The sequence below is a fragment of the Tamandua tetradactyla genome, chromosome 18 (genome assembly GCF_023851605.1).
Source record: "Tamandua tetradactyla isolate mTamTet1 chromosome 18, mTamTet1.pri, whole genome shotgun sequence".
Taxonomy (NCBI): Eukaryota; Metazoa; Chordata; class Mammalia; order Pilosa; family Myrmecophagidae; genus Tamandua; species Tamandua tetradactyla.
Genome location: NC_135344.1, coordinates 14,997,239 through 15,285,596, shown reverse-complemented (window position 1 = coordinate 15,285,596; position 288,358 = coordinate 14,997,239). Strand labels below are relative to the sequence as shown.

Sequence of the window (288,358 nt, the reverse complement as noted above, 5' to 3'; positions counted from 1 at the left end):
CCTACTTACTGTTTAATCAATCAGCATTCCTCTTGGTGCTTTTCTTATTGGGTATTATTTTGTATTTTTTGTTTTAAGATAGTCACCATTAGATGATTCCTTGCTCTTTTCACTGTGAGTATTATACGTCAGTTAGTGTTACTCATAATAATATATTTATGACAAATATTAGGCTTATATTTAAAGGCATATTAAATCTTCAATAAACTAAAACTGCTAGGTCTTTTGCAAAAATGAAAACAACATTTGGGATACGCTTCTTGTAGAATTGAGCATAATTAACTGATAGAAAGTTGTCACAGCTTGGGTTCCTCAGAAGCATACTCTGAGATAGAGGTAACCATGAAGGACGTTTTAGGGGTATTCTTGAATAAAAATCTGTGGAAAAGAAAGAGGAAAGTAAGACTACACAGAAACAGACATTTCTGTTCTATATGTTTTGCAGACAAAATAAATGCCTTGGCTGACTCATGTGATCCTCAGGAGCTAGAATGGTCCCTCACAACTGGATCATGCTGAAACAAGGGTCTGGGCAGGCAAGAAGAACAGATGAGGACCACCACCTAGAGAAATATGCCCTTCATTCCTCAAGGGGAATCTAGGCATGAAGGCATAGTGCCCACCTGTGTCCACCTTTTATGCCTACAAATCTACATTTCTTATAAATTATAGGAGTGATTCTTCCTAGTGTGAGAAAGTTAGGAGAGGAAAATCACTGGCAAGAATTAAAGTCCCACTGCTATAGCTGCTCTTGAGGTTACAACTATACTCATTGTTTTGCTTTTGATCTTTTATTTCTACATCTTTCTGACTCCCAGCTGGCACCTCTCTTGAGCTCAGTCACTCCCTTGGTGACTTGACCAAATCCTCATCTCTGAAAAGACTAAACCCCTGATCACTAAGCCTTTATAAGGATTGGTTTTCTATATTTTCCACTTTCCTATCAAAATTAGAGAAGAGGAGGTGCCCACCTAAAACAGTCAGGTGCTTAGTATATTTACCCCTTTCTCCACTGGGTGACAGCAGCCTGACATTTTCCTCATGAGCACAGTCAAGTGCTTCTACCAAGACGATGACTCCTTTGTCTGCTGCTTCCTTGACACAAGGAATCCAGGCTTTGGTAGCTGTATTCTCTGGCAGAAGTGTTTCCTTTTAGAACAAGAACCTCTAAACATGCAAAATCAAGAATCATGGGGAAAATAGCATAAATACTTCAAGGTTACTGGATGAAGGTAAAAAGGGTAACTCGGGCTTTCAACCTTAGTATACATACCCATATATTCTCATTAAAGGATCACAGAAAAAAGATAAAGGCTTTTTTCTCCCCTTTTTTTATTAGAGCTGTTGTAGGTTTATAGAAAAATCATGCAGCGAGTAGAGTTCCCCTGTGCACCCCTCCCCATCACAGTTTTCCCCATTGTTAACATTTTGCAACATGTGATAGCTTTGCTACCATTGATGAGACAATATTAATAAAATTATACTATTAACTGTAGTCCATAGTTTACATCAAGGTATATGAGTGTGTGTGTGTATGCACACATGTGTGTAAATATATGTATATATTAAAATTAAAAACAACATAGAACTGTACAACTCAAAAAGCGAACCCTAAGTCAAAGGCTTTGATTGAAAATGTATGCTCCTTCCTGAAGAACAGAGCCTCTTTCTATTGAAATTACATCTCCTAACTAGCTTTTCAGTTGTAACTTCAGTAGATCATTCCATCCTTCTGTCAGGACAGCATCTTCAAGATGTTGTAATATATTTATTTATAGTTGTGAAATGATAAGATCATTGGAAGCCATGGATACCCACTGGTATCTTTTTTGCTGTAATGTGTGTCCATCTTTCTGATGTAGTGTTATATGAGAGTCTGTGCTGTTCAGTCACAGACCAGTCCAGCTGTGACACCTGCTTGACTTGCCTGAGTCAACTCAGAATTCACAAACAACAAGGAAAAGACTTAAGAGGCCTCCCTTGACAAATGGAAGCAAGGTGTTTGTGAGTATGGCTGGCCATCCTGGTAGCATCTCCACTTTATGTGAAAAAGTGGCAGTTATCCAAAGGGATAACTGCTGCCCTTGGGAAAAAAATCTTGGCTCAACAGCCCTTTGATTTAGAGTCCTCCACATGCTGTTTGCTTTTCAGAAGTGATACAATTCAAACTACCACAAATTGCAAAGTACTGAGAAAATGTATACCATTCCAACAACATATGTAAATTATTAAAATTTTGATTTAAAAGAAACCTTGAAGAATATCTTTTAACATACATATCATTCCTCCTTAAAGAAAAAATAAGTAAAAAGACCATTGGCAATGCTTTCTTAATATTTATGGGCATGAAAAGCTAATGGTGTCCACCGGGCAACAACATTCCAGCCCCAAGTGCACTTCTGGAAGACCCACTCTAGTTAGAGCCAGTCAGCACAATAAGCTGATTAAAAATTCATCGCCCTTGCTTTCAACAATACTCGTAAAGACCAGGAATGCTCTTTTGTTACTGACGCTCGAGCTGTTGCCAATAACAGATCTGTTATTTGAAAGACTAAAGATTGTCAAATGAAAGTCACCCCTCTACGGGCCCATGGACTCTGGAAAGATATTAATAGTCTTTGAACACATATAAATGCCACAATAGAAGCCCATCCTCTCATGAGATTGGCATCGAGCTGCTGATCAAGTACATACTTCCCAGATTGCCATCAGTGCTGCTTGGATCCATGATCTCACCAGGCATGGCACAAAATCCAACATTATTGACTGAGATCAAAATACATGACTGTTTCTGAAATAGCAGTCCCTTCTGCACCTGACACTGTGACTGCTGCCAAACACTGTTGCAGTTGGTCTTGGGATGAAAGAGGCCACATAGCACAGGGCATTGCCCCTGCCTGCTCTTGGCAAATTGACTCCATCGGACCTTTAATCCCCAGGGTTGTCATTGGTACCTCACCACTGTAGACAGTTTCTCAGGTTCCAATGTTCATCTCCTAATCCATTTGGCATACCCATAACACACCATTGTGTCATTTAAAAATAAATGGTTTTACTGTCTGACAAATGTGTACCTATATTTCAAACCCGTCACTCAACAATGAGCCTGTACTTACAGGATCCGATGGACATTCCACACTCCCTGCCATCCATAGACTTATTTTATTGTTGAGCACCCCCTCACAAATCAATGCAAAATGGTTTTTGCGTACCTACCTCCCTTACCTCCTCTTAGTCTAGGATTATAATAAAGCAATTTTATTACTGAATGTGAGCGTCATCATAAAGAGATCATTTCCACTTGGCCAACTCATGTGTAAAAACCAGGCCAAAATAAGTGGGGTATATAAAGACTTTGAAAATTCTTACAAATTTCACCATAGTCATTCCAGGCCAGATGGGCAGATACACTCAAATGGGTGACAGCTTGGCCAAAAGGGGCCTTACCTGGATTCTTTCTATTTTTGCATCACCTGGATTTTCCTGTTGGATTGACTTGGTTCTGAATTGTAAAAACAATGGCCACTCCATTGAGTACACTGCTTGCCAAATCTTTTGACACTATCCCACATGGGCCAAGATGAGAAATATAATCAAAATTTATAAATTTTATCTGAAATGTTCTTGTTCCTCATGCATCTGCTCATCTGGATGAAAGGTCTGGGTAAGAACAGGGGATAATTGGAAAAAAGGTGGACCTACAAGTACTAGGATGGTTCACATTAAATTTGTGGCACCTGGGAATTCACAGAAGTTTCAGAGCCAAGAGTTAAATCAGTGGCAGATTTATCCCAACTTTACAGCTAGATATATTAGCTAGGTGCTTCATTAAATTTATTTTGTATGAAGGCACTAATAAAAGGGAAAAGAAATCAGCAACTGTAGAGTATCTCTTTTTGCAGAGAGTAGCCAAGGAATTTTCCATGTCATTGCATATTTTCAAGAAAGAATCCTATACAATATGTATTATTAACTTTGTTTCACTGATAGTGAAAAGTCCTGTAGCCGATAGTGACTGATGATTTACCCTTTGCTCTTTGTTGTTCCAAAGTCTATACTTTTTACACTAAATCACTGTGTTCACTGAATGTATGGATGGCACACAAATGTTGCATTGTGTGGAGTACAGATGGAAATATAATTAGGCACAGCAATGGAAGACTGCCTTGCCTTTAAATGGTATTTTATGTTATATATTTTTGGGCTCATGGATTTTCCTCCTTTTATTTAATCACAGGTCACCACTTTAAATGAGTGGAACAGATTTTGTAAAAAAACATTTTATTTCATCTCTATGTCTACATAGAGATTAAATTATTTGATGTCAAGTCTCTTTCCTCATCTAGTAGTCTATGATTTTATGAAATTGTAGGGAAGCAGCAGTTGGGCTTTGCCATCACAGTATGATGGGGATTCAAGCTGAATAGACAAGGACATGCTTCAATGCATTTCACGAGTTGTTCTTTCAATGTGGAAATTATCCAGACTCTTTGCTGCAACCTTTCTTTTATCCTTTGATCCTGCAAATGGCATCACCAATGTTTGTCTTCCTCAGTAGAGTCACTGTCTTTTCAAGCACCATTCCTCCCTGACTTCACAGCATTATTTGATTCTGAAAATTGCTACAGGTCATGGGTGACATTTTTGCCACAACATTACATTCTCCTATTTGTCATCAGAAAACCTTTATATTATTTATTACAGTAGCACATGCCCTACTTTACTCCACTGAATAAGCAAAACAAGTCTCTTAAATAGCTTAATAACCACAGTTTGTTGGACTGACATATGCCTACATTATATGCCATGTTTCCAATCTTCCAACATTATAGCAATTTTTGCAACACAGATATTTTCCCAAGAATAGCAACTGGAATAAAAAACAATTAGTATTTTTCTTTTTAGGATATGTCTAAATAGATTACATTGAAGGCTGGTGAGTAAAAATATTTAAAGCATCATGTGGCATTAGAGTGATAGACATTTGTTTGGATGCTTACCTCTTGGTTGCAATATTAAATGCAAGAAGTGCTGTGGGTCCACTAAATATAAATAAAAGAGCTGACTTCAGCTAACGACTCACTTTTGAGCATGGCTCTTTGACAGGTTTTATTGGTAATTGAAAAAAATGGCAAAGCAATTTTATGACTGTACTTGGAGAAAAGCGCCCAGTCCCTATTATGAAATCAGCCAACAAAGCATTTTTGCTATGATTACACCAAACCCCAAAGCAGTAGGCCAATGCATTTTTTAAAGTTTCCTTGTTATTTATTTTTAAACTTCACTGGAAAGCATCACTGCTACAGAAAGCAAGATACTGGTGGCACATCCATAATCAATCATTTAAACAACTGGAAAACAAATGAGCAATCAAGACCGTGTGCCAGTATTTAATCTAAATACTTTTAAAATGCATCCAATATCAGGTTCATTTTATTTCAGAGGGGAAGTGGTGGGGAGGGAAGGAAAGAAAAAGAGGAAGAGAGGGGATTGTTTCTTGATAGATGACAGGGAAGATGAGTTGTGATTTATTCTAGTTTTTTCAAGCACAGTAGAAATTATATGGATGATAGAAGCTAGTACATTGGAAAAAAATAATCTACTCATAGTGAAAAAAAAGAAAAGCATAGGGGACTATATATATATATTGCATATAACTAACTACCCTGTTATTTGCATTAATTTAACATTTGGTGTGTACCTTATGAAGTTATGTTTTAGAATGAAAAACAAAAATTAGTTATTTCCTTCCTCAGGACCTGGCATAGCATTTTTTAAAAATCTAAGTGCTCCAGAAATTCACTTACCCCAATTTTTGTCTCAGTATAATTTTTCCTGGAATGTTTCAGAAAAGGATTAAATTTTATTTAACCCCAAATTCATAGTGTTCACTAAATGTAAATCATCATTCTCCTTCACCTTTCTTTTCACCTTCCTTTGCCACAACTTTCTCTTTCCCTAATACATCTTTGAACCACAGTGGCTGCTTCTTTCTCTCCCCTCAAGCCACCTTCATACTCCTGCTCCATTTAACTCAACCTATCCTGTTACTTATATTTCAACCTTCATTTCTTATTTTTTATTTTTTCCTCCATCTTTTTTCAAGATTTTTCACAAATGCTTCTTATATCTGCAAAATATAATGGCTTTAAAAATGAAACACCACTGTGAGTGTCACAAGGAAAAGTTTAGAATAGGTTCAACTGTCATATTTCCTGCAGTAGGATTTAACTTTGGCTCTCTAATAAACTACCCCAAATTTAGTGGTTTTCAGACACATTGTCCATTATTGCTGATGAGTCTCAGAGACAGCTAAGTGCACTTTGACTCTGCTTTTCTGGGCACTTCTCCCACAGGCCACTGAGACCAGCACAGGTGTTTGTTAATAGTGTGGGGACTCTTGAGTGAATAGTGGAGAATTGAGATAAGGAGCTACTGTATTTGTATTTTTTTATCTTATAGTTTAGCTCTAGCTGGGCATGGCCTCCTCAGCACTATGTGCTTGCCCTTTCAGCTTTCTGCAGATAATGAGTTTTACCTAGTTTCAAAGTGTTTTTATAATCATTCTACAAAACTGTTTGTGATAGTTTCCCCAATTATTTCGCTTCACCATTTTTCCAAACATATATAACAATTTCACTGTCATTTCCAGCCTTTGTTATTTTGCTCACCACTTGCCAAACATTTCCCCAAATATTGCACATATAATAGGTTCAGCAGAATCATCCCACTTCCACATGCCCATTTCTGTACTAGTCAGCTTTCTCTAAGTGTAAACCACACCCTAAAATTACGTGGCTTTAAAACCGTTTTAATCACTCACCTGACTTCAGGAAGGCAAGCATCAGATAATTTAGATTCAGATCGGTTTGGAGTCTCAGCTTCAAGCTATGCATCCAGGCGGGCGTAGCTTGTTGCCAAGTTTGGGCTCAGGTCCATACCAAGTGTGTTTAATCTACAGCTGAGACTGGGGTTAGAGTATCTTCTACTACGGAAAGCTCCTGTGCCAAATGGCAAAAACATTGCAAGGCAAGTGGAATCACAAAAGCCTAGCATGTAAAGTAGCACAATCTCACTAAAAGATGCCCAGAGAACACTGTGGACAACTCACAGCCAGAGAACTGCAGGCAGGAAAGTTTAACATCATCTTGAGAGGGTTAACTGGTCTTGATCATCAATTACAGGGAGGAATGTGGTAACATGCTGAGGACAGGGAGATATATGTTTGACTCCCAGTGGATTCATTTGGTCACTACCTGATATTCAGTCATCCCAGTTTGATGGTGAAAAGACAATTGCAGTAACTCTGGCCTGAGAATGGCCTGCCATGAAGTTGATGGTGACACCACATGTTAAGCCACTGAGACCAGCACAGGTGTTTGTAATTGTATGGGGACTCTTGAGTGAATAGTAGAGAACGGAGATAAGGAGCTACTGTATTTGTATTTTTTTAACTTATAGTTCAATGGGATTCTTTCTATATTCTAGTAAATCTTTTACTTTTGAGAACCTGGCCCTACAAACTCCAGAGGATAGCATTATTCAAATGGCTACATAGTATATGCTTGATACTAATTTGCATGAATAAAGAGATCAGGTGTGACATAGCATCTGTAATTGGAGCTACAGCTAGTTTGTATTTGTGGTAGTCCACTGTCAACTTTGAGGACATTTGGTTTTGTGGTGCATTTATCAGCCATGGTGGAGATATAAATGCAAACATTTGTTGCAGTTTTGTAAAATTAGAGACACCAAATAGGGAAAAAAAATACCAATATAGTTAACATTTCTTTAGTCTTACTATGTTCCAGGAAACTTGCCAACGGTTTGTTTGTTTTTTTTTTTTTAATGTTACATGTCCATCGTTTACTAGCAAGCCTATGTGACAGCTGCAGTCCCTCCTATCCTAGGCCACTGAAAGCAGCACTGATTTCTGACATTCCCTTTGGGGTGATATTGCCTTGTATTTATATCAGAGTTGAGAGGGGGAGTATTTTAAAGGCTTGTATTTAGACTGTAATAGAGTATTAACTCAGTTAAAAATTTATGGTCTAAAGAAAATGCTTAATTGAGGTTGTTAAAAATGTTTAATTTCATGAAATACAATTGATCTGTGAAGGAGAGTAAAAGTTTACTCGAATGTTCTTAATTCAAACAAATGATATTTAGTATTTTAAACAGAATCTTATTTTACCGTATTTTAATATAGCTATTTTATCGTTCACAGATATAATAAAATCAATTTATCAGTTAACATGTGAATATGTAAAAATTATTTGATTTTAACTTGTGTAACATTCTTTGTATTCTAAGCAGTTTCTGATCTGGGAATGTATGGTATCACTATTATCAAACCCAGGCGTGTTTCTTGGTAGGCTTTTACTCCTATTGGTAAAAGAACACATAGATAGGAATTAATTATACTTTCTGAGCAATGAAAGTCCTCCAAAAATGCAGTATTAGGGGTAAAATCACTGTAATAATTCAGGCTTTAACTTTAATTCCTTGAAGAATTACTTATCGTGATGCATTCTTCAAGGGCAGTTCCTGGTAGAAATTTCCAAATTCTAATCCACCTTCTTTAAAAATGATAAACTCTCTTTCCTAAATCATAGACATTTTAAGATTGCTAAGTAGCCACTCACACCTCTATCCCAATTTTCTCATCATACACTATGTGTGCTTGAGAAACATAGATTTTAAGCTCAAATTATCGATCATTTACCTTTTTTTTGCAGTTATATGAAACTACAGAAACCAAATAGAAAGCTAACTGTTAATATAGCTTGTATTTGCTTTGTCTTCTTATGCCCCCAGCTCTGTGCTAAGCTTTTCCTAAATATGATGCCATTTATTAACCAGCCTACAAGCCCAATGGTTTTATACCTCCAGTTTGCAAAGGAACATACTGCAGAGCAAGCAAGATTCCAAGCTGCTAGCCAAGAATCAAATACAGACGGGGCCAATGCTGTAGGCCACCTCAAAAACATTCCATACCCAACTTCCCATCACCACACAGTGTCTGACATGCAATACAACCTCAACATTTTGACCAGGTTTTAACTCTTCAGTGGTCAAACCATTGATCAGTCTTTGCTGAGCTGATGCTTTCATTTTTGCTACTTGTTTCAACTAAAAATTACAAATAGTTCCAGTTTCTTTTAGTCTCGTGAATTTGTAATGATCAAACTTATTTGTCAAAGACACCAGCTCTGTATGATGAACATGATTCTTCATGAAATCACATGTACTTGTGGCCATGGAGGCTTTTGTGACAATAAAATAAATCCCAAACAGGAAAGATGGAAAACTATGGAACTTGCTCACTTTGCCCATTGACATTTTGAGCAGAATCACAGCAGAGTAATCAGTCTATTGTTTTGTCCTGACCTAAGACCTATTGTTTGGCTGATAAAAAGCAAAAACAGTGTGAGGAATTTTATATTTGTTTTCTTTTTTTTCTTTATTTTAACTTGCAGAAATTATATAAATATATAATTATATATTAGTGTTTTCTTGATACAGTGCTCAGAAATTTTCATACTTGATGAATTAGCAATCTTTATGCAGAAATAGCCAGATACTAGAATTAATAAATTGGTGAGTTTATTGTGTATTTTTTAGCTTGTGATACATGGTACTACAGTGAATTAAAATGATTGAACTTTAATCAAGAATACTTTTTTCTTAATTCAGGGCAGTCTACAGTGATTAATATCATTCTTACAGTGAGGGATACAAACTGAATGAGGTTAACTCTAATGGAATCATTCTCTCAACATTAAAAAAAATAGTGAACTCTTACTATTTTCTGGAGATCTGTATTCTTCTTGTTGAAATTATCCCAGGATACAAATTTCTATGGTTCCTTAAAGATTCGGTATAATTTTTCTTATTATCAAGTGGCACAGAATATAGAGAGACATTGTCTTATGGTATGTGCAGAAACCAGAGTTTCTAAAGTTTTATTTCTTCATGACATTTACTTTTGTTTAAAGATTGTGTCAAATGACTTAAAATATTTTATTTAGCAAGGAATTAAAATGTATTTATAATGGTCATTTCGGATTAGCTGGTGCGATTATAATGAAACTTGAAGATTTCTTGCCTGGAAGTCCAGCAAAGTCATCCATAGGCTGACCTCATGTTTGCTGTTGTTGCTGGTGGTGGTTTATTATTTTAATAATGGAAAAGTCTCCCAGTACAAAAGAGGTTTCATCCTCTGTATACCAGGAATTCTAAGACTTCATGAATTTTTATGTATGATTTCTTCCAATATTAATAGATTTAGCCCTTTTGTCCTGCAGACGAAATCCTTTACCTCTTTCAAAATCCAGGTGTCATGTCCTTTACAACAGGAATGTCTTAACAAATTTTCCTGTTGGCGTTTCTGATTTGTTTAATCCTCTCATGGAAACCTACTTGGCAACTTGATCAACTGAATTTCCTCTTCTTGTTTTATTCTCTTTCTCATGCTTCTTGCCTATATCTGGCCTGACTTTTGGGTCAATATCCAGCACTCCTACCTCCAGAGAAGAAAACTGATGATTACAATATATTGTGATGACCTATTATGTATTGAAAGGTTTTGATGGAAGAACAGGGAAAACAATAAAAAAGGTTTCCTGGAAGATTGGTAATTTTACTGAGTCTTGAAGACCAAATGTTAGTAGTAGAGCAATTAAAAAATGTGTAAGTCAGTGCAGGGGGGGGACATTATAGATAGTGAGGTAGAGAACCTATTTCTGTATCTTATCATTTACCATATGCCAAATGGTATACCAAGAAATAAAATGCAGATATTTGTAACAGTGGATCAGCATGACTCTCCATTTTATAGTAACGTGAGAAAATCTTCCTCTCCCCTAAAACAAAACAAATCAAAATATAAAGTAGTGTAAAAGGCAGAAAGCCTTCAGCTCTATATTGCTGTGACCAGCACAACATTGAAGAAAACAAATATGCCACTGAGATGTTGTTTATCAACATATTATGCATCATTGACCTTCTATTTGTTCTTAATGCAATATATTTGTAGTTTGGGAAAGAAAATGAAAATAAACTCAGGATCATTTTCACCTTCCTTCTTGCATGTGTATTATAATGAAATACAAGCTTGTTTATGAAATTTCAAATCATTTACATCTGTTATTTCCCTAGAGGGATCCTAGAATGGTTTTAGACACTTACTGATCCTGTCTCCACTTGGTAAGTGGAGACTTGACATTTACCAAATTTTTATGAAACTAATAATAAAACTTTAAGCACTTACCATCTAGCTAGAACCTCTGCCCGATCCATAGCAATGCCAACTTCTTGAATTTTCCCCACTGGTTCCCTAATTTGCGTGGTCAAAATAATGGGTCATTAGTTACATTAAATAAAGTGGCTCCTGTTCCCTAGCAGGGGATGCTTAGAAGAGAAGATAATTCATGGACAAATCTGGATTAATCAGAACTACTTCCCTAGCAATTAGGAGTTAGGAATGACCAATACTCAGTCTTCATCTTTCCATTATGTGTGAGCTCAAGAGTACTATACTGACTCACAAAAGAGAGTTTGTGGTGAGAGGAGGGTGAAGTTGACATTCAGAGAGTTGCAGAGGAGAGAAATCAAGAAACAGAATAAGGCCAGAAAGCTTTCTATCCTATGGTTCTAGTCGTTTCTTGGATTTATCAGTATTCCTGACTTCGGATTCCACAATTACTTCCCTATCTCAATGGTCATTTCTTCCTACTTACTCAAGCGATTTCAGTTAGAGTAGAAGGTGACTCAAATAATACAACATAACTCAATAAATACACATACTGAATAAAGAAAACTGTGCTCATTATTCTCCTGTTGTCATATCAGATCCATTCCCACTCCTGTACCTTGCTTTGTGCCCCTGGAAGGTGATCTTCAGAGTCCAGATAACCCAGCAGACTTCCTTACACTCTGGCTTCCAGTTGGGTCCTGATGGAAGGCACCAGCAGTTAAAGACAGCGATTTGGGTATTTATTTCACTCTGATTCTTCCTGCTACTGTAGAACTGTAAAATTTTGCTGTTCATCTACAGCCATACTTCATTTCATGGGCCTTTCTCCCATGGAACCAGCTCCTAGTTCCTTGGCCCCACTGCCTCCATGTTAGACATTGTGGTAATAAAAGCCTTCCACTTTTGTGAGGTCCTGGGTGCCTCATCATATCCCACTGGTTCCATGACACTGCCCATGCATCTGGATATAGTAGCTTCATTCCATGACCTAAAGTTAAATGCCTTTAACTGCATGCCACTTGCTTTCTGTTACAACGTGATCGGCATAGGGATATTTGTTACTCTGTAATTTATATTTTTGATCACATAGAATCTGCATTATTTCACTGTCTACTAAAAATTGATCTATTTCAGATGACTTTCATTTATTTATTGCCTTTAGTCGATGCCTAGTAAGTAATGAGACAACTTCAGTGGCATACTATTGCTCACCCATCTGTGAGGTTCATCTGACTAAGTTAAGCTCATCAGATACCATCTGGGCTCATTCATGTGTCTGAATTTCAGTCTGTTTACTAATCCATTCATCTGCGGTTTGCTTCTGATCCCTATGTCTTTCATTCTCTCCTAGGACCAGCAGGCTAGCCTCAGCATGCCCTACGTATGGCAATAGCAGACCAAGCAAGCTTTAATGTACAAAATCCTTTAAAGCCTCTGCTTGCTTTATTTCTGCTAACATGCCATGGACCCAGAGTCTCATAAATGAGTCCAAAGTCAGAGGAAAAAAGCACTATAATGTTATATAACAAAGATCATGGATACTGGGAAAAGTAAAATACCGGGATCATTTTTGCAATCTCCCTGCAGCCCAATGTGTTTACTCTTTGAGAGACATAGCATCCAACAAGTTACAACGGAAGTAAAAGAAGAAAGTTTATCTCAATGATGGGTCCCCGAAACCAAGAAGATGGCAAGTGATCAAGATATAGCCATTTTCCCATGCGTGATTATGATTTTGAAAGATTATTGCAGAGAGAGTCATAGAAAACTTTTCATAGTTTTGGCCACACCATGAGAAGTCTAGTGTTGGAGACATCTAGTAACAATGACAATTCAATGGCCATGTCAGCAACAATGCTGGCAACAGCCACATAATCAGACTGGTGTAGTATGACCATGGTTTTGATTGTAGCGCCTGCCTCCTAGATTCCCTTGGCTTACCCTGGTGTCTTAAGCCTGGCCATCTAATATCTTCACCAATTCTGTAAACTACAGAATCTAAGAATAATCATGATGATGATGATATAATGATAATAACTACAGCCATTAAATAATTTCACCTGCCCCAAATCCCATGATGTGGGTGAACTTAATTTATTCAGAAATTAGGTTTAAAAAATTACATTAAATTTTAAAATTGGAAAGACATTCACAATGAAGTCTTTTTCTCAACATTGCTCTCTTATCACTCAGCTCCTCAAAATTCCTGAATCCCCTGACTCTCCCAATGCAACATGCACACATTCACACATATGCCCACACACATTATCAGTTTATTGTAGTATTATGCAATTTTATGCTAATACAGAAATACATAATATTTAGGCACATTCTGTTAGAGGAGATAAATTGGTTTAAACTTTTTTTACTATAAATATGTATTGAGTATTTTTCAGCTCAGAACAGAGAAAAACTAATCATTAGCTTTGAACAGCTACATTTCATTATACTCAATGGGTATACCGTAATTTATTTAACCAGTTCATCACTTATGAAATTAAGTTTCATTCCAACCCTTTGATATTAACGCAATTATTATTAAAGTAATTTTGACATTAAATAACTAACTTAAGCACACCTCATGTTGCCAATGTAAAAAAAGATAAGTGGCAAGAAATGAATAGCTGGGTTAAAAAATATATGTGTTTGAATATTAATAGATCATGCCAAGTTTTCCCTCATACAGAGTATATTAATTACACTCTCACCAGGAATATAGGAGAGTATTTAATCACAGCTTCAACTCTGTTATCGACCATCAAATTTTTTCTGACAATACGATATGTGAAAAATTTATCATATCAGTGTTCTTTTAGTTTTATACTTAGTAAGTATTAAAAACCATCTTATGACTCCACCCATTTTTCTACTAAGTCATTCATCTTGATTTCTAGAAATGTTCTATATATTGAAGAGATAGCCTTATTTTTGGAATAGAGATTATAATTTTCTGTTTTTTATTTGCCATTGCTCATATTTTTCATAAAGGATAATATTTATATTATTATTTCATATAACCATAATTATCAAAATTTTCTTGATAGCTTATGAATCTCAAGTCAGAAAGGTTTTCACAACTCCAAGGTTAAAATAGCTTGCATAAAATACTCATGCAATATTAAAGTTTTTTTCTTTTTCTTTCTTGCTCAGTTTAGACCATTTGTATGAGTTTTTTGGTCTATCTCAGGTCTACTGACTCCAATCTGCTTTACACCCATTCAGTGTTTTAATTTTAGCTGAAATATTCTGCTCTTATGTTATAGGTTTCCCATTCCTTTCCAGTTTATAATTTTGCTTTTTCTACCTAGAGTTTCTCTCTGTTCACTCAACATCACCATTTCTCCTTATTTTATTTCCTGGAAATATTTATAATAGCTCCTTTAAAATTCATGTTTATTAGTTTCAATACCTGTTTATTAATTATAGTAATGTTCTTTAATGACTGTTTCTTGATTTTCTTGGGTGTTTAAATATGCAAATTATATATTGGACATATTAAAGATGTTGAATTCAGTTTGGATTATGTTGCTTTTGTCTAAAGAGGTTTGGGTTTTGTTCGGATAGGCAGTTACATTTCTGGAGCATCCATTTGAGGAGAAAGGCAGATTTTAGGGGATAAGGGATGCCTGTTGAGTTAGAGACCAAGACTCCTCTAAGAGGGGAAGGATTAAAATTACAGGGCAATACTTGGAGAGAGAGAGAGAGAGGGAGAGAGAGAATTGTGATTTTCATTCGGGTGGATCAGTTTGGTCTATTCTAGGCATGGTTTTCACTGCAAAGGTTGGTTTGCTGGATTTTCAAATGATTTCTGATTTACATGGTGTCTCTTTACTCTGTTTTGACCAAAGCATCCTAGCATTGTGTAACATCTGGTATCTCTGTCCAGTAACCAGCCTTGCACCTCTCACTATTTGATAGGCTTTATGGATTCTTAACTTTTGTTTCTATAGCTCAGTCCTTAGGTAAGAATCCCTGGTGAAACCCCATCCATATTTCTGAGACTTCCTTCTGCTTAACAATTTCTTTTCTGGTATTCTACCCTGGGAATTTCAGCTGCTTCTGTAGTTCCTAAACTGATTATTTGTGTCCTTAACTCACCTGACTCTCAGGTTAGACTTCTTCATGCTGCCCAATGGTTTAGAAAGTGTCCTTTGCAAAAAAGCATGTGAAAAGGAGGATGGCCTAGTAAGTTTTCCTTTGCTCAATCATCATGGTCTTGCATTGCCTGTTTTCCAGGACCTGAAAACAGTTGTCTTCTGTATTTTGTCCAGTTTTATAGTAGTTTATAATATGATGTCAAATCTACTTTATATTTTGTTTTGATGAGCTATTGTAAAGCAGATATAAATTTACTTTAAGATGGAACTTATGAGCACCAAATAAATACAGCTATATAACTTTTTTTAATTGTGTTCATAAATTCATTTTTTCTAAGATTTATTGCTTTATGTAAATTCAACACTGGCTGTTTAACATTGTAAGACAATAAATACTAACTTAAATGTGTGGCATTTAAAATCAAGTAGTTGGGAGCATACCACAGTGGTTCAGCAGGAGAGTTCTCGCCTGCCATGCTGAATACCTGGGTTCAATCCCTGGTGCCTGTCCATGCAAAAATAAAAATGAAGTAGTTGGGCAGGCAACAGTGGCTCAGTGGCAGAGTTCTCACCCGCCATGCGGGAAACCCAGGTTGACTTCCCAGTGCCTGCCCATGCTAAAAAAAATTAAAACGAAGTAGTTAATCTCTTTTGAGCTCATTAACATTTTGGTGGTTAAAATAAAGAGATAAGAAAGTAGCACAAGAACTACGGGTTTAATTTTGTTTCGTAATTGGACTACTGCTAAGCATATTATTTAAGGTATTTATGTCTGTGGGTGAATTTCCCCACAAGCAAAATGACAAACTAGATGCCCAGAAGGAATATATTTGACAGAATATATGTAACGTGCGATAATATCCAAATTATTTTCTAAGGCATATGTGTGTTTCATACTCAGGATGTTTAGTATTAATCAGTAAATAGAGATGATAGCTAGAGATATAGATGGAATTGGTTGCCCATGGAAAACATGCTGACTAATCATTGTTTGAAGAGTAAGGAGTGCTTACAAGGAAAAGACAAGAGCTTTCCAGAAATGTAGGTAGAAAACCAAGAAAGAATAGAGTCTTGGAAAACAAGGACAAGGGGATTTGGATGCCACGGTCATTGGCAACCCACAGCCATGGGCCAAATTTATCTCACTGCTTATTTTTGTATACAAAAGAACACAATCATATGCATTAATTTATGTATTGTTTAAAGCTGTGCTCATATTACAAGGGGGAAACTGAGTATTTGCAACAGAGACCAGGTGGCCCAAATAGCTTAAAGTATTTTTTATAACTGCCTTTTATAGAAAAAGTTTATAGACCTATCTAAGCAACAAAGGAGAAATATAAAATGATAAAATAATTGAACTGTATGCCACGTAAATTTGGTAATTATGGTATCCAAGGTAGAATTAGAAAAATGCAATTTCAGAATGGTGAAGAAAACACCAGGTTGCAGTGGTTGGAGAAAGGAGATGTCTCACAGAAACACACTTGACATGTGCTAGATGAAATTGAACAATGAACATTATGAATACTACATGAGTGCAAAGAAAATTAAAGAAAAACACTAGACACCCCACCCAAAGAGACAACAAAAGAAATTCACTGCATTAGGCATATGAGTCGATACTTGTGGATGGCATTTCCAGGGGATGGGGTAGGGATCAGGAATGGAAAGTTAAAGTTTAAAATGTACAGGGCTTCCATTTGAAATGATGGAAATATTGTGAAAATGGATGGTGGTGATGGGAGCACACCATTGTGACATAATTATCAACCTGAATTTTATATTTGAATGTGGTTTAAAAGGGAAATTAGGTTATACATATATACTAGAATAAAAATCTAAAACAAAACAATAGCATAAGACTGTGCGACACAGACAGTATACCCTGAGTTAAACCATGTACCACATTTAATAGTACAATTATAAAAGTTTTCATGAATTGGGCGGGCCGCGGTGGCTCAGCGGGCAAAGTGCTTGCCTGCTATGCCGGAGGACCTCGGTTCGATTCCCGGCCCCAGCCCATGTAACAAAAAACGGAGAAACAGAATACAATAAAACAAGAAAATGTTTAAAAATGTTTCCCTTTCTTCCTTCCTTCCTTCCTTCTATCCTTCCTTCCTTCTCTCTGTCTAAAAAAAAAAAAAAAAAAAAAAAAGTTTTCATGAATTGTAATAAATATAACACACTAACACAAATTGTTAATAGTAGGGTGGTATATGGGAATTCTGAATTTTATGCACCAATTTTCTGTAGACCTACAATTTATTGAATAAAGAAGTGTATGAAACAATCTTAGTGAGAGGAGTGGAGGGAAAAGTGAATGGTCTGAGTAACCTGGGAAATCAGTGGAACCTAAGACTAAAGGAAAAAGGATAGACATAAAAAGTCTATAAATTAGTGGATAAAGATTTGTCCTGAATGGGTACAATATAACAGTTTTGACAGTGTTCTTCATGGAATTGGGCAATTAAGTGAATGGATAGTGGATGCTGGGAGCCAGGTATTTCACTGCCTGCATGTATATTTTCAAATAAGTAAGGTGAGAAACTTGGAATGACCCAAGCAGTATGGGATGAGAATTACAGATAGCAGTATGAATTCATGTTTAGCTTAATATTGACAATGATTGCATTCAGAGACATTTATAGGTATGTGTATATACACAAGTTAGGATACACACATATATTTCCTTTCTTTGTTATCTTAGAGAGCCTAAAGAAATGATATTCCAATAACAATTAGCATACCTTGCATCCAGCTTATGGTTCTTAATACCATTCTCTAATAAAAGGAACCAGAGATCCTTGGAGAGATGGCTGATTCTTGTAAATTGTAAGGGAATTTACAAGGTGAAGCTGGAGCATCTTGTAGTACCAGAAGGTAAGAAAATGCTGAAAAACGGAACAGAACAACAACCACACACACACCCCTTCATTAGGAATATGGGAGCCAACAGAAATTCAAAGAGCTCTCAAATGACAAAAGCTAGAATAACTTGTGCAACAAAATAGATTTGAATTATAACCCAAACTACTAGATAAATGTCCATGAGTCCATACAGTTAAAAACAAATTATTGAATAAATAAATAAATGGTGGAGTATAGTATAATTTCCCATGCAGGATAACTGAAATAACTCGTATATGTATACTGCCCCGTCAAGGAGGGATAGCATAAGTTTTTAAGTGTGGGCTGTGTACAGCGACTTTTTTCTTAGAGTGTGGAATGTAGAGTGCAGAATAATGGCAAAAACATTGGACAAATCCCAGTAGAGGGACGTTCTAAAAAAAAAAAAAAACAACAACAACAAGGTAAATTTGAAAAGCTGCCACAATTAAGAGGAGCTTAAGAACATATGACAGCTAGGGGGTGCAAGGGAAGTTCAGTGGTAAAATTCTTATGTGCCATGCAGGAGACTGGATTCAATTCCCAGCCCATGCACTTCCCAAAAAGCAAACAAGCAACATTCCAACAAATGATGCAGCAATAACGGGATACTTACATGGAAAAAGAATGAAATGTGACCTTACTATACAGCATAGAAAAAAAAGAAGATATGACAGCTAAATGTAATAGTGTATCTGCATGAGATTTTGGAGCAGAAAAAAATGTCTTTCTCATATTTTTCTATGTTGTCAAATTTTCAGGAAAAAGAAAGAAAGAAAGAAAATGCCTTCTTATTAGATATATATAAATTTTACATACCATGGAGTAATGCAGTATATCATGATGTTCCCACTTTAAGAAAAAAAACTGTCTAGATCTTCATATAGTCTTTGAAATATAACTTTGGGACCGCTGTTATCTTTTAAATATTCATTATTTACTTTAATACTTAAAATAATCTATTAATTCCTTGTCAAATGGACTGTGAACCTGTGTTGTACTTAAAGCTTGCCAAGATTCTCTTAATTTCGCCAGAAGAGATTTCCTATACCTTCACAATTTGTCCTAAAGAATGAAAGCTCTTGCAGTAACATGCAATTGATATCAAGAAATGTTGGCAAAATGTTATTGGAAAATAATTTACACGAATGAAGCCAGATTGTATTAAGATGATGAGGAGGAGAGTTTATCAATGTGAGTCATTCTATGTTTAGGTACGTAATGACACATTAACAGGAAAAGTTGGCACACCCACCGTCCTTTTTTAGGCCATACTAAACTCTGTATTAGGCCTATCCTCAATTGTCTTAGGATATGCAAGATCATAGATTTCTTAGCATCAGAAACTCTATTTTATTCATCATTATGTCTCTAACTAGTAAAATACCTGACTGCCCCTCAATGATTATTTGTTGACTGACCAATGAGAAATCAAAGCAAAACAATACAATAGTATCCTTAGTATATATGGTAATGACTTACACACATAATACTTTATATTTTACAAATTCTTTTAACGTTCCTCTAAATTTGGAAGAAAAAAATGGTTATTCTTTTTATTCTGAATGTGTTCATATTAATTTGCTTAGTGAAGTGAATGAACTAATGGAAGAGGTGAAAACAGACCTTACTTTTAAGATTCGGTTGCCAAATCTACCTATTCTTCATTTATGTCAGGGATTGGCAAACTTTTTCTGAAAGGGGCCAGATGGTAAATATTTTCAACCCAGCTGGTCTCTGTCACAGCTATTTGTCTCTGCCATTTCAGCATCAAGACAGCCATAGACAATATGCAAGCAAAAGGGTGTGGCTGGGTCCCAACAAAACTTTATTTATACAAACAGTCCTGCCAGCTATAATTTGCTGATCCCTGATCTATATTGTGCCATGTCTCTGATGCCAGTGACTTTCTTTAATGCTACAAGTATCCTAAGAGGAAGTATTTCTTGGTTGAAAAAAATGGCAAGCTGTTAGAGGTCATTGTCAATTGAGAATGACAGAAATTAGATGTTAAACTGGATTTCAAATGTGATTAAAAAGCTCATCTTGGAATCTGATGTTCCTGTTGTTATTAATTATACAGTGCAATGTCTACCCTCTCTGTTCTAAGAGGACAGAGTGGTTTGATTCCCCCCAAAAGTTTTATGAAGACAGCCCAGAATCTGCTGAATTTATGAGATGGTGAGGATATTGTGAGAAAAGCTGCTGACACCGCAAGCTGATGGTATTTGTGGTGTGCTGACAATATGATTCACTCATTTGAGGGCTGGAAAGTGGCTGCCTGCTGTTCTCACCTCCTGTTAGAAAATATGTAGTGACTTTAAAGGGACAAAATCCAGTTGACAGAGCAAGAACATATTTAGCTGCAGATTTATTTTAACCTCTGCTTCTGATCCCTTAAGTAAGTGATATTTTACACCATTTACTGCTTCTCCTTCAACTTCACACCCAATAAATTGATTCTCTGATTCCCAATTTTGAGTATTTAACTTAGATTAATTTTCCACAACATATGAGCTATAATAACATATATTATAGTATGTAACAAACTCTTATTTCCTTGTATATACTATTTCAACTCCTGGACTTCAGATCCCAACTTACTGTAATTTGTAAATATCTGTATTATATCTGTATCAGTGCATTGGTAATTATCCCACTAATTTTATTTCCACATTTTATTTGATACACTTTAAATGTCTTTACCAATGATGTTTTAAAGTATGTGTTATCCATTATTGGTATATTCTTGATATATTATATAACTATATGTCATCCGTCCATGAACTTCTTTTTGAAATAGGCAATATCTGCACACCAGAAATGTCAGTCAAAAAAAGGAACTCAAACTTAAGAAGAGTTTGCAAAGTATATCATGACAAAGATTTTTTATGATTATGTACCATAATGTCCTTATATACCACATCTTCACAGCATTCAAAGATGTTTAGAAATTCAGACTACTAAAATAAATTTAGCAATTTATTTCTTTGCTCTGTCTAGTAGAAAACTGATTAGCTTTTTTTAAATACCCAGACTGTATCTTTAACTGATTTTATGCATCAAAATTATGTCCATTCTCATGTGGCTATTATTTGCTAATTTTAGGTTTGATTGAAAGCATATCCGTTTGGAAGCTACCCATGATGAAAAAAAAAAAGTGACCCCATTGTATACTGACAAGCCCTTACAAAATTTCCTCTAGTTTTAATATGCAGAAAAACATATATTTGTATATGTGTATGATTCAAAACTTAAGTATAATATAAATGAATCATATGTACACATTTCATATATTCTGTAACTTTAGTTATGATATGATTTAAGTACTTAGCATCACTCCAGTTAAAACTAAAAAACTGTGAATCCAGCCAGCTCAGCAGCAAAATTAATTTGTTTTAGTGCAGAAATCAATTCCTAAATTAAAATTTTCACAATCTCCCTGACGACCGTAGCTGATGCCAGCAGATGCATTTAGCCACCAAATACTAGATGAAAATATGTATTCTTCTTTGCAATCTCTGGCACATATGGTTTATTTTTAAAGATAGAATCATATATACACATTGCCCTTGGTACTGAGTTATTTTCATAGCTTGATCTGGGGATAGAAAAGCATTATTGACATTTTCTATATATCTTCAAGAAATCCTTTAAAATTAGAGCTGCTTTTTGGGGGTTCCCTTTGAAAAAGTAAAGCAAGAAAATTTATTTAATACTGAAAGACAACCAAAAAGAAAGTATAATCTAAGAAGAAGGTCATTTTTTAGGATCCTTACTGAAAAGTAGACACATGTTCTGTCTGTCCTGTTTAAAACAAATATCAAATTCTTAAGCCCATGTAATCAAGACTCTGATAGAAAGATAAGTTCAGCTTTGATGAAAAGATGGAATTCCTGAGCCCATTATGAAACACAAGGTGAAAACTGGAATTTAAAAATCAGTGTTTCATTTCTTCTTTTTCATAGCATTGGATTAGTTATTGCCTTTTTCCCTTTTTGGTCTATAAACATTTAATTTCCACTTATTTAAAAATATTTACAATATATTCAGTTTAATTGAGTATCTTGAATATTTAGTTATTTGTTTCTTTTTATTTTGTATATAATATATCCACTTAGATATCTTCTAATATTTCCTTTAATATTCTCTTGATGTTTCAAACCAAAACCATGTTAAAACAGTTTTGAAACTCTTATTTTTTTTTATATTTTTCAATTAACTTCATTACCAATTATTTCTTTGCTACTTCATCTCACATGTTATGGGAACTATGTTTGTAGACATGTTCCTTGTGAACTGAAGAATAGACTAAGCTTTTTCTTTTTTGCTTAGGGGCACAGACAACCACTAGATTGGTCCTATTTGCCCCAAATGTATTCTCACTGCTGAGAATGTGCACATCCCAGGACCATCAAAGTGCTTTTAGATTTGTACTTTTTGTCCCGTATTTTTACTAGGAGAAATCAATTATGGTCTTACTCTTTGTACATACTACAATTTTGTGGACAAAATGCAGCATATTGGTCATCATTTCTAAGTCAGGTCCCAGTTTGCCTCAGTTTTTAAAGAACAGTCATTTCAGAATATCTTCTTCTCAGCTTTCAAAAATAATGTCTATATATTTCAGTGTCTTTCATAAATGTATACCTGAGAATGTAAGTAATGGATACTTAAAATATACCTTGAAAGTTTATGCAAATGGATTTCATTAAAAGACTAATATATGTCCCCAAACTGCAATGTCCAGAACTGTGAAACCTAATTGATTATGTCTATGAAGATAATATGATGATATTATTTTTATAAGTGTTGGGCAAGAAATATATATTTCAAAAAAAATATTAGAAAATTATCACAAACTGTTCTAGTTTTTCTTTAAAAAAAATTCCTGTAATGAATTGACCAGTCAGTATCATGCTAAAAACTTGAACAATTAAAACCTGATACTAAGGGGTAAAGAGATAAATATAGTAAATCAAAGTTTAAAACATGTTAAATAGTATTTTCCATAGGTTAAACTTGTATGCTTTATCTACAAAAACTTTTAACCAGCTCCTTCTGATTGAGGTGTCTTTTCAAGTAATGCACTCCATATATTTGATACATATATGATGTATGACTCCATATATTCCGTCCTATTAGTTGCACCACTTATCTGGAAAAAAAATGTGACTGCAGTCAGAGGGGGAACTTATTAACCTTAGAGTCCAAATATTACAGCAGGCTATAGTATTGCAAAATATACTGTAATATATCTCCGGAAGTACAATTGCTTCCTTGAAACTTGACTCATTTAACATGAGATATTTAATACCATGAGATGTAACTTAAATTCCTAAACACAAAAACAAAAATTGTTTCAAACAAACCACATCTAGAGTATATATTTTTAAATTTATTAGTAATAATGAAAATGTTTCCTTTTATCCTGAAGTGTAATCAATGTATTATTAGCATTTATGTATATTGCATATTTGCAATTGAAACTATAAGAATCAGTTAAAAAATCTGCACTTTATTTCTAAACTTCCATTAAACTAAAATGGAAACTTTGAAGCATATTCCCATTATTCCAATGAGGATAGATTCATATTAACATTCTAGCCCATTTTAGTCCATGTAATGAGCCTAAAATAGCTGCCAGCTTGCAGTGCTGGAATTAATGATAATTAAATGTAACACAAAATGTATTTCCATATTTTGTATTGCTCAAATGATTTCATCTCAGATGTAGTATGATTCTTTTCAGAGATGACTACTTCTGTTTAATCTCTTTTCCAATTTTAATTTGAATTTCATATTGTTCCTGACTTTTTAATGAATATTTTGGGAGATGGCCATAGTGTTGTTAATTATACTGGAGACTGCGTATAATTAATTCTTTTGGACCCAAAGTCAGCTAGTTAATCGATTTCTGATGAAACAGGAGATTAAACACAGATAGTTCGCCTCTTCCTTCATTCATTTTAATTTTTCTTTCTTTCAATTCAATCAGATTACTTTGAGAAGTCATTGCAAGCAAATCAATTTGTGAAGCTGTTTTGGACATTATCCAGATGTTAATAGATGGGTGATCTTTTCAGGCAAGTTACCTTGATATTGATTTCAGAAAATGAAGAATTTGTAATTTTAGTCATTGAGAAGTACAAGCCCCCAGTATTATTTGTAATTCGCATTTAAGTGATTTATAATTGTCTATTAACAATAGGATCATATAATTACACTTAAAAAGTTGCGGGCATGTCATTTCTAATAATCTTCATCAGGTAAGGAGGCCACAGAGGCAAAGCTTCACTCACCATATTCTCAAATATATTTCCTACTGTATAGTATTTCCTACAATTAAGTTGATAAATTGTGAAGGCAAAACGGATTTATTAGATAGTAAATGCTCTTAGTATTACTTAAAAATGTATTAATATGTATGACCATTTCTTTATTATTTTCAATCCTATACATAATCAAATATTATATTTTGACAATATAAAATGCCTCAACAACTAAAAATGGAAAACAGTGATGGTAAAAAATGGATTAAAAGCCATCCATTTCAGTCAAGGAATAAAAATTTAAGAATTTTCTTCAGATGATTTTCCTCATAATGATTGATATAATTTTAAATGTTGGACAATATGTACTGCAACATCTTATCGATATCCTCGAAAGCATACTGACTAGGGGCACTGAGTTTGGTGAATGAGTGTTTTACAGTCAGTCAAGTCACAGATTACTTAAACTTATTTCTGCCAAAGTTTAGACTCTGCCTGACTTATTTCCTATCAATTCAAAAATGTATCCTTCTCTATGCTTCTATTAACTTTGCAACTTTTAGATTGTGTTGGAGAATTCTAGAAAAAAAACAAGAAACCAATAGCTGTATAATCCCACATTGATTATGCAGATACAGTCTTAATAATCAGACCACTGAATTTGCAGTTGCACGACTAAACTTTACTGATGAAGGCACCATATTGACAAGACAAACCTGCAGAAACTATATTTTCATAAACTATTTCATTGTTCATAGATAGACAATTAGACAACATGTCATCTGAATCAAATCATTGCAGTTTGAATTTTCACTTCTTCTTAATGTATGAGTATGCATTCCAATATTCAGCATATGATACCAGGCAAGACAGTTTGTCCATTTTCATAAGAAAGTGAACTCTATTCTCCATCAAGAGTTGGAAGAAGAGTCAAATAAATGTTGAATACATTTCATTTTGGGGGTATATATTTTCACGTGCTAAAAAGCAAACTAACACTATCTCCTCATTATAGTGAAGACTATTTAAATGGGACTTAATTTGCATAAGCATAATAAAATTATTTAATGTGCAAATCTTATCTCTGACTATATATTTTTCAACTAAAATTTCTGTGATAACGTGCAATATTATGATTGGTTAAAATTATCCTATGATATTCTTGTCTTTTTAAATCTAGTTAGGACCTGGCTTTCTGAGAGCATTCACATTAATTCGTTTATATGACTTAGAAGCATTCACAAACTTGTAAGTCATGTACCATTTTATTCATTAAGTTTTGCATTTGTCAATGTGCAGCACTGGTTTTGCATGGGGTTTTTATCCCATAGAAGTAGTATTCTCAGACATTTTCCCAAAACTCTCATTTTTTGTCGAAATATAAGGTGTTAAACAAAAAGTCTTTTTAGTAGCAGGTGGTTTAACTAGAAAACAAAACAAAAAAACCCAAAACGGTTGAGTCACTGAAACGCAAGAGCAAAACAGATACATTACGTGAATTTTTTTCAGGCCCTGGACATGGTTTATCCATCTTTATCGCCACTGACTGAATATTTTGCTGGTCAAATAGTTAGAATCACTGATATATTTGTTGAATGAGAGGACTCAATTTAGAGGGATGTCCAAAATGACAAGGTTTGTGTTTATTATCTCATACATGTATGTATTATCGATATTATAAGTGTATTTATTCTGTGTTAACTCTGCACAGAACTAATGACATTTCACTGCAGATGTTGCAAAGGCACTGCTCTAGAATCTTCTCAAGTTTGCATTTCTGTACAGGCATTTCTTTCCTAGATTGATTTGAGTTATTACCCTGGCTTCTAACAGCATTCGCCACTGAAGATGACCCCTTTGTGCAGAAGACAAAATGATTCCTTTCACCCAGGATGCTTTTACAGCAAACATTTTGGGGCAGTTTGCTTGCAAGCATAATAAGAGCATAGTGACTTTAATTGAGGACATTGCTAAGGATTATTGACCCACATGTGCTAATGCTGGAATTTAAAGGTCAAAAAGCCACAATGGCGACACAAAAATATCACTTTTATGGATTTGCTGCCACACCTAGGATCATTTTATAAAGACGACTCTAATTCCCAAATTGTCCAAGTACATTCACCTTAAATTGTCATCCACCTACCATTATAAATATATCAAGGTTCCATTTCATGATGTTATTTTATGAGATCAAAAGACACAATAAGATACAGCTATGAGTGGACCTAGATTATTTTTTGACACAAGAAAGAAAACATTATCAAATTTATGGATGATGAATTACAGTTTTTATTTTTAAAACCTCCACAACTTGATCATAGTTAGTATTCAGTAGAAATAACAGATTCAAGTAAACATGTGCTAATAGATTATCAGGTGCTCTGGCCTTGTATATGGTTGGCTTACAGTTGTTAAACAGCTGACATGACCTAACTCAAACTGTATATATTTTCAAACCAAATGGATTTGAGTTTTTGTTTTGTGAAAATTAACAAGGAAGAGATGTTAGCATAAGGGTACTAAATATACTCTCTTTTTATAAGTAAAAATTAACAAATCTGTATATTTGTATAAATTATGTGTTGAATTACAAATAATATTCTGTAAAAAGAAGTTAGACATATAAGCAACATGAGAATTCTATTCTTAATTTGACTGTTTATTTTAGGATTCCTTCCACTGTTTCATTTTTGTCCTCTCTCTCTGAGTGGAAATCTTTATCTTAGCCAGCCCAGATATTGAGCTCATTTAAACTTTCCCTTCCTGGCTCTGTACCCCAAAAGTCTAATTGTGGCAGTTCTTTCACACTGTGGCAATTTATAGGCAAAGTAATTAAAGTATGATTTCAAAGGTGATTGTTCTTATATTTTTCATCAAGAATACAAAGCTGAACACAACTTTGCTCAAAAAGCATGTATGGTCCATTAAGAGAGGCATTTTTAGTCAACTCATTAGTATATAGCTGCTTTCATTCAATAAACATTAATTTAGTACCATACTTGACACTTTGAAGAAGAAACAATCTTTGCATTGTTTTCTTAGCTGTTAAACACATACCATACAATGGGTTGGTTTACCAGCACAAAATTATTGGCTCAGGGTTCCAGAGCCTTTGGCTTGCTTCCTTTAGGGGTTGTATCTTCTACCTGAACAGCAACCTTTGGGGTTCCTTGGCTTTACCATTACACACCATAGTACAAGGAGTTTTCTGCTTTGTATTCTGGGCTGTGTTGACTTTCAATTTCTGGCTGCTCTTGGTGGTTTCTCCTCTGTGTCCAGTTTCCTTTGCTTTTAAGGACATCAGCCCCATTGGATTAAGGCCCACTCTTTGGGCACACCTTAACTAATAAAACCTTCAAGGATTCTATTTACAGATGGGTTCCCAACCAGAGCACCAGGGGTGGGTCCTGAACATGCATTTTGTTGTGAAATGATTCATTCTCCAACAGTCTCTCTCTTAAGCAGTTTACAGCCTAGCATAAAAAAGTTTAAAATTACACAATTACCTATTAATATTATAAATAGTTCGATTATGATTGAAAACATGAGGCAAATATGAAAGAACTGCCACAATTAGACTTTTGGGGTACATCATATTTGTGATGTCTTCTTAACCTAACTCAGACTTGGAAATCAGGAATTACATAGAATATAATCTAGGAGTCACTTCAATCAGTAAACATTTACTTATTGCCTTCTCTGTGCCAAACTTGAAATATACGGAAACTAGGTGCTTGAATAAAGCACCCTTAAAATGCTTACATCTATTAGCAAGGCATACTCATTAACAGATGTTTTTTGTTTAATGCCTTGCATTTTCACTAGCATTTGGCACTCAAATATAAAGAAATAGAGAGGATAGGCATTTGGTCAAATCTGTAAAAGGTCTTTTGAAGGAGATGATATCTGGGTTTTATGTTGCCTAATGCAAACAGCCAAAGCACAAAAGTTAATATCTACATACATATTTTAAAATTAATTAATTTTTAAAATATATTAACTGTGTATTTAAAATAAAGATTATCGCATTTATGATGTTAGAAAATTTACTGCTCGTTGAAAATATCTTGAGATTTTTTGGCTTTTCAACTAGACCTTGAAAATTCAACGAATTTCAATAATCAGTGCTATCAAAACTTTTAGAAGAATCATAGTTTATGGTAATCTTCTCGAGAATGGCACTCAAAGAACTGTCTGAGTACAAAAATGAATAATTTATTTACCTTAGATGTTTTCATGCTTTCCAAAGAAAGTCATCATTTATAAGGACCATTATATGTATTGATTTAAGTGATATGATTATGAAAAATTTTATAAGAACAATAAAAAAGCAGTTGTCAAATGCAATTGGGGTGTAAAAATTATTATTAAAGAACATCTGCCCATTGCACTGTAAATCATAAATAATTAGTAGGTTGTTTTCTGTTTGATTTGAATCAACAAACCCTATTGTGCACCAATAATTAAATACTGCGTGTGTGTGTGTGCCTGCAGTACAACTTTTCCCACTCTGAAGTTTATTATTTTCTAGTGGAATATGGAAGTAATAAAGGTAAATCAAATAAAGAAGTAGTAAAAATAAAACTTGAGAGAATTATTAGAGTAACATGAAGCAAAAAAATTAAAAAGTGAATGAGACCTCGTGAAGCTGGAGGCAGCTGTACAGACCTTTTAAGACATTTTGTTATTTAAAAATATACTTTATTTTGTTATTTGGTAGAGGATTATTCAATATGCAATGAACAACATGAGGAAAAGAAGGGAGAAAAGAAAATAATGGTTCTGATAATAAAAATAATGAGTAGTGAGTAGAATATGTGTTCTGAAACATAGTTTCTGCACATCTATAAAGAAAGATGAGGCAAAAAATTGACAGGACGATGCAGGCAAAAAATAGAAAAATAAAATATTTCCTAAAATAATTTTAATTGGAACACTTGGGATTCATAAGGTGGAAGATATGTAAGGAAACCATTGTAATAAACCTGATGATAGAGGAATACAAATGAACGTGAAAGGTAGAAATGGCAAAAAACAGGCATTGCTTATGTACAGTTAGTGATCCAATAGAATTTCAGTTCCATAGTTCAGGAACTGAAACTCGTCATACTTTGCTTGGCATATAGTAGGAGCTCAAAATATTCACTCAATAGAGGCAATAGCTATTGAGCAACTACTATATACACAGTATAAACCAGCGGATTTATACTGTGGTTTTTATGGTTGCCCTACTAAGACAAAACACAAACAAAACCAAAACAACAAATACCTCTCCCCTCCTGTTAATCCAAATTTCATTAAAGTTTTAACAGGGAGTCACCACTAAAATTATTACTTAGGGATATTGTATCACAGGACTAAAACAGTGAGCATAATCACAGTGTTAAAATAAATAGAAGTTATACTGAAAATTATGATTTTAAGGAGAATTTAGGAACGTAGGGTGTTTTTGCTGAACAGAGCTTGGCAGCCTGAGTGTTGCAAAAATGAGGCATTATGAAAGCTGAAAGCTATATATAAAAGACCACGGTATGTGTTGTAAGTTTAAGAAACGAAAACATGGCCTAAAATTAACTGTATGTAAAGAACAAAGGTGATAAAGAAGATGAAATAATTTCAAGAAAAACTGGCCTTACTGGGAGAAAGTGACTCAACTATTAGACTGAGACAATAAATTCTCTTTTGAAACAATAGGTTTGCCAAGGTTGTGACTCATCTATATGGAGATACCTAACTGGATATTTAGAATCGAGTTGGTAAAGAGTTCTTCAAAAGTAAAGGCGAAGGTGAATTTTTGTAATATTCTACAAAATAGTTCTCATAGAATGCTTAAAAATGAGATGATCTTTGTTTCTGATGTCTTAAAAGACAATTCCATTTAAGGAGCTTCCTCCTTTTTTTTCATTTTCACATACAAATGTGTTTATATGCTCACAACAGATAAAAGTCACTTTCCTCAGCTTTCAGCTTTCATAATGCCCCCTAGAAAATCCATGATTTAATCTAAATCCCATTTCATAAAGGTAGAATAATCCCTATTCAATACTGTATGTTTAAACTGTACTCAGATCATCTCCCTGGATGATTTGGTTCAGTCAAGAATGGTTGTTAAACTGGATTAGGTGATGACATGTCTCCACTCATTTGGGTGAGTCTTGATTGGTTTACTGGAGTCATATAAAAAAGGAAACATTTTGGAGAAAGAGATTCAGAGAGAGCAGAGCAGAACGACATAGCCATGAGAAGCAGAGTCCACCAGCCAGTGACCTTTGGAGATGAAGAAGGAACATGCCTCCCAAGGAGCTTCATGAAACCAGAAGCCAGGAGCAAAAGCTAGCAGATGGTGCCGTGTTCGCCATGTGCCCTTCCAGATGAGAGAGAAACTCTGACTGTGTTTGCCATGTGTGTTCTCAGGTGAGAGAGAAACCCTGAACTTCATCAGCCTTCTTGAACCAAGGTATCTTTCCCTGGATGCCTTTGATTGGATATTTCTATAGACTTGCTTTAATCAGGACATTTTCTAGGCCTTATAACTAAACTAGCAGCTTATTAAGTTCCCCTTTTAAAAAGCCATTCTGTTTCTGGAATATTGCATTCCAGCAGCTAGCAAACTAGAACAGGATGTCTTTGAATAAAGCTAATTCACAGATATGAAAACGTTTATGCTATATAATTTGGTACTCATTGCTTTTATATTGTTGAGACATTATGAAAACCTACATGAAAAATTCTTCATATTTGAATCATGCCACTTTAAGCCTGTGGAAATAAAAATATAAGATGTTAGAAATGTTGATGTTTATTCAGCATTTGAGAATATATTCTCTACCATACTAAGTAGAATATCCTATTCATTTGAATTAGGATTTGTAATAAAGAAAACAAAAGCCTTTATTTGTTAAGTCAAAAAGGCATTTATTCATCTTCTCAATCGGGTATAAGAGAAAAGAAATGGACTAAACATTTAAAAGGAGAAAATTCTCAGGAATGGAGGAGAAACTTTTGTATATATTTGAAATCATAAACTAATCGGTAGTGAGCCAGAAACAAATAAACCATAGCATTGTTAAAAGAAGTGGGGCAAAATGCTGAATTACTAGTATGACCTTACAGCAGTTTATATTTTACTGGATGGTGCTTTTTAACATGCATTCAGATTTCTACAATTACTCACACAAGCCCACTTAAAAAGTGGAAAGAAAATTCTTAATATGAGTCAGATAAAAGAAGAATGCAATTATGTTACATTTCTTCCATTCTTTGATAAAAGCATTTTGTGTTCTTTCTGGATGTGAGAGATGTATGTATACACACACACACATATATATTAACTGCCATCACAGTAGTCAACATTATGCTCTTGGTGGGAGAGATGATGCATTTGTTGAACATCTTATTAGTTCAGATGTGGACCATTGGGGTCATTGGAGGTCACATTTAAATGAGACCAAATTGAATAAGGGCACACCTCAGTCTATGTGACTTGAATCCTTATAAGCTAAAGACATTCAGATACAGTCTGTAAATAGAAAGCAGAAACGAGTGGCTCTCCATGTGACAGACCATTGAGGGAACACCACACAGTCCGGGAGAAAGCACGCCCTGCCAGTATCTTGATGCTGGCCATCTAACCTCTAACACTGAAACAAATACTTGCTCTTCATACGGACCATCCCCGTTGTGTGATGTTTATCATAGCAGCCTTGGCAATCCAAGAGAATTGATAATTAGTATCAATTTGGAGACTTTCTGCTTCAAATCAGTCTTTTCCAAATAATGGCATTACTGATTTGGAAATTAATGTTTTCTCTCATGTCAGGAACTCTTAAAAGATCATTTGAATAGCTTAACTTAAATATCAAGGGACAGTAAAATTCACAGTCAAAGGCAGAAGTTTGAGTCGAAAGGGAAACTCCAGTAATTTTTCATGCAAATTAAAGTGGACAATTGATGATTCAGTAATGTCTATTCTTTTTAAAATTGTATTCATCCACTCATCTCACTCAGCAAAACTGAGTTTTAAGATTTCCATTATATTCTCTGTAAAGGCAATTTTGTATTGAGATTCAGAGACTATTAAATTGTAAGGGCAAAACAAATTTAAACATAAAAAAGATTTCATTCTCCCTGTTGAACATAAGGAGAGATTTCCTCCTCTCCTCTCATTATTTACTTTAGAAAACCTGTAATTGGAAGCTCTCTCTTTATCCTTTCGAAATGTAATCAAGGAATATCCAGTTTTCTGGGAAGAGATTAGCATAAATTTTAGGGAGCTCTTAGCCTCTGAAATAACTTAAGTATGTATTTAATGGTTGCATTCTCTTAGCCACATAAAAAGGGTAAACTCTTTCTGTCTTTGCAAACTCTTTGTGGATTGCCTGTGATACATCACATTCTGGCTTATGTTGATTCAACAATAAAACACTTTTTATTTCTCTTCTATCTTTGTGGGGAGCTTGTCTGGGATGGGAGATTTTGTTTTTAATTATATTCCCGCAATAACATCTTCAATTTAAATGAATGTCTTGTTTTACAAATTGGATAGTTGCATCCTGACAAAGAGAATAAAATCCAAGACCTTCACCTTCCTAAGTGATAGAACAGCAGCATTTGAAACAATTTTCCTAAAAGGTTGCTTTTATTTTTTTCTTTTTTTGTGCGGTAAGAAACCAGATGTGTCTATGAATGGCTAAATTAGAAATCAAAATATTTCATTTAATGTATTTTGTTGGGTCTATATCTGAAAGGAAAACAGCAGCCAGAAAAACATCCTCTTCATTTGAACAATGAAATAGCATTAATGACTTTAATTTATAAAGCATGGATCTCCCCACTCACCTTCAAAAAATTCCTATCTGGGTAACAATTCTGTTCGTTTATTGCCCATGGTTTCCTAATATAAGTTCCTTTTTTTTTTTTTTTTTTTTATTAATTAAAAAAAGAATTAACAAAACAATTAGAAATCATTCCAATCTACATGTACAATCAGTAATTCTTAATAACATCACATAGTTGCATATTCATCATTTCTTAGTACATTTGCATCAATTTAGAAAAAGAAATAAAAAGACAACAGAATAAGAATTAAAACAATAATAGAAAGAAAAAAAAACAAAAACAAAAAACCTATACCTTACATGCAGCTTCATTCAGTGTTTTAACATAATTGCATTACAATTGGGTAGTATTGTGCTGTCCATTTCTGAGTTTTTATATCCAGTCCCGTTGTACAGTCTGTATCCCTTCATCTCCAATTATCCCTTCTCTTTTTTTTTTTTTTTTAATTAACGGAAAAAAAGAAATTAACCCAACATTTAGAGATCATACCATTCTACACATGCAATCATTAATTCTTAACATCATCACATAGATGCATGATCATCATTTCTTAGTACATTTGCATTGGTTTAGAAGAACTAGCAACATAACCGAAAAAGATATAGAATGTTAATATAGAAAAAAAAATAAAAGTAATAATAGTAAAATCAAAACAAAACAAAACAAAACAAAACAAAAACCTATAGCTCAGATGCAGCTTCATTCAGTGTTTTAACATGATTACTTTACAATTAGGTATTATTGTGCTGTCCATTTTTGAGTTTTTGTATCTAGTCCTGTTGCACAGTCTGTATCCCTTCAGCTTCAATTACCCATTGTCTTACCCTGTTTCTAACTCCTGCTGAACTCTGTTACCAATGACATATTTCAAGTTTATTCTCGAATGTCCGTTCACATCAGTGGGACCATACAGTATTTGTCCTTTAGTTTTTGGCTGGATTCACTCAGCATAATATTCTCTAGGTCCATCCATGTTATTACATGGTTATAAGTTCCTTTTAACTATGCAACACCAAAATCAAATTTATTCAACTTTTTTTTCCATTTAGTATTTTTTTCATTTTTATATAAAAAATCTTGTACTAGAATATTGCTCTACAATGACAAGTGAATTGTACATGACCAGAACAGCTGAAAAATTAGCAAGTTAGCTAGCATTTTATTGAAATTATTAAATACGTCCTAAGCAAAGTTGATGTGGCTTAAGTCTCGGGTTATTGCATCACTTTATCACATTCTAACCATGTTTCTCCAGTAGAATGTGATAAACCTATGGGCCTTTATTCTCCTTTGCCAGGTGATATGAATATTGATGAAAGGAAACCTAAGGATTTTACTGTAAATATCTTCAGTAAATCTAATTGGCTACATAATTGCCCTTGGGTATTATTAGATTATACAGAACAAAGGTCACTAAATTACAAAAATGTAAGCTGGGGAAAAAATAATTATCTGAATTTAATTTTGTAAGCTAACTTCCAAAAATTACAAGTGCTTAAACTTTAAAAACATGTTCTATGAAGATATCATAAAAAATTTTAGCTATTAAGCTTGCATCTTTGAATCCCCAAAGCTTTGTTTAGATAATTTCATACTTCTGTAGTGATGTAACAATAAGCAATCAGTCAAGTCCATTATATTAAGGGTCATATTGTGATGGCTATAGCAATATTTGCTTTCTCAAAATATGCGCAACACACAAGTCCTAGTGCTTCCTCATCATTACATTTTAAATCTTCCAGCTACAATAGATTTAACAAGTTTACAGTGTGTCTTCTGTGAATATAAATGCCATGAGACCAATAATTTTGTTTTTGGAACCAGGAATTTTATTTCATAAGATGCATAAGTGGATACAAAAATTATGGTCTTGTTATTTTGATTTGTGCCCAGATGCATTGACAATAAAGCAAAAATAACATTACAATAAAAGAGACTCAAAATTGAATTATTTAGCATTTTTAAATCAGGCAAAACCCAGCTTTGATGAATCTAGATAAAATATAGTAATGTTTACTTGCCATGATATATGTACAATGCCCAGGGCCTGTTCAAAATTTGAAGATTTAAACTCAAATTTAAATGTAGGGATAGATACTAAATAATATAGGATAAAAACGATTATGAATGAATGTTTATGTAAGACATGATTACACTGAAATATCGTACCATGGCCTTTTAACCTGAGAACTAACCTTCTATGTGAACTCTACAACGGAAAGAAAAAGAATAACAAAAAAAACTCAATGCATACAGTCTTGCTTAAATTTCTGTTTTAATTCACATTATCAGTAACTCAGCAGTCCTTTCTCTCATGGCTAATGTACCGGTGTTTCATAAAACTGGACGTGTGCAATATGTTGAACTAGGATTTAAAATGTCACACAGTATTGAAATAATACTGTAGCTCACTCACAGAGATATTACTATTATCATTATACATTATGATAAAATACATTGTTTTTGTCTCCACAGGTACAAAATTCATTCACTGAGAAAAAGAACTGCTCAGATGGATGCTTTTCCAATTTGGTGTTACTTTGGGGTACAAACAATTTCAATACCACTTGTAAAAAGCTTTTGTTTTCTCACATTTTAATGGAGTGTCTTCAAAGAAAGATTGCAAAAAACAAGCAGTTTCCAGTTTAATTTAGTTTGTTTTCATTGTTTTTACCTATAGAAAAGCTGAGGAAAATAGCACTATACAATTCTAACCTCTTTGAGAAAATGCACAGAAAATATATGTTTGCTAAAGGAAATATGTGACTATTCATGTGTCTTAACAGTTAAAATGCTTCCACAGTGTAATTTTCAATAGCGCATAGAGTAAGAATTAATCCTCTATTTACTTCCTATACATTTATTTTTTCAACCATTTAATAGAATACTAAATATTTTTCAGGAAACTAAAAGCTTCTTCCCAACTGTAAACTTTCCAAATGTCCAGGATCTCTGTTATATTCACTTAGATAATGAGATAGAGTCATAGATAAGTTACTGTGCATTTCAGTCCGGCCCGTTTGGTTAGATCCAGTCTTGGCGATCAAGATTACTTTGGACTTGGGGTGGGTTAGTTCTGGGCTGACCCAAGACCCTGCATGAATAAACATCAGAGGCTGTCTTTAGTGATTAGAAAATTCTAAAGCTGATAAACTGGATAAATGGGTGCAAGTGAAGGTTAGTCACAAGGTTTTATAAACAGGGGCAGAAGACAAAGGCTATACAATCATTATCAGAGATCAAGGCAGCTGGATTATAATTTAGAGATTTCAGGTATTTCCCTCTGTCTACTCCGGTATACCAGGAAGCAAGAAGGAATAGCTTTATAAAGATTCAATAGTCAAAATAATCTCTTCAATCCTAATTTCTCAGTTACAATGTTCTTCCATGAAATTACTGCCAGCAGTTTGATCTTCTTTTAATTAATCAAGAAATAGTTGCTAGATATTCCCACAATGTGGCAATGAAACAATGAATAATGATTAGAGTTAAATATAGCAAGTATGACATTTTCAAATCATCTCAATAATGCAGATCATATTTTTATTTGTACATTTCCAAGTTTGCATACAAATTTAACCCACCAATTTATGGCTAATTTAAAATCATATTTAAGAAAACCTACACTGGAGTTGATGGTGAGTAATAGAGAAGAAAAAAGACATGACTGATGAAAATAAAGAATTAATATCAAAATGAAATTGAAGCAGTTATATGCCACCATTTGGGAATATATGGGTATTAGAAAATATTTCATCTCTTACTCTAAGTACTGTGGCTCCAACATGTTATGAGCTCAGCTTGATTTTTACCAAGAAACCTCACATTAATTAAATAAGATGCTATCAAATAGAGGTTTAATTGGCACATAAACAAGCTAAAGCCATTTAATGACTATGAAGATTGGAATTATGAACCATTTCACCTTCTAAACAAGACTCAAAAGCACTGACATTTGTGGGATGTGCATATTTCTCTGAATATTTTTTCTCAAATGAGAATATTTTATATTACGGTAGTTTTTTGTAAATTAACTTTTATGTTAGTAGTTTGACATACTGATTTCAAAGAAATTATAGAAAATCAATAGGTACTCTGGAAAATCCTCTCTTGCTCAGAAAAAAGAAAAAAAAAAAACAATAAAAATACCAGCAAAGAATTTCAACAGACATACCCAAAGAAGACTAAAGGATACAAATAAGCACATTAAAGGAATGTCAGTATTATTACTCATTAGAGAAATTCACTTTAAAACAACAAGAAGATACCCATACACAACTATTATAATGGCTAGAAACTAGTATGGCTAAAAAGACTGACCATATAAAATTTTGGTGAGAATGTGGTGGCACAGTAATTCTCATTTACTGCTGGTGGGAAAGTCAAGAAATACAAAGGTTTTGCAAAAGTTTGGAAGTTTCTTAAAAAAAAAACATATCATACATCAACATATGATACAGACATTCTTCTCCTAGGTGTTTACTCAAGTGAAATGAAAGCATATGTCTATTTCAAGTGCTGTACCCAAGTTTTCCTGGGTGTTTTCTTTGTAAAAGCCCCAAACTAAAAATAACCTAAATGACCATTAACAGATAAATGGATGAACAATTGTGATCTATCCATATCTTGCCATAATGCTCAGCAATAAATAGAAAATAACTTCTGATGCACACAATGCTAATAAGTCTCAAAATAATCATACAAAAGAGCAAAAAGAAATATATTGTATAATTGTATTTACTAAAATTCTAGAAAATATAAACTAGTTCATAGCAATAAAGAGCAGATGTGGGGTTGCCTGAAAATGAGAGAGTGGGGAATAGAAAGGGATAAGAATCTTTTGAGGATGACATATGTGATCATTATCTTTTGGTGATGATTACAGAGATATATATATAAATCATATTTTAGCAATTATACATTTAAAACATATGCAGTTTATTGTTAGCTAATTATGCCTCGATAAAGTTGTAAAAAGAAACTTCTGAATAAAAAATATTATCTCACTTATAAATCAAATATCAAATGCATAGTGTAGGAATAGACGTTAAAAAACCATGGCCTGCCACCAGACGTTTCTCAGTTATTCATCTTTCATTCTGCTTTAGGGAAGATATGTACAACTTCGGGGTGAATAGCCCCTCAGCACTTCTCAGAGAATCACAGCAACATTAAATACTGGGAGTGGTTAAGAGAATGTCACTCAGCTCCATCTTATTCTCACTCATGGAAATGCTAACTCTGATTACAGCTCATTCTGTTTCTGTGATTTTTTTTTTTTACTTTTATTCCCTGGAAGGACATCTGCTTTGCAAAAGCAGTCTCCTGACTTTTATCTTCTCCAGCACATGATGAAGCAATCTAAAATTTTTTTCGATGATTAAAATGTAGAGGAAAAAATCATGTTGTATCTATCCTTCCAATTATAGATTTAACTTTCTTAGACATTTTATTTTGGTCTATCAGCAATCACTGTCCTTCAGTTTGTGAGCATCTCGCTCTAGAGTGGCCTACTTATGATTGAATACATGGTGTTAGTGATAAGGTACCATTGTAAGTTGTTTTTCAGATAGGCTGATACGTTTGGATAAAGATCCGTGTCCCTCAGACTGCCTGTTAAATTGATCATTCTTACTGAGGAGAGATCATGAAACTATACAATCCTGGCAAGTGCAAGTTACACTAGAAATGAAATTTCACCCAATGGATAGCAGGTGTAAAGGTCAACATGACGCCAATTAAGTAGCTTCGCTTGAGCAGTCATAGAAATTAATTTACTTACATTATCTCTTAAAGGACATTTGGATGTGAACCATATTCTCAATGTGGGGGCAGAAGACCAAAAACACAAGGATAAAATGCACTAGGTTAATAAGCCACGAGGTAAAAGAAGCACTCAAATACCAAAGTTGATGAAGCTCCTTATAAATGAAGCCATGAAATACTGAAGAAATAAGTACTAGACTTTACCTATACAATAGTAAAAACAAAAGAGACCAAAGGTGATAGAGACAGCCAATGAGTCAAAACAATGATGAAGCACTCAACAGAAAGCTAGTCTTGGGGAGGGAAATATCAGTAGATTAATTACTAGCTCAGGTTTTGATGTTTTCCAGATCATGGTTAAAATTTCAGTCCTACTACTTAGTAATTACTATTTCCCCCTTGGGCAAGTGGTTGAAATTCTCTGCAATTCAGTTTCCTTGCCTGTAACATAAAGTGAGAGAATCTGCCTTAAAATATTTTTTTCCAAAGCAATTAACAAAGTGATCAAACATGAGTATATCATAAAGCTAATAAAGTTTAAGGCTCCTCCTTATTGCATGCACCCTTGCCTTGCCTTAGGAAGCATCCTAGCAAGTCATTCATATCACCATACAAGTTTTCGTATAATTTGACAAGAAAGATATTAGTTGAGATTGATTTTTGAATACTAATTATACTTTTTTTTCTAATTATACTTTTATCATACTTCCTCTATTACCACATATCTAATCTATAGAATGTCACTGAGAATTTGGGAAGATCCAGGCAATGGGAAGTAGAAATGGGGATATATTTGGTTTGTGGCCAGTGATATATATTTATGTGTTTCACAATAATTTCTTGTATAGATAAATTATTGCTAGTGGTTCCAATGTAGGAGAGGTTTCTGGGAATATACCTACCATTCCAGGAATAGATGTACAACACAAATCTACTACATATACTATAGTAGATAAGAGAGAGAGAGAAATTTCATGGAAGTGACTCATGAGACTGTGAACTGCCGACAGGCCTGAAACCTGTGCACTCTACAGGCTCTCAGGAAGGAGGTGAGGTTGCAATCTCGGCGCAACATTTCATCTTCCTCAGGGAAACTCAGTTTTGCTTTTATGGCTTTCCAAATATATTATCAAGAATACTCTCCTTTACTTAAAGTCAACTGATTGCATATGCTAAACACAGCTACAAAATGCCTTCAAAGCAATACTTAAATTAGTGTTTGATTGAATAACTGGATATTACAGCCTGTTCAAGTTGACACATTTAACTAACCATTGCATACGCATTATATCTACTCACTATAATGACAGAAAAAGTGGCAGAAATTATAACATGCTCAGGTAAGACTGTTCTGAATACCCAGTGGCCTGTGCATTCTGATGTCTTCCACTCTGGCTGGTAGAAATGGGCTCTATTGGTGTGAGGTCCCATTCCCTTTCGTTTCTTTAGGTGGCTATTTCCCCATCTTAAGTGTTTTCCTTACATGCATGTGCTGACCACAGCACTGCTGCATCCTGGGGGGAGACATGCTGGCTCTCTTGAGTGTTCTCTCCTCTCCAATGTTCTTTCCAATGAACTCCACCTACCTTGGTCTCTCCAGGCTCTCAGATTTATCTTAAGAACTCTGCTGGGCTCCACTTCAGTTTAGACATATACAGCTGTCTACTCAAAATTTTTTCTGAATTATCTAACAACCAGGTCTCTGAAAAAAAAAAAAGAAGTATGGATATATGAACATGCATTAGTTCATTGCAAGTTTCACTAACATAAAGTACGTATAGCACAAAAGTTAAGGATAGTAGTAAATATGTCATATACCTTATCATAAATCCTGTCTAGTCAGTTGATTACACAGAATACATTCATTGAGCTGAATTCCTCTATCCATAGCAAACTTGCAGTTGCAATTCACTGTGATTTGGCAAAATTAAACTAAAAATAAATGCTTAATTACTATCTGATAGAGCAAAGAAGTCACTCACTGTTGAATGTATAGTTCTGACATGAAGCGTTGCCTAATATTTTCACTCATGTTAAAGGAAAAGACAAAAATAAAACAATGAAGGTGTTTCACTTGTACTTCAATAATGTGAGTGACTTCTTTGCTGAATTGGTCAAGAACATTGGAAGAATAATTTCTCAGTACATTGTTTGGCTATTCACATTGTGAGAGCTTTGGACGTGACTCACTTTTAAAATTAACCTGCTTTACTGTCATTGTGGCATTTAAGTTCAGGTGTCAACTTGGTCAGGCGAAGGTGCCTAGTTCTATTGCTGTGGACATGACCAATGGCATGTGAAGGTCATCTGTTGCTGATTACATCTGCAGTCAGTTAGGAGGCGGGCCTGCTGCAATGAATGATGTTTGATTTAATTGGCTGGAAGCTTAAATGAGAGAGTGCAATGTAGCACAGCCCAAGCAGCTCAGTATACCTCATCTCAGCACTCACAGCTCAGCCCAGGCCTGTAGAGATGGAGAAAGGAATCACCCCAGGGAAAGTTGATGGAACCCAGAGGCCTGGAAAGAAGCCCAGCAGAGATCACCCTGTGCCTTCCCATGTAAGAAAGAACCTCAGTTGAAAGTTAGCTGCCTTTCCTCTGAAAAACTATACATTGTGTGTGTGTGTGTGTGTGTGTTAAACTACGTCTATTTAGAACTATACATTTTTAATGAATATATCCCCTTTTATTAAAAGCCAAACCATCTCTGGTGTGTTGCATTCTGGCAGCTAGAAAACAAGAACAGGTATTTTCCGTTAGTGTCTTGGTTCTAGGGAATTAACGATACAGCCCTGACTGATTCGAAGCATTTGGAAAGTTGTATGGTGCAAATACTTCCACCATTGCCTATTTCAGGCTTCCAACAAGATGTTAATAAATGGAGTTGGAAAGCAATGGATAGTAGCATACCTTTATGTAAGTATTTCCACCATATGACCATAATACTCAAAAACCTCAGTACTGCAGATAAAAGTGAAATGGGTTTGAATAATAAGGAAGTGATGAATTTCTAGTATTTGATTAGAAACTATAAAATATTCGGTATTTATTAACCCTTATTTTAATTATTTAAGTGCAATTTTATAATTTAATTTTTAATAACAACTGTATTTACAAATAGTGTTGCAGAGTTCCTGAAAATTAATACTCATTTCATATAATCTCATACAAAAGGGATCTGGCACACTATGGGTATGTCAAATTTAAGTTACTAAGAATAGAATTTTTAAGTTTTATTCTTCAGACCTCCTTCTCTGTCCACCTTCCCATCGCAGTCAGTGATCCTTCCATCCTTTCAGTTGATCGGGGCAAAAATCCTTTGAAGGCATTCTTGAACCCTCTCTATCTCACATCACTCATCTAACCCACCACCACACTCTTAAAGGCTCCATTCTGAAATATACACTAAATCTGATTGTCCTCTCATCTCCTTCACCACCAGCCTGGAGAAATCACAGACATAGCTCATCTAATATCTGCCTAGCTGTTCTTCATACACCCATCCTTAATCTACTTCATACAATTCTCCTATCACCTCTAACCTGCAGCCACTCCAATGGCTTCTCATCTCACTCATGGAAAATGGAGAGACATTATTATGATGCAAAGATCGCCCCTGATCTTGCCTCTCTTACCTCGATTACTCATTTTGCACATAATCCCTCGCAACTCGTTCACGCTGCACCACCTACACCGGCTTTCTTGGCGTCCCTCAAAGATAGAAAACCTGGCCGTGACTCAAAGCTTCCACACCTGTGTTCTCTCAGCTAGACACGTTCTTTTCCCAGATAACCACAGGATTGTACCATTATGCCCCTCAGATCTGTTCTATTTTTATTTTATCCCAGAAGTCTTATAAATACCCTGCAAAAGTCACCCAAATATTTATTGCGCTTCACCTGCATTATGTTTCTTCATTACACATACTGTTCCTGATATTGTATGTCTTTACTTGCATATGTGCCCCTCTACTAAGTAGAATGTGTTAGTTCCAGGTAAGCATAGACATTGTACTTTTTTCCACTTCTGTAGCTGCAATATATAGAAGAGTATCTGGAGAAGAATAGAAAGTATATAAATAACAGCTGAATAAATGCCAGTGTTTGCACTGGCATTTCATATGCTTTGAGTATAATAATATATGAGCTAACTGTAAACCTTCAGTTACCTCCTTTCCTAAATTAATATTTCTTAGTTTGGAAGTTTTTGAGCAGGGTGGCATTTCAAATTCATGTACTCAAAAATTCTCATAGCTAAATTGTGCAATAGATGTATGGGCTATTTTGCTGGTTAATTTTCTGCATGGGGTAAGGTGTTAGCTACATTGTAGAAACAAACTGAAACACTACCAATGAGATATCTGTGAATTTTGATTAATTTCACTCAAAATTGTTTTTAAATATCAATGTACTTCTTAATCTTCACTTGAAAGTACTGGAATAAATAGCACATACATTTTGAAAATTAAGGTTTTTTCTTACTTTTTATTTTGAAATAATGTTAGATTTACGAAAGAGTTGTAAAGATAGTAAAGAGCATTCCCATAAACGCTTCTGTCAGTTTCCTGTAATATTAACATTCTCTATAACAATGGTATACTTATCAAAACTAAGAAGTTAACATTGATGCAGTTCAATTAGTGAAACTAAGACTTAATTCACATTTCACCTGTTTTTCCACTAATGTCTTTCTTATTCTCAAGGAGCTAATATAGGACAAAACATTGCATCTCCTCTACCTGACTTTCGATTTATTCTTTCTGCTCCACTTTTGACCATTATCTTCCACATATGCCATAGCTCAATTACTAGTTTGTCTGCCCTTCTGCTACTTGATCATTAATCTCTTAATCTCTGGTTCTGGACACTCAGTATTACTTGATTCTACCTGTCTTTCTTTCTTTTTCAAATATGCAATTTTGTTGAGATAAATTCACACACCATATAATCCATCCATCCAAAGTATAAATCAGTGGCTCACAGTATCATCATATAGTTGTGCATACAGCACCACAATAAATTTTAGACATTTTCATTACTCAAAAAAAATAAAAAGAACATCCAAAATATCTCTACACCTCTCCCCCATTATTTTGTGTCTTTATTTTATTACACACCTACCATACACTAGATAAAGGGAATATCAGTCACAAGGCTCTTACAATCACAGCTATACAATAAATGCATATAGTTATACAATCATTATTTTTATGAACTGAACAATTTTTTTTTTACATTTTAATGCCTCTATTGCTTTTTAAAACTTTAATATATATTTTTTCATTAGAGCAATTGTTGATTTATAGGAAAACCACACAGAAAGGTCAAGGCTACTGGGTTACAGTTTAACAATTTCAGATATTTCCTTCCAGCTGTTATAACACACTGGAAACTAGAAGGAAATATATATATGAGTCAGTCATAATCATTTGTTAGAAGCTAATTTCTCAGTTACACCTCCTTGCTCTCATTTGATCATACTCTAAATCTTCAGAGATATTTGGGCAATGGGCATTTTAACTTATTCATGCTGGAAAGTGGTGCTGACCTATTGCGGTGGAGGAATGAAATTGTGGATGTTCTTGGACAGACTGGTACCTCTGGGTTTCAGGGAGTATCGGGCATAGGAACAAACAGCAGGCCTTAATTTTCTGAAAAAATAAGGATATTAAGGAAAACGTTTATAGCATCTTGGTTATGCTATTGGAATATCTATGGGGGGTTGGCATACTGGGACAGTTTGCAGTACAGGCTGAAGCTTGTATAAGAGCAATCTCCAGAATGACCTCTCGACTCTATTTGAACTCTCTTAGCCAAGAAACTTTATTCTATTTTTATGTATTTTCCCTGTTTTGGTCAAGAAGTCATTCTCAATCCCATGATGTCAGGGCCATGCTCATCTCTGGGAATCATGTCTCATATTGCCAGGGAGATTTACACCCCTAAGAGTCATGCCCCACATAGGGGAGAAGGTAGTGAGTTTCTTTGCAGAGTTGGGCTTAAAGAGGCCACATCTGAGCAACAAAAGAATCTTGCTGGGGGTGACTCAGGCATAATTATAAGTAGACTTAGCTTTGCCAGTTATGGAAGTAAGTTTCATAAGGGTATGTCTTAAGATCAGCATTTTGGCTTATTTAATTGGAAATCCCTAATGCTTGAGAGAATATCAGGAATTCCCTACATGGGGAATTTTAATAATTTCAAATTTTTCCCAGTCCCTCAAGGGAGCTTTGCAGATATATATTTTTTAATTTTCTGCCCCAAATACTCTGGAATGTTTTGGGGTATTACCTTAACTTGTACAGAATAACAAGATCTCACTCCCTATTCTAGGTTCCATGCAATGAAGTTGTTTAAATAAACTTACCAGATGAGACAAATTAGATAGTGTGCTACAGAAAATTAAAATTTTGGACCAAATACACATCTCTTCCTTTAGTCTCACATAGAAATTGAGGTTTTAAAATACAGACAATAGCATCCTTTACCCAGAATTCTGATTTACTTTAGTCCTAACCAGGTCCATTTCATTCATTATCTCTAATTGAAGTGTGGTCTATTTTTTACCTAATTTAAAATTGCTGTATGGAATAACACAGGCTCTCGGATCTGCAGAACTCTAAAACTGAGCCTCAGGTGTCACACAGATACCCAATGCTCTGGGGAACTACCAGGTTATACCCAAAGAGCACAGCATCTCAGAATTTAGAAATAAAGTAAAACTCAGGAATAGATGTGACTGCTGTAAGAGCTTACAATTTAGGAACTTTTACAATGAGCCTTATTGGACATTTTGTGCTCTATCTTAATAATCAATTGCCAAAACTATGTATTTTCCATCCCCGGACAACCCATGCTCTTAGATTCATTTTTCAGTTTGCTCATTATAGTCAGTTCATATTAGTTGAGACCATACAGTATTTATACCTTTGTTTCTGGCTTGCTTCACTCAACATAATGTCCTCAAGGGTCATTCACCTAGTTGCATGCCTCATGACTTCAATCCTTCCTGAAGCTGCTCAATATTCTGTTACATATAAACACCATGGCTTGCCTTTCCATTTACCACTTGGTGTACCCTTAGTCCGCCTTCATCCATTGCAAATCATGAATACTGCCACCATAAACACCAGTGTGTAAATGGCTATTTGTGTCCCTGCTTTCAGTTCTTCCAAGTATATACTAATAGCAGTGTTGTAGGATTATTTGGCAACCCTATACTTAGCCTCCTGTGGAACCACCACTCTGCCCTCCAGAGGGATGCCATCATTCTAACTCCCTACAATAGTTAGCAGGTATATATCTCTCTCCACATCTTCTTGAGTGCTTGTATCTTTGTTTATTTCTTAAACAATTTTATTCACATTCCATATAATCCATCCTAAGTGTATACGCAATGGCTCCTGGTAGAATCACCTTGTTTTATGTGCATGACCGCAATCTATAGAAGAACATTCATCTTTTTTTCTCCAAAGAAGAAGATGAAAAAATTAAAGTAACAAAAAAAAAACAAAAACGGAGAAATAACAGCAACAGCAATCCCATACTCCTCTCTTTATATCCCCCTCTGATTGACAGTTAGCTTTGCTATATTTTCTTTGCCAAAATTCATGAAAGAGTATTACAATGATACTGTTAGCTATAGACCCCAGTTTGCATTGATTGTATTTTTTTCATATGCCATCCTATTTTTAACACCTTGCAAAGGTGCCATTCATTTGTTCTCCCTCATGTAGAAACTTTCTTGTATTTGTACATGTAATCACCATTGTTGTCAACTCTAGGATTCACTTAGTTATACAGTCCCAGTTTTTATCCTCTCTCTTTCCTTGTGGTATCATAAATAACCCAGGCATTCCTCTTACAACCAGACTCACACTCATCATTGTTCATCATACTACAATTTTGTGCTACTACCACACAGCATAGCACTATCCATTTCTGAATCTCTACAGTCAATTCTGTTGAATCTTCTGTACTTGTTCTGTATCAAATGCTCAATCTCTAGCCTCTTTCTATCTCCTCATGACCTGTGTTCTCAACTGTAACTCTTATTATAGTTCATATTAGTGAGACCATTGGTATCATATAGTTGCTCATAGTATCCTCTTATGGATCTCTTTTATTTCTGCATGGTCAGTAGTTATGACCCCCTCCTGCTTCTGATTTTATTTATTTGCATCCTCTCTATTTTTTTTTTTTTTTGTCAGCCTAGCTGAGGGTCCATCAATTTTATTGATTTTTCTCAAAGAACCAACTTCTGGTTTTATTTATTCTCTCGATTGTTTTCATGTTCTCAATTTCATTTATTTCTGCTCTAATCTTCATTATTTCTTTTCTTCTGTTTGCTTCGGGGTTAGTTTGCTGTTCTTTCTTTAGTTCCTCCAGGTGATCAGTTAAATCTTCTGCTTTTGCTCTTTCTTCTTTTTCAATATCAGCATTTAAGGCAAAAAACTTCTCTCTCAGCACACCCTTTGCCACATCCCATAAGTTTCAATATGCTGTGTTCTCATTTTCATTTGCCTCACGATATTTACCGATTTCTCTTGTAATTTCTTCCTTGACTCACTGGTTGTTTAAGAGTGTGTTGTTTAGCATCCATATACTTTTGAATTTTTCTTTTCTCCCCGTTATTAATTTCCAACTTCATTCCATTATAATCTGAGAAAGTGCTTTGCATAAACTTTATATTTTTTAAATTATTGAGACTGGCTTTTTGACCCAATATGTGATCTATCCTGGAGAATGATCCATGAGAACTTGAGAAAAAAAGTGTATTCTCTGGAATGTCCTGTAAATGTCTGTTAAGTCAAGTTCATTCATCATACTTTTCAAGATCTCTGTTTCCTTAGTGATCCTCTGTCAAGATGTTCTATCCACTGGTGAGAGTGGTATATTGAAGTCTCCAACTATTATTGTAGAGGTGTCAACACTCTTCAGTATTGTCAACGTTTGTCTCATGTATTTCAGGGCACTCTGATTCAGTGCATAAGTATTTATGATTGTTATGTCTTCCTGATGAATTGTCCCTTTTAATAATACATAATGTCCTTCTTTGTTTCTTTTAATTGTGTTACATTTGAAGTCTAAAACTACTATATTAGTGTAGCTCCCCCACTCTTTCTGGCTGTTTTTTGCAGGAAATATCTGTTTCCAACCTTTCACTTTCAGCCTGTTTTTGTTCTTGAGTCTATAGCAAGTTTCTTCTAGTCAGCATATAGATGGGTCCTGTTTTTAAAACCAATCTGCCAGTCTATGTTATTCGATTGGGGAGTTTAATCAATTAACATTTAATGTTATTACTGTAAAAATGGTACTTTCTTCTACCATTTTATTTTTTGTATTTCGTAGGTCATATTTTATCTTTTCTTTCCTTTACCCTTACCGATAATCTTCATTTTTACATACTTCTCCAAGCCTCTCTCTCCTATATTTTCCTATCTGCCTGTATTGCTCCTATTAGTGTTTCTTATAGAGCAGATTCTCTTGTTCACAAAGTTTCTCAGTGTCTGTCTGTAAATATTTTATCCACCCCCCCCCCATTTTTTCAGGAAATTTTTTGCCACATATTGAAATATTGGTTGGCAGTTTCGTTTTTTTTTCTCTTTCAGTATCTTAACTATATCATACCACTGCCCCCATGGTTTTTACTGAGAGATATGTACTTGGTTTTATCAAGCTTCCCTTGTATGTGATGGAGCACTTTTCTCTTGCTGCTTTCAGACTTCTCTCTTTTTCTGTGACATTTGACAATCTGATGTGTAAGTGTCTTGAAGTAGATCTATATGGATCTATTCTGTTTGGGGTATGCTGTGCTTCTTGGATCTGGAAATTTCTGTCTCTCATAAGCGATGGGAAATTCTCAGTGATTATTTCCTCCATTAGTCTTTCTGCCTCCCTTTCACTTCTCTTCTCCTTCTGAGATACCCATAACATGCATATTCATGCACTTCATGTTGTCATTCAATTCCCTGAGAACATGCTCATATTTTTCCATTCTTCTCCCTATCTGTTCTTTTGTGTGTAAGATTTCATAATCCTATCCTCTAGTTCACTAATCCTTTCTTCTACGTCTTCAAATCTGTTGTTGTATGTCTCCATTGTCTTTTTCATCTCTTCTATTGTGCCTTGCATTTCTATAAGTTCTGCCATTTGTTTTGTCAAGCTTTTGAGTTCTTCTATATGGTCACCCAGTGTCTTTTTTATATCCTTCAGCTCTTTTGCCACATTTTCCTTCAACTCATTGAATTAATTTAGATTTGTTTGAACATCTTTACTTAGTTGCTTCAACTCCTATATCTCATTTGAAGCATTAATTGGTTCCTTTGACTGGGCCAGATCTTCATGCTTCTAATGATTTTTTGCTGGTGTCCAGGCATATGATTTCCTTGTTTAGTTTATTTTGGAGATATATTTTCTTTCTTTTACCTAGGGTTTTTAGGTTGGTTGGTTTCTCTTTCTGTTCATTGACTTTCAGTTCAATTTATTCTGGACATCTAGCATAATTTCTGTAAAACTGATAAGAATTTTTCAGCTCTTGTTTTTCTGGTTCTTGCCCTGCCTATGTGGAAGTTCTTCTTGAGGAGGACCTCAGATAAGATCACCCTAGCTTTTCTCAGACAGACTGAGAACTCTGGACTCTGGAAGAGGGTGTAATCAGTATTAAGGTTCCCTGGACATGAGACCCAGCAGGAGCCAGTCTTTCTTGTGAAGCCTCCTGCTTCTGTGCTCTTCCTATCCTGTCCAGCAGATAGGCTTTGTCAGCCCACAGCTCCCCAGTGGCATAAAGTGATTCAATGCCTTTAATTCTTGGCAAATTCTGTTCCTGTCAGTGACATGGTTTCTGTTTCCAGCTCCTGACATCTGAATTCTCTAATGGTCAACACCTGTGCTGGGCCTCACCCTTCTATTTTTTGTGGGAAGCCACTCTTCAGCACCCTGCTCCCTGCAGGCTGGAAAAGATACAAGCCTCTCACACAGCCCCACTTCTTTCCCCTACTTGGAATGTGTTTGAGACAGGCTGGGTTCTGCTTTTTATAAGTTGCAACTGCTTCTGATATCCCAGCCCCTTGGGGCTGAATACTCGAAATAAGAGCCACCACTTGTGCTGGGCCCTGCCCCCCACCTTTTCTTAGGAATATATGCCTTTTTTAGGGAATTATCTCCTTCACCTGACAAGTTACTTTTTCTATCAGACATACCTTTACTCTGCCCTTGCCTGAGGCAGTGATGAAAGCTGGAAATGTCTGTGGGTTTCTTTAATGAGCAGCTAAACAGTAAAAAAGAAAAAATGGTAATCCTTTTCAGAACCATTCCCTAGGGCCCCTCCCCAACCCAGGTTCACCTGTCAAAAATTGGAGTTGGTGTCTGGCTCTAGTGGGCCCTTTTCTTGGGGGCACAGCCTTTTTCCTTTTCCAGTATGATGAGCTCAACCTACTCCAAAAATCTCTGTTTTTTGTTTTTTGTTTGTTTGTTTGTTTTTCATCAACCATGCTTCCTCTCTGATTTATCAGGTATTTGCCCTATAGATTTATCTGCGCTCAGAGCCTATATTCAGCAGTTCAAATTTGTTAATCAAATCCACAATTGGAGCTTTTGCTCCTAGTAAAGACTGCTTCTTTGTCCTACCAGGAATGACTCCAAAAATGCCTTCTATACTAATGGGGGAGAGACACTTGCCTCCACAGTTTGGGGGCCTTACTTACAGTTCTGTGCTGTGATCTTGGCCCTTGCACCCATTCTAGACTGGTGTATCATGTGTGTCTGGTCACAGAAGTCCCCCAAACAGTTGTTCCAGACAGTACCATGCTATTTACTAGCTGCCCTAGAGGATGAACAAAATTTCACACCTCCCTACAGCACCATCTTGCCCTACCCTCAAAACATAGTTTTTATAGTTATAGATTACCTGTGAAGTTGCTTAACATTGGGCAAACAGGAGAAAATAAAAGAACAAAGGACTCAAGAAGGCTCAAACTTGATGAAATAGTGTACTGAGTACATTCTGGAGGAAATAGAAAGGAATAAGACGGGCTAAATGTTATGCCCATTTATGTTAAATATCTCTGTGTTGCTGTGGTTTTGTTGATCTTCTCTGATGACTGCAATAAATATCAAAAAGAATGTTGTAGACCTATAATGTAGAAAATAAAAATATTTATACAAATAGGAATCTTCGAAGCAAACACATCAAGGCATAATTTTGGTCACAGCACCTATGGAATCTCTTACTTTTTACATTTAATACATATATATCTTACCACCTTAGATAGAAATGGCACTTTTTCTGCTGATTGCAAATGTTCACAATTTTACTAACAGACAAATTGATTGTTTTTACTTTCTATTAGATTTGCCTGTGGACAGCAAATGGCTCAGTAGTGAATCAGGTAAGGTGCCTGAAACAGAGCTTTAATTAATTCCTTTAAATTACATTTCAAATGCAAAGCACCCTGAAGAAAAATTCCTGCAAATCTTTCCAATAAAGGTTATTTATCAGAGTAATTATGTTTACCTTGAGGTGTCTATTTTCTTTTTCAGAATGTGAAGGTTAAGGTAAAAGAAACAGTTTATCTTTCAAATTTGCAAACTTCTTGATTATATTGAAGCCCCTCAGGCTAAACTATATAATTGAAAATATATTAGCATATTTACTAATGAAATATGCTTTTATATTTTTTCTATTCAAAATAATCATTATTTTCTTGTAATAAAGTAGCAACTTATTGGTGTCAATTGTTTTAAACCTAGTTTCAGTTTATAATATTGCAATAGAGTCTTAAACTTATTACTAATTAATTTAAATACTTTTAAGTCATCTTTTAACTTATTCAGAAGACAATTTTCTCACGGTATGGCCACCTCTATGAGCAAATACATATATTTTAACCTTGGAATTCAGTTTCTACTAACCTTTGACAATGCAAACCATGGCCTCATCTATGAGCCATATTGTAATTATATTATATTTAATTGTAATTATTTATCATTGGGGGGCTGAATGACAGTCCCCCTCCCAAGATGTCCATATTCTGTAAATGTTACCTTATATTACAAAATGGACTTTCAGATGTGATTAGAATCATATCTACCTTCCAGGTAGCCCAATGTAATACCAGCCTTCCTTAGAAGGGGAGGAAGGAGCTACTATGATTACAAATGTTGAAGGACAGAGAGAGATTTAGAGATGGTACTGCTGGTTTTGAAGATGAAAGAAGACAGGCAAGGAATGCAACTCTAGAAGCTGGTAAAAGCGAGGAAACACTGTGCCCTGGTACCTCCTGAGCAAGCACAGCCCAACACACACTTTGGTTTCAGATCAATGAAGCCCATTTTGGATAACTGACCTCCAGGAATGTGGTTTAAAACCCCTGAGTTTGTGGTAATTTGTTACAGCAGCAACAGGAAGCACATTCAGCTGTTGTTTACAGAGAAATGCAGATATTTCATTAAACTATCTAATTTTGCTCTGATTGCATATCCACATGCACTTTGAAGAAATAATGCAGAGGGATCCAGTATACCATTGACCCAGTTTCTTCCAATAGTAACATCTTTTAAAAACTCTAGTACAAAATAATAGCCAAGGAAATGACATTGATGCAATTAATTATTAAAGATTATTTCCATAACCACAACATCCCTTGTGTTGGCTTTTTAGAACCATACTTAACTCTTGCAACTTTTACTCTGTTCTTCATTTCCAGAGTGGAAATCTTGTCATTTCTAGAATATTATATAGAGGTAATCCTATCTATATAATTCTCTTATATAAATCAAATGTATGGTATTTTTCTTTTCACTCAACATAGCCTCATGTGAGGATTGATCTAAGAGGTTGCATATACCAATAGTCTGTTCCTTCTTATTGCTGAGTAGTAGTCTATGGTAAATATTTTTAGTGAAGGAAACTATTCTGTTAATGAAGGAAATCTAAGAGTCTCCATTTGAGGGTTACTATTTTAAAAGTGCTGCCATAAACAATCATGTTTAGGTTTTTATGTGAACAGAAGTTTTAATTACTCTGAGATAAATTTCCAGGCATGCAGTTGCTAGATCGTATGGTAGTTAAATTTTTAGTTTTATAAAAACTGCCAAATTGTTTTCTAGAGTTTTTGTGTCATGTTACATTTTCACCAGCATTGTATGAGTGATTTGGTTCCTTCACATCCTGCATTTTGTGGCGTCACTATTTTTTATTTTAGCAATTCCTACAGGTGTTATAATATCTCATTGTGGTTTAGATTTCACAGAAATGAAATGTAAATGTATATTTCTAAGTAAGTCCAACCATCCTAAAAAGACTAAATAGTGTATGATTCTTATCACATGACACTCTAGAAAGGCAAAGCTGCAGTGTCAGTACTCAGGCTCCTGGTTGCCTTTGGTGAGGGGTTGTCTACTGTGCTGATTTGACTCTGTTCTGCACCCCACAAAAGCCCATGCTCTTTTAATCCATCCCTGTGGGTCCAGATATACTGTGGGTGCAATCTTCAGCTTAGGTTGTTTCCACGGAAATGTGACCCAGCCCATTCAAGGTGGGTCTTAATCCCTTGCTGGAGTCCTTTATGATAAAGAGAATAAAAGGCAGAGACATTTTGGAGAGATCTTAGAGAAGCTAAGGGAGAATCACCCAGAGACATTTCAGAGAGAATGACCAGTAGACATCTCCATGTGCCTTCCCATGTGACAGAGGAAACTCAGATGTCAGGGGCCTTTCCTGGGAGAAGGTATTTTCTGCTTGATGCCTTAATTTGGAAACTTTCACGGGCTAAGAACTGTAAATTTGTAACCTAAGAGATCCCCCTCATAAAAGCCAACTCATTTCCGTTACATTGCATTCTAGCAGCGTTAGCAAACAAACAGGTAAAGTAAAAATGACTTTTAGTGGTGGTGAAGGTATTTGTATATAACTCTAATTGTGGATACAGGACAGTGGTAGATTTGTCAAAATCCATAGAACTTAAAAGCACAAAGAGTGATCCTTTATGTATGAAATTTTAGAAAAATCATGTAAGAGTTTGGAGATTCAAAAATGGAATGCAGACTGGGACAAAACAATCTAATTGCATAAATCAATCTCATGAAACGGAGTGGGAGACAAATTTTCTAACTTAAGTAACATTGAAAATAGATGGTGCCTATAAGTATAAATACAAAATCAAATAAAATATACACTGTACTCTAGGTGATAAAGTTGTTTCCCATAAGAATGCATATTACCAATTCTGATGCCTCTATGCAAGAGAGTAGAAGCCATGTTTTTTCACCATTGTAGAAGGAGTTTACGATAAGCCATTGCACCAGGCTAAAGGTACTATACTAATGTAAAATGTTAGGCACGGGAGAAAATGGTTTTGGGGGTTATAGGAACTCTTGGTATTATTGTCACAATTTTCTGTAAATCTAAGACTCTTCTAAAACAATTTTTAAGTTTAATTAAGCATGAAATGACTACAAACTGTGAATAAAGTTCTTTTAAAAATACTACACACTTGCATAAATAGATATAAGTAAATATTTCAATAACATGTTAATTGCCAATTAAATTAATTTTATATTTATGTTATTAAATCACTTTGTATTATATTAATCACATGCACATATTTTATGTAATACATAAATACCCATAAATATTTGTGTAGTAAAATGTAAAGATTTACATATATAAATATATTACAATATAAATTATAAAATATTTTGTTTGAAAATGTAAAATATAATTAAAATTAAATATACAATTATAAAAATATAAAAGTAGTATATACAATATGAATATAAGTACAATAATAACTAAAATACTTAAAACTATATATTATATACCACATAAAAGTTCTCTTCATATTCATTTAATATAAATTAATTTTACATTATTGTATTAATTAATGAAGTTATATATTACCCCTAAGGGCTGGAATAGATGGCTTTGAAAAATAAGCTCAGTTTAAATTGGTAGAATCAATCATTTTCAAAGGCTATTTCTAAATTCCTTTTCACACTGTTAACAAAAATCTACTGTCTTCAGTTTACAGAGCAAACATATAAGATAACTATAAATTGAATGCGATAGTTTGATGCAATTTTAGCAACAGTATAGACAAATTGTGTTCACTGTCCTAAAAGGAGAAAAACTGTTTACATTTCTCTCCAAGAATGTAGTATAAAATTAATTTCTAAGTCTGTTTTCATTTCAATGGATGCAGCATAGTAGGTATATGTATAATGTAGATGACGTGAGAATTTGAAGGAAAATAGGAGTAATTGAATCACAAAATAAAATAGAATTTGGTAGAAGAGAAATAACTTTATAAAAGCACTGGCAATAAAATCATCATAAAAAACCAAGAGGCTAAAGGAAAAAAGAGTATTCAAAGCATGCACACACACACATAACTCAATGGTCAGAATCTAAAACTGAGAATGATAATTAAAGTTTACAATAAAATAACAAGTCTTTGGAAGAGAGATAGTAAAATCCAAGAACCAGTATGTGTAACGATAATGAAACAATATTACACATGTCAGGGTTTAGTCTTTCAGCAAAATTACTGAAATGGGGAATTAAATCAGAAGATCAATAGTGTTAATAGCTAAATGGAGATGAAGTTGGTAAAAGAAAATATGAAGCAGACTTTTAAAGCAGAAGTACAATTTTGATGAATATAATCATGTTATGGTGTATGTAACATTTTTCTATTGCTGTTGTATTTGTGATATTGATAGTGCTTTGCATTTCTTAAATTACAGTGGAAGTAATAGCAATTGTTCAAACGTGATTTCTCGAAGATAGCTAATGTTACAACTCCACAATTAATATCAATAAAGTTTGGATATATATATTTAGCTAATGTCAGGTATTTTTAGAGAATTTTAATCATTACAGTTACTTGATATTTGAAAATTAAGCCAAATCCATTCAGCCAGCATTGTAGGTAATACAAGTTAACAAATCAATGCTTCTTTCTACAAGCTTCAAATATATATTAACATCCACAAAATATATTTTGCTTGTTAAAGTTTAAAAATTCAAGGTTTAGCATTTCAAAATAAAAAAGAGACTACAACTTCATTTATTATGATCCTTTCTCTTTTAAATTCTATTAAAATTTCTCATATTTAGGCATGGACAGATGAGTAAAACATATGGATTAAAAATAAATGATAGAGGGAACAAATGTTAAAATAAATTTAGTAGATTGAAATGCTAGTGATCGGTGATAAGGAGTGGTAAGGGGTATAGAAAAAAATGGGGTAAACAAAGGCTAAAATATTTGGGGTAGATGGAAATATTAGCAGTCAATCAGAGGGAGGGATAAGGGGCATGGTACGCATGAGCTTTTTTCTTTTTTCTTTTTATTTCTTTTTCTGAATTGCTGTGATTGTTCTAAGAAACAATCATGGTGATGAATATACAACTATGTGATAATATTGTGAGTTATTGATTAATAAAATGATCAAATGGTAAGAATGTTCATGTTGTATATTGTCTTAAAAAATTAAAAACAATTATTTTAATAATTATGTTTTATTTATAATATATTTAATTTATTATAATATAACCTGCAATTTATACCTTTCACAATTTATACCATTCAATTTATACTAATGTTTCCAGTGTGAGGAGAAAAAAAATTGTTCATGTTAATGTTGCTTACTTTTTCATTTCCCAGTATACCAATTGATTATTGTCGGTTTCCAATTGTATATCTTCCTAGACTACATGTTTTACTTTTCTTTCCATAAGCATGTAATCTTAGTATGATAAAATAGATCCCTGCTCTTTATATCCAAATCATTTCCCAAACATGATGTTTTGTTTGTCAAAAAATAAAGTAAAATAAAAGGAACAATTAATATTATTCTAATTCATAAATAAAATTACATTTTATCTTAGTAGAGATACTTTTAGGTGAAAACCTTGGCAATTTGATTAAACTGGTTTCAGTAAAAATGGAGAATTATGAGGAAAAATGTATCTCCTTTCCTTATCTCCATCTTTTCATGCAGGGTCACAATTATCTGTGAATTTGGTTGATTTATTTCTCTTTCTTCAGACTGACATTACCACGGTCTCAGAGTGTAATTGGGTAAGTCCCTGCCCAGACTAAGAGATATTGTTTGCATTTCTACATTCAGTATTTCCAAAGACCTAATCATTCCAGTTCTAAACTCCTAAGAGATGGACAAGACTTTTAACTAGCTTGAGTAAAGAGCCAACCCTAACTCAGGTAATTATTTGGGCAGTTAATGTGGCAGATCGGTTTTACATGTCACACAATGTAAATGTTACTGATAGGGTAGCCCTGGCAGGAAGAATGCTTTCCAAAATGAAACTTAGTGGGCTAGGCATACTCTACAAAAGTCTACCACAGAGGAAAAATATTAAAATCTTTGGTTAGAATTTTTATAACCACACACTAAGTGAAGCATTGCCTTTAATGCTTTCAGAATGGTGGTTCCCCTGTCATCCATAACCCTTTCTAAACATTTGCTAGATCACTAGTGTGTGTTTATTTTTTTTGAGATGGGAACAAGGTGGGAAGAGCCAGTAAGGAGGACAAAGAAAAAGAAGAAATAAACATATGGCAAATTTTGGGGAAAGAAAGATAACACCTCAAAAACATGTTTATTTCACTTCCAGGAATCTCAACTTTAAGAAAAGTGCAAAGGTGATAAAATTTGTTTTCTGTATCTTATGGTCCTGGTACTTTTGAAGCATTTCTGAAGTTTTTGATAAATTCTCTTAAGGTATAAATATTAATTAATTTTGCTGATAAATAAACTAGTTTTACAGAAATCAATTCACTCTTTTAGTTTCCAATTGTATTAATTTGCTAAAGCTGCTGGAATGCAACATACTAGAAATGGATCAGTTTTTATAAAGAGGACTTATTCAGCTGCAAGTTGACATTCCTAAGGCCTTAAAAATGTCCAAACTAAGGCATCCAGAATAAGATACCTTGACTCAAGAAAGGTCGATGCATCTGGAACACCTCTGTCAGCTGAGAGGGCACGTGGCTGGCATCTGCTGGGGTCTTTGGCTTCTGGTTTCAAACAGCTTCCCCAGGGGAATTTTCTTTCTTTATCTCCAAAGGTCTCTGACTGTGCGGGTTCTATCACTTCTGCTCTCTGAGCATCTACATCTCCAAGCATCTCTGTCATTTTGAACTTTCTCCAAAATGTTTCCTCTTTTAAAGAACTCCAGTAACTAATCAAGACCCACTTTGAATGGGGAGAGTTACATCTCATCTAATCAAAAGGTCATACCCACAATCAGGCACGTTGCAACTCTCTGGAGATACTCTAATCAAAAGTTTCCACTATCATCACTAGTGTAAATTAGGTATATTTTTCCTATATGCCACCCTATTATTAACACTGCATATTAGTGTAGAATGTTTGTTATAATTCAGGAAAGCCAACCCCTGAATTAGGGGTTGGCTCTTTACTTTCCTGAATATATAATAGAAGGTTATAGGCTTCTACTATAAACCATAGTCCATCATCTATAAAAGGACTGACTGTGTTATAGAGCCCTATGTTTCAATTTCCATTCTAGTGACATATATGACCTAACATTTCCCTCTTAACCACATTCGTCTATAAAATTCAGTGCTATTAATTATACTCACATTAATGTTTTGCCATCACTAACATCTATCCAAACCTTCACAATCAATCTAAACAGAAATTCTATATAAATTAACCATCAACTCCCCATTCCATCCCCCAATCTTTCCCATGGTAACCAATAGTCTAGTTTGTAACTCTAAGAGTTTGCTTATAATTAGTTCATATGAGTGAAATCATACAATATTTGTCTTTTTGTGTCTGGTTTATTTCATTCAGCATAGTGCATTCAAGTTTCATTCATGTTGTTGCATACATCAGGAATTCATTCATTCTTCATTCATCCCACTGCATGTATATACCATATTTTGTTTATCCACTCATGGGTTGCTTCCAACTTTTGGCAATTATATACAATGCTGCTAAGACCATCAGTGTGCAAATGTCTGTTTGAGTCCCTGCCTTCAGTTCTTCTGGGTATACACCTTGCAGGGAATTGCTCGGTCATATGGTTATTCTATATTTATCTTCCTGAGGAACTTTCTTCTAGAGCAGATGCACCATTTTATAGTCCCAAAAGTAATGAAGGAATGTTCCTATTTCTCCTCATCCTGGACATTTGTAATTTTCTGTTGTTTTTAATACTACCTATTATAGTAGGTATGAAATATCTCATTGGGTTTTTGATTTGCATTTCCCTAATAGCTGATGATGTTGAGTTTCCTTTTATGTGCTTTTTAACTATTTGTATAGCCTTTTTGGAAAAATGTCTGTTCAAGTCTTTTAAATGTTTCTTTTTTTGCATGAGCAGGCACTGGGAATGGAACCAGGGTCTCTGGCATGGCAGGCAAGAATTTTGTCTGCTGAGCCACTGTTGCACTGCCCTTAAATGTTTTTTGATTGGGTTGTTTTTCTTTTTTTGTAATTGAGTTGTAGGATTTGTTTATTTATTCTGAATATTAAACCCTTATCAGTTACGTGGTTTCAAAATATTTTCTGCCATTGAGTGAGTTGTCTTTTCATTTATGTGACAAAGTCCTCAGAGGCACATACATGCATTTTTAATTCTGAGGAGTCCCCATTTATCTATTTTTTCTTTCATTGCTTATGCTTTGGGTGCAAGGTCTAAGAAACCATTATCTAAAACAAGATCCTGAAGATGCTTTCCTGCATTTTTTTTTCTGGGAATTTGATAGCCCTGACCCTTTTATTTAGGTCTTTGATCCATTCTGCATTAATTTTTGTATATGATGTGAAATAGGGGACTGCTTATGTTCTTTGGGATATGGATATCTAGTTCTCCCAAACACATTTGTTGAAGAGACTATTCTTTCTCATTTGAGTGGACTTCAGATCCTTAGCAAAAATCAATTGGCAGTAGATGTGAGGGTCTAGCTCTGATCCCTCGATTCAACTTCATTAGTCAATATATCTATCCTTGTGCCAGTACATGCATGTTGTAGAGAGGATCATGTCATCTCCAAATAGTGAAAGTTTTACTCATATTGGTGATTTTTAAAACTGAGGTACACACTTTTCCTCCACTGAGCAGTCATGGGTTTTGGGAATTAATAATATGTTTTTTCTAATATTGACAGCACATGGAAGGGCTAACGAAACAGGGATTTCCACCAAAAGCCACTGACCTCTTACAGTCTAGCAATAAGATAAAATTTCTTTGAATCTTCATATTTGACCAGCCTCTTTTGAGAAGAGAATAACACCAATTGCCAAAGTATCTTCCTTCCCGAATGCAAATAGCCATCATTCAATGCCAATATTCAACCATCTCAGATTTTTAAAATAAATTTGATTGTACATACATTTTATAGTTAGAGAAATTATAGATTTATAGTGAAACCTAGTTTACCAAATGACCATAGTATCATTCACAAAGAGTTTATCTGTATTCGTGGTTTTATTCAGCTTCCATTGGTCATGTTTTATTTCTTTTAACCATTGAAATAAAAACAATTGACAAATAAGTGGAAAGTAATCCCACTGTATACATGTGTCATCGGATTAATGTTCATTTTCTTGCAATTTATTTATGTTTCCCAATTTCTAACAAGTTAGAAAAACATTATGAAATTCAGTACATAATTAAAATAAATTTCCCAACTTCTAGTTTTGCACTGATAGTTTAGAATATGTTTTAAAATATAGTTCCATGAGTTTCGGTTTCACCAAAAAACTGAAATAAAGAAGAGAAGTGACTGGTGATTTATAGACAAAATCATCAAGGTGTTGTTGTGAGGATTAAACAAGTATATAAATATGAATACACACATATATGTGTGTTTATGTGAATTTCTTAGAATATTGCCCTAATACAGAACAATTACACACTAAATATAAGGTATCATCATCATCATTTTTATTACTATTGTTATTTTAACAATGAGATTTGTGAATTGTATCATGCTTATAAGGCAAGTTTAATTCTTGACTTTTACATTTTACTTAATGCTGTGTGCACTCCTAGAAAATCATGTTCTTAAATATAATCCATTTCTATGGATATAAATCTATTCTAAATAAGTTTTCATGAGCTTACTTCAGTTAAGGCATGGCTCAGGGTGGGTTTTAATGTTACTGAAGTTCTTTATAAATGGGATAAACATTCAGAGAGAAAGAGTGAGAGAAAGCCATGGAAACAAGACACTGAAAACAATGAAACTTGGAAGATAAGGGAGAGACCAGCAGATACTGCCATGTGCCATGCCATGTGACAGAGAAGTCCAGGATTGCTAGCAAGCCAGTCTTCAGGAAGAAAGCATTATCTTGATGATGGCTTGAGTTGGACATTTTTACAGTTTCAAAACTGTAAGCCTGTAAGCTTATAAATTCCTCTTGTTAAAAGCCAACCCAATTTATGGTATCTGTCTTCAACAGCCTAGCAAACTAAAGCAGTCTGCATTCTCTTTATTGTTGTATATTTGTAGTATGCTGTATAAAAGTCCCATAAAGAAGATGATTTAAATAACTTGTAATCATGGACCAGGCAGTAATTTGACTAGCCATATTTCTAACAGGAATATAGTTATCACCTCAATTTTATACTTTCTCATTTGAAATTATATTGTCATTTATAGTTTATATGTGGATTAAACATCAATAGGAGGAACTCATGATTCAGTAAAAGGCCTCTACCAAGTTATATACTGCACAATTTCAACGGCCACCACTCATGCCATAATTAATGTGCATGACACTTTCTGAAAATTTGCTGTTCATTAACCCAACAACCACATGTAGTGGCCTTGGCTAAGGGGTGCTTTCAAAGTTTTAATACTTGTGTGTTCCCTGCCATTATGGAAAAATGCTACTCACTCTAGCTGAATAGGCACTGGTTGTCTAGAGGCACAGTGAAGAGATGGCAGCACATTATCCCCACTCTACTCTGGAAAGACTTGGGGACATTTTTGTTTTGTTTTGTTTTGTTTTTTCTCCCTTGTCTTAAAAAATCTATGTCCCACTTGCTTTCCAGTAGTGGTTGAAGAATGTGTGGTGAACACATTTGACACACTGTATTCAACAACATCAAAGAATAAAATTAATAAAATTCGCATTCATAACCCTGCAGAAAGAGATACAATGATCTCCGTGCAATTCTTCTCTTAGCCCGATCTTCAGGCTTTATAAAACTTTCCAGAATTTAAGTTGAAATCTTATTAATTAAAATTCACTGGACATTTTTCTATTTTAAGAAAACTTGGAAATTTTATTAAGATTTACAACCTGTCATCGACAAATATTTAGACAGAAGTTTAAATTTTATTTACTTGATTTTAAACAAATCAGATTCACTGTGGGTTGTGTTTCTCATGTGTCTCACAGAGTGGGTGGGGGACAGGGAGAAGACGTATTGGGGAAAGAGAAAGTTGTAGCAAATGAAGGTGACAGAAAAGGGACTTAGAGGAGCTTTATTCACTATATTGGTTTCCAGAGGCTGCTGTAACAAATTTGGTGACTGAAAACACCTGAAATGTATTCTCTCAAAGTTTCAGAAGTCTGAAATCAGTGTAAGTGAGCCAAAATTTAGGTGTTGACATGACCAAAAATCAATTCCTTGCCTTTTCCAACTTCTAGGGGCTGCAGGCATCCCTTGACTTCTCCCTCATCACTCCAATCTATGCCTCTGTGGTCATACAGCCTTATCCTCTTGTGTTCAATCTCCCTTGGCATCTTTCCTTTAAGGATAATTGTGTATGATTCCATTTAGGGCCTGTATTGATAGTACAGAATAATCATCCCATCTCAAGATCCTTAATGTAATTATATGTGTAAAGCCTTTGCCATACATGGTAACATTCAGAGGTCCCAGGGATTAGGGAAGATACATTTTTGGGGAGGATTATTCAGTTTATCACATTCATAATAAGTAAAAACTGGAAACAGTCCAAATGACCTTCAAGGGGTATACAGTTAAACAAAATGTGATAAAAGAGGTGAACTATTGATACACCTAGCAACTTGGATATAACTCCCCAGAATGATGCTGAGTGAATTAAAAAGCAAATCCCCAAAGGTTACATACTGTGTAATTCCATTTATATAATATCTTTAAAAAGGCAAAATTTTTGAAATGGAGAACAGATTTAGTGGTTATCAGATGTCAGAGAATTGGAATGGGTGGGAAGAAGGTGGCTATGACAGTAAAAGGACAGCACAGTGAATTTTGCAGTGATAGAACTTTTGTATGTCTTGACTCCAATGATAGATACATGAACCTGTACATGATAAAACTATATAGAGCTAGATACAAAAACTCATGCACATTTAAAGGCAGTTTTACAAGTTAAATTGGGATAAATTAAATAAGATTGGTGGATTTTATCAATTTCAATATCTTGTTCATCATAGTTATGAACGTATTGCAAAATAGGGTGCACATGCTTTCTCTGTGTTGTTTCTTCAAATTGCATATGAACTTACAATTATTTCAATAAAAGGTAAATTGAAAAATTTACAACCCAGACTAAGAAAATTCATGGATCTAGTATTTATTGTGCTCCTAAAGAGATAATTTAAATTTAATTGTTAATACTGAATACTGGTAAAATTCAAAGATGGATTTTGATAATACCACATTATATGCTTCATTTTCAATAAAGTTTTAAAATGCCTATCTGAGCTTGCAGAAATTGCATTAAAATCAGTTCTTCCATTCCCATCAACAGACCTAGTGAGACTAATTTCTTTATGAGCATTATAAAGCAAAACACAAGAATAGTTTCAGTTACGCAAAATCCCCTGACTAAGTGGAGCCAACTAATGTAGTATAAATTAAGTAACTTCATAAGCAAGACAATAGCAAAATAGTCAAATAAGTTTTAAGGACTTAAAAAATTGAAAGGCATGGTGTAGTGTTTTGAAATGATATGTATGCCAGAAAAAAACGTGTTCTTAAATCTAATCTATTCCTTTTGGCGTGAATCTGTTGTAAGTAGGACCATTTGATGAGGTTACTTCAATTTAAGATGTGACCCACCTCAATCAAGATGGATTTTAACCCTATTACTGGTGTCTTTCATATGCATAATGAAACTCAGACACAAAGATAGAGAAAGCCATGGGAAGTAAGAAGCTGAACTGGACAAAACCTGGAAAAGAACAGAGAGGCCAAGAGGCTGCCATGTATAGTGCCGTGTGACCAGATAAGGACCAAGAATCACCAGCAACCAGCCCAAAAGACCATAATCATATGGGTCAAACCCATAAAGAAATAAATTCCCATTTTTTAACACAACCCATTTCATAGTATTTGCTTGTGCAGCCTAAGAAACTAAAACACATGGTGTATTAGTTAGGGTTCTCTAGAGAAACAGAATCAACAGGGAACACATGCAAATATGAAATTTATAAAAGTGTCTCATGTGACCATGGGAACGCAGAGTCCAAAATCCACAGGGCAGGCTGTGAAGCCTAGGATTCCGATGGAGGGTCTGAACAAACTCCACAGGAGAGGCTCACTGGCCGAAACAGGAAGAGCCTGTCTCTTCTGAATCCTCCTTAAAAGGCTTTCAGTGATTAGATTAAGCATCATTCATTGCAGAAGACACTTCCCTTGGCTGATTACAAATGGGGATTTGTAATCAAATCTGTAGATGCAGCTCTTGTGATCATGATTTAATTCTATGAAATGTCCTCATCACAACAGAGAGGCCAGCACTTTCCCAAACAGACAAACAGGTACCACCACTTGACCAAGTTGACATATGAACCTGATCATGACACATGGTATTCTTTCAAAGTATATGTAGGCATTTAATATGGAAATTCACCACTAACAAAAATTACAAGAATAAGAGCATTTCCTTATAACAGTAGTTTATATACATGAATTTAAAACAAACAAGTACAGATTAGAATTATTTTCCCATATATTATAATTTGTTCTAATTATAATTACTTAAATACAATTTCTCTATTAAATCTATAAAAAGTCCCCAGTAAAGTATGAGATTGGGAAGCACTATGCAAGGCATATTAATAACAGCGAAGTTTCCATCAACAATCATAGTGGCTCTGATTCCATTTTTTTTGTCAAGCCTTTCTACTTTTCAACCAGTTTCTGTCTTCCTCCACTGCACTCGTCCTCCGACTCAGCCATCCAGCCCACATACAATGGGACACATTGTTACAGGCATATATAGAAAGACTCAATCTTGGGAACAATGTAAAAGGTCACCTTGATAGTAAGGCATGCCCTGCAGTGCTCACTGACCAAGAGTTCTGTGCATGTAATTGGAATTGTCAGAGAAGCAAAAAAGACCCAACAACATTTAACATGATCCACAGTAATACATTCTGAAACAAAACAAAACAAAACAAAACCCTTCAACCAAAAGATATGCATAGAAGAATTGTAGGGAATGTTTCCATGATCACTTTGAGTACACTATTTACAGATGCATCTCGACACACTTATTTTTTTTTTACAATTTTTTAGTGTGTGGCAACATCGTGGTGTTATTGGTACCTATTTAGACAGGATCAGGAAAATCTAGGGGGAGAAAAACATTAAAACAATAGATCCTATTATGGAATTTAGCATCAGTCCATAGAATTGAAACTAGGAATGTTTGCTATGTTTGTGATGAAAATAAAATAATTTTCTTCTCTTTGGTCCTTTATATATGCATGTTACCACATTTAGTGATCCATAAAAGACATGCAAAATGGGGACATGGGAATGATTGTGATGACACTCCACTTGTTGGACCCAGGAGTAGATTGCAAATTAAAATCTTTCATTGTACTACTCATACTTGCTTAATGATTCATCGAAGCTACCAGCCTCCTGAGTCTCAGGTCTAAGGGATTTTCTTTTGCTTTCTTGTGATATTCCTTCACTGAATTCTCAAATGCACTCTTTCGTGTTTATGGTTGAATGCACAGCAATAATGGTCTTTTCCTATAATTTGATTACTTTGTCTTGAATACTTAGGGAAATTTTCTGAAAATTACTTCTGTTTTAGTTTGTTCCTTATTTTATATATCTCCTTTTATTTTGTTATTTATTGTAAATAGAGAAGTAAATGTATAAGCTCATATTATCATCTTGAAATTGCAATAAACTTATGTTCTGCTTTGTTAATGTTCTCGAGTGAATTGATGAGATTAAAAAATAACAATAATAATAACTGTTATTTATTGAATGCTCATTAATGTCAGACATTGTGATAAAAACTTGCATATAACATCTTTTAAATTTTATAATGTCGCATCCTATCTTGAATCTATTTTATCACCCCCATTTTATAGATGAGAAAGCTCAGGCACAGAGATGATATGCTGCTTTCCAAGATACAGAGAATATGATTCACAACTAAGGTTTTTAATGCAATTTTACTGAAATACATTATATATTTGCATACCACATAATCAACCAAATTGTAAATCAGTGGTTCACATATCATCATACAGCTGTGCATTTGTCATCACAACTTTTGAACATTTTCATTACTCCAAAAACAATAAAAATAAGGGAAAAAAGTAAAAATAAAAGTAAAAAAAGAATACCCAAAACATCCCATACCCCACCCCACCCCATTATTTATTTATTTTTGTTTTTTTTTCTTACTTATCTGCCCATACATTGAATAAAGGGAGTGTCAGTCACAAAGTTTTCATAATCACATGATCACACCATAAAATCCCTACAGCTATTCAATCATCTTCAAGAATCAAGACTATTGTGTTTACAGTTATAAACAGTTTCAGGTATTTTCCTCTAGATACTACAACATATAAAAAGTTGAAAAAGGATATCTGTATAATGCATAAGAATAACCTTCAGAATGACCTCTCCACTCTATTTGAAATCTCTCAGCCACTAAAATTTTGTTTCATTTCTCTTACCTGTTTTGGTCAAGAGGTCTTTCTCAATCCCATGATGCCTAGGCCAGGCTCATACCCAGGAATCATGTCCCACATTGCCAGGGAGATTTACACCCCTGGGAGTCACATCCCAGTTAGGGGGAAGGGCAGTGAGTTCACCTGCAGAGTTGGCTTAGAAAGAGTGGCCACATCTAAGCAACATAAGAGGTTCTCTGGGGATGACTCTTAGGCAGAATTATAAGTAGGCTTATCTTCTCCTTCAAAGGAATAAATTTCATGAGGTCGAGCCCCAAGATTGAAGGCTGTCCCATCAAATTGGCAATCCACATGATTGCAAAAATATCAGGCCTTCCCCAGGTGGGAAATTTAATATTTCCACCTTTTTACCCCAATCTCTTTAGGGGACTTCGCAAATACTTATGGATCTTCTGCCCAGATTACTCTAGGATGTTTCAGGACATCACACCAACCTGTACAAATCAACAGGATCTCACTCCCTATTCAAGGTTCCATGTAATTATGATGTTCACATAAGGTGACCATACAAGTTAAATTAGTTAGTATGTTAGTGAAAATATAAATTTTGCACCAAATAAATATCTCTTCTTTTGGTCTCATACAGAAGTTGAAGTTTTAAAATACAGTCAGTATTATCCTTTACTCTTTAGTATGATTTACCTTAGTTCTACCCACATCAGCTTCATTCATATCTCTGAAATCTGATCTCTTTTTCAGTTTTCAGCAGGTGCTGTGGAGGCCCTCCCAGCTGCAGAGCTCTAGCTCTGAGTCTCAGATATCATACAAAATTCTAGGAAATGGCCAGGTTATACACAGAGTTAGCATCTCAGAATTCAGAAACAACAGTTAGAACTCTGGAATAGACGTGACCACTGTAAGAGTTTACAATCCAGGAATCTTCATAATAGGCATTCACCTCATATGCTCTCCAATTCAATTCCCAGAGTTTGTACATTATAGTAGTTCATGTTAGTGAGACGTTACAATATTTGTTTTTTTTTTTGTTTCTGGCTTAATCAACCTCATTCCTTCTTGCAGCTCCTCAATAGTCCATTAAATGTATACACCACAGTTCCTCCTTCTATTCCTCAGTCTATGTATCCTTGGGCCACCCCCACCATTGCAAAACACGAACACTGCCATCATATGCACCAGCGTACAAATGTCCATTCATATCCCAGCTCTCAGTTCCTACAATTATACACCTAACTACAAGGTTGCAGTGCAACTACAAGGTTGCACTCCTAGGCTTTGTGGAATCACCACACTGCCCTCCAGAGAAGCTGCACCACTCTGCTTCACTACCAATAGTCAATACGTACATCTCTTTCTCCACATTTTCTCCACCACTTGTATTTCTCTGTTCATTATTAATCAGTTTTGTTCACACATCATACAATACAATATGAGTAAATATCAATGGCTCCTGGGATAGTCACATACCCATGCCTTCACCACCACAATCTATATGAGGACATTTCTATTTCTTCCACAAAGAATTCCAAACCTCTTCCCCATATCCCCCATTTATTGACATTTAGCCTTGGTATATTGCCTTTGTTACATTCAATGGAAGCATATTACAATGTTATTATTAACTATAGACCCATGTTTACATTGATTCTATTTTATTCCCATATAATGGGATTCCATCTTCAACACTACAATGTTGACACTTGTTCTCCCTCATACAAAAACATTCTTATGTTTGTACATTTAATCATTATCATTGTTCACTCTAGACATCACTAAGGTCTACCATCCCAGCTCTTATCCTCTATATTTTCTTCTGGTTTCATATGTGCCCCCAGCCCTTGTCCCTCAACCATATGCACAATCAACTTCCTTCAGTGTACTTGCATCATTGTGCTACCATCAGATTGTGTTGTGCCATCCATTTCTGAAACTTTACCAACAGTCCTTTTGAATATTCTGTACTCCTGAAGTATCAAATGTCCAATCTCTACTCTCTTTCTATCTCCTGATAACTTTGACCCTCACAGTTCATTCATTAATGTTAGTTCATATTAGTGATACCATATAGTATTTGTTCTTTTGTTTCTGGCTAATTTCACTTAGCATAGTATCCTCAAGTCTCATCCATGTAATTTTTGAGCGTCACAATTATGTTCTGTGCTACAGCTGTATAATAGTCCATCAAATGAATATACCACAATGTGTTTATCCATTTATTCATTGACGGACATTTGGGCTATTTCCAACTCTTTACAATCATGAACAATGGCACAATGAACATTGGTGTGCATTGCCTTCAGTTCTTCCAAATATATACTAAGTAATAGGATTGCTGGATCATGAGAGAATTCTAAACTTAGCTTGCTAAGGAACCACCAAACTGCCTTCCAGAGAAGTTGCACTATTCTACATTCCCACCAACAGTGAATAAGTGTAACTTTTTCTCTACATCCACTCCAGCCCTTGCATTTTTTTTTTTGTTTGTTTGTTTGATAATGGCCATTTTAGTAAGTGTGAGGTGATATCTCATTGTGGTTTTAATTTGCATTTCCCTAATAGCAAGTGAGGTTGAGCATCTTTTCATATGTTTTTGAGCCATTTGTAGTTCCTCTTTGGAAAAGTGTCTATCCATGTCCTTTGCCATTTTTTAAATTGGGTTGTTCGTCTTTTTGTTGTTGAGTTATAGTATCTCTTTATATATTCTGAATATTAAACCCTTATCTGATATGTGGTTCCCAAATATTGTCTCCCATTGCATAAGCTGCCTTTTTACTTTCATGGCAAAATCCTTTGATGTGCAAAAGTGTTTAATTTCGAAGAGACCCCATTTATGTATTTATTTTTTCATTGTTCATGCTTTCAGTGTAAGGTCTAGGAAACCACCTCCTATCTCAAGATCATTAAGATATTTCCCTACATTTTCTTCTAAAAGCTTTATGATCTTAAGCTCTAATGTATAGGTCTTTGATTCATTCAGAGTTGAGTTTTGTATAAGGTGTGAGATATGTGTCCTTTTTGATTCTTTTGATATGGATTTCCAGTTCTCAAATCACCATCTATTGAAGAGCCTTCTCTGTTCCAGTTGAGTTAGCTTGACTGCCTTATCAAAGATCAATTGCCCATAGATGAGAGGGTCTATTTCTGAACACTCAATTTGATTTCACTGGTTAGTATATCAATCTTTATGCCAGTGTCAGGCTGTTTTGACCACTGTACCTTTTCAATATGCTTTAATGTCAGGTAGTATGAGACCTTCCACTTCTTTCCTGTTTCTCAAGATATTTTGGCTATTTGGGGAGCCCTGCCTTTCCAAATAAATTCAATTATTGGTTTCTCTATTTCTGCAAAATAAGTTTTTGGGTTTTTAATTCATATTGCATTGAATTTATAAATCAATTTGGGTACAACTAACATCTTAACTACATTTATTCTTCTAATCCATGAACACAGTATGGCCTTCCAATTTTTAAGGTCTTCTTTGTTTTCTTTGAGAAATTTCTTGCAGTTTTCTGTGTATAGGTCTTTTGTGGCCTTGATTAAATTTATTTCTATTTATTTGATTATTTTGATTATTTTGGTTTCTATTGTAAATGGAATTTCTCAGGTTGCTCACTACTAGTGAATTGAAATGCTACTGATTTGGGGAAATTGATCTATACCCTGCTGTATTCATTTATTAGCTCCAGTAGCTTTGCTGTAGATTTATTGTACTTTTCAACATATAGTTTCATATCATCAGCTAGCAGTGAAAGTTTTAACTCTTCCTTTCCAATTTGGATGCTTTTTATTTCTTTTTCCTGCCTAATTGCTCTAGCTAGAACTTCAAGCACAATGTTGAGTAACAATGGTGACTGTGAGTATCCATGTCTTGTTCCTGATCTCAGAGGAAAAGCTTTCAGTCTTTTACCATTGAGTATGATGTTAGCTGTGGGTTTTTCAAACATTTCCTTTATCATGTTGAGGAAATTACCTTCTATTCCAATTCTTTGAAAGATTTTCATCAGGAAAGGATGTTAAATTTTTTGAAATGCATTTTTGGCACCAATCAAGATGATCATGTAATTTTTCCACTTTGATTTACTGATGTGGTGTATTACACTGATTGATTTTCTTTTGTCTAATCAGTCTTACATACCTGGAATAAAATCCACTTAGTCATGTTGTATAATTCTTTCAGTGGGCTTCTGGGTTCAATTTGTAAATGTTTTGCTGAGTATTTTTGCGTCTGTAGTCATTAAAGAGATTGGTTTGCAATTTTCTTTTTTTGTAGTAGCTTTGACTGGCTTTGGTATTAGGGTGATGTTGGCTTCATAGAATGAGTTAGGTAGCTTTCCCTCCAGTTTTATTTTGCTAATGCTGCCAGAATGCAATATACCAAAAGTGGAATGGTTTTTATAAAGGGGATTTATTAACTTACAAATTTATAATTCTAAGACCTTAAAATATCTAAACTAAGGCATCCAGAGAAAGATACTGTTTTAGTTTGTTAGCTGCCAGAATGCAATATACCAGAAACGGAATTCTTTTTAAAAGGAGAATTTAATGAGTTGCTAGTTTACAGTTCTAAGACTGAGAAAATGTCTCAATTAAAGCAAATCTATAGAAATATCCAATCTAAGGTATCCAGGGAAAGATACCTTGATTCAAGAAGGCCGATGAAGTTCACAGTTTTTCTCTCAAATGAAAAGCCATATGGCAAAAACAGTCACAATTTCTCTCTTGGCTGGACGGGCACATGGTGAACACAGTCAGAATTTCTCTCTCATCTGGAAGGGCACATGGTAAACACAGCATCATCTGCTAGCTTCTTCTCCTGGCTTCCTGTTTCATGAAGTTCCCCAGGAGGTATTTCCCTTCATCATTTCCAAAGGTTGCTGGCTGGTGGATTCTGCTTCTCATGGCTATGTCGTTATGCACTACTCTCTATGAATCTCTCATTCTCCAAAATGTTTCCTCTTGTATAGGACTTCAGAAACTAATCAAGACCCACCTGAATGGGTAGAGACATGTTGTCACCTAATCCAGTTTAACAGCCACTCTCAATTACATCACATCTCCAGGGAGATGATCTAGTTACAGTTTCAAACATACAATGCTGAATAGGGATTAGAAGAAATGGATGCCTTTACAAAATGGAATTAGGATTAAAAACAGCTTTTCTAGAGTACATACATCCTTTCAAACCAGCATAGATACCTTGACTCTAAGGAAAGACAATTTCTCTGTAGCTGGGAAGGCACATGGCTGGTGACAGAGGATCTTTTTTATGGTCCACTGCTTTGTGCTTTTGATTCCAGTGGCTTCCTCTTAAGTATCTGTGGTCTGTTTCTAAGGCAAAAATTCTCCTCTAGCTATTACCTGTGAACATCAACAGCAAGTTATCTTCTTCCAATATATAAGGGAGAAAAAGTCATAAGATAAGCATTTCCATTGCCATAGGGAGAAATATAAAGGAAAGCGGGGTCGCTGGACCCAAATTGTTTCAAAAACTTACATGGCAAACTCCATTAAATTTTAAAGTCCGAGAGTCATTTATCATCCTTGGGGTTTGGGGAGTGGCTGTCCCACTCTTTCCAAGGGCTTACACAGTGGCACTGTTCTCTTCAATCACTGGGGTGAGGTTTGCAACCTTGAAGGACTTTGGAGAGACTATCTTTTCCTTGGCTCCTCCCTTGCCAAGCATTAAGGCAGCATCTGGACTCTCTTCCATCTCCAGGGCACATGATCAACCCCCTTCAGAACAGTGGGGTGGCAGTGAGGTTACCCTACTCCCCAAGGATGCACTCCACCATGTCTGAGGCCAGAAGCACCAAAACTCTTCCTGAACATAGAGGTGGAAGGCTCACACCCTCCCTTTGGGGCAACCTCACCCTCTACTCCTGCATGGATGGATCCACTCTGGCCTGAGAGTTCTTGGCTTCAGACATTAGCTTACAGTATTCTGCCTTTGAAGTATTTTTCCTTCAATTTGTCCATTTTCTGTCTCTCTTAGTCGAGACTGATAGTGGTTCCATTTACACAGATCTTGCAAGAAATTGTTGGTTTTCCATGTAGCACAAAGGGATCAAAGCCATCAGACAATAGGACTTTCCACAAATCCTTTCTAGATAACTCCATTTCCAATCCTGGCTTTCTCTGAAATGGCTGACTGGTTCCATGTTTTGTTAAATCCTCATATGAGGCCTATGGTCTGGTGTGGGGGTCTCACTTTCTGTAAGCCCAGAATTTTCCAGATTACCAGTTTCTGCTTTCTTTGTACTTAAGTCTTCAGTTCTCAATTTATCCCTTTCCTAATACATTTTACTATAAGCTGCAAGGAGAAACCAGGCTGCAATGTCCACAGTTAGTATGGAAATTTCCTCAACTATGTGTTCCAGGTCATTATCTTCAAATTTTGCCTTCCATCCAACACTATACTCAATTTTGCCAAATTCCCTGTCACTTTAGAACAAGGGTCACCTTTTTTCCAGTTTGCAGTGGCACATTTATCATTTCTGTCTAAAGATACCTCATTGGAAGTATCTTTACAGTTCATGTTTCTATCAACAGACTCTTCAAAACTATCTAGGCCTTCTCTATCAAGCATATCACAATTCTTCCAGAGCCTTCCCCTTATCCATGTAAAAAGCCATTCCAAAATGTTTGTTATTTGCAAGCCACAGTACACCACCACACCCTTGGTGTCAAAATCTGTTTTAGTTTTCTAATGCTGCCAGAATGCAATATACAAGAAATGGAATGACTTTTATAAGGGAGATTTATTAAGTTGCATGTTTACAGTTCTAAGGTCTTAAAAATGTCCAAGCTAAAGTATCCAGAGAAAGATACCTTGACTCCAAAGTAAGTCAGAATGGCATCCAAGATTTCTCTGTCACCCGGGAAGGCACATGGCTGGTGTCAAGTTTTTCTCCTGTTTTATTATTTTGTGCATCTACTTCCATTTTCTTCCTCCCTAAGCATTTGTGGGCCCTCATTAACTTCCTTGGGTTCTGGCTTGCTTAGCATTTCCAAACATCAGTGTCTGTGTCAGCTCTGTACTATTTCTGTCTCTTTGAGCTACCTTAAAGGCTTCAGTAAACCTATTAAACCCACTTAAATGGGTAGAGTCACATCTCCTTCTAATCAAAAGATCACATCCACAATCGGATGTGTCACATCTCCCTGAACAAAACCTAATCAGAGGCCCCACCCTACAGTATTGGATCAGCATTAAAAGACCATGGTTACCCCCATAAAATTGGATCAGGATTAAAAGAAGGTGGCTTTTCTGGAGTACATAGCACTTTCAAACCAGCACACCGCCTCTTCAATTTATTTGAAGAGTTAAAGCAGGATTGGTGCTAATTCTTAATTGAAAGCTTAATAGAATTCACATGTAAAGCTATTTGGTCCTGGAATTTTCTTCTTTGGGAGCTTCTTGGTGACTGATCAATCTCTTTACTTGTTACTGGTTTGTTGAGGTCTTCTGTTTCTTCCTGAGTTAGTGTTGGTTGTTCATGCGTTTCTAGGAAATTGTTCATTTCATCTACATTGTCTAGTTTATTAGCATATAGTTGCTCATAGTATTCTCTCATTATCTCCTTTATTTCAGTGGGGTCAATGCTATGTCCTCTCTCTCACTTCTGATTTTGTTTGCATCCTCTCTCTTTTTTTGTCAGTCTAGCTAAGAGTCATTCGATTTTATTCATTTTCTCAAAGAACCCACTTTTAATTTTGTTGCTTCTATTTTTTGCATGTTCTCAGTTTCATTTATTTTTGTCTAATCTTTCTTATTTCTTTCCTTTTGTTTACTACATGTATACAAACTTAAGAAACAGACAGTTCAGGATCTACAGACCACAGTTCACACATTAAATGCACACTAGAAGTTTAAAGTCAAAGAAACGGAAAATAATGGCCCATCCAAAGGAACGAAAAAAAATTTCATATATCATCAATGAAGAAGCCCAGACCTTGTACATACTGCAAGATTAAAAAAAATAAGATCTTCAACATGCTCAAGGAGAAAGAGAGACAACTAACAAGACATCAGAATAACAATGAGTGAGACATATGAAACTCTCAATAAAGAGATGGAAATTTTACAGAAGAACCATTCAGAAATACAGGCATTCAAGACTGTAATAACTGAAATCAAATATTGGTGAGAAGACTGCCACAGTAGCCTGGAACTGGCAGAACTAAAAAACAGTGTATGTCAGGGGTTGGTAATTGGAACTCTATTTTTTTTGCATTATTTTTCTGTATCTTCACTAACAAAAAATATTTTTAAATATATTGTCAAAATTAGAAAGGAAAAACTCATTTTAACTTCATTGTAACTCTAATTTTAATTGTCCTTTTTGTTTGCTTGCCATTGAGGTTCAGTAATTTATATAGCAAAGAATAATTCCCTTGTGATGGTATCAATAACTATTATAGGGAAAAGTTTTTAAATCTTTATAACAAATTACTTTTTGTTTCTAGTTGTAAATTAGTAAATGCAATTACTAGATGGTGATGATGCTATAACCCAAATTATTCAAACAGGGCAACTTTTTTTCATGATCTTTATTTCATAGTCAATTTCCTTGTCATTGTTAAATTTCCCATTTATTCATCTTCTATCAAGTCATTCTGATTGTCTTGGTTAGTATTACCTTGTCTATTTAATTTCTGTTACCATTGATAGAAATTCTAAAGGTCATACTTACAAAGGATTTAGGATATTGAGAAATTGATAAAGTTTGAGTCATTAATAGAATTAACTCTAACTGTTAGAATCAGTATTTATGATTTCATATTCATTGGGCATTCAATTATTCAACAATATTAATGATGCACCAAAAGAAAGTGAAACTGAAGTTCTAATTATTGTGCTAAATGGAAATGTGAATATGACTCACTCTCTATAGCAGCATATTATCTAGTAGAGGAGATCTGATTGGAGAAAATATGACATATCAACAAAAACGTCAAATTTATATGAGCGATTGTCTCCCAAATTCAGAGAGTGATATTTCTGAAAGTAATAGTAAGAACGTAGAATACACATGACTATGAAACTGTATCATGTCAATTTCACTTTGAAAAGCATATATTAAAAATTAAATTTGGATAGTATTTTTGTCCAGATGTTGACAATATTTGAATATCATACAGACGTATGATAGTTCCTAGTAGAAATTGAAAAACTCCAATGACTTTGACAAAGAACAAGTTATGCATTTCTTGTACTTCAAGAAATACTCGTATTTCTCACAGAAGCTTGCAGTTTTATCATACCCAGTGGGCAGCTGATACAAACCTTTTGAATTGAGAAATATTTAAACTGAGAAAAGAAAGATACATTTTTATTGAGATCTGGACATATTCAGGCTTGTGCAAAAGGATTATGATGACAGTCTAGATGAACTTGCTTAGCACTACTTATTGGACAGGAGCCTCAGTGCTTCACAGATACTAGCTCATGGAAGCTGAAAATAACTCCATGAGGGCAGATAAGGAAATGTAATTACAGAACAAATACCTATCTATTGCATGACTGTGAAAAGAAAGAACTCGTTTACGAATCTAAGAAATATGTCTCCAGAATCTGTGCCCTAAAACACTATGCTGTAATGCCTCACAAAACACCCACAAAAGCAAACAAACAAGAAAAACAAAAGGCCCCGATTACCAGTATGTTTACCTCAAATATTTTTAAATTATTTAAATATTCCTTGTAGAATTTAAGAAATAGGAATTATAACAAGTATAATTATAATCGGCTATCATACTATTAGATTCAGTTAGAACACATAGAAGAATTTTGAGAAAAAGTGAGTTTTAGTAAATAAAATAAAAATTGACTCTAAGTTCTATTGCTAAAGGTAATGCTTTCTAATTATAGAAAAATTAGAATGTCTAGAACATTATAAGGTAAAGACATACATAAAATTTAATCATTCTTAGAAAATAAATTAAAAATCAATCCTGGCAGTGGTTATTTATTGGATATTAATTTGATTCTGTGCCTATCTATGCTTGATCAGGTAAGCATATATGTGCTTTATAAAATGGAACTGTTAAGTTTTTGTATAGTTTTGTGTTTTATTTTCACATCTAATTTTATATTACTTAATGTACACTGTAACTCTGACAAGATGGAGTTTATGCTTATACTTGCCCAATGCCTCAGAATTAGTAGCTGGGGCATTGAGTTTTGGATGAGGATTTGTGCATTTCCAATGCTGTATTTCATTTTCTCACTATTTCTAAGTAAATGATTAATAAGGAGAAAGTTTAGATATATTAAGTCTCCTATGAAAGTCTTTCATGTAGAGATATATGGGCAAGGTGTTAACATGAAATGTAGAGCATATTTTGAAAGAGGTATAATTGTGGGTAATTTTCAGTTTTATTTTTGCCATTTTATTATGAATTATGCAAAAATCATATTTCAAAGCAATGATGATTTATTGAAGCTCATCATCCATTAAAATGCTTTAACAAAGGCATTCACTACATATATTACAGTTATCAAATCCTAAATTTAACTTTCTCCTGTCACTTCAAACCAAGTTTAATTATAATTCACTGCACAAGTGAACATAGAAGCAAATAATCACCAAACAGTACAAAATATAAGCCAGATGCCACACAAGAAGCACTGTTTTTTTTTAACTTTGAAAAAATGATCCTCTACAATATCACTGAGGCTTTAATTATATGGAAAGGGAAGAAAAATAAGGAGAAAACATCATATATTTTTTACAAAGGCAGAAAGAATACCAGTAAAGAAAATATATACCTGTACATATTCTTTTCTATTCTGTAAACTGGACAATGGATGCAATTGTAATGTTATATTTCAGTGTAATATTAGTTCTTCAAAGTCTTTAAATGAAAATGGATTTTAAAATATTAAACCTAAAATAAGGAAAATGTGTATTTAATATCACTAGTTTCTGAATTCCAGCAGATAAAACAGAAATACTTTTAAAACATATGAATCAACTACTAGTGTGAAGTAAAATAATTTCCTATAGCTTACTGGAATGCTTAACTTTTTAGAGTCTGAAACATGACTTTTCTTTCCCTTGCAATGAGTTTTATAACAATAGACATCTATAAATGAAAATTCTAATGTTTATGGCATTTCCCCAGATTACTGTGTTTGCAATTTTAAAGTTTAGATGCTCTTAAAAGAAATATTTTATCTTTATTTACCTTACTACTGTGATAGCTTTTGTCTTCTCACTACTAGCTTTCTGTTGGCCCTCATTATTTTCAATGTGAAGACGTTTATTTCCATTCTCTGTGGGCTGAATCATGTCCTGTCAAACAAATGTTGAACTCCTAACCAGCAGTCCTCAGAATGTGACCTTAGTTGGAAACAGGACTGTTGCTGATGAAGTTAGTTACGATGAGGTCAGGTGGGTACCTGACCCAATATGACAGATGGGTTTCCTTATGAGAAGGGGAGAGGAGGCACCAAAACACAGGCATGCAATGAGAGGACAGCCATGTAAAGACAGAGGCCAAGGGTGGAGTGAAAAAGCTGACTGAGGTAATCTCCCCTACAGGTTCCCGAGGGAAATGGCCCTGTTCACTGCCTTATTTTTGGAGTTCTGGCCTCCAGAACTGTGACAATACGTTTCTGTTGCTTTAAAGCCACCAGGTTTGTAGTAAGTTTTTATAGCAGCCAGAGGAAATGAGGCACCTGCTCTTCCCTAGATTACAAAGGAAAGTGTATCAGGCTCATTATTTGTATGGCCTCAGATTTCTATGAGATGCAAAGATATTTATATTAATATTTAGATATATGAAGCATATGCAACATCAATTTATAAATATATATCAATATTTTGTTACGTATCTACGAATATGTTTTTATAATACATCGTGTATCATATAACTTTGTTTGCCATATAAATTGTCATGGATATTTATTAACTCATAAATATCATAGCTGTTAAAATTTTCCAAAATGCTTTTTTGTGCCTTGCAATATTCTGGGAAACCTTCCCCCAAGTCTCAATGACATCTCCTCAATGCTGTTAGAGTTGTCAGTGTTCTTGATCGTTGATGACCGAAATTGATTCCAGTCAAAGCTAAGCCAGGTAGTGGCTTACATGGATGGCCTGAACAGTTAATGGGAAGGCTGAAGAAGCAGGCTCAGAATGAGGACAGATGCCACTGAGGCTTGTGACCTTGTGACGTGATGTGACCAGAACTTCAGAGAAATCACAGTACAGGAACAGCCTGGCGGGGATAATGCTGCTGGTGTTTCCCCCACTCAGGCCATGGCTATCAGTTGCTGCCACTGGACACTGTTTATCACTTGCTCCAGTCTCACACTCAAACAAACCCATTCATGTGTTTAACACCCCTCCCTTACCCATTTTTCTCCCCACCCCAGAGTGTAGTATCATGAAGCCTGTAGTCCAAGCTAAATATCATCATTAGTTATTCTTCCAGATTTTTCCAGGTGTGGACTCACTATCAATAGTTAACAATTGCAGCTTGTTTTTCAGAAGACTAATCCTCTCTGATTTTGCTGGAATCTGCTTTGTCTGTAAGCACAGAGTACTAGAAGTATATGAAAAAATACAATATCCTAAAATGACCCTTAACCAAGAATCAAGAGTGAGAAAACCCCATCCAGCACTCTTAGGGACATACATGCCAGAATCATTCTGTAAAATCATGTTGAGACTATCATCTGACTGAAATCACATCCTTCATTAATTTTCTTTCAATCCTTGCTATGTATTTTCCACTTTCATACTGGTTTTCACTGGGACCAATTCCATAAAGTGTCATCTGCACACAGATCCTCATTTCAGGATCTCCTTCTATGAAACTTACCAAAGACACCCCTTTTAGTTAGTTATCCATCCAACCAAAAAGTGTGCTGACCATTATGTTAAACTTGGAATGCTCCATTCCCAAAACTACCTGAACATTTACTGAAGAAGTTGTTCTGGCCTTGGAAAAATAATAACTGTTTTCTCATCTTCTAGAACAGCATTCTCAGGAAATGTAACTATCTTCAATTGACCATTTTATAATCCTACAAGACATGCTTCTTATGAGCGGTATGATGCATGATAACAGGATTAAGCTCCTTATGCCTTAAACAGTGCCTAATATCATGTCGAGTTCTGTTATAATACATGATGTGCTTTAAAACACTTAGTAATCCCAAGGTTGCAATAGCCTGCAGAAATATGACTGCTTGGGAAAAGCAAACATTTGTCTGGATTCAGTATCTATTACAATGAGATTAATATACTGTTTCATACACAGTGGAACAAAGCTATCTATCAAAGCTGTTCTAGGTGGTTAGTCAGCACCCCTCTTATTACAAGTTATGATCAAAAGCCCTGTTTTGATCATGAGTCCTGGCAACTTGGGGTATCCAGTTTGTTGATGGTAATTACATCTCCTCTGATGAAAGAGAACCAATGTTATTGAGCCAATTCATGGCTTTCATCTTTGCTACCATTGCCTTTTTCTTCACAAATCCATTGAGCAATCATTGGTGGCTATTAAAAAATTAAATTAAAAATTAAAATTAAAATTATGTTCAACCTTATTTAAAAAAATATTCTTCTATGGTAGTCATTTTTTGGGGGTATTGGTTTGAGAAGGGTCAAGTACAAAATAATTCTCATCATCTGGATCCCTTCAGAAAGGTTGAACTAAATACTCTGTTTTTATAAATTGCTTCAGTAACTCAACCCTTATACCTTGCTCTTTCAATGGTCTTGACCAACCGGCCTCATCCATAAGCCACTGCTTACAGATGCTGAAGATTCACATTCTGACCACTTCATTTTCTAATACAAGGTTTAAATTTGTCATGTTTCTGTTGTTGCTGAAATCATCAGTTGACAGCCCTAAGCAATCACATTCTTCTTTTATAGCTGTAAATATTTGGAACAGCGTTTTGCTTACAGCAATATTCTGCCACCATTCCCACAATCCGTGTAACAGCTTATAAGCAATGACGTGGGTACAAACTCTGCAGTCTCTCAGTGAAACTGTTCCTTGCAGCTAACTGAAAGGTAGGAAAGGCAAAGAAAAAAATCCCTTATTTACACTGGCCAGTATTCCTAAGAGAAAAACAAAGTGTTCTGCAATGCCCAAGGTGCATTCAAACAGGCATCATTGGATATACCTATTGAAAACTAAACTCATCCTTTCTGAATATAACATGGATCTATATTACATTATCTTTTGGATGCAATCAGTACCACTCCCAGAGTTATCCCATAGTGCTGCTTACTTCATTGCCCCAAATTATTTCTGTTCTGTTGCCTTCCTGGTCATCAGGGAGGTTTTGCATCCTAAACCCTGGGTATTCATATTTTTGGCAAACTGAAATGTTACTTAACTTTCTGCCAACTGTGTTCAAACTGTTTTGCTGTTGTTTAGTTGTTTTTGTTTGTTGCCTTAATCCTTCCTGTACGTTTTTTTTTTTTTTTGGTATATGCATGTGGGGTAAAATTTTAGTATCAAAATATTATTTTAACTTGAACATAATGATATTTATCAACATAATTATCATATTATTACTCAGCTTTGAACTCATCCACCTCATTTTTTAATCATATATTCAGAAGTTGTGTACATAACTAAGAAATCATTTGATTCCTACTGGGTCTATTTGGAGGTGTTCGTAGGAAAAAAAACTGTTGTCCATCAAGTTACATGTCCCACATTGGCCAAAGGAAAACAGTGGTGTTCGGGGTTCCTAGGAATAAGTAGTAGCTGAGAGCCAATATCTGTCAATTCCCGTTTGTGCTATTTTCCTTTCTCCAAGGTTTACTTTTCCTGGAAAACCAGGTCTCTTTGGTTAGACTTAAGAGGAAGATTTTTTTGTTTTGTTTTGTTTTGTTTGTCTTTAGTACTATAGCACGATTCTTTCCCATAGAGAGACAACTTCACCTTCATTCTATTTGGGGAATTTGGGGTCACAGTTAAAACACTTGGAAGTGACTCAATTTAGGTTTGTGATCTCCAGATTTAAAGATTTCGCACATTAAAAAGAAACAGAAAAAGCACTCAATAAACCTTATCGAGTGGTCTAGTTTGATCTTGAAATGCCTTAACAACTTAACCACTACTAAAGTTCTTTGGGAGTCAGCTAATGCTGAAAACAGGAGAGATATTTTGCCTTCTATGCTAATGATTTCTTCCTTGTCTCTAGAAAGTGCTATCCTGTGGTCTTTGCTATCATGGGATTCTCCTAGTCTCTTTGATATCAGGAAGCTTATTTCCATTGCAGCTTTTCCACAAGCATCCTCTGTTCTATAGAGACTAGACATTGCGAAGCGGCTCATGCTCCCACACCAATATATGTCTTAAAGCCTTCTGGAAGATATTTTCATATAGACTCTCAGACAAATTTTTAGTGTGAAGATGCAGTAATTTTCACTCAATAACACCAAACTTCTCTCACCACTATCCTTCTCTCTCTCAATCATTGGATTCTATCCTTTATATGGTTCCACAGAATTTTTGCTAACTCATGGTGATAGAAGAGTCAAATGCATGCAGATTCTATTTGATCACAGCTGCAAATAGTTAGGACTTGATGTATATGGTTAGGTACATAATTTGTAGGGCTCATTGCAGAAGGAAAATGTGGCAACTTTTGTTCAAAAAGAAGGAAAACAAAGCTACAATACTTTTCATTTCTTTTTACAAATTATATTATCTTAATATCCACTGTATTATCACTAACATCACCCTCAAAAAAGGAAGGTAGTTAAGTACAAATTACCTCCTTTACTCTGAGAATCTCTTCCATAAAATCCAATTGATGTATCTATACTACATTACTTAGTACTCATTACTGGAAATAATATAAATCAATGTAGGTAACATTTTATGGATGAGAGTTTTTGATTAGCTCTAATTAGCTCATATGGTCTACTTAGGGACAGTTTAAAAAGAAGATACTATTTAAGGAGGACTACCTATTGAGAACTATAGTTTAAAAATCACAATACAAGAGTAATTGTATGAGGCTGTCACAGCAGGCTCTACAGACATCACTAATTCTCTGACCAAGGACACAGGATATTGCTGCAAACACAGGGCTACCCATGCCCCTGAATGTCTGATGTAGTAGCTGCTGACACCACAATCAAGATTAATTCTTACCTATCCCTGCCTCTTTAATTCTTTGCTCCAGGATCAAACCCCAAGGTACTAAATGCACTTACCCGAGTCTAGGTTAAGTGCCGGCATTGTAACACTCATACTCATAGCTGAAAGACACTATTTAACGTTAAATTTAATTAAAACTAATAACCACTGAAAATTGATTCTTCCATCAAACGAGGCTGTATTTCAAATGCTCAGTAGACCCATGTGGCTATTAGATATTGTATTGGACATTGTAGAGCAGAATATTTCTGTCATTACACAAAGTTTTCTTAGCGCTGCTCTAGAGGATTCCTTTAAGAGAAGAGGTTTTTCATGCTGGGAATTGAACAACAAAGTGTCTAGTAATTGTGCCTTGTATAGTGCATACAACATTTTTTTTTGTCATCACCAGGATAGTCATTTATTCTACACTTGGATAGGATCTTGATCACCAGTCCTGCCTCTGTCAATGCCAACAAACATGGACTCATGGATGGTTCTCCACCCTCATCGCTTTTCATCCAAAATCAAAGAACTCACTTCACACCCAAACAAGTTAGAGTGTGAGTTGACTTGGATGTCCTGCTTCATAAAAAACATGCCACAATATAAAATCAACTGGGTTTCTAGAAGAAAGAATAGACTATTAAAACCTCAGCTATCTTTCTAAGGGTACGCTAACTTTTAGGGTGCCCTACTAATCTCTGCTAACCATGACAATGATGATGGTTTCTACAAAGAACATCAGATCATTATACCCAATTATCTTCTTTCAAAGTACATGCTTTCCAATCCCCTTGCTCTTCAATACCAGACTAGTGATTGAAATATGTAAAATTTAACCAAAAAATAATGGTGCAGATTCTAAATTACAAGCTGAAATTGCCCTTAGCCAGAAGAGTTTCCTACAAGCATCACAATAATGCTAATATTAATATCTTCATTTTTACAGGTAGTTTTATTTTATTTTCAGCTTTCAGGAATATTATATCACTTTTCAATTGAGAATTTTTCTCTCTTCTCAGAATACAGGGTTGTGATAATTAAGCCCTTATGCTGGTAATGTGGGAAAGGAGAAAAGAAATTTGTTGATGGATGGGTTTCTATTCAACATGTGTCAGTAACTTTTCTTTCCTACAATAACATTAATGATTCCTTAGAAAGTATATTTCCTAGAAGAAATCTCTACTTCTTTAAACCCAGTGTTTAAACTGTGACCTTACTTGTAAAGTTTTCTACTTTAAATACTTGCATTTATGGTATTATCTTGAAGCAAACAGCAGAAGCCAATTGCTCGGATATTGTACTCTTTTTTCTGTTTTGTTTTAAATTATCCACCTAGACATCTCAAAGTGTTCTCCTTCTTGTCCTAAATGTACAGAGTACTTCAGGGTTTTGGAGGGAAAATTCACTTTGCTGGAGAAAATCTTGTTTTCTTTCCTGAAATGGGAGGCCTTCACTTCTGCTTATTTATGTTGTCAATTTGGACTATTCTGCTTATATTTTCCATAATCCATTAATATTTGGGTCTGACAATGACTCTATTTCTGACTTTCCAATATTGGCATGAATAATTTTGTGTTGTTTTCTCATTCCCTCTTTTTTGTGTGTGTGTTGGGGGGGTGCAGAGTGAGATGGAGAGTAGAGGTGAACACATGTTATCTTGTCCCTGGATAAATGAAGATTTAAAAAACAGTAGGTTTATGGGACATTTTCACTAATGAGCTCTGTCAATATAGAGTAAAATATTTTTTGATACTTCTACAATATGACTTCTCATATGACATCAATAAATATATTTTAGTATAAAAATGTCATGGCAGATTTTCTAATACTCTGTATTCTCATTACATTGTGAAGATTTGGAAGCTGATCTATGCTATTTATTAAGGAGATCTGAAAGAAACAAGCAGTTCAAGTCTCAAGCATAATGTCAGGCATCAGTAATGCACATGTATAGAACAATATTTGAGTGGCTGTGAAATATTTCTATTACTATATTTAAAGTGAATGTATTAAAGCAGATATATTTAAGGGAAATGTTCTCTGAAAATATTTTAAAGAAAAAACTATAACTATAAGCTTTTTAGTATGTTGCTAATACCAGATCTAGATGGTACTTAATTGCCGTCTGCCATGCGTTATAAAAGGTCTGTTTCACATTGCACCATTTCTTCTTAATTTGTTCAAATCATATCTACTTTAAAGTCTCAAATATTTTAGACTGGAGAGGGACAATGAATAGATTTGTTTAAAATGTCTAAATTTCTCTAAAAGAGAGGCTTCAAAAACCCTAATGTACCTTCGTGAATTCCTCATTGATTAATATCTGCATTACTTTACAGGTAAGCCAAGGAAAATGGTGTTCTTATGAAAGCCACATGCAAAAAAGTCCTCCTTTGTGATATAAATGGATAAGTAAACAATTTTGCCATTATTAAGTTGTAAAATAAATTCGCATGAAACTTATATATGCATGTAGTCTTCTCCTTTGCAAGGAGAAGATGGACCACCAGAGGAAAAAAAATGTAGTAATTATAATTTAGATGGCTTAATTTCGAGCGGCCAATTTTGTTGTAAATGTACTGGATATTTTAACATTAAATCAAATGATGGAAATCTATTATTTTCAAAATACCTGGAAAAGGAATAAGAAGATAGTATTTCTTTCTTAACATATTGTAATTAAATTTCTCTCTTGATAATACTTGTAATAATCTGATTTAAATGTCCATTAAATACTTAAAGATAGTTAGGAATTATATACTATGACTGAAATCATTTACCAACAAAATGCCTCTATTCACTGCTTAGTTTGGCTACAAACAAACAAGAACTACAAGGCAGATTTTTTTCAGAGCATGTTGGATGGTATTCATTGCTTTACCATATAAAATAATAAGTTACACTTGAAGTGGTATAGAAGGACCATTTGTAAAGAATCTTGAAAAGAACTACTCCAAAGAATGGAGGATGAGGTGAGATAACTAGTAATCAATTTTCATGATTTTCCATGGTGAACAACATATATTCATCATCTGAGTCATAATCAAGCAGACTTCACCTGTAAACATTATTGACTTATAATACAGAAAATATCTGCCAGAAACTCAGTTTGTAAATTCAATTAAAATGACATTATATATTTCATTTTATTTATTGAAACAAGAAAGCAGGTGAAAATAAGCTCAATTTACAAGTAAGATGAATAATTTGGAATGCATTTCATAAAGAAAGCCAAAATTGAATTTGTCTTCTATTTGTTTAATGAATGTGGGGAGACATTTATGTTTTTCAAGGTAGAAAGATTGTTTTCTCCATTTTGACTTAAATTAAAAAAATCTCCTGTGTCACACCAGGTGTCAATCTATGTACAGATAGCCCAGCAGGGCCTAGTAAAGTAATATCACTCCTTAACCAGTAGCTCTGTCTGAAATGCATAGTAAATATTGATAGTAATATCAATAGTCTATGTAAAAGGTAAAAGGCAGAACTTATTCTAATAAGCCCTATTAGAAACTATAACAGAAGATGAATTGCACACAGATTCCAAACTTTCTCAAGCAACTTAAACTGTTTTAAAAAAGCATTTATGCTGTATCTTAATTTGCCAGGCTGCAGTGACAAATGCCACATACTTTTTGGTTCACCAACAGGATTTTAATGTCAAGCAGTTTCAGAAGCTAGAAGTCCAAAGTCAAGGCATCCACAAAATGTGCTTTCTCCCCAGTATTTGTAGGGTACTGGTGCTGGCTGGCTGCAATCCATGGGGTATCTCGGCGTGCCTCTCCACCTCCTCTCACATGCCCATGTCCTTGATTTCCTGTCTTTCTCTTTTGGCTTCCTCTGACTTTTGGCTTCTGGCTGCTCCATGTCCTTCTAGATTTAGTGTATCTGCATTTCTTCTGCTTATAAAGAACTCCCATAATATGCATTAAAGCCTACCCTCATTCAGTTGGGCCATACCTTAACTAAAAATAATATCTTCAAAAGCCCTATTCACAAATGGGTTCACATCCACAGGAATGCAGATTAAGGTTAAGAACATGTCCTCACTCTATGTATCACACTGTGCAATGCAAAGCTACAGGAAAGGTCTGGGATAGCCTCCATAAAAAATGTTTTAAGATAATTTATGGTAGCATTAATAGAAACTATAAAAAGTAAGTTTCAGAGATTGTGAAATATCATGTTGATATTTTGTCATCTCTTTTTGTCATGTTTCATCTGAAGTGCAGAAACATGAGATAAAGTTGGAGGCTTTGATAAGAAATCGTATTCCTATCAATAGTTTAAAATATCAGCAAATAGTATGTTTTTGGTGTGGTTAAAAATACTATTAAGGAAAATCAAATTAGCACTCCTAAACTAATAAAACAACCAACCTGTATATATATTTTAATGTCTTAGGTATAGTTAATGAACCGATTTCCTTCCTCATTTAAATAAGAGGGTCCTCAAAGTGCATGCACTATTACATTACTAAAGAGAAGTATTGCTATGCCCATCCACTCATGTACTCATTAATCCCAAGAAATTACTATGCATCTATCATGTCTCAGGCCTGTGCTTGTCACCAAGGGTGAAACAGTTGAAAAAGCACAAGCACAGCTGGACTATTGCTTCTGATAAGGTGGAATCTGAATTTTTTTTCTTGCTTCAAAAAATCTATTGGTGGATAAATGTCCATAAGGATTATTTTACCTGAGTTTGAAGTTCAAAAGTAAAGAAAGTGAAACTTACAAAGGAACTGCTCCCCTCACTCCAGCAGACATATGCAGTAAATTGTAATGAAATGCTATATGAAAGGGAAAGATAAGGCTACAAAATAAAAGAAACTGTAGCTTTGGGGAATTACCATGGAACAATGTACTAAAGACAAGGCCTTGGGCCCTGCTGACTGGAAAATCTGATCCTGAGAAGTTTTCTCATAGATGGAACCCCCAAAGGTGGAAATACCTCAATCAAAGGGTAGTATGGGAAATGAAAGTCTAAAATACAAATAAATCAATGGAGCTAGAGAAGATAAAATAGAGAGAATTGGAGAAAGTCAATATGAGGAAAAGAAGTAAATGAGACATTTTAGATTTGTAGAGACACATAATTTTGCAGACAAGGAAAGCACATATTATTTTAATTAAAATAGATAAAATGTACAACTACATACATTGCATTTAAATTGCAAATAGTAAAGGCAGAGCCTTAAAAGTCTAAACAGTACTAGAGGGAAAAGAGAACAATTACAAAAGCAAGACAATTAGAAAGATAAATTTCTCAATAAGAAACATTAAAGGCAGGAGACAGTAGCATAATGGCTTCAAAATGCTGAGATAAATTACATGTATTCTCTGTATTTTATGCCCAGAAAAACTAACTTTCAAGTGAAGGGGGAAAAAAATATACAGACACAAAAACTGAATGTAGCACCCAAAGATTCATGCAAAATCAATCTCTCAAGGATGTGTATCATTGAGAAAATGATCTTAGAAGGAAAGTCTTAACATCAAGAAGAAAATAATTCTAAAGAAATTAAGGCTTATTTTAAAGAGACCATGATGTAATTTGTTTTTTATTAAATGAAAATAGAGCCACCCAGAACACTAGATGTCTGCACTTGAGTCACCTTGAGTATTTTAGAAGGGTCTTAGGATCTGACTAAGAATTAGTTGCAAGCAGAAACTTGCTTGTTTGAAATTATTTTCTTTTTCTCTTTTTGGGTCTAGTGAGATTATTACACAGTAGAAAAGTATAAAGATTTTATTAGACAGAAAATGCGAGAATTGGGGTCCCTTAAAGTGTAAGAGTGAAAAGTTCTGAATAGAAATCCAAGTTATCCTTTTTGTAAGCTTCTTTAGTGTAGGAGTGTTTAGTTAAGCCCTTCACAGCTGCGGTCATCAACATCTTTGGCATTATCATCAATGAACTTGCAGTCTCGGACATTACAGAAAAGCAAACAGGTAATGAAGAGAGAGTAAAATCAATGCTAGCATGCAGTGGTAAAAGTGATGGAAGTAAATAGGATGAATAAATAATTAAACCCCAAGCAAACTGGAAATTCTTCATGGAGGAAGGCTATAGGAGCTAACAATTGCAGTGAGAGTGAGAAAGACTATGTCATCTGAAAGTTTCTATAGCTGGATCATGATTTTTCAATGTTGTTCAAAGTTTTCCAGCAAAAGAATTCCAAAGTGGCCCCAACCAAATATTATATGGATATTTGGCTACATGTCATAATAGATGTATGTGTGTACATCCTTAATCAAAAAAAGAAAAGCAGAACAAAGACGAGTGCTTGCACTTTTGTTTGTTCTGCAAACAGTACAGACTAATGATTAATTGTGAGCTACTTATTGACAATAAACCATTTCACCTACAGACCTTATTTGATCTTTAATTCCTTATATGCTAGAAATCTTGAGGATTTTCTTATTTAATATACATTTTAGAAACCTGAGGAAAACTTTTATGAGTCTCACAGCACTATTTCTTGGTTGTAATGAATCCTATTACATTTATGACTGTGTTATCATATCAGTTAATGCATTTTATGTGCATTGATGCAGTTCAAGTTCCACCCCCTGCAGCCATCAGCAAAATGAATCATTTTTCAAGGTCTCTGCATGAATGCTAAATAAATCAATAGAAAAATATGCAGAATTAAAATGTGAGGATAAATCCATGTTAACTGTAGTTTGGCTAGTACTTCTATTTAATATTTTTATCCTGACAAGTATGTTTTCTTAAAATATAATATGCAAACATACATCTTTCCATAGTTAAATTTATTTTATTCCAATCAAATATAAGAGATATCAATTTGGTGAAAGCACCAAATAAGTTATTGGACAATTTCAAAGGGAAAAGGAAGTATCACAGGGTATACATGACCTTTTCCCATTCATTAAGTGTTACTGTTTGAACCCTTCATAGCCATTATATTACATTTAGCTCTGTAACTTGTCTGTGCATTGATGAAATTGGTTTTTCCTATCAAGATTTCTTTCAGCATTCAGATTTTCCTTCTGGCAAAAAAATTATGATGTTAAGTAATGATATCAAAATACTATTTCTCTTTATCCTAGAAGTTTAGAAACAATAAAGAACCCTGGGAAAAAATGTCACCTTCAATAGGAGAATTTCTAAGTGATATTTTCCCACAGATATTTTCCACGAATAATATTTATTTCTTTCTTTCAAACTTCTTTTAATAAACAACTGAACTTCAAATCCCAAAGATGCAACATATAGCCTGGGTACATATCTCTATTTTCATCCTTCTTTCCTGGAGTACCCATTATAACTTTCTCTGATTGTTTTGAACACTTCAGAGGGTATTTTTTGTGAAGAAATGCATTGCAATAGTCTAATGATACTGAAAAATGTAATCTTTATGGCTTTAAATTTATTAATGAGGCTTACTGAGATAACTTGAATTACTTTATTAGATCTTAATCATCTATAACTTAAGTCTTAGTTGACATTCTAATTTATTTCAAAAGCAAAAGAATAATGAATGAATCAACATGTTCATTATGAGAATGTATAATGAATCAGAATAGTAATCATATATTCAGGATGATTCCACTAGAATTTTTTTCATGCATCTATATCCTTAATTCCCCTACAACCCTTTGAAGTCTAAATAAGTTACACAGCTGCCCACACGTAGTAAATAGGAGAGTCAGATTCATTTTTAGGCAGTCAGACTACAGTGTTGTTGTTCTCTTAACCTTCACAATAAACCCCCTTGTCTCTGGATCCCTGTTGACAGTCTTCACTAATTTGCTGTATATATTCTTTACTATGATTCTGTGACCTTATTCTATTGATTATAGTATTTTCTATAAGTGCAAAAATACTTCAATCTAATCTTGGGACAATGATATAAAGCAAACAGAATAGAATGGAAACATAACTTATTCCAAAGCCACAGTGTTAAAAAACATCATGCTACTGGCGTAAAACAAACATGTTGACCAATGGAATTGAATTGGAATTTCTGAAATCAATCCTCACATTTTTGGACAACTGATTTTTGACAAAGGTTCCAAGTCTACTCAATTGGGAAGATAAACTATCTTCCACAAATGGTGATCAGAAAACTGTATCTCACGCCATACAAAACTCAAATCAAAATATAGCAATAATCTAAATATAAGAACCAGAACAATAAGACTTCCAGAAGAAAACATAGGGAATGATCTTTTGGATTATTTAGGAAATGTTTTAGGAAATGTTTTCTTAGACTCAAACTCAAAGGACAAACAACAATAGAAAAAAAAATAGAACCCCATCAAAATTAAAAACTTTGTTCATCAAAAGACATTATCATGATAGTAAAATTAAAACCTACACAATATGAGAAAATAATTGGAAACCACATATCTGATAAGGCTTTAATATCCATAATATATAAAGAAACCTTACAACTCAATAATGAAAACACAAACAACCAAATTTTTTAAATAAGCAAAAGACTTGAAGAGACATTTCTCCAAAGAAGATATACAAATAGTCAAAAAGCACATGAAAAAAATGCTCGACATCATTAGCTATTAGGGAAATGTAAATCAAAACCAGAGTGAAATAATATTTCACACCCACTAGAATGTCTGCTATTGTTTTTTAAAGGAAAATGACAAATATTGGAGAGGATGATGGAGTGATGGAAAAATAGGGAAAATTTCATTGTTGCCGGGAATGGAAAATGGTGGAGTCATTTTCACAAATATGATAAGATGGAAGCAACCCAAGTGTCCATCAACTGATGAATGGATAACAAAATGTGGTTTATATACACACAATGGAATACTATTCAGCTGTAAAAGAAATGAAGTTCTGATACATGTGAAAACATGAATAAACTTGAAGACATTATATTAAACGAAAATAAGTCAGAAACAAAAGGACACATATTGTATGATCTCACTAATATGAAATAATTAGAATAAGCAAATTCATACTGTCAATAACTAGAACATAGGGTATTAGAGGCTGGGGTGGAGGTAGAGAATAGGAGTTAATGCTTAAATTGTACAGAGTTGTTTCTCTTTGGAATGATGGAAAATTTTAGTAATAGGTGGTAATGGTAACACAACACTGAATGTAATCAACAGAATGAAATATATGTTTGAATATGGCTAAAAATGAAAATTCAGGTTGTGAATGTTCTGAGAATAAAAATAAAAATAAAATCCACAATACTGTACAACACTAACAATGAACTCTAAGTAAATAAGTAAGAGTAAGAGTACAATTATAAAAATGTTCTTATATCAATTGTGACAAATGTAATACACTAATGCAAGACGTTAAGAATAGAGTGGTATATGGATACTCTGTATTTTGTGCATGATGTTTCCTAAAACCTAATAAAAAGCAAAAACAGTAAAAATAAATGTTATAGTAGGACTATAAATACTGCAATGAGAGGGACACAGAATTTGTGGGAATAAGGAAGAGCAGATAAGCTGACCATAATATAATAGGTCAAACCCATCGCTATAATTGAGAATGAAACTTTGCTTTATGAATTCTAGTATTTATTCATTGACTATTGTAAAATAAATATATATATTCTATTATGTATAAGGTGCTCTACTAGATGCTGGTATAATGGTATAAAAATTAACAAGAAAAGAAAAAGACTGCTTTGATCTAATGGAACATACAGTAGATTCAAGAGCTAATTAAATAAGCAATAATAATCTGGATGAGCATGGGAAGAATTTATGTAATGCAGGGTTCAAGGAAGGCCCCTCTTGAAGTAATATTTAAAGAGATACTGTGCAGGTTTGAAGCTGTTGTGTACCCCAGAAAAAAACATGTTTATTAATCCTCACTCAATATTGCTGGGTGGGATCTTTTTTAGTATTTCCATGGAGATGTGGGCAGTACTTTCTGAGTAGGTGGTTTCCATAGAGATGAGTCTTCACCCATTTAAGGTGGGGTTGCATACAAGAGTCCTTTAAGAGGGAATCATTTTGGAAAATATTTTAGAGCCCACACAGCCAGAGACTTTTGGAGATGAAGAAAGAAATCACCCTGGGGGAAGCCATTTGAAGAAGCCGGTAGAGAAAGCTAGCAGATGTTGCCAAGCGCCTTCCAAGCTGAGAGAGAAACCCTGAATGTTATTGGCCCTTTCTTGGGAGTTAAAGTATCTTCATCTGGATGCCTTAGTTTGGACATTCCTATGGCCTAATAACTATAAATTTGCAACTTAATATATTCCCTTTTTAAAAGCTGTTCCATTTCTGGTATATTGCATTCTGGCAGCCTTAACAAATCAAAACAGATATGTAAAGGTGATTATAATTCGTCAAATGAATTGGAGAATTAAAGAAGTGCCTGAAAAGAGAACTACATATGAGAAAATGATAGTTCAAAGGAAAGCCAGGACTGCTGCTTCATAAAAGGTACAAGAAGGATACCAGGACTGGAGCATCAGGTGCAAGATTGAAATGCAAGATGTGCAAAGAGAAAGATGAAGGCCAGAATACATGGGGAATTGTAAGCCTTATCAAGGAGTATGGACTTTCATTTAAGGAAAGTCAGAAACCATTGAGGAGCTGAATAATACCTCATATAAAATAAAGGGGGTATCATAGCACAGGAATATCATAATCAGGTTTAAGATTATGAATATAAGAATGAATATATGAATGAATATGGATGAATATCTGAATGAACTTCAGACTTTGAATCAGAATATCAAAATCAGATATTTTGAAATGTAGCACTGACCTTAATCTGAAAAATGGGTTGAAATTCTGATGCTAGTCTTTGAGAAACTCGCATTTTATGTAAAATATACATAATAACATAATTAGATAGCGATGTAACAATTGTTATGCATTGGAGTTAAGGAAGCTTCTGAGTGTTTTCTTCCAACACGGTGGGTGTAGGCTGACCAGTTAGGAGTGTGTGGTAATTATTAATATGAGAAAAAATTAGTGACACAGTTGAGTGGTAGCAATAGGGGTGAAGATAAATGGATAGTTTAAAGAGATACTAGGAAATAATGTTTGAATCCGTTTTTAATTGGTACAGAGGGTAAGTCAAGAATATTTTCTGAATTCCTAGTCTAGGGAAATTGGTGTGTCATATACTGAGAGATAGTATACTGGAAAAGACGCAAGGTTCAGAGGGTTAGTCACTTTTACACATTAAGCTTGACATTCCTGGAAGGTAGATAAACAAGTAGACAGGGATAATTAAGGGCTTAACAGGTTAGATTTATTAGGAAAATGTGTGTTGTGGCATCTGGGGAAACAAGTAATCACACCAAACTAAATGCAAGCATGAAACAGGAATCCAGGCTAACAAGTTAAAACAGATTAGTCTTATGCCTACTGACCTGAAGTAGAAATCCAGGTAACTTTTAACCAATAAATCAAACAAAGAGGAATACATGCTATCAAAACCAAGTTAAGAATTTGTTAATATGGACAAGAAGAAGGTCAGAAGTCAAAGAAATTAGCAATATGTATATATACACAAGGAAAAGGAAAATAGTTTAAGATTTAGCCATGAACCTTTTCAACAGATGCATTAAGCCATTCAACAGGGATAGGATATAAGTAGTGCTAGGACACCTGAAAATCGACACATGGAAGGATGAATTTGGACTGCTACATCTCACTATATACACAAATCAACACAAACATATTAATGATCTAAATATGAGAGCTAAAAATCATAAAACTCTTAGAAGAAAACATAAGGGTAAATCTTCAAAACCTCATATTTAGCAATGGATTCTTAGATATGATACCAAAAGCATAAGTAACAAAATAAAAATAAAAATAAAATACAGATAAAGTGAACTTCATCAAAATTTAAAACTTTTGTGCTTCAAAAGACATCAATGATGAAAAGACAACCTTCCAAATGAAACAGTTGCAAATCATATATCTGATAAGGGTTTAATATCTAGAATAAAGAATTCCTACAGCTCAACAACAAAAAGACAAAGGAAACAATTAAAAGATCGACAGAGGACTTGAATAGACATTTCTTCAAAGAAAATATACAAACAACCAATAAGTCCAGGAAAAGATGTTCAACATCATTAGTCATTAAGGAAATGCAAATGAAAGCCCCAATGAGACACCACTTCACCATCACTAGGATGCCTTTTATTTAAAAAAAAGGAAAATATTAGTTTTTGAAGAAGATATGGAGAAAATGGAGCCCTTGTGTGTTGCTGGTGGTAATGTAAAATGGCTCAGCCACAGTGGAAAACAATTTTGTGCTACAACACAAGTTTAAATTATAGAGTTTCCACCCAACTGAATGATTTCTTTTGCCAAGTATATACCCCAAAGATTTGAAAACATGGACTCAAACAACAATTGCATACTAATATTCATAGTAGCATCATTCACAATAGTTGAAAATGGAAGCAACTCAAGTGTACAACAGCAGATGAAGGGATAAGCATACAATGGGACATTAATTCAGCCATAAGAGGAATGAAGCTCTGATACATGCTACGATGTGAGTGAAATTTGGAAAAGTTATGCTAAGTGAAATAATCTTGACACAGAAAAGCACATATTGTATGGTTCTGCTTATATGACATAACTTGAATAGGCAAATTTATGGAGACAGAGACAGAAAGTAGAGTTATGGTTACCAACGGCTGGGGAAGGATAAAATAAGGCTCATTGATTAATGGATAGAGAGTTTAAAATGTGTTGTTGCAGAATGTTCAGGACTTTCTGAAAAAGTTCTGGAAATAGATAGGACACAACATTGTGAGTACATATAATGCTACTGACTTATACAGTTAAAATGTTTTAAGAAGTAAATTTTATGTTAGTTATATCTCACCACAATATAAAAATGTTTAGAAAAGATATGGGAGGACACCATCAATTTTTTTCTTGCCACATGACTGAGGAGCTAATTTCTTTGCAAAGGACTGGGTAAAACAGACTAAAAGATAATTCAGGGATTTAGGGAGGTGGTTGTTGTCTTATTCCAAGTATGCAATTATAAAAATATGGAACAAGGTGATCACCGTGGGAATGAAAAGGAAATGGGTTTAAAAATAATTTGTTTCTAATTGCTAATTGAAATAAACTGATGTTAGAGTATAAAGAAGAAGGATTAAAGAAAATGATTTATTAAAATTTAAAATGGGTGTCTTAGAAAATCGTGGTATCAATGAAAGAGGAAAGGAGTTGAGGGGGAAAAGCTTGCAAATACGTGATCTTTGACAGGTTACCACATTTGTGCTTATATATATAGTTTTCGCCTCTAGAAATGGGAGTTAAAACCATTTGTTCTAATGGTAAGATATGATACAGGTAAGGTAAGCTGGTTCAGGGCAGAAGCCAGCTGGACCTTTTTTACCACTTCAAGTTACATCCAAGAAATATTCTTAGCACATTCTAAGTACTCAATAAATATTGCTGAATGAGTTAATCAATAAATATGGAGAGATGTAACAGTGTTCAAGTTTGCAGAAAAATCTAGGAAAATAAAAGCTAAAACAATATTATCAAACTGAGCAACATAGGTTACATAAGTTCTTAAATTTTTAAAGTGATTCCACACTGTTCTTTAAGCAGAAATCAAGGCAGAATAAAAGGAAAATAACTTGGGCAGAATCAAATTGCTCTCAGTTGAAAGAATCCCTCAAAACACAGTTGCTCATATTTATGGGATACTTCTTATAGTGCACTAACATTTGATGTGTTTCAGAAATGAAATTCGCAATTCTTTATTCATCAATGTTCCTAGGGAGAAGTACAGAAAAAAACACTGGCATAAAAATGATAACAAACTTAATTTGCAATTATATGCTTCTATTTACAACGTCAAAAACAAATAAATCCTTCTCTGGGTAAAATGTATTCTATTTTAGTATTTTGCATAACTTTAAATCTAATTTTGGTTTATCATCATAGTAATAATCAGATTCTTTTTTATTGTTCCCTCTAATTAATATGTGAATCTTCAGAATAGTGCCAAAACTAATAAAAAACATGGAAAAGTACAAATAAAATTATGCTTGCATTTGAAACATCATCTTACCATTACATTTTCCTGAAAATACAATAATAAATATAGAATTACTTAGGAAAGAAACCTTTTCAAATGAAATGGCATGCTATGATGTTTTAATTAATTAAATTACTGAATAGATTTTTATGGTCTTCAATATTATTGAAACATATTTATGTTTATTAAACTCACTGAACTTTCTTCTTCATAAATTGACATATCCAACTTTCTTGGATGAAGAGAACAGAAATAGGTAAAATGATTATTCCATACGAGGTATATAGGAATAGCTTAGCAAAAGTATAGATTCACTAATTCTAACAGGGTTCCTGTTTTTTCATTCTAATTGGTTGGCAAGGTCTACGGAATTGGAGTCAGAATCTATTTCTGGATGCTCATTATAAGTAAATTCAGTCAAGAATCATCATGTCCTAAAAATCTAGACTGAATATGACATCTCTGGAAGGGCCAAATAAATGATATGTTAATGTGTATATAGGTAATCATTAAAATAGAAGACACAAAAGCCTGAAAAACAGGGAAATATCTGTATAAAATAATTTCATTTTAATGAAGCATATAATAGAAGATTTTACCAGTGCCTAAAACAACAAATTTTATTTTCTACCAAAAAAAAAACCTTGCAGCAAAAAAAAACAGGGCAAAAAATTGATCAGTTTCCAAGAGATAGATGTGCATAAATAATTGCTTAAAATTGAGTAGGGTAGGGGCAGACCGCAGTGGCTCAGACGGCAGAGTTCTCACCTGCCATGCCAGAGACTCAGGTTCATGTTCCGGTACCTGAAAAGGAAAATTGAATAGGACAAAATAGCAATGGATATGGCTGAATAGTTGTAAGGTACAAAGCGTAGACTCTCCTAAAATATCAATTAGAAATGATTATTTCTCCTGGTTCCAAAAACCAACTTTGTTTATTGATCAGCAAATAAGAGTTTAAGTATGAATAAAGCACAATTTCTAAAGGTCAAAAAGCATTAACAATTTATTTTCATTTAGGTACAATAAATACTTCATTTAGGCATTAATATCTAAGGTTTAGCTAGCTGCTTCTCAGAATTTGAGCTTTTAATTTTTTTTTCTTTTTTTTTATTAATTAAAAAAGAATTAACAAAACAATTAGAAATCATTCCAATCTACATGTACAATCAGTAATTCTTAATAACATCACATAGTTGCATATTCATCATTTCTTAGTACATTTGCATCGATTTAGAAAAAGAAATAAAAAGACAACAGAATAAGAATTAAAACAATAATAGAAAGAAAAAAAAAAAACAAAAAAAAACCTATACCTCACATGCAGCTTCATTCAGTGTTTTAACATAATTGCATTACAATTGGGTAGTATTGTGCTGTCCATTTCTGAGTTTTTATATCCAGTCCCGTTGTACAGTCTGTATCCCTTCAGCTCCAATTATCCCTTCTCTTTTTTTTTTTTTTAATTAACGGAAGAAAAGAAATTAACCCAACATTTAGAGATCATACCATTCTACATATGCAATCATTAATTCTTAACATCATCACATAGATGCATGATCATCATTTCTTAGTACATATGCATTGGTTTAGAAGAACTAGCAACATAACTGAAAAAGATATAGAATGTTAATATAGAGAAAAAAATAAAAGTAATAATAGTAAAATCAAAACAAAACAAAAAAAAACAAAACAAAAACCTATAGCTCAGATGCAGCTTCATTCAGTGTTTTAACATGATTACTTTACAATTAGGTATTATTGTGCTGTCCATTTTTGAGTTTTTGTATCTAGTCCTGTTACACCGTCTGTATCCCTTCAACTCCAATTGGCCATTATCTTACCCTGTTTCTACCTCCTGCTGGACTCTGTTATCAAGGACATATTCCAAATTTATTCTCGAATGTCTGTTCACATCAGTGGGACCATACAGTATTTGTCCTTTAGTTTTTGGCTAGACTCACTCAGCATAATGTTCTCTAGGTCCATCCATGTTATTACATGCTTCATAAGTTTATCCTGTCTTAAAGCTGCATAGTATTCCATCATATGTATATACCACAGTTTGTTTAGCCACTCTTCTGTTGATGGAGATTTCGGCTGTTTCCATCTCTTTGCAATTGTAAATAATGCTGCTATAAACATTGGTGTGCAAATGTCCATTTGTGTCTTTGCCCTTAAGTCCTTTGAGTATATTCCCAGCAATGGTATTGCTGGGTCGTATGGCAATTCTATATTCAGCTTTTTGAGGAACCGCCAAATTGCCTTCCACAGTGGTTGCACCATTTGACATTCCCACCAACAGTGGATAAGTGTGCCTCTTTCTCCGCATCCTCTCCAGCACTTGTCATTTTCTGTTTTGTTGATAATGGCCATTCTGGTGGGTATGAGATGATATCTCATTGTGGTTTTGATTTGCATTTCTCTAATGGCCAGGGACATTGAGCATCTCTTCATGTGCCTTTTGGCCATTTGTATTTCCTCTTCTGATAGGTGTCTGTTCAAGTCTTTTTCCCATTTTGTAATTGGGTTGGCTGTCTTTTTGTTGTTGAGATGAACAATCTCTTTATAAATTCTGGATACTAGACCTTTATCTGATATATCATTTCCAAATATTGTCTCCCATTGTGTAGGCTGTCTTTCTACTTTCTTGATGAAGTTCTTTGATGCACAAAAGTGTTTAATTTTGAGGAGTTCCCATTTATTTATTTCCTTCTTCAGTGCTCTTGCTTTAGGTTTAAGGTCCATAAAACCGCCTCCAGTTGTAAGATCCATAAGATATCTCCCAACATTTTCCTCTAACTGCTTTATGGTCTTAGACCTAATGTTTAGATCTTTGATCCATTTTGAGTTAACTTTTGTATAGGGTATGAGAGATGGGTCTTCTTTCATTCTTTTGCATATGGATATCCAGTTCTCTAGGCACCATTTATTGAAGAGACTGCTCTGTCCCAGGTGAGTTGGCTTGACTGCCTTATCAAAGATCAAATGTCCATAGATGAGAGGGTCTATATCTGAGCACTCTATTCGATTCCATTGGTCGATATATCTATCTTTATGCCAATACCATGCTGTTTTGACCACTGTGGCTTCATAATATGCCTTAAAGTCAGGCAGCGCGAGACCTCCAGCTTCGTTTTTTTTCCTCAAGATGTTTTTAGCAATTCGGGGCACCCTGCCCTTCCAGATAAATTTGCTTATTGGTTTTTCTATTTCTGAAAAATAAGTTGTTGGGATTTTGATTGGTATTGCATTGAATCTGTAAATCAATTTAGTTAGGATTGACATCTTAACTATATTTAGTCTTCCAATCCATGAACACGGTATGCCCTTCCATCTATTTAGGTCTTCTGTGATTTCTTTTAGCAGTTTTTTGTAGTTTTCTTTATATAGGTTTTTTGTCTCTTTAGTTAAATTTATTCCTAGGTATTTTATTCTTTTAGTTGCAATTGTAAATGGGATTCGTTTCTTGATTTCCCCCTCAGCTTGTTCATTACTAGTGTATAGAAATGCTACAGATTTTTGAATGTTGATCTTGTAACCTGCTACTTTGCTGTACTCATTTATTAGCTCTAGTAGTTTTGTTGTGGATTTTTCCGGGTTTTCAACGTATAGTATCATATCGTCTGCAAACAGTGATAGTTTTACTTCTTCCTTTCCAATTTTGATGCCTTGTATTTCTTTTTCTTGTCTAATTGCTCTGGCTAGAACCTCCAACACAATGTTGAATAATAGTGGTGATAGTGGACATCCTTGTCTTGTTCCTGATCTTAGGGGGAAAGTTTTCAATTTTTCCCCATTGAGGATGATATTAGCTGTGGGTTTTTCATATATTCCCTCTATCATTTTAAGGAAGTTCCCTTGTATTCCTATCTTTTGAAGTGTTTTCAACAGGAAAGGATGTTGAATCTTGTCAAATGCCTTCTCTGCATCAATTGAGATGATCATGTGATTTTTCTGCTTTGATTTGTTGATATGGTGTATTACATTAATTGATTTTTTTATGTTGAACCATCCTTGCATACCTGGGATGAATCCTACTTGGTCATGATGTATAATTCTTTTAATGTGTTGTTGGATACGATTTGCTAGAATTTTATTGAGGATTTTTGCATCTGTATTCATTAGAGAGATTGGTCTGTAGTTTTCTTTTTTTGTAATATCTTTGCCTGGTTTTGGTATGAGGGTGATGTTGGCTTCATAGAATGAATTAGGCAGTTTTCCCTCCACTTCGATTTTTTTGAAGAGTTTGAGGAGAATTGGTACTAATTCTTTCTGGAACATTTGGTAGAATTCACATGTGAAGCCATCTGGTCCTGGACTTTTCTTTTTAGGAAGCTTTTGAATGACTAATTCAATTTCTTTACTTGTGATTGGTTTGTTGAGGTCATCTATGTCTTCTTGAGTCAAAGTTGGTTGTTCATGTCTTTCCAGGAACCCGTCCATTTCATCTAAATTGTTGTATTTATTAGCGTAAAGTTGTTCATAGTATCCTGTTATTACCTCTTTTATTTCTGTGAGGTCAGTAGTTATGTCTCCTCTTCCATTTCTGATCTTATTTATTTGCATCCTCTCTCTTCTTCTTTTTGTCAATCTTGATAGGGGCTCATCAATCTTATTGATTTTCTCATAGAACCAACTTCTGGTCTTATTGATTTTCTCTACTGTTTTCATATTTTCAATTTCATTTATTTCTGCTCTAATCTTTGTTATTTCTTTCCTTTTGCTTGCTTTGTGATTAGTTTGCTGTTCTTTCTCCAATTCTTCCAATTGAACAGTTAATTCTTGCATTTTTGCCTTTTCTTCTTTTCTGATATAGGCATTTAGGGCAATAAATTTCCCTCTTAGCACTGCCTTTGCTGCATCCCATAAGTTTTGATATGTTGTGTTTTCATTTTCATTCACCTCGAGGTATTTACTAATTTCTCTTGCAATTTCTTCTTTGACCCACTCGTTGTTTAAGAGTGTGTTGTTGAGCCTCCAGGTATTTGTGAATTTTCTGGCATTCCGCCTATTATTGATTTCCAACTTCATTCCTTTATGATCCGAGAAAGTGTTGTGTATGATTTCAATCTTTTTAAATTTGTTAAGACTTGCTTTGTGACCCAGCATATGGTCTATCTTTGAGAATGATCCATGAGCACTTGAGAAAAAGGTGTATCCTGCTGTTGTGGGATGTAATGTCCTATAAATGTCTGTTAAGTCTAGCTCATTTATAGTAATATTCAGATTCTCTATTTCTTTATTGATCCTCTGTCTAGATGTTCTGTCCATTGATGAGAGTGGTGAATTGAAGTCTCCAACTATTATGGTATTTGTGTCTATTTCCCTTTTCAGTGTTTGCAGTGTATTCCTCATGTATTTTGGGGCATTCTGGTTCGGTGCATAAATATTTATGATTGTTATGTCTTCTTGTTTAATTTTTCCTTTTATTAGTATATAGTGTCCTTCTTTGTCTCTTTTAACTGTTTTACATTTGAAGTCTAACTTGTTGGATATTAGTATAGCCACTCCTGCTATTTTCTGGTTGTTATTTGCATGAAATATCTTTTCCCAACCTTTCACTTTCAACCTATGTTTATCTTCGGGTCTAAGATGTGTTTCCTGTAGACAGCATATAGAAGGATCCTGTTTTTTAATCCATTCTGCCAATCTATGTCTTTTGATTGGGGAATTCAGTCCATTAACATTTAGTGTTATTACTGTTTGGATAATATTTTCCTCTGCCATTTTGCCTTTTGTATTATATATATCATATCTGACTTTCCTTCTTTCTACACTCTTCTCCATACCTCTCTCTTCTGTCTTTTCAGTTCTGACTCTAGTGCTCCCTTTAGTATTTCTTGCAGAGCTGGTCTCTTGGTCACAAATTCTCTCAGTGACTTTTTGTCTGAGAATGTTTTAATTTCTCCCTCATTTTTGAAGGACAATTTTGCTGGATATAGGAGTCTTGGTTGGCAGTTTTTCTCTTTTAGTAATTTAAATATATCATCCCCCTGTCTTCTAGCCTCCATGGTTTCTGCTGAGAAATCTACACATAGTCTTATTGGGTTTCCCTTGTATGTGATGGATTGTTTTTCTCTTGCTGCTTTCAAGATCCTCTCTTTCTCTTTGACCTCTGACATTCTAACTAGTAAGTGTCTTGGAGAACGCCTATTTGGGTCTAATCTCTTTGGGGTGCGCTGCACTTCTTGGATCTGTAATTTTAGGTCTTTCATAAGAGTTGGGAAATTTTCAGTGAAAATTTCTTCCATTAGTTTTTCTCCTCCTTTTCCCTTCTCTTCTCCTTCTGGGACACCCACAACACGTATATTTGTGCGGTTCATATTGTCCTTGAGTTCCCTGATACCCTGTTCAAATTTTTCCATTCTTTTCCTGATAGTTTCTGTTTGTTTTTGGAATTCAGATGTTCCATCCTCCAAATCACTAATTCTATCTTCTGTCTCTTTGAATCTATCATTGTAGGTATCCATTGTTTTTTCTATCTTTTCTACTTTGTCCTTCACTTCCATAAGTTCTGTGATTTGTTTTTTCAGTTTTTCTATTTCTTCTTTATGTTCAGCCCATGTCTTCTTCATGTCCTCCCTCAATTTATCGATTTCGTTTTTGAAGAGGTTTTCCATTTCTGTTCGTATATTTAGCATTAGTTGTCACAGCTCCTGTATCTCATTTGAACTATTGGTTTGTTCCTTTGACTGGGCCATATTTTCAATTATTTGAGCGTGATCCGTTATCTTCTGTTGGCGTCTGCGCATTTAGACAGATTTCCCTGGGTATTGGATCCAAAAGTTTTGAAGATTTTCCTGTGAAATCTCTGGGTTCTGTTTTTCTTATCCTGCCCAGTAGGTGGCGCTCGTGGCACACGTTTGTCTGCGGGTCCCACCAGTAAAAGGTGCTGTGGGACCTTAAACTTTGGAAAACTCTCGCCGTCCGGGGGGTTCGCTAGCCGAAGCGACTTGAGCCGGCCCGGGGTCCGAACGCAGGGAGGGTTGCTGGTCGCCGCAGCCCGGGAAAGAGCCCGTCCGAATTTCCTAGTCGGCCCTGGGCGACAAGCGTGGCGGGAGGGCGCCAGCGGTAGCGGCCCGCCCGAGAGAGTGCACGTTCCCCGGGAGTCACGGGTTTGGAAGGGGCCTCCCCCACCCGTCACCGTTCTCCGCAGCCTGGGGATTTCCGATCCAATTCTCTCAGTTGGTCCGGGGGGCTGCGCGTGGTGTGGGCGCCAGCCGCCTTGGTTTCAGGGGACCGCCTCTCCAATTCTCCCAGCCGGCCCGGGAAGGGGGAAGGGAGTAACTCCGGCCGCTTGCCGCCCCCCCAGTGAGGCCTGCGCACCTCGGCGATCTCACCCGAGCTGCTTCTCTCAGCCAGCCAGCCGTTCCAGGATGGGGTACGCTGTCTTTTTTATCTCTGTTGTGGCTTTGGGCGCTTTCTGTATCGTTTCTACTCCCCTAGTAGCTGTCCTGGAGAAGAAACTAAGATCCGCGTGTCTTACTAAGCCGCCATCTTCCAGGAAGTGAGCTTTTAATTTTAATGCAACTATTTGCGGTCTTTTCAAAGTCTTAATAGACCAGTTTGGATATATTAAGAAAGACCAAACAATCCCACAGTTGCTTCAGGAAAAGAAAATCAAAATCATTGCTTTTCATTCTGCTGTGTGCATTAGCATTTATGTTTAAATGAAGGCACTGGTTACCAGTCTTCATTAACATGGATGGAGTAATATTCTAGGGCTATCTGTTTAAAGCTAAAATTAAAATATAAATGAGCTTTTCGCCTTAAGATCGTGGCTTTAAGCTGGGTGTTTTAGCTGATGTTATATTAATGGTATATGTATAATTTTATGGTGTAGAAATAGGTCATTAAACTGTGATTTACGGTCTTAAGGATTTGAATATATGTTTCTGTAACTCATTGATGTAATTCGCATTGCATCAGTTGTGAAAACACAGAACGCTAACCCAGAAATCACACTGTCTAGGTTCTTTTTTTTTTTACATCAGCACCAGGAATTGAACCCGGGTCTCCTCCATGGCAGGCGAGAACTCTGCCACTGAACCATCATTTCCCGCCCTGTCTAGGTTCTTTTATTCAGCAAAATATTATATACGCGAATGCCAAAGTTCTATGAAATGCTTAATTTATGAAAACTATGCACTTAAGCTAAATTTATTAAACTTGCAATGATGTCCTCTCACTTAAGATTAATTGCCCAATTTGCTGAATGTAAATCACACTCAGTCCTTAGATCAGCTGTTGATAGTGAAGACAATACGAGGAAAGTGTCAGTTCTCCTTATAGATATAAAGATTTCCAAACAGCCCAGCATTTCGAGCATGCTTTCGACATCTAGGGCTTTTGTTTTTGGGTAGCCGGTAAGAGGATTAAATTGATTCATACGAGATTGCAAATAGTCCAAGCGTACTCCAGAGGATTCTAGAACTTTTTTAATGACAGTCTGGTGCCGCTTCACTACTTATAAGGAGGAAGCTCTCGCTTTATTTTAGTTAGAGAAGCTCCTTTATTTGTTTTCTGCAGCGATTTCTCTCAGATAACATTTTCCATGCCTTTTTTTAATCTCTGATTTAATAGAGTCTCACCAAACTCTTAAAAAAAAAAAAAGTCAGTACATAAAAATAAAATTAATTGTCCCTGCTGTAATATATTCGGTGAGACCATAACCAATTTGGATGTCATAATTATAGAGCTTCGCTCAGTATTCTTTTCCTTTTTTCTTCCCTGGAGTTACAAACTATTGTAGCTGATCTACCAGCCCCAACTGCCTCACTTTCTCTTATCCCTGTATGCATTGGTCTGACAGGCACATTTCCCACTTCTCGGTGGATGGATAGTGACTCAGACAGTCAGTCACTCACAGCCACTACAATGCCTGCACAGAAGAGGCTTTTCGGTTACAACAGTTTAAAAATAGCCTCACTCCCTATATTTCCATCACTCATTCTGTGATTTAACTGCTGCACTCTAGTTAACATTGTCCTTGGTTTGGGAGATCTTTGCCACATTCTGTGATATGGATTCTTTGGTAAATGATTTCTTACCTCAAAAAAAAAAAAAATGACCTGTGCATGTCTGACCCTTTAGGACACTTTTTTCTCACCAATATTGTCTGTATCTACTAATTATTACCTATATTAAATCAAGTGTTAATTCAAATTCTACTCTGCTCATACTGTGCTGACTTTTTGAGGAAAGTACCAATTTCTATATGTTTGCACACTCACCAATTTTATTCTTCCCCAAATCCAATATTACAGAAAACTTTCAAATAAAAGGCCTCTGGACACAGACTGTTTCATCACACTCAACATTCCATTCAACTTCAGATCTTAACTTTTCAAGGTTTCCTTTCTGGTGAAGGGTTTCCACATTCTCTCTTCACACATCAACACTTAGGATGGGTGGCTAATTTAGAGATGTACTTATATTTTTTGTTTGGATTTCTTACAAGATGCTATCATTTTCATATTCTTCATTAACAAATACTGAAGTCCAAGGTCAAAACTTACAGAGATCCAATACGTAGTTAAGGATTTAAACCCAACCGAGTTTCAGAGATACTGCATGAGAAAGTTAGCTGAATGGAGTCGTCTGGGCTTGGTCCCTGCACGTTTGCATAACCACCAGCTGCAGCCCTATCTGCGTCCCAGCACCTGGGGAACTGGAATGTCTGAATAAAAAGAACTTTTTTTTTGTCTCTTTCTTCTGTGTGACAAAACAAGGCAAATTAAAGGTATGGATACTTTATAGAAAGTGAAGTCTGGCTTCTCAGTATTTGGATACATTAGACTAATATTTTTGCCAAGCTTTTACTGAATTCTAATTGAGCTTACATGATATATAGATCATATACTTGATATATATATATGACTGTATATAGCATATATATATATATATATATATATATATATACACAATCAACACATCACTAAAGAAAATAATGACTCTATCATACATATGTGATATGGGACATGCCAGTAAAATGTTTTAAAATAAAATACTTCTAGCTTTGGCTATTATCAAGATATACCTATCATTCACAGAAATGATTTATACTCTCCAAAATGTATAGAAAAATAAATGGGGGAATTTTAAGACCCCATTCTAGCCAGATTACCATATTCTTGCCAAGTTGTATTTTATTACTTTCAAGAAGAGTTAAGAAACTGCAGCCTTGAATTGGCAGTTTCACTTTGTCTCTTGCTGAGAGATTTTTCTTTATATACTATAACTTGGCATATTTTCTGTGATTCCCCTTACTGATTTTTGCATATTCTTTCAGTATAATAATAATAATATGCATAGTCACAGAATCAAAGACAAACTAAGAATGTTTAAGATAAGATAGTGCCCATCATACAATGGAGAGATTTTCTTCTGTATTTTTTCTTTTATATGAAGATCATAGAATTGAAAACAAAAAAGACTTTAAAGAAAATCAGGACATTGAATATATCAAAAAAAAAAAGCTTGGTGGGCTACAAAAATTATCATATCTTTGGTGGGTCTAAAATGAAAATGCATAATTTGGAACAAAAATATACATCCTGCCCCATGGGACATATATCTTTCTCCATTGTTATCACTTCAATACTTTAGAGATTCTAAAAGAAAAAAATATTGACTAAATAATATATCTCTGAGCTTAATTTTTTAATAAAGTTGAGATAACTTCACTAATCATATAAATTATACCCCTTCTTTATACCAAATCATTTCAAGACCCCCAGTTATCCTCTGTATTTCATTATGTTCTTTATGAAAGGGAAAGCACATGTCCACACTTCAGGGGCCTTTTCTTTTTTTCTTCTTTGCACAGGCAGGCGTGGGGATTCGAACCCAGCTCTCTGGCACGGCAGGCGAGAATTCTGCCACTGAGCCACCGTGGCCCACCCTCAGGTGCCTTTTAATAGTTAAATTCAGATATATAATTCAAAAGTAACTAAAATAATGTGAAAAGAAAGTTTTCTAAATCATTAAAGAAATATTGCTTCCTTAAATTTCATTAAAAGGTAGAAGTATACGTAAAATCATCAATGCGATGCCAAGAATCAGTTTTTGATTTTTGTGTTTCCTTTTTTCTTAATTTTAAGAACTGATTTCTCATTCCTTTTCATTTAATTTTTCCACATAGTTGCTATGAGACCTAAGAAGGAAATGTTAGTACAGCAGTCCCCTAGAATCTATCATATATGTCAAGATACAAATGGAACTGCTCTGTGCTCAGCTTTTATAGTTAAAAACACATAGGATTCAGTGATCTTAAAAGAACTAAATACATCCACTCTCCTTTTCCCATCCTATGAATCTCTCCTGGATGACTATAAATCTCAACAGTTTTAAATTAAGTTATTGAAACTTTGGTAAAGTGTTTACCAAATATGTATAAAATTTTACACATTAAACTACTTACAAATTCTTTTGGAAAATATAATTAAACATTCACCTCTTGACCATTGCAGATATGGCATATAGAGTTCCACCAGTCTTACCATCTATCTTTGAATTATCTAAGTAGATAGATGATAGATAAAGTAATCTATTTTCTAACCATTGCCTTCTCCAGAAAAAATCATATATAAATTATACATGATAGAAATTATATCATATATATGTGTGTATATATATATATATATCAATTTTATATGACCTAGATATGCTGTAAAACTGGCTCTAGGATTTCTAGAAATTCAGACCCCCCAAAATCCTATTTTAGAGTTAGAATCTATAGCATCCAGAGTGGATATCTCAAATATGGTCATTAGATGCCCTGAATCATTGCTAAATGGGGTACTTAATAAACATGCTGATAGATTCCTGTACCTCACACAACTAAAGGGTCAGCAATTTTGAATTTGCACCATGCATGTGATTCTAAGCTACTCAGGAGATGCCTGTGACTACTGGAGGTTAATAATAATTAATAATGAGGGAGAATGCCCTGCCTAGCCTTTGGTAATAGCACATATACACAAACACACACACACACTATCACATGTGTACACAATTCCATTTCCTTTAATGTAAAATCTAAAAGATCTGAAACACAAATGAGTTTTCTTTCTTTCTTTCTTTCTTTTTTTTTTTACTTTTTCAAACACAAAAGGGGGATAATACTGGAAGGTCTCCAAAAATCAGTCCCTCACTGAGTCAAAGATTAAGATGGTGAAACAGACAGAATCCACTTTTTGGAAATCTAGAAATTTAATAATAACAACAACATCAACAACTTACAACAAGCAACCAGAAGAGTGCTAAATGAAAAAAGGGGCTGCTAAATTGCAGTAAAAGCCATTGTGGCATTTTTGCTAAACCACCTATGAACCCCCATTCCCAAACTCAGCAACATCTGTGGGGATGGCTGCACACTTTTCTGAAGTGGCTTGCTAATGCCAGGGATGAAAATATGCACATTATCTTCAAATAGTGTGGCGGTGTGTTTTGATCTATCTGGTGGTTCCCTGAGGGACCAGTGAAGGGTCTGCCTTTGTTTCACCTCCCCCCGCCGCCCAGGTTGAAGCAGCTTCCAGGCACGGCATATGTTGAAAGCATAAAGAAGGATATTACACACAGTTTCTTGGAACCAAGGATGGAAACAGCAGCAAGCAGATGACAGATCAATAAGCCTGAGAAGGCGGCTTAAAAGTAAGATACATGGGGAATAGGGTTTTGAAGATATATATCACGTATACCGGGGTATCCAGTTGCAGTGCACCAGCCCAGGGCTGGATGCATGCTCAGGAAAGACCTCAAAGGACCCTAAAATCACCCCTCGATTGATCATAGGGCTCCATGCATTAAGGAGGAACAAAAGCAGAGATATAGGCAGCCTGGCTAAGTGTTAGGACCGATCCTGCGGAGACTGGGAGAGCCATTTATTCTTCTTTCGGCTCTAGGTATTTAAGGTTTCTTTGCCAGATCATTGGCTCATCACTGAGACAACAGAATATAGATTTCAGGAACCACACACATTAATGAATACAGTCCTGAGCAGCAATGCATTCGGAATGCTACTAAACCAATGGCACAATTGCAGCCATCAACAAACAACAATAGCAAACACTGGGGAGGCTGGGGAATCTGATTTCTACATTTATCACATCATAGTATTCAAAATGTCCAGTTTTCAGTGTGGCTTTCATAGGAAAAACAATGATATTGGACTCAGAACTGGACTGACAAGACAGTATGTTACTCACAGTGTTCTAGTTTTGGAGATTAGAAGTTCTTTGAATTGGGTCCTTTCACCTAACCCTGCCTCCAAGCTTATCTTAGATATTTCCTGACTGCATCTTAAAATCACACATTTCTTCACAGAGCTCTAGTTCCTTAAATTGGGGAATGGTATTAGAAACCAAGATACAAGTGATAGTTATGTTTTTGCTTCTGAGAGATTGTTGCTTTTAGGACATTTAAACTGACAGAATTGACATAACAGATACAATATTATATGTGTGTGTATGTGTGTTTTCTCACCCTTTATATATTTGTATATGTTACCATCTGTATCCTAAGATACCTATGGTCTCCATCTCTAGTCCCTTACTGTACAGATCATTCTTGCCTCCCCCAGACCGGGTTTATTTGTAAATCATCATTCCAGCAGTGACAATTTTTAACAGTGTACACAGACATGGTTTATTTAAGCTAGAAACTGAGAGGGCCACTCTTCATGAGCCTAATTATGAAGGAGAAGTACCCTTGATCCTATACAGTGGGGTTGGGGAGAGACAAGATGGGCTATGTTTGAAACCTAGAGGTTTCCCTGGGGTCTCTTATTATCTACACGTAGAATAATCTTAATAGATGGGAAACAGCAGGAACCTAATAAATATGGGATCACTAATAACACGGATCCTTTTGGAATGATTTTGATCTTTCCACTAGGTCAAAATCTCCAAACAAAAGAGGTTCTGTCAGAGGAAAGGGAATGCATGTAGGAAGAATTAATCAATGATTATAAATCTAGACCTTCTGGTCTGCTACAGAGACATGGTCTTTAGAATCTATGTTAGTTTGCCAGGACTACTGTAAAAAATTCCACAGATTCATTGGCTTAAAGAACAGAAATCTATTGTCTCACAGTTTGGATGCTTGTGGTCTAAAATCAAGGTACCACATGCCCACGCTTTTCTGAATCCTGTAGTGTTCTGGCGTGCAGGTAACCCATAACTCAGCCTCCCTCTGTCACGTGGTGATCTGCCTCCTCCTCATTCCTGCTCCTGTGTATGAATTTCCTCTGCTTATAAAAACTCCAGTTCTACCAGATTAAAACCCACCCTGATTCAATTTGGTCTCATCTTAATTGTTTCTTCTGAAATCCATTTATAAATGTGTTCACACCCATAGAACCAATGGTTAGAACTTAAACATGTCCTTGTGGGGGACATCCACAAAAGTGTCTATTTTTTTATGTTGTTAAAAATTCCCCCTTTCCCCTGGTATCTTATATGCAGAGTGTTTGTGGTATGCAATATTGGTTTTAGATTCTGGTTAGGATTTGAATTAATTTGCATTAGCATGGGTGCTGGTTTGAATCAGTTGTGTACCCCAGAAAAGCCATGTCATTTAATCCTCATTCAATATTGCTGGGTGGAATCTTTTTGTTTCCATGGACATATGACTGTGGGTGTTAACTTTTGATTAGATGGCCTCCATGAAGATGTGTTTCCACCCATTCAAGGTGAGGGTGCTTACTAGAGCCCTTTAAGAGGGAAATATTTTGGAAAAAGCTCTAGAGCCCCACATCCAGAGACCACTAGAAATGAAGAAGGAAAACATTCCTGGGGGAGGTTCATGAAACAAGAAGCCTGGAGAGAAAGCTAGCAGATGTCGCTTTGTTTGCCATTTGCCTTTCCAGTTGAGAGAGAAACACTGAACATCATTAGTCTTCAACCAAGGTATTTTTTCCTGGATGCCTTAGATTGGACATTTTTATAGCCTTGCCTTAATTTGGAAATTTTCACAGCCTTAGAATGGCAAACTTTCAACTTAATAAATTCCCCTTTTTAAAAGCAATTCCGTTTCTGGTGTATTGCATTCCAGCAGCTTGCAAACTAGAACAGCATGTGATAATAAGTGAATAATGGAATTTTGTTTTGTATAGAATTTTCAAATTAGTTATTCTAATTCAATGAAAGGATTATGATGGTTATTCTGTTTAACAAATACATCTCTTCTTTTTGTCTTTCTGTTCGGGGAGGATGACCTCTAGCTGTTCCATCACCAGGATTCTCTTGGCCTCTGGTCCCTGGAGCAATTTGGACAATGGGAAGTACTAGCAAAAGTAAGAAGATGAAAGGAGAAGTTGAAGTATTTGCCTCTTCTGTTTCCACCATGCTTTATTGTGGACTGACAGGGATTGTGTTCCTCTTGGAGCGATAGTTCCTGTTGGAGGACGCCTCATCCATCCATCCTTCTAACTCTTGCTGAGCTCCAGGGACACTATTCTCCTCCCTTATTCCTGCTTGTCTGAGATTGATAATTGCTTTCTACTGTTGCTAGAAACAGGCTGCTGCACTATCCTGTATTATTTTTCCACGAGCCCAGTGCATAAGTGTGTAAGTAGTCCATTCAGTTAAAAAATCTTTGAATTCATCATCTTTCCTTGCAAAACCTTGCCTCACACACATGTGATCACATGCACACACTTGCTTTGTAAAATACCTAATGAGTATTACATATATTCTCCAAGCAAATATAAAGACAGATAAAGAACAATAATTATTTGTTCAATGACTAATCACTATACTCATGTTGTAGATATTTGGTGAAAATTTCCATATAAGTAACTACTAGAAAGTTAAACTATGTAGATATCTTAATAGTATCATTTATTTTATTAATCTTATGTTTAGAAGATCAGGGATGAAATTAACTTCCACCAAGTTTATTAAATAGAACCCCCTTTTCACAGCAACCAAAGTATTTGCTAATCTATGAATACATTCTCCCCATAGCTACATCAACAATCACTTCTGAACACTTCAGTAAAAATCATAGGGCATTTTCCATCTTTTATGGAAAGGTAGCTGTATAATTTTTAAAACAACTGGATGAATGCCAATTTTAATATAATTATCTAAAGCAGAAAAGAATTATACAATAACAACTTGAAATCTGCTAAATATGACATTTCTACATGTAATTTTCAGTCTTCTGGATAAGCCTCTACTGCTTCTCATCTCATTAGGCAATTAGAAATGACCTTTCCCACAAGAACCTGTGACAAATTTTAAATTATTTTTAAATTCTGGTGACTTATAATTCTGGGCCTTTCAATTTTTTTTCTTTTTTATCTGAAAGCCTTGGATTTATAGTAATGTAAAATAACCCTCTCAAAATGTATAGCTTAAATTTTCCATCATAAATGCAGTCAGTAATTTTATTCTTTTGTTATATACAATTGTGTAGACTCTCATCAATGTTCTCCTCAACAATACATAAGCAGACAAAGCAGAAGAGAATGTGAGAAAAAGTAAGTGTAAATAAATGAATGAGGAAAAGGAAGATGGAGGTAGTAGTATTTGTTACTTTTACTAAGTTGAATTTTGCAAAGTTTTTAATAAAGTATGCCCATGTTAGAATTAAATGTAAGAAAATTTACAAAAAAAGCAGAACATGGAGCATATGCTCATGTTAGTTTTGTTTATTTAAAAGAAAAAACTAAAGGTTCTCAAGAATGAGATGATAGCTCCCAGAAGAATAATAAACATTATTGGTGAAAAATATCCCTAGAAGATGATTCACTAAATGTAAATATGTGGATTTAAGTGATAGTACAGATTACGTATTGACTGGAATTGGTTAATTACTTCAATATAATATAACTAGATTTGAGACATAGCAACAGGATTTGGAATGGTTGATCACCTCTTCCTCCTGGAGAAGGATCTTCACCTAGTTGAAAGAACTGAGCTTTCCTCCTCCATCACTGGCCTCAATTTCTATTTTTCAGACTCCTCCGTCTCTTCTTACTCATCGCCCAGATATTTTAATACTAATATTCTATAGGGCATAGACCTTGGCTTCTTCTCGATCTACATTCAATCCTAGGATCACTCTTAATAGTTTCATGGCTCTAAATGCCTTCCATAGTCTGTAACCTTCTAAATTTGTATCTCCTGTTTTACCTCTTCCCAAAATGCCACAATCCTGTATCCAATCCAAATACCTGCTTGACATATCCACTGGGTATAGGCATTTCAAACTGAATGTGTCCAAAACTCATCTTAATCTGCACCACTCTCCAGGAGATAAATCAAAGCAAAATAAAAATAAATTCAACAACAAAAATCTCTCTCCACTTCCCACAGCTTTATTTATCTTAGGCAATGGAGTTTCTATTTTTTCAGGTACTCAACGCAAAAACATTAGAACAACTCTTTCCAGCTTTCTCTCTTTCCAGCTCTCTCTTACTCAATGTATCTAATTCATCAGAATGTCTTTTTTCAAAAATATATTCAAAATCTGAATACTTCTCATTGCCTTAACCGCTATTAACCTACGGCAAGCCACTGACATTCATTTCTTAACTATCAGAATAGCAACCCACTCCAATAATTTCTCTGCTTCTATCCTTGTCTCTCCATATATTTTCAATAGGCAGTCCGAGTGATCCAGTTAACATGTATTTTTAATCATGTCACTCCTGTGGTAGGGGCCAATCACATCCAGAGCAAAACCAAAGTATGCTCAGTATCTTAAAAGATCCCACATGCCCAACCATACTCACCTCTAATTTCAGAGTGAGACTTGACATCCGTTCTTTCTCCCTGGAACACTCTTCCCAGAAAGAGAGTTTATGTCCTTACTTCCTTAGTTCTTTGCTCAAATATCAGCTTTCCCCTAAGGCATTCATATAATTCACAAAAATTCTATTTAAAATTACAAAGTTTAAACTCATTATACATTTCCTGTTATCTTTCACTGCTGTCTATTTATCCATGGCATGTTTATTTGCTTTTATTTTTGCAATTGTGATGCAATTTGCTTTTCTTGTCTACTTATCCATCATCTTGTTGCTCTAGAATGCAAGCATTATGAGGGCAGAAACTTTTGATTGTTTGTTCAGTTACAAAACATTAGCAACTCAAAAACTGTCTTGCATTAAGTATATGTTAAATACTTGCATGGATGAGAAAGAGTGACAGGATGATTATTTAAATATTTGAAGTACTTGAATTTGAGTTTAATATGATTATAATGTAATATATAAGAATTTCTGAAGGTTTCCTCTACAATTCTTTATAGAATAGAGTGGCTACCTTTGGCTAGAACAGTAAAGGAATCCAGTTTCTATCCATCACCTGAGATAAAAAACCTCCCCCCCAAAAACCTCAAAATCCTGAAAATAAATACATACTGATTAGAGGTTGGGATTTAACATTGGCTTAAATATCTTAGCAAATAATATTTATATTAACTTGCTTGATTGACTCAATACTTCTTTACTTTATATAAATAGGAATATATACAGGGCAGTTCAGCTGAGGCTGGCTCAGCACAGCACCCTGGCTTTGGTGCTGGTGCTCAGGTCCTTTCCCCGGATATTGTACACAGCCATAAAACAAAAGAACAATGGTTAGAACTAGAAGAGGATGTGGGTGGGTCAGAATGAACCGAAGTCTGACACTCCTTTCCTGAGAAGATGCTCATGGAGGTGAAGTCCAAGTTAGAAGAGCAGCTAAAAGAAACTGTGGAAACATACAAGTGAGCTTTGGCATATATGGCAGAAAAGCCAAACATTGGTGGAGGAGGCAAAATTATATGGCATTCAGTGCTTCAGCAAGGACTTGTTGGAGGTTGTGGACATTTTGGGGCGGCAACTCAGTGCATCTCGAAAGAAGGAATTAAAGGTGTTAGCCTTCACGTGAATAACCTCTATGAGAGTCTTTAAATCTGAAGTCCAGATCCGTAAGGTGTTCACAAAGCACAGCTTGCTGAGTTGAACCCCGTGGAAGCCAAGCTTGACCGTTAAGAGCATGAGGCCTTGTTGCACAGGCCAGTCAAGGGGAAAGAGCACCACCATTATGTTGAATGAATGAAACAGTCAGTAAATAAATGAACGATTGGAGATAGAAAAATAACAAATTTCAAAACAGAAAATACTCATGAGCTTGACTTCTACACAATTCCTTGTTGCTGGTCAACAAGGTGGGGTGCAAGCTGCAGGGTGCACCCGAGACCCTGGTGGTCAAGGAAGCTTAGCACCTCTTTGGGTTTGGGGTTTTTAACTAATCACTTGCTCTAACTCCTGACAGGCTGCTTCATCTTTTCTCATCTATGAATGTGTTTGACCTTTTCTCAGACTCTGTTGGACAGCTTAGGTAACCAGTGCCTAAACAGAAAATTAAGCTGATTTCAAAACTTCATATTTAGTGAACTCTTAACTGCATTTATGAACACTGGCTTTGGGTCCCACATGCATATTATCCCATGTTGGACTCTGAGTATCGTGAATAATGTATCTGCTCAAATTCCGGTGAACTTAAAATAGTGTAACTGAATAAAACAACTTCGGGGGGGGGAAATAAATATATCTAAACTTCTCAAAAGCTATAAAAGGGTATTAAGTAAATGAATATTGATATTGTGTTCTTTCTTGTAAATTGGTTTCATTATTTTTAACTAAATCTGGGCAACTTTATAAATGTCTTAATTTATGAAATCCCAAACAAAGCATAAATTTTCTCTTCAAAAGAGGCTGCAACCATAAAAATTTACTTAAAAGTGATTCTTCACAATGAACCATGAACAGGATCTTTGGGACAAAATATATGTACAATAAATATATGTTGAATGAATGAAACAGTCAGTAAATAAATGAATGGTTAGAGAAAGAAAAATAACAAACTTCAATAAAAGAAAGTACTCATGAGCTTGGCTTCTACACAATTCCTGATTCTCATTCATGGAAAAAAAAAAAAACACTGGGTGCAAGTAATGACTTACACCAACTATTCATTATGAACATCCCATTTACAGAGTTGTACTGACAACTCCCACCTTGTGATTATGTTGTGTGGAGGTAAAATGTCCCCTGAATTAACTAATGACAAATTTATCAGGGCCGTTACCCAATATGCTGTTTGCAATGATTAAATTCATGGAATGTTTGCTTAATCTATTTCCTTTCCCAAGCACTGTGCTGTTTGCCTGAGGCAAACCCATCTAATAATTTTCAATTGAATAAAACTATAACTCATGACCCAATAAATTATTAACAAACCCTGCATTGCATCTGATCATTCGTCTTGCCACATGGCAGAAAGCCTACTGAATGCACTAACAGTTTCTTGCCATGATAAATAGTTCCATTAAAATGTAGGAATACAATCATATATGTCTATGTGTATATTTTGTGCGCACTTTTTATGGAATTATTTGTAAAGAAAAGTTTCCCACTAACACATTATAGTCATTATCTTTTTTCCTGAAAATATTGATCATCTACTCACCTTATTTGTAATTTGCTTCTTACTCTTCGACAATATCGACAGGTGACCGTTATATTTTCCTTGAAGTTACACTGAAAGAGGAACTATGGAGTGTGGAATATCAAACCAGGGCTACTCATTTCTTCATCACTGTATTCCTTATATGCTAACACTTTAAACTGGCTCCTGTCAGTAGTAAAGAATGGGGAATGCCTGTGATATGTCGCTGGACAGGCAGACATGCAAATATACAGCAATGCACAATTTAAAGCACGAAAATAAAGCTAAATAGCCAAATTGCTGGATGAACTACCTGAGACTACAATTCATCAAAGTAACCAGTCAAAAATAAATGTGATTTTTCATCTACAGATATTACCCATTAGTTATTACATATAAAGTGTCATTTTAAAGATAAAAATGGTAATATTTGACAGCACAGAAACTATAATCTGCCTCCTTTCAGTTGGCTGCATTTTAGAAGTGGCAAGAATATAGAATACACAACTCATCAAATCTCAGAATTGTTTGCATCTTCAGAATTTGTTTTTTTAAATTGAAACAGTTGTAAACCCACAACTTAGCCAATAAAGAAAACAATGTAAACATAATTGAAAACAGCCCTCACAGCAGCTGTAGAAACAATTTTGAGCAAAGATAAAACATCCATATCTCTCAAATTGTTCTTTAATATCTCTTCTCTTTCAAATATTTTCAATATTTGAAAAACTAATATTGTTGTTTTGAAGCGTTACAGGTTTCATTTTAGGTGGCCTGTTACTTCTCTTAGATACTGTCAAGGACAGATTTCCATTCTGCCTCTTCATTGAAAAGAAGACTAATATGAAATTTTAAAACTACAATTTGAATCAATTGTCCAATGTTCTTCCCTTTACTCCTAATGGTATAGTTGAGCCAGTGGTCTTTTGAGGGTCAGAAGAGCAAAAGAAAATGCAAGTTTATAATTGTATGTTCATGCCTGAGGGTTTCCTGAGCCCAATTACTTAATCAAAAGGCAATTGCACCTTGCAGTTACACAACCCCAGGAATATAAGATGCTGCGGGAATCGACTGAGTCTACAAAACTTAAAAGATTTACCCTCCTACTGTTTTGAAGTTTGACTCCACCATTTCATAAATAACTATTTCGACAAGATTTTCAGGAAAAAATAAGAAATACAAATAAAAACTAAACAAAATAAAATTAACCCTATCAATTGGTGGATTCCCTAATGAAGCATACGGTAGAAACTAGCATGTTTTCTAGGACCAAGTATTGTGGTTTGCTATGCCCATAACTGTGACATAGTCATGAAATCCTTAGAAGGTCACCATCCATTTGGCTGCTGCGGCCAGCTGAATCATAGGCTGCTCTATTAACATCAGCCGAACGACCCAATTTTGAGAAAAAGGGGAGCCTTCAAGCAATATTCAAACCCCAAAAGAACATTTTCCACTCCTAGAGCCATCAACATTTATAAGCATGCCTTTTACCAAACCTAACTATGGTAAAAGGTAGTATGAACAACAATATTCTGCAGAATTTATCAGTAGAGTCTAAAACAGGAAAAGAGTTACATGCTAGTATTTTATATTGTACCAATCTTTGCAGAAGCAAAGAGGGGGATCATTATTTCAAATAGCACATTCTCTTTGTTTTAATGACTGTATCTTGAGCAAATGTAGAAACAAACACCGAGAGCTCTGAGTAAAAATAAGAATTGAACCAAGGAAGTCATCAGTAAGGTGTGCCTTGGTATAGATAAATATGATGCTTGAGACATAAGGTCCTTAGAAATAAGTCAGTAATTTATACAGATAAAATATGGCTCAAGGCAGTGTTGCACCCCTGGCGCTGGGGTACAGCCTTCAGCCCAGCAACTTCCCCAAAACAAGATGCGACACCAGAGCTCAGGCTCGAATCATTATACCAGAGGGTGCCTGCCGGTGCAAGTCGGGACAAAGGAGGTACAAACAGCCGCAGGTTTTATACATAGCAGGAGGCAGAAACGTTCGGTTAAGGCATCGTGGACCAATCATAAGGCAAGTTAGTAAAGATAACCATCACCGAGGCTAGCTGCACACCTGTTGTTACCGATTTATTGACCTCTGTACTGCGCATGCGAGGGGCTGTCTAGCTGCTGTGCATGCCTGCCTCACTTAGGGTTAATGGCTGCCAGCTGACTGTGGCTTGTTGTGATAGCCTGTCGCAGGGTCCAAAGCAGGATCATTTCCCTTCATTCCTGACTAGGCTTTAACCATTGATCCAATGAGAAATGTCTTCTTGTGCTGCTATATGTATGTATGAGTGTGTGTCTGTGTGGGAGTTATATAATGTTTACTGAAGGTAATTCTTGAAATTATCATTGTGTATTCCACAGTTTCCATTAAATTACTCTCAACCTCATGCTGGTCCAAAAATCTTCAGTATGAAGTAATGCCTTCAAACATTGTTAAAAAATACTTGAAAGGGGAAAACTGAAGGAACTTTTTAGGCAAAATTCTCATGCTCTAATTTAATAGAACATAAAGGTTTTTCAGAATTGGGCAAAAACTGACCCATTTGCTAATTAGGTGTGACCTTGATAATTCACTCACTAGGTGTCTGACTGTATTAGTTAGGGTTCTCTAGAGAAACAGAATCAACAGGGAACACTTGCAAATATAAAATTTATGAAAGTGTCTTACGTGACCGTAGGAACGCAGAGTCCAAAATCCACAGGGCAGGCTGCGAAGCCCATGACTCCGATGGATGGCCTGGATGAACTCCACAGGAGAGGCTCACCAGCCAAAGCAGGAATGGAACCTGTCTCCCTTGAGTCCTCCTTAAAAGGCTTCCCATGATTGCATTTAGCATCACTAATTGCAGAAGACACTCCCCTTTGGCTGATTACAAATGGAATCAGCTGTGGATGTAGCTGACGTGCTCATGACCTAATCCTATGAAATGTCCTCATTGCAACAGACAGGCCAGCGCTTGCCCAATCAGATGAACAGGTACCACAACTTGGCCAAGTTGACACCTGTCCCTAACCATGACACTGACTATACAAATATTAAGCCGATATTTTTAGAATTCCTTGACGATAGCCTATACATTTAAATTTGGCCACAGATTTCTCATATATCATCAAGAGTTATGCCAATGAAAACGGATTGTTACCATTTGTTCTTAACATAACATACAGTTCTTATCATTGAAGCATGAAGAAAGAAAATACATGGGTTCATAAAGATAAATAATTGGGCAAGTTTTATGAACATTCTTAGTTCCTTTATGGAAATGAATCCAGCTAGTAGTGTTGGGTCTCCAGTTTATCCGCCTGCTCATCAAAGAATATATATTTGTTACCTACTTATGCATTAAGAGAAACACTCCAAACTTAGTAGTTTATAATAACAATCATTATTCTCACACAAACATGCATGTCCACATGTGTTTGGATGATAGAGAATGGCCTAGATTGGGTGAGTTGCATTAAGTTGCAAGTCTATACCTTGAATCACAGCTGCACTGCAGGTTTTCTTGCTGGAGCTACTTGGGAAGCTTTTCTGAGGTGTTAGTATCAGCACAAGAAGGGGTGTAAATACATAATGTCTCTCTACACTGAGGCGTGGGAATGTTATACTGTCACTTCTCCCCAAATCCCATTGCCCAAGGTGAGTAATTTGAGCTGATCCAATATTGAAAGAGGCTCCCATTTCTAGAAGGAAATACTGAAAAGTCATATGGCCAAGGGCAGGGACATAAGAAGTAGCAATCAGTAAAGGGGAATAATTCAGTCTTTCACTAGTTTCCTTCCTGCAAAATAAATGCTCTCAATTCTGTCACAAGATCCCATATTCCTCACCTAATGATGATATTAGGCTTGAAGTCCAGGATCTCCCCTATATCGGGCTCCACTTAATCTGTAAAGTTAAATCCTAAACAGAAATGACCTACTTTCCACACAACAAACATGCAGTAAGAGATTAGAGACAAGCTAACTACTATAATAATTTCAGTCAAAAAAAAAAAAAAAAGAAAGAAGAGATGTACAACACCCATTGTTCTATGGAACTTACCCTGTTGTTGTTCTTTGGAGTGCTAAGACAAGCATGAATATGACTACACTAGGCATCTAAACACTGGGAGATGGGACAGAAACCAAACTCCGGGTTGAACCAACAGCTTTCCAACCACCAGATATCACCCTCTGTACAGCTTATCCACTCACATTAGAGCCATGAGAAAGCCCAGTAGAGAGCAACCAAGCTGGCCAAGACCAGTACAACAGTTTCTTGCTAAATGAAAGTTGTGATATTGTTTTTAACTACTAAATTAGGGGGTAGTTTGCTGCAAAGAAAAAAGCTAGCTGAAACAGAAATTGGTACCTACAGGTAGGGTGCTCTCTTAATGAAACCTAAAACATGTGGCACTGGCTTTGAGAATGGGTGAGGGAGAATAAAAAACACAACAGATACTGTTGGAGAAGGCTGGGGAAACAGTGTGGAATTTATTAGGGATTGGAAAAATGACAACTTTTTTATGTGGTTGTGAAACAATTGGCAGGACTGTAACTCACAGTCACTTGGAAAATAGAAATTGTAATAGTGAACATGTGATTTTTCCCAAAGGTATCTTTAGATAGAATATTAAAAGTGTCACTTGGATACCCCTAGTTTCATTGGATAAAGAAATTCAGGAAGGAGATAAGATTTGAGAAACTCAAGTTTGTAAGAAAAATTTAAAAGGGCTGTAGAAAGGCCAGATTTTATTGGCTTGGAAAATAAACTCTCCCTTACCTCAAATCTCTGAGTTAGTGATTTCTGAAGTAAAAGAAGACCTAAAGCCAAAGTTGATATCAAATATGTGACTATGATTCCCTGTAATAATACTTTCTACAATATTTAAGGTCATGTCTAAAATACCCTCTCAGCTAAACATAAGGGCTTCACATAAAGTCAAGACACACAGAGGTCTGTCTCAGAATGAATTATAGGTATGCTTTTCTTTCTATTGGAGTAGATTATAAACTGATATTTAATACTCTCTCACCATTTTAAAGAGAAACTTATAGTGGCTTAGATTAAAATGGACTGACCTTGCTCAAATTTCAAAATGGTTTCTGGGTTGACAACTTTCCAGAAGCAGGAAGTTTGTTGAGAAATCTGTTCAGCTACAAATGTGGGCAGTCTCTTAAGGAAAAGGTGGGTCATCTCAAGAGGCACAACAAACCAAAACAACTATGAAAGAGTCAACAGACATAGAGAGCAATGGACTAGGGACCTTCTCCCACCAATTTCAACTGGTTGCTACTTAAGTAACATTTACTGCTTAAGAAATGTGCCTAGGTGGATTTCAGAAATTTTAAGAACCATTTGTTTCTACTTACCATTTTCCCCCTCTCCAAAAATGACGATTTATTATAGTTTTCCACAAATTGTGGCAACATGGCATCTAAGAGTGTGACAAGATTATTTCTCCTGTTATTTGATAGTTTTCTAGATCAAGAAGAGCCATACCTGAGAAGCTGTACCCAAGTCTCATTTTCATCTCAATTTGATACAGATGCCAAGGATAATGTAAATCATGATCCTGGATTTAGATACCATAATTTGATGAGAATCTGGGGAATCTCTGGATGGAATCTCTTACACTTTGCATATGTAAGGTGTGTGAATCTAACTGTACAGATGAAAGGCTGGGGTAGATTGCAAAATTAACCCTAAGCCCTTCCTTTCTCATTGAGAAGTGGAGTCGTTTCTTGAAGGTTATGTCTAAGTAGGCCATGTAACTTACTTTAGATAGTAAGATATTACCATCTTCATAGAAATTATCTCTAAAATATTCATTCTGGATTTGATTGTCATCTGCCCTACCCTACCATGCAGTTAAATGTTTTGTCTTCTGTGATATTCATTACAAATTATCTATGGCTGCCTTGTAGTCACTAGGCTAACATTATGTACAAAAGAGACGAGATTTTCACTTTTTATATCTACTTTGAAATCTTCAGCGATTTTGAATTGTTTCATTAATCCATAGGGCAATGTTTCAATTATAATAAAATAGTCATTGTTATTAGCCTATTAAATTAAACTTCAAAATCTTACTAAGCATCTACATGAATGAAACGAAATTTAAAATTAAAAGGGTAAATAAAAATATTTCATATCACCATAAAAACATAATAATGTTAGAATGCAGATTTTAATAAACTTCTGTAGTTTTAATCATGATAATCAGAAATGAAAAGCACAAAATAAATAGCTTTCTTTCTCCTTTTATAAACATCATAACTTTGTAGTTGTAATAATTAGTGTTGGAAATCAAAGCAAGTTCTTATTTGCTCACACAAGGAAACAGAAATATATATATATATATGTTTCAAATTAAAATGACTCAAAATATCATTAATTTGTGCTCAAAAATAATTTAAAAGAAAAATGCACATTAACCATCTTGTATGATAAAATGTGATCTATTTAAATTTAAGTAGGGTATAATATTTATTATTTCACTATAAGTTGGTATGTTTTACTCTTCTGCAAGAAAATATTTTCAGATTTAATAAGTACTTTTAAGCATCTGAAATGTTTAAGTCATTTCATTATAAATGTTACAAACACACACAGAAACTAATAGAGTCTTATTTTGATTGAAAGAAATTTTGTCCATGTGGAGAGATTAAGCATACTGATAAATAAAAAAAATATTTTAAACTACATAAAACAATTTAGTCTCCTCAGTTCAAGAATTTGTTTTGAATGATAAACCCATACCCATTCATAGATATCCTAGAGAGAGCTAAATGTTAGATTAGTTTCAAAAGCAACTCAGAATAAGCCATTCAAAGTTAAACATAGGTGTATACTTCTCATTTACTCTAACACATTACAAAACTCTTTACTTATAATAGGAGTCCAGGAAAGGTTTATTAGTCAATATTTGTGAAATAATATTCAGCATGACTTACCTCAATATGATGATGATGACTTTCCTGATATCCCTGGAAAATACTGGCAGAATGGAATATTATTTCTGATTTTTCACTCTCTCCCTATTATGGAATTGTATGTTGGTGCTCTTTGACATTTTGACTTTGCATTGTGTCCTACTACACATGGACTATTTACCCTATTGATGTTGGATTTGGCCAGATCACCACCTTTTGCCAAGAGAATGAGGGAGAAACTTCAATGCATCTGTTCTCAGAAAGGGTTCTTTAAAAAGCCACATATTTTTGCTGCTTCTTTAATACCTTGTACATGTGGGGGTATAGTGGTGGTGGTGGTGTCTCTGGTCCCAGGTCCAGAAGACACACAGGGCAGACCTGAACCCAATCCAATCACAGGGCCTGAAGCTGAGCTACACCAGTCCCTTGAGCAATCCATCAATCTATACAATATTTATTATTGAAAGCCAATGAGATTTGGGATTGCTTGTTATACAGCATTATTGAGGAAAGATCTGATATTCCCCTTGGATATTCTAAACTCTATTGTGTTATGAACAGAATTATAGACAGAAATTTAGTAAAGAATGACAGAAACTATCATTCCTTTCTCCTTCCCTCCCTGCCACCCTCAGTTCCTTCTTTCCTTCCTTTCTTCTTTCCATTGTTCCTTCTGTTCTTCTTTCCTTCACTTATTCTATTAAGCTTTTAAACAATAGCAATTTAATAATATAAATAACAAGTCTATGCTGTATTCTTGTGAGATTCAAATTTCCATTTGAGAGCATCCCGGATAGTGAAAAGTAAAAAATGGCTTATGTAACCATTAAAAGTCATAATTATAATGTACTCTTTCTACATGTATCAACTATTAAGTGCATAATTTTGCTGCTCTCCACAATTGCTAGATCCTTCCTCTTCTCCTTTACCTAACAGATGAAATTGACCAAGCTGAAATGCAGCACAGTTTTATTAGGATGAAACGTTTTTTTTGGAGTGTCTTTCTCAGTCAACAAGAGAAGCCAGAGAAGAACTTCTTCCTAGCTTCTATGCATATGACAGTTCTTAGTGCACTTGAATATGTGTATAATATCAAAAGACACTAGTATTAGGAAAATTTAATTTTCCTAATTAAATTTAAGCAATGGACAGAAGGGAAAGACAGACATGTTTGAAAGCAGATTAACCTTCCTTTCTTCATTCTGGTTCTCTTAATTCTTTGTGCCTGGAGCCATGACATCAACACCTAAGAGATAAAAATTGGGGCAATACACTTTTATTTCTGTTGCAGCCCTAGAAAGCTTCAAGGGCACTCATGTAGGAAGAGGAAATCCTGCCAACTTTGGGAAGGGGTCTTGGTGGAAACACCCAGGAGGTTCTCTGCATTGTGTGTAACTGGAAGCCAATTTACAGTATGGGACTAAGAAGGAAATGGAGTTTGTTTCCTTTCTTACTTTCATTTATTTTTCTTTAACCAATTTTTCTTAAACCAGCCTTGAGTGCACATAAAAAAATAAATGAGGTACAGATAGAAAGTACATGTCTTATTACAGAGGAAATAACTGACAGGAATTTCTACCAAGGAAAAAATATGACCAGCCAAGATGCCCTCATGAATAAGAAGCATATATCAAAACATTAATGAATCATATTATTCAATAACTAAAAAGTTGATAGTTATATGACTCATATACTCTGGTCCAAGTTTTTCTCCATATCAGCATAAAATATAAAATGCCAATCTAAAAGTTCACAGGAAATAATATAGCCAAATGGCTTTTAAATGACCTCAATTTACCACCACAAATCCTGATAACTGATAAAAGGTCTTGTTAAGAGGAATGTTAGGAACCAAAGAACACAGAAAGTGGCTAATGTTCAAGGAACAAAAAAAATCAAAGGATTTAAGAATTTATAAGAAATAGTGAAAAATTCTGTAGGTATTTTTATTTAAATTTATGTTAATATCAAATGTAATTGCATCCTCAAAAGAACTAGGAAAACCCAAATATATGTTTCATGGGATTTGATCTTTCAATGTTGCATGTTAAAACCAAACATTTTGCCTATGGCTACCAAGTACTTGTCAAAAAATTCTAGACTATTTCATGTCAATCTTCAAATATGTCTTCATAAAGCATGTTTGGCTCTGATTTTATCAGCACTTAGTCTTCATACTGATTTTAGCTTCCATATGAAAGACAAAAACATCCCCCACCCCATAATGTCAAGCTTATATCAATCGAACAGAGTTTAGAACATGTAATGAAGAAAAAATTTCACGGCATAACTAGCACTTGGTACATGAATAAACATTTCATGCTTTGGCAGGTTCATTTTAGCTCTGCGGATATGCATATGTATTTTTTTACCTTTGTTCTCACATTATATTATAGTTGAATCCACTTTCATGCTATCTCGAATAAAATAGCCAAGTCTTCTGTTTCATGAAAGAAGTAGTTGAGAGGGCAGTATTTAACTAGCAGGGAGAGGGTTTAAAGTTGCAAATGCTAAAGAGTCAAAGCAGGATGTTGACACCTGAAACAGCATAGGGCACCAACAGCAAATTCAGAAACCATATACGGATGCTGAGTCTTCTGGATGAAGGTGGAGAATCACTGAGAGAACCACGTGGCAGGGAGGTCTAAAACAGCATAGAATTAGAAGTCCCATGCCAGGAAGAAGAGGCCAAGAACATGTGAATCAGAAACAAAGGGATGAACTGAATTATTGTGGGCAAACCACATATTTTTGTTTCAGTTGGTTTTCACTCAATGGCTGGGGCTTGGTGGATTGGCCTGCATTAAAGAGCTGGCAGATGTTCACACAGTCACCTCCATTACAAATTTTATCTTATTCATCTCCTATTCCCCATATAGTCTACCAAAAATGCTTTCCCTATAAAAGGTCCACAATAACCATGGTTCAACGGATGAATATGCGGTTAGAGAGTGCTTGTGGAACAAGATTACTGTAAGCGGCCTTCTCCTTGTCCAGAATAGATTTTGATGTTCTTTCTGCTTCCGGAAGTTTTCACAAAATGTTCAAAGATGGCTGGGTGCTGCAAGTTGTTTTCTAACTCTTGCAGTGTGCCACTTCTCAGAGCTAAAGGTGTTATATGAATTCTTCCTTCTCTCTGCAGTCTTCCTGCCTTCATCAAAATCAACTTAGTTTAGTGCTGTCTGCTGGGGCTTATTATTTTCATGATTTTTTTTTTAAATCCCTTTGGCATGCATTCTTTTTTCTGCCTCTGAAACAAAGAAAAATGAGTTTCTGCAATTGAATGGCTACTTTAATCCTGTGTTTATTAGCAAGGAAAAGGCAAAACTTTCTCTTTAACTCATTCCATGATCATGGTTTTCTATATTCATTTTCCTAGACTATATTACTTTTAGCCAATCCTTTCAAAGTAATTATTCAGAGTAAATGTCGATGGTACAGCAGATGAATTTATGAGCAATTAGCAAAAATTGATTGTGAAAAGAAATATAATATTCATCATGTTAGTTTCTAACTTCATTTTTCTTTTATTCAGTATTAAAAATATTTCAATGTTAGAAAAATCATACTGAATACAAAGTTCATCACCATAAAATGTTTGTAAATTCTTTAACACCAAGTTCCCTTTATTTTAACATATTACTGTTTAAAATTGAATGAGATAAGCTCTCCAGCCATTATTTTGAAATGCTGTACTGAGCAGTATTTTTACTATATTCAAATTACCATGATGTATAGTTGTAAAGCATCTTATGTTGTACATCATCTCATTTGATGAGTTCACCCACACTTCATTACTTTTACATATATTATTCTTATGGATTTTTACAAAGATAACAACGTTGTTAAAGATAAAATAAATTGGGTACACTTTCCTCTTCCCAGTATCGATCCTGATTATTTATTATGCTTTAGTTAGCCTTTAAAAAAAAATGCTACGTTGAATTTCACAAAGATTTTATACCACTCTTAGTTTCTTCTCCTTTATATTCAATGCTCAGTGTGCTAAGGCATGTATTGTGAATGATGAAGCATATGCATTTAAATATGTAATATTTATACATTTTAAATCTTTCCTAAAAAGAAGAGAGATGATCGTTTTCAAGCTGTATTAGTCTCATTTATCTCCATGATGCCGCTAATGTTGTAACATGTTGCAGCAACATCCCTAGCTTCTGAAGGTCTGCACCAGCCTTTAGCTACTCAGCCGCATTATTAGATTGTCAACATAATTCAGACATCTCATTTTGAAAGCACCAACCTGCTGGCTCCATTGCTTTGTAAATGTATTTCCTTGATGTAGTAGCTCTGAACATTTTGAGGACTTTACTATTTCTATGCACTTGCAGAAACACCTCTGTTGCTCTTTCATGAACACATTTAAGATTCAAACCTTTGTTATTTTGCATTATACACTCAGTGTATCTAAATTTCTAGCTGCCAATGAGCACATAATAAAGGAAAATTCAATGTGAAAAAATAGCTTAGTCATCATCATTACAAATTAACCTATCTTCACTTACTTCTCAAAGGAAGAGATTAAAGCTTCTGAACATATAGCTAAAACATCATTTTTAAGAAATTCGTCAAAATGCTTAGGTTGTGGCATGGATGGTTTTGTTTTTCAATTAAAGAGCACAGCATCTTTGAGTGATAAATATGCATGTATATGACAGAATAAGAGCAAAAAAAACAGTTCCAATTTTCAGCTGGATTCGAGCCTGGAGCACATATGCATAAATCTAGAACTGTGCTTAATATTAGGATAGAAAAGCAAGTGGAAATTTTGTCTGAAGACATATGACACTTGAAATCATAGGGGATAAGCAATGAACGCATAGAGTTGAAAGAGGCTATAATAGAAATATCCTGTCATTTGCTCTTGTCTTCATGACTGCCTATCTTCTTTGTAGACTCAGAACTCTCAAGTTAAAATTTATTTATCTTGAGTGACATTTTTTAACACAACACATAATAAAAATGTGTATCCTCAGAGGAGCTTAGATTAAAAAATTAATGCTATATGACCAACTAAAATAGATGTATAGAAAATACATCTAGTCAAAATAGAAATATGGAAGTAATGTGGCATTGTGCATTACACATGGGGGCAATTTACCCTTTGCTACACTCTCTGCTCTGCTTATCGATCATTTAATCACATTAGACTCTATCTCTTTTGCCTGGTGCTTTATGTACGGCATTACTCAATGGAACCAGCAGCCAGTTACTGAACCCCTATTATGAGTCAGAGACTGTGCTAGGCACACCAGATTCAAAGAGGTAAGCACAAGGAACACTCAGAATCAGCAAAGCAGCTGGCTCAAAGGGGCTTCAGCTATGCAAACCATCAACTGCAACATCGTGGGAGAAAACCAACCAGAGAAAATGAACAAAGTGCTCTCAGATTTGGAGTTTGCAGTGATTTTATCTGCTTGGGGGAATCAAGGATCATCTCAAAGAAGAAATAGTTGCCATGCTGGCTAGGAGGAAAAATCTGAGTTGACCAAGTCTTTCAGGTAGAGGAAAATCATTCTAGGCAAGGAGAGGTAACAAGGCCTGTTTAAGAAATTCCTATATAATAAAGAGATGAAAGAGTTCCAAGAAATTATTCTTTTCAATTCTGTTATTTTGCAGATAGGAAAAATGGAGTCCCCATCAAGTTTATTGACACCCAAAGTTGGTTGGCTGGTTATTAGTAAAGCAACTTTAGAAGACCTGCACTGACCCTCTAGGGAAAGCACTCTCAGTTTACCCTCACATTCCTCATCTGGCCATTGCTACCATATTTTTCCATTGTCTTCTGTGCTCCACTCTGGAAATCAACTAACCTCCAGGGAGAGCTGATTCTATCTAACATTGAATGGTAACTGTCACCTCAAGCCAACGATAATAAAAGTCATAATGACTGAGTAAAAATTGCTTCTAAGGCATTACAATGGACAGAGGTAAAATAAATGTGTACATATGAACATATTTGTGTGTGTAAATATATTTATATTTAAAACAAGTATGTAATGTAAACATAACTAAAAATGCATGCATAATATTTATATGTGTGTTTATGTTTATATGTTTATATGTTAAAATATATAAATATATAGATGTGTATTATATGTATATATGCATATGTTTTAAATCCATAAGTTCACATTGCTATTGCCAATTTTATTTTAATAATGTGGTGGTTTTACTTATGTTGTTTTATAAGTTTATGTTTTCTCCTATACTGAAAGTCATCAAAGTACATTTACTTGATCTAAAGGCAAATATATTACCTCTCTTCTCTTGTAACCAATTGAATTAGCTTCTTCACTGAATGATGTGGTCATTGTTTCATTTTGTAAGTATAATACATTTATTCGTATATTTTTACTACTGCTTCCATCACCCTGATTTCTTTTTTAAGCAAAAGTTGGTCTATTTCATAAATTGCTCTGCAGTCTTCTTATCAGAATAAAGAAAAGAAACTCTCTCTTTGTAAACCTTTTATTTTGCCTGTGATTAATTTTAATCATTTTACAATGTTCCTTGAGTTATAGTTACAGATACTTGTTTTTTACTCCACTAGATTTTGAGTCCCTGAAGTTGGGGTCATGCTTTATCAACATGTTATTTATTTATTTAATTGTTTGTTTGTTTATTCATTTATTTACTTGTACTTCATTTTATTTACTTTTTAGAGTTTTATTTATTTTGGGCCCATAATAAGTGCTCAGTGGTTCCTTGTGAGCAAGGTTGTATTTCCCTGGCACCCTCACTGTTCTCCAGGGATTTTAACTTACAATCCTTTTGCCCAGGTTTAAAAGAGCAAAATTTAATTTCATCACATCAGACCTGCTCCACGGCACCAATGGGCAGCAACTTTGTGCTCTGTCTATAAACTTTAACTAAGATTGTTCCTTCTGGGGATGAGATTTTCATCTAGAAGCATTTGGCAGGAAGGGACAAGTGGTCCTTGTATGTCCCTAATTCATTTAGGGGATCTTGGGGTTCTTGGTTCATTCCAGACTCGGTCTTTACCTTGAACTGTTCGTAAATTCTGAGAAGCACAGACCAATTTTCCTTCCTTCCCTCAGGGGTCATCTGTAGTTTAGATGTATAACATACCAGAAAAATCTCTTCTGACATGTCTTGCAAATGGGTTTGTAGTAACATTAATAACAATAATTTAGAGATAATTAGAATGCTATCAACACTATGCTTTATATGCATTAGGGTTTTTTCACCTTCATCTTCACGACATTCTTACCACAACATTAATATCTTTTTCTTGGTATAAATCAGGAAAGTCTCTTAAATGTTAAGCCATATTTTATCAAGAGTTTCCAGTTAATAATAATAAGCGATTATTACAAATTAAGCCCATGTAACCGCGATATCTGAGCTCTGGCCACTGCAAATCTGTCCCTAACAGTAAAAAATATTTAAAAATTAAGGCCATTTTATATGGGTCTTGTATTTCTGGTTCATTCTGTTGTTTCAGCTTTGAGCAGTTACCAGCAGACTAAATGAATCAAGAAAAATCTCAGGTAGCTTTCTTTTGCATAGTTTATTTAAAAAATACATTGTTCTGCTGAATAATAATAGAGCATAAGAGAATAGGGAAAATAAGTAATACTGACCCTGTTTATTTAAAAAAGTGATACTTTGTTCCCCATCATCAATCTTTGCATCAATCGTGATTTTATTTTGAATGTCATTAAATTATTATTTATCTTGTACAAAGTTTTTTGGTGTTCATCTAAATTTTGTACCCAAGGCAAGAACGTCTTTCCTGTCATCCAAATATCTTGACTTAATAAATAAGAAAAATGTTTGTTATTAGAGAATCATGTAAGAATCAATCAGTCAATGTATTCCATGCAAAATTATGATTGCCCTCTTGGGAGATAATAAAACACAGAATTATGACTCTTGGCTTTAAAAGATTTCAGTGCAGTTGGAACAATTAGCTATTAAGATGCAATTGCACACTATGTAAGAGCACATGGTATGTGCAAAATAAAGATATTTTGCTCACTGTAAAGATAAGTTCTGACAACATCAGGTTCAGAACGTGTCGGTGGAATTAGGGAGCATTTTTGGTATAGAAGTGGCTTGAGCTGGAGGTTTAATAATTTATAGGATTCAAATAGAGGAAACCATGAGGACATAGCATTCTGGGTCAATATTTGCAAATGGTGCAGATGGCCGGAGATTTGGCAGGGATTGGGTAGTGGGTAGGGGGAAGATAACAGTAATATAATTTGGTCCAGAAAGTTCATGCAGTAAGTTAGTAAAAGGGAATTTGTATATTCAATTGTGAACAGTTTTTGAGAACAATGAATCCAGCACAAAGCTAAAAAAATTAGATCGCATCTCATAGAAAGTTTCTGAACAAGGATTTCCTTGAAAAACAGGAAGAATTGTAAAGAGTACCATGATAGGAAATTAGCATTACATGCTGGTGTATAAAATGAAGTTAGAAGGCTGAAAAAATACGTGTAAAAGAATTTTTTAACTTCCAGGGAGTGATAAAAATAACATTGTCCTTTGAAAATAATAAGTGCAATTTTTGAGCAAACATAATGTGCCAAGTGCTGCACCCAAGGCTATAAAACGAGGAATAGAAATTATGTTAGCTGGCATTTTTCCCTTAATAAAAAGCTCAAAAGAAATGACCTCAATTATTTACCATTATGAATGATGTTATTCGTAGTGTTTTGAAATACTTTATTATATAAAGGAATTTTGGGTTTTTATCAAATGATTTTTCCAACATCTGTGGAGTTGCCCAGTGCTTTTTCTCTTTTTTCCTGCTAGTATGAAAAATAATTTTGTTTGATTTCTGAATGTTAAATCACCTTTCAATTCCCATGATAAACTCTGCATGGATATTATGCATCATTGCTTCAATATATTGGTGGATTTTATTGGTTAATATTTTATTTAGGGATTTCACATATATATTTATGAAGGAAAGTAATCTGTAGTTTTTTCTTCCTTTGGTATATTTATCAGGTTTTGGTAGAATAGTTATGGTGAATCCATAGAGTAAGTCAAGAAGTTTTTCCTCTTTTTGTTCTTTTTTTTCTCACTTGAAGGATTTGGGCAAGATTTAGGACAAATCTTCCTTAAATATTTAGAAAAATTCACCAGCAAAACTAACTGGATGTGGTGTCACGTCGCTGCTGTTCATCTGAATTCAGTCGTTCTGTTTTTTGAAAAGATTTAATTGAATATTCAATGTTTTTATAATACTGTATTAGGTAGGGTTCTTTAGAGAAAAAGAATCAACAGGGAACACTCGCAAATATAAAATTTATAAAAATGTTTCACGTGACCGTGGGAATGCAGAGTCCAAAATCCGGAGGGCAGGCTGTGGAGCCGATGATTCTGATGGAGGGTCTGGACGAACTCCACAGGAGAGGCTCTCCAGCTGATTCAGGAAGAGAGCCTGTCTCTTGTGAATCCTCCTTGAAAGGCTTCCAGTGATTAGATTAAGCATCACTCATTGCAGAAGACCCTCTCCTTGGCTGATTACAAATGGAATCAGCTGTGGATGCATCTGACATGATCATGATTTGAATCTATGAAATGTCTTCATTGCAACAGACAGGCCCACACTTACCCAACCAGGCAAACAGGTACCACCATTTGACCAAGTTGATACATGAACCTGACCATGACAAATGCTTAGATGCATTTTCCCCAAATTTAGATATTTATTTTGGAAGACTCACAAGAGTCTCCAGGAAGCAAGAGAAAGAGAATTCAGGCATGCCGAGAAAGTCCCGCGTGCAAGTCCCATGGGCCTCCCACACCTGTACGCCATGCTGTGATCAGCTTGAACTGCTAATATGTGAGAGAAATCTCCACTTGGAAGACCTCACCAAAAAAGCTCTCATTACCCCTTTATTCAATCAAATCAGGCCTGTCAACCTGGGGGTTGGTCATTACAATCCATAAATGAAGAGACAAATCTTGGGGATCAATACCAGGGAAGTTTCAGGCCTTAAACAGCAATCATAAATTTCATCGCTCGTACTCTGGACAAAAGTCAAAAGCTGGGTGCATGGGTGGTTCAGTGGTAGGATGCTCACCTTCCATGCAGGAGACCTGGTTCGATTTGAGGACCATGCACCATCCCCACCCAGCACCCCACTCAAAAAAAAAAAAAAAAGTCAAAAGCTAATGAAATCAAGGTATACCCAGAGATGAAGACAGAGCATTTCATTTTTCTCCTTTCGACAACTGGAAAGGTGTCCATTTAAGGAGTCTATAAGAGAAATCCAGCTGATTTCCCCCTGTCTATTTTTATAGTCCATTTCCACTATATGCTGGGATTGCAAAGTGTACTTCTCTGTCCTATAGTGGTCATTTAAAATTACCTATTGAAATTAAGACCTTTTCCTGCTGTTTTGTTATACTTTGTATTTTTGCTAAAGTAGTGATTTTGTAGAGATTTAAAAAATTATCGGTAATATTTTCTTATTATCTCTTCTATTTCAATAATATAGGTAGTGACTCCTCCTGTTTTCTTCATATTGCTATTTTGTGTTTCCTCTTGATTTTAGACTTACTACAGGTTTATAAATTTTGAAATGAAAATAACTGACTAGCATATTGTGGTGATAAGAATTGATTTAGAGCTGCACTGGAAATGCTCATTTCTTCAGTTTTCATTTCTTCTATTGGTTTTGATACATTTGTATTTAGAGTTTATCTACCTCATCTAAGTGTTCAAATTTATCAGCATAAAATTTGTAATCTCAGCATTTAATGGAAACGGACTATAAAATAGACAAGGGGAAATCAGCTGGATTTCTTTTATAGACTCCTTAAATGGATATCTTTCCAGTTGTCCAAAGGAGAAAAATGAAATACCTTTGATTTTGAGGTATGGGTCAAGACCATCAAGGAGATATGCAGCATGTAATTGAGTAAATGACAGAAAACGGAAATTCTCTGATTTTGTATTAAGAAAGGTCATGTGCAGATGGACAAAATACATTTGAATAAACTCATGATGAATATGCCCTAATAAATCAATAAAATAACTTTGGAATATACTCTTCATTTCAGGTGACTTTAAGACTTTGTGAAGAAGAAATGGCAAATAGAACACAGTCAAACCCTTTTATGTATTCTTTTTTTTCTGTGTTACTGGCATAACTTGGAGCATTATTTAATTGTTGTGACTTTTTTTCTAATCCAGAAACTGTCAGGAAAATACTTTGCCTTCATACACTTCTTGTTGTATTTACTTTCTTGAATAGAATTTTATTTAGTGTGATTAGAACTTCTGAAATATTAAGGTCAAGTTTTATTTAAAAATGATATTTGTAAAGTCAGTGCAATTGGCAACACTCTGAAATGACTCACAGAGGGAACTATACACATAATAAGTCAGCATTAGTGGGAGAAAAAAATCCTTCAAACAAATGTTCATCTTTGTTGTTAGATCATATATCTATATTGTTATCTCTTAATCACTCATCAGTGTCTTGCCTCCCTGACAAAAGATCCTAAATGGTAAATATAATTCCCTATAACCGATTATTTTTACTCTTTCCATTTTTAACATTTTCCCTATACTTACTGTTCAGTTGAGAAAAAGGAAGTAATTTTCTAGTTCTAAGTCAGAACACTCAACTTAACTGCCAAGATGACGCAAAAATAATTCCATTTGACAATTGCTGGCACTGAATCAATAATGGTTCAAGTCAAAATATACTTTTCAGAACACTATTCTCCTCTTCCTTCTTCTCTTTTACTTCCTTTCCATCTTTTAACACTGCAGTTAAGCTTCACTTCATTAAATAGAGGATGCACAGCAGGCCAACCCATCACAAGGTCAGCATTAAGTCTCACTGAAGACGGAGATTTCTTGTTTTTTACTTAGCATAATTTGAGGCTCTTGGAAATTTTTAAATCTTGACTCTATTGCTCCTTCTATGTTTACTAGAAAAGCATAGTTCAAATCAAATAATCAATAACCATATATTATGAATTACACTCTATGCTCTAAGTTTTCTAAGGTTATAGATAAAAATCTCTCTGTATGTGGATAGGAGAGAAGTTACAGAAGTTGACAGGGCTATTGTTTCTTGAGCTCCTATGTTGTGCCAGGCAATGTGTGAGACGAACTACTTCCTTTATATAATAGACTGACCTACCCTCTCCCCATACTAACGTGCTGATAGAAGAAGGGGTGTGCCTTTTGCTGAGGGCCAATATCATTTACTTTACTCAGTACTCTTGTTTTACTCTACACTGTTCTTTTTCCAAAGTGCTCTCTGGGTATGTGAGAATGCAAATTGCTTAACACAGTAGATGAAAATAGCAGTGTATATGAAAAATTATAGAAGTTTGTTGTACTGTTATTCTCTTACTGTAAGCATAAAATTTTCTTCTAATAATTTTAAGTGTAGGGCCATTTCATCTTTGTCTAATCAAGTTTTAGACGTTTTGAGCCTTGCCACGATATTTGTAAGTTTCCCCTACCATAAAGTAGTAGTGTTCAGTAATCTCATATGAAAGCCTGAGCTATTAACCAGGCCACCTTCTCCTTTGTAAATCCTGGACTAAATTTTGTTGTCTTCCCAGCACTGTGAGCCTGTCAAAGTTCTGCCTTTCGGTGCTGCTTTCTCCTTCTCTGCTTGTGGTATGCAGCTCAAGCACCAGCCACCTCCTGGAGACAGAAAGTGATATGGAACATCAGTCTCACTTCTCTGGGGTCCCCTTCCCTCCATTATCTTAACTACTTAAATTCTGTCTGCCTTAGTTACTCTGGGTTGCATTTCTCCATCTTTGTAAGACCAATAAAAGCATGATCCTGGGTCTCTTATTGCATGTGAATTGGCAAATGACTCAAATGGAAAATTGGTGAGGAGTGATGGCCTTGACTCAATGCATTGCTATCTTCCCAGGAGAAGAACATCTCTTAATCCTGGTCAACTCGATTGCTCTTTAATTCCTTCAAAGGCTTTCATTTGTTTTATGTCAGTAGAAGAGTTTATTTTATTAAGAACCACCTACCATCATAGGCAGAAGCAGATGTATGGAACAGATGATAGAATTTAGCTTCCTCATTTTGTTGGAACCAAGGAAGTTTCTTAGTGGCATAGTCAGGAATGGAACTCAGATTCTTAAGTGGAACTAAAAAATAAAAAATAAATTTAAAAAATGGAATATGGTTTCCTGACTTCTGATACTGCTATGCCAAGTCCCAGAGTATGAATCCATTTACTATACTAGGAATGAGAAGATGAGATATATAATCCATCAGACCATTAAATTAATACCTATTGTGTTTAAATTTTTAAAAATCTAGTTATTTTAATTATGTGAAACATTTTATGTAAAAATACACTTTGTTTTGAGGCATAATAATTACTGGTAATGACCAGCATATTCACTCTAATGGTTCCCCCAATTGAAAATACTTTTTTTTCTTATGCCATGCACTCATTCTAAAAATCAGTTTCATTTCCCTTCTGGAAAGGGTTTTCAAAACACATTACAGAAGTTTGGGATGAGTTTTGGTATATAATCAATGAAATGTTCAATAATTTAAAATTTGAAGTGTAAAATAGTTTCTTTATTCTAATTTAGATATCTTACAATTTCACCCTGTACTAGAAATTTCATTTGATTCAGATAGTGTGCAAGTTTGAAATTATTATGTACCCCAGAAAAGCCATGTTTTAATCCTGATCCAATCCTGTAGGGATGCCATTTCTTTTAATCCTGATTTAATACTGTGGAGCATAAACTTTTGATTAGATCATCTCCACAGAGATGTGGCACACCAGTTATGGGTGTGACCTTTTGCTTATGTGGCGATGTGACTCCACCTATTCAAGGTGGATCTTGATTGGTTTACTATAATACTTTAAAAGGGGAAACATTTTGGAGAAACGTCAGATACAGACACTTGGAGAATAGTTGTTTCAGAGCTGACAGAGACCTGGATGTTTAGTGCCGATGCCTAGACACTGGCAAAGCCAAGCAGATGTTGCCATGTGCTTTCCCTTAAGATGTTAAGCAAGCCAGAACCCAGAGCTGTGTCCCAGAGGAACTAAGTGAAGACTCACATTTGCTTAGAGAGGAAACCACTGGCATCAGAAGCTGGAAGCAATAAACTAGGAACAAGGACCAGCAAATGCCAGCCACATGCCTTCCATATCACCCTTTCTTGAACCAAGGTGTCTTTCCCTGGATCCCTTAATTTGGATATATTTATGATCTTAGAACTGTAAGCTTGTAATCTAATAAATTCCCTTTATAAAAAACACTCTACAAAATGGGTTTATTTTAGGCAATTTGAAGAATCCAATATAAAATATATACAATCAATCAACATTAAAATCACCTATAAATAAAATAGGTTTAATTAACATTTATGAAGTTTTTCTTTGAAAATTTCAAAAATATAAGAAACTGCAAAAATTGTATAATGGACACTTATAAAATGCATTTAACTATACACACTTAAGTATATATCTTATTTGTTGGATGATTCGAAAGTGATTTATATGTATGACAACCCTTCAATTATAAATCTTTCAGCATGTATCTCTAAGAATGAGGATTTTTCTTATGAATTACCATTATTATTTCTGATGAAAGTTAAGTTAATTCAATAATATAGATGTATGTATTGTATATACAGAAATTTCCCCAATTGTCAAAAAATGTTCATACATATTTTTTCAAACCAGGACAGTCAAGGATCATATGGCTTTTGATATAGAATTTACCAGATATTTTTGTTTACATGACATTAGCTTTTTAAGAGACCAGCAGATTCTGTAGATCTACTTTCCAGTGCTTTATCTGATTCTTTCCTCATAATTACATTCAGGCTATACATTTATTGGCTGTATTAATTAGGGTTCTCCAGAGAAACAGAATCAGCAAGGAAATATTCATAAACATAACATTTATAAAAGTGTCTCATGTAACCGTGGTAACGTAGAGTTCAAAATCTGTGAAGTTGACAATTCCGATGGAGAATCTAGATGAACTCCACAGGAGGACTTGCCAGCTGAATCAGGAAGAGAGCCTGTCTCTTCTGAAACCTCCTTAAAAGGCTTCCAGTGATTAGGTTAAACAGCACTCATTGCAGAAGACACTCCCTTTGGCTGATTACGAATGGAATCAGCTGTAGATGCAGGTGACGTGATCATGATTTAATTCTATGAAATGGTGACAGACAGGCCAGCACTTGCCCAACCAAATAAACAGGTACTACCACTTGGCCAAATTGACACATGGCTTAGTCATATATGTTTATTATTAAGAATTATGAATCTGTTGGGTGACTTTCAGACTGAAATATCCTAATCCATAACTCCCTTTTGCCCAATGGTTACTTTCTAATTCTGTTGTTTTCCTATCCTTCTCCTTCTCTAGTTTTCTCTCTCCCCCTCTCTCATTGTTTAAGTTGCCTTTCTTACTTTCATGATAAAGTTCTTTGAGGAACAAAAGTTGATTTTTTTACTTTTTAATTTTGATGAGGTCCCATTTGCCTTTTTTTTTTTTTTCTTTTGTGGCTTGTGTTTGGATGAAAAGTCTAAGAAGCCATTGCTGAAGGTGTTGAAGATGCTTCCCTATGTTTTCTTCTAGGAGTTTGATAATTCTAGCCTTTTATTATGGCCTTTGATCCATTTTGAGTTGATTTTTGTATATGGTCTGAGGTAGGGGTCCTTCTACTTTTTTTGCAAATGGAAATCCAGTTTTCTCAGCATCATTTGTTGAAAACACTATTCTTTCCCAATTAACCAGTCTTTGCCACCTTGTCAAAAATAAGTTGAGTATAAATGTGAGGGTTAATTTCTGAGCTCTCAATAATATATCATCATTGGTCTATATGTGTGTCCCTGTGCCAGTACCATGCTGTTTTGATTACTGTGGCTTTGTAATAAGTTTTAAGGTTGAGAAGAGTGAGCTGTCCAAACTTCACTTTTCTTTTTCAAGATATCTTTAACTACTAGGGGGCCCTAACTCTCCCATATAAATTTAAGACTAGTTTTCCCATTTCTGCAACAAAGGTTGATGAAATTTTGATTGAGATTGTATTGAATCTGTAAACTGCTTTGGGAAGTATTGACATCTTAGCAACATTTAGTCTTCCAATCCATGAGAACAGAATGCCCTACCAATCATGTAGGTCTTCTTTAATTTCTTTTAGCAATGTTTTGTACATTTTTCTGCATACAAGTCCTTTACATTCCTAGTTAGATTTGTTCCTAGATATTTGATTCTTTTAATATGTGAATGATTTTTTTTTTAAGTTTCTTCTTCTGATTGTTCATTCCTTGTGTATGGGTGTTTATCTTATACTTCACTACCTTGCAGAATTCATTTATTCTTTGTTGTGGATGTTTTCAGGATTTTATATATGTATATATAGGAACATATTATAGGCAATTTGGGAAAAGTTGATCTTTTCCTTTCCCAGTTTGATGCCTCATTTCTTTTTCATGCCTAATTTCTCTTGAAAGAACTTCCAATACAATGTTGATTAACAGTGGTGAGAGTGGGCATCATTTCCTTGTTCCTGATCTTTCGTCTTTCACCTCAAGTAGGATGTTAGCTGTGGACTTTTCATATATGCCTTTTATCAAGCATTCTGAGTGTTTTTATCAAGAAAGTGTGCTGTGTTGTGTTAAATGCCTCCTCTGCATCAATTGAGAGGAGCACATGTTTTTTCCCCTTTCATTCTGTTAATGTGCTAATGTGTTAATGTGCATGTGTTAACATATGTTAATTGATGTTCTTATGTTGAACCAATCTTGAATAACAGGGATATCAGGGATAAATCCCACTTGGTCATGATGTATAATTCTTTTAATACGCTATTGGATTTGGTTTAATAATACTTCACATCTATATTCATAAGAGATATCAGTCTGTAGTTTTCTTTTCTGGGGGTATCTTTATGAGGTTTTGTAATGAGGTAATATTCATCTAGTTGAATGAGTTTGGAGTATTCCATGCTCTTCAATATTTTTGAAGAGTTTGAGCAGAATTGCAGTTAAGTCTTCTTGGAATGTTTAGTAGAATTTATCTGTGAAGCCATCTGGTCTTAGCCTTTATTGTTGGGAAGTTTTTGATTATTGATTCAATCTCTTTACTAGTAATTGGCTTTTGTTGAGATAGTCTATTTCTTCTTGAGTCAATGTATTTAATTTCTGCATTACTAAGAATTTGTCCATTTCATCTAGATTGAGGTTATCTAACTTATTGGCATATATAATTTATTGTTCATAGTATCTTGTTAGAATCCTTTTTATTTCAGCAGGGTCAATAGTAATCTCCCTTTTCATTTCTGATTTTTGTTATTTGTATCCTCTTTTTTCTTTCAGTATAGCGAAGGTTTGTTGATTTTATTGATCTTTTCAAAGAAGCAGCATTTGGTTTTGCTGATTCTCTGTATTATTTTTATTTTTTATTTCTATTTCATTTATCTCTGTTCTAATATTTATTTCTATCTTTCTATTCAATTTGGATTTAATTTGATCTTTTTTCTAGTACTTCTACTTTTGAGTTAAAGTCTTTTATTTAAGTCTTTCTTGTTTTGTTTTGTTTTTTTTTTTAATGTAAGCATGTAGAGCTATAAATTTCCCTCTCAGCCCTGCCTTTGCTGCATCCCATAGGTTGTGGTATGTTGCCTCTTTCATTTGCCTCAGATATTTCCTAAATTTTACTTCTGATTTCATCTTTAACTCATTGGTTCTTTAAGAATATATTGTTAAATTTCCACATATTTGTGAGTTTTCAATTTCTCCATCTGTTATTGATTTTTAGCTTCATTCCATTGTTGCTGAAGAATATGCAGTGTATGATTTCAACACTTTTTATTTTTTGAGACTTGTTTTGTGACCCAAACTATGGTCTATACTGAAGAATGATCCATGTGCTCCTGAGAAAAATGTGTATTCTGTTTGTATTGGATACAGTGTTTATATATGTCTGTTAGCTTTAGTTAGTTTAGTGAATCATTCAAATCCTGTACTGCCTTATTGATCTTCTGACAAGATGTACTATCCATTATTGAGAGTACCGTGTTAAAGACTCCTACTATTAATGGAGAAGCATCAATTTCTTCCTTCAAATCTGACAGTATTTGCTTCATATACTTTAGGTCTCTGCTGTTAGATGCATATATATCTATAATTGTCACATCTTCCTGTTGACTTGTTCCCTTAATTTGAATATAATGACCATCTTTTCTCTCATAGCTATTCTTTACTTAAAGTGTATTTTATCCAATATTAGCACAGCCACGGCCACCTCTGTTTTTTTTTTGGGTGCTACCTATATGGTATATTTGTATTTTTTCCATCTTCTCACCTTCAAGCTACTTGTATCTCTGACTTCAAGGTGAGTCTCTTGCAGTATTGAGAGCGTAAGGCTTTGGCATGACTTCCTCTGAATTTGTTGAGACTTGGTTTATGGGCCAAAATAGTGTCCATCTTGATAAATATCCTGCATGCTTTTGGAAAGAATATGTATTCTTTGGTGAAGTATAAAGAAGTCTATGTCACTGTGATGAAGTTGTTTGCTAGTGTTAACCACGTCTTCTATTTTCTTACTGATTTTCTGTTGATATGCTTACCAATTATTGAGAATGAGGTGCTATATTTCTGAATATGTGTATTTCTCTATTTTTTCTTGCTATTCTATCAGTATTTCCTTTGTGTATTTTGATGCTTTGGCTTTAGGTACACAAATGTTTATGTTTATGTCTTCTTGATGAATTAGATCCTTTCTCATCATGAAAGATCCACTTTTTCCTTGTAATATTTGTTGTACTAAAATCTGCCTTCTCTAATATTACTAACCAAACCAGTTTTCTTCTGATCAGTGTTAGTGTGGTATATTTCAGTTTGTCCTTTAACTTTTAAAGTGCTTGTGTCTTTACATTTGAAGTAAATTTCATAACATATAGTTATGGCCTTGTTTGTGTGTATGTGTTTATGTGCAGGTGTATGTTTCCAGTCAAGGAATTTTAGTGCCAACACAGGTATTAATCAGACTGGCTCCTCATTGAGCTCCACACTGAGCTAAAAAGGTCAATATACACTAAATTAATGCCATGCAATGTGAAATGGAGATGGAAGTGATCTAAATAGAACACTTTCAGTTCTCAGAAGATACACTGATGTGTGTTAGAGATTATAATTTGATTCTGGATACTTCAATGATTATATAGTTTGCTAACAGACCCATTATTAACAATATTTAAATCATGTTAAATAAGTTAAGTATAAAAGTTCTGTTATATAAAACAAATTAAGACATTGCTATTTATCATTTTCTTAGTCCAAAAATCAGGGCCAGAGGAACTAAACACCAAACAATGTGAAAACAACTTTCATCATAGAAAATAGCTGAACCTGCAAATAAGCAGCAGTTTCCCATGGCGAGATTTCCTTGGGGGGGAAATGAAAAGCTACAGGAAACAATATATGAAAAACAATTGGAAAACCAAGTGAACTGGATAAGGAAAAATAACACCTCACTACATTTCAAATGTACATTAATGAAAAGAGTAGTTACAGAGTATAACAATATTTCCAAATATCATAAAAAAGTATTAATTTAAAATATCTGTCACAAATACCTACTATTTTTTGAGTAAAATAACTGAATTATGACCTGAACCAGTGGAATCTCCTGACTCAATTTTAATTATTAATTTCTATTTTATATACTGCATCTTACATCAATTTCTCAAACAGAATGTCCCTAGTTTCTGGTTCAGTTCACATGTGATAAAAACAGTTATCTTTCTGTCTTAAGCAATTACCACTTTAGGCTCAGTATGCTCAGAACACTTTTGTTTTTAGACCAACAAGAATTGCATCAGGAACAGATTCCAGGTAAAAGTGGCCCTTGTCTTTAAATCTGAGAATTTGAGTGAGGTTCTACTCTGGAATCCAAAAACCAGGGTTGGTTTGTTCTCTTAGTTCCACTATGATCTAGATGTGTAATATCCAATTTCTCAGGCATGAAGACTCTTTATGAACTTCAACTAATTTTATGGATGCCCTCCACTCTCATGATAATTCAACTTTTGGCACCAAAACTAGCAAACATAACATAAGGAAAATATTTCCATTAATTCAATAATATTATTAAACAATTATTATTTATCCATAACCTACAAACCTGAGAGTCAAAGCATGCATTAAGTACATAGATAATGCTTGTTTAACATGGGGATATTAAGCACCTATTGTAAAAGCTCCTGGACCATAGTCTACTCTGCACAAGACAGTAATAAGATCTAGCATGCCTGTGCAAGGACTATATGAGAACTGCAGATTCAGAAATTATGATGAAGCAGAATAATTGAAAAAAAAACTGAGTATATTTAGCCTAGAAAAGAGAATTCTTAGTAAATAGATTTAAGCTTACTTTAAATAAGTACATAATTTTCAAACATTAGAAAGATAATTTTTATTTCGTAATATTTAGAAGGCAGTTGTATAGGCTAAAGATCTACTTTATACTGTAAAAACTTTAAAAAAGTGAACTCACTTATAATATCAGATTTTATTTTTAGGATTCCTCCAAGCACACCTAATGGAATCCATTATCAGAAAAATGGAGAAGTATTTACTTTAAAAATAGAAAGTTAAATGAAATTCATTTGCTAATTAGAGGAGAATAGTATTATTATAATTTGAAATAAATCTCACAAGTCATTTCATCTTAGGGTATCTGTATTCTGTGTTACTAATGCCATAAAAGACAGAACAACTCCCAAACAAAATGAGCTCCTGGGGCAAAACACTATAGTTACTGGAGGGAAATAAGGGAAGAAAACATTTCAAATAGTTCTGACACATTCAAAGAAAATATTTTTAAGTTCAAAAAATATAGAGGGGAAAAGGTTTACCAGGAAATATGTATAACAATGTTTAGTGAGACTTCATTTGCAATGTGGGAGTGAAACCAGAGCAGTGAGTGAGTTAGCAAGGGAGATACTCTGTTTTTTTCGGAGCTTCTACTTTGTGGTGGAAGGCACAAAATATAGAATAATAAATGTAAGCATTTCAGATAACAATAAGTAAGTTAGGTTTAATGTAATTGAGATCACCTGTAACGATGATCCATTTATTGTTAATGAAAGAGTTTACAAAGAGAGTGAAATTTGAGCTGAATCCTGAAGGAAAAGGAAGGTGCCAAATTTGAGAAGTTTTGAGAAATGAATATTCTAGGCCAAATAGAGCAAATTCCCCAAGATAGGAACCAGTGCTGTTCCATTGTTGTTGCTGCTGTTTTGTGGAAGCCAAAAAATGCCAGTACAGAGAATAAGAAGTTGAACAGCGATGAAGTGACTGCCTCATGCAGATCAATGAAAGGAATTTGGATGAATTTTATCGGATTTGAATGTTAAAGAGATGTTAATGGACATTTTTATACTCATTCCATATCTCAGGAAACACAAATAGAGTTGGCATCTATAACTCCTTAATTGAATCTATAATCAGTTAATTAAATCTAAGGTGAACAAAGGATATTGCCCTCAGCAATGCAGGGAATCACCTGATCTAAATAGTTGCAAATCTTAAAAACCAGAATTGAGGATTTCAAAGGTAAGAAAAAGAATTTCTGCCTCAATTTTAGCATTGTCTCTTAAAGGAATTTTCAGCCAAGCAGCTTCTTCTGGGGAAGATGGATTAAGGACTTTGGAATCTCCCATTAGTACTGTTTCTCTGAAGAAGCCTTAATAATACACTGTCTTATCAGTTTAAATGAGTTGCCCTCTATCTCTATTTTGCTAAGAGTCATTGTCATGAAACATATCATGGACAATATGTTTTCCATTGATCACAAATTTTTCTCATCTACTGAGGTGATTCTGTTTTCTTTTTCCATTTTCTGTTTGTATGTTGGGATATAATGATTATGTTAAACCAATCTTGCTTTCCTGGAATAAATCCATTTTCTATGATTTAAAAAAAATGCCTGGAATGTTTTATATTATTTCTTTAAATATTTATCATAATCCATAGATGAGGCAATCTGGACTCTGTATTTTTTGGATAAAGGATTTTAATAAGAGATTTCATTTCTTCAATAAACATAGAAATACTCAGATTTTTATGTTCGTTTCAGTTTTTAATAAGATTTTAAATGATTTTATTCATTTTCATCCATGAATTACTCCAGTTATTAGGGGAAAATGTTGAAATTCATTAGCAGAAATTTCTCTAAGATCTTGGCAATAACTTGGTCTTAAGTTTTTGTTTTCAGTTGTTTTTGAGCCTTCATAGATTTTGCATTTTTCATGGGCATTTTTACAAAAAGTTAAAAGAGACTAAGTGAAAAACTGCTTAAATATATCAGAACACACTGTGATGCATCAGCAACCAGCCTAATTGTGAAAAACACCAGTTTTGTTTCAGTTGTCTCTAACTATGTATGTATTCATATGTTTCCACACATGGGATAAATTTTATGTTAAAGTAAACCATTGAAATGATGATGGCAAATAAAGTTTTATAATGTATAGGGATGGGCTTTCAATATACTATGTTGACATCAAGTGAGTTGAAGTTTTTAGTAATTCTCCTTTCAAGGGGGATTAGCGAAAAAAAACATTCAGGCCCTAACAAGAACATAATGGCTTGGAAGAGCCATAACATGTGTTTTTAATTGCATGTTTTGATTTTTGAGGTCTTCCACCAGGAGGTATTATTGTTTGTTTTAGTTTGCTAATGATACTGTAAAGCATTGCACCAGGAATGGACTGGCATTTATAAAGGGGATTTATTTAGTTACAAATTCACAGTTCTTTAGAGGAAGGGCAGCTGGCTTTCCTCTGGCTTTCTGTGTCACATGGGAAGGCACATGGCGACATCTGCTGACCCTCTCTTTCAGCTTCTGGGTTCAAATGGCTTTCCCAGGGACATTTCCTTTCTACAACTCCCAGCATCTGGTCTGAGCCCACTTTGAGCACTGACCTGAGGTGTGATGCTGCTGAACTCTCTTCTGACCTCTGTCTTTTAAGCCTTTGGTTAAGTATATTAAACATCACTCATTGCAGAAGACATTCCCCTTATCCAAGTGCAGGTGAAATCAGCCATAGGTGAATTTCATATGCTGATGACTTAAGTCCATACCAACAAAACAAATGGGCACTGTCACCTGGACAAGTTGACATCTGAACCTAACTACTACACTAATAGCAAGCTTTATAATAAATGTGTAATAAATTATGCAATATATTTTTTTCTTCAATGTTTTTCTGCAGGCTCAGAAATTGAAACTCTAAATGTGCTAATCAAAGTTGAAATAAGGCAATACTTACTAATTTAAATATGTTTTAAATATGTAGATCACAGTTACAAAGCATTTGAGTCCAACAATAATTTAGTCATTTAATAATATTTGTATTTTGATTGTAGCAAAAAAAATCATTAATAGTTAATTTTATTATCTGGCATATTAGTTAGGCCTCTCAGGGAAACAGAATCAATAGGAGATATCTGTGAATATGATATTTATAAGTTTCTCACACAACCACGTGGGGATGCAAGATCCAAAATCAGTAGGGCAGACTGTGAGCTGGTAGCTCTGATGAAGGTCTTCAACAAACTCTCCAGGAGAGGCTGGCTGGCTGAAGTGAAGAGACAGACCCTCTCTTCTGAATTCTCCTTAAAAGCCATCAGGTGATTAGATTAAGCATCTCTCATTGCAGAAGGCTCTCCTAATTGCAGGGACTGCAGATGTAAATAGCCATAGATGCAACCAATGTGCTGATGATTTAAGTCCACAAAATGTCCTCACAGCAACAGATAGGCCAGTGCTGGCTTGACCAGAAACCCAGGCACTATCACCTGGCCAAGTTGACACATGAATGTAACTATCACATCTGATATATTGTACTCAGATATTTGAAAGCCCATTTATACAAACTATCTTAATTAAAATGCATTATACCTGAACCCATAGACCCAAGCTAATGAAATCATGCAGATTGTTGATTCAACCCATCTCCTAAGATAATCAATCAACTTTGGGCACTGGAAAGAGCAGCATTATTTTACCTTCGATTTGGAACAGTCATGCTCAGACCATCTGAAGATAAGAGAAAAGAGGTGAGAGGATCAACAGTTTCTGCACAAAAATATATTAATGTATTTTATACTCTCAGAAATTCTCAGCTCATTGATATATATTCATATACATATACATATATACATATATATATTTATAAGCACTGACAGAAAATAATTGTACAGGATGATATTCTAATGTACATTAGAAACAGCTTCCATTTGTGAAAAATGAATAATTTTATGCCTTTTTTACAACTTTATACTATTTATTTGCCAAACTGATATTACGAGGAAGGTTAACAATAGATATTTGTTTGAAGTCTGGCACTGAGCCAAATCCTTTGCATTCATTATCATATATAATCCTCACAGTGACAGCCTGGGTTAAGTACTTAATCTATCACATTTTATAAAAGAGGAAACTGAACCTTAGAAATTGTAAATACCTTATAAGAAGTTTTGCAGCACTGAAACACAGTTACTTCTTTTTTACTGCAGTTATTTCTTTTTTTAAGGTTGTAGACCTAAAGGAATCAATACATTAAAACACTCTAAATGTTAATAGAAACATTATCTACTCCTTTGCTTTGATAATACAAACTAACACACAATGAGCCTTACAAAGAAGCAGTTAGAGTTGTAAATGTTTTACACATACTAACTGAATAATTCATCCCAACAAAAAGTAGGAGTAGATTAATTTTTTAATTTATATTTGAAAAATTTAGGCACAGAAATGTTTAGTAAACTGCTTAAAGGCTTGGCCAAAATGAATTAATAAGGAAGATGCTTAGACTCCTGTCTGAAACAACCAATAAAATTTTCAAGTCATTGGTCATCAGGCAACAAAGGGTGGCAAATCTTAAAAAATGATAAACAAATTAGATGAGCTCTACAAATGCTCAAACTTACTTCCGTATGAGAGTTTCCAGGCAGCAGTCAGGGAGAGGGCACCCAGATTCAGCCGTGTGGACACCTTGAGTTGAGAAGACAGAAGTAAGAATCTGGGAAGAGCTCAAGAAAGAAAGAATCCCTGAGATATGCAGTGGCAAAACAATCTTTCACAAGAAACACAGGGAAAGGGGCCTGGGATTCATGCAGGAGAGCCTGTTAATGCCAGCCTGACAGGAAAACCACATGATTAAAGATGCAATGGGGGAATATACGGAAAGGTATTGTCTCATTATAATGGGAAATAACTGGCCCCATAATAAACATGGTTCTCATCCTACCTAAAAAAATGTTAAAAGCAAATCTGAAATTGGAATCTGGGATCTGAAAGCAGCTAACTATTTGCAATTAACTTAAGTACATGCCAGGACAGAGTTCAAGTGTTAGTAGACAAGGAAATAAAAATAGTTGTTATAACTTCATTCCATAGTTTCAAAAGTTCACTCAGAAGATGCTTTTTAAAAAAATCCCAAACAAGCTTACAGAGATGAAAACTACTATATGTGGCATGAAAAATTCACTGGATGAGATTATTAGCCCATTGGACACGGAAAAAAGATTACTGAAGCTGAAGACATAGAAATGGAAAATATCAAAAATGAAAAGCAAAGAAAATATTATTTAAAAAATTATCAGTGGACTGTGGGACAACTTCAATTGGCTTAATGTACTTGCAGCTAGAGAACTCGAAAGAGAGGAGAAAAGAATTGGGTCAGAAGAAATATTTGAATATATAATATCATCAAAATTAAAATCTTCTATTCTTTGAAAGAAAGTTAAGCAAATGAAAAAGTAAGACACAAATCAGGAGAAAATATTGGTGAGTCACATATCTCATAAAGAACTTATATCTGTAATATATTAAAACTTTCAAAGTTCAACTATAGGAAACAATTAAACCTGTTAAAACACATGAAAAAGATTTGAACATTTTACCTATATATATATATATAGGTATCAGTATATATATATATACTGATGGTAAATAAGTATACGAAAAATGCTGAAATCTTTAGTCATCTGGGAAATACAAATTAAAAGCATGATGATATACAACTACACATGTCATAACAGAATGTCTGAAATTAAAATGATTGTCAATACCAAGTGTTGGCAAAGATAAAGATGAACTAGAAGTCTCATACACTGCTGGTGGGAACGTGAAATGGAGAGTGTGACTCTGGAGAGTTTGACAGTTCCTTTAATATTACATATCCACCTACTTTATGATTCCATATTTCACCCTGAGATCTTAACCCCAAAGAAAAATGATAGGTACGTGGATGTTCATAGTCACTTTACTTGTAATAGTAAACATTGGGAACAATCCAAATATCCATCCACAGTTCAGTAAGTTTACAACTATGGCATATCCATTCACAGGAATACTATTCAGCAATAAAAATGAATGTACTATTGACACACCCAACAGAATAGGTGAATTCCAAAATGATGCTGAGTGAAAGAAGCCAGAAAATAGGAGTGCATACTATATATTTCCATTTTTATAAACTTCTAGAAAATGGAAACTAATCTAAAGAGACAGAAAGCAGATCCTGTGGTTACCTTGGGATGGAAGTGGGAGGCAGAGAAGGATGAGAATGAGGGATTTCAAAATAGCATGAGGAAACTTCTGGGGATGATGTATGTGTTTACAATATTTTTTGTTGGGATAATTTCAAGGGCCCCTTCATGTCAAAAATCTAACAAACCTTACATTTTACATATAAGCAGTTTATTGTATGCAATTTATACCTCAATAAAACCTTTTCTAAAGTTTCAGCATGTACAACCATGTGTTTTGACCCCAGGTCCTTAACTTCTCTGCTACACTATCTCTGATAAGTTTTATTGTACTGAGCACAAAGCACAATGATGAGAATAGTCTTCTGCATGATTTTTTAAAATATGAACCTGATTTTTTTGCCTTAAATAAATGGCCCAAATATGTAGGATTTCTTTGGCAAGTTGCACAAGAAAGACTTTACTTTAGGTCTTCTATTTTTCTTCTCAAACTTAACCAAAGGCTTTGGGTTGGCACTGAAACAAAGTAGTTATTATGTACTTCTCATTGCCCCACTATAAAACCAATGCTGCTTTTAAATCTAAGAAAAAAATTCTTAATCTTAAATAATAAATTGGATAAGACTTCATGTTATAATTTATAGGTAATTTTCCTAAACAAAACAAAACCATCAATAAGCACACATTACTATTAAAGCCTAGTTTACCTGGAAATCTAGAGTGTATCTAGAATCTGGACAAATTTTATCCATTATTTAGAGATTTTTGCTAACCATCAAATCTATGCTTCATGCATGCTGAAAAGCCATTTCTCTTCTGATAGGACAGCCCAACAACTTGATCTTTTCTTCTCCTCTCAGTTTCTCTATCACGTAGACCTCAATATACCTCTATCTTTGTTAGAAAGCTCAAACTACTCCAAACTGCAAGACCTGGCCCCATTTGCAGCTAGCCTTTGCAGAAATTCTAATGTTATATTCCTTACACATTGTTAAGAATACCATATCTGATAGCCACAGAGGCACTCACCCTACAATTTCCTTGTCCAAAGCATTTTCCCTCCTTGGAAATGATGCCTCGTGCTTCTCTACAACACATAGTCCAATTCCACCACCCAAACCCTCAGCAATATGAACCCTAATACACATGTCTTCAGGCTGTTGCTCCTTCATAGTGTCTTCAGAATTATTGAGCATGCAGAAAGCATCAACCACATGGTGTCAATCATTCTCCTGTTTTCTGGTACATCTTTGTGAGCTTGTTTACTCCTGACTGCCTAACATGAAGTCCCACAGTCCCTTCCAGGCTCCCTGAGCATCCCTCATATGTACTCTCTTTCCTCAAGAACCTTTCTTAAGGCAGTGAGTTTCTATGACTACCTTATTCTACAAATGGACCTGCATTATCCTGTCAGTCATGTGAAAATAGTCTGGTCTTGGTTCTGGAATAAAAGTGGCCACTGCAATTTTCCATGAGATTTTTCTCCACTAACCATAGGTTTTCCTCATCTCTTAATCTATATAAGTTTTTCCCCGACTATTACAAATTAAACATAATATTTCAATCCTTAATTGAATAAAACATGGCTTTAAAAGTAACTTTCAGGAAAAGTACACCATTTTAATTATTTTATTTAATTTAAATACAAATGTTATCACTAACCTGACAAACTTCAGTATGTAAAGACATAATCATTTGAAGTAAAAAGCAATAATATCTCATGTAACGCAGCATAATTTTAATATGGTTTCTCAAATTTTATATATAGAATATTTCAATAGAAAATTAAACAAATTAAATTGTATTACTAAATTATTAAATTGTATTTTAAGACATTAAAATTTGAATAAGTATCAAGAACTATTACTTCTCCCTTAATTTTGCTTTGAACTTTCATAACCCAATAGTCATGATTATAATCCTTAGATCTTTTTCCTTTGTAGATCAACAGAATCCATTCAGGAAATTTGAGACCATAAGAGTCAGGTCCTTAGCTTACAACCTTGATGCCAGTTAAAAATCAAAGCAGTCTTAGAAAATATCTAAGTTCATTAGAAAAATCTATTAAAAAGAGATATCATTAGTTAATTAACACAAATGAGCACTTAAAACATATTTTAAACTCGACAAATATCCAATTAATGATGGGCTTAATGTGCCCTCCATTGAGCAACTTGCAATAAATATATTTGCAGCAATGGCTGGACCCAGACACACATTGGAGAAATGACAGGCAGAGCATCAGAGGACTGGCCAGTCCACATCCCTGTGGTACAAGTGTGGGGGGTTCTTGCATACAGGGGGTGCAGGAAGGTCTCTAAATGACATTCAGTCAGTCCACATTTCTCGATGCCTTTAGTTCCGCTAACAAAAGACTATCACTACTATTTATCAGGCATATCATTTTATTAATAAATGTTAATATGCAATATGTTAATTGGTAAAACTGGCTATTATTCTAGATAGTTTAAGAAAATATTTGTGATGGTGGCCTCCAGGGGATGGCCCTTGAAATGTTTGCTGACCACTGTTGATATTTCATGCTGACTATACTCACAATAGCATCTTAATTGATTGCTCTTAAATGAAAGTTTAACTGTAATTGAATTCAACAAATTTAATTTAAACTAATTGTTATAAATATATATATATTACTGTGTTTATCTTGGTGTATTTTATGATTAATAATATATCAACAAACATGCTTTTGAATAAAAACATAAAATACGAGTAAAATACCCAAATAATTAAGGTATTAAAAGAATTAAATGAGTAAAAAATTTAATGCAAAAGCTGATTGGTTCAGTTCCCAGAGCCTGCCCATGCAAAAATAAATAAATAAATAAATAAATAAATAAATAAAGACTGATTGGACATTAACAACAGAGGATATTCACAGACTTTTGTAAAAGTGAACACACACACACACATATAGCTGCTATTTTACTTACAAATGGCAACATAAAATAAGGCTAACACAAGCTTTGAGACTAAAACTATTTCTCAATTCAGAATATGTTTAAAGATAATATATATGTATATATGTATACATAGTCTTAATTTTGGGTTTCAAAGTCTAGAATCTCAAAAATAAAATCCAAAGTAACATAAACATTTGACAAACAAACACAATTTTAAACACTGTAAAAGTGAAGAACAGCATAAGAACTGCTAACTTTTATTTGCAAGATTTCCTTCATTTTTCCATTTCCTCTGGCGTGGGTATTCGACACTAAAGTTGATTAAAATAAGATAAAAATCTAACTTAAAAAAAAAAAAGGTCAGTTGGGGATTACACTAGAAATATAAATTAGTTCTTACAAGAACTACTCCAAATGTATGATTTGTGTACAAGAATGCTCAAGTCCAGGGTACAGGGGAAACTGTTATTGCATGTATGTCCTGTGTTTAACAGGAAAACATCAACACTACCACAGCAACAGCAGAGGTAAGTAATGGGGGGAGGGACAAGAGTTAAGAGGAGGTTTAGATTTCCTATTTGGTGAGGGTGTATTTATTGAGAACAATGAAATTATCTATAATTGAGTGTGTTGATGGACTTTGGGCATTATACATGATGTCTAAAGAATGCAGGTTGCTGAAGGATGCACTGACTGAGAAGTAGATTAGTGAACGATGGTGTAAACATATGATCAAATATTGTGCTGCTACAAAAAGGAACAAAGTTGTGAGGCATGCAATGATGTGAATGAATATTTGGGACATTTGGTGAGACAAAATATGCCAGAAACAAAGGAACAATTATGGTATGGTCTCCTTTCGAAAATGCTTCTAAGAAAACAGGGGCCCAGACTGTAAGCCCTTATAGCAGACACATTTACTCCACGGGTAATTATTATTTCTGGATTTTGAGAAGTTGTTTTATGTATGTATATATATATATATGATGGTATTTAGAGATAAGAACGAAGGCAATTAGGTCAGGATTGAGGTAATTCAGAACACAGGTCTAAGAAAGACATTGTCTATACTTTAGAGCCACAACTGATCTTTGAGACCAAAGGAAGAAAGGTTTATTTTGTGCAGAATCTAAAGTTTTTGTAGCACATAATCTAATTCAACCTGTCTGGACAGCTCATTTGAACAACTGAAACACAGGGAGTCCAAAATAAGAATGAGGCCTTTAATTATGTATTCCTTAATATAATGCCTGGATACATCCTAGAATATATTAAGCAGATAATCAAAAAGTATTAGCAAAGTCCCTTGAGGGATAGGAGAACAAATATGGAACTATTAAACTTTATCATCAGCGAATCCCCTGATATTGTGTCAAACATTAGGGATACCCAAATTAATAGGCCAAGCCCTTGATTATGAGTCTCACTCTTGTGAAGTTACGTAGTAGCAGAAAACCTAGCCTACCTATGGGTATGCTTAAGAGTTATTTCTGGAGCACCTCTTTTGTTGCTCAGATGTGTCCTCACTCTCTCTAACTAAGCCCAACTCTGCAAGTGAACCCATTGCCCTCCTCCCTACGTGGGACATGACACAGGGGTGAAAGTCTCGCTGGTGGCATGGGAGATGACTCCCAGGGATGAGTTCGGCCCTGACACCAGAGGATCAACAATTCTATAATGACCAAAAGGGGGAAAAGAAGTGTAACTAATAAAGTTTCAGTGGCAGAGAGAGTTCAAATAGAGTCAAATGGCTATTCTGGAGGTCACTCTTAGGCAAGCTTCAGTTAGACATTGCTACCTATCATAATTTGCCAATCCGCAACCAAAACCATTCCAGCCAATCCTAAAGAACACTTAGGGCAATATATAAGATTCTACAAAAGTCCCATGCAGTAGGGTAACTTTCCAGAACCTACAACCTCCGGATGGGTCCCTGGACCAGATAAATCCTGAAATCTAGAAGGCCCAGCCTTTCCAGAACATCAGCTAGTTCCATCTCCCTACCCCATATATTGACAGACCCTTCCAACAAGAAAAAGTTAGAATGGCCATAGCTCAAATATCCCTAAAGAGTGGGATGGGAAGATCAAGGGCAATAGTGGAGTTATACAGAGAAGGTAGGATTTAACAAATGAATATGATTGCTAAATCATTAAATTAATATTTCTTTTAGTCTCCAGTACCTTGAGCAGCTAGAAGTAAAAACCTAAAACTGTGCCATTGTAACCCACACCAAACTCTGAAATCCGTTCTACAACTAATTGTTGTGCTGTGCTTTGAAATTAACTGGGTTTTTTTTGTATATATGTTATTTTTCACAAAAAGAAAAAAATATATCGATTGTGATGATAAAAAAATGTTTATTCCTTCTAGCCTCCTGTCTTCTGGAGCAGCTAGAAGGAAAAATCTGAGATGATGGTATGATAGCCCATGACAAAGTCTGGGATCTGCCTGGGATTAACTACTTATTGAAGAGTGCTTTGAAAACTATTGCTTTCTTCTTTTGCTTTATATATACATTATATTATACCCTTTAAAAAGTTAAAAGAAAGTCAGTTGGGGGTAAAAAGTTTGATGGATCTAGTCTTTCACTCAGCCACTCTGGATACCATTTTATGGAAGACAGATAAACTACACCCGGACTGACTCAAGTAGAGAGAATACACCTGTAAAATTAATTTGTCCTGTGAGTGATGAGTTTAGTCATCCCTGTTAACAACTCATTTTTAAAGAAGGGGATATATTTATTAACTTTTTTCATTAATCATCAAATCTTTTCTTTTTTTTCATATTTCATCATTAAAACGCCTTATGAAGACTTTTGGACATCAAAAAGTAAATGGAATTGAAGGATAAACCTAAAAAATGTTTATTTAGAAAGAAATCAGGCTTTATATAAATAAGTCATAACTACGCTGGTGAATATTAAAATTGGTACATGGATTTGTCATTCCATTAAATTGGACAAAAAAGCATCCTATTATTTTAAATTAAGAAGCAAATACATATTCTGACAATAATAAAAAATAGCATTATAAATATAACATTCTACCTTTTTTTTTCAGTTAGTTACATCCTGAAGGAGATTGTTTTCCAAAAGGATGACAGTAGCAAAAGCAGAGTTGCAACCCCAGGTTTTATTCATTAAACTTTGAGTACATATGAAAGGGGAGAGATAAATAATGTATGGACTAGAAATGCCTTCTCTGGGTGGAGGAGTGGTGATTTGTCTCCGACCTTTGCAGGCAGGAAGGACTGAGACCCTGTAACTGCTCCTGACTGCCCTGGGCCATTCTTTTGATTTTGGGGGGATCACACATAAAATCATTTCCTTTCTGTACTCCATTTCCTATTTTTACCTAACCTTATGGAATTCTTATTTCACAGCCAATTGCCATATTTTACAATGCCAATAAATTTACCTCCTGCTCACTGTCCTCAACCATACATAATGGGGTGGGGGGTAATTTTACAACTGCATCTTTTTTACAGCTGCACACTCACCAGGAAGAAATTACTTCAGAGATTCTGAGCATATGCATTCTTTTCTCCTGTTAATGCTACCTTTAGCTTTTATTATGTCTCTGTTTTTGTGCTGAAAAAGGTGCTGTTTCATATTTTGTATTCTTTGAGTTTTGCAGTGTTTTTCTAGAATCATTTGGAAACCTTTGCTTCAACTTTTCTTTGAACTGGATTCCTTTGTACTACATTTAACAGTTGAAGGTATTTTTCCATTCTTACGGACAGCCATATGTTTCTTTGATGGAGTATACTCCTTCCTTACTTTGGTTACTTGCTTTATTTAGAAGGATTTGATGAACATATAGAATGGCTCCTTTCTGTGGCTGCAAGGTCACTCTACAATCTCCTTTTGGGGATTTCTGAATCTCTTTTGAGATGATTTCATAGAAGTGAGATATTGCAGGGGGAAAATATAAAAAATTTACTTCACAGTTATTGTGGTAGTTAGATTCAGTTGTCAACTTAGCCAGGTGAAGGTACCTAGTTCTGTTGCTCTGGACATGAGGCAGTGGTACATGAACCAATGGTACCTGAACCTCACCTGTTGCCCATTACACCTGCAGTCGGCTAGGAGGCATGCCTGCTGTAATGAATGATGCTTGATTTAATTGATTGGTGCTTAAATGAGAGAATTCAATGTAGCACAGCCCGAGCAGCTCAGTCCAGGCCCTCGGAGATGAAAAAAGAAATCACCCTGGGGAAAGTTGTTGGAACCCAGAGGTCTGGAGAGAAGGCCAGCAGAGATCACCCTGTACCTTCCCACATAAGAAAGAACCTCAGTTGAAAGTTAGCTGCCTTTCCTCTGAAGAACTAATGAAATAAATCCCCTTTTATTAAAAGCCAATTCATCTCTGGTGTATTGCATTCCAGCAGCTAGCAAACTAGAACAGTTATTTTGTAAATATGTTGATAAAATGTCAGACATAAGTAAAATTATTTTTTCTATAGATATTTCTTGCATCAGTTTCCTCACCTAACAAAAGGTTATGAGAGAATGGTCTCAAATAGGCAATACGTTCTGTTAATTTGCAGTTGTGGTAACCATAGGGTTTCTTTCGTGGAACTATCCATAATTATGGAAAAGATATACAGAAACTTATTTCTGATCTTGGTTACTCAATTGGAAACTTTGAAATCTTTTGCAAATCTCAATCTCTCTAAGCCTCACTTTTAAAAAATCCAGACTATGGAGAATATATCTGTAATACTTGTCCAAAAGGATTGAAATAATCATATATGCTAGCAACTTTAAAAATACATCACAATTAAATGTAGGATTACATTATTTTAATCTGATGGCACCATTTCTCAAGAAAATGTAAAAATGCTGGCTCTTCCTCACTACATATTTTTCACTTTTTAGCATACTATGTTGATCCTTAAAATATTACTTCAATTTACATGGTATTTCATATTTTTTTAGAGTATCCCATTTTATCATTAAAATATTATGTTGGCATATATATAGTTTTCTCTTTTGATCAGGCCAAACTAATTTTCTCACATAGCACAATATTTAAGAGAGGGAGCCCTGTAATGAGACTGTTGGCACTAAGGTGCCAGTTCCCATACCCACGAGTGGGAGATCTCAAACTGGTGGAAGAGTCTCAAAATAATTAGCAAGTTACATGTGCTTATAAAAACAATTAGGTCATTTCCAATGGGGAAATTACAATAATTGGTTGGCATTTACTTTCCTCATTATAAAGGAGGGTCTTACAAAGTGTGGAATGATCCGCAACTGGTTATTACCATATATTTGTCTATTTCTTATAAGTTATCTCTCCTGGACTGAAACTAGCCCATTTCTAATTGTTGCTTAAACCGCAAATTTTGCAGGGTATGTTCCATTTTCTTAGAAAGCACCTAACTTCCTATCACTTCTGAGAAAAAGAGCTGCTCCCAATAGGTGAATGTTGGTAGCTAATTTACTATATTTACCATAGAGCAGCATAACAAATTACCACAAACTTAGTGACTTGAAAAAAAAAAAAAAACACCTGTTCATTAGCTCCCAGGTGTGTAGGCTAGAAGCCTTGGCCAGCTCCCTTGGATTCAGTAGACAGGGTTTCACTATCAAAGTGTCAAGTAGCTAGGCTCTTTCATGGAGTAGGTAGGTACTCCACTTACAAACTCATTCCTACTGCTGATAGAACTCAGTTCCTTGTGGTTGCAGGACTGAGGTTTCTGTGAGCTGGGAGTTCCTTTTAGTATCTTCCAGATGCTTAAGTTCCTTATCAGTTGCCCCTCCATCTTCAAGTAAGAAACATCATGGAAAATCTCCCTCTTGTTTCAAATCACCCCAACACTACTTCTGTCTTCCTTATTACCATCATCTGGAAAAAAAAAAACTCTTTTTTTAAAGCAGGCAGAAAATTTATTGAATACACATGTGAGAAGACATGTGCACACTCTAATAAGGAAAGAGAAATGAAAGGAAAAGGGCGAGAGGGAAATGGGCCATTTGCTTTAATAGATTAGCTTTACTTATTCCCCTTCCCTCTTCCTTGTTAGGGCTTTTTCTTCCCTTCTCTCCTCCCCTCTCTCCTCTTCAGGGTGGTCCTGGTAGTAGATGACGCATTTGGTTGGGTCAGTTGGCTCCACCCTTCTCCGTAGATAATTCCTTTAGGTGGGGGTCACTTGGCTCCAGATGGGTCAGCTGCTGCTGGGTGTTTCCCATAACTTAGTAGCCCGAGGCATATTGTCTGTGCAGGACTCAGGCCCTTCTGACCTTGATTAACTATCCTTCTTCAAGGGCTCCCTCATGGTATTTTTCTTCTTGCCTTCTCTCCCTGTCTTAGCCTGCCTCAACTTCCCCTCAGAGAGTTCTTGCCCCTTAATCCTAAGGTTTACTGAGGAATGAAGGTCTGTCTTCTGTAGCTGTTCTCTGCTTCCCAGAGGGTAGAGGCCCTGCCTGATGGGACACAGAACTTTCTTGCTATCTCATTTAAGTTGAGAGGGAAGCAGTCTGGATGGGCAAGCTGAACAGCTGAAAATCTTTGCAACAGCATTGGTTTGGTGTGAAACGCTTCTGGTCTGGAAGAAATCAACTTGGTGAGAACTTTTAAAATGCAAGAGCCAATCATTTGCAAGGGGAGGATACAAGTGAGCATGCACTGGCGATGCATTAGCCAAGAGAGCATGGGGAGGAGGGAAGAAGATGACCATCTGTGTTAGTTAGATTCAGTTGTCAACTTGGCCAGGTGAGCATACATAGTTTTGCTGCTGCGGACATGAGCCAATGGAACGTGAACCTCATCTGTTGCTAATTACATCTGCAGTCGGCTGGGAGGCATGTCTGCTGCAATGAGTGACATTTGATTTAATTGGCTGGTGCTTAAATGAGAGATCGCAATGTAGCACACCTAAGCAGCTTGGCATTCCTCATCTCAGCACTCGCAGCTCAGCCCAGGCCTTTGGAGATGCAGAAAGAAGTCACCCTGGGGAAAGTTGTTGGAACCCAGGGGCCTGGAGAGAAGACCAGCAGAGACCATCCTGTGCCTTCCACGTAAAAAAGAACCTCAGTGGAAAGTTAGCTGCCTTTCCTCTGAAGAACTAACAAAATAAATCCCCTTTTATTAAAAGCCAATCCGTCTCTGGTGTGTTGCATTCCAGCAGCTAGCAAACTAGAACACCATTGTATCCTTTATGTTTAAGAATGACTCCTAGCTGTGCAACTCATTCCTGCTTCACTGGGAAATAAGAGAGCCAAGCTAAGGGGTACAGAAATGAGGCTTATAAGGGGCTCAGTTGATTGGGCTGTGGCCTTAGCCTGGTTATTTCCTTGAAAGGTATTAGTATTACTGCTTTGAAGGCCAGGACAATGAATTACTGCTATTTTTCTAATACTAAGAGTATGTCATTCAAGAAACCATTTCTTGGCAGTGTTTAGTTGGGTTCTGCATTTTGTGAAAAAGCCTCAGTCTTTCCACACTGCTACTTGAGCATGGCAGTACTAGGAAAGCATATGTGGTATCAGTGTAGAGCTTTAGCTTTTTCCCTTCTTAGTTCTAGAGTTTACGTGAGGGCAATTCGGTTTTTTGAGCTAAAGTTCCGGGGATAGAGTTTGGCTGCGTTCTAGTTTGGCTGTTACATACTTTGCTTTCTTTGTTTTTTGATTAATATTTTAGAAATAAAAATATTTGATAAGCTACAGCAGAAATTGTGTTCTGTTTTACCTTCACACATTTACTCAGGTTATGCTAATTAACAGAACATAATTTATATACTTGCTTTGCTTCTCTTTAAAGTCCTAGTTGAAGATGAAAATTTGATTTATAGCTGACCATGTCTATTTTTTGAGAAGCCTTAGAGTAAAATAGTATAACTGGCAAATAAATTTGGTTACTATACCAATAAGTATTACGATATAACATGGATAGTTGGACTATAGTTAAGTTTTTAGGAAACTCATACAATTTCTAAATATATGACAAATTTTAGCTTAACAAAGAATAAAGCATTCTTTCAATTATTGTAGTTTTCCTGAACACTTTTATATGAAATTATTTTCGCACCTCACTTTTACAAGGTGAGAGAATAAATCCTTTCCAACAGTTTTCTGTTAATAGTGAGATTTGTCTTCTGAAATAAAAAGCGAGAAGGTTAACAAGATTATTTTGATATGTATAAACTTTTATTTTTAGACAGAGTACCTAAATGGTTAAGAAAAATATTTTTATAACTTTTAATTAAGAGCATACTAACAATTTACATTATTATTTTATTTTATTTTTAAAATACTGAAACCCACAGCAAACACAAACATTCCCATTTTGATCATTCCATTCTACATATATAATCAATAATTCACAATATCATCACATAGTTGTATATTCATCATGATCATTTCTTGTAACATTTGCATTATTTTAACAGAAAGAAAGTTGTATTAGTTTGTTAATGCTGCTGAAAAACAATACACCAGAAATGGAACAGATTTTATAAAGGGAATTTATTAAGTTGCAAGTTTACAGTTCTAAGGCTGTGAAAGTGTTCTAATTAAGGCACCAATAAGAGGTTACCTTCATTCAGGAAAGGCTGATGCCATCTGGAAAACCTCTGTCAGCTGAGAAGGCATGTGTCCACCATCTTCTGGTCCTTGTTCCTGGTTCCATTGTTTCCAGTTTCTGATGCCAGAGATTTCCTCTCTAAGTGTCTGTGGACATTTATTTAGCTCCTCCAATGCACAATGCTGGATTCTGATTTGTTTAACTTCTTATGGGAAGGCACATGTTGACATCTGCTGGGCTCTACCCATGTCTAAGTATCTGCTTTCTCTGTCAGCATCCAAGCATCTCCAATCATCCATGCCTCTGTCAGCTCTGAAGTAACTTTTTCCAAGCATCTGCATCTGCTCTGACATGTCTTTAAAATATTTCCCCTTTTAAAGGACTCCAGTAAATTAATCAAGACCCACCTTGAATGGGTGGAGTCACATCTTCATATAATCAAAAGGTCACATCCACAATTGGATGTATCACATCTCCACAGAGATAACCTAATCAGGATTTTCTGCCCTACAATATTGAATCAGGATTAAAAAAATCAGCTGCTCCCACAAGTTTGGATCAGGATTAAAACATAGCTTTTCTGGGGTACATAAAGCTTCAAACTAGCACAAAAGCTAACTCTTAGTTTTGTATGAAAAAATGATTTGACACAAGAACTTCTTTATAAGAACATTATAAATAGGCTTATTAAAATTTTAGTTAGTGTTAACTAAGGTAGACAGAATTTACTTTCAGACTAGGAATATGTTAGTTTAGAAAGCTAACACCTCGCGAGACTATGCTCTGAGGCATGATGAGGGTGCTTCTGAGACATTCTTAAAGATATGGGGTTTATTCTGAAACTCTTAGGGCAGCACAGTCTAAGTGAGCTGGGCAGGAATTTTATTGTTATGTTCCTGTTATTCAAAAGCAAATAGCCACTGAGAGGTTGAAGAGGATGCAAAAATGAGGTTTTAAGATCTAGGACTGAAAACTTGAATACAGTCAATGGTTACTTTTAGGCTAGCTCTGAGATGCCTTCATCCCATACAGATGGTTTTATTTGCTTAAGGATCTCCTTTGGAATACTAAGAAGCCTCAACCTAGTAAGGGCCTCAGGGCAAACAAGGGCATAGACACTAGCTGGGTTTACTAGTCTTAAAGTGACCCACAGGGAGTGAAGAATTTCCCTCCCTAGAAGGAGGATGGTGTATTCAGGACAATGAAAAATTGATGGGATACTAGAATGTTGCTAGAACGGCTTCAAGCTTACAGAGAGGGGTGGTGAAGGTTCTAGTTTTGGCTTTACTGTCAACTCTCATAACTAGGCAAGTTTGAGTGAAATAGGCCCAGAGTGGCAGTTTATGACGCAGTGGCTCCAGTGTTAATTAAGAAATTGATAATCTTACACACTTAGTGTCACCCAGGGCTTCTCTACATTGATGGTCGGATGTGAGGTCAGCAGCACTAGACACAGATTGGACTCCTGTAGGCTTTTTCACTTGCCATAAACAGGGCTTGATGGAATCTTCTTTTAGGAGATGGTGCAGTTGCTGGACCCTATGTCCCTGTTGGTGGCACTTGGGGTATGAGGAGGTTCTGGCACTTTCTCTGCCAGTGGCCCTCTGATCCAAAGTTGAAGCAAGGCCCTTGAGGATTGGAGTCATGATTCAGGACACCTTTCCTGAGAAATCACTGACCTATGCTTCCAGGGATTTCCCAGGCCTTACCCAGAAGAATTTCAGGACAACGTTCCCAAGGGGTTAGAGACTCGAACCTCAAACAGCACCTTTCCTGAGAGATGCCTGGACCTACACTTCTGGAGGTTTTCTGGGCCTTTCTGGAAGAATTCCAAGGCATTGCTCTTGACGAGACTTCTCTGCTGGCCCAATCTCTTGGGAACATGGGGAATAAAGTCACCAGGCATCCACAGGATGAGTCGTCTGGCATCCCACAGGACAGGACATTCCTACCTGGGAGACGTCTAGACATTTGCTTTTGAGTGGGGGTGCTCACCTCACCTGAGAGAAGTCTAGGACATTGCTCCTGGGAATACCTTTGCCCTCTAAGTTTCCTACTTCCTGAGGGCTAAAAAATGAGCATGATTACAAAAAGGGGAACTTCATATTTAGCCACAATGGTCTCAATAGAGACTAAATGAGTAGGCCTGGAGAGGAGATACTCCCATTGAAATAAACCCTATTCCCATGGGTCTAAACCAGGGGTGACTCCTTAGAATGTTAAAGATAATACCTTGTTTGGTATATGTGCCAGTTTGAATCTATTATGTACCCCAGAAAAGCCATGTTATAATCTCGATCCAATCTTGTAGGAGTGGCCATTTCTTTTAATACTGATTCAATATTATAGGATAGAATCTTTTCATTAGATTATATCCATGGAGATGTGACACACCCAATTGTGGGTGTGACCTTTTGATTAGATGGATATGTAACTCCACCCATTCAAGGTAGGTCTTGATTAATTTACTGGAGTCCTTTAAAAGAGGAAACATTTTGGAGAAAGCTTAGAGTTCACAGAGAGAGGTGATGTAGACATTTGGAGATCGAGACAGAAATATCCTAGGCAGTAAGCAAAGACTCATATAAATAGCCAGAACTTTCAAGTTTCAGAGAAGAAACCTCCAGCCCCAGTAGATGCTAAGCTAAAGATGAAACCCAGAGTTTTGTCCCAGAGCAGCTAAGTGAATGCCCACAAATGCTAAGGGGAAACCACTGGCATGAGAAGATGGAAGCAATGGAACCAGGAACAATGACCAGCAGACACCAGCCACATTCCTTCTTGGTTGACAGAGGTGTTCCAGACCCATCAGCCTTTGTTGAATTAGAGTATCGTTCCATGGATGCCTTAGTTTGGACATTTTTATAGGCTTAGAACTGCATACTTGTAACATTAAATTCCCTTTTTAAGAGCTGTTTCATATCTGGTATATTGCATTCCAACAGCTTAGCAAATTAATACAGTGCAAGAATCCTTAGCCCAGAGTCCTGTCTTACAAAAAATGTAGTGTCTCAGAAGGCATTGAAAGCATGATAGAGGAAAAAGAGGTCGATTCTCATGGAGGCAGGAGAGAAGATTTTTGCTGAAGAGGTGAAAAGAGGAGCAGAATAAGGAGTCAGAAAATTCATTGAATCCACATGTGAGAAGATATGTGGGCACTCTTGCAAGAAGAGACAGACAAAAGGAGAGCGGCTGAACACTCTCTTTTTTTAAGAGCACATGTAATTATACTGGGTCCTTCCAAATAATCTCATCTTAAGGTTGCATAACTCTATCAACCAACATAACAATCACAACAATGGTTAGTGTATATGAATCTTGGGATGCTTTTTAGAATTCTGGTTCTAAAACTGGTAGTTTAGAATTCTAAACTGGTAGTTAAATGTGGAATTAATCTAGAATATATCTAGTTAAATCATATTCAGGCTTATTTCATTTAATTTTGGCAAAATTTTTCATTGCATCACGTTGGGAGGGACAATATATTTGGATGCTTCCTTTTGGTGATGCTAAAATTGATCAATGGTTCAGATATTCTCAGCTTGATGCATTACAAATTTCCTGCAAGTCTTTGATGTTAACAGACTTTTTGATAATTGCCTAGATACATTATTTCATCAACAGTTGTAAAATGGCAAAATTATATTATTTAATCTGCCCTTATTAGCTATAAATCTCCCGTAAAGAATAAATTACCCTCAATAAACATTGAGTGTGCCAAAGTACGGTTGATAGCAGAAACCTAAGATACATTTTTTTTGTTCCATCCCTTTATTAACTAGTGTTCAGAAAAATAATTGGTATCAGAGCAATCTACAAATGAGATCAAACATTACTTTAAGCATTGTTATAAACCAATAGATTTGTGACATTTGATTGTATTCAATGCTTTGTAGCATTATTCTGTGTTTATTATTCATTTATGATGATCAAATTATACCTATTTTGTCAGTGGGAGCTCTTTCATTTTGGAGTCTGTATTCTTTTGCTAAGCCCTAAAATTTTTGATAGCTTCCTTGTTTTCTGGGTCTATAGATATTCAAGGCTCATCTTGTACATTTCCTACTCAAGAACTGTAATAAACTATTTATCCTAAGTGCTAATATCTTTTAGTGATAAATGGTATTTGGACATTATAACTTAGATACCAACTGACACTGTTGGTCATTTATTCTAGGAATTTTTAAAGGATTATGCAAAGAAACACATTTATAGATTTTAAAGGTAAAATATCTACTAATAAATTGGTTAAAAAAATACATGCTTTGGGTTGGTGCAGTGGTGGCTCACTAGTAGAATTCTCACCTGCCATGGCAGAGACCCAGGTTCGATTCCCAGTGCCTGCCCATGCAAAAAAAAAAAAAAGTACATACTTTGAAGAAGAAAAGTGTATCCTGAATTTATACTGATATTTTGAATATGTAATAGTTGCCTTTTTATATAATAAACATTTATGCTTCAACTTTGCTATGGTTATTACCCTAGTTCATTTCACTATAATGCCTCTTTTGAAAATATGAATTGGTTCCATCATAATGGTTACATTAAGGGACAATTTGAGCATAACATGAATTTTATGTTTGGTATGCATGATTTGGTCTATAAGAAACACTAGATGAATGCAGAAAACTATACCCAGCTGAACTGAACTACACAGAAATACACAAAAACCTTACTTTACTATGTGCGTCATGATACAAACTCTTCCATATCTGTTGTTAAAAAAATTTCCATCCAATTTCAGATAACAGTTCTTCTATTACTTAATAGTAACTCCCAAACTGCAACATTTCCATACCCACTTCCCTGACCAAACATCAGATTTGTTTCCAATCCATTTAACATGTGTAAAAACTTCACTTCTGTTTTTATGAATTTTCTATTTTTCTAATATGTGACAGATGAAGTTTTTTAGAATTGTGTCCCCATAATATCCTTTAAATCCTGTAGTTTTCATTGTGTAATTTTGCAAAATGCTGCAATGATTTTTCAGGACTCACATATCACATTTAAGCAGAAATGATTGCAGTTGTTTCGGGTATTCCTTGGGATTTTGAATTTAACAATGAAGTCATCTGGTGATAGATAAAGGAGTACTTGATTCCTTCTGATCTTTACGATCTTTATATATTCCTTTTTCTTACCTCACTGCAGTGGCTAGTGTAAAGAAGGATTTTATAAAACTTAACAGTAGCTAATTTTTCTTGCTTAATTTAGCTATTTACATATATTTTAGCTTCTGAATGATAGAAATATCCAGAAAAAGCATTTGTGTCATTTTATATTCACTGCTATGCATTTGGTGTGAGTTAAGAATTGCAAAGAAAAGAGTTATGGGCCCCATCAGGCTAAGAAAAACAACTCGGGACTTCCTAGGGGCGGTTATCTGCTTCTTGCATGAAGCAACTCCCATGGGCGGTTATCTGCTTCTTGCATGAAGCAACTCCCATGACTCATGCGCGAGAAATGCTTGTTGTAAAAATGTTTATCTGCTTCTTGCATGAAGCAGCACCTGTGCCCCATGCTCGACCCTCACCCCCCCTCATCCTACCCCTTAAAAGCTTCCCCAAACCCAGGCTCAGGGCTCTCTGTTCCTGCGTGTTCAGTGAGCCCCACGCATGTGTGGTAAATAAACCCCTTGCGTGTTGCATGAGAGAACGTGTTTTGGAGTCCTCCTTTGCGTGGCAAAACTCTCGAATTCTTACACTAGCAAACCCATTAAAATGTTCAATACATGTTTTGGGGGATGAACAATAAACCTATTCCCTAAATCTAGTTTAAAGTGTACACCTGAATAATTAAGAAGAGTAACAAATATAACTCTGTTTTATTTTCATTTTGTTATGAATGCCTCACTAGATTGAGAAAGTTCCCTTTTATTCCTAATTTGATGAGTTATAATTAAATATGGGTTGTGAGTTTTGTCAAATACTTTTGTTTTTTCATCCATTGAAATTATCATCTGGCTTTTTCCCCTTTACTCTGTTCCTAAGCTTTATTACATTGTTGTTTCAGGGTAAAAATGCAACCTGCCTTAAAAGAAACACTATTTGGTCAAAATGCTTTACCTATTTTATACATTGCTATATTTAGCTTGCTATTATTTGTTAATTATTTTTCCATCTAAATTCATGAGAAATTTCTACTTGTCAATTTCTTGTTTGGGAGCTTTTGGCTTTCTAGCCCCATAAAATGATCTACTTTGTATTATCTGAAATAGTTTAATTGCTAGCACCTCTACACACAAAAATAGAACTCTTAAAAATTTAGCTAAACAAATGCTAAAATCTATTTCCTAAAAGTATGTTAAACAGTTATTTTTTCTTAAAGATGAATATATAGAAATCTGATTTCCAATAGGAAGTGCTTTCCTGCACTTAAAATTGTTGCACTAAGCTTCTAAAATTCCAAATTTAGACAGAAATGCTCACTGTACATCAGTTGCATCTAGATATCCAAAGAATTCCACCTGCAATGACAATGAGTAATAGAATAAAAGAAGTATCCATTCCTTCAGTTATTTCATGGTAGCATTAAGTTAATACTCTACATTGTAGTGACAGGAAATGATTTATTAGCATGCTCCATCACTGGAATGATGTGCAGTTGCGTAGCTGATAGGCTGGTTGGAACTACTGTCGATGTAATATCCCTGTAAGGCTATGATGTTGATGACTTGAGGGAATATATCATTAAGGATATAGTGTGTTGATTACTTGCTTCTATAATATATCATTAATCTGATGTCACTTCTAAGATGCATAGGATAATTTATAATCCTCAAAGTGAAAGGTGATTGCAATGCTTTCCATCTAAGTAATCTTTTAAAGTGTTCCTTTTTGAAAACTTTATTCTAAGTACTTAGGAGAACATTTGTAAGTTAAGACTATTTAAAGAGTAAGGTGATATATAGAAGTCAAACTAGAACAAGTACAATGGAAAGATTAGGTGGAATCACTGCTAATTTTCATTGTGAGGAGACCCAAAGGAACTGGCCCTGCCCAGAATTTTTGGTTTAAGTAACAATCCTGTCTCACTGAAGGTAGGGTGATTTATGGCATGTGGCAAGTTTCCTAAGTTTTAATGAATTTTGACATGTTTTAACTTCCATTTTGAATTTGTTACTTAATGAGATTATTGAGGAAAGAATTACAAGGCTTTTTAATAATTAAACAGCCATATATTAGAAACTATTTATCTCACGTAAAATGGGGTTGCCTGATAGAGGGGCAGGCTTTTAGGTTGTTATCCAGGATTCTAAGTCTCTTCTGTCAATAGCAAACCATGATTTTAACCACTTTTTCCTTCTGGATATTAGTTTTCTCATCTCTAAAAGAGAGTTTGATTTGATGAAAGTTATCTTCATTATTTTAGTTTATTTTGAATCAAAGGACTGCCTTTAAGTCAAAACTGTAATTATTCCAACATATAAAAAAGCATAAGTTGTTTTCACTAGTAGAGAAAAAATATCGAAGTACTTGATGTGGAAATATAAAGGCACTTTCTCTTTTCTTATTTTTGTATATATAAAAACAAACTGGTTAATACATTTCAAATACTGTGATCATTTTATCAAAAGATTAAGAGGCAAAACCAAAAGAACCTTTAGATGTACATTTCTTCATGAGTATGACATCCAGTGCCTTTGTCCTGCCAACTCCTGGTGAAAGTTGTCCTGACAGAGCAGCTATAGAAATTTCTTCATTCTGAAAGCCTAAAATACGCAACATGATTGAATATTTTCAAAAAGAAAGCAGGTATTTGATGTTGAGGCCTCAAAGTCACTATTTAGGGATGCAAACGAATGTTATCTCCCAGAATAGTTTTTCCAAAATGTAGTCAGAGGTATTCCAAACACTTTTCTCTCAATTGGGAAGCATGAATGCATCTCTATTCTCCTTCCCCCAAAAGAGAGTAATTATTGCCCCAGGGGGGTTTATAATGGACTCACTTCAGTTGTGAATTAGGCTAAAAAGTAGCTCCTTAAGAGAACTCAGTCATGTTATGAGTATTTCAATAATGTATTTGAAGGAAGAGGTGAAGGCGGGAGACTACAATGTAATAGAGTAGGAAGGCAAGGTGGTATGGTCATATTTGGTTTTCTCATATGCAACTGTTTAAAAACCATAATACTAACAAAACGGTTTAGTCTTTGGCAAGATGATGGGCTGTTCACTGAATGACATATACAACAGCTACTTGTATTTGAAAACACTTGCATTAAAAATTCTTGGGAATTTGGTTTTTCTTAGGATCTCAAAGCTTATCAAAGAAACACTCATGAAATTCTGTCATTATCAGGTTGCTGAGTATGTGTCTTAAATACTATTGTGCAAATTCCTTAAATAACAAAAATAATCTGGTTCCAGAGACAGAAGGAAAACTGCAATAGCAACCCCCTGTTGTGGTTGTTTCTAGGGACTGTGTTGTATCTTTTGATAAAATGAACTTCCTTTCTCTTGAAAACATGTCTGTGTTTGTGACTTTAGGCTTATCTTTATGTTTAGAATTGACCTAATGATGGTGTTATTAAATAATTAGAAAACTAATGGAAGCACTAATCCCCCTATCCAGGTCTCATATATTATAAAAGCATAGCTTTTTAATACAACCTATTAAACTGAGCGGAGTGGGGAAACAATATAAAAAACTATGACAAATCAAACTGCAGCAAAGAGCCAAAGTTAACTCCTTTCAATCTCTTTTACTACTATCCTAATGGCCACAGAGTTTTAAGCCTAGTTTAAATTCCTGTAAATAAACCTTCATTCCATGAAACCCTGAACTATCTGTAGTTTTTTCACTGTATATCGTTACCTTAAAAGTGTAGATTTTGAATTCACTACTCAGAGGTTCCAATTCAAACCCCAAGTAGATTAACGGGCTATCTTTTACTTTTTCTTCTTTTTTTTACGTAACAAGAAAAAGTACAGTATTTCTGAATAATACCGAAGTCCACGAACTCTCACTTCATTTTCCTCTCCTGCCACCCAAAAAAATCCATGACACCATTATCTTAGAATTAACATATACTAACAAAACATGTGTAGTGCATTGTCTTCCACTGAGATCTGAATCAACAGAAATTAATTTCACGAGGACCCCAAACTGCACAGAAATTTTCAATTCAGATAGTATACTGAAACAGATACTCTGAAATCACTAAATGTCTTCCGTTATTACATTATCTCTCAGGTTAGAATCCCGAATTCTATTTCCCTTTCTATTAAAATGAGAGAAATTAATAGAATGTTCGTTCACCTTCCTGTGTTTAGTCGATCCCCTGGCTTGAATTCAAGTAGAACCATAGAGCTTCTATAAATAATCCCTGAAAAAAATATGTGAAATAGAGAAAATATACACTTGCATCACTAAAACATCACATATTTCCCAGAAACTTAGAGGAAATGGCCACACACTAGGCCAATGGGGCTATCTTGAGAATCAACTATCTTGTATATCAATAGATACATAACAAAGATGTTAATGTTGAAATAGACAAGTCTTCTTCTTTCTTGACCCCAGTTCCTGATCAGGTCTCTGCTCTGAATCTATCAGACAGATGGGGAGATTCTCTGTAGCTGTGGTTACCGATGCTTGAGGCTACCAGGCAGAGATGATTCCTACCTCTGACCTATAATATCCTCCTCATTGATATTTATTCAGGTGTTGGAGCTCTTAAAAAGCTACAAGGTAGGACTAGTGGTAATTATGTTTCCCCTCCCTCAATGTAAATATGCGTTTACTGTATTATTAAAGAACATTCAAGTATGCTGCAGTAAATAAGAGAAACATATAAATAAGGAAGATAGATAACACTAGGTATAAATGCAAGTAGCTTGGAAGAATTAGCTAAACAAGATAAAGTACATAGGGCATATGTGTGCTGAATATAGATAGCAATAATAGAAGGAGTAAGTGGACACTAAATATTCATGAGGCACATGAAGCACACAAGCCACCAGGAATTCATGTGTTTGAAATTGACTAACTGTTGGTGGCACCTGCTTTGCATATGTCCTGTGCGTCAGACCTATATGTCTTGTGCATGAGACCTACAGATAAAATCCTTGGCCATTCAGCAGATGATGGGCTAGTTATGACTAGGCTCAAGTGCACTTGCCCCCACAGATAACGCAAGTATGAGTTTGCCCCAGGTGTCTTCTGTCTGCTGAGCTCACTTGTTCATCTTCTACACTGAGACTCATAACCATATTGCCAGAGGGAAAGGCCAAGGCTGATTCTAGGAGGAGAGTGGCATGAGAGAGCAAGGGCATGCGAATATTGAGTAGTATATAAGAATCAGTGCCTGTGTTTGTTCCATCCCCTTGGCACTCTTTAGAAAGTAAGTATGTTCACTTACCTTATCTTCCCCCTCGATTCTCACTATATGCTTTAAACTGATCCAATAATCCCTGTGATTTAAGCACCGAAATTTGGAGTGAGACATTGTGTTTTGTGACTCCCCAGGAACAGCTTGCCTGGCAGTTTACTGGGAAGCTCCCCTTGTATGAGAATAATTTACAACCATGATAGTTGGTGGTATTTGTTTTCCCCTGCCTCACAACCACTCAAAAACAACAACAACAAAAACATGATTGTGTCAAAAGTGACATGGTTACCCCAATAGATACTTTTTTTAATGTATGTTAGCAGCTGTGAATATTAGCAAATGGGACTAGCATATAAAATGTGGAAATATGATTAGGAATCCCACTCATTAATCACTTTAACCTTCCAGGTATTAATCTCAGAAAAGTTCTACCACTTTCAAGTGATAAGTTAAAAGGCCCAATAATAAGCTGTGAACTCTGTTGTTTAATAAGTAGAAGCTTTGACAAGGATCTTTTCCTTTCCAGAATGAGAAAAATAAAGAAAGCAAAACAAGAAGGTAAGTATTTTAAAATATGGCATAAGAATGGAAATTTAACATTAATCTGGAGGTTCAGAGGAATCCTATGAAACACACCTATGAAATGTTTAAAATAAGAATCCTAAAGGAAGTTCAGAAAACTCTGGGCATGGCCAAGAAGACACAAGAAGAATGACTTTTGAAAATCAGGAGCAAAAAAAACATAAGAAGTGAATATCAGGGCACATAAGAAGATTAATGAACTATACAAAGAGAATAAAACCATATGAAAAGAAGAGGGATTGTGGGAGGCACAGGAAAGAGGTGTTAGGAAGAGCCACATGGAAACATTTGCAGGTGATGTATGCATGCATTTTCTTGATTGTGGTGATGGATTCACAAATATTACATATATCAAAACCCGTATAGCATAAATACATGCAGCTTATTGTATCTTCATTAAGCTGCAATAAAGCTGTTAAAAATCAGTATCTATCCAAGCCTCTTCCTTATCCCCTTCCAGGTTAAGTGGACTATACATTCACTTTGTAATGTTTTGCTCACTGACAGAAATTCCCTCTATTACTGTTTCAGAGCTTCAGTTGAGTGAGTTTATAATTTTCTAGTTGTTCACTTTTAGGTGTTCTTCTTTCAGATCTAGAATCACCTGCATTCCAGACAAAAGTACCTTATTCCATAGACATTATGATCTGTCTATGATGTTAGAGATGCAGGTTGAGGGATAGAATTCAATACCATAAGAACAAGTTGTCCTGAGACTTTAAACTACTTGCTTGTGCCACTTATCTGTTCCTTCAGTACTTACTTAAGACTGACATACTTTGCATTACTATTACACATGTCCACATTAGTTTTATGATTGGCAGCTCAGATGGCACAATAAATGGGTGGCCCATGGTCAAGCATTCAGTTTCTACCAGGACCCAGTAGCAGCCAGAAGCTGTTTTTAACAGGAGAATAGTAATTTGCAGATGATGGCAAGTGTGCAGGAATGAATTAGAGTAGCCGATCTGATCTTCAGAAAGGCCTTCTTGCAGGGTTCACCCTTGGGTATCTGGGAACTGGGATTTAGAAATGTTTCCTAAGTGATAAGCCTGTGCAGTCTGTACCAGCCTGCCCAGAGCATTTCTGAAAATAATGTGATCACCTGCTTTCCTTCTGGGAGTATGGGATTTTGGTTGACAGAGGGTGTTTACATGGCCTGTCCTCAACAAAAGCCCTGGACATTGCGTCTCATACAGGCTTTCTTAGGCAGAAACACTGTACATGTTTACTGATATGTTTTGCTGCTTGGGGAAAGAATATGCTCTGTGTGATCCCTGCCAATGAGGGAGAGCACATAGGGACCCTGTTCATAGGCTTTTCAAGTCTCCACCTGATGTGTCTTTTTCTGCTTACAGATCTGGCTGCATGTCCTTACCATGTTGTCATACTAAATCTTAACTCTAAGTATAACTATATCCTGAGTACTGTGAATTCTTCTAGCAAAGTCCTAACCAGTGGCTGTTCTTGGGGCCCCTGACCCAGAAACTCAACACAGAAGAGTCACCCATGGAAACCTGCCACATCCTCCATATGGAATCACTCTATGTGACAGACCCTTCATTTCTTCATCACCGTTTTCTCTGTAGAGTCACATGGCCCAAATGGCAAATCCGCTCACAATACAGCCTGGGAGAGTTGCAGAACTTTCTCTAACACTGAATCCCAAAGTAAACCAATTCTTATGGAGTTACCCAGGAAAAATTCGCTACCATGCACCCAAATATGATGTTTAAACTATGAAGTTCTCAGAAGACCACCAGAAAACTGCTTTCATCTTCAGGAATCACTAAAAAGTTCTCAACATCTGTCTTAGTCTTCGGCATTAGCGAGGGTATTTTCCAAGTGCTCATCATTAAGCCACTGAGAATCTAAGGTTCACATGAGAATCTGGCAGTAACAGCCTCCACAGAACAATGCCCTCTCTTGTATCAATACCTTTCGAGTCTCATGTGAGTCCCTTACACAGACAAATTATAATCTGGAAGATGTAGGGAAAGGGATTCTGTGAAATAAAGTCCTCAGTTTATTCTATGAAATGCAGAGGAGAATTTAGAAGGGTAGAGGGAATGATGCCAAGTTGGCAATAGATAATCTAGAGCAGAGGAAATGAAGCCGTATTCAAATATCCAATTGTATTTGTTTTAGATGGGGTTCATATCCTTCTCCACTGTAACCAAGTTAATTAGGCATTTTAAAGATTTACATTTCAAGACTGATTAGAAATTACAAATCCAATAGATTATTAAAAGCTAAAAATATGATACCCTATTTTTTTCTCTTGTAAAACTATAAAGCTAGGAGAATCTCAACTATAATTAAGAAGTGTGTGGGCATTTTCACCATGTATTTTTATGCAGAATGTTGATTTTCACCATGTGTTTTTATGCAGAATGTTGATTTTACCGGATTAAGAATATAGTAAACTCCTCCACAAATTGAAGAGTTACTGAATTAATTAGCTCGAGACTGGTGTTAAAAAAGAGAAGCTTTCAAGTTTAAGGTCCAAGGATGTGCAAATAAAAGAAAAAGAAATAGCTCAACTGAATCTTAGAAAGGAAGAAGACATGTCTGCCCAGGGAAACAGAAAAATGTAAGGCTTCTATAATTGTTCTGTCATTTATTGCATAATGCTGCCTTAGCTTTTATTCTAAAGAGAAATATTTTTTCTACAGAGTTTGGAAGTAAGAGGTTGTGATTTTTCAAGTCTTCTCCTCAATCAGATTAGCAGAACTGCAATCCTTTTGTGGTTAGCATATATTGAGTTCAACATCATCTTCTGAAAACATCTCTTTTTTGGATATGGGAGGATATGAGTTCAATCGAAAAAGATCACAAGTGACAAAGCTACCGGAATTCAAGCACACAATCATTCAACCCAGGGTTGCTCTTTAATAAAAAGTTGAGTAAAGAAGAAAAGGAAATTATCAAAATTACTCCAGCTAGGACACTTAGTTGTAGGCTACATATTAAGCATATGCACAATTGGATAATAAGTAATTATTATTCAGGTCTACAAACAACATGAATCTTTGCCTTTTAATGAATTGTATAGATTATGAATCAGCTGCCACAACATTTTATGTGAGAGATAGGGTTTGATACAATAGGAGTAGTTGCCCAGAGACTCTAAAATACTTGCTTGTGCCACTTATCTGTTCCTTCAGCATTTGCTTAAGCCTGACTTACCTTATATTACTATCATATATGTCCACATTAGTTTTAGGATTGGCAGCTCAGATGGCACGATAGCTGGGTGGCCCTCGGTCAAGCATTTAGTTTCTACCAGGGCTCAGTAGCCAGCCAGAAGCTGTTTTCAATAGGAGAAGAGTTACTTAGAGGTGATGGCAAGTGTGTAGGGATGAGTCAGCATGGCAGACCTGGTCTTTAGAAGGGCCTGCTTGCAGGGCTCATCCTTGGCTGGATATTTGTAACTGGGCTTTTGAAATGTTGAAATTGAGAGAGATAGATCAAAATTCCAGATGGGCTCAAGTAGATACCAAAATATTTCCTTCATTATTCTGAATGACAAATATATCCTTCTCAATATTTTTAATAAATTTGTAGATTAAAATAAATTTAAAATAATAGTGATTTTTTTCAATAGTGAATAGACAAAATGGGCCTACTTCAGTTGGAAAAACGTATATTTTATTTTATATCATTAGCTTTACTGCTTAATATAGCACCAGAAAAAGACAAAAAGATATCACAGTTACAAATCAAAATTTTTTATCTTTACAAGAATTCTTAAAGCACCATCATCCTGGCGAGTTAAAAATATGTGATACATTTCTCTGCTCTTTACACAATCTAATGCGTCAGTAGGCTCCAAACTCATAATGCCTAAATAAGTGCTCCTCTGTATATATTTTGGATACTTTTCATATAACTTTGGCTTATGTTAAAAAGTGCTATTAGGTCGATTCTTTTCATTAAGCATTCTCTTTCCCTTTATATCCTGCTTCACATTACCTAGGAATGAGGAAAATAATGAGCAAAGAGAAAGAACTCCATCTGTATCTATGTAGCTATCTAAATGAGGAAAGTAATTCATACCATGTCACATAAATCAAGCCAATTATATATATATATATATAAAGATTTTTAATTAGAAAGAAATATTCAAATATGATAGATGTTTAGTTGAAACAAGTATTTTCTTTGAAAATGCATAATTACACTGCATTAAGAAATCAAATTAGCTTATTTTCTATTTTGCTTTGAAATAAACTCCTAGTCTTTATCCCTAAGAAGTTGTTTAGCATGAAAATTATTGACAGTAAGAACATGATAGGATATATAAATCCAGGTCCCTTGTTTTGCAAAGTCTTCATTCCTGTATCATTTTTTGATACTTTTGGAATCCACGTATGTCAAGTGTAATCTCAATGACCCATGCATCAGTAATTATGAATCTACAGTGATCTGGGACCTTGGCTGGGCTTCCTGCTCTCGGTACATGGAAAAGGGGAATCATGTGGTTATATATGGATCTCATTTCAGGGCATCAAATCTCAAGGAGTCTCACAAATCAGAGAGTTTGACTAGAGCCAAAGCCTGGGAGCCAAGAGTGATAAATGGCTCTGCCTCAGAATTGCAACAGCCAATCAGAAATTGTATATGAAAGTAAATAATAAAGCAGTAAGAGCAAAAAGCTATAGGGTCGAGGGAAATTGATTCTGTAGTGAATTGGACAGTGACCCTCAAGCTTTCAATGCAGAGATGTGTAATGGTCTTCAGGTAAGTGAAATAGGCTGGAGATACATCAGGCCAGGAAACACTGACAACCTGTTGCTATTTATAGCAGGTTTCCTACTCACTTGTTCTCTTGAGGATGTACTGAGCTTCTTCTCTTGTCAGACACCATGCTATTAATGCAATATACGAGAAAAAATGTGTATCTCCTCAAAAAATCCCATTATCTAGGTATGGCAACGTCTTTTACAGATTAAGAAACTGTGTTTTGAGAGTTAACCAACTTCCTGAAGAAAATGACTAAACAGTTAAGCTACTATATCACATTTAAGAAAGGGAAAGTCACTCAGCATTTCTTATAACCAATGGATACTAAAACGCTGTCATAAGGATCTCAAAGAGTTTTCCATTCTGTAGTTATATCACACATACAACACTCTCTCTCTCTCACACACACACACAAATAACAATAAAATTCAGCTCTATCAAACACATTTTCAAACATCACAAAAATCTGCTAGATTCTGATACTTGCCCTTCTTTGTAGATGACAATTCCTGAAGTACTGGGGGGAAAAGAATCAGAATTAGGAAAAGCAGGGAAGGAGAAAAGGGAGGATGGAGAAAAGGAAGGAAAGGAGGGAGGCAGGGGGAAATGGAGTGGCTGCACATGAGGGCTAGTGAACATAAAAGAAAAGATGTACATTGACTATATAGTGCCTTGAGGGACTACTAAATACTCAGAACTTTATATACATGTTATCTAATTTCACAACAATCTTGCAAAATAGTTACTGTTCTTTCTAAAAAAATTATAGTGGAATAACAAGGTGAGAAAATGTAAGAGTGGCAGCGGGCTAAACAGTGAACAGCCACGCCAGAATTACTGTTTGGCTCACTGCTCCCGAGGCCCCTGCCTTTCCCCACATAGCGAGCTCTCCAGGGCTTTCCACTTTCCGTCCACCACTCCTGGGACTCTCTGCCTCAGTGCCCTCACCGAGTGCATCTGATGACAATGATCACTTCACCCTTCCTATCCTGTGCAAGTGCAATGCACACAGCTCTCTTTTGTTTCTCAATATGTTTGGAGAAAATTTAAATAAACAAAGAGAAAGAGTGTGAAAGAGCAAGAGTGAGAGAAAGAGAATAAGAGAGAAAGAAAGAAGGAAGGAAGAAAGGAAAGAAAAGAGGTAGGGAGGGAGGAAGGAGAAAGAGAGAGAGAGAACATATAAATCTTTCCTATTTCGGGAAAACAGAGAAAAATCAAAATGATGCAAATAATAAAAACATAATGTGATACTAGAAGGGAATTGTATTGCAGGAAAAACTGACATATAGCACATAATGGCTGGGCTCTGTAAAATAGAATGGATTCTAAAATATGGCAAAAAAAAAAAAACAGCAACTAGTGCCAAATATGCATCTCACAGGGCTGCCATTAATCATCTTTTTTATCCTCTTGTAGATCGATATTATACATTAAAACAACTCTCTGCAACAATGTCCTATTGGACACTTGCCCACAGTAAGACACAACTACAAAATGCTGCACTTCCACTCCTCTGTCTGCCCCATTTTCCTGAATCCACCCTCTTCTCAACCTTCTCACTAAACTCAAATCAGGTAGCACCCACATAGCTATCTTCTTTTTCAATATTCCAATACAAATCATATGGATTTGGGTTCTAAAATATTCAGGGTGTGTTTTCAAAAAGTTGGAAATTTTTAAATTTAGAAAACCTAGCTAGTTTCTAAGATTTTATCTTCAAAAGTCTCTAAAATTTCTCTTCAAAAGTGTAAAGAGAAGCAATGTTCATTCTGGGTTTTTATTGTTTTTGTTTTTGTTTTGGGACACATGGTCCAGGAATCAAACCCAGGTCTCCCGCATGGAAGACAAGTGTTCTACCACTGAACCACCCATGCACCCTGGTTTTTATGTTTTTGAAGATTTTTTGGTAGAGGGATTCTTCAGGCAGTTTGGAGAACACTTTAGGCTTGGGAGATGTACTTTCCTTCCATCCTCTCTGGAGAATTGTGGAAGCCAAGGGCACATCCTTTTCTCTTTTTCCCTTGATATGTCCTACCAAATGCTTTTGGTTTATCAGTCTTTTAAAAAATACGTATTTAGGCCTTATTTAAGATGTTATAAAACTTTCATATTATTTTTCAAAAAGTCTGACAGAGACATCACTGCTGTACTTCTAGATAGCTCATGTTTGCTATTGTCAATTTTTTGCTTGTCATTGTTATTAGATCTGGTATCTTCGCTTATTTTTTTTTCCTAAAAGAAATGTAATATGTATCTGTGCATTGAAAATATGTCCAGACATCTTGCTAAACTGCTTTTCTAGTTCTCAAAACATAAAAAAGTCAATAGATTTGTTGGGGTTTAAAACACTGTGTTTGTGACTAAATATAGTTTTTTTTTTTTTTTTTGCTTTTCTTCTTTCCAATAAAAGTGTTTCTTCAATACTTTTCCTGTATTACTACACTAATTAGAAATTTTAGTAAAATGCAGCATAGAATTAGAGGTAGTTGACATTTGTCTTAGTTTGCCAGGACTGCTATGACAAATACTGCACAATCAGTTTGCTTAACAACAGGACTTTTTCCGGGGGGTGGGGCGTGCATGGTCTGGGAACTAGGCCAGGTGTCCCGCATGGAAGGCGAGCACTCTGCCACTGGACCACACACGCGCCCCAGCGACAGGAACTTACTGCACAGAGTTGGAAAGCATATGAAGAATAAGACTGTGTCAGCAAGGCCATACTTTCTCCCCAAGTCCGTAGCGCTCTGCTGGCTGCAACCCTTGGGGTGCCCTGGTTTGCATCTCTGCCTCCCGTGACAAGGCTGTGTCTTTGGTCTCCTCCTGTGGCTTTTTCTAACTTCTGACTTCCATGTTTTCTGGCTTCCTCCGGCCTCTGATTTCCATGGTGGCTTTCTCTTTATAAGGCCTCTAGTAATATGGGTTGAGGCCCACCTAGTTTCAGTTTGATCGCACCTTCTACACAAGATAGTAGGAGATCTTATTCACAAGTGAGTCCACACCTTAAGTGGTAAAAATGTATCCTCAAAGGGTCTTAGTTACAAAGTGGTTCACACCCACAGGGAGGTGAAATCAGATTAAGAACCTGTCTTTTGAAAGGGTACCATAGCTCCATCTACCACAGCATCGATTCCCTTATTTCTGTTGTTAATGTAATTGTTGTATAACATATAAAATAGTGTTACAGAATGGAGATTTCTGTAAGCCTTGGTAAATCCATTTCTGTTCCTATTTTGCTAAGAGTTTTGACAAGAATGGGAACTCTACTGAGTTGATTATATACTTTGGTTCATTTACTATATTGTGATTAATGATATTTATAGTTCTATGTTAAACCACTTTATACTCTCAAGATAAACACAGCTTAGTCAAATTATACTTTTTTATTTGCATGTATGTCAAATTCATTTTGTTGATATTTTATTTTGGGTTTTTGCAACTATATTTTTAGACAAGAATGCTTGATATACTTCAATATTTTTTCTGGTTTGAGTGGCAAGGTATCAATAGCCTAAAATAATAGATTGGCAAGTATTTCTTCCTTAACCTCCTGGAAGATTTTAGTTCACCTGTATAAACATCTGAGCCTGGTGTTATAGGATGATTTTTTTGTTGTAATGTGATGATTCAGTTTTTACTACTTGCCCTAAAAGTATTTATTTTCTTTTCCCCTTCAGTCAGTTGTTATGGGTTAAATTTTTAAAAGAAAAACATGTGTTTGGCATAACTTTCCACTGTATTGACATATACTAATACACAGTATTATATCATTAAAATCTGGTGTATGCCATTAGGTTCCCTTTTAATTTTTAATATATGTGTGTAGAATATATTTGACCAACTGCTTCAGAGTACTAAATTTTGGTGTGCAAATTGTCTATATTTCGTTTTTAAAATGTGTTATTGTGTTCTAATTTAAGATTTATGTTTCAATAATTTATTTTTTAACCCTTTTTACTTTTTCTATAAGCATCTTAAGCTATACATTATCTATATCCCATGCTGTTAGATGTAGTGTATTTATTATGTTTCATTTCCAAATATATTTTAAATTCCCATTATAATTTTTAACTCATGTTAGGTCTACAATTATGTTTCTTTATAATTATTTTTTGAAATGTGCCAAATGCATAGGGTTTACTGCTTACCTTGTTGCTCCTAATTGTTACTAGTATTAAGTTCAGAGATGATATCCTGTAACAATTCTTTATAAATATTTTTAATATGCCAGAGAAAATGTGATTTGAGGGTTCAGCCTTACATTATATATAATACCTACACAGGTGTAAATCAAGTTTGCTAATTGTTCTGATACTATCATTTTTCATTTTGTCTATGAAAAATGTAAGTGAATATTTTTAAATATCTCATAGAATTGATGAATTTAGTCATTGCACCCTGAAGTTCTCTAAAACTTGATGTAGACATTTTAAATTCTAAATTATTAAAATCTTCTTTATAAAGTTAAAATTTTATCATCGTGCATTTACCTACCTTCTCTACCCCAAATAGTTTTCTCTTTTAAAGTCTATCATATCTAATATTAATGTAAATGCCCCCAAATCTTTTAAAATTAGTTTTCTTTTAATTTTCATACTTTCCCCTTGCTTATGTTTTGGAATGTATCCTCTGTAAATAGCGCATACCAGGTTTTGGTTTTTATCCGATCTGATTTACCCAGTGGTTTAATTTACTGTGATTACGAATTTTCTTATTATTGCATCCTATTTTTCTGCTTTCTCTTAGCTTCTTTGTTCTTTCCTGGAATCAATATCTTGAATTGTGCTGTTTCTTTGATTTTCTTATTCCATTTTTTCCTTGTACCAATTTGGATTTCAATACTCTATCTCAAGTACATTCTTGTTTAGTTTTATATTTTTGACATATATACTTACTTACTAAGACCTAAATATCATGTCTATCTAGGACTTTCCTCCAAAATAAGATGAGAATTTTAGGACCTTAACTCATATTACCCCTTTCTGACTTCCATGCTTTTGTCCTCATTTGGTTCTGGATTTTGTTTTAAAATCTCCATACGAAATATGTCTGATGGTGGTGGTGTCATAAACACTGTTGCTTTAGGTTTATCTCCTTGCTTACCAATGTTTTGCACACCAGTCCTATTAGTTCAGACGTTCCTTCTGAGATTATTGACCTTCTTTAAAGCTTCTGGAATGCTTAATGTGGGTTAGGGGCTAGACTTGAAGTAAAATCGAGGATATACCAGTCACAGGGCTCTTTCTTCTCACTAGGAAGCAACATGATATAAGCAGAGAGTGATCTGCACCTTTTATTAATGTTTCCATATGCAAAAGACCTTCATTGCTTCTTTCACTTTTTGAGCACTTTTCATGTTCTTCTTTTATATTACATTTATCTTTGCTTTGTGTTTAGAGTGATGCATGTGAAACATGGCCTTGAATAGAAAATCTACCTCACTTATTGGTAGTTGAGTAAAACCTCATCAATAAATTTTGATCATTTTATGATACTGTGATTAAGTAGTACTTATTATTCTTAAACAAAGAAACAATAACACATTGGTAAAGAAATAAAAAAGCTTCACATAAGAGAATCAGCAGATCCAGCACAGTTTGCAAAGGAGTCTAGAAGAATATTATCACCTGATTCATACAAGATGAGGGCTTTCCAGAGACTGCTTCTTCATACCTGTATTCTCTTGTCTGTGTTTTAAAAAATTTGTGATGATTCTAAAACTCCAGGTGAGAAAAACTGACTAATTAGCATATACAGAATTTTTTAATGAGACATTTATATTTACGGTTACACTGGCAAAAATAGTTTTCTGACTCTTGAAAAACATATGCTAGTAAATTTTATTAGAGTGCATGAGGCTGACATAAAAGGAAAGTTAGGCTTTTTCTAATCCAGCTACAAAATTCATTCTTACAGATACAGTGGACTCTTGGGCCTTCAGAATTTGCAAGCCATGCTGTGCAGATTTTCTTTCATCATTGTGGACTCTCTAGTATCTGCTATGAAGACTGCTTTCAGTTAAAAATGTGACTGCATATCTTCAATAGGTTTAGATAAACTTGGGATTCATTGCATGTAATAAAGTAAAAACGAAATTTCATGAGAATCATAGTCTTAAATAATTTTACATATTACTTCAGAAATATATGTTCTAATATGCCCCCAAAAAGAGGTCACTATTTCCAGCGTACTTTTATTCTTTAAGATGACATTGCCAATCACTGCTTCCAATCCTAGACCCACATGATTTATTTTTTCTTTATTTTGCAATGAGACTGCAGCTGCCTACTGCCTGCTCTGACTCAGGACAGATTCAGAAAAATTCAATAGGACAGATTATCCTCGTATACCAGTGCATTTGGGGTGGGGGTGGGGAGCAGGCTTCCACTGCTCCACAGGCTAGGAAATCCGTTATAAACCTATATCACGATTTAAAGGATGCAGGCGCATCCAAGACCCACGGCTCCTCCTATGCTAGTGAAGCTATTTCCAGGCGGAAGAATGTCCTAATACTGACCATCCTCTAAAGAGCAGCGTTCACTTCTTCAGGTCTCTGACACTTCAATCCGTGGGGCCGTGAGTGGGAAGGTGTGGGATGGCTTCTGACTACAACAGGAGGCGTGCAGCGCCTTGTTTTCTAATTCCTCATTCTCTCCAATCTGCTCCCCACAATCAGGTCTGTTTCCATCTCCCTTGCCGGCCTCCTGCCAGTGTGAGGGGGTCTGTGTGTGCTCGCACGCTCGCAATACCCTTTTAGGCTGGCACCACCTGCATCAGCATCTCAGGTACCCCTGCCGGATGCCCCTCCAAGTCTAGGGGCAAGCTTTTGGGTTTCCATGCTTGCCAGGAACAGGCTGGACCCAGGGTGCTGCCGGGCCGCCCCTGGTGCCCTTGACTGTCCCCGCAGCCTCTTTCCTCCTGGGGACGCGGCCCCAGGCTGCGGCTCTCCCCTCCTCCCCTGGTCGCTGCGGAGGGCCCACGTGGACCCGACCGGCCTCAGATATGCCCCCGGTAGATCTGTGTCTTTGGAGAATTTTTCCCTTTAGTCAACTTCGTAATTTTTTTTTCTGAAAACAAAACAAAACTATTTTCCGGTACTTATTTTTGTACAGTCAATATTGCTCTCCGTTTATTAATCGAACGAAGTGGTTCGAAAGTGAAATCTTTCCAAAATGTGTAGTATCCTGCCCTCTAGTGGTCATTCTGAAACATTCACTTTCGGCATGACAATTTCATATGAACAGATTCACACGTGCTAGACCATTGTATATCAATATTATGGTGTAAAAGAATAACTCATTTCTTTGGTTTCTAAGTGCACGCTCCAAGAAATGCATTCATAACATCAAAGATGAGATTCAGCCTTCATGTGACAACATAAAATATATGAGAAATTGTCCTTTGTGAACACAAAGTTTTCATTTTTATGAAGTAAATTTCCAAAACAATATTTAAGTAATTTCTGATATTACCTATAATGGGTCGAGAGGAGAGGAGTGAAATGCCTTCTTATGGTGAATATTGTATTGTAATGACAGCTCTTGTAATTATTACAATGCAATTTTATAAAAATAAATATTCTCTATATATTTATTACATGCAGTGTAGGCATTGAGTAAATACTTTGAACAAATTAATTATATCCGATAATATCTGTAACATAACCAAAACTGGAAGTGAAAAGTAACTGAATGAATATTGCATGATGTAAAAAGGAATAAAAGTATAAAATGAGGTAATCCCACTATTAGAGGAGTTTGCAAAAAGTGGGATAGATATGTGATGACTTGTATATGATGTTAGAATAAAACGTGAAATACAAACAGTATAAAATCAAACAGCTGTAAAATTACAGCTGTTAATTAAATATAATTATAATTAAATATTAATTAAAATATATGGAGCATGGCTAAATAGCAAACATTTTTGGAAAGGCTAGAATTATTTGCCTTCGAGTGCACATATAGGTCTACATATTCCTGGAATAGAATAAAGGGTAAATTCATCCCTTTATTCAAGAACTTTCATTCCACAATTATTTATAGCATTTTACTGTGTGGTGATCATAGTTGTAGGCCCTGGAGATACAGTAATAAACAAAAGAGAAAGAAAAATTTTTAAAACTCCTGTTATCCTGGAGGATTCATGCAGAAGACAGCATCTGACACAGCTGGCCCTAACCAAAGACTGAAAGGCTGATGGCTGAGTGGATGAACAAATGAATGAGCAGCAGAATCAATCTTTGAGTTTGTTTCTGATCAGTTCATCTGTCATTCATCATATCTATTCTTATACAAGAGCCTATAAAGCATGCCTCTTTGTACTTAATGAGATCTCTTTTGATTACAATTGTTACTCCAATATTTTTAGTATCTACTGAAGTGATTATTATATACTGTACAATAACCTCATTCCAGATAATAGTAATGATAATAATAATAATGTCAATTTGAGTCATTTCCCTTTGTCATACAGTCACTAAGTTCTTCACATGTCTTTTCACATTCAATCATCATAATATCCTCACCAGTATCTCCATTTTCAAGTTGTGGTCTGAATCACAGTGAGTTACTAATATTCCAAAAGTTACACAACAAATAAGTATCAGAGGCAGAATTTAGATCCAGTTTGACTTAATACCAGCATTTCTTCTCATTAAGTTCTCTAGCAAACAGCTTTCTTGAAACTTGATATGTCTAATAATTGTGCTTATTTGATGGTTAAAAGGAAAATGTTGACCATGATTTTTATGATCACAGTATAGAACTTAAGTGGTCAGCATTTTATTTAGTAAGAATCATCCTAATAACTATTGTTTAGCATTTATAATAACATTGCATATTTGTGAATAAATGCCTACCAAAAGTCAGTCAAATAAGCTCAGACATAATATGTCTGAGGAAATGATAGGCTCAACCTAGTTCCTCTTTTAAATAGACTGAATTATCCTTTCAAATGCAAATATTTAAAGTGTCAAAATATTCATCTGGTTATTTCAAATTTTAGAATGATTGAAAGTTATCTTCTTGAGTCAATCATAGAAGATTATTTAGAATATGATTGGTTTCCTTAGTCTATTCTCAAAAATATAACAGAGAAGTAACAAATTTGCTTAAATGAAAATAATATTTCAATCTTAACAAAATTTCTCAGAGCATAAATATATTTTGTAGAAACCTCGACTCTTTGTTTTCATATAAATTTAACATTTTCTACAATAGAATTTTGAAATTACTTTAATCACGTAAAGGAGAAAAATTAATTTTTATGGTGTAATGTAGAAGATCAATATAATGAATAGCAAGTGGTGTCATATATAAATGATAATAATGAGTAAGCTGGGTAATGATTTCATTAACTCATTTTAATTGTGACTTGCAGAGATGAGATGCAGGCAATCTGATTTATGTGCTAAAATATGTTGCGTTAAAACTTGATGGGTCGTGAATTACATTTCTGAGAAGCACTTTTGGATTCCTAGTGAGATGGTGAACTATTTCCTTTTTCCGAGAAACTATGACACCAAACCTGTGCTATTAATCTGTAAACCCGTAGGCTCAGAGTATGGCGATTTAAAATATTTTATTTACAATTACTATAAATTAAGTTCAATCACTTGGTGAAAAGAAAGGTTGTATTTTCATCCATCAGAGTTATATTTAAGTGAAAATCATTTTCACAATCCATTAGAAATTTTCTGAATTTTAATTTTGCTACATTCTAACATAATACTACATTTGTCAAACGAAGAGTCTAAATTGCCACCACATTCTCATTCCCTCCTATCACTTGTGTGTATGCTCATGTTGTGCCTATGCAACATATGAACACTAAAAGGGCCAATTTCTTGCATCTCAATGACTATATGAATCCCCATTATTTAGGTTACTTATAAAGACCTCCGACTTTAATTCTAGAATTGTGAACTAGTCTTATACAGCTGTGGGTGAAGTATTTCATCAAAAATTTGGCAAATGAAAAATAATTAATAAGCAATTATGCCTGAGATTATGTTTTGGAAGGACTAGGAGAGATATCCAGAATATATCACTACATATAAGTATTTTGCATGGCAGTCTAGAGTCAGACTGTTAAGGTTCAAATTCTAAACAAACATACGGTAGCTATTTGACCTTGAGTAATTTTTTTTAACTTCTCTTCATCTCTGGTATTTTTCCTATAATATGGGAATAATATTAGCATCTACCTTGTAGTGTTGTTATTGAGGAGTGAGAGATTTATTTAAGAACTCAGCTACAGCCTGGTATATGGTAAATGCTCAGTAAATATTAACTGTGATTATCATTAATAATAAAACTCTATGATATGCAAGATCATAGTTAAATGCTTGAGGAAATACAAAGATGAAAATGGTTCGATCCCTGCCCACAGGAAAAACCCGATTATTAAATCATGACGATATGATCAGATCAGAATGGGTACACTGAGCATCAATATTTCTCTCTTTTCTAGATAAAAATGGGATAACATAATGAAAACGCATTTTAAATCAATCAAAAACAAACCAGGAAAATCAGAAAGATGTATTCCAGTAGTTCTTACAATTTCAAGAAGATCTGATGACAACATATTTAATTCTACAGCTAAAGCAAGAAGGAAGGCCAGTCAAAACCCAAAAGACGTGTAGGAACAGACTCCTGAGGAGGTGAGGGCAATTCCAGAAGAGTGTGAATTCACAGTCAGCACAAACGCGGAAATATGGGATTCCTAAAGCAATCATCAAGGTTATTCATTAGGGAACTCTATTTTGAGCAAGTAGGTGGTGTGTTTCCATCTGTGATGTACTACACTTTCCATCTATGATGTACTATTGCAAGAAAGGGTGTCTTTGGCCCCCAAAGTATGGCTGTAAATGGAAACCTCAACTGGGGCTGGAGTGTTTCATTTAGAGACCTCCTAGGATGAATGAGTATCCCTGCTCTTATGAATACGACATACCCAGCTTTCCTCCCCTACAGCAATCTACAGTAAGAAGAAGCCAATGAGCAATTTGCAAATATAAATGTGAATAGACAAACAAAATCAATAATTATTTGAACCGAATCATTATCCTTTCAGTCACTACAGTAAATGGAGAAAACTTAAACCTAGAGGAAACTATTATAAAAAAGTAAATTGAGTAAGGTAAGAAAAATTTTTTTGCTTAGTCTAATTCAACAGACTGTTACACCCATAAAATCAGAATAAGCTCATATGAAAAATGAATTATTAATAATATTAGAAATGAATTGTGATCATCAAACTAAAAACACAACTGAAAAGTAAACCTACTAAATCAAGCAAAACAAATCTTCTAAAACGCAGAACAAATTGTTAAAAATAGCGAACAGATATATACATATATATATATATATATAGTTTCATAGTACTAGATGAAAAAATGGAACAAAGAACATGAGGGTAACGATTTAATAATTAAAAGGAACTGGTAGAAAGGAACAAGATAACAATACAAAAGACAGAATAATAAGTAGAAATTATAAGATAAACTTAACAGTAATCACATTAATTCTATATGTTAATTACAAGCAGCCTTTACCGAACTCATCACTAAATATTTAACATGATTTATTTCATTTAATCCTCAAAAAAAGTGTGTGAGATTGGTCTGTAAGAATAGTAACTACTTACTGTTATCTCCATTTTACATATAAGAAAACAGAAATAAAGAAGTGGAGAAAGATTAAAAAGTTTGTCTGCTGTAAATAGAGTAGAATGAATAGGATTTTTAACATCTTATCTTTAAACAGATAAGATTAAAGCCAAAGCAATTCATCTTCACAGGAGCTGAGCCTACATAGATAATTGTCTAGTTTGGTCTATTTTTTTGAGACTTGCACAAATAATAACCTGTTCATTTATTTAGTATATAATATCAGGTACAATAGGCATACCAGCTTTGTTCTTGTTCTTCAAAATTGCATTGGCTTTTCTTTCCCTTTGCATCATCACAGAAAATTTAGAATCAGTTTCTTGATTTCTCAAAAATAACTTGCTTGGAGTTGAAATGAGATTGCATTCATACATAAGTCAATTTGGAAAAAATTGGTATAATTACACCATTGTCTTGCAATCCATGAATATGATATATCCCTCTTCTGTAAAAGTTTATTGTTTTGAGCATAGAGATCGTACATATTTTCTAATATTTTTCCTATAATCTTCCATAATCTTTAAAAATCGCCCTACATATTTATTCCTAGGATATCAAAAGACATTGACTATATGTATTGAATTTTTATCCAATGAACTTGATAACACTGCATTTTGCTCAAAAAATTTATAATTCTATCGCTACTTTTTAAGATATGTAATCATGTCCTCAGCAAAACATGACCATTTTATTTTTTCCTTTTCAGATATTATTCACCCACACTTTCATCATTGTTGTTCTCTTTTTTTGCTTTTTATCTTCTCAGTCTTCAGTATTTTTTGTTTGGCTGTTTGTTTTTGTTTGTTGGAGAACAAAAGTCTAAACCTCTTTTTTCAATTCTGAAGAATGATTTTTCAGGATAAAGAGTTTTAGGCTGAAACTTATTTTCATTTAGCAATTAAGCATGCTATTTTATTGTTTTTTTATGCCAGTCTTTTCTCCTGAGTCATAAGCTGTCAGTCCCATTTTTCTATCTTTGATGTGAAAGTGTCATTTCTTTCCCTGACTACTTGACAGTTGTCCTTGACTTTCAGCAATTTAGCAATGATGCCCCTTAATTAAGTTGTCTTTGTATTTGTCTTGCTTGGAGTTCTCTGAGATTCTTCATATCATCAGTTTAGAAAAATTCTCAGCTAGTATCTCTATCAGTGTTATTGCTGCACCATATCACTTTCCCTTCCTTTAGGGACCCCAATCAAACTTCTGTTAGGTATTCACTTTGCATCCTGTATTTTTTTTATCCACTCTCTTGTTCATATTTTATTTTCTTGATTTTCATGTATATTGAATGATTAACACCTGGCAGGCACTTTGGTTTTTATATACATTTTAAAATTTATCCTCACAAAACTTGTCAAGTATGTAGTATTGTCCATCTTTGACAGATGAAGAAATATTTCGTCGGTTCAGATGATATTGAGAAAGCTGGGATTCCAACTTAGACCAGTTAGATCCAGGGTATTTAACCACAAGAAGGCAAAAAATACAAAAAGTCATGAGTATATTTATGGTGATGCAAAGATGGGGTTAGAAAGTAAAGAGCTGACTAAATTTTCTTGACAGAATATTTTATGTGGTACGGCGGAAAATATCAAATGGGCCATTCAGTAGTAAACACAAATAAATTATATGGGTTTATTCAGGTAGTAAACGTAGCTTTCAGCTTTACAAAATGGTACACTTTATCTAATAGCCCACTGCATTGAAGTGTTTTTGTTCAGATCACTAATGACTTCAATTAGTGAAATTTATCACTTAGGCACAGCAACTTTTTAATTCTAGTTCAATTTATATTAAGGATAATAAAGTCCTTAAACTCTGTTGTGGATAATGGGGAAATAAGGGTTACATAAAGCTGAACTGTGCACACACATTAGGACAGTATCTGTGCCATGAGGTGACATATCGCTTCTCAAATGCCAGGTGAAGAAAGCACAGGTGCAAATGAAAACCAGCGACAGAGTATAATGTTAAACAAAAGAAATGATTCTGATATTCCACAAACTAGCTTTAATAGGTGTTTATTTTCTATTAGAGAGCGGTCCTAATTGATTGGGAAATGTTTCTATTACAATAAGAAAACTGTACAAACGTTTCTATCTTCATGACCTGGACAAAAACTTTATTAGCAAATGCAGCAGATCAATTAAACGTAAGGCTATATGAAGTTATTCTTTGAGAAAGCAGACAGTTTCTCCAAAATAATGAAAAGGGAAAACTGACTTACTATCTAAACGTGTCAGTCTTTATAAATAGTATTATAAGTGGGCCTTAAAAATACCAGCTAAAAGAAAACGAGCTGAATATGAGAGCAGAGAGCTTAATTTAAGCTTAAATGAGCTTTTCTTGTTCAATCTGTATTTCTTTAAAGATTGAGGTCAGATTGTATTACAAATCAATCAAACAGATTAGTAATTATAATACAAAGGACCAAGCTTATGAGTAATAGAGCTAATTGGAACTAGAGACATTAACATTTTTAAACTAATTTTTAAAAACTATCCTTGTGGTAGGTGACAATAAAACGTTTGCATAATAATCCCCTAAATAGCTATGGAATCAAAACACATTTTAAGTATTTTAGTTTAAGCATATATTTTTATGTAAAGAGTTTCATTCTTTTATTTTCTTTTAAATAGAATGAAGGACGCTTACAAATCAATTATATTCAAAACAATAAAGATTTGTCTAATGGAGAATATCTAGCTCTTGAAATCATTGCTATTAATTGCTCTAATTGTTTTATGAGATCAGGTTTGCAGCATTTTTCCCCTTTCATAAGCTGTTTAAATTTTGTGTTACAAAAAAATGGAATATTTTTTACAAAGTCACAGCAGCTTTTTGGCACAATAGATCATCATACACCATACACATTTACCTGCATGTTCTTAATTACTATGATGAATTTTGTAATCCTCCTACCTCTCCCTGGCAATTTCTAACATATTCATGTGTAATCTACAACATTAAAAAAATTAATCCTGAACTGTAATTCTGAGGAAACATAAGCAATTTTAACTAATCAAAAATTTATAATTAGAGAGCTGTGCCTTGCATATACTCTAAAAACCTCAACCACATACTCTAAAAACCTCAACATATTCAGAAGTAGCAATACAGATATCATAGTTAAATAAAAATTTCAGCTATAATACTAAATAAATATTTCTTTATAACCCAGAATACTCCTAATCATTGTTTTAGTACTTAATTAAATGTTCTTTTTATGGGATTCATCTATAAAATTGGCTTAAGTGACAAGAAATGATTCATGAGACAAAAGCTGAATGGCACAGAGGTGCCAAAATTATATACTTAAGAATATATATTATTAAATTGAGGGAGGCTTAAGTTGTTTCTCATATTTCCCTAGTCCTTTGGAAGTAGAAGAAAAGAAAGTTCTCAAAATTTCTAAAACTTATTACAAGTTTGGGAATAATGCAAAAAAATAAAAGGTTAAGCAGGACTTCGGGGAAGATGGTGGAATAAGGATGGCAGAACTCAGTCCTCCACCAAAAGATGAGAAAACAGGCAGAAATTATCCGAAGCAGCAATTCTTGGGCTAAGGAGACCAGGGAAGGACCACTGCCACATAAAAGGAAAAACTGAATGAAAAAAAGGAGAAACTACAACTGAGAAGCTGCAGTGAGTGAATTCGACTGCGGTACCTGGTGGCCCTGCTCCCCCTGAGCCAAGCAGCTATACGAAGGCTTGGTTCTCTCCAGTCGGTGAGACACAGCACAGTCCCACTCCAACTAAGGGCCAGCACAGTTAAACCTCTTTGTCCAGCAGCCTGCAGCCTTTTCATCCAGAAGCCTGGAAGCTCACAGCTCCATTAATCTCATGAACTGAGAGATTGCAGTGAGAGCCTAATCTTCATCGTGGTTCTGGCCACATGTCCTCCACCTCTGAGACCAGCAGATCTAGGCATCTGGCTCTCACTTGGCTGTCTGCAGTAGGCTGGGAGAGACAGGGAATCCCTCCTATTGGGAAAAGTGGGGGGTATGGCAAAGACATGTTCCACTTTGACCTTTCTGTCCCAGGTGACGCTCTCTGGCCAGCTTTGAACCTTCCCACATAGGAGCCCAGGGAACTCACACCCTCACTATTTCCACAAACAGAGATGCTGCAGCAAGTGACTGAGCGCCACTGCTGCCCAGCGCACTTCCCTTACCCCATCCTGGAGTTCACAGCCCCAAGTGCACCTGGGTTTTGTCCAGTGAGCTGCAGTGGTCTGGGAGAGAAAGGCAAGGCCTCCCCTTTGGAAAGGAAGAGGATATGCAACAGTTTTAACCCAACTATTGGCCAGTGAAATATGGCAGTGGGAACGCACAGTCTTGGACCTTTCTGGACAGGCACCTACAGCACCATCTGGCTTTTATCCCTGCGTACTGTAAAAACAGAGGGGTCAGAGGGACTGAGGGGAATAGGTTGCTAAAGAGGGTCATCTGCTCGGAAGACTGGGAAAGTGGAATCTGTGAAGTTACTTTCCTGACCTTTTCTCTAAGGCTTTTTTGCATCCCCTGCATGGGACTGATAAACCAAGGGCCATGGGAAACCTGCAACACAAATCCAATCAACAATAAAATTTTAGATGAGAGGGAAACCAATTTCGAATAATCTTATCAAGATAATCAGATACGCAAAAACCAGCAAAAAATTACAAGGTACATTAAGATAGTAAGATATAGCCAAACCAAATGATCAAATTAAAAAGTCTGAGGAAACACAGAATTTGAAAAAACTGAGCAAAGTTGGTCAAACAAGTCTTCTAAATAATTTCAATGATATGGTTAAGGAGATTTTAAGGATATTTAAAGGATATTAAGAAGACATTAGGGGAGCATAAAGAAGAATTTGAAAGATTACATAGAAAAACAGCAGATCTTACAGAAATGAAATATACTGTAGATCAAATTAAAAATAGACTAGAGACACAACAACTGACATGAAGAGGTAGAAGAAAAGATCTGCAAACTAAAGGACAAAGTAACTAAACTCAAACATACAAAAGAATAAATGGAGAAAAAAATGGAAAAATTTGGGCTGAGTCTCAGGGAAATGACTGATAATATGAAGTGTGCAATTATACTCATTATTTATCCACACTATAGATGTCCCAGGAAAAAAAAGTGGTAAAGAACCAACCAGGGAGAATAATTGAGGATATAAGGCCTGAAAATTTCCCAACCCTGAAGAAAGATTTAAATAATCAAATCCAAGAAACCCAATGTACTCCAAAAAGAATAAACCTGAATAAACCCAGTCCAAAACAAATACTAATCAGACTGCCTAATGCTGAAGAGGAGAGAATCCTAAAAACAATTTGAGAAAAGTCATTCACGACATACTAGGAAAACCGCAAAGACTCAGTGCTGACTTTCATCCCAGACAAGAAGGCAGTGGTATGATATATTAAAGATGCTGAAAGAGAAAAAATGCCCACCAAGAATCCTTTAGCCACAGAGCTATCCTCCAAAAGTGAGGAAGAGTTTAAATATCTACAGATAAACAAAAGCTGAGAGAGTTTGTTAATAAATGACCTGACCTGAAAGAAATTACTAAAGGGAGTTCTGCCAGTTGAAAACAAACAAACAAAAAAAGTTAGGAGAGAGAGGCTTGGAAGAGAGTGTAGAAGTGATGACTATTAGTAAAGATAAAAAGAAAGAAAAATAAAAGATCTGGAAAATAAAAGCCAAAGGATAAAATGGTCAAAGTGAGGATGGCTTTTATAGTAATGACATAAAATGTTAATGGATTAAACTCTCCAATCAAAAGACACGGACTGGCAGAATGTATTAAATATATGGTCCAACTACATACTATTGACAAGAGACCCAAAGATCCAAATAGGTTGAAAGTAAAGGATGGAGAAAGATATTCCATGCCAGCAGTAGCCAAAAAAAAAAGGTGGGTTAGCTATACTGATATTAGACAAAATAGACTTTAAATGCAAAAATGTCATAAGGAACAAAGAAGGACCCTATATATTAATGAAAGGGGCAATTCACCAAAAATAAATAGCAATCATGAATATTTATGCACTTAATCATGGTGCCCCGAAGTACATGAGGTAAACACTGGCAAAAATGGAGTAATAGTCTCTACAATAATAGTGGAAGACTTCAACACACCACTCTCTCCAATGGATAGAACAATGGATAGATACAGAAGATCAATAAAGTCATAAGGTAATATGATAATATGATAACTAGATCTAACAGACATACATAGAACATTGTACACCAAGCAGTAGGATATACATTCTTCTCAAGTGCTCCTGGAACATTCTCTAGGATAGACTACATACTGGGGCACAAAGCATTTTCTCTGATCACATCAGAATGAAGCTGGATATCAATTACAATTAGAGAATCAGAAATTTCACAAATATGTGGAGGTTAAACAACATGGTCTTAAACAATCAGTGGATCAAAGAAGAAATTATAAGAGAAGCCAGTAAATATCACAAGACAAATGAAAATGAATGCACAACATATCAAAACCTGTGGAACATAGTAAAGACAGTGCTGAGAGGGAACTTTATAGCCCTAAATGCCTACATTAAAAAGGAAGAACCAGCTAATACCAAAGACCTAACTGAACTGCTGGAGATATAATAGCAAACTAATCCCAAAACAAGCAGAAATAAAGAAATAAAAAAGATTGGGGTGAAAATAAATGAAATGGAGAACAAAAGAACAATAGAGAGAATCAATAAAACCAAAAGTTGGTTCTTTGAGAAGTTCAATAAAATCAACAAACCCTTAGCTAGACTGACAAGAGATGAAAAGAGAGATGAAAATAAACAAAATCAGAAATGAGAGCAGGATCATTACCATGGACTCTGAATAAATAAAAAAAGATCATAAGGGGATACAATGAACAACTGCATGCCAACAAACTGGACAACTTAGATGCAGTGGACAATTTCCTAGAAATACACAAACAACCTATACTGACTCGACAGTCAGTATAACCCTCAATAAACCAATCACAAGAAATTGAGTCGGTCATCAAAAATCTTCCCACAAAGAAAGGTCTAGGTCCAAATGGTTTCACAGGCAAATTTTACCAAGCATTCCATTAAGAATTAATGCCAATCCTACTCAAACACTTCCAAAAAACTGAAGAGGGAATGCTACCTAATTCATTCTATGAAACCAACATCACCCTTACACTAAAGCCTGCTAAAGATACTCCAAGAAAAGAAAACTACAGGCCAATCTCTCTAATGAATACAGACACAAAATCCTCAATAAAGATACCTGCAAATTTAATCCAACAGCACATTAAAAGAATTAGATACCATGACCAATTGGGTTTTATTCCAGGTGGTTCGACACAAGGAATCAATTAATGTAATATACCACATCAACAAATTGAAAGGGAAAAAAAAATCACATGATCATCTAGATTGATACAGAAAAGGTTTTTGACAAAATATAGCATCCTTTCTTGATAAAAACTCTTCAAAAGTCACGAATCAGATGAAACGTCCTCAACATGATAAAGAGTATATATGAAAACCCCATAGCTAACATCATACTCAATGGTAAGAGACTGGAAGCTTTCTTTCTTAGAATGGAAACAGGACAAGGATGCCCATTGTCACCACTGTTATTCAACATTGTGCCAGAAGTTCTAGCTAGCATGGTTTGATATCCAGAATATATAAAGAAATTCTACAACTCCGCAATAATACAAAGAACAGCCCGATTTTTAAAAAGTGGGCAAAAGACATGAATAGAAACTTTCCAAAGTAAGAAATACAAATGCTTAAGAATCACGTGAAAAGATGCTCATCTCACTAGCTATTAGGGAAATGCAAATCAAAGTCACAATGAGATATCACTTCACACTTACTAAATGGCTGGTGTTAAACAGGAAGCCACAAGTGTCGGAGAGGATGTGGAAAAAATGAAACACTTATTCACTGCTGGTGGGAATGTAAAATGGTACAGCCACTGTGGAAGACAGTCTGGCATTTCCTCAGAAAACTAAGTGTAGAGTTGTCTTAAAATGGCAATTCTGGGTGGACAACAGTGGCTCAGTGGTAGAATTCTCACCTGCTATGCCTGAGATCCGGATTCATTTCCCAGAGCCTGCACCCCCCCCCCCGCCCCAAGAAATGGCAAGTTGCACTTCTTGGGAAATACTTGGAAGATGTGAAAGCAGGGATACAGATATTTGTACACCATTGTTCACAGTGGCATTGTTAGCAATTGCCAAAAGCTGTAGTATATACATGCAATGGAGTATCATTCAACAGTATGAAGGAATGAAATTCTGAAGCACGTGAAAACATGGATGAACTTTGAGGACATATGTTGAGTGAAATAAGTGAGACACAAAAGGACAAGTATTGTATGAGTCACCAATATGAACTAATAATTAATATGTAAACTCATAGACATAAAATCTAGAAAATAGGTTAGCAGAGGATAGACTGAGGCTAGAGAATGGGGACCGGCTGCTTAATATGTGCAGAATGTTTAACTAGTAGAACTTTGTTTGGAAATGGTTAGAGATGATAGGAGCACATTACTGTGAGCATAATTAACAGCACTGAATTGTGAGTGCAGGTGACTGAAAGGGGTAGTTTAGAGTCATGTACATCACTGGAAGGAAAGCTAGACGTGAAAACTTGGGAATATTTTAACACAGTGAATCTTCTGGTAGACAAGGACTGTGATTAACAATGCAAATATTAAAATGTTCTCTTACGAACTAGAACAAATATACAACACTATTACAAAGAGTTACTAATAGAGGAGTATTTGGGATAAAATGTACAAATTGCAAACTATGGTCTATAATAAATAGTAATATCTTAATATTCTCTTATCAGCAGTAGCAAATGCCTAGGAGTCAACAATGGTGGGGGACAAGGAGTATGCGATATTGGGATTTTATTTTATATTTTCATTTTATATTATTACTATTATTGGAGTAATGAAAATGTTCTATAATTGAGTGTGGTGATGATTGCACTGTTATGTGATGACACTGGGAGCCACTGATGGTATACTTTGGATGGACTGTATGCAATACATCTCGTTCAAATTGCATTAAAAAGGATAGCACAAAAATGGGGAGCTGAGCTTAGAACAGAATTTGAGTGGGTAAATTTGTATCTGCTGAATCCAATTATGTCAAAACTAGATTGTACTTTTACTTCATTTTTATAGTCATTTTTATTTTACAAAAGTATTGCTCTTCAACAGACTGGATTTTTTTTTAATGCAAAACTAAATCTGATTCTTTAACACATATAGTCTGAGAAGTTCTGTACTACTAGACTCTCTCCTTGCAGCTTTCCACACTTGTTCCTTCAGTCGTATGGATATTAACCACTAGCTTTTTCTAGTCCAGGATTTAGGCACCATCTTACTTTTTCTATAACTCCACCTTTGTAAATAATCACTTTTAAGGAGAAAAATGAGTGTGCCATTGATTCCTTTGGGAACGTAAATTAATTGCATTGCTGTAGTATGAAATCTGTTCTTTTTTTTTTTCTCCTGAACTAATTCTCATGTCCTCATAGAAGTGGTGATAAGCACACGCACAAAGTTCATTTTCAAGTAAAACAAGCTAATTACTGCCATGGCTTTCATGCTTGCATGTAAGAATTTACAAACTGCAGCAAAATGTTCATTGTATTACCCGAAATCCAAATTTTGTCTGGGGGCAGATCAGTATTTCAGTGCGTGATCAGGCTTTATCTCATCAAATTCTTTCTCATGAAGTCGAGCTGTTAGACTGAGCCTAAGTTTCACTGAATGGGTCTATCACCTCATCACACATTCGTATTGAATGGGAGGGAAAATAAATTTTCAATTTATTTCTGCAGTTCCTTTACGTGGTTTTCAATAAATCTTGAGACTTGCTGATACCTTCCCACTGCCAATCCTACACATGGATGGAAAATTTTCAAAATTCCTTTCACAATGTGGTCTTTCCAAAAATTGGGTTTTCTTCTAAATTCACTTGAAGTTAAAGCATTTGCTCTAAGTTCATGCAGACACTTGTGCATTCAGCTCATATAAGACATTTCTGCTAAATAGGTTATATTCATCAGCTACTTCCTCTTCAAAGCAGACAGCATATATGTCCAATTATTTTCTTGAAATTGTTTCTGTAATTCACCTTTCACCGCAAACATCCTGTTGAGAAATCTTCCTCTACTAAACCACCAGATAAGTCAACATAATATAATTTTGCAATTTTTATTCAGATTTTCACATGATTTTTAAACATCCTCAATTGAACTGCTCTTTCATATCATTAACCATTTTGAAGCATCATTCAGTTCTATTTTTTATTTAATATACAAAAGTTTTTGACAGTAGCGGTGAAGAAATCAAAGTGTTTACCAAACGTCAGGATTTCAGTTTTATTTTTGCAGTGTGAGGTGGAACATCTCATAGAACCAAACCTGGGATGAACCACCCTCAGAACAGATGCCCTCCAGACATGAAGACAAAACACTGAACTCACTGAGGTTGCAGTGTGTGTATAGATATGCACGTACCTATGTGCGTATGAGTGAATGTACATGCTTACACAGTCATTTTGACTACTCAACTATGAGGTATAGATTCATACGTGGACAGCAAAAGCTTAGCTTGGAAAGAAATGAGTTTTCTAGTTTTCCTAATCTGTTTGATCCTGCGCCACAGTTTTTAGCACGTCCAGCAGATGGCAAGCTTTCACTACTAATAAGTCAACTATGCTTCAGTTGCCTAAAATTTATATGTGATTAATATGATCCTTAAATAGCAGACCTCTCTGGAAAAACATACTTTGAAATTTATCGTACATTGAAAAAGTACAATTATTCCTAAGTATCACTGATAGTTTACAAAAAAGCTTTATTTTCATTTATCTGTGTCTAACTCCCTTGCTTCAAATATTAAATACTCATAATTTAAAAAACAAATAGCTCCAAACATTATTTTAATCCCACCATAACTCTCCAATTTTCAGATCATCAATCTGCACCATTAGTGTTTATGAATCTCTGTCGAAATTATTTCTACGCCTCCATGAGTGCACAGGGCTTAACAAAATTTCAAAACACTTTCACCCACATTTTAACCTCATAGGGCTCCTTAGAAGCAAATAATGCTGTTTTAATGAGGAAAAAGCACCACAGGAAGGTTGTGTGCCTTGCCAGTCATAATATATATTTACTTTCAGACATAGAACCTGGTGAGTTCAATTTTAGAGCCATACACTTTCTTTTAGATAGTTTAGATTCAAAAGTATATAAGAAATGTTTAAACCTGCAGGAAAAAAGTGAAGAAAATAAATAATCACTAGTAGTGATTTTACTAGTAAAGTAACTGGTTTCATTAAATCCTAACAATTGCATTTCTGCTTCATTTTTTTAAAAAGTGAAATGTTACAAAAAATTTTGAAACCCAATATGTATCCTTCTCAAAGCCAGTCCCACCCTCCTCCATCAGAGCTAATATCCTGGAGGTAATCACCATCATTAATTGAGTATTTTTACTTCTTTTGTGCAAGTTTTATAACATCGTTTCAACCCTAACCATTAATAAGCTGTATGATTTTGTTTTATCCCCCAAAACATGTGTTCCAATCCTAATTCCTAGCCACATAAATGTGACATTATTTAGAAATAAAGTCTCTGATGATGTGATTAATTAAGATAAGGCCAAACTGGTGCAGGGCAGGCCCTAAAGCAATATGACTGTGTCCTTATAAGAAGGGAACAACTGGACTCCAATAGTCAGACCGAGGGAAGAAGGTCATGTAAAAAAGGGGCCAAAGAACACCAGGAATTGCCAGCAGACACCAAAAGCTAGGAGAGGCAGCTTTCAGAGGGAGCTTGGCCTTGCTGAAACCTTGATTTCAGGCTTCTAGCCTCCCAAACTGAGACAACAAAACCCTGTATTTTTGAAGCCGCTTGTTTGTGCAATTTTGCTACGGCAGCCCAAGGAACTAAAGCACTTGTTATTATGAAATTTTTAAATTTTTGTCCATCAAATTGTTTTATTTCGAGGAATGGCTTCCAGTTTGAAACCAAATATAGCTGAAAGTCCAACATATGAACAAAACACTGGGTCTGTTTTTGTCAAAGCTTAGCTATTCTCATCTCCTTCAATTGACTCCAACCCCTTTGGGTACTCTTAGTTTTCTAAGAACACTGAACTAAATCATATTTCTTGAGAAAAATTTGGGATATATTTTTAAAAACAATTGTAAATTGTTTAAAACAATTGCAAATTGTTTTTAAAACAGTTATGTACAAATATCTACAAATATTTAAAACAAATATATACTCTCAGTAACAATTTTCAACAGAAGAGAAAGGATAACACGGAAGCTTCCTGTAAATCTATTGTATTCCTTCATGGTTTTCTCCAAACTAGGTCTGCCAGAATGCTCTGCAAAAAACATATGCACATTTATAACAAATATGTGTGCATTTGCATATGGTAGCATGGCTTATGCTGATGGAAAGGAGATTTCAGAATATTCTTTTACAACTTCGATCCTATTGGCAAAGCACTCTTGGGAACTGTTAGTCTCCCTTCTGCGCTATCCCAGCCCCAATATTATGCAGAATGGTTTCTGTCCTGTTTTCCATTCTATTTATCACTAAAGTCGAGATAGAGGCAATGTTTTCCAACATGATGAACACAGACTCTGGAAACACACTCACTTGTCAACTCTAACTGGGGATCTTAGACAAAGTACTTCTATATTCATACATTTTCCCACCTTTACAAAGCTAATAGTAGTGTCTATCTCTTAGGTTAAAAGGATTAATATATGTTTAAACCCCTAGAAAAGTGTCTGACACATTGCTTGATGACCATTTGCTATCTGTAATTTGTGTTTCGTAAATGTGAAATTTATGTGACATTGGTTAGTATTTTAAATATATGTGCAAAGTCATAGTAAATGTATTAATCTGTTACTTGTGAAATAGGGTCCTCACAAAGGAATTACAATGATGCATGGTCCATTATTTCTGTAAGATTCACTTAATTTTTCAAATCCTTTAAAGTTTTTTAACTTATTATAAGTTTGTTAGTTTGTTACTGACTATAAATTGGGTGAACTATACCATCAGGCATTTAAAATAATGGTATAATTATTATTATTATTATTATTATTATTATTATTATTATTATTTTACTTCTAACACATTGGCACGTTGGTAAACAGTTTGGAGAGAAGTATATGTTTCCAAATGAGAGAATTAGTTCCTGCAAAGGAAAGCAGAATTGAGATGGTAAATCACTTTAAAACTGAATGTCTGAATTTTCTCATCCATAAAAATAGGGTAGAGCAAATTATATACATTCTCCCTTCCAGTTCTGAAACTTTATTTCACTGCCAAATTGAAGTTCAAAATAATTATAATCAGAATATTTACTAGCCTTCTCCCTAGTAGAAGTATATTTTATGTAAAATATATGTACTCTCTGTTATGTGCCCCTGCCTTACCGTGGTAAAGACACATAAATATTTAACTCAACAATTGTGCTAGTTTGCAGTATAGTAAACATAAATAAAACCTTTTAATGGCAATATGAAAGGCACTTCTGGGGCGTAAGATTTTCGGTGGACGTGACTGGGGTTGACGTGCTTCTTAGAGATCCCAGTACCAAATCCACCTTGCCCATGGGGGTGGGAAGGGGAACAGAATATGGTGGGGAAGCTCTATGGAAAGAAACCTGATGGTCTGAGAATAACTGAAAACACACTGAGACCTGAGAACATCTCAGCTAAGGTTCTGCTCCCCAGCCACATACAAACTCAGTTTAAATGGAAGATTTCTAGGTGGATGGTCATGGGACAGCATAAAAAAGAGATAGAAGTTTCTACTCATCTGGAGGGAGGAGAAGGGGAAGATTCTAAATTGTTGAGAGGACCTGTAGATTGGGAAAGACCAGTGTTTGAAGGAAGCCTCAGAATATGGGAGCCTAGAGATTTGAGTGGGGAAAAACGGTTTAAAGTATCCACAGGAAAGTATGATTGCCACTCCCCATAAAAGGAACCCTGGAACCACATTATGTCAGCCCCACTTCAACAGAGAGTACCAAAAGGATTGGCTGACTATTCGGTCTTAACGCAGCCATGGTTATACAACAGCTAGTTTAGTAATATAATGTGGGAATAAGGTCAAATAACATAATTCCAGATTGTGTAACTCCAGTTTAAGATTTGTCTGTATTGTTATACAGTTTTCAAAAAGAGAATTAGTGTTTGCTTTTGGGTTGGGTAGAGTAGTTTCCTTCAGGTCATCATTCCCAAAGAGAATAACTAAGATAAGTGAACAATGTATAAATATCCTAGTTTTGATAAATCATATTATTGGGGAAGCAACAAGAACTAAAGGACATGTCATGGGCCTGAATTTTGTGCAACTAAAATTTATTTCACATGGATAGAGGAAGGAAGCAAAGGGAATCACCAAACCTTCCCTGACCACCTGCCTCTTCCTCAGAAAATGGTTCGCCTTCACTATGGCAATTCATTACTCTTCTTCTATCCTGTGGGGCAATTATTTTTGCTCCATCAGCTTCTCCACTCAGTGAGATTTCTGAGCTCCATCAAGGCAGAGATCACATCACTTTTACTTTGAATCCCCAGCACCTAGCATAGAGCCTAGCACAAAGAAAGGGGGCACCTGACAAACTGGAAGGACAAGGTGGAGGGAATACAGGGAAAGCTTTGGGAAAAGTTGCAAGATATAAAACAGCCCAGGGAATTGGGGGGCAAGGAGTGGGCATCATATTTATTTCCACTTCCACTGAAAATCAAGGTTCCCAGACCATCCCAATCTCAAGTATTCCCTCCCCTGTCACCAAGAATACCCTGGATCTTGGTAGACCACATGGCTCAGAAAAGATGATCCTCATGCCATCCATATCTCCTCAAACTGGGGTCCCCCTCACTACGGGAGCCACCACACAAGCCCCACTCAAGAAGCCCACTTTTGCAGGCATCAATAGGGCCTTCCTTTACAAAGACAACTAGGTCATGGAAAGCTCAGATGTGAAACCACATATGGTAGATGATCAGTCTTGAGGTGGGTTCCATAACTTCCTGTGGCAGCAGTGAGCTGGATGAGGAGGGAAGAAGAGTCAGTCAGGGGCCTGGGGTAGAAAACCAGATCCCAGGAATCTTCCTTATCAGTTCCATCAACTGACTCAATCCAAACCCAGTTAGGCTCTCAGAGTGAAACAGGATCTCAGAGCTCTGGGAGATGTTCTAGAACAGCAATGACCTGGAGGCCATTCTTGCCCTATGGGGACAAAACTGTCTTACAAAAAGTTTCTTCATTCAGGCAAAAATGGAGAAAGCAAACATGGATTTCAATTGCAACATGAAAGACTGAAATTTGAATTGAGGGAGTTCTTGTCACTAACAGGAAGCCAGGAGGTAACCAGCTCACCCAGAAATATTTCCTTGAAGATGTTTCTGAACAAAAGAGCAGTCTAGGGGAGGGGTGTCCAACTAAGAGGCAGAGGAATGAACTATTCAAAAGGCCTTTTATAGGAGCCCTGCAAGCCTAAGATTCCAAGGTCAGCAGCCAAGGACTATGCAGAGAGGCAGGAGGAGAACAGGAAGAAAGAAGAAAGAAGAAAGAAAAGATAAATGAGGTTGGGTTTGAGGCAGAGCTGTCTCCCTTCAATAGCAACCTTGGTTTAGTGGTGCTGCAGATGCTGGGCTGGCTGTGCCCTTGTATGCTGCTATGGGAGAAAGGTAATAGAGGCAGTGAGGCAGCTGAGAGTGGGGATGGGAGTGCATTTTCTCCCAGCTGCCCCTCTTCCAAAGATGACTGAGGAACCTCCTGATTTCATCCCTTCAGCAATCTAGGAAGAAATGATTCAGGCTGTTGCTGACTTCTGGTCAGTCCTCTATTCCTGACCTCCGATCCCAGGTCCCTGGTCAGAGGCCTTGGACATCCCTGGCCTCTCACTGGTATTGATACCTACTAGATGCCAGATGTATGAACACATTGCATGGATCCTTAGGAACGGCCCACAGCCTGTTGTGGGGGTGGGTGTAAGCTAAGAGAGCAGAGGGAGGAAGCAGGCAGAAGGGGAAGAGGCGAGAAGGAAAGAAAAGGGGGGAACTAAAAGAACAATCATCCTCAATAGAGGGAAATATTTTTAATGTCTGTCTGCTAGATGTGTCCAGTTTCCCACCCAACTCTTGTTCCCCCTACTTCCTCCAATTCCTGGGCTGGTCAAAAGACTGAATCTAGACTTTAGACCTAGATTCTTTGACTTAGGTCTTTTCCTTGAACCAAGAAAAGACCACTGCTGGGGAACAGAGCATCCAGCAGTTTCAGGCGATTTCACGTGACTGGAGTGAAAAATTAGAAACATTTGGTAATGCAAACACATGGCCAATTTCTCCTGAAATTTGCATCTGTATAAGCCTGAGATTAAAGAGATAAACTGAAAGTCTCTGAAAAAAGACAGCAGAACTTCCCTCAATCTCTCCCAGCTCAGAAAACAATAACTTCCCCAGAAACGTGTCTAAAAACCTTACCAGGTGAGAGTTAAATATCTGGTAGGAAAGGTGACCCACAGGTCTCTCTAGAGCCATTATTCTCTGGGCATTTACTGAGAGTGGCTAGATACCCAGATGCCAGAATTAGACACTGGACGAGTTTAAGATCAGCAGACCTTTTGGTTGTTGCAATGGTGAAGGCACGTCAAGCAAGTCATCAGTTCCCTCTTCACATATTTGCTGGATTCAGAAGCGGCCTGGAACAAAGAGGTAGAGACTTCAAGGAGTAATCAGAATGGAATATCCTGCAGCCTTTGAATGCTGAGACCAAAATGACCATCAGATTCTCAATTGGAAGCCATGGAAACACATGCTTCAGAAATAGAGGCAAACCAGAGGTATGCTGGCAAACCAGCACTGGCCAGCTCTCAAGTTGCTTACCACTGCAGTTTAAATATCGAATGTGGGACATACGATACAAATGAATGATGAATGGCAGGACCATGTGAACAAAAGCCAAGAGGAAATCATAGAATAGTAGAAAATGGGTGATCCCCATGGTGATGCTAGTAGAGAAGGATGTTAAATAGTTAAAATAATTAATATATTCGAGAGAGAGAGATAAAAGCTAGATGAGAGGATGGAGAATTTTATCACAGGATTGAAATTCTTAAAAGTATCAAATCATTATGAAAAGAATTAAAATTGACATACAAAATATTTTAATTTGAGAAATTAATAGATGGCTTTAATTAATTATTGAGCACTGTAGAATACAGTATTAATAAAAAGGGAAAAGTTGTCAATAGACAATATCTAAGTTAAAATATAGGTAAAAGAAGCAACATATAAAATAGAAAAAAAGATAAGAGACATGTGACATACTCTCAAAAGAAAAGAGAAAGAATTGAAACCCCAAAAGAAGAAGAGAGAATGCAACAGAAAAATAGTCGAAAAATGAATTATGAATAATCAAAAACAACGACACCAATCCACATAGTTAAAATAAGTGTGAGAATTTCAGGCCAGAAAAATTCTAAGAACCGTCTTTCTAGGAATATAAAGGATAAAGGAGAAAATAATAAAAGAAAAGCAAAACCAAGACCCAAAATAAAATTCTAAAAGCAATTTGACACTACAAAAGTAAAATAAAAATACATTCTACGAATCAACAATTACTCAGACTGTTTACATCACAAAAGAAATGATAGAAGCCAGAAGAAAATTATATAATTTACTGTGCTGAAAGAAAATAATTGCCAACCCAGTGCCTTCTTCCAAAATGAAAAGAAATTATTATATATTCAAACAAACAAAAAATAGACAATTTATCACCAGCATCACAGAACCAGAATACTTACTAAAGGGAATTCCACAGGCAGAAGGAAAATTAATCCAGATATAAACAAAAGTCAGGGAGGAATAAATAAGACTGGAAAAGTAACTAGGTAGATATAAAATATATATATATATATATGTCTGCATGTATATAGGAATATACACCAAAAATGTTCATTATAATTGCAAAGTTTAAAATATATAAAATAAATGTTATATATGCATTTAAATTATATTTAAAAGTAAATGCATGACAAAACAAACAGGAAAAAGCTAAAGTCCTCATAGTTTATATCATTATGACAGGAATGGTTTGGTAAAAATTGTGTTAGACTGCAACAACTCAAGGATAAATGCAATCTCCAGAACAATCACAAAACAGTGGTAAATGCATGAGTCTGAGTGTGTGTGTGTATGTGTGTATATATAAAACAAGTTACAGAAGGAAATAGAGTAATTTTTAAAAAATTATTTGGTTTATCAAAAATAAGGGCCAGCCACATTGACTCAGCAGGCAGAGATCTAGCCTGCCACCCCGGAGACCCGGCTTCAATTCCCGGTGCTTGGCCATGCGAAAAAAAATAAATAAATAAAAATAAAAAATAAGGCCAGGGCAGTGTGACAGTGAGTCAGCAGGCAGCGTTCTCGCCTGCCAAGCCAGTGACCTGGGTTCGATTCCCAGTGCCTGCCCATACAAAATAAATAAATAAACAAGGCAAGAAAGAAGCAATGAAACAGTATAAAAGAGTCATGGAATCATAGAGAAAAGGTCAGTAAATTAGTTTATAAAATTCAAATGTACACTAATTTAAATGGACTAAATTAAAAGACTAAGATTTTGAGATAAATCAACATATCATCTACTGTATACTACTTAAAAAACGTCGTATTTTTAATATAAGCTCAAAAACTGTAAGTAAAAGTAACAGCTAAACTATGTTTTTTAGGGAAAGTTAATAAAACAATTATTAAAAATGTCTTAAAAGATTATGTTATTAAAATTTCCTATGGCAAAGAGTTTATAATTAAACTGAAGTAATTAGTTGAGTGTTTATTAACCCTAATAATTCTTTTTTAGTTCCAATGATAGCAACTTTATCATGCCAACATCAGGCCACTCTTTTTCTTGCTAAGGTTCTCTAATGAAAGTAATGCAGTTCTTTATATCTCTTGTTGTAAGTACTATCATCTGTTCTGCACAGGGCCTAAGCCAGTAAGGTTTTCAGTTTGTTTTACTAATTAGACATAGTGGTGGGCATGTTCTCAGATTTCATCTGACAAACCAGCTAGGTGAGAACAGTAGCAGAACAAAGAATCAATACTAGCCTTCTTATTATTAGCTTCCAAAACAACTCAGGGTGCAAACACAAAGTGAACTGCAAGCTCATTCACATACCACTTATTGTTTTTGTGAGGCTATGCAGGTAACATCAGTAGGAACTATGGCAACTGGCTTGCACTTGGCCACTGTGATTGCTGTTGTATGTGGCTGGAGACCACAGAATAAATAACCTCAAGACTTGATTTTGTAAAGTTGAAGATGAGAGAGATGGAATACTTTCCTTCTAAAAGTGCTGTGTTTTCCCTACTATCACTATTTTTCTATATGAACTATTTCCTTGGCCCAGTGGAAGGTCAAGACCTAATCAATATGATCTAGTTAGGAACTTTTCATACAGCTGTGCCAAGTAAAAGGGAAAGCAGTCTTATTTCGATTTTAAGGATTATAATGCAAACTCAGAAGGATGCACACACTCTCAGTCATGTCCTCCATAGAGAACAGGTTTGGGGATATGTGGTTTGGAGAATATTTACTTTTACTATTTTTGGATTGCTTAAAGTAAAATTGAGTACAGGTATCCAAAATGTTTTTTTTTTTTAATAAATTAAGATATAGTTTAATTTTTTTTTAAATCTAAATTAGCTGTAACTTACCATTTTGCAAAAGGAGTCTAATTCAATCTCCTTGAAAAGTGTCACAGACGGAATTTGTACCCCAGTTTAGATATGCTCTTGATCTTAATCCACATTCCTGTGGATTGGTGCATACCCGTTGTAAACAGGATCCTTCGAAGTTGTTACATTTACTTAGGGTGTGGCCCAACTGAATAGGATTTTCATTCTGGATTACTAGAGGCCTCTCTCTAAAGAGAAAGAAACTGGACACCAGGGATAAGGGTAAACCCCTGGGGAGGAGCCATCAAGCAGGAGTCGGCGGAAACGGAACCGGAAGCGGAACCGGAACCAGAACAGAGCCGGAACCGGAAGAAGAGGGCCTCGCCGTATGAAGGCAGGTCGCCATGCAAGCTGTGGGGCCGTATGGCTGGCCTGTAGCCAGCGCCAGACCATTACAGACTTTGGGAAGAAACTGCTTTGTTGGCCTCGATTTTGGACCTCTCCTAACCTCAATCCCGTGAGCCAGTAAATTTGCATTGATTAAGCCGCCCCATTCTGTGGTATTTGCCGTAGCAGCCTGTAAAACTAAGAAAAAATGTTCCCACTACTATTAGGGGCTTTTTAAATGTTCCATTAAGGTGCATAGAAAGAAATGCTTAAATCGATTTAATATTAGAAGAATATTTGGCCTTTACACCATGTTTATTTGCTTGATGGAAAAGCATAAGAGATATTAATCTTAAATTTCTGTAATGTAATTGAGGATCATCTTAATAAAACAAATATATTTAAATCAAAGATTACTTTTTCTTAATTTTTAACTTTGTATTGTCTGACCAAATGAGCAAGATAACTAATTGTCTGAATAATATTGAGAGATCCTTGGGGGAAGTGACTTAATTTTATGTGCACATATAGTTAGCATAGATAAATTTAACTGCTGAATTACAGATCTTTCCTTTCTTATACAACCCTTTACGACCTGGATCATTTTGTTTTTTAAAGCAAATGTGAGCGATTGTTCTAAGAATTTTCATATTCTTAGCAATATTATAAGCATTCAAAGCATAGCTGCAGCACTCTATTTTAGATACAAAATTAATTATTCCTGGTGAGAATAGAGAATAAATTATTAGGTTTATCTAACAGCTGTAAAATTTGCTTTTCAAATTGCCTCACTTTGTACACTTAACAAATTCAAGATTTAATTTAGCAAAATACTCATTTTGACTCTTTTGCTTTGCTCAATCAAGAGGCCCAGTGACTCAGTCCTAGTCAGGTATGTCCCATTTAACATCCTCCCTCTGTGCTTTAAGGGAAGGTTATGGCTGCTTGCATTCTTTTGTTTTTTCTTTAGAAACGTTAAAACTTTATTTATTTAGTGTTAGGCAAAACCTGTTCCCTCACGATGTGGCCAACACTTAGCAAATATTCCAAGAAGCTTCCCCCACAAATGATTTCCAGGAAACCAGCTAAGGCCACCCCAGCCCATGCAACAGTCACATGACACCTCTTACCTTCTGGCAGCTGTAATCTTGCAGTAAACTCCCCTTACCCAACATCTGCCCACTGGCAGTTACAACCCTGCATGACTACAGAGGCACTTAAAATTTAAACACCGCCAACGAAGAGCTGCCAATTCCTTTCTTAGACTCCGCTTCTAACCCTGCCAACTTCCCGCTCCCAAACTAGACAATGAAAATCCACCACCTCCCTTTCCTCACTTCCCGCCAACCATTTTATGTAAGCTGTGCCTCTTCCCTCACTCAGGGCTGTCGCCATTTTAGGCTTCAGCCCGCCAGCACTCGGCCACACATTAAAACTTCTTTGATCAAGTTTGAGTTTTCATCTCTTCTCTTCCTGGTCAAAACAAACTAACAAAAAACTATCGTTTTGATGCTGAAACCTGGGACTGGGAATGGAGAGGAAACCTCCATAGGCAGGGAAGGAACCCACTTGCCTGACTTCAGCACCAATACCAGCAAGTCATCTCAGGGTAAGGAGAAAGCACCCTCCTCTTTTTTCTCGGGTACTCTTTTTGTTGTCCAGTACGTGTCTGGAAGTTCTAGCACTAACGTAGAGCTGCCTCTGCCGGGTCCGGGGCACTCGGAGTGAGGGAGAGGATGGGATGCCTTCCTCCACCCCTCCACATGTGCACGAAACTTAGGAACTCTCAAGAGGAGACATTCTCTCGATCGTTCCTAAACATGAGAGTGAAACCCTCTCCTAAGTCTGAGAGTGAAACCTCCTCCTCGCCCTATCCACTAATTCTGATCATGGAAAATGGGCAGACCCGACCTCCTCATGATGCCCCTCTGGGTTGCTTACTCTAAAACCTCAAAGTTCTTGGTCTAATTGGAATTTTAAAACCTAAAAGATTAATGTTCTATTGCAATACCTCCTGGCCACAGTACAAATTAGGCAATGGGTCAGTTTGGCCAGAGAACAGAGCTCTTGATGCACAAATTCTTCTAGACCTTGAAAATTACTTTTGGCGTCTCAGCAAGTGGAGTGAACTCCCATATATTCAGGCCTTCTTTGGTGCCCCTCTTTCTGCCAAACTTGTTCTACTTATCAAATCCTTCTTCTCCATTACCCTCTCCCAAAACAATTTCTGAACCCAGTCCTTCTACTCCTCTTCCTCCAACTCTTCCTTTGATCTCACCAAGGACCTTCTCCTTAACGCCCCTTCTCCTCCTCTCTATGCAGCCCCTTCTGGCCAAGCTGAAGCAGTTGCTGAGGCACAGCCTGCAATAACCTTCCCTCATCTCCAGACTCCACCACAGAGTCTCAACCCTTCTCTAACTCTTCCCACCCTCTTCCTCCTCCCTACACAGCCCCTCCTAGCCGAGCCGGAGCTGCTGCTGAACCACAAGCAGTAGAAAACATCCCCACCTATCTTTGAACGCCACTTCAAAGTCTCACCCTTCCTTTCCTTCCCCGTGGGGGACCCAGTCCACCCCAGCCAGAAAGACCAATCTGTATCCAAGCTCCCTTTTCCTTTTTTGACCTTTCTCAAATTGAATAATATCTAGGTTCATATTCTATTGACCCCACCCAATCTATTAAATAATTTCAGTACCTTACTGTGTCCTATGACCTCTCCTGGGAGATCCCTTTGTCATTCTCTCTACCTGCCTAACTTATGAAAAGAAGGAAGGAATAAAGCTTGCAGCCCAAGCTCGTATAGATACCTTAACTAGACAGGACCTTAATAACAGCCCTGTGGGAGCCACTGCAATGCCCTGGGAGGAAGTTGATTGGAGTTATCAGGATGCAGAACCTGGCCAATAGTCTCACAACTTATGATAACTTGTCTCATTGCAGGAGTGGGCAACTGCACACGAACTTTTAATTTATGAAAAGTTAAAAGATGAAAAAGGTGATGTAAATCCAGCAGCCTTTCTAGCTAAACTCAGAGAAGCCCTCAAATGCTATACTAATCTGAGCCCAGACTCCCCTGAAGGCACATTACTCCTCCATATTTTATTTCCCTATCAGTCCCTGACATTGCTTAGAAACTCCAAAAGTCAGAATCAGGACCCCAAACTGCCCAAAACAATCAACTTAATCTAGCCTTTAAAGTCTTTAATGATAGAGACCTAGAAAAAGCCCAGCAGGAAAAACTTGAGGAAGCCAAAGCTAAATCTTGCATCCAGACTTACCAACTCCTTGCTTTTGCACTGGGAGAAACCCAAGGCTCTCCTAAACTGAGAGGGAAAAGCCCGCAGGAACTTGTTCTAAATGTGGGCAGTCTGGACACTGGGCTAGACAATGCCCAAATCCTTGACCCACCCCAGCACCATGCCCACTCTGCGAGCAGGAGGGTCACTGGAAGACCAACTGCCTTTGGGCCCCTCAAGGCATGGGTACATTCTAAGACCCATGGCTTTGACCTCCCAGAACTCTTAGGACTTGCAGCAGAAGACTGAAGTTGCCCAGGAACTCTGCAAGGCCCCGCAATGATCACTCTCAGAATAGTGAGTAACTCTCTCAGTAGCAGGTAATCCAATCTCATTTCTTACAGATACAAGAGCCACTTACTCTGTTCTCCCTGAGTGTGAAGGGCCCATTAACAAATCTTTGGTCTCAGTAATTGGGGTTGATGGCATCATTTCAGAGCTTTTAGCTACTCTACTCCTACCATATTCACTGGATAACCATGCATTTACTCACTCATTCTTTATCCTCCCATGCTACCCCACACCAGTCTTAGGAAGGGACTTCCTAGCTGAGTTAAAAGCCCAAATACTCATTCGTTCACCTCAAACTGCATCAGGCATTACGTTCTGTTTTAAGTCAATGCAACTTCTTCATTAGATCTTACCAACCCCCCTTCTCTTTCTTTCTTTCTCTCTCTTGTTGACCCTGAAGTATGGAACACAGAAACTTCTATTGTCACAGCCCATCATGAACCAATTACTATTCCCCTTAAGGACCCCACCTCCTTTCCTGCTCTTCCCCAATACCCAATACTCCCTGAAGCCCTCCGTGGAATCGAACCCGTTATTAAACACCTCCTATGAGTGGGACTCTTAAAACCAACTGATTCTGCTTACAGCACCACTTTACCAGTTAAGAAGCCAAATGGAGCATATCAGCTAGTTTAGACTTATACATCATTAATCAGGACATCATTCCTCTCCACCATATTGTCTCAACCCCCTGTACACTTCTGTCACAAATTCCCTCTAACACTGACCCATTACTCAGCCCTAGACCTAAAAGATGCCTTCTTCTATTCCTTTTTGTTCTAGTTTGCTAGCTGCCGGAATGCAATATACCAGAAATGGAATGGCTTTTCAAGAGGGGAATTTAATAAGTTGCTCGTTTACAGTTCTAAGGCTGAGAAAATGTCCCAATTAAAACAAGTCTATAGAAATGTCTAATCAAAGGCATCCAGGGAAAGATACCTTGGTTCAAGAAGGCCGATGAAGTTCAGGGTTTCTCTCTCAAGTGAGAAGGCACATGGCGAACACAGTCAGGGCTTCTCTCTCGGCTGGACAGGCACATGGCGAGTACGGTGTCATCTGCTAGCCTGGTCTCCTGGCTTCCTGTTTCATGAAACTCCCCGGGAGGCGTTTTCCTTCTTCATCTCCAAAGGTCGCTGGCTGGTGGACTCTCTGCTTCATGGTGCTGCAGCATTCTCTGCTCTCTCTGAGTCTCTCATTCTCCAAAATGTTTCCTCTTTTATAGGACTTCAGAAACTAATCAAGACCCACTCAAATGGGTGGAGACATGTCGTCACCTAATCCAGTTTAACAACCATTCTTAACTAAATCACATCAACCAGGGAGATGATCTCATTACAGTTTCAAACATACAGTATTGAATAGAGATTATTCTACCTTTAAGAAACGGGATTTATATCAAAACATGGCTTTTCTTAGGGGGCATATATCCTTTCAAACCAGCACACTCTTTTTTTTGGATCCTATCTTTTACAACTTTTACCCAGCTTTATTGGCTGAACTGTCCAAGCAGTAACAAATCAGGCTGTCGGCAACATGCTACTCTTCTGGCAAAAACACCAGTACCAGCTACTGCCCTGTGTTGAAATGTAGGGACAGCTCTACAACTCCACCAGCTGGAAGCAATGTAGAAGACAGACCTTCGTCCTTCAGCATCACAAGAAAACTGAAAAGAAAAGGCTGGAATGTTAAGCAGAACCCCTTCCCCATGATGTGACCAACCCCTAGCAAATATTCCAAGAAACTTCCCCCACCCATGATTTCCAGGAAATCCACCAAGCCTACCTCAGCCCATGCAACAATCAAGTGATTTCTCTTGCCCTCCAGCAGCTGCAATCTGGGGATAACTCCCTCATCCAACATCTGCCCTCCAGCAGTTATAACTCTGTATGACAATGACTGCACTTAAAATATTAACCTCAACATTGAAGAGCTGCCAACTCCCTTTACCTCCCCATCCCCCACCCCTGCTTCTAAACTGACTGAGGATGACCTGCCAATTTCCTGCTCCCAAACTAGACAATGAAAATACACACCTCCACTTCCCTTTCTCTTCTTCTCACCAGTCATCCTGTATAAACTGTGCCCCTTCCCCTGTTCTGGGCTGTCCCCATCCTAGGCTTCAGCCTGCCTGCTTTGGCCATGCAGTAAAGCTGCTTTGATCAAGTTTGAGTTTTCATCTCTTCCCTTTCCAGTCAAAAAGCCCTATCAGTTAGCAGTTGTCATACTAGACGATATTCCTTTTATAAGTTCTAAGTAGTAAAGATATAGAGGGAAACACTTTCCCCCTTTGCTTTTCCTCCTTGTCACTTTGCCCAAGTGACCACATACATGAGCATGTATATACATGTCTTCTTCTTTGTGTGTGTGTGTGTGTGTGCTGTATGGTGGGGGTCAAATTTTACTCTTTTTTCGTGTGACTGTCCCAGTATTGCAGCACCATTTGTTGATTTTTTTTTGGGGGGGGGGGTGGTTAGTACATGGGCTGGGAATTGAACCCAGGACTCCTGCATGGCAGGTGAAAATGCTACCACTGAACTACTTTTCCATCCCCCATATCTTCTTTTTGTATAGAGAATTAAGTAGGACTGGAGGTGTCCCTGCACAGGAGAAGGTGTTTGAGGTTTTTTCTTAATGTTTCCCTTTTCTCTGGTAGCTCTCTTTTATAATAAATGGAAGCTGAGCTTAGAAACTTTGACCCCCACTTAAGAAAACATCTGGGATAGTAAGGTTGGATAGCTTTTCTTTATGCGGTGGGACAAATACCTCTCCTCTTCTGTCTTCTTTACTTCTCCTGACATTGGGGAGTGTTACTCTTCTCCCTTTTGAGTAACAAGATGCAACAGCATTGTTCTAGTTTGCTAGCTGCCAGAATGCAATATACCAGAAATGGAATGGCTTTTAACAGGGGGAATTTAATAAGTTGGTAGTTTACAGTTCTAAGGCTGAAAAAATGTCCCAATCAAAACAAGTCTATATAAATGTCCAATTAAAGGCATCTGGAGAAAGATACCTTGGTTCAAGAAGGCCGACAACGTTCAGGGTTTCTCCCTCAGCTGGAAGGGCACATGGGGATCATGGCAGTCACGTGGCTCTACCAAAAGGAACTCTGTCCAAAATGTTTCTTGTTTTAAAGGATTCCAGCAAGCAACTCCACCTTCAGTGGGTGGAGACACACCTCCATGGAAATCATCTAATCAAAAGTTACCACCCACAACTGGGTGGGTCACATCTTCGTAGAAACAATCAAAATGCTCCCACCCAGCAATATTGAATGAGGATCAAAGGGCATGGCTTTTCTGGGTTCCACCACAGATTCAGACCAGCATAAGCATTGAGTGCCTTTCTGTTCCTGGCAGCCAAACATGCCTTGATGATGACAAGGATTGTTTTGGAAAAATTAGAAAATTCAGAGAAGTGAGGGGAGCAAAATGAATCTGAATCTTCACTGGTCAGCATCAGTTGCTATTTATAGTTGCCTTATTTTCTTCCATAATTTTATCCTCGTGCAAATAAATAAATAATTTCCCTGACACACAAAATAAAATAAAGATTTAGGAATAAAAGAAAAAATTCAACAGCTTGTTTTTAGCATTACATGGGGGATAAAAATCATTGACTTTTAGCTTGTCTTAATTTGATACTACTTGAACTTACTTGGCAGACAGTAAAAAGAGACACTCATTGATGTAATTCTTCCCAAGAGAGTTTAAAAGCTCTTATGGTTTTCCCTTTAAGTTCTGAGTCAATTGAGGGAGAAATTCAAGAGTCATATAGAATTTAAAACATTGTCCTGGTTGCTGCTAAACATGGATTAGAAAACTCGTATCAAGAGCAGAAATCATCTTGTAATTCCTTGCCACTGAATTGATCTTACTCAATGAAAGAACCAGCTAGTTTTAAATTTTCCTTAGCTTTTCTTTTTGTGCTTAAATTTTCCTGGGATGTTGATGGAGAGGAGTGTTTTGTCAAGAAGATTTAGAGGATATTAGTGGGACCAACGCCTGAATATCCTCTGTTACTATTATGTCCACAATAACACAAAGCACTAATAGCCATTTTCTTTGTTTCTAATATTAATGCTTTTCTACAGAAAGAATTCTAAGTAATTGGATCTCATAGAAAATGCTGGGTGGGTAAATCTGCCCCCGCATTTTCCTAAATCTTTGGAAATATTCTAAGTAATAAACAAACAAACTTACTACAGAAAGAAATGTAGACACTAAATTAACAAAGCATAAAGCATACTACATATCCCAAAGCACATGAGAATATTGGGTGTGGGAACTAAAATTTACTGGATAATCTGAGTTTTTATAAAACTTTCATTTTAGCATTTCATTTTTCTGATGTTTTTGGGTATTAATACACAATGAGTGGTGGCACTGGTATTTTTTAAAGTCAACCTATAATAAAGCAAAAATCCCTTTTCGACAAAATTACCTTTGGAAACTTATTAAATCACCCAAAATGCATATGATAAAATACACAATTTAGCAATAATTCCATGTGCTGTGCAGTCAAGTTTTACTCCAGAACAGATTGTTATTTCTTTAATTAAGTTCCAAGTGATATACGTGACTTGGGTTGAAAGGATGTATTGTACATATAAAGATGTATTTTTCACAATAATTGTAGGCATATAGCACTTGTTCACAAAATAAAAGCCAGAGAGGAAATGCAATCTCCTGATGTATATTGTATCCATTTATCCATTTTACTGTCACTTTGAGGTATGATGAATTTGAATAACTCAAGGTATTTAAATCTCTCTGTCATACACATATTTACAGTTGGCTTCTGGTAAACACATGTATATAATGCACCTGCTATGTTTGTCTTCCCCAGCCTGGAATACAAGACCTCAGGTTGTATATATATATATTTTTTTGGCTTTTTCACATACTTCAAGTACATGGCCTCTCCAGCTTTCCAACATTCAAACACATCATTTTTCTTTCATCAGGTACATGCTGGATGCATTTTTTATCAAATCAAACAGCTTACTTCTTTCTTGGTGCTAACTAAATTGCTGTTTACATAGAAATTTATAAATGTGTAGGAAATCTCTTTCAGATTTTTTCCAACTGAGCTATTAAATTTTCTTTACCTTTATGGAAGAATAGCAATAGAATTATTTTATCAAAAATGGTCTTGAGATCCAGACATTATAGAATTCTTGCTTGAATATGTCTAGTCTTCCTTAGATCTAACACGCTCATGTTATTGGAAGTGTTGGTGAATTTCCATTGAAGATAACTTGATTTCTGAAGACAACCAGGCAATTTTCTCCATTCACAAATGACACTTGATGTGACACCTGTGATTTTCTTTCCCTCGTCTCACATCATTCATCTAATAAACTCTGATAAATAAATTCTTCTCTGAGCTTGCCTTTCTATGTGGTACATTAAAGTACAACCATATTTTATAAAGTGTCTTTATTGAAAATTATTCACGGTGAATGGAAGTATATGTGTCCACACATGCATGTTTTTGACAGAAGAGGTGTTCATATATCAGCTATAAAAATTGAATAAGAGAAACATATTACTTTTTAAATTTATTTGGCACAAGTGATTGGTTTTCTGTTCTTAGAGAAAAGAACTATTTCTTTTGTCCCCAAATAGGAACTTTTATTATCATTTATCTCTTGTTTGTGCTTACATAGGGGTTTATACGAGAAGCTTAATTTTCATATATTATGTTTTTCTACTAATATAAATGTGAATAGAATTCTAAACAATTCCATTAATCTTTTTCTTCTTCTTTCAAGTAAATTAATGTTTGAAATGAAGATTCTTCTCATAACTAGTTTGCTCCTAGTGTCTCTGAAAATATATGCACCTCTATTGGTAACTACTTTAAATAGCTAGTAAGAGAAAAATAACTGACATCCCTTATGTAAAATAACTCATATTAAAATTCAGTGTCATTTTGTTATAATAATTCATCTTTAAAATTTCATGATGCCCCGCTGCGGCCGGCGACTGACACCCTTCCAGGGAGAGGAGGGAATTTCCGACAGTGGCAGGGACTGGGTCCAACCAAACACCAATAGGGGAATTAATAAAGGAGCCACAGGGTCCCCTCAAGCTGCGGCGGCTGACGCCCCCACCATGCGCGGCCCCCCGAACCAACTGAGAGAATTGGATCAGAAATCCCCAGGCCGCGGAGAACGGTGACCGGGGGGATCCTCTCCAAACACGTGAGACAAACGTGTGCCACGAGCGCCACCTACTGGGCAGGATAAGAAAAACAGAACCCAGAGACTTCACAGAAAAATCTTACAACCTTGTTGGATCTGACACCCAGGGAAATCTGACTAAATGCCCAGACGCCAGCAGCAGAAGATGATGGTCCACACTCAGAAGATTGAGAATATGGCCCAGTCAAAGAAACAAACCAATAGTTCAAATGAGATACAAGAGCTGAGACAACTAATGCTGAATATACGAACAGAAATGGAAAACCTCTTCAAAAATGAAATCGATAAATTGAGGGAGGACATGAAGAAGACATGGGCTAAACAAAAAGAAGAAATAGAAAAACTGAAAAAACAAATCACAGAACTTATGGAAGTGAAGGATAAAGTAGAAAAGATGGAAAAAACAATGGATACCTACAATGATAGATTTAAAGAGACAGAAGATAGAATTAGTGATTTGGAGGATGGAACATCTGAATTCCAAAAAGAAACAGAAACTATCGGGAAAAGAACGGAAAAATTTGAACAGGGTATCAGGGAACTCAAGGAGAATATAAACCACACAAATATACGTGTTGTGGGTGTCCCAGAAGAAGAAGAGAAGGGAAAAGGAGGAGAAAAACTAATGGAAGAAATTATCACTGAAAATTTCCCAACTCTTATGAAAGACCTAAAATTACAGATCCAAGAAGTGCAGCGCACCTCAAAGGGATTAGACCCAAATAGGCGTTCTCCAAGACACTTACTAGTTAGAATGTCAGAGGTCAAAGAGAAAGAGAGGATCTTGAAAGCAGCAAGAGAAAAACAATCCATGACATACAAGGGAAACCCAATAAGGCTATGTGTAGATTTCTCAGCAGAAACCATGGAAGCTAGAAGACAGTGGGATGATATATTTAAATTACTAAAAGAGAAAAACTGCCAACCAAGACTTCTATATTCAGCAAAATTATCCTTCAAAAATGAGGGAGAAATTAAAACATTCTCAGACAAAATGTCACTGAGAGAATTTGTGACCAAGAGACCAGCTCTGCAAGAAATACTAAAGGGAGCACTAGAGTCAGATACAAAAAGACAGAAGAGAGAGGTATGGAGAAGAGTGTAGAAAGAAGGAAAATCAGATATGATATATATAATACAAAAGGCAAAATGGTAGAGGAAAATATTATCCAAACAGTAATAACACTAAATGTTAATGGACTGAATTCCCCAATCAAAAGACATAGATTGGCAGAATGGATTAAAAAACAGGATCCTTCTATATGCTGTCTACAGGAAACACATCTTAGACCCAAAGATAAACATAGGTTGAAAGTGAAAGGTTGGGAAAAGATATTTCATGCAAATAACAACCAGAAAAGAGCAGGAGTGGCTATACTAATATCCAACAAATTAGACTTCAAATGTAAAACAGTTAAAAGAGACAAAGAAGGTCACTATATACTAATAAAAGGAACAATTAAACAAGAAGACATAACAATCATAAATATTTACGCACCGAACCAGAATGCCCCAAAATACATGAGGAATACACTGCAATCACTGAAAAGGGAAATAGACTCATATACCATAATAGTTGGAGACTTCAATTCACCACTCTCATCAATGGACAGAACATCTAGACAGAGGATCAATAAAGAAATAGAGAATCTGAATATTACTATAAATGAGCTAGACTTAACAGACATTTATAGAACATTACATCCCACAACAGCAGGATACACCTTTTTCTCAAGTGCTCATGGATCATTCTCAAAGATAGACCATATGCTGGGTCACAAAGCAAGTCTTAACAAATTTAAAAAGATTGAAATCATACACAACACTTTCTCGGATCATAAAGGAATGAAGTGGGAAATCAATAATAGGCGGAGTGCCAGAAAATTCACAAATACGTGGAAGCTCAACAACACACTCTTAAACAACGACTGGGTCAAAGAAGAAATTGCTAGAGAAATTAGCAAATACCTCAAGGCGAATGAAAAGGAAAACACAACATATCAAAACTTATGGGACGCAGCAAAGGCAGTGCTAAGAGGGAAATTTATTGCTCTAAATGCCTATATCAGAAAAGAAGAAAAGGCAAAAATTCAGGAATTTACTGTCCACTTGGAAGAACTGGAGAAAGAACTGCAAACTAATCCCAAAGCAAGTAAAAGGAAAGAAATAACAAAGATTAGAGCAGAAATTAATGAAATTGAAAACAATAGAGAAAATCAATAAGACCAGAAGTTGGTTCTATGAGAAAATCAATAAGATTGATGGGCCCTTATCAAGATTGACAAAAAGAAGAAGAGAGAGGATGCAAATAAATAAGATCAGAAATGGAAGAGGAGACATAACTACTGACCTCACAGAAATAAAGGAGGTAATAACAGGATACTATGAACAACTGTACGCTAATAAATACAACAATTTAGATGAAATGGAAGGGTTCCTGGAAAGACATGAACAACTAACTTTGACTCAAGAAGACATAGATGACCTCAACAAACCAATCACAAGTAAAGAAATTGAATGAGTCATTCAAAAGCTTCCTAAAAAGAAAAGTTCAGGACCAGACGGCTTCACATGTTAATTCTATCAAACATTCCAGAAAGAATTAGTACCAACTCTCCTCAAACTCTTCAAAAAAATCGAAGTGGAGGGAAAACTACCTAATTCATTCTATGAAGCCAACATCACCCTCATACCAAAACCAGGCAAAGATATTACAAAAAAAGAAAACTACAGGCCAATCTCTCTAATGAATATAGATGCAAAAATCCTCAATAAAATTCTAGCAAATTGTATCCAACAACACATTAAAAGAATTATACATCATGACCAAGTAGGATTCATCCCAGGTATGCAAGGATGGTTCAACATAAGAAAATCAATTAATGTAATACACCATATCAACAAATCAAAGCAGAAAAATCACATGATCATCTCAATTGATGCAGAGAACGCATTTGACAATATTCAACATCCTTTCCTGTTGAAAACACTTCAAAAGATAGGAATACAAGGGAACTTCCTTAAAATGATAGAGGGAATATATGAAAAACCCACAGCTAATATCATCCTCAATGGGGAAAAATTGAAAACTTTCCCCCTAAGATCAGGAACAAGACAAGGATGTCCACTATCACCACTATTATTCAACATTGTGTTGGAGGTTCTAGCCAGAGCAATTAGACAAGAAAAAGAAATACAAGGCATCAAAATTGGAAAGGAAGAAGTAAAACTATCACTGTTTGCAGATGATATGATACTATACGTTGAAAACCCGGAAAAATCCACAACAAAACTCCTAGAGCTAATAAATGAGTACAGCAAAGTAGCAGGTTACAAGATCAACATTCAAAAATCTGTAGCATTTCTATACACTAGCAATGAACAAGCGGAGGGGGAAATCCAGAAACGAATCCCATTTACAATTGCAACTAAAAGAATAAAATACCTAGGAATAAATTTAACTAAAGAGACAAAAAACCTATATAAAGAAAACTACAAAAAGCTGCTAAAAAAATCACAGAAGACCTAAATAGATGGAAGGGCATACCGTGTTCATGGATTGGAAGACTAAATATAGTTAAGATGTCAACCCTACCTAAATTGATTTACAGATTCAATGCAATACCAATCAAAATCCCAACAACTTATTTTTCAAAAATAGAAAAACCAATAAGCAAATTTATCTGGAAGGGCAGGGTGCCCCGAATTGCTAAAAACACCTTGAGGAAAAAAAACGAAGCTGGAGGTCTTGCACTGCCTGACTTTATTAAGGCATATTATGAAGCCACAGTGGTCAAAACAGCATGGTATTGGCATAAAGATAGATATATCGACCAATGGAATCGAATAGAGTGCTCAGATATAGACTCTCTCATCTATGGACATTTGATCTTTGATAAGGCAGTCAAGCCAACTCACCTGGGACAGAACAGTCTCTTCAATAAATGGTGCCTAGAGAACTGGATATCCATATGCAAAAGAATGGAAGAAGACCCATATCTCACACCCTACACAAAAGTTACCTCAAAATGGATCAAAGATCTAAACATTAGGTCTAAAACCATAAAACAGTTAGAGGAAAATGTAGGGAGATATCTTATGAATCTTACAATTGGAGGTGGTTTTATGGACCTTAAACCTAAAGCAAGAGCACTGAAGAAGGAAATAAATAAATGGGAACTCCTCAAAATTAAACACTTTTGTGCATCAAAGAACTTCATCAAGAAAGTAGAAAGATAGCCTACACAATGGGAGACAATATTTGAAAATGACATATCAGATAAAGGTCTAGTATCCAGAATTTATAAAAAGATTGTTCAACTCAACAACAAAAAGACAGCCAACCCAATTACAAAATGGGAAAAAGACTTGAATAGACACCTCTCAGAAGAGGAAATACAAATGGCCAAAAGGCACATGAAGAGATGCTCAATGTCCCTGGCCATTAGAGAAATGCAAATCAAAACCACAGTGAGATGTCATCTCACACCCACCAGAATGGCCATTATCAACAAAACAGAATATGACAAGTGCTGGAGAGGATGCGGAGAAAGAGGCACACTTATCCACTGTTGGTGGGAATGTCAAATGGTGCAAACACTGTGGAAGGCAGTTTGGCGGTTCCTCAAAAAGCTGAATATAGAATTGCCATACGACCCAGCAATACCATTGCTGGGAATCTACTCAAAGGAATTAAGGGCAAAAACTCAAACGGACATTTGCACACCAATGTTTATAGCAGCGTTATTTACAATTGCAAAGAGATGGAAACAGGCAAAATGCCCATCAACAGACGAGTGGCTAAACAAACTGTGGTATATACATACGATGGAATATTATGCAGCTTTAAGACAGGATAAACTTATGAAGCATGTAGTAACATGGATGGACCTAGAGAACATTATGCTGAGTGAGTCTAGCCAAAAACTAAAAGACAAATACTGTATGGTCCCAATGATGTGAATCGACATTCGAGAATAAACTTGGAATATGTCATTGGTAACAGAGTCCAGCAGGAGTTAGAAACAGGGTAAGATAATGGGTAATTGGAGCTGAAGGGATACAGACTGTGCAACAGGACTAGATACAAAAACTCAAAAATGGACAGCACAATAATACCTAATTGTAAAGTAATCATGTTAAAACACTGAATGAAGCTGCATCCGAGCTATAGGTTTTTGTTTTGTTTTGTTTGTTTTGTTTTTACTATTATTACGTTTATTTTTTTCTCTATATTAACATTCTATATCTTTTTCGGTTGTGTTGCTAGTTCTTCTAAACCGATGCAAATGTACTAAGAAACGATGATCATGCATCTATGTGATGATGTTAAGAATTACTGATTGCATATGTAGCATGGTATGATTTCTAAATGTTGGGTTAATTTCTTTTTTTCTGTTAATTAATAAAAAAAAAAGATAATTATTGGAGTTTATAATGCCCAGAAAGAAACTGGGGTGCTAATAAGATTCCATGTTTTGAAAAAAAAAAAAAATTTCATGATGCATTTTGGGTGCAGTATTAACAGATTAACAAGGTAAGCTTAGACCAGGGCATTTATAAAATACAATAATTATTATTAGGTGAACTGCATAATAACATATTACTTTCAACAATAAGGTGTTTTTATTCAAAATGTTAAGATTAACTTAATGTCTGTCAGTTTCAACCTTTGGGCCAAACGCTGTACCCACAAATTACATTGTTTTTTAAGCTTAGTCTCTAATCCATACTTTAAAAATATATTATTTGCATATGTGAGGGTAGTTCAGTGGTAGAATTCCCACCTGTCATGAGGGAGACCCGGGTTCAATTCCCAGCCGATGCACTTCTCAAAACTAAACAAACAAGCAAAGAAACAAATGAAAAACCAAACAAAAACAAAAACAAAAATCAACAAATGGTGCTGCAATGAGGGAATACTCACATGAAAAAAAAGAAATGTGACCCCCCATACAACATATGAAGGTAAAATATATACATATATATATATATATTATTTGTCTTATGTTCAATGAGGATATCAAAATTCAGAGGTTACACTACTAGTTGCACCCATGATATGATTTAATGATGCTTCTGATGCATGTACATTATTTCATATATGTGACATATATATATGTGTGTGTGTGTTTATGTGAACTTGAAATTCCAGATTAAGCACTATTTCAAAGCAGTACCTCTATTTTTTACTACTACTACTAATACCAATACTAACTGAATTCCTTGAAGACGATGAATCTGATTCCTCTCTATACTCCCCAAAACACATTACCTTGAAGATAAAGATAGCTGTTATTTATTTAACAGTAGTTACTGAATGATTTGTGACAAGGCAAACCTAAGGATCACAAGTCCAAAGTATTACTAACCCAAGAGTGCTTCAACGAGTGGTCACTCAACAACATATTTGTGGTTCCTATTTGACAATGAGTTCTGCTTATCATTAGTAGGTTGTTGATCATATATTTGCAGAAGGGTGTCATGAAGTCCTTTGATGCTCTAATGAAATCTCCATTTTCTTACTAGGAAGAGGTCCAGAGAAATATTTATATATTATTACCTGGGGTCTGTTAACTTCCAGAGACTTCAATGATTGCCTGAAGAGTTTAAATGCCAAATTAAAATTCCTTAGCCAGATGATGCAAAACAAATTTTAATAGCTCTTAGTTGAAAATATAAGTTGAGTCTCAAAGAGGTGAGGGGTTGATATTTGGAACTGGATCCATTAGTACTGCATCTTGTCATATAGCAACCCGCTACAAATGCGTAGGAATCTCAGATTCTCAAGTAGGGTAACTATATTCAGTACATGACCAGAAAGAGAAACTTCTCCCTACTAGTTGGCTCTTTGCCACTAAATTATAATATGGAGCTTTATTTCTGGTGAACTGGGTAGACTCCATGGAGAAGAGAGCCTCATTGGTCTCCATTATATAGGTTTACTTACTAAATCTTGATCTCAGTCTTAGTTTATGGATTTTTAATGAATTGATGATGTTTATCAGTTAACACCCAAGCAAATCAACTAATCGACATTTAACACCAAATTTTTGGAAGAGGGAATGAGAGCATTGCAGTCCTAAATATATGCCAGGATGTACAATTTGCGTGAGAGTAACAAAGGTGATCTTATTAATATCTGAACTGTGACCAATCTGCTTAAAATAGTTCCTTCTTGAGAGTTACAGTTGGGGGGCGGGGGAAGGGGGAAGAAAATGATTTGAACTTATACTTTAGAAAAGTTCACCACTGTTGTGTTTGTTTTTGTTTTCTTTTAATTCAGTGAGTTAAAGAGTTAATTAGCAGAGTCACTGATGTCTCTGAGGAGAAATTCTGAGTAGAAATGTAACAGATATTTCATTGTCTTTATGGAGTCATTTACACAATTATCCTCAATGTTCTCTTGTATTTTTTTTTGGATAACAGTGCAATGGGCACTTCAACCCTTTAAATATCTTTTAAATGTCATATTGATCTTTGCCTGAGGAGCTGTTGATCTCCATCTAGACAGAAATACTCTATTTAAATTCACATTTCATATGGTATATCAGAAAAGTAAATCATCCCCCTCTTCTCTCAAATTGAATAGAGTTGAATTATCTTAACAATTTTATTGGAATATTCAATGTGTGATTCATGATAGCATACCCTAGCTGCTATAGTTCTTGTTAAATGTCCATAATCTGCTACTATGCTATAAACTTTGCAAATGATATCCATGCTATCTCCACGTAAACCTCTTGACCCGTAGAAGAAATTAAGCTCCCCAAGTTATTTCTCCCTTTCTGTTTTGCAGGCATAAATGAAAACCCCAGGAGATGTTTAGTCTCTAAAAAGCATATTAATACCATGTAAGGTTTTGTCTCTCAATACCACATCCATCCATGAACAAGATTACATAGGGAAGATGGAGGTTAAGCCGTAGTGACCTAGGACTTAGACACAAGAGTGAATTAGCCCTCTTAATTATATCTTAGGAAGCATATGCTGAGTCCCAAACCTTACCACTTAATGACAGAGAACATGATAACTTAAAGGTAGAAGCTAACGATAAGAAAAAGGAATAATTTCCACTGTGGTTCTATCTAGTAGTTCCCATTAAGTCTACACTCCTAGAAAATTATGCTTACTGTAGAGAAATACATATCATTTATATATTTGGACAAATTGAAAAGGATCTGTGTCCTCTGTTCCATGAAAATCTATTATATAAAGATGAACACAGCATTGCAGAAAATACTATATATTCCCATAACTTTATGAAGCAAAGGTATGAGAAGGGAAAAGAATCATAGAAACTGGACTGCAATGATTTCAACAATCAGCTATTTTTTGCTATACAGTGTCAGTTCTCTGATTATTTGCACGTCAAAATTTCTCAATTGTTTTATCATTTGTAAAATAAAAAGATTTGTTGAGCTTGAGAGTATTGTGAATCCTCTTTCCTTGTTTAACAAGCAATAAATGATATATCCTCCAGTTAAAAATAATGTCAACAAGGTGTCAAAACTAAAATTAGATTCAAAAAAATATTTTGTGTATCTATACACTGAAGTGAATTGTTTATAATAAAGAGCATCTACCCTCTTCTAAAGAAAAAAAACTTGAAATCTTGTTTTGAGAGTAAAATTCTTGACGTTCTATAATTTGAGAAGATTTAAACTAAAAAATGCCTTAAATGCCACAAATATACTATGCCACAATGCACTATGATTTATCCAAGCACCAGAGTTTATTAATTTTGAATATTGTTCTTTGATTTCCATTTCACATTGTAGTCCATAGAATTTTGGTAAATAAAACAGGCATCAATATAATTTATGTCACATACTGGCAAAATACTTCAAGAAATCATTAAAGGAAAACCTATCATACTTTCTAACACTTTAGATTTATATATATAAGTATTGCTAGTTTCTAAATATAAGCACATTTTTCCCTTGAAGTTTTATATGGTAAGCTTCACATACCACATAAACATCCAAATTGTACAATCAGTGGTTCATAGTATCATTATATAGTTCTGCATTCTTCACAGTTGACTTTTGAACATTTTCATTACTCCAAAAAAATAAAAATAGGAAAGTAAGCAAAGATCACCCAGAAGATCTCATGCCTCTCCTCTTCTCTATTAATTTTTTTTCTTACTCATCTGTCCATATGCTAGAAAAGGGGAGTGTCAGTCACAAGAGTTGCACAATCACATGGTCACATTTTAAAAGTTCTGTAGTTATCAAATCATCTTCAAGAACCGAGGCTATTGAATTACATTTCAACAGATTTTGTGTATTTTGCTCTACCTACTCCAACATACCAAAAACTGAAAGGGGATATCTATAGACTGTGTAAAAACAACCTCCAGAAGGACCTCTCCACTCTATCTGAAATCTCTCAACCACTGAAATTTTATTTTATTTCAGTTTTCTTCCCCCTTATAGTCAAAAAAGCTTTCTCACTTCCAGGATGCCAGGATTAGGCTCGTGTCCTGGAGTCTTGTCTCACATTGCCAGGGAGATTTACACCCCCGGGAGTCATGTCCCACATAGAGGGGAGAGCAGTGAGTCACTTGCAGAATTGGCTTAGAAAAAGAGGCTACATCTGAGCAACAAAAGAGGTTCCCTGGGAGTGACTCTTAGGCATAATCTTAGGTAGGTAAAAACAAGCACATTTTTAACCCCACTGCAAAATCCAAAATGATTAATAATAGTTCTTTTGACCTAACAGGCTTCTTCTAGTCTCTCTGTCTCTATCACTCTATCTCTGTGTGTGTTTCTCTCTCTCCTATACAGTTTATGCAAGTGGTGAAAAATGTCTCTACTTTCCATGAGATAGGCTCCTGGAGGCAGACTAGACCCAGGTACTATTAGGCGAGGCCTACAGTTTGGCCGATAGTTTCAATTTGTTGTCTGTTTATTGAAGCCCAAAGTTCCTGCCCTTCTAAGTTAGGTCCTGTTCTAGTTTGCTAGCTTCCAGAATGCAATATACCAGAAACAGAATGACTTTTAAAAGGGAGAATTTAATGAGTTGTTAGTTTACAGTTCTAAGGCCAAGAAAATGTCCAATCTAAGGCATCCATCCAGGAAAAGATACCTTGGTTCAAGAAGGCCGATGAAGTTCAGGGTCTTTCTCTCAAGTGAGAAGGCACATGGTGAATGCAGTCAGGGCTTCTCTCTCATCTGGAAAGGCATATGGTGAACATGGTCAGGGTTCCTCTCTCATCTGGAAGGGCACATGGCGAACACAGTGTCATCTGCTACCTTCTTCTCCTGGCTTCCTGTTTTATGAAGCTCCCTGGGAGGCATTTTCCTCTCCAAAGCTTCCTCTCCAAAGGTTGCTGGCTGGTGGACTCTGCTTCTCATGGTTATGTCATTCTGCTCTGTTCTCTCTGAATCTCCCATTCTCCAAAATGTTTCCTCTTTTATAGGACTTCAATAAATCAATCAACACCCACCCAAATGAGTGGAGACATGTCGTCACCTAATCCAGATAAACAACCACTCTTGACTATCCAGGGAGATGATGTGATTACAGTTTCAAACATACAGCATTGAATAGGGATTATTCTACCTTTATGAAATGGGATCTTGATTAAAACATGGATTTTCTAGGGGACATACTTCCTTTCAAACCAGCACAGGTCGTGCAACCCAGATTTTTTTAGGAATAAGCTAAAATATTGGTACCCATCTAGCACATTGTCATCTCTCTTTCCCAACTGATTCTGAACTTCAGAGGATAGGATGAATGCTCCCTTGAAATAAGCATAAATAAATAAGCTTATTTATGAATAAGCATAAATATTTATATAAATAAATAAATAAGCATTTTCCTCAAATATAATTTGAAGACCTTTAATTTAATGAATAGTCAACTTCTATCACTCATTAAATATTCTACATGGTTTTCTGTAGTCCAGGAGCTCTGGGTAAGTATCAATTATTAGGTGTATACTATAGGCTACACATGGTTCAAACTATTAAGCTCAAATAACTATAATTTCAAATGTGCAAGGTAGATGCTATTCTTCCAGTTTTATATATGAGGGCACCGAAGTTCACAGAAACAGACTAAGATGTTTAGAATCTTAAAGCACTTAAAAGATGATTGTATACACTTCCATACACAAAATAAATACTAAGCCATAAAATGAAGACTAAATTGTATTTCCCATCATGACCACATATTTTATAATGCCAACATTTTCTTTGAAAAACTATTTCACATTGTTTTAGTTGTTCTGCTGATTGAAGCCTGCTGCATGTGATAAGATTTCCAATTAGACTGCAGCTCATGAAGGTCATAGAGGTTAAACAACTGGTAATTGGCAAAGTCAAGATTCCAAATGAGAGCATATTGAATCTAATGCTTGTGCTTATGCCTCTGGGCTCTGACTTGTCCTGTTGTCTTGTAATTTCCTATAATGTGGCAGTTTGATTCCTTCAAAATCCATAAAGTATAATGCACTGCTTTTTATTTGCCACTTATCAGTTTATCATTCTATTTTCTTATGGCTTTAAAATGTTTTAATAAATAACCTATACCCCACCACTACCACTACCATCACCATTACCTTGGCAACCTAGCACATTTTCACAAATTTTTGTCCTTTGTTTCCCAGCTGAAGAAGAAAAGGCAATCATATTTACCCTACACAATTTAAATGTCCTTCAAGCAGCAGGACAACTAAAACAATGTGAAATTGTTTTTCAAAGAAAATTTTGGTATTATAAAAATATATGGTCATGATAGGAAATACAATTTAGTCTCCATTACACTTATTTTATAGTTTAATAAATGCAAAGGCATTCCAAAACACATTCTTTTTTTTTTCTTTATTGCTTTCATACTCTTCCAAACACTTAACTCAGAATTTTTCAGGTGACTTCAAAATCATAGTCTTCCTTTTATCTTATTTTAATGCATTTATTTTCTCTTTAAATTTTTGAGCTAATAAAAGTTCAGTATTAGTACCTACATGTAGAAGTTTATATTTTGTTGATACTTATTAATTAGAGGGAGACCAGCTTAAATATCACTTCATAGCCTTTGTTTTCCCCAACTGAATATCCAGCAATTAAACTAAATAATTCAAACTTGTTATTTTAGAAGCCAAACATCTAGAATATCTTCTAATGATTAAAATTTTCTACTAACTCAACCAAACCAAATATATTCAAATAAAACTTACATATTACAGAAAGCATTTAAGAAAGTACATATAAATGATATATGATCCATTTCCTTAGATATGTTGGTCTTTTCTACATGACATTGTTACCATTTTAAAGATTATTTTTACATTTTTAAGATATTTGGTGCCAAGCAGAGTTGATTTAAATTGGTATCTCTGTAACTTAACAATTGTCAAACTATAAGAAGAGTATATAATCTCTTTGGGACTTACATCCTCAAACTCTTCAATGGAGATAATATTACTTTTTCAGTGGACTGCTGTGAGAGACAAAATAAATCATATGCATAAAGCACATAGTACAAAGGTTGACACATATAAGGTCTAGAGTCAATGTGTTTCTTTTACCTTGCATTAAGTATTTCAGAGTTAGATAAGCACCAGTTGCATAGTACAAAATTAAATTATAGCAGGTTAAAGCAAAGCCCAAGACTAGATATTGTGAGGAGCAAGCATGCCATTTCTTGCAACCATATTATTAAAAAATAAACACTCAAAAGTGTGCTAAGATTTGGAGTCTTTATAAGTGCCATACTCTGATCCAGCACGCAGAAATTACTTCTGTGGAATTTTTAAATTAGAAGTTGTTTATAGATTTACTGAAAAAACACATAATAAATACAAGAGTTCCCATATACCATCCTATTGTTAACATTTTGCATTGGTTTGGCTCATTTGTTATAATTGACATCTACAGAATTTTGATGATTTTTTTTTAACTATTGCACACTTCCAGTGATAAAAATTTAACTATACATCCACAACAGCTCTGTAACCCAGTGGTACCCTCCTTTCATTTATGAAAGGGCTAGTTTGGATTATCAAGGTGGTTTAGATAAAGATTTTGTTGAAATAGCCAAGAGAGGAAGAGAGGTTATTACTTCATTAATATGGTGTTGAGAATGAAATTATGCTATGAAGATTGTAACTCATTAGTAGAGACATTGAAATTATACAAATTTAGAGGTTAACAAAAGTTTGGATTTAGTTGACTAGAAGAACAGAAAAGTCAAGTAATATGAAGCAGAAAATGCTGTCTCACTTGCTAGCCTTGAACAATATCTGATATTTACAGCGTATCTTTACTAAGAGGAGTACTGAATATGGGCAAGTTGAGTAGGCTTGACATTTCTTCCTAGTGCCCCATGCCAAATTGAATTTGGATGAATCTTCCCATTGTTTCATCTTTTGAAATGCTCTAAGACATTCTGGGGTGCTTTTAATGTATGTAGTAGATTTGAATGATGAGTATTTGAGCTATTTCTCTCCCATTATTACAAGTCTTGTAAATTGGCCAGGGTGATGCACTACTTCATTGTTACCTCCACTGTATTTTCCAGTCCCCATTTGGGTCAATATGAGACCCTTGCGAAGCAGTACACAATCAGAATTAGAATGTGGCCTTGAGGTGAACAGAACAATCAATATGAAGGTGCAACAGCTAGAAATGGACAACATCTATCTACACTCCTTGCCCAAGTCGGTGTGGATATTGTGGGGCTTGTTAAGCTCATATCACTGAAAGCAATGGAAGATAAATCCTCAGTGATGATTGTCTCCTTAATTTTGAGTGTTCTTAAGAAGCTGTCTCTTCCTTGCTCTGCTCAATGGTGGTAGATGGTTATTTTTTGCGGGAAGTCAAGATGATATATTATTCCCAATTGTCTCTTCTGGTCTGTTTATTCATTATTTATGTAAACATTATGCTATTTTTGAACAGTATAAAGCTCTTTGAGGCATTTGAATAACAACTAATATTGCAATGGCAGGTGTGGAAATTCTAAAGGCTATCCAGTGGTGTGTTCCAATCCAGTCTTGTGGAGACAGCCATTACTTTTAAACCTTATCCAGCACTGTATGCTGAAAACTTGATTAGATTATCCCCACAGAGATGTGACTCCCCCCATTCCAGGTTGGTCTTGATTAACTTACTGGAATCCTTTAAAAGAAGAAACATTTTCAAGATTGACAGAGCCACATGAACTATGTGAGCCCATACAGCCAGAAACCTTTGGAGATGAAGAAGGAAAACACCTTCCTGGGAGCTTCATGAAACAAGAAGCCTGGAGAGAAAACTAGCAGACCTCACCTGGTTCTCCATGTGCCTTTCCAGTTAGAGAGAAACCCTAAATTTCATCGGCTTTTCTTGAGTGAAGGTAGCCTCTTGTTGGTGCCTTGATTTGGACATTTTTATAGACTTGCTTTAATTTGGACATTTTCTCTGCCTTCGAACTGTTAACTAGCAACTTATTAAAAGCCAGTGTTTTGGTATATTGCATTCTGTCAACTAGCAAACCAGAACATAGACCAATAATTTATTTATATAATTTATAAAATATCATGGATGGGGATACAAATTAAATAATAATAATTACTATAATAGTGTATACTTATTATCTGACAGGCACTGTTCTAAGACCTTACATGCATTAACTCATTCAATCTTCATTGTCCTATGAGATTGCAAATTTTATGGATCAAAAACTGAAGGGCTAAAAAAAAAAAAAAAAGAACACCTAAGGGTTTTTTAAGTAACAAAAGAATTCATTGAACAAAAATTGGTATAGCCAAGATCTGAGCCCATGCAGATGAACAATTTGTAAGTTAAATTCTAACCTTTATCAGTTGAAGCACAATTTTCCCATACTTCACTTTTACAAGTTGTGTGAATGTGGTCTTTGCAGCTGGAAGGCATGGATAAAGCACAACATATGGTTCACATATTAGAGGTGAGATGATGGGGTGTGATGGCAGAAATCACAGAACAAACATTTATCATCATTTATGCTACTTAATTCTTAATCAACTTTATTTTTTAAATGAGAAAAAAAAATAGAGATGGAGCCATGATGAGGAAAGGTTTACTGTGGCAACCTTTAAATCCAGGCTATGACTGAGTGCAACTAAGATGGCTTAAAAGCAGTTACCAGCAACTTTTCCAGACTCTTAGAAATGACATTAAGAGTTACCTAGAATATGATTATCAATGCAGCATCCTACCCATATGTAAACTTACCTCATTAAAACTTTTCCATGCTTGCCTTTCACGCCTGTAACACTTTTACAGTATATGTTTACAGGCACATTTATAGAAGTCTTTCTTTAAGAGCAGGTTTAAAAGTAATACGTGATACTCAAACTCTCCAAGAGCCTTCGAATATCCCAAAAGCAGAGCAGTCAATAGTAGAATTGAGTAAATGGGATTGAGAACTTAAAGCAGAATTGTCATTCATCTTTGCAGTTGACTATTTAATTAAATATAAACACTATTGCTAGATGCTACTTTTAGCTGTCTCAAGTTTCTCTAAATATATATGCAATGTAACAAAATGCATATCAAATTATTTAGGAAATACATTAGGTACTATTCTCTTTATAACTAAAAATATAAATGAATGACTTATAAGGAAAAAACAATTAATTAGCTAAATATCTTTGCTAAATAGCCTAATTCCAAAACAAATAGAAATTATGAAGAATAGATTTCCAGGAAGTCAAAATGCTACGAACACATTTAGGATAAGAAATAGTTCAATTGAGTTTTAAACTTTTTTAAATTTTTAAATACAAAACCTATAGAACATATTTTAGAACTCTAAAAATACTCATTCAAATGTAATTAAAGCCCATTAGGCGTGGAACTGTTTTATTTTGGAACTTAATTTTTTTATGATATTTATTCACTTAGTTAGTTAATTAGTTAGTGTGTGTAGCCCTGGCAGGGTTTTCAACCTTTTGTGCCTATTTCCTCATCTCTAAAACACAATTCTCACACCAACAGTGAAATGTAACTCTCACACCAACCTTGACCTTGTAGGTTAATTGTGAAGAATAAAATTAAACAAATTATACTCAAAGCACTCAGAACAGTGCCTAACACTTAGAAAGCCTTATTGAAGTGTTAGCTGTTAAAAATATGTATATATGAATATACAGATAAGCAGAATACATAACTATTTGAATATAATATTGCTAAATATTAGCTTCATTATTAAATGTTAGATTCATTTGTTTTGTACACTAATATATCTCTAATGCTTGTTATAAATATTGAATAAATGAATGAGTGACAGACTTCCTTTTGCTTTCAATCCAGAGCCACATTCCCTTCCTATGGCGTGGGAGTGGGGTGGGGGTGGCGTGGGGTGTTCAAGGGCCAACAGGTCACTAATCAGGCCTGGGGCACAGCCCTCACTGGTGCTCTTGGAAAACATGTGCATTATGATATTTATTGACCGTCATGGACTGTTTTGTACATTTACTGTCACCGGTGTCTTAGGAAATGGACTTATATTCCAGGAAAATAATGACCCTAAATATGTGTTTTCATGTTTCTCATTTTTATAGAGAGGTTTGTAAACAAAATTATTGTTTACAGGTGATAAAATACTTGGAATATTTTAAAATTATATAGTTTAATGACTCAGCAAACACATACATAGCTATAAAAATAGGAAGCAAAATTATCAAAGAATTAAAAATTGTGGGTATATGGATGTTCATTGTACTATCATTTTATATTTTCACTATGTGTTAAATTTTTAGGAAAGAATTAGAAAATTGTTTTAATAGTTTGATGCTTAACTATGGGGGTTTGAGGAGCAGGAAGTGGGCATTTTACTCCCCATTTTAATCTCCACATCTAGTACAGTGCCTAACAGTTAGTTACACAGTCTTCAGTGGAAAGGCATGGAGAAAATGAATAAAAATAAAACTAAGAGCAAAATGACAAAATTACAGTCACAGAGTGTTGACCACAAAGCTACATATGCTATTAAGTACTCTACTTGTGCAGTGTGACTTAAATCCTTTGGGAAGGATATTACAAATGCATCCGTTTTATATATGCAGAAAATCAGACTTAGAGAGCTAAATAACTTTTCTAAGACCATCAGAAAATAGGTTTAATAAAAGAATCAATGAAGATTCGCAGGGGTAGGAATTGTGACTAATCCACAGTCTTATGCTGCATTAAAGAGAGTAAATAAAATACTTGGAATATTTTTAAATTTTATAGTTTAATGGGTCAGCAAATACATACATATCTATAGAAATAGCAAACAAAATTAGCAAAGCATTAACAATTTTTTAATCTAGGCTTTGGGGCAAGACAAAAATTGATAATGGTACTGAAAGAATGATAACAATTGGAATTCTTCATACAAAAAAGCATAAAATCAAATAATTCTGTGCAAGCCACTACATACCTACCAATCTAAAGAAATCTAAATGCAAGTGTAAGATCATGACATTCTTGTGCTTTAATTCATATTTTTCTTTTAAGAAATCTGCAGCAAAGGAAATGTTTAAATGATTGATCCTACTGGAGACCAAGTGACTTTTAAAGTTACTGCCTTTTGAGTCACCTACATTGCCTTTTATCTTGCTTAATATGATCAATTCTGAAAATATATTTTTCTTTGACACTGTTTTTTGAATTTATTTATAGGTACTTAATTCTACTGTGGTCTATTAACAAACTTTTTAATATGCAGGTGAATAAGCACTGGTACTTAGTGTTAATTGGATAATCAATCAAGGAATCCTTACTATTTCCCACAGTCTGAAGATATATGAAAGGAGTTTTCATGCATGACAAATATCTTTAAGAAAACCCTGGAGTCAAGTAAAAACAGAGATATACACCAATAATATTCTTTTTATTAATATTTATAGCTCTTTTACTTCCCATTAGCAGAGCAAATTTAGGGGGGCATTTATATATAATAAGACAGTATATAAATATTATGCAGAATGACATGTACTTGCTACATATAAGCATATAACAATTTATATTTGAAAGTCCAATTAGATTTTAGTTGCAGTATCAGTACATACCATGTGAATTAACTTTAGCACTTACACTAATGTTACAAATATAGCTGCCACTATACTGAAGTACTGTGTATACTATTAAAATTTGCTTTTGTATGCAAATTAGTATTTCTGAATAACATTTGCAACCGAGGGATTTATTGAAAATGCTCCCTATATTATGTTGCTGATTTCATAAGCCTAGCTATTATTTACTTAACATTTATTAATTTCCCTTTGGGTGCCAGGCACTGTCTAGGGAAATAACAGAAATAGCATTTAGCAGAACATACTGGAAGTGTACATTCACCCAGCTATCATTTATTTTAAGGCAGGAGTAACCAATCAATGCCATACATGCCAAAAAGACATTATGCCTCACCCAAAGGGCTGCACACTTAAGATCTTACTTAAGCAGTGATTCAGGACCACACTCCTCAGAGATTTTAAACTAGCTTCCATTTTGGTGCCTGCAATGCTATAGTCAAAACACAATCTGTAGCCCCTCTATGTACCCTCGTATAAAATGGTCATAATCTTGAAAGAAAGACATCAGTTGCTTCCTTTATAAAATGAAGTGATCTTGGGTATCTTCCCTTTTCATTTTAGTGCTAATAGGACATCCAGGTATTTTCAGAATCCACTTATCTCTGACTACACATTGCTTGCTGGCACTGACAGTCTAGCAGTTATTTGAAAGCAAGAGAGGTCAGCATGATGGATATTTAGCTCAGGATAGACCAACAGATGGAAGTGAGAAGAAATAAATCTGGATTATAATTTAATAGTTGCTCCTTTTACGGAATAAAAGGAAGAAATTAAGGAACATTGCTTAACCCTTTATCTTCCCAGTGATTACTCTTTCATGGGGGCATCGAGGAGAAATTTATAAAAACATTTTATAAATGTATTTATATGCAGAGAAGTGAAAAATGATTTTTTGAGTCTCTTATGATACCAGAAATTAACCAATAACGGAAAGGAAGGAAGAACAGGGATATATATTAAGGTCCTCTGAGGAAGTCTATCTCCTGATTGAAAGGGCTGTCACACAGGTCTTGCTGGCACTGGGATGTGGTCCAGGCAGTTTTGGAAAAGATGCAACAACCTCCATCCTGGTCCAGGCAGTTCAGCATTGAGGTTTTCAAGAGTCAACCAGGACTCTACCACAGAGGCCGAGCAAAATGATGAAAAATTCTGAGACGAGCAGTACTTAAAAGCTGAATGAGCATCATATTGCAAAGTGTTCTATTATTGGGATTTAGGTCGACATTCAGCATCATGCTAGGAGAAGAGTAAGTCAATCCTGGGAAAGATGCCAGGGGACAATCTACCTGCCAGCCCTGGAACTAAGTAGGGACCAGTTGACTCAGTATGGAAGGCGAGGAGCCAGTGGTCACTAGCACATCCTCAGAGCCCTTCACTTCCCACTCAGTGAGTACTTATTATCCAATAATAAGTGAATTTAGCTCTTATTAAATGTTTTAGCTGACTGATAAAAAGGAGGGTGTTGTGACCAATTACAGTCAGACTGCACCAAGTGATTAAATACTATGAACATTTGAGATTGTAGAAGTTAGAGGACTTATTAAAGCAATGCTATTACTGAGTGCTGTTTAATAACAGGAACCATTTTTAAGTCCCGAGAAACAATTTCTATGATGAATTAAATGTCAATGATAAATTTGGCATTTAGTTATCAGACTTTATTTCACTTGGCCAATCGTCAGCATTCGGCACTACTGTTTTCTCCCCCCTCACCTGATATACTTCCTGTACTTTGTTTCCAAGATACCAAACTCTCAAATATCCTCCTTGTTCATTGGTAGCTCCCTTTTTTCAGTCTCATTTCCTGACATCTCCCTCTCAGCCTGGTCTTTTGATGTTGGCCTGCACCAGAACTCATTCTTGATCCTCTTCTTAGGTGTGTCTACACTCATATTGGACGTCTTTTTATCCTTCCTCATGAATTTATATACCAGCTATGTGAAGATGACTCCTAGATGTATTTCTCCCACCCATCCAGAAAACATACTTGACCTCTCTGTTTAAAAGGGTAATGGATATTTAAAATTTATATTCAAAACTGAACTGGGCTTTCCTCAGCTGATTGAAGATAACTTCATATTTCCATTTGCTCAGACTAAAATCCTTGAAGTTATTCTTGACTCCTATATTTCTTTCATAAACTGACCTACATATGTATTTCCACAATGAATCCTGTTGGCTATAAGTAACTATGTATGGGATTTTATTACTTGTCTCCACATCAACTGCTATAGCCTTGATCAAGACAACATTAGCTCTAAAATGTTCAAATATGTTTAAAATGTCAGAATTTTATGAATGATGAATGGATATCATAATTATTGTTTCCCATGTATATGGTTTTGTTCACTATTCCAGGCAAAATACCTGCACACCTAGAGATCCATTATAATATATAATATTTGAAAGATATAATATTTGTGTGTGAGTGTGAGAATTAGTAAGCAAACATTGTTAGTTGTACGACATTATAAAACTTAGTCTCCAAAAGTTTAAATAATGTTCCCAAGATAAAAATCACTATTAATCATTAGAATGGGGAAAGAAATGAGCTTTTCTCTTAAAAACTGCTCTCATGAAATTGGAGAGTGATCAAATATGGGCAACTTGATTGCCTTTTACAAGTTGAAGCATTTTTCACTTTCAATTTCCATTGTCCTAAGATGATTGGTCTGTAATGTTCATTCTCTTTGCTTCTGTTATTTGATATCCTTGCTTGAGTGGGAGCAATTTCTCCTTTATGTGTAAGCGTATACTGTTAAATTATTTGAGTCATTTTGGAGTGCTTGTTCCAATTTATGACACGTCCCTCAACATAATGCCCTATTTAGAAGCTGAAAATATGTCACCTAAGGGTGATGGAGATCTCCAAATAGTCACTTTAACAAGTTGTAACTGGCACTTGCTTTAAATTGGTATGATTATGTCTAAGCCATGTGATTTGAAGGGATGGTACTGACATACACAGACCCTTTCTATTGCTTTACTGCCTTTCTTCTTATCGTAGATCCAAACATCATTTTTGTCTCTTGGCTGAACATGACAGCTGTGTGATTTCCTTTGCTCTGTGAATCCAATTACTCTGTCTATGCTTCTGGGCTTTAATTTTTTTTCTTTTTGCATATGCCTTTTCTTTCATTTTTTCCCCTTAAACAAGTTGTTTACATTCTCAGAAAGTCTATCTTCTTCATGCTTGTCTGCTTTCCACATTACTTTCCCTTTTATCCTTGCTTACTGCTATGTTTTACTAATGACCACTCTCATCTCTCTCTATGCTCAGGTTTTGATGTAGCTTCTTCTCTTCACACATGCACTGGGATTATTTGAGGGGCATTCAATAGCTCACACAAAAGAAGCAGATAATATAATTCTGACAAAGTCTCAGCATTGATTCTTTACTCTGTGAAGGTTTACATGAGCTTAATGCAAATGGTTTGAAACCTAAGGGCATCAGAGGACGAATTGTTTCAATCAACATGTTTTAGGAGGACATAAAAACAGATGCAAAGAAAATATTCAGAAATCATTGTAAGGACAGATTAATTTTACTGATGCAGCAGTTAAAAAAAAACAACTTGACCGAACACATCATGCTCCCTTCCATTTAATAAATTTATTTACAAAAATGTTTGCATGAGATAAAGATTGCAAGACAACTTGTAATAAAACTCCAGTTAAAGCAAATATTCTCAAACTTAGCTTTGCTTCATAAATTTGGAAATCAAGCAAATGTGACAACTAATATTTATAAAGTAAAGGATTTTTTAGTGCTTTGTCTTTTCCACAAGAACCATTAAGTTAATTAAATGTTGCTGATCAAAATTTAGGTGCAATGATGATATAGTTTATATAAATTGGAAGAGCAAGATACTTTTTAAGAGATCATTTTCAGAATAAAGGATATAATAGGTCTGAGAGTAAAAGCATGTTGCCTAGAAAATTCTTTTGGAGTTTCCTCTTTGAAAATTTGTTTAATGTGCAGTGCCTAATACAAAGCAAAACAAAACAAAACACAGTAAAACAAAACAGAACCCTTAGTTTATTTCACTTGTATCTTAGTCTTAGATATGTCTCATAATAAATTAGAATTTCATGATTGAAATATTTTTGAGATGAAATTTAATTGTTTTTCATTTTATAAATATGGATATGCATTTAAGAAAAAGTTAGTTCTCATGATCACACAAGAGATTTCTGGTGGACCTAGGACTATAAAGAATATCATTCTCATATCCCAGTTTTAAGCTGAGTACAACTAAAAACTCTGGACAATATATCTAATACAAACATAAAAACTGTGAAAGTGTGAGAGAAGAAGGCAGACTGGCTATGGACCATGAGATGTGAGGAACATGTTTGTTGAGTTCCCTGGGTTTTCATTCCTGCCTCATATATTCTAGACTTGGAGCTCAAGGGTCTGGTAATCCATAAATGCAAACAGGTACAGGCAAAAAAAATGTCCCCCAACAAAAGCCTGGCTGTCATCAAAGTTAGAAATATTCATTCTGCAAAAGATCTTGTTAGGTGGGTGGAAAAATAAGCTATTTGCAAACCACATATCCAACAAAGACTACTATCTAAAATATATAAAGAACTTTTGGAACTCACAGTAAAAGAAAAATTAGAAAATAGAAAAAAGGCATGACAAGGCATTTCAATGATGAGGATATACAGAATGCAAATACACACGTGAATGATGATAAACACATGAGTCATTAGGAAAATGCAAGTTAAAAGCACATTTTGGTATCTGTATATACTTATTGGAATGACTAAAATAGAAAATTTGTGGTAACATCTAGTACTGGCAAGAATGCAGAGAAACTGGATCACTCATACACTGCTGGTAAGGATGTAAAATGCTATAGATATTCTGGAAAAAATAGATATTCTGGAAAGTTTCTTAAATAACTAAACATACAACCACCATATTGTCCATTAATTTTGCATCTCTAGGCATTTATTCTAGAGAATTTAAAACTTATGTTTATATAAGTACATGGCTGTTTATAGCATCTCTATTCTTAATAGTTAAAAACTTGATGTGTATTCTTCATTAGGTGAATGATTAAACAAACTGTGTTATACCTCTAGCATGTGTTTTGGTTTGCTAAAGCTGCTGAAATGCAATATACCACAAATGTATTGGCTTTTTAAAAAAGGATCTATTAAGATACAAGTTACAATTCTAAGGCCATGAAAACATCTAAATTATGGCACCAAAAGAGGATGCCTTCTTGGAGGAAAGGCTACTGGCACCTGGGGTTCCTCAGTCACATGGGATGACACATGGCAAGGTCTGCTGATTCTTCTCTCTCGTTCTGGTTTCAGTGGCTGTCTCCAAAAGGTCTCTGGTGCTTTTTTTTCTCTCTCAGCTCCTGTGAGTCCTTGCTTGTTTCTCCTGAGACATTTTCTTTCTCAGCTCTCTATAAAATGTCTCTCTCTTAAAGGACTTCAGCAAGGGATTAAGGCCCATCTTGAATGGGTAGGGATACATCTCCATGGATACTATCTAATCAAAAGGACCCACCCAACAATAGATCTGCCCCTGGAAGATTGGATTAAAAGAACCCATATAGGCCTTTCCTAGGTATATAACAGATTCAAACCAGCACACCATGGAATACTCTTCAGCAATGAAAAGAAACAGACTATTAATCCACCCATGACTTGGATGTATTTCTACAGAATTATGATGAGTGAAAAAGCCAATCCCAAAATGTTATATTTTCTGTGTTCCATTTATATGACAATCTTAAAATAACAATATTATACAAATGGAGACTGGATCAGTGGTTACAAGTAGTCAATAAGGGGGTGGGGTGGAAGACAAGTAGGTGTGGTGACAAAAGGGTAACAGGAGAAATTCTCATGTTTACTTTAAAATATTTTAATCCATGATAGAGGTTGCTTTCATTAAGAAGAATTCAGTTCAGGCACACAATTTAAAATGGAATAAAATCTTAAATACATTTCCTTTGTATACTCTAGAACAACACTACCCTGTAGAACCATCTATAGTAATTGAAATGTTTTATAAATCTGCACTCCCTAATATGGTAGCTACTGACTACATGTGGCTATTGAACACTTGAAATGCGGCATGACTGTAACTGAAGATTTAATTTAACTTAGTTTTAATTAATTTAAACTTCAGATTAGTCATTTGTGGCTAGTGGCTGTCATATTGGACATGTCTGTAAGAGCAGGATTCTTACTATCCTATTCAATAACGCAAATCCCACCCTCGATCTACACCCCATAATAGTTCCTTGCATTGGCAGAATCTTTATTTATCCTTCTTAAACGAATCCAGAAAACTGGTTATTATATGTTGAATCTGAAGGCATGGAAAATTAAATCTAAATTGGTTTGGAAATTAAAAGAAATTGGTTTTGAAAATTTGTGTGAGTTACACTCAAATGTTTAAGGAATTCATGTTGAAAATAAGTTTATTATACATAACAATTATAGAATCTGAACAGCCATAATCAATATTTCTCACCTCCATGGGTATAATAAAATATAAAAATATGTTCTACCTAAACAGGGAGACTTTCACTATTTTTATTCATTCAGGTTAACAAAAAAAACTTTAAGGACTAACCAAGTACTATTTTAGATAAATTTTCCAGGCATAAGTTTATTTATATTCATATTTAGAAAAGCTAAAACAGTTGTACATGTTAATAAGTTCTATATGTATATAACAAATTATCAGCAATCATCTATGCCACTTAATCATCTTATAAAACAGTGCTGAATGTAGATCAGAAAAGGCTGATGCACAATATTTTAAGTACTTCTCCAATTTAAAATGGCCATTTTTATCTTACCTCAGGTGCATTTTTCTTTCTGATCTGTATGTTCGTCTTTCAAAAAGGACTCAGAGTATGGATGACATCAGACACATTTATATAATAGCCCCATATTTGCAGTATTTCATTTCTCAGTAGAAATTCTTTTCCATAATAATCATGTAACTTTTTTCCATGCAGAATAAAATGTTTGCTCATTCAGTCACTTGTTCTTATGTTATTCAAAAGGCTTTAATAAATACCAACTCTTAGAACCTATGCTGAATTCTAGGGTCAAAGAAAATCGAGTAAGGCAAATCCCTTTCTGTAGAAGAGTTTATAAATTCACTAGGATTAAGGCAAGAATTGGAGTATCTGAAACAAAGCTAAAGCTGTCTTCCTCACTCTTCATCTAGCCTGTGTGACTTATGCAGTTTCTTTTTCCTCTCACCTGCTCCTTGCAAATAATGAACAATTAAGTAATTGATTCACTTTCTCTCCATTGTCACCCTTACATCTTCACAGTGTCTTACCAGGACAATTGACCTGCTTACTTTCTGTTTCATGACAAACTCCTGCCCAATTTGAATACATTCTTTCACTTTTTAGCCATAGTGATATTGTCAGCATGGGATCCTTATCTTCTCACTACTCATCTCAGAATTCTTCCCTGTGACCACAGAGCAGCACATCGAGGACACTATCATCCTCCTGGCCAAATGTGCTCTATAGCCTATTTTTGCACAGTCCATGAATTATGAATGGTTTTTACAATCTTAACTCTCAGAAAAAGAACAAGGTGGAAGAGGGCAAAGAAGAGAAGGAGAAGGAAGAAAAGGAAGAGGAGGAAGATGAGAAGGAAGGGGAAAAGGAGGGGAGAAGGAGAAAAATAATTTACATGAGACCAAGTGTAGGTGACAAAACCTAAAATGTTTACCATTTTGCCAGCTACAGAAAAAGTTTGATCTATCTGTGACAAGATAAAAATGTTTGCTTATTTATTTTTCTTATGAGAACTTTTATGACTCAATTTAATGTTTGAACACTAGGAATCTGGCATCTGGAAATCTGAATTTCAAATAACAGTTTCACTGTTAGGGATAATGTGAAACATTTTCCCTTGCTCAAAATGGAGGTAATGATGGTACCTAATCTATAATGTTATTGTTAGAATCAAAGGGGATGAGGCTGTAAGGCATTTATCAGAGTACCTGTGTAAATACAGGAGGTAAGAAATAGCAAGCAGCATTCAAGAGTACGCAGTAAGGTGGACAAGTGGTAGAAGATAAGGCATCACCTCCATGTATTTATTTACACGCATGGATTTTTCTGCACAGAAAACCCTCCTGTAACACTTCCTGCAGGAAATGCCTTATATAGCCTTGCAATTTCTGCTCAAATACTGCTCAAATAGATGCTATTTATTTCCTCATCTTCCCTGACATCGCTCCTTTTCTTGTCCTAAGAGAGTTTGATCATTGCCCCACAGAAATTATCCTATTTTTCTGTGGTTGTTGAAGGCAGTCTAACCATTCAACTCCTAACTTCTATTGGGTGGGAAAAACTCAATTGGGTTTTCATGTTGCTTCCTGAATGCCAGGCAGTCTGACCCACTGCAAATCGAGGCAGCCCCCAAGATGTATTTATTTAATCAATGCATTGGAAGGGAACCTATTTTTTACATTTCCATTTTTGAGAAGTATCTATTCTTCTTATCATTCCATCTCTGATGCTGGCTAAATACCAAGCATGTTGTTTAAACATGTTACACATGTTTAAACCCAGAGGCCTGGAGAGTAGGCCAAGCAGAGATCACCCTTGCTTCCCACATAAGAAAGAACTTCAGTTGAAAGTTAGCTGCCTTTCCTCTGAAGAACCAATGAAATAAATCCCCTTTTATTAAAAAGCCAATCCATCTCTGGTGTGTTGCATTTCAGTAGCTAGCAAACTAGAACAGATTTGGTACCAGAAGTGGGGTGCTGCTGCAGTTTGCAAATACCAGATATGTTGGAATGTTTTTTTGGATGGCTAAGGGGAAGATTTTGGAGGAACTGAGAAGAGAATGATGAAGAAGTCCTGGAGTGCTTGAAAAGACCATTGGTGTAAATGGAACCACTACCAATCTGGACAAAGGGGGACACAAAAGGGACAAATTTGAGTTTGCAGAGTAAGAACCATGGAAGCTTGGGTCTGAAGACAAGAAACCTCGGTCACGAGAGTGACTCACCCATACACATGGAGAGGGTGAGTTTACCCTGAAAGGCGAGGATAAGTCTCCCACCTTGTTGCAGTGGAAAAGTCATGCAGCCTCGGGCCTTGGAGATGGACAGCAAGGACAGCATGCTCCTTGGGGGACTAGGGAGAACCTGACTGCCACCACAGGGAGAGGTTGAACTTGTGCCCCAGAAATGGGAAAGAGCCCAGGTGTGGTCCTGATTCCTGGAGAGAGTGGAGCTGAGAAAAAGGTGGCCTCTCTCCTCAGTGTCCCCCGAGGTTAATTTGGAATGAGGTGAGCCATTGCATAGGCCCTTGGAAATGGTGGGACTGCCACTTTCTAAAGCTGAAGGATAAATGACTTTCAGACTTTGAAATCCAATGGTCTTTGCCCTGCAGGTTTTCAGAACTGTTTGGGTCTTGTCACCCCTGTGTTCCTTCCAATTTCTCCCTATGGAAATGAAATTCTGTATCCTGTGAATGTCCTCCTTTGCATATTAGCTCCAGATAATTTGATTTGAGATTCATAGGTCCACAGCCAGAAGAGAATTTTTTGCACCATAATATTGTTTAAGGTGATACGTGTAGTTGCCAAGTTGACAAGAGGTGAACATGTGGTAGTTAGATTCAGTTGTCAACTTGGCCAGGTGAAGGTACGTGATTCTGTTGCTGTGGACATGAGCCAATGGTATGTGAACCTCATCTGTTGCTCATTACATCTGCAGTCAGCTAGGAGGCGTGCCTGCTGTAATGAATAATGTTTGATTTAATTGGCTGGTGCTTAAATGAGAGAGCTCAAGGTAGCATAGCCCAAGCAGCTCGGCATACTTCATCTCAGCAGTTGCAGCTCAGCCCAGGCCTTTGGAGATGCAGGAAAAAATCACCCTGGGGAAAGGTGTTGGAATCCAGAGGCCTGGAGGGAAGGCCAGCAGAGATCACCCCATGCCTTCCCAAGTAAGAAAGAACCTCAGTTGAGCCTTTCCTCTGAAAAACTAATGAAATAAATCCCCTTTTATTAAAAGCCAATCCATCTCTGGTGTGTTGCATTCCAGCAGGTAGCAAACTAGAACAGAGCCTAATAATCCATTTACTCTATCCTTGCTTTCAAAACTTTGCCCCCTCATTTAGTCACTAAATTGTTATTTTTCACTTAGTGACATTTTTCTGAAACTGTAATAAGATTTTCCCAAGTTACTAGTATCTACCTTCAGCATAATGCACCACATAAAACCTATGAAGCCCATCATATTAGATACTAATTTTTCACTTCACTACTTAGGTAACAAAACAACAGTGTGAGCATCACAGTCTTATTATGGGCATACCTGAGTGGTTGCTAGGAACATGGATGAGTATCCACTGCCCTTAACAATTCCAATGTATCTTTATCAGACTTAAAAAAAGTCCAGGGATGAATTATCATAGTCATGAAACATAAATGTAAATGACAAAAAAGCATAAAAGTAATATATGGTAAAAGAAACAAAATATTTAAATAAGAACTATTATCAAGCATGGATAATAGTCAAAAATCCACTAAAGATTTTAAGAAGAATATTTTATATGGAAAGTTGCCAGCCATTGAGCTCCATGTCCAGATAGTATTGTATCTTGGAGACTTATTTAGATTTATAGAAAATCAAGGTCTCCCTATCTGTGTAGTACCCTAAAATCTTTATGCAATTACTCTCAAGGTCCTTTGGAAAAATCCTAGAGGATTACTGATGAATATTCTGCCCTTATTCTGCCTCTTTGGCTCTTTTCTGTCTATCCAGGACTTTCTGGCAGTCACTAACTCAAAGATTCTCAGGAAGACTGACCTGAATGCCCTAGAATCTGTTAAAAGAAGAGTAAAAAAAAAACACAGACAACAAAAGGTAAATACCTGCTTTGTTTGTTGACAGTTGGTATGCAAAGTATTTTGTTAATGTTCCAAATTGGTTTAGAGTAAGCAAGGTCATTTCTCCCAAATGTGCCACAGAGGGAAACATAGGAACTGAATTGCATTAGGGACTTTGGCAGAGGCAATTTGCATGAGAATGAATCAGCATAAATTTTAAATAAAATGGATTACAAACTGATAATGTTATTTACTGAACTAATAGCTGATCCCTGGTTTCCTGTAGTTTCCTTTGGAATTAGTAGTTAAAAATGTGTAATATACACATACATTTTTGTCCCACAATAATGACAATTTTATATGGTTCAACCTATAATGTATGTCGTAAAGGATATTACTATAAAGGCAAACTATTAAATTATAAATTCAGTGGCATATGTAAAAGTCTTTTTCTTTGGTCTCATTTCAAGCCTTTTAATCTTAATGTAGTAACTAAGCTTTTCATCAGAAACAGTGAAGAGGAGCTAAAATGAGAGACTCGTTCCCCTGACTTGTGCTGAGAGGACCCCAAACACTGTCACAGCTAGGGCCATTTAAAAAACCTGGTGGGAAAGCCTTGGTTTTCCCATGTGATATCTCTCAAAACTAAACATGTGCTTTTGGGAGCGTGGAAGGCCCTACTAATCCCAGATACTAGAGCAGAGGGATGAATCTGGTGAGTGAGAGCTGCTAATGTCCTTTGGAGACCCCACAGATTTCCCTTCCTGAAGCCCACCTGCAGGCTGTTCTAAGTTGTTCCCTCCCACTTCCCAGTCTGTTCCCTGCTCTCCTTCCTCGCAGCTGGAAGAGAGAGGGGCTGATTTTCTAAGCCTGTCTGAACCCAGTTCAGAAAGGAGAGGGGCATTGATTTGAAACAGACCTGCTTCTTCTCTACTGAACGACATGTCCAAGACTGATTCCATCAAAGCCCAGGTTTCAGTCTGATGTTTTCCAGCCATTTGCCCCCATTCCTTTCCTGGAATTTCTGCCTTCAGTCTCCAGACCGAATCCCTACCACAGCTCAAGTCCACACTCTTAAGATACTATAATGACCTGCATTTATTCCCATGGCCCTCATGTTTATCCTTGGAGACTTAGATCACACTAGGGCTCAAAACAATTCATAGATGCCCAAAGAATTTCACTTCTACTGTCACATCCTCCCCTCAATGCTCAGTTTTATCTAGGTGGAAAAGAGGGAGAAACCTTGAGTACCGGAGACTGAGTCCCCAGTGCTCTCTCCAAAGCAATACCCAGTGTTTTCTCTGATAATGGAAAGATGGATCAACTAACCTATGAGGAACATGGGGTAGAAGCACAGCATAGCCTCCAAGGAGCAGCCCCATTTCTGGCACTTGCCCAACCTGTAGCTCTGGCCCTGGAGCTTCTCTTCCACCGTATATGCTTCCCCTGCCACACTCGGCTTGGAGATGCCCTCTATCCTGACATCCTACAGAAATCTGGTACTTGTTCATGGGCTGTCTCAGAATGGAGGCTGACCCATTCCCCGCCCTCCTTCTGTGTATTCCAAAAGGCACATTCAGCGTTGTGACCAAGGCTAGCCAACCCAACTTCATCACCAGCAGCCACTGGCAGTAAGTTGCAGGGTATTAGGCTAGCCCTTCGAGTCCTAGTACCCGATCATGATGAGGCTGTGACACTGAAGGAGCTGGTCAATTATGCACATGCAATGTGAAGACCCTTGATTGCACATGATGACAAGGAATGTTCCAAGAAATGGGAACTGCAACTCCATGACCTGCCTTTGGACCACCTGAACTAAAACCATTTTCTCTCCCACAGTGTGATTCACAGTCAAGAAGTTTTGGTGTCACTTGGGATTTTGTTAAGAATACAGAATCTCAGACCCAATCCCAGAGCTACTGAGTCAGTATATGCACTGTTTACAATGCTCTTTAGAGCTCCTTGGATGACTCCTATTCACATTGAAGTTTAAGCAGTCTTGACTTATCCTGACATCAGCCATGACCAAGGAGCTCAGAATCTAACATCAAACAAAACAAAAGAGCAAAACAGCAATTACTCCAATCTTCCTTCACTATATGTGTGACTGGGGGCAGGTAGTATCCAGGTTTAACACTACTATTTGAACTGTGAAAATGCCCATGAATGGCCACTGAGCATCTTCCCTACACTTCTCCTGAAAAAAAAAAAGCATGTCCTTATCCAATTCCAGACAGTGGGCTGGCATCTTTGCTCTAACACATCCAACCTTCCTTATGATGGAATTAGAGCTGCAATAAATGTAAACATTTCTATCATCTCTTGTATCCCAGGAGTAGAGATGGGAAAAAGACAAGGAGATAATCCAAATATAAATAACCCAATATAAAGGAGATTTACATAGTTTACAATATGTGAAATTATTTCATTTGTATTTTATATTATTATCTGGCATATTTTATTCTGCCACCCAACTATCAGACTGCTAGCCAACTAAGCCATTTATATTGTCTGATCCCATATTTGTAAAATGAATAGTTTGATCTTATTTTTATTTCCTAAACTCATTTATTTCAGTTTTGTGTTTGTGTTGTGAACACATTGTTTTGTGTTTATTATGTATATGACATTTGTATAATTTCTTTGGTTTTCCTTGAAAAATAAAGAGATCAGTTCTCAGTTCTGTCTGCATACTACAAATATCTATTGATCTTTGAAAGCATAATAATACCTGGGTTATACCTAAACATAATTAAATTTGAAGCTTTAGGGTCAGGAACCAGGCATGAGGATGTTTTTATTTTTGTAAAATTTCTCAGGTAATCCCAGCATACAGCCAAGTGGAGTGCCAATGGACTAGCTTTTCAAACTGACGGTCTGATATTTTGCTATGGAAATACCTTATGTAGAAAGAGATATTTCTCTGCTTAAAATGAGGAAGAAAGTGTATAGTTTTCTTCTTTGCTCTCTTTTCCATGTTTACATCTCTGTGTCCCAGGGGCACTTAAGTCTTAACCACAGCACTGCACAGAAATAGTTTAGAAATCCTCCTGACTTACCATTGAAGTTTTCCAAGGTTTTAACATTTATAATTTAAACTTTCTTTAAAAAAAATTCTTAGAATATAAAAGGCAACTATATTCTAGTCTTAATTTTAAAATAAATCATGGTGAACTCTATTTCTGATATTTATTTTACTTTATTTCCCTGCCTGACTCAGAATCACAAATGGTGACTATCAGCTTAGGGTATACATGTGCATGTAAACCGGGTAGATTTCAATTACAGTTATTTGTGACATCCTATGGACTATATGTGAATATTCTAATGAAAAGTCTTGGCAATACCATCAATCTGTGTTTTCAAATTCTGAACATGGCCTCAGACATTGGGTAAATCTTTAATGAATGCCAGCTTTTTATCACACACATTCCAAAGTACTAAGGCACATATTTTTCAGTAAGGCAGATTTCTCCAAAGGCAACATTACTAAATGACCATCTTTTCAACTTATTTGCCTTATAAGAGAATATCTTTTTAAATCTTCAGAATTAGCCCTAATTCATTTTCAGAATTTTCAATACTGGAAGTTGACTGAAGACATGAAAGGACTTCTCTACCTAATAAGCTGTGTGATTTATACATCTAAACTAAGAAAATAAAATCCAAATCAAATAGAAGTTGATGATGAATTTGCCAGAAAATATTAAGCATGGTTAATCTTTCAAATATAGGGAGAAAAATAATTAAATCAAACTTTTGTGAAAGAATGAGAGTGGATTCAAATGTTGAGTCATACTTTTACCTAGTTAATTAATTCAGATCTCTATCTTAAAAGAACATTTTAAGAGGAACACAAGTCAAAGTTTTACGATTGTTACATAATTTACAATCCCTCAAAAGTTTCAAACGCTTGTTTGTAAAAGATTGTTGAGATTGTGTGAGTTTCTCTCTAATACATATTTATTCCTCCTGTAGAATTTATAATCCCCTGATTAATAAATTGCCTGAATTAACTTAGCTTTAATCCTCAAATAGCTAATAAACTCTTATCTAAATCAATTTAAGTAAAGAGATTGAGACATTTAAATGACATTTGCAGAGAGTCTTACAGATATCTTATCTAAATCAATTCTTGTTCAGGTTATTGTAGGACCATAAGGAACAAACAGATTATTCTATGCACTGCCACAAGTGTCTTTTTTCCCTAAAAAAAGAAATGTGGATAATGAACATTACCTGAATTACCTGATTTGTTTTCCCAGCCCTATTTCACCATCTATTCATGAGACTGTGATTTTATGTGGATTATAGATGTGCTCATAGATATTAGTTTCCTGAGGAATGAAATAGTTCTAAGACTTATTATTTGTTATTTTCTCATTATTTTAAAACTAATAAAAGCTAAACTTAATTTCTTCTTCAGTAATTATTTATCATCACAGTAGATGTACAATAACGTTTTTCTGAATTTGGTTATCTATTAAAACTTGGCATATGCAGACTATCAAACAATATCAGAGCCCTATATCAAATAGTCAAGATGGATAACTCTCATTTCTGTTTTTCAGATAATTGATAATTGTAGACTTGAAGGGTTGATTATATAGATTAATTTGAATGTATTCACAAACTGAAAAATAGACACATGCTCAATTACTTTTCATGATGTCTTGTCCATTTCCTATTACCCGTAATTATTATTTCTCCTTTTCTTTATAAGAAACCTAAGTGTTAGGCACATTATCAGTAATGACAATTCAGGGACTATAAATGTAGGACGGTAGAAAGGTGATAAGGTGATCTGTGATGGTAAGACTTCAAATAAGAAGTTTTTGGTTCTAATGAAAGTTCTTTTTTTCCCAAGGCCTTTTGAGGGTCTTTGTATCACAATATAACTGTAAATTTGAAGTTATTGAGAATTATATTTTCCTGACCCTCATGTATGTATGCTTTGATTTCTTCTTCCAATTAGTTACACAAATCTTTTCATTGCCTGCTAAGAAAATCCCCAACTATTAAGAAAAACAGACTTAATATGATACTTTTTCACCTCAGTAGCTTTTTCCTACTTTCTCTGTGTTGCTTAAAACTATTCTAATTGTAAAACGTTTTATTAATTTTTCTTATAATTTATTTTTACCATAAAAAAGAAAAGGCACAATAGGTTAGAGAGGAACCCTATGAATATTATTCAACATCAGAAATGTCATTGGGACAGAAGGAATGTAAAGTGCGTGCTAATTTCCCATTTCTGACTGCTCTCAAAGGCACCTGTCTGTTTCAAATCATTTTGTGGCATTTCTGGTTCCTCTTTTTCTCAAGGACTTGTTCCAAGAATAAAAATCTTAAAAAGAAGAAGAAAAGAAAAACCCCCAAACTTCAAGCCATGTGGGTGAGTGCAATTTGCAGAAAATATTTCCAAAATGTTGTAGCCAATACTGGCCATGTTTAAACCTCAGATATTTAAGCAAATATCTAAATTATGCTTGTAAACCACATGGAGTTCTCTGATTGGCAAAGCCTTGCTTGTTGGAGCTAATTTAGAGGGTAGGTTCTGGGGACATTCATTGGTCTTTGCGTGCTGGGTATCCAGTCCCCCTTCCTGTGGCATCTGAACCTGGTTATCTTCAGGAAAGGTACCCACCCTTCCCTTGAACCATGTAGTACAAAGGACGCTGCCCCAGCCTTGGGTTCAGAGATAGACGTGAGATCCTGTCTTGCCTATTGAGAGTAATCAATTTTTCTGGCCCCTGGCATGAGCTCAAGGGTAGGTATGTGACCCAAACTGAACCAATCAGAGCCAAGAAATCGTAGCCCTGGGATTCCAATCATACAACTTGCTTTTATTAAATTTTGCTATAATTTTAATATGACTATTTCATGCAAAATCTTATCCATCTAGAAATCATTTAAATATTCCAATAATAAAAAATGTTTTATGCAAAATCACAAAGTCTCATCTGTTTACTGGAGGAATTGCAAGGTACTGACCTGCTCTCAGAACTGCCAAAATATCATTGAATTACATTCAATATTAATTGTACTTCTACTAAAATACTTCATTTAGGATGCCTTTCTGAATCTTCCTACTCTTCTAACCTCCTCCAGCTGCATCATGCATCTCCTCTATGTATTCTTATCATAGTCAATGAATTCCCCCACCCCATATCTGTACATTACTGCTCATTTAATTTTCTGTTCTTCTCCATGATATTAAGGTTTCTTCCAAGTTAAGACCATATCTTTTTCATTTCTTTATTCACACCTCATAGAACTGTGCCTGTTACATGTATAAGAAATGTACACAAGCAAGTACATGTTAATAAATAAATGTTTTTTGATAAATAGAATACTCCGATTCTTTGAAAATATATCTTCAGTTAAAGAATCTTACTTTTTGTATGATAATTTATGTAAATTACTATTAAGTATTGATATATATCAATAGTATTTTTTTTTGAAAGGCTATAAATGTGTACACAACAAACCACAGACTCAGGCAATGTTTCATACATATCCAAGATACAATCAGTAATAAAAAATAAAAAATCCAATAGAATTGTGAAAATAAATGAGTAAGAAGGCATAGAAAAAATTAAAATGGTCATTGCAAAAATAAAGGTATTCAATAATCAATAAAAATAAATAAAATGGAAATTAAATATAATTTAGAGATTATACTCTCCCTATGGAATTAACAAACTTAAAAATGTTGACAATATTCAGTCAACCTAGGATAGGGAGAAAGTGTATTGAAAATATATTCTTACTCTGTTGGCAGCTATGAAATTTAATGTAAGGAGCTATGAGATTTAATGTAGGAAACTAGATTAAATTTAATATAATCTGTGTATAAGGGTTATTTTATAAGGGTTATAAGCAGTTATCTGTCAAATTTTAAAGTACAGCTAATAATCACAATTATCAACATCTTTCTGACAAAATATAAGCATATGGACAGATATATTTAAGTATAAACATATATGGTACAGCATTTTTTAAAATAGTAAGATAAATTGATCTCAACAACATGTCCATTTATGAGGGAAACATACATAAATCATGACACATTCATATAAATGGAAAATTATATTGTTTACGTAATGTATTGGTAATAAATGGAAAGCTCTTCAAGAAACCTTTTTAATTCAAAATTTCAAGTCTCAGAATGCTGCACATACTGTGGCTTAATTCATGTTAAAAACAAAATCCATAATCTCAAAATACATTTTTGTGTGTGTACATATTCAAATGTCTCTATAGATAAAATTCTGGAAGAATACATAGTAAATGGCTGAGAGTAGTTATTTCTACAAGTAAAGTTTAATTGGGGGTAAGTTTGAGATATCACTCTAATTGTTTAAAATAAGAATATATTAAAATGAGAAGAAAAAAATGAAAATCAATAGAAAGTTGCAACTTAGTATGGAGAAAGAGATCATATCTTTCAAATTCCTACCAGAACATTAAAATTCTTGACCTTGTGGGTAGGTAGATGTATTGGTATTTTGAAAAGGTATTTTAGTTTCATAATTCCACACATGACAGGACTGAAATGAAATAGGAAAGTGCTACCAAAGCAGCTATAAATACCTTGGCTATATTTCAATCTAAGTCCTTAGTTTACAACTTGACATATGTATAGTCATGCATCAGTGGCCATGGTCATTTCTAAACAGGATATTTATTGCTGACCCATGTTTGAATCAGTATGCATAATTTCCTCCATGACAATATACTCTGGCATCACGAAGTCAAACGCATTTTATTTCATTCCAACAACAATAAGAAATATTCCATATAATCCTTACATGTGTGAATTTTGTTTCTTATGATTTCCTTAGTGATCAAGTGTTTTCTTCTATCTACTTAATTCAATGACACTTTATGATACCAAATTTCTGGGTGATAATACAGCGAGATACCACCAGGGAAGATGTATTACTTATACTACCATAATGCTATTTAAACTAGAGCTGGGATAAATCACAGGAAAATGTGTCTCAATGGGACTCTTTTGTAGGTGATATATAGAGGTGATTCTTCTTATTCCCCACATAAACTATGTGGAAATATCAGTATAAAGTATTTGAAAATGTCTAGCATTGATCATGCTGGTATCGATCCTATCCAATCAATCAATCTAAACAAAACTTTAGATTACTGTGGAGTAATTCAATTTTAATTTCTACGTAACTCAAGAAAATTTTTCAAGCAGTGAGTATATATGAAATGTTTATTTTAGCTATTGTATTAATAAAGATAATTGCAATTCTCAAGGTGGCCTAATGTTATATTTAAAATGTGGTACATTTCTAAGTCAATACATTTAGTCTGCTTAATTCTAATAAATTTTAAGACACCTTTTTATTTTTGCGTATTTGTCAATTCATTTAACTATTCACCCACTTAAAAACCGCATTCCCCAGTTCTCTTTGCAGTTTAGGGTGTTCATATTTCACAGTTATGGTCATAATAAATATGTGGAGCTCAGCTGTGAATATCTCACTTTTGTGACAAGTGTCATTCATTTTTCTTGTTTTCCTCCATTTTTATAACTGAAACATGGACATGACAGATAGTCATGGTGCCTGCAGCAAGTATATTGCCTCCTTGAGGGAAAGGCCAAGCAAAAAAGCTCAGTGTCCCCACCTACTCCCAGATTTATAGCTCCATGATGGGGAGAAAAAGCACTCCTACCCAGTTGATAGAAATGTCAGGATTCCACAATCAAATATAATCTTAACCATTCAGATGGCCAACAGAAAATGTTGAACAAGCAAACAAAAGTATTGGAAATTGGCATTAATTGATGAGAAATGCTTGAGAGATTGTTTGTCTGTTTTAGCATTCTAGGAGAATTTCTTCACCCTCTTTTAAAATGGAATTCCCTTATTCAACTTTAATATAAATGAATTATATAGTTAGATGTTTGCCTATAAAAAGTTGTTGTCATGGTTAGGTTCATGTGTCAACTTGGTACCAGGAGTGGTGCTTAATAAACAAAATCTTAAAAATGGATTTTTATGAATGGTTTTCTACTTTGACTGAACTTCAAGGCACTAAGGATTCTGATTCCCATAATCAGAATGACATTGCCAATCCATGGAGTGAGTTGGCAAAAGAGATAGTCAAAAATATCACCATTCGATTCTTCTAAAGCTACGCTTGTATTTAGCTAGGCTCTGGAGGAAAATATTTTTGACACCTTTATGGAGTTTTGTGGAAATAGGAAATATAGAGAAGTAGGCTGGTTGTTGTGAGATACACTGTATTTATTAATGAGTAAAAGAGAAGGGCTTAAGGTTTCAAATGAGAAGCTTAAGTGCCATCTGATAGATGTAGACATTTCTGTGAGTGTCCTGAAGGAAAGTCTTATTTCCTGTAGTTGTAGACTTGGGACCTCCGAACATCAGACTCAGGATCTTGTTAGAGCAGCAACCTTACAGCATAAACGGAAATCTCAGTCTTGCATGATATCTGCTGTTAAAGTGAGGGTAATGATTAAAAAGAAGTGGGATTCTGAAAAATGGGATGGTGACATATGGATTGATAATGATGTCGGTGGAAAGTTTGCAATTCTAGGTCATGCTGAGTCTTCTCTAGATAACCGTGTAATAGTCTGCCCTGAGGACATGGCCACCCCACCTCCACCTGAAGGGATTAGCCCAAGAGTGATTAATCCTGTTACCAGATGAAACTGCAAATGAATGCCCTGAAGCAAATGGCTTGGAAGATACTTCTAATTCCTTTCGTGACCCACCCCCACCATCCCTCATTTCTTCCAGACCTATAACTAGACTAAAGTTCCAACAGGCCCCTAAAGGTGAGACACAAAGTATCACACATGAGGAGGTACGTTATACTCCAAAAGAACTGAGTGAATTTTCCAATTTATATAGACAGAAATCAGGGGAATATGTGTGGCAATGGATTTTAAGGATGGGATAATGGTGCGAGGAATACAAGGCTGTAACAGAATAAATTTATTTATATGGGCCAACTAATCAGAGTGTTATAGCTCAAGTGGTTAGAAATGGCATTAATAGTTTGTTTGGATGGTTGGTTGAAACATGGATCAAAAGGTAGCCAACATTACCTGAGATTGAAAGACCAAAACTGCCCTGGTATAATGTAGATGAGGGGACCCAGAGGCTTAGAGAGATTGGAATGTTTGAGTGGATTTATCATGCAAAGCTTGCTCTTACACCCTAGGAATGTCCTGAGGATGCACCTTTTACCAGAACAGTGAGAAATAAATTTGTGAGACTAGCACCAGCATCCCTGAAGAGCTCTGTAGTTGCAATTTTCTGTAGGTCAGATATAACTATGGGAACTGCTGTCACTGAGCTGGAATCCTTAAACACAATGGGGATGACCAGATCCCGAGTTGGCAGAAGCCAGGTGGCAGCACTTAATCACCAAAGATAGGATGGATGCGGATATTATAATAGACAGCAAACTCAAAGCAGGAGTCAAAATAATCTGACTCATAGAGATCTGTGGCATTGGCTAGTAAATCGTGGAGTACATAGAAATACAATAGATGGGCAGTCTACTAAATTCTTGTTTGAGCTGTATAAACAAAAGAGTTCTAGGTCAAGTAAACAGAAGTCTAACTTGAATTACAAAAACACAGTCACAGCCCCCTAATCAATTTCCAGACTTGAGACAGTACAGACCCAGAGCCCTTGAATGAAAGGGAGGCCAGATTCTTTTGAGGGAGAACCCTGTTACACTGCCACAAATTTATACTGTTAATCTTCCTCCAAGCCTTCTCCAAGGAGATCATCGGCCTTTTTCCAGGGTTACTATGCATTGGGGAAAAAAAAAAGATCAGATATTTCAGGGATTATTAGACACTGGTTCAGAAGTGACATTAATTCTAGGGGACCCAAAATGACACTCTGGTCCACCAGTCAGAGTGAGGGCTTATGGAGGGCAGGTGATTGATGGAATTTTACCTCAGGTCCATCTCATGGTGGGTCCAGTGAGGCCCCCGAATCCATTCTATAGTTATTTCCCCAGTTCCAGAATGCATAATTGGAATAGGCAAAATTCCCACATTGGCTAAGTCATGCAGTGAGGGCTATTATGGTGGAAAAAGCCAAGCGAAGGTCACTAGAACTGTCCCTACCTAACAAAATAGTAAATCAGAAGCAATACCAGATTCCTGGAGGGATTGCAGTGATTACTGCCACTCTTAATGACTTGAAGAATGCAGGGGTGGTGATTCCCACCACATCCTCATTCAACTCTCCTATTTGGCTTGTGCAGAAAACAAACGGGTCTTGGAGGATGACAGTGGATTATCATAAGATCAACCAGGTGGTAATTCCAATTGCAGCTGCTGTTCCAGATGTGGTATCATTGCTTGAACAAATCAATGCATCCTGTTGTACCTGGTATGCAGCTATTGATCTGGCAAATGCTTTTTTTCTCAATAGCTGTTAGTTAGGACCACCTGAAACAGTTTGCTTTCAGTTGGCAAGATCAGCAATATACTTTCACTGTCTACCTCAGGGGCATTTCAACTCTCCAGCACTATGTCATAATCTTGTCCACAGAGACCTTGATAGTTTCTCCCTCCCAAAGACATCGCACTGGTCCATTATATTGATGGTATCATGTTGATTGGAACTAGTGAGCAAGAAGTAGCAACTACTCTATACTTACTGGTAAGGCATTTGCATGTCAGAAGATGGGAGATAAATTCAACAAAAATACAGGGGTCTTCTACCTCAGTGAAATTTCTAGGTGTCCAGTGGTGTGGGTCATGTCAAGATATCCCTTCTAAGGTGAAGGATAAGTTGCTGCACCTGGCCCCTCCTAAAACCAAAAAAGAGGCACAATGCCTAGTTGGTATCCTTGGATTTTGGCAACAGCATATTACTCATTTGGTGTGCTACAATGGCCCATTTATTGAGTGACCAGAAAAGCTGCTAATTTTGAGTGGGGACCTGAACAAGAGGAGGCTCTGTGACAGGTCCAGGCTACAGTACAAGGTGCTCTGCCACTTAGATCATATGATACAGCACACTGAATGAAGCTGCATGTGAGGTATAGGTTTTTTGTTTTTGTTTTTTTGTTTTTTTTTCTTTCTATTATTGTTTTAATTCTTATTCTGTTGTCTTTTTATTTCTTTTTCTAAATCGATGCAAATGTACTAAGAAATGATGAATATGCAACTATGTGATGTTATTAAGAATTACTGATTGTACATGTAGATTGGAATGATTTCTAATTGTTTTGTTAATTCTTTTTTTTAATTAATAAAAAAAAAAAAATAAAATAAAAATATGATACAGCAGATCCAATGGTTCTGGAAGTGTCAGTGGCAAATAGAGATGCTGTTTGGAGCCTTTGGCAGGACCCATAGAAGAATCGCAAAGGAGACCCTTAGGATTTTGGAACAAAGCCTTACCATCTGCTGCAGATAACTACTCTTCTTTTGAGAAACAGTTTTTGGGCTGCTACTGGGCCTTAGTAGAGACCGAATGTTTAACCTTGGGCCACCAATTTACCATGAGACCTGAGTTGCCTATCATGAGCTGGGTGTTGTCTGACCCAACAAGCCATAAAGTTGGGCATGCACAGCAGCACTCCATCATAGAATGGAAATGCTATATACGAGATAGGGCCAAAGTAGGTCCTGAAGACGCAAGTAAGTTACATGAAGAAGTGGCCCAAATGCCCATAGTCTCCATTCCTGCCACATTACTTTCTCTTTCCCATACCAGAGCTATGGCCTCTTGGGGAGTTCCTTACAGTAAATTGACTGAGGAAGAGAAAACTTGGGCCTGGTTTACAAATGGTTCAGCACGATATGCAGGTACTACCCAAAAGTGGACAGCTGCAGCACTACAGCCCCTTTCTGGAAGGACGGTGATGAGGGGAAATTCTCCAAGTGGGCAGAAATTCAAGCAGTGTACCTGCTTGTTCATTTTGCTTGGAAGGAGAACTGGCCAGAGGTGCATTTGTATACTAACTCATGGGCTATTTTTAATGGTTTGGCTGGATGGTCAGGGACTTAGAAAGAACATAATTGGAAAATTGGTGACAAAGAGGTCTGGGGAAAAGGTATGTGGATAGACCTTTCTGAGTAGGCTAAAAACATGAAGATATTTATGTCCCATGTGATTGTGCACCAGAGGGTGTCTTCAGCAGAGGAAGGTTTTAATAATCAAGTGGATAAGATGACCTATTCTGTGAATACCAGTCGGGGCAACTCCTGTCATTGCCCAACAGGCTCATGACCAAAGTGGTCATGATGGTAGGGATGGAAGTTATGCATGAGTTCAGCAACATGGACTTCCACTCACCAAGACTGACTTGGCTATAGCCACTGCTGAGTGCCCATCTGTCAGCAGCAAAGACCCATACTCAGTCCTTGATATGGCATCATTCCCCGAGGTGACCAGCCATCTACATGGTGGCAGGTTGATTACATTGGACCACTCCCTTCATGGAAGGGGCAGCAATTTATTCTAATTGAAATAAACACATACTCTGCATATGGGTTTGCTTTCCCTGCACATAATGCTTCTGCCAAAACTACCATCCGTGGGCTTATAGAATGCCTTATCCATTGTCATGGTTTTCCACACAGCATTGATTCTGATTAGGGAACACATTTCACAGCAAATGAAGTTGGGGGATTCAGCACATGCTCATGGAATTCTCTGGTCTCACCAGGTTCCCCATCATGCAGAAGCAGCTGGATTGATAGAAAGGTGGAATGACCTTTGAAAACTCAATTATGGTGCCAACTAGGTGGCTATACCTTGAAGGTCTGGGGTAATGTTCTCCAGGAGGCTCTGTATACTCTGAATCAGCATCCACTCTATGGTGCTATTTCTCCCATAGCCAGGATCCATGGGTCCAGGAACCAAGGGGTGGAAATGGGAGTGGCACCACTCACTATTACCCACAGTGTTCCAATAGGAAAATTTTTTGCTTCCAGCTCTGCTGGTTTACAGATTTTAGTTTCAAAAGGGGGAGTGCTTCCGCCAGGAGAAACAACAATGAGTCCATTGAATTGGAATCTAAGACTGCCACCTGGCCAATTTGGGCTACTCATGCCCCTGGATCAACAAGCCAAGAAGGGGATTACATTACTGGCTGGGGTGATTGACCCTGACTATTTATGGGAAATAGGACTGCAACTACACAATGGAGGTAAAGAAGAGTTTTCCTGGAACATAGGAGATCCCCTATGGCATCTTTTAGTACTACCATGCCCTGTGATTAAAATCAGTGAAAAATTGCAACCTAATGAAGGTTTGGTTACCCAACCAGCAAAGAACCTCGGCCAGCTGAAGTGCTTGCTGAGGGTAAAGGAAACATGGAATGGGCAGTGGAAGAGATAGTGATAAATATGAACTATGACCATGTGATCAGTTACAGAAACAAGGACTGTAAGGCTGTTTTGTTCATGTTATACTATTTAAGTTGTAAGATGTCAAATTTGGGACTGAATATTACCCAAGGACTTGCACCCTATTCTGGAGAGATTTAATGTGTTTCCAGTTATATACAGGACAATTGAGTATTGTTAGGTGAAGAAAAAAATATCTTTTATTGTTTTCTATTTAGAAATTAGGTATGGTTTAAGGTGATGAGTATGGTTGCCAAGTTGGCAAGGGGTGGACTGTCATGGTCTGGTTCATGTGTCAACTTGACCAAGTAGTGTACCTATTTGTTTGGTTGGACAAGTGCTGGTCTGTCTTTTGCTATGAGGGCATTTCACAGAATTAAACCATGATCACGTTGGCTACATCCACAGCTGATTCCATTTGTAATCAGCCAAGAGAAGTGTCTTCTTTAAGGAGTGATGCTTAAAATAATCACTGGAAGCTTTTAAGGGGGATTCAGAAGATACTGGTTCTCTTCCTGCTACAGCTGGCGAACCTCTCCTGTGGAGTTTGTCTAGACCCTCCATTGGAATCGTTGGCTCCACAGCCTGCCCTGAGGATTTTGGACTCTGCCTTCCAGTAGTCATGTGAGACACTTTTATAAATTTTATATTTGCTAGAGTTCCCTGTTGATTCTGTTTCTCTAGAGAACCCTAACTAGTACAACTGTTGTCTTCATTAAAGTAGATAATTTCATGTTATTTATGTGAAGTCTCCATTTTTTATTTATACAAATATTATAACCTCAAATAAACTGTCCCTCCTAGACCAAGGGTGAAACTCCTTGTGGGAGATAAAAAGCTAAGAAGACAGGGTATCTGCCAAGGAGCTTATAATCTAGAAAGGTAAAATATGCACAAAGAAATAAATATAATGCAAATGCAGAGATAAAGCAAGATGGCTCCAGTTAGAAAGAATAACAAAGCAAAAATACAGCATTGGGAATGGTCAAGGAAACAGAGTAGTATAGTTTGAGTAAAGGGTGACTTTAGACCAGAAATGCAACTGATGCCAGGTCTTCAAGATATTAGAACACAAGTTCAAGGCATTTAGACTTTATCTTAAAAACAATAAGGGATATTAGCTCATCTGGGTTAAGATGACCTTATAAATTAAAGGACAGCCAATGGAATACAAATAAGTGGACAGATGATAAGTCCTTTCTGGAAGGAGAAGTGGCTGGGAATGGGGACCATGCTCATATTCATCACCTTTTCTCAGGATAGGCTGTGAGTTCTTTTGTGAAAAAAAGTTTAATTCTAAGGAAAACTATGGGGGGGGTGGAGGGAGAAGAAGATAAGAAAATTTTAAAAATTGCATAAGCAAAAGAGGAAAATGTTAGTCCAGTTTCTTGATATTTACTTTACTTGTGCAACACTTTTTTTTCCTCATTATGGGATTGTCAGATAAAGAAATCTACCAAGACAAAATATTTTTTCTCTCACTATTTCATTCAGAAAGAATGTAAAATAGCACACTTATCTATTTTTACTTTGATTCAGTTTACCAAAGAACCAATAAATAAGTAGCTAAAATCTGTGGAAATGAGAGGAAATTATCTTTTGGAAGAAAATTTCTTGAAACAGAAAGGTTATTTCTAGCTGGGTCAGCAGCTGCTTGATGTCAACACTGCTGAACAGACATAGGGAATTTGTGAGTGGAGATGTTATGCAAAGGTGGCTTGATTGATTTTTTTGTAGAAAACTACGGGTATTTGTCACAATGCTGTGAGATGTACTTGACAGGGTATGAAATATTTTATTCTGATGGAGAACGATTTACAGCCAGTTGATCCAGTGCTGAACTACAATAAGAGATGGAACAGTAAAAATAGTAGAGGGAAGTTCAAGGAGAGGAGAATACAGCTGTTCAATTTCCTCTTCTTGTTATTATTTCCATTTTCATCAAATCGGTTGATACCACTTCCTGTCCAAGAGCAGAGTAGATAAAGAGTACTTTTAGCACATATCTGGTAAGGCCAATGTGCTGGTTTGAAAAGATGTATGGACCCTAGAAAAGCCATGTTTCAATCCTAATCCCATTTTGCAAAGGCAGCCTTTTCTTCTAATTCATATTCAGTATGAATGTTCAAAACTATAATTAGATTATCTCTCAGGAGATGTGATTTAATCAAGCGTGGTTATTAAACTGGATTAGCTGGAAGCATGTCTCCACCCATTTGGGTGGGTCTTGATTAGTTTCTGGAGTCTTATAAAAGAGGAAACATTTTGGAGAAAGAAGGAGATTCAGAGAGAGCAGAGCATAACAACATAGCCACGAGAAGCAGAGTCCACCAGCAAGTGACCTTTGGAGTTGAAGAAGAAACATGCCTCCTGGGGAGCTTCATGAAATAGGAAGCCAGGAGAAGAAGCTAGCAGATGACGCCATGCTTGCCATGTGCCCTTCCAGATGAGAGAGTAACCCTGACCATGGTCACCATGTGCCTTTCCAGATGAGAGAGAAACTCTGACTGTGTTCGCCATGTGTCCTTCCACTTGAGAAAGAAACCCTGAACTTCATCAGCCTTCTTGAACCAAAGTATCTTTCCATGGAAGCCTTTGATTGGACATTTCTGTAGACTTGTTTTAATTGGGACATTTTCTCAGCCTTGGAACTGTAAATTAGCAACTTGTTAAATTCCTGTTTTTAAAAGCCATTCCATTTCTGCATTCCTGCAGCTATCGAACGAAAACAGCCAAACTATGCACTAAGGTTGCCCAATCCTGGACACATATGAATACCTTCACTGTCTTTATCATTTGGGTCAGATGTTTTATTTCCCCCGTTTCAGAATCAGTAGTTTATGAAAAGAAATGTTCACATGTCCAACAAGCTTCCTACCTATGTGTAATGAAAATATGCTTTAGCAACATATAGAAATCTGCTTTCTTCATAACACCTGGTTAGGAAATAAAGGAAATAGTAGACAAAACAAATGTAGATTCAAATAAATATTGTGAGTTTTTCTATGATTAGTAAACTATGTGAGATCTTTGTAACCTCAAGTTTCTCACAGAGCAAATGAGAATTACAATACCTTGGGCCCAAGGTTGAATAATGATAAAATGAAGTATTTTTCTCCTAATAAGTGAAATTACTACTACAGTTAAGTGAATTGCATTTTTAGTTGACATAATATCTGTCTAATATTTGCTTTGTCCCTTTTATGGATCTATTGTGTATCTATCGATGTGACTACTAAAAAAATTCCCGTGTCTAGTCAACTGTTTTGTTTTGCTTCATTTCACTTATTTCTATACCTCAGCTATTGATGAGAGTAGACATTCAGAACACAAAGGAAGGACAAAGGAAATTTGGGAAAGCAATTACCAAATATAAACAATTCACAAATATAAACTGCCCAACTGTAGAAGAAAAATGACAATGGTAAAAGATTAGAACAGACTATAAGGGACAAAACCTGCCAAACTGGTGTTTCATTGTATAATGAAAAATGACACAAATAAAATGTCAACTAGTTGAGGACTTGAATCAGAGGATCTGGGTATTTTGCCATGGTTCAGTCTTAGAAATTCTTTTGTACTTACTTTCTTCATCTGCTTAATAAGAGTATTATTAGCTTCTTAAAAAGGTTGTTTTGTTGATCAAATCATATTTGAAGACATAAATAGTAGAACATGGTAATGTGTGAGTTTTCCCTGTTCTTTGATATTCTCCATGGCAGCAGGGATACATTCTTTTTTAGTAAATTAGCAGTTTCCCTAGTGCCACACATAATAGCTTTCCTATAATAAAAATACTATAAGCATTCATTATAGGAATGAGGGTATAAAAAGAGGTGACAGGTGCTCTGGTCTCTCTAGGAAGATATACGAAGACCCAAGTAGAGTAAAGGAAATTTTTCTTAAAAGAAAACTTCCAGTACCTTTCCAGTTATTATCTCTAGAGTCTATAAGCCCAGAAGAAAGACTAAGATGAGCACCAACTCTTCACACTTGCCAGCTTCTCCAACTCAAGTTTTTATGGTAAAGAGAGAAGCACAACTGGCTCTTCTCTCAGTTGTAAACAAAGGCTAGACAGATGGGATCACAGTAAGAATTTAAATATTTCAACTCATGCTTAAAATTGAAATTAACCATTCATTCAAGAAACACTTAGTAAACACAAGTTTTGCATAGGCACCATGACATTATGTCAATGTGTGAAATAGGCAAGCATGTAGACCCTGGTCTCAAAAAATTCTTTGTCCATCAGAAAAACAGAAGTTTCAATAGCAACCACAATAAAATACAATTAAGAGCAGAGTTTGCACAGGGCTTGAAGGAAGGGGAAATTAACACTGCTAGGAGCATTTCATTTATTCCCTTACTTATAAAGTTTATTTCCTGGTGACTTACATAAAAAGCACCATGCTTCATTATACTATTAAGTAATAGGCTGTGAAAAGTACTTTACAAATAGCTCAAATCTAGGGGATATATTGACCTTTAAGGCACAACTTTTACTCCAGAGGTCTTGGGATATGATTAGCAGACATCCAGGTACACAATCGAATGCCACAGCAGTAAGCGCTTAAGGAACACAGACAAAGGAGAGAATGATGTGCTCTCGAGGAGCTTCAGGGCATGAGAGTTGAGCTGGGGTAGGAAATGTGTGAAATGTCGTAAATATGTTAGTGAACTGGAAACAATTATCCAGAGAGTCTGATTTGCCATTGTCAAGTAAGGGAGAACATCTAATACTGCTACACAGGGGATAACGTTGAGATATGGTTTCTCTGTAATGGGGAACACTTTTCACACTGTTCTTAATCCAAATACTGCTTCCTGGCCAAAACAGAGTCGGGTGTAATTACTTCCAACATAATTTAGCAGTGATGAGTAGAGGGAAAGAACATTAGAGTGAAGAGCTGAGCAATGCACAAATAGAAGAAGAGGAAGAAATGGCAACATACTGTAGGAATACAAATGTAATGTACATTTTCTGGGACTACACAGTAGCTGCTAGAGAACAAGGCAAGCTAGTATTTCTTAATTCCATGGTATAAATATTTTTAACTTTGAGAATGAAGACCAAACAAGAAACAGAAATTCTCTGACATTAATAACAATCACAGCTGTTTTATTATGAGAAAAGGCAAGTCCACCTTTGTTCAATCAGAATTCCTTTTATTCTTTCCCAAACAACTAGATTTGGGATGGATTTTGGAGAAGCAAAAAATTTGAAGACAACTGGACAGAAAATGAGCACAATTACAGACCACCATCATGTTCTGTACATCGATGGTGCTTGAAATAAGACCAGAAGCTAGTCAGACTTCCTATCTGAACAAGTTGGATATTGTTTGAAAATAATAAGGTAGCATGGCCAATTGGCTTCCATTTTTTTTGTAGAGAGCACAAGCAGACTTTAGGGCTATAGATCTGTCAGTTCTCTTTGTAAAATTTATATCTCCTTCTCTGAGATAGAAGGGTTCAGGCTTCAGCAGTATGGGACTTTGTTTGTTCTGGTTTGTTTTAAAAATATTCAATTTGAACTTCTCACCTACCCTAAAAGTGGATATTTAGATTTTTAGTTAAAATTCATTTTATTTTTTAAAATGTAGATAAATGCTAATATTGTTGAGAAAAACAGGGAAGGGAATATTAAGTAAAATATGCCATTCATTTTATTTCTTAATCATATAAATACTAAGGCTGTTGCCAAGTAAGTAGTCTGGTTGCCCAGTGTGCATAGAAGCCAATAATCTGACACCAGGATTTTGAGAAAAGAAAGTTTACTTTTTGCAAGACTGCCAGGCAAGGACATAGGAGATAAAGCTCAACTCTGTCTCCCCAAGTGGAAAAGATACACGATTTTTATATGATTTAGTGGAGGCTGGAGTAGGAAGGTGGGATGAGGTGATAAAGGCATGGCATCATAGGAGGTAAGGTTGGGGGCAGAAATTAGTTGAGGATACGCAGTGAGAAATCATGTAAGTTCATGCATCAAATGTTTAAAAGTAGTAGCCTTGACATGACGAGGGGTATTTTTTTTTGTATTATAATTAACTATAGGTAACTTTAGGTCAAAGTTTTGTCCTTTGGTACATGCTCCAATGTCCAGATCTAGTTGGAATTCGTCTTGACTAGTTTCTACAGGGGAAGAAGGATATAGGAACTAGGCTTAGTGAAGCATGTCACTTATTAATAAACTTGAATCAGTGGACCTCATGCGAGTAAGGGAGGGATTAGGCAATGAGTTTACTAGAGCTGGTATCAATGGTCATGTGTTAATATTAAGAGCACTGTAGAAACACACACTAAATTGATGTTCTCAGCAAATCAAGATGCCCCTACCAAGAAAGCAAATCTTTGTCTCTCTTTTAATATAGAAATTAAAAACCTTTTGCTAATTGAAAATGAGATGGCAGTGATGGAAAAGAAGCTTTCTTCATTTAAGATTATAGTATCTTAATTAAATATAATATTATATATTTATGTAAAATATTATACATCACTTTCAATTAAATCGGAGCAATCACATAGGTATTTATATTATCTTATAGGGAAAATATTTTCTTAAGCATGAAAATATTTCTCAACATGAACCAAAAAATCTGTTATCAAATGCCAGCTTTACCACAAGTAACCATTTTTTAAAAAAACGAATAACATCTTCCCTAGATATAATGCAGTCGTACGTGTGCGTGTGTTGTTGTGACAAGTGATGAGACAATTAACGCATACACTGACACAATTAATAGCTTTGAAAATTATTATTCAAGTTCACTATGAATAGCAGACACAAATACTTCATGTGAAGATTTATAATGGCGGTGAAAAATACAGAAATAAACAAAAACCCAGTTTGTTCCCCATATTCCTTTTATTTGCACTGAGAACAACTAAAGAAGAAGAAAAGTGTATATATTTAAAAAGAAAAAGAAAAAAAGAAGCCAGGTGTGGCGTTACTTTGTCTCCTCCCTCCACCCTCAGTCACTTGGCATTTTGAAGAATAAGAGGAAGGCTTTGGGCAGACATTATAAACGTGCAGCTTTCCTGCCCTCTTTCTCCTTTCAGAGTCCTTTGTTTTTATTGTGGACTTGCTGGATCAATAGCAACCACTTTTCTTGTATATCATAAAACTGAATCCAGCAACTATGAGCTGTCTCCCTGAGGCCCACGCTAGGCTCTTGGAGCAATATCACATCTCCCTTGGAAAGAGTCCACCCATAATGTCGGAGGTGTTATTAGGCAAGAATGGCTACATACTCTCGGTATTCTTCGTTTTCCTTTAGCCTCACAGAAAGGGTGGTTAAAAGATATAAGACTGAGATTTGAAAGGAATACCAATACAGTTAATAGATTGAAAAAAATACAGGAGAATACCTTTGAGAACTATGTTGGGAGAGATATTTCTTAATGAAAATTTCAGGTAAATTAGGGGACGTCAAAATTTTATATTGTTTTAGAAAATCACAAGGAATAAGTAAAAAGAGAGATGATATTTGCACTATAAAATGCCAAATATAAATACCTAAAAACATTTACTAAATAGATTTTACATATATAAGGAAATCTTGCAAATCAACAAGAAAAAGACTATATAACACTTTAGTAGTTAAGTTCAGGTGTCAACTTGGCAGGTGATGGTGCCCAGTTGTTCTGTTTTTGTGGACGTAAATCATCAGCACACTGGTTGCATCTATGACTGATTACATCTGCAGTCAGCTAAGGGGAGTACCTTCTGCAATGAGTGACATTTAATTTAATTAGCTGATTCCTTAAAGGAGAGAAGTCAGAAGAGAGCTCAGCAGCTCAGACCCAGATGCTTGGGGATGCAGAAAGATATTGCCCTGGGGAAAGTCATTTGAACCCAGAAGCTGGGAGGGAAGGCCCCCATATGTCATCCTGTCCCTTCCATGTGACAGCAAAAGCCAGAGGAAAGCCAGCTGCCCTTTCTCCAAAGAACTACACATTTATAACTAAATAAATTCCTTTTATAAAAGCCAGACCATTTTTGGTATATTGCATCCAAACAGCATTAGCAAACTAAAACAAACACCAACAGAAAAATGGGATACATGTTATAAATGTGCAGTTTATAAAAGAGAATATGGGAAAATCAAAAAAAAATTCATATGAAAAGATGTTGTTAGTCCCATGCCCTTCTTTCCTTCCTTCCTTCCTCCTTCCCTTGCTCCTTTCCTCCCTCCCTCCTTCCCTCTCTCCCTCCCTTCTTCTTTCCTTCATCTCCCTGCCTGCCTTTCATCTTCTCTTCCTTCCTGCCTTTTGTTTCTTCCAGATACCCTTTCTGTCTTCCTGAAATATTTAGTTCAGATGCCTTACATGAGGTTGAGCAGGGTGGAAATCATCATATGTTAGGGGTTGAGTGGCAGTAACATCCTTATGGGGTGCCTGACCCTGAAAAAGGGGACGAAGTCACAGGGGAAGGGGCAGCAGGGCCATGAATAGCAACATCAGGCCTGGACAGAATGAGAAGAATATCTGTACAGAGGGGTGGGAGGCATTGTTGCAACCCAGAGTCTGGAGTCTGAGGAGTCATGTATGCAAGTATGGTGGGAGGATAGTAGGAGGATTTATTGAGTTAGTAAATATATTGAAGATATTGGGACCAGTTCTTTACTCTGCAAGAAATTAAAAGGGGAAAGTTAGAATGTAATCCCTGGTATCATTGTGAATTTTGGATATTTTATATAGATAGGTAGGATAGATGACAGATAATTAGACAGATAGAAATAAATGTGCCTGTATATATGTGTGTGCATTGATCTGTATCTATCAGCTATCTGTTCATCCATCTGTTCATCTGTCCGTCCGTCCATCCATCCATCCATCGATCCATCCGTCCATCCATCCATCCATCTATCTATCTATCTATCTATCTATCTATCTATCTATCTATCTATCTATTTATCTATCTATCTATCTATCTATCTTTCTACCCACCTACCTATTTACCTACCCACCTACCTACCTACTTACCTATAATTCTCTAGCTCTGTCCATTCAGATGTCCTAGAAGAAGCAGTACACCAATAGCTGTGAGCACACTTATTACATCCAAACTTCAAATACTCTTTTTCAAGTTCTTTTTAAGGAAACTCTACTCCTTGGAGAAATGACTGATTCTATTCTGGGATAGACAAAGTACAAGCTAAGCCTTGAGCATCTTATGCCAAGAAGCAAGGAAGTGCTCAGATATTGATGAGAACATATCAAATGAACACAGAATATAACCTGAAGAGGAGAAGAGGTTCCTACTGTCAAAATCAGGGAAAATTTAATATAAGGAGAATCAATATAGAAAATGACAGTGAGAACTGAAATACACATATTTTACTATCCATGTATTAAGTAATACAAATAGTATATATATTTCCTATTAAACAATACTGAGAAAAAAATAAGCAAATTAATTAAATAAAGAATCTTAGCTAATTGTTCCAGAAACTATAAAACCAAACCAACTAAAATAGCTTAATTTTCAATACTGTAAGCCAACATATCAAGAGTCACTACAACACCTCCTCTTCATTGTGCTTACCAATTCAAGGTCATCATGGCATAAATTTTTCATAATTCTAACCATTCTGCACCTTGGAAGACATGCTTATAAACGGATGATCTCTGCCTATGAAACCAGAATCAGTGTCTTCCTCTGACTTCCTTGTCCCTTCTGAGATAATACTAAAGCTCTTCCAATGTTTTTCTCCTTTATGTATTAAGTCTAATAAATCTAGTATGATTTGATAAATAGGCTTTCCTTTGACCTCTTTAATAATCAACAATTCACAGTTTTAAATTATTAAAATTCCTTGAATATAATATGAATTGGTAAGTACATACTGATATAAATAAATGAAAAGGGAAATTTTTATTGACAATATAATCCCAACTAGTACATTTAGAAGAATGATGGGATTAGAATAGTTAGAATTTTTCAATCTTCTCCACAAAAAGTAATTCAGCTGAGAAATATCGGTAGATGGGTAGAAACTACTGGGCAAAAAGTTGATGAGGTATGGAATATTTACATAGTCTCAAACTACCTTATTTACAAAAAGGAAAAAATGCAATGTTACAGTAGGGAGATTGGGTAGACACCATTGGCTTATTGTTTGTGCTAACAATCAGAGCAGTGTCCTCAATGGGGGGAATCACACAAACAGAACAGACTAAGAAACTTATCATTAACTCTGATATAAGTTATTAACAGCACCACCTCTGCTCTAGATGGAATACCAATAACTCTCAACTCAGCATGAGTAATGATGGGCAGTCCCATCACTCTAGGTTTCTTGTTGGCTAAACATGGTGGTTACCACCATTGCTAATACTTCTTGTGGTATTCTCTGATTGAAAAAAGGCAATGTAGAACTGGGTACAGAACATATTAAGGGAAAAGCTACTTGACATCCTAAATTTAATCCTAATGGCTTATGGTATTTGTTCATTTGACCTGGGTTGGGCAATTTGGATTCCTGTTTCATCGTGCAGGTACTGACAATTGTTTCTGCTTTTATCAGAGTATTCGTTATACTTGTTTATTGCATTCTATCCAGAATATCCTTAAATACTTAAATATAAGTATTGTTAAGTACCTTTGCTCAATGGTGCGCTCATCAAATGATAGAGGTGACTATGCAGATGGCTGAATAATCCTCATGTAGTAAAGATCTGGATTTCTCAATTTCCTTGAATTAGTCAACCTCTTGCAAGTGAAAGCATGACCAAAAGGGAGTACTAAAGGACTGAAAATACAAATGGAAAATGCCAGACTATAAATTATAATAGAACTCTGACTCACTATTTCTACAAGTAACCACCTGGGATGCTAGATCACAATCTCTGCAGCAACAAATAAGAGAAGCCAATCCACAACTCCTGTAACAATTGTTCCAGACCCATCAGGATGTCGTCAATGACAGTTGCTAAATTGTGTATTTTTGGCCCTTAATTTCAACTCAAGATCTACTAGAGAAAACTGAATATACTCTCCAAATGGCTACTAGTTAGACAGCCTCCAGCTTCTCGTTGCCAAGAACTTCCAATCAGGGGCTATCTGAAGCCTTTCTTTTTTTCACTATAACGTCTTTCCTCTTCACTATCAGCCTTTGATTCTCTGGCAAGAGCAAGTGATGGTAGCTGATTCCCTTGCTAAAGCAAGCTCTGAAAAAATAGCATCAGTTCTATTTAGGGAGTTCTTATTTATTTCCATATCATCATTATGCAGTAATCAAAGTTAACATCATCACTAAGAGGGCAAATCAAAATCCTGTGCCATTTCAAAAGACTTGAACAAACATCTTTCCAAAGAAAGTACACAAATGGAGAGAAAGTACATGAAAAGATGTTCAACATCATTAGCCATCAGAGAAATGCAAATCAAAACCACTATGAGATGCCATTTCACACTCATTAAAATGGCTACTATTTAAAAAAAGAAAAGGAAAATAAGTGTTGGAGAGGATGCTGAGAAATAGGAACACTCATTTATTGCTGATGGCAACATAAAATGGTGCAACCAGTCTGCAAGACAGTCTGGAGGTTCCTCAGAAAGCTAACAGAACTACCATATAATCTGGCAGTCCCACTAATAGGTATATACGCAAAAGAATTGAAAGCAAAGGCTTGAACAGATATTTGCACACTGATCTTCACTGTGGCATTATTCACACTTGCCAAAATATGTAAGCAACCTAAATATCCACCAACTGACAAAGGGATTTATAAAATATGTTATATACACACAATGGAATATTATTCAGCCATAAAAGGTAATGAAGTCATGATACATGCAACATGGATGAACTATGAAGACATCATGTTGTGTGAAATAAGCCAGTCACAAAAGGACAAATATTGCATGATCTCACTGCTATGAAACAATCAGAAAAAGCAAACTCACAGAGTCAGAATCTAGACTATAGCTTACTAGGGGATGGGGTAGGGATAGGGAATGGGAAGTTAAGGTTTAAAATGTAGAGGGTTCCTGTTTGGATATAATGGAAATGTTTTGGTGACGGATGGTGAAGGTGGTAGCACAACATTGTGAACACATGTTCACAGCACTGAAGTATATATCTGAATATGATTAAAAAGAGACTGTTGCATTGTATATATGGTTAGAGAATTTTTTTTTTCTTAAATCCATGGAACTACAGTACACAACAGTGAGCCATAAGTTAAACCATGGACTTTAATAGAATAGTTGTAACAATGTGCTATATCAATTGTATCAAATGATCTACATCAATGCAGGGTGTTGGTTGTGGGGTGGTATGTGGGAATCATGTATTTTATACATGACTGTTCTGAAAATACACAATTTCTGTAGCAAAAAAAAATCACATGCCATCTGATAGGATACCCTAAGAAAACACATCATAATTTCATCATTTCTGTGGTATTCTACCAAAAATGCACTGCCTAAATTTAATCATGAAGAAACATCAGGCAATCCAAAATAAAGGACCATCTCCAAAATAACTAACTAGTAATTTTCAAATGTATTAAGGTAATAAAACTGAAAGACTGAGAAACTCTTCCACATTAAAGGAAACTAAAAAGCTTTGCAACCAAACGGTTCTAGATTGGATCATTTTGCTTTAAAGTACATTGCAGGGGAAAATAATGAAATTTAAATGGGAGTTATGTATCACAAAGTGGATACTTATTTAAACTTCTTCCTTTTGATATTAATATTCAGATAATATAGGAAACATTATCGTAACACTCTCCAGTGTAAAAAAGACTTTAGCAGAGGCTTAACTCATCTACAAGAAAGTGCACTTACCCAAATCTGTCCTTGTCTCACTAAGGAGAGGGAAAAAAAGTAAGAAATATATTAAGACATACTAAGTGATAGATGAGATAAATGCCTATTTACCTAATTTAACCATTGTGTAAGATTTTATGCTAATGTAGCTAGGAGTTGGGTTGTATCTGTTTGTGCTGTACTATAAAATGTTGGCTGTATCTGTAGGTGCTAGAGGCTTAAATTTTATCCCATCCCTTGCTTTTGTTTTCCTGATTGTCTTTCAGCTCCCCTAAGAACTTCTTTTTAAATATAGTCTCTGTCTTGCACTTCTTGCAGCTGTAATTCACTGTACTTACATTGCAGTCCTGTTAATGTGTTGGCAAAGGGGAAGAATAATAATTGACATGCTTCTGAGAGTAGTTAAAGGCAACTGAAAGAGGAAAGAAAATGGAAGGCCATAATATGCTTAATAAAAAGCAGAAAGGGAAGAAAAAAGAAAGAAGAAAGAACAATTGCAATGAATAAAAAACAGTTTCAAATATATTCAAACCTGACAATACCATAATCAATTTAAATGTGAATGGTCTAAATACAACAATTAAAAGACAAAGACTGTGGAAGTGGGCAAAAAGAAAAATGACCCAACTATATGTTTTTGTCCACAAATACAAGAAATCCACTCTTGATTCTAATTAAAAGCAGTGAGTTCTCTGCTTGATGTATGCAAATGACCAATTCCTGAGACATCAGATTGTTAAAGAGAGAAAAAGTTTATAGCTAAATGTGAAGCAGGAGATAAGATGGTGTACTGGCATAAAAATCTATCTCCCTGAACTATAGTAACTCTGATAGTTTTATGGTACAAAAAGGTGGGCAGGTTTTAGGATAATAACTACAATGGCTCAAAATGACAAAATTAAAGATGATCTAATTATTGAGCATGGGCATATTGATTACATGCTTAACTACAGAAAATATGTGAGCAAATGGTGACCTTAATATGATGATGTGTGTGCTTTTTAGTATTATGATGAGATATAGGTCATTTATGTGTTAAAGTTTAAGTTACTGCATCTAATTTTGGTTAGATGCAGTTCTGTCTAGCAAGATTGTTTTGGAATTGGGTGCATTAGTTCTGGGTTGTCTCAAGGCCCTTCATTAATAAACATCAGGGGTTGTCTTCTATGACCACAAGATTTTAAAGTTGAAAAATAGGATAAATAGTCACAAGGTTTTCACAATCACAAGATACAAGCTGTATAGTTATACAATCATTATTGAAGATCAAGGCAACTGGATAACAGTTCAGCAATTTCAGGACTTCCGTCTGGATATTCTAATATACTAGGAAGCAAAAAAGAAATATCTATATAATGATTCAGTAATCATAATCATTTGTTAAATCCTAACTTCTTGGTTACACTCTGATCAGTTTAAAGTAAAAGAGGGGGGAAAAATATGCCATCTTAGCATTAAATTAGCTGAATTAAAACAAATTCAACTATTCCAGCTACATTAAAAGAGAGATGGAGTAGCTTTATTAATTTCAGAAAATGAAGACTTCATAACAAAAAAAATTATAACAGATAAACACAGATGCTACAGAATGATAAAGTAGTCATGTCTCTAAGAAGACATAAAAATTATTGACATCTATGCACCTAACAATAGAGCATCAAAATGTGTGAGGCAAACAAACTCACAGAAATGCAAGAAAAAATAGACAAATCCATAATTATTGTTGGAGGCTTCGATACCCTTCTTCCAGTTTGTGATAAATTGAGCAAGCAGAGAATCAGTAAGGATATAGTTGATATGAACAACACTATTAACCAACTTGTATCAACTGATATTTATAGGATATTCCATCAAACAACGTCAGAATACACATTCTTCTCAACTTCACATGGAATGTTCACCAATAAAGACCATATTTTCGACCATAAAACACACCATCACAAATTTAAAAGAATAAAATCATGCAGAGTATTGTCTGAGATAGCAATGGAATTAAGCTAGAAATCACTAAAGCAAAAAGGGAGCTGGAAAATTCCAAATACCATTCTAAATAAAACATTGTTCAAAGAAGAAATATCAAGAGAAATTTTTAAATATTTTCAACTAAATGGAAATGAAAATACAACCTATCAAAATGTATAGATGCATCAAAAGCAAAGGAATGCTCAGAGAGAAATGTATAGTGCTAAATGCACATATAAGAGAGAAACAATATCCAAAATCCATAATCCAAGCTCTACCTTAATATCTAAGAGAAATTAGGGCAATTATAGTCAAAAGCAAGCAAGAAAAAAATAATGAAAATAAAATTAGAGCAGAAATCATGGATTTGGAAACAGGAAATCAGTGTAGAATATTAATAAAACCAAAAGCTGGTTTATTGAAAAGATCAAATTAAATTGACAAAACTATAGCCAATCGGACCAAAATAAAAGAAAAAGACAAAAAATAATAATGTCAGAAAACTAAAGGAGGCTATTGCTATGGACCCTGGTGGACATTACAGGGATAAAAAAATAATGTCATGAGCAACTCCACGCCCATAGATTTTATAACTTAGAATGATTCAATCCCTTTGAAAGACACACTCTAGCAAAACTTACACTAGAAGAAACAGATAATCAGAATAGGCCTAAATCTATTAAAGAAATTGAACCAACAATTAATAACCTTCCCAACAAGAAAGCTTCAGGCTCAGATGTTTTCACTAGTGAATTCTATCAAATATTGGATTGCACCATAGTAAGGGGAAATACTAACAATAGGGGGACTATGTGGGTGGTACATGGGAACTCTCTGTACTATATATTTTTTTACTGTAAATCTAAAATTGTTCTAATAAATAAAGTCTTTTATATATCCAAATGCATGCATACATACATATTTACATATATATGTAAAAATGGAAGTTAATTAACAATTGCAAAGGCATTGATAAACAATTTTGAGTATCAAATTCGTGTTTTGAAGATTGTTTCAAAATATTTAAAGTTCATATTAATTGGCAGATCTCCCACTATATTACAATATTGTTTAGATATAGATACATTTCAAAGTGGTTTATGAATGAACAACACAGAGTATTTTAATATGAAATTAAAAGTTCCTTTCTAGGAACTTGCCCATTTCATCTACATTGTTGTATTTATTAGCGTAAAGTTGTTCATAGTATCCTGTTATTACCTCCTTTATTTCTGTGAGGTCAGTGGCTATGTCACCTCTTCCATTTCTGACCTTATTTATTTGCATCCTCTCTCTTCTTCTTTTTGTCAGTCTTGCTAAGGGACCATCAATCTTGTTGACTTTCTCACAGAACCAACTTCTGGTCTTATTGATTTTCTCTATTGTTTTAATGTTCTCAATTTCATTAATTTCTGCTCTAATCTTTGTTATTTCTTTACTTTTGCTTGCTTTGGTGTTAGTTTGCTGTTCTTTCTCCAGTTCTTCCAAGTGGACAGTTAATTCCTGAATTTTCACCCTTTCTTCTTTTCTGGTATAGGCATTTAGGGCAATAAAGTTCTCTCTTAGCACTGCCTTTGCTGCCTATTATTCATTTCCAACTTCATTCCTTTATGATCTGAGAAAGTGTTGTGTATGATTTCAATCTTTTAAAGTTTGTTGAGACTTGCTTTGTGACCCAGCATATGGTCTATCTTTGAGAATGATCCATGAGCACTTGAGAAAAACGTGTATCCTGCTGTTGTAGGGTGTAATGTCCTATAAATGTCTGCTAAGTCTAGCTCATTTATTGTAATATTCAGATTCTCTATTTCTTTATTGATCCTCTTTCTAGATGTTCTCTCCATTGATGAGAGTGGTGAATTGAAGTCTCCAACTATTGTGGTAGATGTGTCTATTTCCCTTTTCATTAATTGCAGTGTATTCCTCACGTATTTTGGGGCATTCTGATTTGGTGCATAAATATTTATGATTGTTATGTCTTCTTGTTTAATTATTCCTTTTATTAGTAGATAGTATCCTTCTTTGTCTCTTTTAACTGTTTTACATTTGAAGTCTAATTTGTTGGATATTAGTATAGTTACTCCTGCTCTTTTCTGGTTATTATTTGCATGAAATATGTTTTCCTAACCTTTCACTTTCAACCTATCTTTGGGTCTAAGATGTGTTTCCTGTAGACAGTATATAGAAGAATCCTGTTTTTTAATCCTTTTTGCCAGTCTATGTCTTTTGATTGGGGAACTCAGTCCATTAACATTCAGTGTTATTACTGTTTGGTTAATACTTTCCTCTATCATTTTACCTTTTGTATTATGCATATATCATAACTAATTTTCCTTCTTTCTACACTCTTCTCCACACCTCTTTCTTCGGTCTTTTCATATCTGACTCTAGTGGTCCCTTCAATATTTCTTGCAGACCTGGTTTCTTGGTCACAAATTCTCTCAGTGACTTTTTGTCTGAAAATATTTTAATTTCTCCCTCATTTTTGAAGGACAATTTTGCTGGATATAGAAGTGTTGGTTGGCAGTTTTTCTCTTTTAGTAATTTAAATATATCATCCCACTGTTCTTGCTTCCATGGTTTCTGCTGAGAAATCTACACATAGTCTTATTGGGTTTCCCTTGTATGTGATAGATTGATTTTCTCTTGCTGCTTTCAAGATCCTCTCTTTCTCTTTGACTTCTAACATTCTAACTAGTAAGTGTCTTGGAGAACGCCTATTTGGGTCTATTCTCTTTGGGGTGTGCTGCACTTCTTGGATCTGCAATTTTAGGTTTTTCATAAGCGTTGGCAAATTATCAGTGATAATTTGTTCCATTATTTTTTTCTCCTCCTTTTCCCTTCTCTTCTCCTTCTGGGACACCCACAACATGTATATTTGTGCGTTTCGTATTATCATTCAATTCCCTAAGCCCCTGCTAAATCTTTCCATTCTTTTCCCTGTAGTTTCTGCTTCTTTTTGGATTTGAGATGTTCCATCCTCCAGTTCACTTATTCTAGCCTCTGTCTCTTGAAATCTACCATTGTAGGTTTCCATTGTTTTTTTCATCTCTTCTACTGTATCTTTCATTCCCATAAATTCTGTGATTTGCTTTTTCAGACTTTCCATTTCTTCTTTTTGTTCATCCCTTGCCTTCTTCGTGTCCTCCCTCAATCAATTTATTGATTTCATTTTTGAAGAGGTTTTACATTTCTGTTTGTATATTCAGAATTAGTTGTCTCAGCTCCTGTATCTCATTTGAGCTATTGGTTTGTTCCTTTGACTGGGCCATATCTTCAATTTTCCTGGTGTGATTTGTTATTTTTTACTGGTGTCTGGGCATTTAATCAGATTTCCCTGAGTGTGGGACCCAGCAGGTTGAAAGACTTTCCTGTGAAGTCTCTGGGCTCTGTTTTTCTTATCCTGCCCAATATGTGGTGCTTGTCTGTCTGCAGGTCCCACCAGCAAAGATGTGTGGCTCCTTTGACTTTGGAAGGCTCTTGCTGTTGGTGTGTGGTGGAGACAGAGGAAAGGTTTTAGGCTGGTTTTAATGGCTTCAAATTGTGAAGTCCTGGGATCTGAATTCCTTGAGAGAGGGATTCTATCTGAGTTGCATTTCACCCCTCCCGTGGGGAAGGTTCAAGTGGTAGAGAGCCCTGAAAGCAGCCCGTTTCTGCATTCGGGGCAGTTGCAACCTGTGTAATCCCAGCACTGAGCCCAGAGGCTAACAAGCCTCCATAGAAACAGCCACAGAAGGCTCTATTTTGCCCCCTTTCCTCTTTTTCAGTTAGCCTAATAGGCGATTTCTGCCTTGATCAGTTTCGCCTGAGCTGAAGTCCTATTTTTAGTAGTCAGAAGTTGTTCATTAATGCCACTATTGGTGTTAGGTTGGACTCAGTCTCTACTACTGTTGGAGACTCTTTCCTTTCCCTCCGAGAAGTCGCCTGTGGGGGAGGGTCGCCAGCCGCTGCGGCTTGGGGAACCGCTGATCCGAGGCTCCCAGCCGGCCCAGGAAGCCACGTGTGTGGGAGGGGCACCAGTCGCCAGCCGCTGCAGCTTGGGGAACTGTTGATCCGAGGCTCCCAGCCGGCCTGGGCAGCCGCGTGTGTGGGAGGGGTGCCAGCCGCCGGCCCCCACGGCTTGGGGAAATCGCCTCTCTGAGTCTCTCAGCCGGACCGGGAAGGATGGAGAGAGGGGTGCCGGCCACCAGCCGCGGCGGCCCAGGGAAGATCTTGCCGCTTGGGGACCTCACCGCAGCGGAGTCTCGCAGCCGGTCCAGCCAGTCCAGACTGGGGTACACTGTGTGTCTGGTCTCTGTCGTGGCTCCAGGAGCTGTTCAGTACTGTTTCTAGTTATTTAGTAGTTGTTCTGGAGGAGGAACTAAGACACGTGCACCTTACTAAGCCACCATCTTCTCCGGAAATCCAAGAGTGGCTTCTATTAAAAAATGTGAAATACAAGTGTTGGAGAGAAGAAATAGGAACACATTCATTGTTGGTGTGAATGTAAAATAGTGCAGCCTCTGTGGAAACAGTTGGGTGGTTCTTCAGAAAGATATGTATACCACATGACCTTGTAATTCCCTAAGTAGATACTTATGCTGGTTTGAAATGATGTATGTACCCTAGGAAAGCCATAATCCTAATCCCATTTTATAAAGGCAGCCATTACTTCTAATCCTTATTCAGTATTATATGTTTGAAATTGTAATTAGATCATCTCCCTGGACATGTGATTTAATCAAGAGTGGTTGTTAAACTGGATTAGGTGGAATTGTGTGGTGGGTCTTGATTATAAAAGAGGAAATATTTTGGAGAAAGATTCAGAGAGAGCAGAGCAGAATGAAATAGCTAAAAGAAACAGAGTCCACCAGCCTTGCAACCTTTGGAGATGAAGAAGGAAAATGCCTCTTGGGGAAACTGTCTATGTGAGGGAGGATATATGGAATTCTATGTTTTCTGCATGAATTTTCTTAAAATCTACAACTACCCTAACAATAAAAATTTAAAATATATTATGGTTGGTTCCACTTTGCAGGAAGGAAACTTTTATTGGAAGAGGACTTGTATATTGTTACCATTTTCTTGGATTTTAACCTGGGTGATGATTATGAGAGAGCTCACTTTAAGATAATTTGTTACAACAATGTCGTGAGACATGCAACGATGTTAATGAACATGTGGGGCATTTGGCGAGACAAAAATAAGCCAGAAACAAACAAAAAAAACAACAATGAAGCCAGGAGAAGAAGCTAGCAGATAGGAAACAGAAAGTCAGAAGAAGAAGCTAGCAGATAATGCCATGTTCGCCATGCATCCTTCCAGATGAGAGAGAAACTCTCAATGTGTTCATCATGTGTCCTTCCACTTGAGAGAGAAACCCTGAACTTCATCAGCCTTCTTGAACCAAGCATTCTTTCCCTGAATGCTTTAGATTGCGCATTTCTATAGATTTATTTTAATTGGGACATTTTCTTGACCTTAGAACTGTAAACTAGCATCTTAATCACTTCGCTTTTAAAAAGCCATTCTGTTTCTGGTATATTGCATTTCAGCAGCTAGCAAACTAGAACAATACCCAAAAGAACTGAAACAGGGTCTCAGACAGATATCTTCACTTTGATGTCCATAGCAGCATTTTTCACAACTGCCAGGAAATGAAAACCATCAATGCCATCAACAGATGAATGACAAAATAAAATGTGGTAAGCACATACATAGGAATATTATTCCACCATAGAATGAAATTACTTTCTAATACATGAGACAACGTGATGTACTTGAAGGCATCATGTTGAGTGAAATAAAGTAGACATGTAAGGACAAATATTGTATGATCTCACAGATAAGAAATAATTAGAATAATGCAAATTCACAAAGTCAGAAATAGAATACAGGTTGAAAGAGCTCGTTTGGGAGTAGGGAAGTTAATGCTTAATTATACAATGTTTCTGTTTGGGATAATGGAAAAGTTTTGGTAGTGGATGGTTGTGATGATAAGACAACATTGTGAATGCAATTAATACCAATGAATTACATATCTGAATACGGTTAAGAGGGATTTGGGGTGTATATATATTACTCAGATATAAAATTTAGAAAAAAAATCATAGGACTGTACAAACAAATAGTGACGCCTAGTGTAAACTATAGACTATAGTTACTAGTTTAATTAAAATAATATTGTTTCATCAATTGTAACAAAGAAATGACACGAATGCAAATTGTTAATATTAGGGGAAACTGTCTATGTGAGGGAGGATATATGGAATTCTATGTTTTCTGCATGAATTTTCTTTAAATCTACAACTACCTTAATAATAAAAATTTAAAATATATTATGGTTGGTTCCACTTTGAAGGAAGGAAACTTTTTATTGGAAGAGGAATTGTATATTGTTATCATTTTCTTGGATTTTAACCTGGGTGATCATTATGACAGAGCTGACTTTAAGGTAATTTGCTACAACAATGTCGTGAGGCATGCAACGATGTGAATGAACATGTGGGACATTTGGCGAGACAAAATAAGCCAGAAACAAAAAAAAAAACAATGATATCATCACCTTTAGAAAATGCTTATAAGAAAACAGGGGCCTAGGCTGTAAGCTTTTAGAGCAGACACATTAAGTCTGAAGTGGTGATTATTATTTCTGGATTTTGAGAAGCTGTTTTATATATATAACCTGATATTTAGAGATAAGAATGAAGCAGAACAGGTTGGGGTTACAGTAATTCAGGACATAGGAGTAAGGAAGACAGTGCCTATATTTTAGAACCACATATACTCTTTGAGACTAACGGAAGAAAGGTTTATTTGATCTGGAACTGAAATTTTCTGCAGTGCATAATCTAATTCAACCTATCTGTATAGCTCATTTGAACCACTGAAACACAGGAAGCCCAGAATAAGAAAGAGGTCCTTTAATCCTGTGTAGATTATTGTAATGCCTGGAAACATCTAACCTGAAATTGAATAAGGATATATCAATCAATCATTAAATGATTGATATTACATTACTTTGAGAAATACGCATACTGATTATTGCATAATTATCTAGTAAAGAAGGTTTAGAATGTATAAATGAGATTTAGATTAAAGTTTAGAGCAAAATGCTCAAATTAATTGAAGTGATGAGATCTGTGATCCAGATAGAAAAATTAGTTACTGAATACTATATTAATATTCCTTCTAGTCTCCAGTGTTTTGGAGCAGCTGGAAGGAAAAATATGAGATGAAAGATTTGTTGTTGTTGTTTTTTTCACATGGGTAGGCACTGGGAATCGAACCCAGGTCTCCAGCATGGCAGGTGAGAACTCTGCCTGCTGACCTATAATGGCCCACCCTAAGGAATTGTTTTTAAAAAGATAATGTTATCCTATTAATTTGTTGAAGTATGCTTTGAAAATTATTGCTTTTTTTCTTGCTTTGCATATATGCTATATTTTACAATTAAAGAAAACATTTCAAAAAACAACTATTAGCAGCTATAGTGATATTAGATAAGGTAGATTCCCGAAATAAAAAATTTGAAAATGTTTAGTAACATAGGTCATTACTGTATCAAAGTTGATAGTTGTGCAACCTTTCTACATTTATCTTGAGAATGTACACAGTTTCAATAGGTAATTAAATGGTATTTAAAATAGTGTTTAAAATTTAGAATGCAAAAAACTCTCCTTGCTTGCTTCAATGTTAAACTGATCTATGAAACACACTGTACAAACAGATTTTACAATAATTATTTAGATATTTTATTTAAATATGTATGTCAATAAGCTAACTAAGATATTTATTTTTGGTGGTTAAAATTTCATGTTAATTGTAAAAACATTTGTTTTTCCTGAAAACAGGAAATGTTCAGTAACATAGGTCATTACTATTAGCAACATTGATATTTGTAATAACTTTCTACTTGATATTTTGAGAATATTCATAGTTTTGACAGCTGATCAAATGTGTTTAGGTTAGTTTTAATATTTAGAATTTAGGAAACTCTGATAGATGAGTTTGTAGATTTTTTTCCCCTGTTGCCTTAATTTAAATTGGTTAATGAAATTTACTGTGCCAACACAGGTTTTATAATAATTATTTAGTATTTTATTTTCATATGCCTGTGAATTAGCTAAGATATCTATTTTTTGGTGGTTCTAAGTGTATTGTTTGTTTTCTTAAATAAAAATATTTTTAAAAAGACAATGTTATTTTAACAGTAGAGTGAAAATACAGAAAAAATTAAATCATGCATTACTATTATGAAGAAGGCTGAAAAGGATTTTGACTGATTCATAGGGATAGACTGGGAAATGACCCATTCAAATTGAGGGAAGAGTGTAAGCAAAGAGTATATGTAAAGTTTACATAAAACTGGCTGCTGGAATTATTAGGCCCAGCATGTTGTGTTAATTTTCTAGCATGTGGAATTTTCCAAGGCATTATTATTTGGTTATTAAAGTACATAGTTTTCATGGAAGTAAAACTTTGCATCCACAGTTAATTCAACAATGGATAAATCAGGAATATTGGTATTTAACTCACCATGAACAAATAGTTTGCGATAGAGCAGATTCCTCATTATGTTCTGCTATAGATCTGCTCTTCCCAAATTATTTTTTGAGCATATGTTAACTGAAGGAAAGCCAAAGCTTTACAATGGTATTCTTTTCTTGCCTTGGGAAAGTCAGAACAATGGTTTTTAGATCAAAGTGAGCAGAAAAGGCTCAGTAAAGTGTGTTGCTGTAGAAGTTTAGTTTGGGCTTTTTTTTTCCTTTTTATGGAATCAAATTTGCCTGTACTTATCTCATGGTTATCTAAATTATATAGATTATGAACTAGAAAGCAGATGGAAGGGAAAAGACAAGGGATTGTTGTTTAACCAGAAATGGAAAAAAATGTATTAATTTAATATATATTAAAGCCAATAAGCACTAGAAGAACATAGTGAAATTATTATTGAAAAATTTTCCATTTTTTTATTTTGGAGAAAAAGTTCAAATAATTTTCTTGTCTGCCTCTATTTTATTTTGAGTTTTGATGTACTACTTCAACATTCCTCCTTCCGAGTGATAGGCAACATGCCCAAGCTTTGGAGATACTTCTTTAGACCGCTAGACTGCCTCCACCCAAAACATGCTGAGTCCAAACTCAGTTTGAGCACTCTTTTACACTTTTACAAAAGTCTTGGTATGTGAACTATAAAGGCGTTTCAGAGATTTCTGGAGAGCATTTACTTCAATCTGCAGATTATTGCACAGTGGAGCTTAAAATTAATAATCAGAAATTTTATTTTTAAAATTAATAAAGGGTTGAGAAAAAAACATTATTTCAAATTTGATAAAAAGCTCATAGAGTTAGCTATATCTTTGCCCAGATTCAAAATAAGCCAAAGAGAAAATAACAATAAACACCCTAAATCGCCTTAGCATGCTCACAGTACAGTCTTACCTTAAAATTTCTTTCATTGTTTATTTAGTAAAATGGTTTTCTAGAAATAATTTTATTCAAAATATATTTTAGTCATATATAAATTATGGAAAGGTATTACCTACCCATAGGAGTGTTAAGAAATTTTTCATTTTATCATCTAAAACTCACTTTCGTAGGCATTGATACACAATTTGCTTTCCATGGGTGGCATGCATTGCTGTATGGCCCACATAGTGGTGCCCTAACTGATAGATTTCTCTGCCAGGAGGGAGGAGAAGGGACCAAAATTTGATTAAAGGAGCTTTTTTTGTGAGGCTATTCGCAGATGGGCTGACACCAAAGATGGCGGCAACCCCGAGCGGAGGAAGTGGTACAGCTTTTATAGGATGTTTGCAGAGAGCAGGGAAAGGGAGAAGGTGGATTTTCTTTGTGTAGCTTGGGAACAGGAAATTGGCAGGTTTCCACTGGTTGGTTTTGGAAGCAGGGGGCTAAGTTTAGGAATTGGCAACTCTTCACTGGCGGGGTTTAAGTTAAACACCACTGTAGTTATGCAGGGTTGTAACTGCCCGAGGGCGGATGTTGGGTAAGGGGAATTACAGCAGGAATGCAACTGCCAGAGGGAGATGAAAGGACACTCGTGACACTGCCCTGTGGTCTGCGTCAGGTTTGGTTTTTGCAAGACGCCTCCTGGAAGTTATGAGTGAGGGGAAATTTCCTGGACTGCTTGGTGAGGGTCAGTTATTTCAAGGGAGGGGGTGGTTTACCTAATGCTAATTCATTGTTTAAAGGCATCAGCTGCTACACTCAATGCTCCTAAATATCTTGTATTGAATGTAATATTATCTGAAATGAAGCAAACAAGTTCCAAATTTGCTTTAGGTTTCTTTCTTCTTTTTTGTGTTATTTTTATTTGTTTTTCCTTTGGCAAATAAGAAATCATTTTAATTAAAGAAACAATCGCTTTACTATGTGTGATGAGATTATTCTATTAAAAAAATTCATTCAGTTTCAGGAGAGTTAATATGGCTTACACCGCAAGTCATTGCTATGCAAGTAAATGACCTAAATAAAAACTGGGAAAATTCCTAGTTAAAAGCCCGCATGAAAATGATGGTATGGGTA

At 35.5% G+C, this 288,358-nt stretch overlaps 1 long non-coding RNA gene and 1 pseudogene across 1 annotated transcript; one reads left to right on the top strand and one right to left on the bottom strand.

The window, feature by feature from the left end:
* The first annotated feature begins 78,322 nt into the window (after nt 1-78,322).
* LOC143662388 (grpE protein homolog 1, mitochondrial pseudogene) lies at nt 78,323-116,383 on the top strand (annotated as a pseudogene).
* A 19,239-nt stretch (nt 116,384-135,622) lies between these two features.
* Nucleotides 135,623-209,940, bottom strand: LOC143662525 (uncharacterized). Its single transcript, XR_013165386.1, has 6 exons — nt 209,660-209,940; nt 206,563-206,643; nt 149,531-149,594; nt 149,065-149,142; nt 137,574-137,693; nt 135,623-137,226 (listed from the first exon to the last, which is right to left on the bottom strand). It is a non-coding gene; the product is annotated as an uncharacterized LOC143662525 (long non-coding RNA).
* Nucleotides 209,941-288,358: the final 78,418 nt, after the last annotated feature.